Here is a 279,649-nt window from a genome sequence, read left to right as displayed (position 1 = left end):
GGGGTCAATTAGGTGACCAGATCCGGGGTCAATTAGGTGACCAGATCCAGGGTCAATTAGGTGACCAGATCTAGGGTCACTGTGGGCGTCAGCATGGTGACCAGATCCAGGGGTACTGGGAGTCAATTAGGTGACCAGATCCAGGGTCAATGGGGTCAATTAGGTGACCAGATCCAGGGTCAATGGGGTCAATTAGGTGACCAGATCCAGGGTCAATGGGGTCAATTAGGTGACCAGATCCAGGGTCAATTAGGTTCACTGTGGGGTCAGTGTGAGATGACTAGACCCAGGATTTCTGGGGGTCAATTAGATGACCAGACCCTGGATTACGGGGTTCAGTGCGAGGGGAGGTGACTAGGAGTTGATTCCAAGTTGACGTAGTGGGTTGCTGCGTGGATAACCAGGAACAGAGGCTTGTCCAGCTCTGGGAATTGCTGTAGTTATCATCAGAAGTGGGAGGCCATGTGCCTGAGCTTCCATATCATTATAGGCACTGGTTCCAGATTATGTGTACCAAGGTAGAGTGAAAAACTTTGCTTTGCGTGCTTTCCAGGCAAATCATGACATATATGAGTAGAGAAGACTGATAACAGCTGGGAAGATGCTGTTCCTGAATCTAATGGTACGTGCTTTCAAACCTTTGTACCTTCTACTTGATGGGAGATGCGAGAACAGGGAGTGACATGAGTGTGAGTGGTCCTCGATCATGTTGGCTACTTACCCGAGGCAGTTTGGGGTATCCTCTCCCCATTGTTCCGTAAGTTTGAACCCAAGCCCGACCCAAAACGGCATCTGTCGACAATTTCCTTCCACAGATGCTGCCTGTGGGTCCAGCAGTTTGTTTTTTTGGAAGGCGAAGTGTAGATGGAGTCGATTATAGTGGTTGGGCGGCTGGTTTGCCTGATATCTGGGCTGCGTTCACAATTCTCTGTAATTGCCGGCTGTGGTCGTGTGCGGAGCTGTTGCCAAACCAAGCTGTGATGCATCCGTGTACGATACATCTGTAGAAATTGTTAAAAGTCATTGGAGATATGCCAAACTCCCTTAGCCTTCTGAGGAAGTAGAGGCGTTGTTACATTTTCTTGGCAGTAGCGTCACTGTGGTTGGACAAACATAAATTATTGGAGTTGTTTACATTTAAATGAATGAAGGTCAAGTTGGGCCATAGGCCCTGTCTATGTGCTGTGCGACTCTAAGACTCTATCTCATCTTCAGCACAATTGATACAGATGGGAGTCTGTACAACACCTTCCTTCCTGAAATCGATGAGCAACTAAAGTCAGGTTGAGTTCATGTGCACCTCACCCGACGTTATCTACCGCATTTAGTGCTTCCGCTGTGCCTTCCCTTACGTGGGTAAGACCAAGCACAGACCAGGTGACCGCTTCGCTGAACACTTGCGCTCAGTTTAGTTTGGTTTAGTGTAGAGATATAGCGAGGAAACATAGAAACATAGTAACATAGTAAATAGGTGCAGGAGTAGGCCATTCGGCCCTTCGAGCCTGCACCGCCATTCAATATGATCATGGCTGATCATCCAACTCAGTATCCCGTACATGCCTTCTCTCCATACCCCCCGATCCCTTTAGCCACAAGGGCCACATCTAACTCCCTCTTAAATATAGCCAATGAACTGGCCTCAACTACCATCTGTGTACTTTCTGTCCTGGGCCTCCTGCATTGCCACAGTAAGACACAGTAAGACACATACAAACTGGAGGAACAGCACCTCATATTTCACTTGGGTAGCTTACAACCCAATGGTGAGAACATTGAATACTCCAATTTTAAGTTATACTCTCTCCCCACCCCCCACACCAGCCTTCTTTCACTGCCCCCTCACCCCCACCCCTGGTGTGCACTCATCTCTCCCACCTCCCCAGTCACCTAGCTCCTTTTCCCCCCCTACCATATGCTCCTCCCATCCCCTAGTCCCATATTTCCTATTATCCCTTCCTTCTTCCCCCCCACCTCCCCTCCCCTCCTTCCACCAATATCCCTCCCATCGGCTTTACACTTCACACTCCTCATGTTTCCTCCTTTTCACCTCTAGCCTTTGTCGCTAATCCCACTAAACTACCACGCCTCCACCAGCGCCCCACCGCCTGTACCCACCTTTCACTTACCAGGCTTTGTGCTGCCCCCAGCTCTCTATTCTAGCCTTCTACTCGCTAATATAATCAGTCTGAAGAAGGGTCCCGAACCAGAATTGTACCTGTACATTCCCTCCACAGATGCTGCCTGGCCCACTGAGTTCCTCCACCGCTATGTTTTGCTCACAATTCCAACATCTGAGTGGCGCAACGGTAGAGTTGCTGCCTTACAGCGAATGCAGTGCCAGAGGCCGGGGTTCGATCCCGACTACGGGTGCTGTCTGTACGGAGTTTGTATGCTCTTCCCGTGACCCGCGTGGCTTTTTCCGAGATCTTTGGTTTCCTCCCGCACTCCAAAGACGTGCAGGTTTGTAGGTTAATTGGCTTGGTAAATGTAAAAATTGTCCCTAGTGTGTGTAGGATAGTGTTAGTGTGCGGGGATTGCTAGTCAGCACGGACCCGGTGGGCCGAAAGGACCTGTTTCCGCGCTGTATCTTTGAACTAAAAACTAAATTAAATCTGCAGTCTCGAGTTTATCGAGTCAAGTTTATTGTCATGCTCACAAGTACTGTGGGTACAGGAACAATGAAACATCATACTTGCGCAGAGACACGGACAAACACACTAAAACAAATTAATCACAAATAATACATAAATTACACACTCGCTCAGCACAATTCGCTCAGTCTGCCTTAACCAACCTGATCTCCCGGTGGCTCAGCACTTCAACTCCCTCTCCCACTCCCAGCCTGACCTTTCTTTCCTGGGCCTCCTCCATTGTCATAGTGAGGCCTACCGCAAATTGGAGGAACAGCACCTCATATTTCGCTTGGGCAGCTTGCACCCCAGCGGTATGAACATTGACTTCTCCAACTTTAGATAGTTCCTCTGTCCCTCTCTATCCCCTCCCCCTTCCCAGTTCTCCCACTGTCTTCCGGTCTCCAACTACATCATTTCTTTCTCCCGCCCCCTCCCCTGACATGAGTCTGAAGAAGGGTCTGAAGAAAGGCAGCATGCGCTGGTAGTGAGGTTCCGGCGGTGCAGGAAGGATCTGACTGGGAGGGCTCCCCTCACCACCAGCCAAGCCAGGTCTTGGTGCTTGTTGGTGAGTTCTGGCGATGAGGCATTTTGCCAGACAAGCTGGGCAGTCTGCTCTGGGAACCACGCCACAGGATCCATGGAGTCATTCCCCTGCAGTGCCTGCAGGACATTCCGTGCTGACCACTGCCCGATGGACTTGTGGTCAAAGGTGTTGGTCCGGAAGAACCTTTCCATGAGCGACAGATGGTGCGGCAATGTCCAGCTGACTGGCACATTGCGTGGCATCTGCGCCAGGCCCATCCTTCGCAACACCGGGGACAGGTAGAACCTAAGCAGGTAGTGGCACTTGGTGCCCACGTGCCTTGGCTCTACGCTCCGCCTGATGCAGCCACACACGAAGGGGCCATCAGGATGAGGGCGACGTTGGGCACGCTTTGACCCCCGTTGTCTACTGACTTGTGCATTGTGGCCCGTCACACCCGGTCCATCCTCGACCCCCAGATGAAGCGGAAGATCCCCGTGGCGTAGGAGGGAGGGACGGGCCACACTTGCGCCAAGTGCAACAACTCTACCGCTGCGCCACCGTGCCACCTATAACCCATGACCCTGGGTGCGGGTGAACACGATGCTGCTGGGGCAGGTAATATCATTCCACCGACCTTCTGTTCACAACCAGCCTATATAGAATACATTGAACTCATTGGGGAGGGACCCATTCATTGTCGGCTGCAAGTCAAACACAGGGCCTTTTTCACGTGTATTCAAACCATTAGATGGTGCGAGCTGGCGTGAGAGGTTAACGAGAAGAATTGGTTTCAACTTGTTGTCTGAGTGCAGGAAATGTTTGTGACTTTCTCCCTTTCCTTCCTGTGTTTTATATTTGGGATAATAATCTCCTCGATCACCACTTGTTTCCCTTGTGTTTTCAGAGTGAAAAGGCGGGGAGCATCAGAGAAAACAATGATGCAGGAAAGCCCCCCCTGCAAATCTTGAAAGTTAAACCCTTGTAATCCATCTTTGCAACACCTCTGCTTTCCTAGTCATTTTGTCGTGGCTTGAAGCTATTAGCTGACAATACCCTCCTTTCTTGGAACAATCCGGTGGCCTCGGTATCTCCTGGTTTAGGGTTGCTGCACTGTAATGCGCTTATCGAAATGTATAAGATTACTAAGGGGTTGGACACGTTAGAGGCAGGAAACATGTTCCCAATGTTGGGGGAGTCCAGAACAAGGGGCCACAGTTTAAGAAAAAGGGGTAGGCCATTTAGAACTGAGATGAGGAGGGGCTTTTTCAGTCAGAGAGTTGTGAATCTGTGGAATTCTCTGCCTCAGAGGGCAGTGGAGGCCAATTCTCTGAATGCATTCAAGAGAGAGCTAGATAGAGCTCTTAAGGATAGCGGAGTCAGAGGGTATGGGGAGAAGGCAGGAACGGGGTACTGATTGAGAATGATCAGCCATGATGACATTGAATGGCGGTGCGTACAGGCTCGAAGGGCCAAATGGCCTCCTCCTGCACCTATTGTTTATTATCTATTGTAACGCTGGAGGTTGTGCAGACGTTGATAATAGACAGCTCGGGTTGATGTCTCCTCGCAAGTACGAAATGTTACTAGAGGCGTGCGGAGGGGGACTTGAGGGGCTCTAAAGTGGGGGGGGGGACGGGGAAGAGGAAGGAGGAAGGTATTTCAACCTGAACACCAGGTTGAAAGCCACAGGAATGCCTGTTGACTCACTGCCTGAAGAAAAGACAGACAGGACTTGCACAGAAACTCCTGCCTATTGGTGAAACAATTGGCAAGTCGACCCACCTGCAAGCAGCATCCAACCTCTCCTAGTGTCAGAACAGGCAGAGGCATGCCTCAGGCAAACTACATTGGGCCTGCACACGGCTCCAGAACACACTCCTCGAACCAGGTGCCTCGTGGTAAGTACATTTTCTTTCCCCTGAAATTCCAAGTTAAAAAAAAACAAAAGGAAAATACTAATGACAGCTTCCAAAAGTAACATGAGCACAGTGTGGGTGGGATCGGACGGAAGTTCCAAGGCACCTTGTGTTGCAGTTTGCAGGGGTTTTTAAACAAAGATCTGCCTGCACTGTTTGATATGAGAGTGTGGACATAGATTTGGGAGCAGGGCCCTCCCAATGCTGCTGGGTTTGCAGGGTCTGCAGGATCTGTGTTTGGAAAAGGATCATCAGAGAAGTGGGGAGTGGAGGTTTTGCAAGGAGCAGGTTTGGCTAACACTGCATCTCCAGACAGTCAACCGCCAATACATTTTATATCCAGCTGTCAACACAGGGCTTTCTGGGAGAGTCTCGGTGTTTAACAGAGTCCCCTGGGGATGTGTTTGTATTTACAGGGGGTCCTCGGATCAGCCAGTGTTTGCAGCCTGTCCCGGGAGTGCATCCATGTCCACAGGGTGTCTCTGGGAGTGTGTTCGTGTTTCCAGGGTGTTTTGCGGCTGTGTATGTCGGTGTTTAAGGGTCCCAGCGAGGGTGCAGGAAGGAACTGCAGGTGCTGGTTTAAAAACCAAGATAGACACAAAAAGCTGGAGTAACTCGGCGGGTCAGGCAGCATCTCTGGAGAGAAGGAATAAATGGGTGACGTTTCAGAAGGGACTCGACCTGAAACGTCACTTTCTTTTGTCCAGAGATGCTGAGTGTTTGAGTCTATCCCTGGGAGGGTGTCTGCATTGAGAAGGGTCCCCTGGAAGTGTGTCAGTGTTTGCAGGGGATCTATGGGGGATATGTTTGTGTTCACAAGGGGATCTGTTGGCAAAAGGGTCCTTGGGTTAACGTTTTACAGGGGAACCCCAGGAATGTGTCTGTGAATTGAATTGAATTGAATTGAATACATTTTATTCGCCAAGCATGTATACACACAAGGAATTTGCCTTGGCGCTTTGCTCGCAAGTAACAACACGACATACAGTAAACAATTGAGAATAAAACATTATAATTTACACATGTGAAGAATGAAATAAAATACCAGAGTAAAAGGAGGCTACAGGAGGTTGTTGAGTAGAGCTACTGCTCGTGGTTTAAAGCTGTTTTTATGTCTGGCTGTGGCTGCTTTGACAGTCCGGAGTGGCCTTCCAGAGGGAAGTGCTTCCAAGAGTTTGTGGCCAGGGTGAGAGGGGTCAGAGATGATCTTGCCAGCTCACTTCCTGGCCCTTGCAGTGTACAGTTCGTCAATGGGGGGAAGGTTGCAGCCAACAACTTCCTCAGCTGATCGAACGATGCGCTGCAGCCTCTGGATGTCGTGATTGGTGGCTGAGCCAAACCAGACCATGATGGAGAAGGCGAGGACTGGGGTCCCCCAGTGTTTACAGAGGGACCCCAGGAACGGGTCTGTGTTTACAGGGTGTCCATGTTGTAAGGGGTCCCCGGATAGTTTTGGCCTTTGGAGGGGGGTGTCCCTGGGATTGTGTGGGTATTAGACTGGAGCGATATGTTGAAAGACTGGAGCGACTAGGCTTGTATACACTGGAATTTAGGATGAGAGGGGATCTTATCGAAACGTATAAGATTATTAAGGGGTTGGACACGTTAGAGGCAGGAAACATGTTCCCAATGTTGGGGGAGTCCAGAACAAGGGGCCACAGTTTAAGAATAAGGGGTAGGCCATTTAGAACAGAGATGAGGAAAAACCTTTTCAGTCAGAGAGTTGTGAATCTGTGGAATTCTCTGCCTCAGAAGGCAGTGGAGGCCAATTCTCAGGATGCATTCAAGAGAGAGCTAGATGGAGCTCTTAAGGATAGCGGAGTCAGGGGGTATGGGGAGAAGGCAGGAACGGGGTACTGATTGAGAATGATCAGCCATGATCACATTGAATGGCGGTGCTGGCTCGAAGGGCTGAATGGCCTCCTCCTGCACCTATTGTCTATTGTCTATTTACAAGGGGTTGCCAAGAGTGAGGCAGTGCTGACAGGGTGGTGTGTCTGTGTTTGCACTGCGGGAGGCTCTTGTCGACTGTCAGTTTAGTTTAGAGATACAGAGTGGAAACAGGCTCTTTGGCCCACCGAGTCTAGGCCGAACAATGATCACTGACTATCAATGATCAATGACTCTGCATGCTAGGGGCAGCTTTGCAGAGGCCGATTCGCCGGGCAACTCTGCCGCTGTGCCACTGTGCTGGTGTTTACAGAGGGTCCCCAGGACACGATGTTTCCAGAGGTGTGTCTGTGTTTACAGGAGGGGGGGTCCAAAGTGCGCGTCTGTGTTTAGAAGGGGGGGATGTCCTCAGGAGTGTGTCTGTATTTACAGGGGTTGCCTGGGGGAGAGTGTCAGTGCTCACAAAATGGTCACCGAGACTATGTCTGTGTTTGCCTGGGGAGCCCAGGACCTTGTCACATTGTGTCAGCCATGATCACATTGGATGGCGGTGCTGGCTCGAAGGGCCGAATGGCCTCCTCCTGCACCTATTGTCTATTCTCTATTGTGTCTGTGGTAGATAATAGACAATAGACAATAGGTGCAGGAGGAGGCCATTCGGCCCTTCGAGCCAGCACCGCCATTCAATGTGATCATGGCTGATCATTCTCAATCAGTACCCCGTTCCTGCCTTCTCCCCATACCCCCTGACTCCGCTATCCTTAAGAGCTCTATCTAGCTCTCTCTTGAATGCATTCAGAGAATTGGCCTCCACTGCCTTCTGAGGCAGAGAATTCCACAGATTCACAACTCTCTGACTGAAAAAGTTTTTCCTCATCTCAGTTCTAAATGGCCTACCCCTTATTCTTAAACTGTGGCCCCTTGTTCTGGACTCCCCCAACATTGGGAACATGTTTCCAGCCTCTAACATGTCCAACCCGTTAATAATCTTATACGTTTCAATAAGATCCCCTCATCCTTCTAAATTCCAGCGTATACAAGCCTAGTCGCTCCAGTCTTTCAACATATGACAGTCCCGCCATTCCGGGAATTAACCTAGTAAACCTACGCTGCACGCCCTCAATAGCAAGAATATCCTTCCTCAAATTTGGAGACCAAAACTGCACACAGTACTCCAGGTGCGGTCTCACTAGGGCCCTGTACAACTGCAGAAGGGCCTCTTTGCTCCTATACTCAACTCCTCTTGTTATGAAGGCCAACAGGAGGTCCCGAGCTGTATTGTCAGCTTGAACAGGGGGTCGCCAGGTGCTTCTCTATGTTTACAAGGTGTTCCTGGGCAAGTGCCTGTTTATGGGGAGTCCCCAGGATTGTGTTGGTGCACACAGAGGTCCCAATGTGCAGGAAGGAACTGCAGGTGCTGGTTTAAACTGAAGATAGACACGAAGTGCTGGAGTAACTCAGCGGGACGGGCAGCATCTCTGGAGAGAAGGAATGGGTGACGTTTCGGTTCTTGAAGTTAGGGAAGCCAATGTTCGTACCGCTGGGTTGTGAGCTGCCCGAGCCAAAGATGAGGTGCTGTTCCTCCAGTTTGGGCTGGGCCTCAGCCTGACTTTCCCGGCCGCTGTTTGTCGATGCCTCCCCGCACCGGGCTGACTCTCACCTCTCACTGCAGGTCTGCTCACCGAAGCTGTGCTGCTTCAGCTCGAAATGTGGAAGAAGAGGAAAGGCCACCGAGTGGAAATCTCAGCCCCCGCCAACTTCCAGCACACGGTCCACACCTCCTTTGACCCGCAAGGCCAGCGGTTTGTGGGCCTGCCCAAGCAGTGGCAGGGGCTCGTTGCGGACGGCCTGAAGCGCCCAACGCCCCTGGTCGATCGGTCCGCCATCACGCCATTGAAGGTAACCGTGTGGGTAAAGGACAAGGCCGGCCTGGGACGGGGGCTGTGGTCGTCCAGGGTGAAGGGTATTGAAGCCAATGTCCAGAGCTACTGAGAGTGGGTGATGCCCACTCTGAGCGCATTAGAGCATTGAGATTATTTTGTGTGGCATGGAGCAACATTGGGTGCTGATGGCGAGGGCTGGCAAGTACATAACTACAGTTCAAGACAGGCAGCAACTCTGGAGAGAAGGAATGGGTGACGTTTCGGGTCGAGACCCTTCTTCAGTCTGATGAAGGGTCTCGACCTGAAACGTCGCCCATACTGTCCGATAGTATAACGACCTGATACTGTCCCTAATAACATAGAAACATAGAAACATAGGTGCAGGAGGAGGCCTTTTGGCCCTTCGAGCCAGCAACACAATTCAATATGATCATGGCTGATCATCTAAAATCAGTTCCTGCTTTTCCCCCACATCCCTTGATTCCTTTAGCCCTGAGAGCTAAATCTAACTCTCTCTTGAAAACATCCAGTGAATTGGCCTCCAATGCCTTCTGTGGCAGAGAATTCCACAGATTCACAACTCTCCGGGGTGAAGAAGTTTTTCCTCATCTCAGTCCTAACATAGGACTATGCGGGCGTGATAGATTTAGTGTGAATGGATCTTCGATGGTTGGCGTGGACACGGTGGGCTGAACGGCCTGTTTCCATGCTGTATCTTCCAATCAGTCAATAAACAGCAGGGTCGATAGCAGTGGAGCAGTTGGAAGTGTAGCGTAGAGCATTTGCACCCTTGACATTGAGCTGGTGTACCCAGACATGATGGTTGTCTCCAGGACAATCATAGACTTGTCACGTTGTGCTGCAGAGGAAATGAAGACCGCACGCTGCTTGGCAGCTGGATTTGTAACCCCATTGAAGTGGGGTTGCCACTGCAGGGAAGGCCGGGCACCAGTCTCCATCTACAACCCCGCTCGAGCAAGAGTACGGAGGAAACATGTTCCTGTTATGGCGAAGGGCGACGCGAGCAAGTTTAGGGAACTCTGGTTGGTGAAAGATGGTGAGACTCCAGTCAAGTGAAAGGAGGAGGCATACGTCAGATTCAGGTGGCCAGGATCGAGGTCAATACCTCCAAGAGAAGTTCAATCAGGTGGGCAAAATGAGGACATGAAGTGAAGTTTACAGGCAAAGTAAAATAACATCCCCAGAGATTCTACACTTGTGTAAAGAGTAAAATGGTGTTGAGGGGAAAAACATGTCCCCTTAAAGATCAGCACGGCCATCTTTGAGTAAATCCGCGGCACAGTGGTAGATTTGCTGCCTTGCAGCGCCAGAGACCCAGTTTCATAAGGTCATAAGATCATATGTGATAGGAGCAGAATTAGGCCATTCGGCCCATCAAGTCTACTCTGCCGTTCAATCATGGCTGATCTATCTCTCCCTCCTAACCCCATTTTCCTGCCTTCTCCCCATAACCTGTGACACCCATACTAATCAAGAATCTATCTATCTCTACCTTAAATATATCCACTGACTTGGCCTCCACAGCCTTCTGTGGCAAAGAATTCCACAGATTCACCACCCTCTGGCTAAAGAAATTTATCCTCATCGTCTTCCTTATTTATTTGCCAATAGCGAGCACATTTTAGTGCCATGTGGTTGGCCTTTGCAAGATCCTTCACAGTGCGTGTGTCATGCAGCACGTCACAGCCCAGGAGATGTTCCATAGTCTGGAGGCCCCGTCCGCACTTGCAGTCTGCCGCATCTTCAGTGTATCCCCACGTCAGCATGTTGGATTTGCTCCTCCCCACGCCTGTCCGCAGTCTGTTGAGACGGCGCCAGGTTATCCACGGTCGGTCGGAACCTGTTGGGAGTTTCTCAGAGGGGTCGATTGCCATGTGAATGTCTTCCGGAGATTTCTCTAGTCTCTCTTCCCAGAGTTTGAGCCTCCTGGACGATGCACTGCAGGGCAGGGGATGGAGAGAAGAGAGGAAACTTGTGCGCAATTTCAAACGCTGAGGTAGCAAAGGGCGGTCGTGTAGGGGGTGTCTTTCACCCTTTGATTGTCTGACGCGTTCTTTTTGACTGGCTACAGCTCTTCTGATTCCAGGAGGTGCAATGCCAGAGAGTAGGTAGATGTGGTCAGTCTTGGTAGGTTTCATGCATCCACTGATGTAGCGACAGCTAGTGTTTAGCACAGGATCAATCTTCCTTCCTAAAAGACAATCCCTTCATTTCTGAGGCTATGACCTCTAGTTCTAGACCCACCCACTCATGGAAACATCCAGTATTGCCTTTCCGCTGACTGGACAACGCGCAACAAAAGCTTTTCACTGTAGCTCGGTACACGTGACAATAAACTAAACTGAACTCAACAGTTGGGACATACGGTTGGACCCAATGTAGCACTGGGGAACAAAGTGTTTGGGGCTTGGTGTACCAGCCCCCAAATCCCTGAAGGTGGCAGCACAGGTAAATAGGATGGAGAGCAAGAATAGACACAAAATGCTGGAGTAACTCAGCGGGTCAGGCAGCATCTCTGGAGAGAAGGAATGGGTGACGTTTCAGGCCGAGACCCTTCTTCAGACTGATGTCAGGGGAGAGGGAGATACATAGATCAGGAAGTGTAAGGTGTGAAAACAGGACAAAGAGAATGGAGATCAAGGGAAATGTAGAATAGATCATTGTTCGCTGGGCGAAGATAACAATCAAACAGCAAACAGAGATCAAATGTAGTCGGAGTCAGCAAGAATGTCTTGATACAACTTTATAAAACATTGGTTAGGCCACAATTGGAGTATTGTCTGCATTTCCGGTTGCCACACTATAGGAAGGATGTGATTAGATTGCAGAGGGTGGAGAGGAGATTCCCAAGAATGTTGCCTGGGATGGAGCATTTCAGTCACGAGGAGAGACTGAATACGCTGGGTTTGTTTTCACTGGAGCAAAGGAGGATGAGAAGGAACCTGATAGAGGTACACAGACAGAGGTAATACAGATTCCCACAAAGACCTTTCTGTCCTGGGCCTCCTCCACTCTCAGAGTGAGGCCCAGTGCAAATTGGAGGAACAGCACCTCATATTTCGCTTGGGCAGCTTACACCCCAGCGGTATGAATCTTGTATTTATTCACAAAATGCTGGAGTAACTCAGCAGGTCAGGCAGCATCTCGGGAGAGAAGGAATGGGTGACGTTTCGGGTCGAGACCCTTCTTCAGACCCGAAACGTCACCCATTCCTTCTCTCCCAAGATGCTGCCTGACCTGCTGTTACTCCAGCATTTTGTGAATAAATCGATTTGTACCAGCATCTGCAGTTATTTTCTTATACTACGGTATGAATCTTGTGTTCTCTAGCTTCAAGTAACCCTTGCTTTCCCTCTCTCTCCGTCCCTCCCCCATCCTAGTTCTCCGACTAGTTTCACTGTCCTCCTGATTAAACGTTACTGATTGTATGCCTCATTTTCACCTTCCCTCAGTTTACGATGAACCATTCCACACTTTCCTTAATCATCGTTCCCTTTGATCTCTCGTTTTCACACCTTAACCTTCCATATCTCTATGTGTCCCTCTCCCCTGACTTTCAGTCTGAAGAAAGGTCTCGGCCCGAAACGTCATCCATTCCTTCTCTCCAGAGATGCTGCCTGACCCGCTGAGTTACTCCAGCATTTTGTGTCTCTCTTGGAGGCATGCAGAAGTAGAAGAAGCATAGATAGGTTATGTAATGTCCTCTGTAAGACCCTGTTGTGGCTAGCACAATGAATTACCGAGATCTTCGGTTTCCTCCCACACTCCAAAGACGTACAGGTTTGTAGGTTAATTGGCTGGTTAAATGTAAAAATTGTCCCTAGTGGGTGTAGGATAGTGTTAATGTACGGGGATCGCTGGGCGGCACGGACTTGGAGGGCCGAAAAGGCCTGTTTCCGGCTGTATATATATATGATATATATGATACGCCCGACATCTTGTAAGAAGCTTTTATTACTGATACTTCACCAGGAAACTTCTAGAAGGTCACCTGACCTCAGTCCCAAGGCACAAGCCCATTGGCCCTAGAAGGTCATCTGACCTCAGTCACAAGGCATAAGCCCATTGGCCAGCTTCTGCTCTTGGCCTCAAAGGGGCACTGGCATTTACATCACATATACATCACATCTACATCACATCTACATCACATCTCCCCCTTTACTTTAATTACATCACATCTCCCCCTTTACTTTAATTACATCACATCTCCCCCTTTACTTTACTTACATCAATTTAATGTAGATGAAACACCACAAATAACACAATGCTCTTCAAACTACAAAACTATCAACTTTACATAACAAGCTGTGCCGGGGGTTTGGACAATCGCCCACTTCTCGTGCAAGTCGTATTTCCAACCCGTTCTGTGTCGTATTTATGTTGTATGCGTAGTGGGGCAGGCGCAGCGGGGAGCCCTCTCGCAGGTAGGCGCTGGGAGGCTTGAGGAAGAGTAGCGGCTCGCTGCCCGGCACCGGGTTCCCCAGCTCCTGGGCGTGCTCGCCGTAGTTCCTGCCCACGCACACGATCTTTCTCTCCCACTCCCAGAAACGGCTCAGGTTCTTCCTGGAACTCATCCACGCAGTCGCCCTGCCGGCAGGGACCCGACACTTGGACTCTGTTTCTGTCTCTGTCTCTGTCTCTGACTCTGTCTCTGTCTTTGTCTCTGTCTCTGTCTCTGTCTCTGTCTCTGTCTCTGACTCTGACTCTGTCTCTGACTCTGACTCTGACTCTGTCTCTGTTGCCGTCTCGTACAGTTGGAATGCCCTTATCCAGTCCTTATAATTCTTGGCCAAGTGGTCCCGATGGCTTGAGTCCAGACATTCTTCTCCACTTCTGACACCATGTAATGTCCTCTGTAAGACCCTGTTGTGGCTAGCACAATGAATATACGCCCGACATCTTGTAAGAAGATTTTATTACTAATCCTTCACCAGGAAACCTCTAGAAGGTCACCTGACCTCAGTCCCAAGGCACAAGCCCATTGGCCCTAGAAGGTCATCTGACCTCAATCACAAGGCACAAGCCCATTGGCCAGCTTCGGCTCTTGGCCTCAAGGGGGCACTGGCATTTACATCACATATACATCACAGGTTAGATAGTAAAAAGGCTTTCGCCATGACTGACCTGTCTGAGACCAGAGGGCATTTGTTTCAGTTGCGGTAAAGGATTAGTGGGAATTTGGGGAAATATTTTTTCCACCGAGTTCGCAGTTGCAAACTTCTATCCAATTAGTCATTATTACTGGAAGAGATTGTGGTCGCTCAGTGGGTGGGGTAGCAATTTGAATATATAAAGTCTGGTAATCTGGACAAAACCATTATGGAATCCTAAAATAGACACAAAATGCTGGAGTAACTCAGCGGGACAGGCAGCATCTGTGGAGAGAAGGAATGGGTGACGTTCCGGGTCGAGACCTTTCTTCCTAACTGGTTTATCAACAGGTAGACACAAACTGTGTGCAGTTTTGGTCTCCAAATTTGAGGAAGGATATTCTTGCTATTGAGGGCGTGCAGCGTCGGTTTACTAGGTTAATTCCCGGAATGGCGGGACTGTCGTATGTTGAAAGACTGGAGCGACTAGGCTTATATACACTGGAATTTAGAAGGATGAGAGGGGATCTTATCGAAACATATAAGATTATTAAAGGGTTGGACACGTTAGAGGCAGGAAACATGTTTCCAATGTTGGGGGAGTCCAGAACAAGGGGCCACAGTTTAAGAATAAGGGGTAGGCCATTTAGAACGGAGATGAGGAAAAACATTTTCAGTCAGAGTTGTGAATCTGGAATTCTCTGCCTCAGAAGGCAGTGGAGGCCAATTCTCTGAATGCATTCAAGAGAGAGCTAGATAGAGCTCTTAAGGATAGCGGAGTCAGGGGGTATGGGGAGAAGGCAGGAACAGGGTACTGATTGAGAATGATCAGCCATGATCACATTGAATGGCGGTGCTGGCTCAAAGGGCCGAATGGCCTCCTCCTGCACCTATTGTCTATTGTCTATCCAGGCCTTTCACCAGTCGGTAAGGTTCAATGAGGTCCCCATGTAAAGCCAGCCCCATGCAGTGAGGTGGGGAGAACAGGCTACTCAGTTGTAACCAATGCTTGCAGGGAACCTTTTCCAGGTATAGCCAGCTAACGTGGTATATATGTCGCTGCTGGCTGTCTCCCAAGATTATGAATCAGGTTTGCAAATATTCCCAAATTAAGGTGCGGCAAGTTGCAGAACACTGCCAGAGGGGATAGGTTGGTGGGAAAGGCAGGTCGATGAGAGATGAAGTTGAATGCAGAGAAGAATGTTACTCTGGCACAAAATCTATCAACAAGTAAATAATAAAATGGGCAGGATGCCTCCAGGAAACGTTGTGTGGAAAGTATCTACCCCAAGGGGACAATTGATTTAGCCCGGATAAGCTGAAGAGAATGCAAGCAAATGGGACAATACGTGAGGTGGAAGCATTGAAACATGACATGATTGGGGTAATGTCAGGATACAACGCTGGCAGGAGACAGCGTAACATGGCCACAAATGGGAGCCACCTGCATTTCTGTACTGAAGCACATTTCTGTACTGAAGCTACCTGTTCCCCTTGGTCAATTAATCCGCCGTCATGGTCTCAACATCCACTGCTTCGCCGATGATATCCAGCTCCTCATCTCCACCAAGTCAATCTCCACCACCACACACTCTACACTGACAAACTGCATCACTGAAATAAAATCTTGGCTTCAATCAAATTTCCTCAAACTCAACTGCAACAAATCTGAAATCATCATCATTGGTCCAAAAACGCTCACCAAATCCACCCAAAACTTCATCCTCAATATTGATGGTCTCCCAGTATCCACCTCCCCTCGCATCCGGAATCTTGGAATCATCTTTGATCAAACCCTCTCCTTCGACAAACACATCAAACACATCACAAAGACAGCCTTCTTCCACCTCAAAAACATTGCCCGTCTCCGTCCATGCCTCTCCTCCACAGCTGCAGAAACCCTCATCCACGCCTTCATCACCTCCCGTCTGGACTACTGCAACAGCCTCCTCTATGGCGCACCCTCAAAAATCATCAGTAAACTTCAATACATTCAAAACTCCGCTGCCCGTCTACTCACCCACACCCCGACCCGTGACCATATCACCCCCGTCCTTTACAAACTCCACTGGCTCCCCATCCCCCAGAGAATCCAGTACAAAATCCTCCTCATGACCTACAAAGCCCTCCATAACCTGGCCCCATCCTACCTGACCGACCTCCTCCACAGGCACACTCCCACCTGCACCCTCCGCTCTGCTGCTGCCAATCTCCTATCCCCCCACATCCGGACCAAACTCAGATCCTGGGGGGACAGGGCTTTCTCCATCGCTGCTCCCACCCTATGGAACTCACTACCCCAAACCGTCAGAGACTCCTCCACACTCACCACATTCAAAACATCACTGAAGTCTCACCTGTTCAGTACTGCCTTCAACCACTGAAGGTCACCTCACCTTCTGTCTCCTTTCTCTGTTCGTTTACTTATTTATCTATTTATTCACTTCCCTATATTCTCTAAATCCCTGTAAAGCGTCTTTGAGTATATGAAAAGCGCTATATAAATGTAATGCATTATTATTATTATTATTATCTGACACAGAGAAGTGCCGCCCAAGATCTTTCAAACTGATTTCTACTGCCTGAAAAGTTAATGAAGGCAGATAGTCTTACAGCATTTGAGAAGCATCTGAACATCAAGGCATAGAATGTCAAGGCTTAGAATGTCAAGGCCTTGGCTGGGAGTCGCTGGAGTCAAGACCCACCAAAGCCCGCTTATATACAGTCTACAAAGAGACTCACGGCATCATCCCCAGTGACATTTCTCCCTTCATTCAATCCAATACCCAGACGTTTATAACGCAGTCCTCGGGTCACTTCATTTATACTGGAATTAGAGCAAACAAAAATAGCCACTATATCCATCACTATATCAATGGACTATCCCAGAGTGGAACATCCTTCCCGACACCACCGGATGTGCACCAAACTTGTCACTCTTCAGGTCACAGCTCGACAACTTGGACATGGATCATCTCACCAAACTTGCCCACATAAAAATCTAAATAACCCTCTTGCAACTGGTACCCACGCGACTGAAACCTGCACCAGATAGCCCAGCTGTTGGCGGTTGTGCAGTAGAAAAAATAATAAAATGGTAATAATATTAATAATAGAAGGACCAAATGCTGGTAAATAGGTTAGTATAGATCAGCAAGCACATGGTGGGCCGAAGGACCGCTTTTGTGTTGTGTGACCCAGATGGTTTCGCCACTGTAGTTTGGTGTTTGAGTCCACTGCCATGTTCATTTGACTTTTTCGTCGAGACAATGGGAGATCTCCTTCCTTGGAAAGGATTTCTTCCTTATTTGGACGCTGGTCGTGGAGGATCATCCCAGGTGTCTGCAGTGACTCATGGTCTTTTCACCCCCCCCCTGTTTCATGCCTGTGGTGGGACAATTACACAAGGACTGAAGAAAGTGACACACAGGTATGAGCACCTCATTACTCAGTGTGGACTGTGTCATGAGTGTGTCATGAGCTGCGTTATCTAGTCCAGGAAGCAAACCCTGATCAAGGAGCATTGGTGATGTAAATGTCCCATTTTTGTTCTGAACACAGTGCGTGACTGATGTGCGTCTCAGGAGAGAGTGAGTATCAGAACAGTTGGCGTTAAAGTATATGTGTATGTTAAAGTGTGTTGGCTGCCTCGCCAACAGTCCAGTCCGTCTGTCCTTTCCTTCTCTGTTGTTTCTTTAGAATGCGTTAAATGTATGTTTTTAGTGTTCTTTAGCTTGTTTTATGTGGGGGGTGGGGGTCAGCGGAAACTTTTTCTAATCTCTTACCTCGATGAACACGCGATATTTTTCCGTATCGTATCTCCGTCCGCACTGCGGCCTAACATCGAGGAGCTGGCGGCCTCTGCTGGAGACCGGTTTAGGGAGCTCCAACCTGCGGACTTACCATCGTGGAGCTTGCGATCCCTTTGCCAGGGGTCGACCTCCGAGCTCTACCGCGGGTGCCTGCGGACTTAACATCGTGGAGCTCGTGGTCTCTGGTTAGGGACTGACTTCGGGAGCTCCAAGCCGCGGGAACTTCGACCGCCCGGACGCGGGAGCTTCGACCGCCCCGACGGATGGTTCAACTGCCCCAATCGTGGGAAGAAAATGAGGGAAGAAGAATAGACTTTATTGCCTTCCATCACAGTGAGGAACGTGGAATCCGCTGTGGTGGATGTTTATGTTAACCTTTATGTAGTTGTGTGTCTTGTTGCTTTTTTTAGTATGGCCGTATAGCAATATGAATATCACTGTACCTTAATTGGTACACGTGACAATAAAAGACCTTTGTGTAGATTTGAAGAATGTTAGTAGTCAGCATGCTGATCAGGTATTGGGGCATTAAAATAACTGGTGTGTCTCAGTGTGGGGAGTGAGGGTCTAATCCAATTCAGTCAGGTCTGAAGAAGGGTCTTGACCCGGAACGTCACCCATTCCTTCTCTCCAGAGATGCCGCCTGTCCCGCTGAGTTACTCCAGCATTTTGTGTCTGACTTCCTGCGAGGTTCTGTAATAAAACCAGAAAATATTGGAAAAACTAATTTCACTCCTGCCATCGGGAAGAAGAGGTAGGAGCCTGAAAACTAGCGTCCAGTTCAGAAGCAGATTCTTGCCAACAACCATCAGGCTATTAAACACTACAACTGCCAAATAAGCTCTGAAGTACATAGACTTGGGGGGGAATTTTGTCTTTGACTTTGCACTATTATTGTTTGTTTTTTAAATATATGTACTGAACTTTTTTTGCTATTTATGATGGTTTTTACAGAGTGCTATGTTTATATTGTGCTGCTGCAAGTAAGAATTTCAATGTTCTGTTGTGGGACATATCACAATAAAGCACTCTTGCCTTTTGACTGTCGAGGTCAGGTGGCATCTGTGGAAAGAGAAACACTTAATGTTTCAGCATGGAAGACCCTTTGTCGGAACTCTGAAGGAGAGGAACTAGTTTAGGTAGCGGGGAAGGTGGGCTGAGGGCAAGGGGTGAAGCAAGTTGGCACGGTGGCGCAGTGGTAGAGCTGCTGCCTTACAGCGCCAGAGACCCGGGCTCGATCCTGACCACGGGCGCTTGTCTGTACGGAGTTTTGTACGTTCTCCCCATGACCAATGTAGGTTTTCTCTGGGATCTTTGGTTTCCTCCCACACTCCAAAGACGTGCAGGTTTGTAGGTTAATTGGCTTGGTGTAATAGTATAAATGTAGAGCCGTCCCTCGTGTGTGTAGGATGGTGTTAATGTGCGGGGATCGCTGGTCGGTACGGACGCGGTGGGCCGAGGGGGCCTGATTCCGTGCTGTATCTCTAAATTAAAAACTGCACCAAAGGCAATGCGTGACAGAGTAATGTAGTAACTGAATGGACAGTCAGGCAGCTTGGTCTGTGCAATGTGTTGCTGATGTTGTGAAGTCCGTGTGGAGTTTCTCTGGCTTCACAATCTCATCGATGGTGCAGGCAGGTAGTCCTGCAGCATTTCGGAAGCTTCTGGAAGAATATTTGATGGTCAAGGTGTGGAAGGCTATGGACCTCGTGCTGTTACATGGGGCTTGGTGGCGATCAGCAAGTGCATTATGGGTAGAGCCTGTTTCTGCTGCCCAACCCTGTAGCCCAGATGGATTGTGGTAAACAAGGTGAAACACAAGAAATAAGCTATCAAAGCTCACTGAACCTATTCCCCGTCAGGATTACTGCAGGCCATTCATTCTAACTTTCCAATTAGTTGCGATCTGCCACTTGTACAAACTGCTGATTGTGGAATGATCAGCCATGATCACAGTGAATGGCGGTGCTGGCTCGAAAGGGCCGAATGGCCTACTCCTGCACCTATTGTTGAAAGGGGTAAATGCTTTAAATACATAATAGATGCACGAGGGGGTACAGGACTACCTTTTCTAGCTTCGTAATTCTTCTTTAGCAGGCTTTTTCTAGTGGGAAGGTGCTAATTGACTAAAACGTATTGGAACCAGGACTAATGCCTTTCGAAATGTGCCCTTCCTGTTCTTCCCTTGATGTACTATCAACTCATTGCTCTTGATCTACACAGTACTGCTAACTGATAAGAGAGACAATCTCAGAAGATGTTAACGAACTACAGCATTTTGGGACCATGACTAATGCCTTAAGGAATGTGTCCTTTTGATCTTTACAGTATAAAACATCCGGTCCAGACTTTGTTCTGGGGAGTGGTGGCTCAGTTGAGGGGGGGGGGGGTCAAGTGCTTATTGCTTACTTGATTGATGTACATCCCGACACTCCTGCTGGCTGATCAACCAGTAAAGCTTGTGTAAGAAAATAACTGCAGATGCTGGTACAAATCGAAGGTATTTATTCACCAAATGCTGGAGTAACTCAGCAGGTCAGGCAGCATCTCAAGAGAGAAGGAATCGAGACCCTTCTTCAGACTGATGTCAGGGGGGCGGGACAAAGGAAGAATATAGGTGGAGACAGGAAGATAGAGGGAGATCTGGGACGGGGGAGGGGAAGAGAGGGACAGAGAAGCTATCTAAAGTTGGAGAAGTCGATGTTCATACCGCTGGGCTGCAAGCTGCCCAGGCGATATATGAGGTGCTGTTCCTCCAATTTGCGGTGGGCCTCACTACGACACTGGAGGAGGCCCATGACAGAAAGGTCAGACTGGGAGTGGGAGGGGGAGTTAAAGCTTGAGTTGGTTTACTTAACCCATTGTGTGTTGTCTGTTTTAAGAAGAAGCAAACTTTAACATTGTCTATTGTCTATTGAATTCTGGTAATTTATTGAGACCTCTAGGTTGGTTATACTGGATTGATAATTAGGATGGTACTGCACATAGTTCTGCCACCTTGCAGTTCCAATGACCTGGGTTCAGTCCTGTTCTCTGGTTCTGTCTGTGCAGAGTTTATGCACAGCTCCCGGTGACTGCTTGGTGCCCTGATTTCCTCCCATGCTCCAAAGCCAAAGTTATCGGAGAGAACTGCAGGTTTACACCGAAGATGGACGCAAAAAAAAGCTGGAGTAACTCAGCGGGACAGGCAACATCTCTGGAGAGAAGGAATGGGTGATGTTTGGGGTTGAGACTGAAGAAGGGTTCCTTCTCTCCAGAGATGCTGCCTGTCCCGCTGAGTTACTCCAGCATTTTGTGTCTATCTTCGGGTTGGTAAGTAAATTGGCCACTCTAAACTATCCTGTGGGTAGTTAGTTGGAAACCTGGGGGAGATGACAGAAGGGTTAGAGAGAACAGGTTACAGGGGGAATGGACTGGTAAGAAGGCTCTAACCGCAACAGAGATTCAATGGCCTGTGTGGTAAGAACATATTAAAAAGAACTTGAGAAATACAAACCATATCCTGCCCTTTGATAATCATTTTTTTGTTTATATTTTATTTCGAACATGTAAAACAAAAAAAAGATAAAAACAAAACAAAATAACAATAAAATGAAATGAACGATAAACCTATATACAAAATGAATGAATTCTCATAAACAACAAAAATTAAATCTTGCATGTTCAAAAAGTAGGAGGACCTATACACTTATTTATTCCTACCCCTTCTCTGCTACTTCTCAATTAATTCACAAACTTTATCTTATCTACATCTATCTTATTAAAAGTCAGATCTTGTGAATCAATATATATGTATGTATCTGTGATTTTGCTGATTACGGCAAAACGGTCAACCGTAGCGCCACAATTTTTGCACCGCCTAATCACACCGCTGGACGCTTGCCGAAAATGATTTTTTAATTTAATCCGGTCGTTTATGTTTTAAGTTACAGAGGTTTAAAAGTCAAGACTTTTTTTCTCTCAGTTATTTCGGCTGATTTCGGCAAAAACGCTGAACCGTAGTGCCACAACTTTTGCACCGCCTTAATCACCACGCTGAACGCTGCTGGAAAATGATTTTTTTATTTGATTCGGTCGTGTATTTTTTAAGTTACAGAGGTTTTAGTAAAAATTAAAAAAAAACAGCCGCTTTTTCCATGGCCTTCAGCGTGTGACGTCAAAATGCCCGTGTGACAAGAGCTCGTGCAACCCCCCTCCTACTGATTTATTGAAGGGTTTCAGCGTGGGGGCAAGAGAGAGTAGGGGAAAGGGGTGTGCTGGGGAAAGGTGGGGTGGGGGAGAGAGAATGGTGGCGGGGTCTGAGAATGGGGACTGGGGAGGGGGAAAACAGGGGTCGTCCGAAGGGGGCTTGGTGGTGGGGGAAATAGGGGTACTGGGAAAAGGGGAGGTCGTGGGGAAAGGGGGGGTGTGGGGAGAGTAAGATTGGGGTTGGGGGAGGAGAGAATGGGGGGTGGGGGGTATATATTCGCTAGTATATATATATATATATATACATACATACATATATCCATACATATGCTATATACATACATATATACACATACATGCACACACGCAAACATATATATATGCAGTTTATAAACAACTAGACCAAGTGGACCCGTTGGGCCCAAACCTAGCTTGCATTGGTGCACCACCCTGTCCACTCCCCTCTCTCCTCAACCCCCCCCTCCCCTCTCCCTTTTCCCCCACTCCCTCCTTCCCCCCTCCCTCCATCCTCCCCTCCCCCTCCCCCTCCCCCTCCCCACCTTTTAAACTTTAAAATGTGAATAACTTTAAAAATATAACACCGATTTCAATAAAACTACTTGCATTAAAGTGACAACGGTGAGTAAGGTGGGCCTGAAATTGTTGCGCTATCGTGTACCGTTTTGGCTGAAGTTCAGTCACAAACAAGATAACAAACGAGAGTTTTAGTGTATAGATGAATGATATGCAAAAAAAGTAACGATGATAAAGGAAACAGTTCATTGTGGCCTAGGTGAAATTGAGTTACATAGAAACATAGATAGAAACATAGAAAATAGGTGCAGGAGTAGGCCATTCGGCCCTTCGAGCCTGCACCGCCATTCAATATGATCATGGCTGATCATTCAGTTCAGTAACCTGTACCTGCCTTCTCTCCATACCCCCTGATCCCTCTAACTCCCTCTTAAATATAGCCAATGAACTGGCCTCAACTACCTTCTGTGGCAGAGAATTCCACAGACTCACCACTCTGTGTGAAGAAATGTTTTCTCATCTCGGTCCTAAAAGACTTCCCCCTTATCCTTAAGCTGTGACCCCTGGTTCTGGACTCCCCCAACATCGGGAACAATCTTCCCGCATCTAGCCTCTCCAACCCCTTAAGAATTTTATATGTTTCTATAAGATCCCCCCTCAGTCTTCTAAATTCCAGCGAGTACAAGCCCAGTCTATCTAGTCTTTCCTCAGGGATCAATCTGGTGAACCTTCTCTGTACTCCCTCTAAGGCAAGAACGTCTTTCCTCAGGTTAGGAGACCAAAACTGCACACAGTACTCCAGGTGCGGTCTCACCAAGGCCCTGTACAACTGCAGCAGAACCTCCCTGCTCCTAAACTCAAATCCTCTTGCTATGAATGCCAACATACCATTCGCTTTCTTCACTGCCTGCTGCACCTGCATGCTTGCTTTCAATGACTGGTGCACCATGACACCCAAGTCACGTTGCATCTCCCCTTCTCCCAATCGGTCACCATTCAGGTAATACTCTGCTTTCCTGTTCTTGCCGCCAAAGTGGATAACCTCACATTTATCCACATTATATTGCATCTGCCATGCATTTGCCCACTCGCCTAATCTATCCAAGTCACTCTGCAGCCTCCTAGCATCCTCCTCGCAACTAACACTGCCACCCAGCTTCGTGTCATCCGCAAACTTAGAGATGTTGCATTCAATTCCCTCGTCCAAATCATTAATATACACTGTAAATAACTGGGGTCCCAGCACTGAGCCTTGCGGTACCCCACTAGTCACTGCCTGCCATTCCGAAAAGGACCCGTTTATTCCTACTCTTTCCTTCCTGTCCGCCAACCAATTTTCTATCCACCTCAACACTGAACCCTCAATACCGTGTGCTTTAAGTTTGTACACCAATCTCCTATGTGGGACCTTGTCGAAGGCCTTCTGAAAGTCCAGATATAACACATCGACTGGTTCTCCCTTATCCACTCTACTAGTTACATCCTCGAAAAATTCTATAAGATTCGTCAGACATGATTGGCCTTTGGTAAATCCATGCTGACTTTGTCCGATGATTTCACCACTTTCCAAATGTAATGCTATCACATCTTTAATAACTGACTCTAGCATGTTCCCCACTACCGATGTTAGGCTAACTGGTCTATAATTCCCCGTTTTCTCTCTCCCTCCCTTTTTAAAAAGTGGGGTTACATTAGCTACCCTCCAGTCCTCAGGAACTACTCCAGAATCTAAAGAGTTTTGAAAAATTATCACTAATGCATCCACTATTTCTGAGGCTACTTCCTTAAGCACTCTGGGATGCAGCCTGTCTGGTCCTGGGGATTTATCTGCCTTTATTTACCTAACACCACTTCCCGACTAACCTGGATTTCCCTCAGTTCCTCCATCTCTTTAGACCCCCGGGTCCCCCGCTATGTCCGGCAGATGGTTTATGTCTTCCTTAGTGAAGACAGAACCAAAGTATTTGTTCAATTGGTCTGCCATCTCCTTGTTCCCTATGATCAATTCACCTGTTTCCGACTGCAAGGGACCTACATTTGCCTTAACTAATCTTTTTCTCTTGACATATCTATAAAAGCTTTTGCAGTCTGTTTTTATGTTCCTTGCCAGTTTTCCCTCATAATCTATTTTCCCTTTCCTAATTAAGCCCTTTGTCCTCCTCTGCTGGACTCTGAATTTCTCCCAGTCCTCTGGTATGCTACTTTTTCTGGCTAATCTGTATGCTTCATCTTTTGTTTTAATACTATCCTTGATTTCCCTTGTTAGCCACGGATGCACTACCATTCCTGGTTTGTTCTTTTGCCAAACTGGGATGAACACTTGTTGTAGTTCATCCATGCGACCTTTAAATGCCTTCCATTGCATGTCCACCGTCAACCCTTTCAGCACCAATCGCCAGTCTATCTTGGACAATTCACGCCTCATACCCTCAAAGTTACAGACAATGGGGCTCAACAAGACGACTTTGAACCTGGTAGAATGACTTAGGTGGGGGTGAGATGGAGAGAGAGGGGATGGAAGGGTTATTTGAAGTTAGAGAAATCAATATTAATACTGCTGGGTTGTGAATTGCCCGAGAGAAATATGAGGTGCTGTTCCCACAATTTATTTAGCCTCACTCTGACAGTGGAGGAAGCCCAGGACAGAAAGGTTAGGGTGGGAATGGGAGGCGGTTAAAGTGCTTGACAACCGGGAGATAAGGTAGGTCCAGGCGAACTGAGCAAAAGTGTTCAGCAGAACGATCGCCCAGTTTTAGTATATAGATTATCCAAATTCTATGTTCAACGCGAATATCACTCTGTGCCAATAAACTAAAACATAACCGTCATCTCAGGCCTTCCTCATTCTTATGCCTCTGGAAAACAATTTTTTTGTGCATCTTCTTGAGCTGAGTAATGTTATAATTGCCATGTACGCTTCTCTGCTTTCATCATGTCACTTGTCTGTTTTATTGCACAGCCCATTGTCCGTGGAACTGTATCTGGAGTGAATAATAATCTCCCGGGGCTGGTGTCTGATCTGCTGGAACTTTCGGTTGCAAGGTCCAACTCTTTACGGAGAAACACCATCTGCTCGTCTCAGAGGAAAGAGGGGCCTCTGAAGAAAATCGAGGAGGCCACGACCCAGGAAATGTTGTGCCTTAATCCCGGGCGACGTTGGAGCAATAACTTCTTCGGGGACCAGAAAGCAAGGTGCAAAGGGCAGATTGGAAGTTTCACGGCCCGGCTGCATCTTCCGAAGGGCTCACATTTGCAGCAAAACGGCAATGGGATTCACGAGGCCCAGCCGGTCAAGAACCTGACCATCCCCTCACTGGAATACGAGCGACAGAAGGCAAAGCCCACCGATCATTCACTTGAACCGCTGAACTCCACGTCGCCCACAGGCAAAGGAGCACCTGGCTCCCCACAGGGAGTGACCAGGACGAGATCGGGGAGAAGAAACAGCGCGGGCTGGAGACCCATATCCTGTTTCTTCATTCAGTCTACCTCGAAGCAGCAGAGACGTCAGGACTCGGGCTTAGGCAGCCCGCCTCTGCTACCCCACAGTCAAGGGAACCAACACAATGCCACTCTCACAGCAAACACCTCACTCAACACCTCAGGCCCAGTCACGTCAACCAGCCAGGATCAGGTACGTAGCTAGGACTTGATTTGAATCACTGCCCCCATTTACGCAATGGGCCGATACTTATATTAGAAACATAGAAACATAGAAAATAGGTGCAGGAGTAGGCCATTCGGCCCTTCGAGCCTGCACCGCCATTTTCAATATGATCATGGCTGATCATCCAACTCAGTATCCTGTACCTGCCTTCTCTCCATACCCCCTGATCCCTTTAGCCACAAGGGCCACATCTAACTCCCACTTAAATATAGCCAATGAACTGGCCTCAACTACCTTCTGTGGCAGAGAATTCCACAGATTCACCACTCTCTGTGTGAAAAAAAACGTTCTCATCTCGGTCCTAAAAGACTTCCCCCTTATCCTTAAACTGTGACCCCTTGTTCTGAACTTCCCCATCATCGGGAACAATCTTCCTGCATCTAGCCTGCCCAACCCCTTAAGGATTTTGTAAGTTTCTATAAGATCCCCCCTCAATCTTCTAAATTCCAGCGAGTACAAGCCAAGTCTATCCAGTCTTTCTTCATATGAAAGTCCTGCCATCCCAGGAATCAATCTGGTGAACCTTCTCTGTACTCCCTCTATGGCAAGAATAGACAATAGACAATAGACAATAGGTGCAGGAGTAGGCCATTCAGCCCTTCGAGCCAGCACCGCCATTCAATGTCTTTCCTCAGATTAGGAGACCAAAACTGTACGCAATACTCCAGGTGTGGTCTCACCGATGCCCTGTACAACTGCAGTATTGAGACACCAAAGTCCGCAAACCCTCTTAGTTTTAGTTTAGATTAGAGATACAGCACGAAAACAGGCCCTTCAGCCCACCAAGTCCGCGCCGACCGGCGATCCCCGCACATTAACACTATCCTACACACACTAGGGACAATTGACATTTGTACCAAGCCTATTAACCTACAAACCTGTACGTCTTTGGAGTGTGGGAGGAAACAAGAGTTCCCGGAGAAAACACACACATGTCACGGGGAGAACGTACAAATTCCGTAGAGGCAGCGCCCGTAGTCGGGATTGAACCCGTGTCTACGGCGCTGTGAGACAGCAACTCTACCGCTTCTATCCAATTAGTCATTATTACTGGAAGAGATTGTGGTCGCTCAGTGGATGGGTTTTTTGTAGCAATTTGAATATATAAAGTCTGGTAATCCGGACAAAACCATTATGGAATCCTAAAATAGACACGAAATGCTGGAGTAACTCAGGCAGCATCTGTGGAGAGAAGGAATGGGTGATGTTTCGGGTCGAGACCCTTCTTCCTAACTGGTTTATCAACAGGTAGACACAAAATGCTGGAGTAACTCAGCGGGTCAGGCAGCACCACTGGATAGAAGGAATGGGTGACGTTTCGGGTCGAGACCCTTCTTCAGACCCACAGACTTTATCAACAAACTTGATAAAGAACATCATCATAGAGTTGCAAAGGGGAACAACCCCTTCAGCTCAACTTCATGCCCACTCTGACGCCATCCAAGCTAATCCCATTTGCCTGTGTTAGGCCCATTCCCCTCCACCCCTTTCCTATCTGTGATCCAGTCCAAATGTCTTTTAAATGCTCTAATTGCACCCACTTCTGCTACGTCCTTTGGCAACATGCCATGTACCCACCACCAAAATTCTTGCCCCTCCCATCCCTTCAAACTTCTCCCCTCTCATCTTAAACCTTCAAGGGCGGCACGGTGGCAGATCGTTACAGCTACTGCCTTACAGCGCCAAAGACCCGGGTTCGATCCTGACCACGGATGCTTGTCTGTATGGAGTTAATAACGTTCTCCCCATGACCTGCTTGGGTTTTCCCCAAAATCCTCGGTTTCCTCCCACAGTCCAAAGACATACATATTTGTAGGTCAATTGGCTTGGAATAAATGTAAGATATCCCTAGTGTGTGTAGGATAGTGTTAATACGCGGGGATCCCTGGTCGGCGCGGACTCGGTGGGCCGAAGGGCTTGTTTCCAGGCAGTTTCTCTAAACTTAACTAAACGTATGCACTTTTGATTTGGACTTCCAATCCCAAGTAAAAAGATACTAACCATCACCCATATCTACGCCTCTCACAATTTCATAAATCTCTATAAGGTCACTCAACCTCCAATGTTCCAGTGAGAATAAACCCAGCCTATCCAGTCTCTCCGCATAAGTTCATGTTTGTAAGTCTTAGGAGCAGAATTAAGCCATTCGGCCCATCAAGTCATGGCTGATCTATCTCTCCCACTCAACCCCATTCTCCTGCCTTCTCCCGATAACCCCTGACACCTGTACTAATCAAGAATCTATCTATCTCAGCCTTAAAAATATCCACTGACTTGGCCTCCACTGCCTTCTGTGGCAAAGAATTCCACAGATTCACCATCCAACAAAATTTCTCCTCATCTCCTTCCTAAAAGAAGGTCCTTTAATTCTGAGGCTATGACCTCTGGTCTTAGACTCTCCCACTAGTGGAAACATCACATCCACTCCATCCAGGCCTTTCACCAGTCGGTAAGGCCCAATGAGGTCCCCATGTGAGGCCAGCCCCATGCAGTGAGGTGGGGTGAACAGGCTACTCAGTTGTAACCAATTCTTGCAGGGGACCTTTTCTTTCTGGGAGGGGCCAGGTATAGCCAGCTAACGTGGTATATATGTCGCTGCTGGCTGTCTCCCAAGATTATGAATCAGGTTTGCAAATAGTCCCAAATTAATGTGTGGCAAGTTGCAGAGCACTGCCAGAGGGGATAGGTTGGTGGGAAAGGCAGGTCGATGAGAGATGAAGTTGAATGCAGAGAAGAATGTTACTCTGGCACAAAATCCAACAACAAGTAAATAATAAAATGGACAGGATGCCTCCAGGAAAAGTTGAGTGGAAAGTATCTACCCCAAGGGGACAATTGATTTAGCCCGGATAAGCTGAAGAGAATGCAAGCAAATGGGTCAACACGTGAAGAGGAAGCATTGAAACATGACATGATTGGGGTAATGTCAGGATACAACGCTGGCAGGAGACAGCATAACATGGCCACAAATGGGAACAACCTGCATTTCTATACTGAAGCACATCTGACACAGAGAAGTGCTGCCCAAGATCTTTCAAGAGCTGGGCAGCAAACAAAACATAGAAACGTAGAAAATAGGTGCATGAGGAGACCATTCGGCCCCTCGAGCCAGCACCACCATTCGTTGTGATCATGGCTGATCATCCACAATCAGTAACCCGTGCCTGCCTTCTCCCCATATCCCTTGATTCCACCAGCCCCTAGAGCTCTATCTAACTCTCTCTTAAATCCATCCAGTGATTTTGGCCTCCACTGCCCTCTGTGGCAGAGAATTCCACAAATTCACAACTCTCTGGGTGAAAAAGTTCCTTCTCACCTCAGTTTTAAATGGCCTCCCCTTTATTCTAAGACTGTGGCCCCTGGTTCTGGACTCCCCCAACATTGGGAACATTTTTCCTGCATCTAGCTTGTCCAGTCGTTTTAAAATTTTATAAGTTTCTATAAGATCCCCTCTCATCCTTCTAAACTCCAGTGAATACAAGCCTGGTCTTTTCAATCTTTCCTCATAGGACAGTCCTGCCATCCCAGGGATCAAGCTCATGAAGCTACGCCGCACTGCCTCAATTACAAAGGATGTCCTTCCTCAAATTAGGAGATCAAAATTGCACACAATACTCCAGATGTGGTTTTACCAGGGCCCTATACAATTGCAGAAGGTCCTCTTTACTCCTGTACTGAAATCCTCTCTGAAAAGATACTGATAAAGATACTTATACTGAAAAGAAATGTACTTTTGATTGATTGAAAGATATAGCTTGGAAGCAAGCCCTTCAGCCCACTGAGTCCACGTTGACCATTGATTATCCGTTCACAATAGCACTATGTTATCCCACTCCATACACACAAGGGGCAAATCACAGAGGCCAATTAACCTACAGACCCGCACGCCTTTTGAACGTGGGAGGAAACTGATGCATGCAGTCACAGGGAGAACATGCAAACTCCACATAGACATCAAGATTGAACCCGGGTCTCTGGCACTGTGAGGTAACAATTCTACCAGCTGTGTCATTGTGCCATCCAAATTGGGTGGGGAATTAAAATATTAATATAAGGTATCGTGAAATGTGACTATAAAATATTAATATTGCTATTGAGGGCGTGCAGCGTAGGTTTACTAGGTTAATCCCCGGGATGTCGGGACTGTCATATGAGGAAAGATTGGAAAGACTGGGCTTGTATTCACGGGAATGTAGAAGGATGAGAGGGGATCTTATAGAAACGTGTAAAATTATAAAAGGACTGGACAAGTTAGATGCAGGGAACATGTTCCCAATGTTGGGGGAGTCCAGAACAAGGGGCCACAGTTTAAGAATAAGGGGTAGGCCATTTAGAACTGAGATGAGGAAAAACTTTTTCAGTCAGAGAGTTGTGAATCTGTGGAATTCTCTGCCTCAGAAGGCAGTGGAGGCCAATTCTCTGATTGCATTCAAGAGAGAGCTAGATAGAGCTCTTAAGGATAGCGGAGTCAGGGGGTATGGGGAGAAGGCAGGAACGGGGTACTGATTGAGAATGATCAGCCATGATCACATTGAATGGCGGTGCTGGCTCGAAGGGCCGAATGGCCTCCTCCTGCACCTATTGTCTATTGTCTAAAGTGATAGGCTTTAACAAATGAAGTAAAACGTTGTGAGAGGCACAGGTCAAACGTTTGGGGAGGTTATTCCAGTGCTTGATGTTGGGGTGGGGAATGAGGTTGCAGAAGAGAGAAGAATGCAAAGGATGCAAGCCATGCTGGGAGGTTGCAGGACTGGAGGTGGTTGCAGAGCAAGGCTACGGAGCAGAGGGATGTGAATCGTAATGTTAAGGCCTCAGCAGACCAGAAACCATTGGAGGACAACAGGTGACAGAAAATAAGATGGGAGTTAGGCCGGAGATAGAAAGGAGATACGATATGATAGAACTTTATTTATGTGTAGAAAGGAACTGCAGATGCTGGTTTAAGTCGAAGACAGACACAAAATGCTGGAGTAACTCAGCGGGACAGGCAGCATCTCTGGAGAGAAGGGATGGGATTTCCCCCAGGAGTAGGGTTGCCAACTTCCTTACTCTCAAATAAGGGACAAAGGATGACGTCACCGCCCGGCGCCCCACGTGACTTCACCCAGCCTGCGGCCACGTGCTCCTGCTCCACTAATGGCGGCCGCCCGGGACGGGAGGCGGGTTGCTACGCAATCTCCGTTCGGCATCTCCCGGGCCTACACTGTCCGGGCCTACAGTGTCCGGGCCTACAGTGTCCGGGCCTACAGTGTCCGGGCCTACAGTGTCCGGGCTTACAGTGTCCGGGCCTACAGTGTCCGGACTTACAGTGTCCGGGCCTACAGCACAGTCCGGGCCTATTACGGGACAAGGGCGGTCCCATACGGGACAAACCAATTTAGCCCAATATACGGGATGTCCAGGCTAATAGCTACCCAGGAGGGAAATTGGTCTGCCAACAGTCATAAAACTCAACAAGGTACATGAAACATTAAATTAAAGTGATGAGTGGAATAGTGAAAGGCCTGGATAGATTGGATGTGGAGAGGATGTTTCCATTAGTCAAGTCAAGTTTATTTCAAGTGGGAGAGTTAAGGACGAGAGGTCTTAGCCTCAGAATTAAAGTACGTTCCTTTAGGAAGGAGATGAGGAGGTATTTCTTTCGTCAGAGGGTGGTGAATCTGTGGAATTCTTTGCCACAGACGGCTGTGGAGGCCAAGTCAGTGGACATTTTTAAGGCTGAGATAGATAGATTCTTGATTAGTACAGGTGTCAGGGGTTATCGGGAGAAGGCAGGAGAATGGGGTTGAGTGGGAGAGATAGATCAGCCATGACTATCTGTAAGGCAGTAGCTCTACCGCTGCACCACCCTCTGCAGTGGTTCAATTTGAAGGCTGTAATCAGCTTCGGGCAGTGGGAATTCCAATACATCAGCAGATCCAGCAGGTTATTGGACCAATGTCAGCCTTTTCTATCCCAGTCATTCCCCTTTCTCCTCGCCCATGCAGGTGAGAGGATACTGAAGCTTAAATGGGCACACCAAGAACAGCTTTTCCCCCTCTGTTGTCAGGCTTCTGAACAGTCCTTCCAGGGTCTTGACCCGAAGTGTCCCCCATTCCTTCTCTCCCGAGATGCTGCCTGCCCCGCTGAGGCACTCCAGCATTTTGTGTCTACCAACAATCTGATTCATCTCTATTCTATTGGGACATTGGACTTTGTCTGTGAAAATGTGCAGGAAGGAACTGCAGATGCTGGTTTAAACCGAAGATAGACACAAAATGCTGGAGTAACTCAGCGGGACAGTCAGCATCTCTGGAGAGAAGGAATGGGTGACGTTTCGGGTCGGTCTGAAGAAGGGTCTCGACCCAAAATGTTACCCATTCCTTCTCTCCTGAGATGCTGCCTGACCTGCTGAGTTACTCCAGCATTTTGTGAAATAAATACCTTCGATTTGTACCAGCATCTGCAGTTATTTTCTTACAGTACTTACGTAGGGCTTGATTGTACACCGATGAGCCAAAACATTATGACCACTGACAGGTGAAGTGAAAAACATTGATTATCTTGTTACAATGGCACGTGTCAAGGGGTGGGATATATTAGGCAGCAAGTGAACAGTCAGTTCTTGAAGTTGATGTGTTGGATGCAGGAGAAATGGGCAGGTGTAAAGACCTGAGCAACTTTGACAAGGGCCAAATTGTTACGGCCAGACGACTGGGTCAGAGCATCTGTGAAACGGCAAGGCTTGTGGGGTGCTCCCGGTCAGCAGTGGTGAGTACCTACCGACAGTGGTCCGAGGAGCTATAAACCACAAACCGGCAACAGACAGGGTGTTGGATGCCCAAGGCTCATTGATGCGCGAGGGCATTAAGGATGCGCGAGGATTAAATGGAAACATCAGCAAAAGTAACATTAGCAAGAAGAAAGCCAATGGAATGTTGGCCTTCATAACAAGAGGAGTTGAGTATAGGAGCAAAGAGGCCTTCGGAAGTTGTACAGGGCCCAAGTGAGACCGCACCTGGAGTACTGTGTGCAGTATTGTCTCCAAATTTGAGGAAGGATATTCTTGCTATTGAGGGCGTGCAGCGTAGGTTCACTAGGTTAATTCCAGGAATGGCGGGACTGTCGTATTTTGAAAGACTGGGGCGACTAGGCTTGTATACACTGGAATTTAGAAGGATGAGAGGGGATCTTATTGAAACATATAATATTATTAAGGGATTGGACACGTTAGAGGCAGGAAACATGTTCCCAATGTTGGGGGAGTCCAGAACCAGGGGCCACAGTTTAAGAATAAGGGGTAGGCCATTTAGAACGGAGATGAGGAAAAACTTTTTCAGTCAGAGAGTTGTGAATCTGTGGAATTCTCTGCCTCAGAACAAAAATGGAACATTTACCTCACCAATGCTCCTTGATCAGGGTTTGCTTCCAGGACTAGGTAACGCAGCTCATGACACACGCATGACACAGTCCACACTGAGTAATGAGGTGCTCATACCTGTGTGTTACTTTCTTCAGTCCTTGTGTAATTGTCCCACCACAGGCATGAAACGGGGGGGGGGGGGGTGAAAAGACCATGAGTCACTGCAGACACCTGGGATGATCCTCCACAACCAGCGTCCAAATAAGGAAGAAATCCTTTCCAAGGAAGGAGATCTCCCATTGTCTCGACGAAAAAGTCAAATGAACATGGCAGTGGACTCAAACACCAAACTACAGTGGCGAAACCATCTGGGTCACACAACACAAAAGCGGTCCTTCGGCCTACCATGTGCTTGCTGATCTATACTAACCTATTTACCAGCATTTGGTCCAATAATTAATATTATTACCATTTTATTATTTTTTCTACTGCACAACTGCCAACAGCTGGGCTATCTGGTGCAGGAGTAGGCCATTCGGCCCTTCGAGCCAGCACCACCATTCAATCTGATCATGGCTGATCATTCTCAATCAGTACCCCGTTCCTGCCTTCTCCCCATACCCCCTGACTCCGCTATCCTTAAGAGCTCTATCTAGCTCTCTCTTGAATGCATTCAGAGAATTGGCCTCCACTGCCTTCTGAGGCAGAGAATTCCACAGATTCACAACTCTCTGACTGAAAAAGGTTTTTCCTCATCTCCGTTCTAAATGGCCTACCCCTTATTCTTAAACTGTGGCCCCTGGTTCTGGATTACACCGGTTTACACCGGTTTACACCGAAAGCAGACACAAAAAAGACAGAGTAACTCGGGCAGCATCTCTGATGACGGAAAAGGAGTAGGAAACGTCACCTATTCCATTTCTCTGGAGATGATGAGTTACTCCAGCTTTTTGTGTCCATCTGCACTGTTCTATGTTCTGTTCGTGTGCCCCTCAAACAAACGCCCAGGGTTCCAGAGGGTGGCGGGACACCGGTGGGGTTGGCTGTGTTGTTGGGGTCCCTCGGCGGGTGTTGCGGTGTTTTGCGGGGGAGCTGAGCACCTCTGTCTCTTCCGTCCGTCAAGGCAAACTACCAGTGCAGGAGGAATGGAGACATAACGCGGAGCCCGGAAGAACGCAAGAAGAGGGGGAGCAGAAAGAAGAAGCCTGAAGCTGCTCCAGCGAGGGAGAGCTTCAGCCGGGAAGTGCCGGGCCCGAGGGGAGGGGGTCCGCGCACATACAGCTCCCTTCAGCACAGCCCAGCCCCCGCGGAGCAGGGTCAGGCCGGGTCTAGCAGCATGGTCACCCACGGGCAGTTCAGGGCAGCCATGGTAACGGTGGTGGACCAGGCCGATCCCACGGAGCAGCTGGAGTCGTTCTGTAAAATCGGAGAGGGCTCCACGGGCATTGTGTGTGCGGCCACCGAGAGACTCACCGGACAAAGGGTGGCCGTGAAGATGATGGACCTGCGCACGCAACAGAGACGGGAGCTGCTGTTCAATGAGGTGAAGGCGGTGGGGGGGGGGGGAGGGGAGGGGACGGGGGGGTCTTTCTGCCTTGGGCTGGTCTGATGGGCAGATGAGGGGAGGGGCAGAGAGAGGGGTCACTGTGTTGGGGGGTCAATGAGAGGTGAACATGAGTGGGTTCAGGGGTTGCACAAGTGGGTCTGGGGGGAGGGAGCGATGGGAACGTCAGTGGGTTCACGGGTCTGTGGTTTGGGTTCAGGTAAAGGATGGGAGGGTAACTGATGGGGGACAGCGAGGGGCTTAATGGGCTTGTGGTCAGTGTCATTGGGTTCAGGTAAACGATGGGAGGGTCAGTGATGGAGGTCAACAAGAGGGGTCAGTGGGTTCAGAGGTCAGTGAGGGACGATCAACATGTATCAGGGGAACATGTTCCTTGAAGGTCGAGTCGCAGGTAGATATGGATGGCAAAAAGGCTTTTGGCACTTTGGCCTTCATCAGTCAGAGTATTGAGTATAGAAGTTGGGAGGTCATGTTGCAGTTGTATAAGACGTTGGTGAGACCGCATTTAGAATATTGTGTTCAGTTCTGGGCACCGTGTTATGGGAAAGATATTGTCAAGCTTGAAAGGGTTCAGAAAAGATTTACGAGGATGTTGCCAGGACTAGAGGGTGTGAGCTATAGGGAGAGGTTGAGTAGGCCGGGTCTCTATTCCATGGAGCGCAGGAGGATGAGGAGAGATCTTGTAGAGGTGTACAAAATCTTGAGAGGAATAGATCGGGTGGATGCACAGAGTCTTTTACCCAGAGTAGGGGAATCGAGGACATAGGTTCAAGGTGAAGGGGAAAAGATTTAATAGGAATCCGAAGAGTATTTTTTTCACACAGATGGTGGTGGGTGTATGGAACAAGCTGCCATAGGAGGTAGTTGACGCTGGGACTATCCCATCGTATAAGAAACAGGTGGACAGATACATGGATAGGATGGGTTTGGAGGGTTATGGACCAAGTGCAGGCAGGTGGGACTAGTGCAGCTGGGACATTGTTGGCCGGTGTGGGCGAGTTGGGCCGAAGGGCCTGTTTCCGCACGGTATCACTCTATGACTCTGTGACTCTATGTCAGTGGGGGGAGGGTTCTCTGGTTTTGTGGGGGCAGTCATTGAGTAGCTCTGTGTCCTGGTTTATCAGGTGGTGATTATGAGAGATTACCAGCACGAGCATGTGGTGAAGATGTACAGCAGCCACCTGGTGGACGACCAGCTGTGGGTGGTGATGGAGCTACTGCAGGGTGGATCCCTCACCGACATCATCCTACACACCAGGTAACCCTGCCCAGTCCACCTTGCACTACAACTGAATAGAGAACCGTCCTACTGAGCATTTTCATAAGGTCATAAGTGATCGGAGCAGAATTAGGCCATTCGGCCCACTCCGCCATTCAATCATGTATGATCCATCTCTCCCTCTTAACCACATTCTCCTGCCTTCTCCCCATAACCCTTGACACCCATACTGATCAAGAATCTATCTATCTCTGCCTTAAAAATATCCACTGATTTGGCCTTCACAGCCTTCAGTGGCAAAGATTTCTACAGATTCACCACCCACTGACTAAATAAATTCCTCCTCATCTTCTTCCAAAAGGAACGTCCTTTAATTCTGAGGCTATGACCTCTAGTCCTAGACTCTCCCACCAGTGGAAACATCCTCTCCACATCCACTCTATCTGGGCGGCACGGTAGCGCAGCGGTAGAGTTGCTGCTTTACAGCGAATGCAGCGCCGGAGACTCAGGTTCGATCCTGACTACGGGTGCTGCACTGTAAGGAGTTTGTACGTTCTCCCCGTGACCTGCGTGGGTTTTCTCCGAGATCTTCGGTTTCCTCCCACACTCCAAAGACGTACAGGTATGTAGGTTAATTGGCTGGGTAAATGTAAAAATTGTCCCTAGTGGGTGTAGGATAGTGTTAATGTGCGGGGATCGCTGGGCGGCACGGACTTGGAGGGCCGAAAAGGCCTGTTTCCGGCTGTAGATATATGATATGATATGATAAGCCTTTCACTATTCGGTAAGTTTCAATGAGGTCCCCTTTCATCCTTCTAAACTCCAGCGAGTACAGGCCCAGTGCTATCAAACGCTCATAATTTGTTAACCCACTCATTCCTGGGATCATTCTTAGAAACCTCTTCTAGACTCACCAGAGCCAGCACATCCTACCTCAGATTTGGTGTCCATAATTGCTGACGATGCTCCAAATGTGGCCTGACCAGTGCCTTATAGAGCCTCAGCATTACATCCCTCTTTTTGTATTCTAGCCCTCTTGAAATAAATGCCAGCATTGCGTTTGCCTTCCTTGCTGCCATTGTGGGGAGATGAATGTCTCTTGCGGAATTAAGAATCACTGTTTAAAACTAATGGGCTGCCCATTTCATGCACGTTTGAGATGGGGTTTTTTTTTCTCATTGGGGATGGTGAATCCTTAGGACTTTTCTCAGACTTAGAAAATTGTTGAGCAGGAGGGTGAATGGTAACCATTAGCAGTAAGGATGGAGACGTGGAGCTAAGATAGACACAAAAAACTGGAGTAACTCAGCGGGACAGGCAGCATCCCTGGAGAGAAGGAATTGGTGATGTTTCGGGTCGAGGCCCTTCTTTGGGCTGAGAGTCAGGGGAAAGGGAATTGAGAGATATAGACGGTGATATAGAGAGGTTCAGAACAAACTAGACAAAGTGGACCCGTTGGGCCCAAACCTCTCCTGCATTGGTGCAGCACCCCCCCCCCCCTCTCTCCTCAACCCCCCGTCCCCTCTCCCTTCTCTCCCACTCCCCCCCTCCCTCCTCTTCTCTCCCTCCCCTCCTTTTAAACTTTAAAATGTAAATAACTTAAAAAATATAACACCAATTTCATTACTTGCATTATCACTAAAGTGACAATGGTGAGTAAGATGGGCCTAAAATTGTCGCGCTATCGTGTACCGCTTTGGCTGATGTTCAGTCACAAACAAGATAACAAACGAGAGTTTTAGTATACAGATGAATGAAATGCAAAAAAAGTAACGATGATAAAGGAAACAGGCCATTGTTCATTGTGGCCTAGGTGAAATTGAGTTACAGACAATGAGGCTCAACAAGACGACTTTCAACCTGGTAGAATGACTTAGGTGGGGGTGAGATGGACAGAGAGGGGATGGAAGGGTTACTTGAAGTTAGAGAAATCAATATTAATACTGTTGGGTTGTAAGTTGCCCGAGAGAAATATGAGGTGCTGTTCCCACAATTTTTTTAGCCTCACTCTGACAGTGGAGGAAGCCCAGGACAGAAAGGTTAGGGTGGGAATGGGAGGCGGTTAAAGTGTTTGACAACCGGGAGATAAGGTAGGTCCAGGTGAACTGAGCAAAGGTGTTCAGTGGAACGATCGCCCAGGCTACAATTGGTCTCGCCGATGTACAGTATAAGAGTCCACACCTGGAACAACAGAGACAGTAGTTTAGTTTAGGGAGACAGCACGGAAACAGGCCCTTCGGCCCACCGAGTCCGCGCCGACCAGCGATCCCTGCACATTAACACTACCCTACACACACGAGGGACAATCTTTACATTTATACCAAGCCAATTAAACTACAAACCTGTACGTCTTTGGAGTGTGGGAGGAAACTGAAGATCTCGGAGGAAACCCACGCAGGTCACGGGGAGAACGTACAAACTCTGTACAGACAGCACCCGTAGTCGGGATCGAACCCGGGTCTCCGGCGCTGCAAGCGCTGTGAGGCAGCAACTCTACCGCTGTGCCACCGTGACCGTTGGAGAATGGTGCAAGTGAATAAGATGGAGCTAATTGATTTCAGTGAGTTATTGATTCCTAATTGCCATAACTCAGATGGTGCGTATAACAGTGGCCTGCGGGTCTTATGCAAAAGGTTTGCTGGAATTGTGTGAGTACGTGGTGAATTGCCAGGTGTGTGTGTGTGTGTGTGTGTATGTGTGTGTGCGTGTGTGTGTGTGTGTGTGTGTGTCTGTGTGTGTCTGTGTGTGGCTGTATGTCTGTATGTCTGCATGTCTGTATTGTGGACTGTGAGACTGGACAGCTTCAATTCCCATGAAGAAGAAGCCTTGCTCTATCTTGGGGAATCTACCACAGGAAGGTTGTAGACACAAAACCGAGGCAGAATATTTTTAAACATCAGATTGGGAGGTGTTCATGATGAAAGCATGCCGATGTCACTGAGTCAAATAGTCATAGAGACATACAGCAACGAAAGAGGCCCTTCGACCCGACCTGCATGCCAACCAATGTGCCCCATCTAAGTTAGTCGCATGTGCCCGCGTTTGGCCCATATCCCTTTAAACCTTTCTTATCAATGTTCCTGTTCAAGTGTCTTTTCAATGCAATTATCGCACCTGCCTCAACAGCCGTCTCTGGCAACTGCTTCCATACGCCCTGTGCGTGATAAAATTGCCACTCAGGTTCCTGTTAAATCCTGATGCAGAGCACACTGACTCCTAGAATGGTGACAGGACTGTGGAGGCTATTCAGCCCTTCCAGTTCTTGCTGGGTCTCTGAAAGGGGAATGTATTATTTCCATTGGCACTTGTCCCATTCATCTGTAAACTGTGATTGAATCTGCCATCTGCACCAGGCAAGGCCATGCACAGTCCATTCACTGTATAAAACTGGCATGTATCGTGTTGCGTTTTGCAAATCACATTGAATCCAAGCAGCCTATTCCCCTTCCCCTTCTACGTGTAGACACAGTTCCCATCCTGTGGTGCAGGAAGGATGGATGGTAATCGAGTTTCATTGTACCTTAATTGGTACACGTGACAATGAACAGACCTTTCACCTTGGAACTGCAGATGCTGGTTTAAACCGAAGATAGACACAAAATGCTGGAGTAACTGGGCGGGACAGGCAGCATCTCTGGAGAGAAGGGATGGGCCCTTTGATGCTGCTTGGCCCGCTGATTTACTGTGGCAATTTGTGTCCCGCCCTGTTCCCTTTTGAAAGCACAAACACATTTGCATCCACCACATTTTTGGCAATGTGTTGTAGGTCAAACGGTTTAAATTTCACGTTTGTGTGTGCGTGTGCGCACGCGTGTGTGTGCGTGTGCGCGTGCGTGTGTGTGCATGTGCGCGTGTGTGTATGCGTGTGCGCGTGTGTGTGAGCACAGAACAAGGCTGCTTTCCACCCTCTCAGTCTCCACAACTAGCAGGGCTGTGAGGAGCATAAAGATATATGCCTTCCCCCTCCTCTCTAGATTCTTGACTAGTACGGGTGTCAGGGGTTTTGTGGAGGAGGCAGGAGAATGGGGTTGAGGGGGAGAGATAGATCAGCCATGGTTGAATGGCGGAGTAGACTTGATGGACCGAATGGCCTAATTCTGGTCCAATCACTTATGACCTGTAAACATCCCGTCCCTCAGCTTTGTGCTAGTGAAGGCAGGCACCCACTTCTTCCTCACACTATCATTTGTACAGAAGGTACCAAGGCCGATGGTCTTGCTCTGGGCTTGTGGTCAGGTGGCCTTCCTTCCAAGAGCAGGTTTCCCACACGCAGTAGGTTTGACATTACTGTTTGCCATTTACAAGCGTGTTTAGTTTAGATTAGAGATACTGCGCGGGAACAGGCCCTTTGGCCCACTGAGTCTGTGCCGCCCAGCGATCCCCGCACGTTAACACTATCCTACACACACCAGGGACAATTGTTACATTTATACCAAGTCAATTAACCTACAAACCTGCACGTCTTTGGAGTGTGGATCTTGGATCTTGGAGGAAACCCACGCAGGTCACGGGGAGAACGTACAAACTCCGTACAGACAGCACCCGTAGTCAGGATTGAACGCCAGCGCTGTAAGGCAGCAACTCTACCGCTGTGCCACCGTGCCGCCCGTTTGACTCCATGGCCAAATCTGTTTGTTTACATTCACAGTTCTTGACTGCAGATGGATAGATAGCTGTGTAAAACAAACTACTGGACTAACTTGTGTAGGATAAGAACTGCAGATGCTGGTTTAAATCGAAGGTAGGCACAAAATGCTGGAGTAACTCAGCGGGACAGGCAGCATCTCTGGAGAGAAGGAATGGGCGACGTTTCGGGTCAGGCAGCATCTGCAGTGCAGTCTCTTGTGTCTCTGTTGATAGATGTACCAGATTGTTGATTGAGCAGTCACAGTCTGTTTCCCTGTATAATCAGCATTGTGGCATTTACAAGTACAAATGGAATGGGCTGACTCTGCAGAAAAGCAGATGCATTGCTTTGAGAACAGGTCCATCCAAGACCGCAAGAACTCACAGTGAATTGTGGACGCAACCCAGACCATCACACAAATTTCCTCCCTTCCCTGGACTCCCTTTACACCTCACGCTGCCCCAGCAGCACAATCAAGGACGAGTCGCACCCTGGCCACTCCCTCTTCTCCCCTCTCCCATCAGGCAAAAGGCATAGAAGTGTGAAAACACACACCTCCAGATTCAGGGACAGTTTCTTCCCAGCTGTTATCAGGAAACGGAATCATCCTACCACAAACAGAGAGCAGTGCTGAACTACTATCTACCTCATTGGTGACCCTCGGACTATCATTGATCGAATTTTACTGGCTTTACCTTGCTCTAAACGTTATTCCCTTATCATGCATCTGAAACACTGGCTCGATTGTAATCATGCATCAATAGACAATAGACAATAGGTGAAGGAGTAGGGGAAAAGCAAAGAGTGGGGATAAATGGGTCCCTTTCGGAATGGCAGGCAGTGACCAGTGGGGTACCGCAAGGTTCGGTGCTGGGACCCCAGCTATTTACGATATACATTAATGACTTAGACGAAGGGATTAAAAGTACCATTAGCAAATTTGCAGATGATACTAAGTTGGGGGGTAGTGTGAATTGTGAGGAAGATGCAATAAGGCTGCAGGGTGACTTGGACAGGTTGTGTGAGTGGGCGGATACATGGCAGATGCAGTTTAATGTAGATAAGTGTGAGGTTATTCACTTTGGAAGTAAGAATAGAAAGGCAGATTATTATCTGAATGGTGTCAAGTTAGGAGGAGGGGGAGTTCAACGAGATCTGGGTGTCCTAGTGCATCAGTCAATGAAAGGAAGCATGCAGGTACAGCAGGCAGTGAAGAAAGCCAATGGAATGTTGGCCTTCGTAACAAGAGGAGTTGAGTATAGGAGCAAAGAGGTCCTTCTACAGTTGTACCGGGCCCTGATGAGACCGCACCTGGAGTACTGTGTGCAGTTTTGGTCTCCAAATTTGAGGAAGGATATTCTTGCTATGGAGGGCGTGCAGCGTAGGTTCACTAGGTTAATTCCCGGAATGGCGGGGCTGTCGTATGTTGAAAGGCTGGAGCGATTGGGCTTGCATACACTGGAATTTAGAAGGATGAGGGGGGATCTTATTGAAACATATAAGATAATTAGGGGATTGGACACATTAGAGGCAGATAACATGTTCCCAATGTTGGGGGAGTCCAGAACAAGGGGCCACAGTTTAAGAATAAGGGGTAGGCCATTTAGAACGGAGATGAGGAAGAACTTTTTCAGTCAGAGGGTGGTGAAGGTGTGGAATTCTCTGCCTCAGAAGGCAGTGGAGGCCAGTTCGTTGGATGCTTTCAAGAGAGAGCTGGATAGAGCTCTTAAGGATAGCGGAGTGAGGGGGTATGGGGAGAAGGCAGGAACGGGGTACTGATGGAGAGTGATCAGCCATGATCGCATTGAATGGCGGTGCTGGCTCGAAGGGCTGAATGGCCTACTCCTGCACCTATTGTCTATTGTCTATTGTCTATTGTCATTCGGCCCTTTGAGCCAGCACCACCATTCAATGTGATCATGGCTGATCATTCTCAATCAGTACCCCGTTCCTGCCTTCTCCCCATACCCCCTGACTCCGCTATCCTTAAGAGCTCTATCTAGCTCTCTCTTGAATGCATTCAGAGAATTGGCCTCCACTGCCTTCTGAGGCAGAGAATTCCACAGATTCACAACTCTCTGACTGAAAAAGTTTTTCCTCATCTCCGTTCTAAATGGCCTACCCCTTATTCTTAAACTGTGGCCCCTGGTTCTGGACTCCCCCAACATTGGGAACATGTTTCCTGCCTCTAACGTGTCCAACCCCTTAATAATCTTATACGTTTCGATAAGATCCCCTCTCATCCTTCTAAATTCCAGTGTATACAAGCCTAGCCGTCTTTCCGCTGGCTGGCTGGCATGCACCAAAAGCTTTCCACTGTACCTCACTGTACCACACGTGACAACAAAGGGGCTTGTGAGTGCTGGTACAAGATTCCCAAAAAGTTCATTTTTAAGTTGAATAGGTAGGAAGGAAGTCAAATTCAATGCCAGCATTTATATCGAGGTCTGGAATACAAAAACAGAGATGTAATGTTGAGGCTCTGTAAGGCGTTGGTCAGGCCGCATTTGGAGTATTGTGAGCAAATTTGGGCCCCATTAATGAGGAAGGATGTGCTGGCTCTAGAGAGGGTCCAGAGGAGGTTTACAAGAATGATCCCAGGAATGAGTGGGTTAACATACGATGAGCGTTTGACAGCACTGGGCCTCGACTCGCTGGAGTTTAGAAGGTTGAGGGGGGACCTCATTGAAACTTACAGAATAATGAAAGGAGTAGATAGAGTGGATGTGGAAAGGATGTTTCCACTGGTGGGAGAGTCTAGGACCAGAGGTCACAGCCTCAGAATTAAAGGGCGCTCTTTTAGAAAGGAGGTGAGGAGGAACTTCTTTAGTCAGAGGGTAGTTAATCTGTGGAACTCATTGCCACAGAGGGCTGTGGAGGCCAAGTCAGGGGATGTTTTTAAGGCAGAGATAGACAAACTCTTGATTAGAACAGTGTCAAAGTGTCAAGGGTTATGGGGAGAAGGCAGGAGAATGGGATTAGGTGGCAGAGATCAGCCATGATTGAATGGCGGAGTGGACTCGATGGGCTGAATGGCCTAATTCTACTCCTATAACTTGTGTACTTGTGAAACTAAACTGGAACTGAACTGAACTGAGTTTTCAAAGCTTCAGGGTCTTAGATATTGTGACCTCAATGGGCCCAAAATAATTGAGCTCCACTACTTGCTGCCTTGCAGCAAACGTAATTTAATATGTAACTTTGTAATGTTGAACATGAACATGAAAATGACCATCGTGGGAGCACTGTGTGGTTTTGATCATTTCAATATAGAAAAGATGTTGGCGCAGCGGTAGAGCTACAGCCTTGCAGCGCCAGAGACCCCGGTTCGATCCCGACTACGGGCGCTGTCTGCACGGAGTTTGTACGTTCTCCCCGTGACCTGCGTGAATCTTTCTCCGAGATCTTCGGTTTCCTCCCGCACTCCAAAGACGTAGAGGTTTGTAGGTTAATTGGCTTGGTGTAAAAGTAAAATTGTCCCTAGTGTGTGTAGGGTAGTGTTAGTGTGTGGGTATGGCTGGTCGGCACCGACCCGGTGGGCCGAAGGGCCTGTTTCCGCGCTGTATCTCTAAACTAAGCTAAATGTTGATACAGCACAGCTGATAGATTCACAGTCTTTGGAGACGTAGCAAATTCTAGCTGTTGAATTGAGAGTGAGTGAGTTATCTGATGAATAACTTATTTTCAACTGAAAATTAATTGGAAAAATAGCAGGGCACATTGCTTGGTGCTGGGGAACTGAAGCTTCTGACAGGTTGGGTCTTTATTCTTTGGAGCGTAGAAGGTTGAGGGGGGACTTGATAGAGGTTTTTAAAATTTTGAGAGGGACGGACAGAGTTGACGTGGGTAGGCTTTTCCCTTTGAGAGTGGGGAAGATTCCAACAAGGGGACATAGCTTCAGAATTGAGGGACAAAAGTTTAGGGGTAACATGAGGGGTAACTTCTTTACTCAGAGGGTGGTGGCTGTATGGAATGGGCTTCCGGTGGAAGTGGTGGAGGCAGGCTCGATTTTATTATTTAAGAGTAAATTGGATAGGTATATGGATAAGAGGGGATTAGAGGGTTATGGTCTGAGTGCAGGTAGATGAGACTAGGTCAGGGCGAATGGTCGGCGTGGACTGGAAGGGCCGAACGGGCCTGTTTCCGTGCTGTAGTTGTTATATGGTTATATGGTTATATGCCAATAGACAATAGACAATAGGTGCAGGAGGAGGCCATTCGGCCCTTCGAGCCAGCACCGCCATTCAATGTGATCATGGCTGATCATTCTCAATCAGTAACCCGTTCCTGCCTTCTCCCCATACCCCCTAACTCCGCTATCCTTAAGAGCTCTATCTAGCTCTCTCTTGAATGCATTCAGAGAATTGGCCTCCACTGCCTTCTGAGGCAGAGAATTCCACAGATTCACAACTCTCTGACTGAAAAGGTTTTTCCTCATCTCCGTTCTAAATGGCCTACCCCTTATTCTTAAACTGTGGCCCCTTGTTCTGGACTCCCCCGACATTGGGAACATGTTTCCTGCCTCTAACGTGTCCAAACCCCCTTAATAATCTTATACGTTTCGATAAGATTAATAATGGATAATAATCTGCCTTCTGGTTTATTTCCGTTGAGTATGTAAAATGAGTGGAATGACTGCCAGGAATCTCACAGGCAGATTTGCCTGCCGTGGGTTGGGCTGTTTGTGTGGTGTAGACATTGTGCACCCTTCAGCAGCCCGGCAGCACCTTCAGTCAGCGTTTGACCAACGTCACAGACGTTTCTTACATCACCTCCTCGTCCCTGGGCTATCAGCTCCCGGACAGACAGGCTGTCACCCAGTGGCGCCCGCCAGCTCTCTAACAGCCCGGTAGCCGACCCTACCATTACCACGAACGCCATTGTCGATCCCAGAGAGGGCGGTTTGCAACAAGTTCATGCAAATGAAGGCGAGAAAAGAGTTGGACAGGCGGCATCTCTGGAGAGAAGGAATGCCTGACGCTTCGGGCCGAGCCTGATCCCTTCTCCCCACGGATGCTGCCTGTCCCGCTGAGTTACTCCAGCATTTTGTGTGTATCTCCGGTGTAAACCAGCACCTGCAGTTCCTTCAAGTCAAGTCAAGTTTATTTGTCACATACACATACACATAAACATACCCGATGTGCAGTGAAATGAAAGTGGCAATGCCTGCGGATTGTGCACAAAAAAGAATTACAGTTACAGCATATAAATTAAAGTTAATACAGAGAAGACAAAATGTAGTCCCTGGAGTTATAAAAGTTAACAGTCCTGATGGCCTGTGGGAAGAAACTCCGTCTCATCCTCTCTGTTTTCACAGCGTGACAGCGGAGGCGTTTGCCTGACCGTAGCAGCTGGAACAGTCCGTTACTGGGGTGGCAGGGGTCCCTCATGATCTTGCTTGCTCTCGATCTACACCTCCTGATGTATAGGTCCTGCAGGGGGACGAGTGTAGTTCCCATGGTGCGTTCAGCCGAACGCACTACTCTCTGCAGGGCCTTCCTGTCCTGGGCAGTGCTGTTCCCAAACCAGACTGTGATGTTGCCGGACAGGATGCTCTCTACAGCCCCAGAGTAGAAGCAATGAAAGATCCTCAGAGACACTCTGAATTTCCTCAGCTGTCTAAGGTGGTAAAGACACTGCTACACAGAAAAGAATTGTGATGGTTTTGTTGTTTTACTGGGCATTGTGAATATATTCTGCAAGGGAATGTTATTGTGAAGGTTTCTTATTTGAAAGGTACAACATGGAAATAGGTCCATTGACTGATCAAGTCTAAGCCCACCAATGATCATCTGTTTACACTCGTTCTATGTTAGCCCACTTTCACATCCACTGCCTACGCACCAGGGGCAAATTTCACAAGACAATTAACTTACACCCACTGCTGCAGGTGATACACATCTCGTCATTCCCTGTATTAAATCCACACGTCTTTGGGATGTGGGAGGACACTGGAAAACCCGGAGGAAAACCACGCGGTCACAGGGAGAATGTGCAAACTCCAAGCTCAGGGTTGAGGATCGAACCTGCCTCTTGGGCAACTGTGAGGCAGCAGCTCTACCAGCTGCACCACTGTGCTACCCCTCAACATGCTTTCCAGCAATTAAGGACCAAATTAAGGGCGAAGGCCACGCTCAGCGATAGGATCAACAAGCTCATCTGGAGGGCTGTCTCCGTCCTGGGGGGGGGGGAGTTGGATTCATGGGGGGTGGTCTTGGAGGGGAGGATGCTCCTCAAACTGCGGAGCATCCTGGACAACACAGCTCACCCCCTCCATGACACACTGGTCAACCTGAGGAGCCCTTCAGCAACAGACTGGTCCCACCAAGATGCAGCACAGAACGCCACAGGAGATCCTTCTACCCTGTGGCTATCAAACTGTACAAACATAGAAACATAGAAAATAGGTGCAGGAGTAGGCCATTCGGCCCTTCGAGCCTGTACGCACCGCCATTCAATAGGATCATGGCTGAACATCCAGCTCAGTATCCCGTACCTGCCTTCTCTCCATACCCCCTGATCCCTTTAGCCACAAGGGCCACATCTAACTCCCTCTTAAATATAGCCAATGAACTGGCCTCAACTACCTTCTGTGGCAGAGAATTCCACAGATTCACCACTCTCTGTGTGAAAAAAAACGTTCTCATCTCGGTCCTAAAAGACTTCCCCCTTATCCTTAAATTGTGACCCCTTGTTCTGGACTTCCCCAACATCGGGAACAATCTTCCTGCATCTAGCCTGTCCAACCCCTTAAGGATTTTGTAAGTGCTCCTCCCCCTTCTGTCGTGGGGTAGACTGACTCCTGACCCCCCCCCCTCCCCCTCCCCAATCTTGGCACATCCCCAATCCTTTCCACTCATCACTTTAATGTCACTTATCTTGTGCTTTATGACTGTCGGCAGATCAATTTCCCTCCTGGGATAAATAAAGTTCCATCGTATCGTATCGTATGTTTGCTAACGTTAGCATAAATATGTTGAACATCTACATAAGTATTGTATAGGGCCCTGGTGAGACCACATCTGGAGGATTGTGTGCAGTTTTGGTCATCTTAATTTGAGGAAGGACGTCCTTGCTATTGAGGCAGTGCAGCGTAGGTTCACCAGGTTAATCCCCGGGATGGCGGGACTGTCATATGAGGAAAGATTGCAAAGACTGGGCTTGTATTCACTGGAGTTTAGATGGATGAGAGGGGATCTTACAGGGACGTATAAAATTATAAAAGGACTAGACAAGCTAGATGCCAGAAGAATGTTCCCAATGTTGGGGGAGTCCAGAACCAGGGGCCACAGTCTAAGTATAAAGGGGAGGCCATTTAAAACTGAGGTGAGAAAAAACTTTTTCACCCAGAGAGTTGTGAATCTGTGGAATTCTCTGCCACAGAGGGCAGTGGAGGCCAATTCACTGGATGGATTTAAGAGAGAGTTAGATAGAGCTCTAGGAGCTAGTGGAGTCAAGGGATATGGGGAGAAGGCAGGCACGGGTTATTGATTGTGGATGATCAGCCATGATCACAATGAATGGCGGTGCTGGCTCAAAGGGCCGAATGACCTCCTCCTGCACCTATTGTCTATGTTTCTATGTAATGGGCAATGTAAGTGTATGACTGACCCTGTCGTAATCTCCCCTCAACACCGACACGCCCCTGTCTCCCTGCATCCACGTACAGGCGTCACTTTAACCTAATTACCCCATTCAGATTAGGAGGGAGAGATAGATCAGCCATGATTGAATGGCGGAGTAGACTTGATGGGCTGAATGGCCTAATTCTACTCCTATCACTTATGATCATTCATCCATAAGGGATCTCGCAATTCAGTCAACCTGGTTCTGACCAAAGGTCAGCAACCTGAAATAATAACTCCATCTCTCTCCACAGATACCGCCCAGCCTGCTGATTGTTGGCAGCGTTTTCTGTTCTTATTCCAGGCAACACAGCACATCCTGCGGCCTTCTGTCTACGGCTGATAATGCCACAGACCCTCACTGCCCTCTCATTTCTCTGCATTAAATCACTGGTACAGGTTGGATGAGCAGCAGATCGCCACCGTTTGCCTGTCCATATTGAAGGCGTTGGCCTACCTGCATTCCCAGGGTGTGATCCACAGGGACATCAAGAGCAACTCCATTCTGCTGGCACTTGATGGAACGGTAAGGACCAGCACTCTGGGCTGCTGCAGTGGCCAGACACAAAACGCTGGAGTAACTCAGCGGGACAGGCAGCATCTCTGGAGAGAAGGAATCTGTGGAATTCTCTGCCTCAGAAGGCAGTGGAGGCCAATTCTCTGAATAGACAATAGACAATAGACAATAGGTGCAGGAGGAGGCCATTCGGCCCTTCGAGCCAGCACCGCCATTCAATGTGATCGTGGCTGATCATTCTCAATCAGTACCCCGTTCCTGCCTTCTCCCCATACCCCGACTCCGCTATCCTTAAGAGCTCTATCCAGCTCTCTCGAATGCATTCAGAGAATTGGCCTCCACTGCCTTCTGAGGCAGAGAATTCCACAGATTCACAACTCTCTGACTGAAAAGGTTTTTCCTCATCTCAGTTCTAAATGGCCTACCCCTTATTCTTAAACTGTGGCCCCTGGTTCTGGTCTCCCCCAACATTGGGAACATGTTTCCTGCCTCTAACGTGTCCAACCCCCTAATAATCTTATACGTTTCGATAAGATCTCCTCTCATCCTTCTGAATGCATTCAAGAGAGAGCTAGATAGAGCTCTTAAGGATAGCGGAGTCAGAGGGTATGGGGAGAAGGCAGGAACGGGGTACTGATTGAGAATGATCAGCCATGATCACATTGAATGGCGATGCTGGCTCGAAGGGCCGAATGGCCTAATCCTGCACCTATTGTCTATTGTCTATTGAATGGGGGACGTTTCGGGTCTCGACCCTTCTTCAGACCCTGACCCCGGGTCTCGACCCGAAACGTCGCCCATTCCTTCTCTCCAGAGACGCTGCCTGTCCCGCTGAGTTACTCCAGCATTTTGTGTCTATCTTCGGTGTAAACCAGCACCTGCAGTTTCTTCCCGCACAGAACGCAATGGTCACTGTGTTAGTGGCAAGGTGAGGCACAGATCAGCAAGAGCCCACCCTCCAGTCTCCATAGAACATGGACCAGCATAGGAACAGATCCTTCTGCCCACCCTTAACAAGACCCTTAACAGCATTGATGTGCAGAGGGATCTTGGCGTTCAGGTTCATAGCTCGTTGAAGGTGGCAGCACAAGTAGATAGGGTGGTAAAGAAGGTTTAGAGATACAGCGCGGAAACAGGCCCCTTCGGCCCACCGGGTCCGCGCCGACCAGCGATCCCCGCACATTAACACTATCCTACACACACTAGGGACAATTTTTACATTTACCAAGTCAATTTACCTACATACCTGCGCGTCTTTGGAGTGTGGGAAGAAACTGAAGATCTCGGAGGTCACGGGGAGAACGTACAAACTCCGTACAGAGGGCGGAGTTACTCCAGCACTTTGTGTCTATCCTTGTATAAACCCTCACTCTCAACTCCTCAATCTCTCACTCCCATCCCCTCACTCCCATCCCCTCACTCCCATCCCCTCACTCTCTCACTCCCATCCCCTCACTCCCATCCCCTCACTCCCATCCCCTCACTCCCATCCCCTCACTCTCATCCCCTCACTCCCATCCCCTCACTCCCATCCCCTCACTCCCATCCCCTCACTCTCATCCCCTCACTCCCATCCCCTCACTCCCATCCCCTCACTCTCATCCCCTCACTCCCATCCCCTCACTCCCATCCCCTCACTCTCATCCCCTCACTCCCATCCCCTCACTCTCTCACTCTCATCCCCTCACTTCCATCCCCTCACTCCCATCCCCTCACTCTCTCACTCCCATCCCCTCACTCCCATCCCCTCACTCTCTCACTCCCATCCCCTCACTCCCAGCCCCTCACTCCCATCCCCTCACTCCCATCCCCTCACTCTCTCACTCCCATCCCCTCACTCCCATCCCCTCACTTCCATCCCCTCACTCCCATCCCCTCACTCCCATACCTTCACTCTCATCCCCTCACTCCCATCCCCTCACTCCCATCCCCTCACTCCCATCCCCTCACTCTCATCCCCTCACTCCCATCCCCTCACTCCCATCCCCTCACTCCCATCCCCTCACTCTCTCACTCCCATCTCCTCACTCCCATCTCCTCACTCCCATCTCCTCACTCCCATCTCCTCACTCCCATCCCCTCACTCCCATCCCCTCACTCTCTCACTCTCTCACTCCCATCCCCTCACTCCCATCCCCTCACCCTCATCCCCTCACTCCCATCCCCTCACTCCCATCCCCTCACTCCCATCCCCTCACTCCCATCTCCTCACTCCCATCCCCTCACTCCCATCCCCTCACTCCCATCCCCTCACTCCCATCCCCTCACTCCCATCTCCTCACTCCCATCCCCTCACTCCCATCCCCTCACTCCCATCTCCTCACTCCCATCTCCTCACTCCCATCCCCTCACTCCCATCCCCTCACTCCCATCCCCTCACTCCCATCCCCTCACTCTCTCACTCCCATCCCCTCACTCCCATCCCCTCACTCTCTCACTCCCATCCCCTCACTCCCATCCCCTCACTCTCTCACTCCCATCCCCTCACTCCCAGCCCCTCACTCCCATCCCCTCACTCCCATCCCCTCACTCCCATCCCCTCACTCTCTCACTCCCATCCCCTCACTCCCATCCCCTCACTTCCATCCCCTCACTCCCATCCCCTCACTCCCATACCTTCACTCTCATCCCCTCACTCCCATCCCCTCACTCCCATCCCCTCACTCCCATCCCCTCACTCCCATCCCCTCACTCTCTCACTCCCATCCCCTCACTCCCATCCCCTCACTCCCATCCCCTCACTCCCATCCCCTCACTCTCTCACTCTCTCACTCCCATCCCCTCACTCCCATCTCCTCACTCCCATCTCCTCACTCCCATCCCCTCACTCCCATCTCCTCACTCCCATCCCCTCACTCCCATCCCCTCACTCCCATCTCCTCACTCCCATCCCCTCACTCCCATCTCCTCACTCCCATCCCCTCACTCCCATCCCCTCACCCTCACTCCCATCTCCTCACTCCCATCCCCTCACTCCCATCCCCTCACTCCCATCCCCTCACTCCCATCCCCTCACTCCCATCTCCTCACTCCCATCCCCTCACTCCCATCCCCTCACTCCCATCCCCTCACCCTCACTCCCATCCCCTCACTCCCATCCCCTCACCCTCACTCCCATCTCCTCACTCTCATGTCCGCACTCTCTTGCCCTCCCTTGCATGTGCTCTCCTAACTCTTTTATAGAGTCATGGAGTCACAGTGATACAGTGTGGAAACAGGCCCTTCGGCCCAGCTTGCCCATACTGGCCAACGTCCCATCTACCCTAGTCCCACCTGCCTGCATATGGCCCCCTGTCCTATCCCTGTACCATTCCCCTGTCATCTACATCTGCTCTCACATTTCCTTGGGCTGGTTCTCATTCCACCTTTTCTCCCTCAGGTGAAGCTTTCAGATTTTGGATTCTGTGCGCAAGTGAGCGAGGAGATCCCGAGGCGGAGATCCTTGGTTGGAACACCCTACTGGATGGCTCCGGAGGTGATCGCCCGATTGCCCTATGGGCCAGAGGTACCCCTCGCTGTGTGCAGATGGCGATCAGGTGGCTGGTGATGTGCTCCAGGGGCTGGCGATCCTTCGTGGGCAGCGTAACTAGTGAGGGAGCGGGTTTCTCCGCCCACAAGGATGGGTTTCAGGATGGTCCTTCATCACTTCACGGACATCAGACCACCAGCTCTGACGGGATGGTGTGCTCCACATGTAAATGCAGAGAGGAGCCATTATTGGTTCCATAGTTTAGTTTATTGTCACGTGTACCGAGGTACAGCGAAAAGCTTTTGTTTAGATTTTGTTTAGATACAGCGCAGAAACAGGCCCTTCAGCCCACCGGGTCCGCGCCGCCCAGCGATCCCCGCACACTAACACTATCCTACACCCACTAGGGACAATTTTTACATTTGCCCAGCCAATTAACCTACAAACCTGCACGTCTTTGGAGTGTGGGAGGAAACCGAAGATCTCGGAGAAAACCCACGCAGGTCACGGGGAGAACGTACCAACTCCGTACAGACAGCGCCCGTAGTCAGGATCGAACCTAAGTCTCCGGCGCTGCATTCGCTGTAAGGCAGCAACTCTACCGCTGCGCCACCGTGCTATCCAGTCAGCGGAAAGGTGACTTTTGCGGCACGGTGGCGCAGCGGTAGAATTGCTGCCTCACAGCGAATGCAGCGCCGGAGACTCAGGTTCGATCCCGACTACGGGCCCCGTCTGTACGAAGTTTGTACGTTCTCCCCGTGACCTGCGTAGGTTTTCTCTGCGATCCCACACTCCAAAGACGTACAGGTATGTAGGTAAATTGGCTTGGTGTAAGTGTAAAATGTCCCCAGTGTGTGTAGGGTAGTGTTAATGCGAGGGGATCGCTGGTCGGTGCGGACTCGATGGGCCGAGGGGGCTGTTGAGGGCATGCAGCGTAGGTTTACAAGGTTAATTCCAGGAATGGCGGGACTGTCATATGTTGAAAGACTGGAGCGACTAAGCTTGTATACACTGGAATTTAGAAGGATGAGAGGGGATCTTATCGAAACGAATAAGATTATTAAGGGGTTGGACACGTTAGAGGCAGGAAACATGTTCCCAATGTTGGGGGAGTCCAGAACCAGGGGCCACAGTTTAAGAATAAGGGGTAGGCCATTTAGAACTGAGATGAGGAGAAACCTTTTCAGTCAGAGTTGTGAATCTGTGGAATTCTCTGCCCCAGAAGGCAGTGGAGGCCAATTCTCTGAATGCATTCAAGAGAGAGCTAGATAGAGCTCTTAAGGATAGCGGAGTCAGGGGGTATGGGGAGAGGGCAGGAACGGGGTACTGATTGAGAATGATCAGCCATGATCACATTGAATGGCGGTGCTGGCTCGAAGGGCCGAATGGCCTACTCCTGCACCTATTGTCTATTGTCTATTGACCAGTGTGGAGTCAGTCTGAGAGCCCCTTGCAGCAGGGAGACTCGTGGAGGGAGAACGTTTGAAGAAAGCACGGCCCTGTCCAGCGCCAGTCCACCGAGCGCTCAGACTGGGAGTGGGGCCTGAGATTGTCCCTTCACGTTTCAGGTGGATATCTGGTCTCTGGGGATTGTGGTGATGGAGATGGTTGACGGGGAACCGCCCTACTTCAGCGACCATCCTGTGGAAGCCATGAAAATGCTCCGAGACTACCCGCCTCCCAGGCTGAAGCTGGATCACCAGGTCAGTGCTCTCTCTGTCTGGGGTTGGAGCTTTGTCACAGCGGATGGAGCGGTTTCCGAGACTCCAAAGCCTAAAGACCAGGCCCGGGTCTGCTCGAGGGCTCGATCTCTGGCCTGAGATGGACAATCGTCAGGGCAGGCTGGATGTTCTCCGAAACGTTAGCAAGAGGACAACTGCTATCCTCAGGATTAAAGGAGTTTAGAAGGATGAGGGGGGGGGGGGGGGGGGGGGGGACATTGAAACTGACTAAGTAGTGTAAGGCTTGGATGGAGTGGATGTGGAGAGGATGTTTCCACTAGTGGGAGAGTCTAGGACTAGAGGTCCCAGTCTCAGAATTAATGCACGTTCCTTTAGGAAGGAGATGAGGAGGAATATCTTTAGTCAGAGGGTGGTGAATCCGTGGATTTTTTTTGCCACAGAAGGCTGTGGAGGCCAAGTCAATGGATATTTTTTAAGATGGAAATAAATGGGATCTTGATTAGTGCGTGTGTCAGGGGTTATGGGGCGAAGGCAGGAGAATGGGGTTAGGAGGGAGAGATAGATCAGCCATGATTGAATGGCAGAGTAGACGATGGGCGAATGGCCTAATTCTGCTCCTATCACTAATGAATTTATGAACTTACGCCGTTCCAATATACAATAGACAATAGGTGCAGGAGGAGGCCATTCGGCCCTTCGAGCCAGCACCGCCATTCAATGTGATCATGGCTGATCATTCTCAGTCAGTACCCCGTTCCTGCCTTCTCCCCATACCCCCTGACTCCGCTAACCTTAAGAGCTCTATCTAGCTCTCTCTTGAATGCATTCAGAGAATTGGCCTCCACTGCCTTCTGAGGCAGAGAATTCCACAGATTCACAACTCTCTGACTGAAAAAGTCTTTCCTGATCTCCGTTCTAAATGGCCTACCCCTTATTCTTAAACCGTGACCCCTTGTTCTGGACTCCCCCAACATTGGGAACACGTTTCCTGCCTCTAACGTGTCCAACCCCTTAATAATCTTATACGTTTCGATAAGATCCCCTCTCATCCTTCTAAATTCCAGTGTATACAAGCCTAGTCGCTCCAGTCTTTCAACATATGACAGTCCCGCCATTCCTGGAATTAACCTAGTGAACCTACGCTGCACGCCCTCAATAGCAAGAATATCCTTCCTCAAATTTGGAGACCAAAACTGCACACAGTACTCCAGGTGCGGTCTCACTAGGGCCCTGTACAACTGCAGAAGGACCTCTTTGCTCATATACTCAACTCCTCTTGTTATGAAGGCCAACATTCCATTGGCTTTCTTCACTGCCTGCTGTACCTGCATGCTTCCTTTCAGTGACTGATGCACTAGGACACCCAGATCTCGTTGTACGTCCCCTTTTCCAGACTCATGCACAAGCCGTTCCCTCGGCTTGAAGGATTAGACAAAGCTCAGGAAGGTCGTGGGATCATCAGACAGAGGGGAGAAGCAATACCTCGGCCACCTCTACGGAAGGAGCAGGTGGAGAGCACGGTTGGAGAGGTGTTGGGCGGTGCTGTGGGAGAGTGGGGCTGTGGATCAGAAGAGGTCCCAGCTGGTGGCCTGAAGGGTGGCAGAGAGGGAGAGGCTTGTGCACGGGTCTGTGAATGTAATCGATGTTCGAAACAGTTGGCCGAAGCAGTCGGGAATTACTTGATGGGAAAATTGATCGGAGGCTGTCCTGTTGCAGGTATCGCCGATCCTTCGGGATTTCCTGGGCCGGACACTGATCCATGAAGTGGCGCAAAGAGCCACATCAGTGGAGCTCCTGGCCCACCTCTTCCTGCTGCAGGCTGGGGCTTCCGACTGCATGGTGCCTCTGATCCAGCAGTGCAATGAGCGGTGACATGGTGGAGGAGCACAGGGTGGAGCTCCACGCTGCTGCCAACAGCTCGGGGCTTGGCCCTGAGACGGAGGAGCAAGCAGCCGAGCTCCCGGTCTTGGCCCTGAGACGGAGGAGCAAGCAGCCGAGCTCCCGGTCTTGGCCCTGAGACGGAGGAGCAAGCAGCCGAGCTCCCGGGCTTGGCCCTGAGACGGAGGAGCAAGCAGCCGTGAGCGGTGAGCATTCCCAGTTGCTCAGGGATTCCACATCTCGCTTGGGATGAGAGCGGGCAAGAGAAACGTGTCGCACAGGCTGGGAGAGGAAGGGTGAATCTCCTGGACCTTCCTGAGCTTTGCCCGCGTGGGATGCAGTGAAGGACCGTCTCACCCCAGACATGCAGTGCAATGCAAGGCAGCGGAGACCACCAGCTGACGGGACAGTTGCAACCACACCGCCTGACCCTCGCTGGAGGGACTCTCATTGCCAGTATCCGGTTGCAGTGGACAGGGCCGATGCTCTGGAAATGAACGCTCTTTGGGGACTGATGATCTTGGAACTGTCTGTTTGAGGTAGACACCAATACTTGGAGGTGTCGACAGAGACGGTGATTATCACTGGGGCACAGCACCACTGGCACTGGGGCACAGCTCGACTGGCGCTTTCACTGGGGGACTGCACCACTGTCACTGTCACTGGCATCACTGGCACTGACTTCCACTGGGGGACAGCACCACTGGCACTATCACTGGCATTGTCACTGGGATACAGCACCGCTGGCACAGACTGTCACTGGGGGACGGCACCACTGGCACTGTCACCAGCACTGTCACTGGGATACAGCACCACTGGCACTGTCACTGGCATACAGCACCATTGGGACTGTCACTGGCATACAGCACCATTGGGACTGTCACTGGGATATGGTGCCACTGGGGCTGTCAATGGGGATGGTACCACTGGCACTGGGGCATGGCACCACTGGCACTGTCACTGTCACTGGGATACAGCACCACTGGCACTGACTGTCACTGGGGGATGGCACCACTGGCACTGTCACCGGCATTGGGGCATGGCACCACTGGGACTGTCACTGGGATACAGCACCACTGGCACTGGCACTGGCACTGGGACTGTCACTGGGATACAGCACCACTGGCACTGGGACTGTCACTGGCATACAGCACCATTGGGACTGTCACTGGCATACAGCACCATTGGGACTGTCACTGGGATATGGTGCCACTGGGGCTGTCAATGGGGATGGTACCACTGGCACTGGGGCATGGCACCACTGGCACTGTCACTGTCACTGGGATACAGCACCACTGGCACTGACTGTCACTGGGGGATGGCACCACTGGCACTGTCACCGGCATTGGGGCATGGCACCACTGGGACTGTCACTGGGATACAGCACCACTGGCACTGGGACTGTCACTGGGATACAGCACCACTGGCACTGGGACTGTCACGGATACAGCACCACTGGGGCTCAGACCTCTGGACATTGTTAAGAGCTTTGCCGCAAATATCATCTTTCCAATAATAAATTGTGTATTTAATTAAATTGCTGACAAACCCTTGCGGTTTTCCTTTGATGTTGGTCGCATTACTGCCCTCTCATAAAGATGGATGTTGGTTTATCATGAATTTCTTGTTTGTTTGCTGCCTCACTGCTGAAGAAGGGTCTTGACCCGAAACGTCACACGTCCCTTCTCTCCAGAGATGCTGCCTGACCCGCTGGGTATCTCCAGCGTTTTGTGTCCCACCGCTTCAGAATCCTGGGTTGGCCATGGACCTCGGGTGTTGCCTGTGTGAAGTTTGCCATTTTGCCCCGTGACCGCAAGGATTTCCCCCCATGTACTCCTCTTTCCCTTCCACATCTCAAAGCCGTGCGGATTAGTGGGCTAATCAGCCACTGCAAATTCTACCCCCCAGAGTGTGGGTGAGAGGGGTAGAATCAGGGTACAGTTGATAGGAATGTGGGGAGAATAAAATAAAAACTTGGGCAGCTTACACCCCAGCAGGATGAACATTGACTTCTCTAACTTCAAGTAATCCTTGCTTTCCCTCTCTCTCCATCTCTCCCCTTCCCAGTTCTCCGACCAGTCTTACTATCTCCTACTACATTTTATCTCTGTTTGCTTTGTTGTCACCTTCTCCCAGCGAACAATGATCTATTCTACATTTTCCTTGATCTCCATTCTCTTTGCCCTGTTTTCACATCCATCCATCCATCCATCCATCCATCCATCCATCCATCCATCCATCCATCCATCCATCCATCCATCCATCCATCCATCCATCCATGCCATTCGACCCTTCGAGCCAGCACCGCCATTCAATGTGATCATGGCTGATCATTCTCAGTCAGTACCCCGTTCCTGCCTTCTCCCCATACCCCCTGACTCCGCTATCCTTAAGAGCTCTATCTAGCTCTCTCTTGAATGCATTCAGAGAATTGGCCTCCACTGCCTTCTGAGGCAGAGAATTCCACAGATTCACAACTCTCTGACTGAAAAAGTTTTTCCTCATCTCCGTTCTAAACGGCCTACCCCTTATTCTTAAACTGTGGCCCCTGGTTCTGGACTCCCCCAACATTGGGAACATGTTTCCTGCCTCTAACATGTCCAACCCCTTAATAATCTTATATGTTTCAATAAGATCTCCTCTCATCCTTCTAAATTCCAGTGTATACAAGACTATCTATCTATCTATCTATCTATCTATCTATCTATCTATCTATCTATCTATCTATCTATCTATCTATCTATCTATCTATCTATCTATCTATCTATCTATCTATCTATCTATCTATCTATCTATCTATCTATCTATCTATCTATCTATCTGTCCGTCCGTCCGTCCGTCCGTCCGTCCGTCCGTCCGTCCGTCCGTCCGTCCGTCCGTCCGTCCGTCCGTCCGTCCGTCCGTCCGTCCGTCCGTCCGTCCGTCCGTCCGTCCGTCCGTCCTCCCCCTGACGTCAGTCTGAAGAAGGGTCTGAACCCGAAACGTTGCCCATTCCTTCTCTCCAGGGATGCTGCCTGTCCCGCTGAGTTACTCCAGCATTTTGTGTCTGTCTTCAGAATAAAATAAATGTGTGTAAATGGGTGGCTGATGGTTAGTGTGGAATGAGTGATCTTACAGTCTCAATGAATCTGTGAGAAGCAAGGGGGCGGCACGTTGGCGCAGCGGCAGAGAGACCTTGGAGTGCGGGCACATACTTTCATAAAAGTGGTGACCCAGCGGGCAAGGTGCTGCAGAAGACGTTTGGCCCGTTGGCCTTCATTGGTCATAGTTTTGAGTTCAGGAGTGACACGCCATGTTCCATTTCTCCAAGGTGTTGGTAAGACCATATTTGTAGTGTTCTGTACAATTGTGGTTGCCCTGCAGTAGGAAGTATGTCTTTAAACTGGAAAGAGTGCAAATGAGATTTACAAATATGTTGTCGCCATGCCTGAAGGATCTGGGTTGTAAGAAAATGCTGGATAGGTTAGGACTTCTTTTATCTGGAGTTTAGGAGGTTGAGGGGTGATCTTATAGGTGTTTATAAAATGACAAGGGGCTTAGATAAGGTGAATAGTCACAGTCTTTACCTCAGGTTAGAGATGTCTAAAAACTAGAGGGCACAGATTAGCCCCTCTCACATTAAACCTATGCCCTCTAGTATTTGACTAGACCAAGTAGACCCATTGGGCCCAAACCTCTCCTGCATTGGTGCAGCACCCTCTACTCCCACCCCCTTCCCTCCCCCTCCCCGCCCCCCCCTCATCTCCTCCCCCCTGCCCCCTTTCCCATCCCCCTTTCCCTCCCCCTTCCGCTTCCCCTCCCCCTTCCCCTCCCCTTCTCCCCCCCTCATCCCCTCCGCTCCTCCCCTCCTCCCCATCCCTCTCCCTCCCCCCTTCCCCTCCCCCCTCCCCTTCCCCATCCCCATCCCCTCCCTCCCCCACTCCACCCCCCTTATCCCCCTTCCTCCCCCCTCCCTCCCCCTCCCTCAGAGATAGATTTAAACCTTAAAATGTGAATAACTTAAAAAATATAACACCGATTTCAATGAAACTGGTTCCATTAGCACCAAAGGGACGACGGTGAGTAAGGTGGGCCTGAGATTGTCACGCTATCGTGTACCGTTTTGGCTGTAGTTCAGGAACAAACAAACAAACAAACGAGAGTTTTAGTATATGGATGTTTGCAACCGAGGAAAAAGACGCTGACTGTCTAACCTACCTATGCCTCTCATGATTTTATGTGCTTCTAAAAGGGATCTTCCCGCAACCCAGAGAAAAACTCCAGGTCTGTCCAACTTTGCCCTGCAGCTAACACCCTCTAATCCAGGCATCATCCTGGTAAACCTCCTTTTCAAAGCCTCCGCAACCTTCCTATAAGGGGGTGGCCAGAACTGCCCGCAATACTCCAAATGCAGCCGGACCAAAGTTTTATAAAGCTGCATCATGACTTCCTGACTCTTGTACTCAATTCCTCGACCTATGAAAGCAAGCGTACCATATGCCTTCTTTACCACTCTCCCTGCTTGCGTTGCCAGTATCAGGGAGTTATGAACTTGGACCCCAAGATACCTTCTGTACATCAATGTTAAGGTCCATGGAGATCTTATCGAAACGTATAAGATTATTAAGGGGTTGGTCACGTGAGAGGCAGGAAACATGTTCCCAATGTTGGGAAATAAACCGGAAATAAACCTGAAGGCAGATTCTTATCGATTATTAATCTTATCGAAACGTATAAGATTATTAAGGGGTTTGGACACGTTAGAGGCAGGAAACATGTTCCCAATGTTGGGGGAGTCCAGAACAAGGGGCCACAGTTTAAGAATAAGGGGTGGGCCATTTAGAACTGAGATGAGGAAAAACTTTTCCTGTCAGAGAGTTGTGAATCTGTGGAATTCTCTGCCTCAAAAGGCAGTGGAGGCCAATTCTCTGAATGCATTCAAGAGAGAGCTAGATAGAGCTCTTAAGGATAGTGGAGTCAGAGGGTATGGGGAGAAGGCAGGAACGGGGTACTGATTGAGTATGATCAGCCATGATCACATTGAATGGCGGTGCTGGCTCGAAGGGCAGAATGGCCTCCTCCTGCGTCTATTGTCTGTTGTCTATAACTCCACTGGTCACAGACCTCCAGACTGAAGATTGCCCTTTCTCCACAGTCTCCTGTCTTCTGTCAGTAAACCAGTTCCAAATCCATGCGATCAAGTCGCTGTTAAGGCTGTGCATCTTGATCTTCCGGATCAACTTTATCAAATGCCTCATTAAAATCCATGTAGACAACATCTACTGCCCTCCCTTATCCATCACTTTCATCATGCACCTTTCTTATATTGAATCATCTGCCCTCTACTCTCTTATTCCACATGTAGGGTCCCAAACCCCAAACATCATCTGTCGATACCCCTCCACAGCTGCTTCCTGAGCCGCCAACTTCCTCCAGCAACACAGTTTTTTCCTCTGGAATATTGTTACTTTTCCTGCCTCCACCACATCCTCTGGCAGTCCATGGGAGATTCCTCGTCACCCTCTGTGGGATAAAAAAAAATACCCCTCAGATCCCCTTTAAATCTGCTCCCTCTCGCCTTAAACCAACGCCCTCTAGTTTTTGATATTGCTTCCAATGGGAAAAGATTCTGGTGATCCACCCCATCTATACTTCTCATTATTTTATATATGAATATGTACAATGAAACAGTAGTTAGATCAGAAGCCCAAATTCTCTCCGTGGGCAGTCTACTTTAGTTTAGTTTAGAGATGCCGCGTGGAAACAGGCCCTTCGGCCCACTGAGTCCGCACCGACCAGCGATCCCCGCACACTAACACTATCCTACACCCACTAGGGACAATTTCTACATTTATACCCAGCCAATTAGCCTACAAACCTGCACGTCTTTGGAGTGTGGGAGGAAACCGAAGATCTCGGAGAAAACCCAGGCAGGTCACGGGGAGAACGTACAAACTCCGTACAGACAGCGCCCGTAGTCGGGATCGAACGCGGGTCTCTGGCGCTGAATGTGCTGTAAGGCAGCAACTCTGCCGCTGTGCCACCATGACCGCCCCAGTCCTGCAGCATAATGAAGGGGCAAATATCAGGGCTCCAAACCCCTCACGGCACCATGACTGAGCCAGTGACTGGGTCGTCTAGTTAAAGCACACAGTCATAGAGTGATACAGTGTGGAAACAGGCCCTTCGGCCCAACTCGCCCACACCAGCCACGAATCTCCCAGTTACCCCAGTCCCACTTGCCTGCGCTTGGCCCATTTCCCTCCAAACCTGTCCTATCCATGTACCTTTCCAACTGTTTCTTAAATGATGGGATAGTCCCAGCCTCAACTACCTCCTCTGGCAGCTTGTTCCATGCACCCACCACCCTCTGTGTGAAAAAGTTACCCCTCGGATTCCTATTAAATCTTTTCCCCTTCACCTTGAACCTATGTCCTCTGGTCCTCGATTCCCCGACTCTGGGTAAAAGACTCTGCATCTACCCGATCTATTCCTCTCATGATTGTGTACGCCTCTATAAGATCTCCCCTCATCCTCCTGCGCTCCATGGAATAGAGACCCGTCCTACTCAACCTCTCCCTATAGCTCACACCCTCTAGTCCTGGCAACATCCTGGTACTTGAAGAACTTAATGCCCTCTAGTTCCTGATGAACGCCTGTGGGATTTACCGCTGTTGGAAAGACATCACAGCTGCAGTCAGAGCTGACAAAGTGATTTGAGTTGTTCTTTGGAGGCTTATTTACATATTGCAATATGTTTGTTTCTATCAAGATATATACAAAACACAAATTCAAATTAATAGGTCGCCATCTTTGGCCGGTCCCAGCGGCAGTCGTGGGTGCGAGAGGCGAGCAAGAGGCCAGAGGACACCACGTGCTCTGTCTCCAGGGACACCCGGCCTGGGACACATCAGCGGTGGTCGGCTCAGGTGCAATCTCACCAGCTCGCTGTCTGGACCTTGGCCAGGCCCAGGAGCGGTGGCTAAGGGTTCCCCTGGCCCACTTACCACCTCCAAGTGTTCCCTCAGCCTGACAGCGCCAGTTGGACAAAGCACCCCCTGAGACAGGCGCAAAACGCTGGGGTAACTCAGCGGGCCAGGCAGCATCTCTGGAGAGAAGGGATGGGTGAATTCAGAAGGCTCTCGACCCGAAACGTCACCCGTTCCTTCTCTCCGGAGACGCTGCCTGTCCCGCTGAGTTACCCCAGCATTGTTGTGTCTGCCTTCGATGTAAACCAGCATCTGCAGTTCCTTCCTACAAACCTCCCTGATTCGTAGTTGGATCATAAAACGTACTTGGAGGTGTTTGACCTCCAGCGATACTGTTCACGGCAGCACATGCAACAGACACACTAATGCACTGAAGTTCAAAACACTCTCGGGGCGGATCATAAAAATATAGCATTTGCCTCTTGCATTACAGAGTGGCCGGTTACGCCACGTCTAAATCTGTAAATAATCTAAACGTCTAAATCGGTAGTACGGGAAACGGCGGTGACGAGGAACGTAAATCGGTGGTCTGACCATTCGGAGGCCATGCTGCAAGATGCACTGAGCGATGTCGACTGGAACATGTTCCAAGCAAAGTTCCAGAGACAATAGACAATAGGTGCAGGAGGAGGCCATTCGGCCCTTCGAACCAGCACCGCCATTCAATGTGATCATGGCTGATCATTCTCAATCAGTACCCCGTTCCTGCCTTCTCCCCATACTCCCTGACTCCGCTATCCTTAAGAGCTCTATCTAGCTCTCTCTTGAATGTATTCAGAGAATTGGCCTCCACTGCCTTCTGAGGCAGAGAATTCCACAGATTCACAACTCTCTGACTGAAAAAGTTTTTCCTCATCTCCGTTCTAAATGTCCTACCCCTTATTCTTAAACTGTGGCCCCTGGTTCTGGACTCCCCCAACATTGGGAACATGTTTCCTGCCTCTAACGTGTCCAACCCCTTAATAATCTTATACGTTTCGATCAGATCTCCTCTCATCCTTCTAAATTCCAGTGTATACAAGCCCAGTCGCTCCAGTCTTTCAACATATGACAGTCCCGCCATTCCGGGAATTAACCTAGTAAACCTACGCTGCACGCCCTCAATAGCAAGAATATCCTTCCTCAAATTTGGAGACCAAAACTGCACACAGTACTCCAGGTGTGGACGTCAGTGAGAAGTGGTTACGGACTTCATTGCCACAAGAGCCGATAACATCGTCCCCAAGGCAAGGGTCAGTATCTTCCCTAACCAAAACCCCTGGGTGGTCTATTCGCGTTGCCTTGAATGCTCGCACCGCTGCTTACAACTCCGGCCTGGTATCCGGCAACATGGACGACTACAAGGTAGAGTCCTACCAACTGCGAAGGGCAGTGAAGGATGCAAAAAGGAGGTACCGGGACAGGATGGAGACGCAGATGGAGCAGCAGGACACCAGGCACCTTTGGCCGGGGCTACGGACTATAACTAACTACCAGTGCAGCCCCCCCTCAACCGGAAGTGCCGGCTCCTCCTTAGCTGATGACCTGAACTCCTTCCACCGCACGGTTGGAGACGGGCAACATCACCCCTAGCTCGCCGTCTAAAAACAACACCGCCGGGGCGCTGGCTAGTGAGGCTGGAGGGGGATCCACCGCCGGGGATGTGCACACATTCTCGGTGTCCGAGCATGAGGTGAGGTGGGCTCTGACGCGTGTGAACACGAGGAAAGCTGGAGGCCCAGATGGTATATCTGGGCGAGTACTAAAGTCTTGTGCTACTCAGCTTGCTCCAGTGCTCACCACAATATTCAACCTCTCCTTGGCAAAGTCCGTGGTCCCTGCATGCTTCAAAAGATCCATCATCGTACCGGTGCCAAAGAATGCCTCTCCAGCGTGTTTAAATGACTACCGACCGGTGGCCCTCACCTCGGTTGTCATGAAATGCTTCGAGAGGCTAATCAAGAACCACATCTGTGCCCTCCTTCCTCGCAACATGGACCCACTACAGTTCGCATACCGTCCGAACAGGTCCACGGATGATGGGGTCTCCCAGGTTCTACACACCGCTCTCTCTCATCTGGACAGTCAGGGGGGCTATGTGAGGATGCTGTTCATTGACTTTAGTTCAGCATTCAACACAATAGTCCCCAGCAGACTGGCTGAGAAGCTGCTGGAACTGGGGCTTAGCACCCCTCTGTGTGCATGGGTCCTGGACTTTCTCACCGCCAGGCCCCAAGTGGTCAGGATGGGGGAACACACATCTAGCTCCCTCACCCTGAACATAGGATCCCCCCAGGGTTGCGTCCTTAGCCCCCTACTGTACTCCCTGTACACACATGACTGTGGGGCCAGGTTCAGCTCAAACTCCATCATCAAGTTTGCTGATGACACTGTGGTGGTGGGCCGGATCTCCAACAACGATGAGAATGCTTACCGGGAGGAGGTGGCTGATCTGGCACTCTGGTGTCAGGACAATAGCCTCCTCTTGAATGTCACTAAAACAAAGGAGCTGATTGTGGACTTCAGAAGGGTTCAACATCCGAGGACGTACACGCCACTCGAGATAAATGGGTCTATTGTGGATAGGGTGAGCAGTTTCAAATACTTGGGAGTCCGCATCACAGAGGATCTGACGTGGGCAACGCACATTGCCGTACTGGTGGGTAAGGCAAGGCAGTGCCTTTACCACCTCAGACAGCTGAGGAAATTCAGAGTCTCTCTGAGGATCCTTCATTGCTTCTACTCTGGGGCTGTAGAGAGCATCCTGTCCGGCAACATCACAGTCTAGTTTGGGAACAGCTCTGCCCAGGACAGGATGGCCCCGCAGAGAGTAGTGCGTTCGGCAGAACGCACCATGGGAACTACACTCGTCCCCCTGCAGGACCTATACATCAGGAGGTGCAGATCCAGAGCAAGCAAGATCATGAGGGACCCCTACCACCCCAGTAACGGACTGTTCCAGATGCTACGGTCAGGCAAACGCCTCCGCTGTCACGCTGTGAAAACAGAGAGGATGAGACGGAGTTTCTTCCCTCAGGCCATCAGGACTGTTAACTCTCATTTCACCAGGAACTAAATTTAATTTACTGTATTTTTTGTGTTAACATTTTTTCTTTCTATTCTGTTTTGTAGTTTTAGCACAATCCGCAGGCTTTGCCACTTTCATTTCACTGCACATCTTGTATAAGTTTGTGACAAATAGACTTGACTTGACCTTGAAGCAGTGAGAGTGGGTCGACTGGGTTGTGCAGCTGTGAACACACCTTTTCCATTTGCCTATGTGTGTGTTTCAGAGCGCCTTCTGTTTACATTTGCATGTTGCTTTGCATGTTGCTGGCGTTCATTTGACTTGGAGGTGGAGAGCTGGCTATAAATATGATTGTTTTGTTTTTTGCACCCATCCCTGGGATGGTTTGGCTCGAGTCTCTCTCTGCCCTTTCCAACTTGCAGCAAGGAGCCTTAGGCAAGGTCTGCCTGTCGGAGAATGGCTGGAGCGTTACTCCCTGACATCGTGGTGAAACCATTCCTGGTCCACGGAGAGAAGTTCATTAAATGGGATGATGTGAGTAGCTGTGGCTCAGGACCGATGGGATGTGAATTCTCGCTATTGAGGGCGTGCAGCGTAGGTTTACTAGGTTAATTCCCGGAATGGCGGGACTGTCGTATGTTGAAAGACTGGAGCGACTAGGCTTGTATACACTGGAATTTAGAAGGACGAGAGGGGATCTTATCGAAACGTATAAGATTATTAAGGGGTTGGACACGTTAGAGGCAGGAAACATGTTCCCAATGTTGGGGGAATCCAGAACAAGGGGCCACAGTTTAAGAACAAGGGGTAGGCCGTTTGGAATGGAGATGAGGAAAAACATTTTCAGTCAGAGAGTTGTGAATCTGTGGAATTCTCTGCCTCAGAAGGCAGTGGAGGCCAATTCCCTGAATGCATTCAAGAGAGAGCTAGATAGAGCTCTTAAGGATAGCGGAGTCAGGGGGTATGGGGAGAAGGCAGGAACGGGGTACTGATTGAGAATGATCAGCCATGATCACATTGAATGGCGGTGCTGGCTCGAAGGGCCGAATGGCCTACTCCTGCACGTATTGTCTGTTGTCTATTGAATGGGGGACGTTTCGGGTGAAAAGCTTTTGTTGCGTGCTAACCAGTCAGTGGAAAGACAATATACGATTACAATCGAGCCATTCACAGTGCATACATGATAAGGGAATAACGTTTAGTGCAAGGTAAAGCCAGCAAAGTCTGATCAAGGATAGAAAGAGGGTCACCAATTAGATATATAGTAGTTCAGGACTGCTCTCTGGTTGTGGTGGGATGGTTCAGTTACCTGATAACAGCTGGGAAGAAACTGTCCCTGAATCTGGAGGTGTGCGTTTTCACATTTCTATACCTTTTGCCCGATGGGAGAGGGGAGAAGAGAGAGTGGCCAGGGTGCGACACGTCCTTGATTATGCTGCTGGCCTTGCCGAGGCAGCGTGAGGTGTAAATGGAGTCAATGGAAGGGAGTTTGGTTTTGTGTGACGGTCTTAGATCGAGCGAGGAACAGTCAAAATCAGGGATAACGGTTCTTATTGTCTCCCAATGCCTCTCATAATTTTGTACTTAGATGAGGTCTCCCCTCAATCTCCGGCGCTCCAGTGAATACAATCCAAGTTTGTCCGACCTCTCCTTGTAGCTAACGCCCTCTAATCCGCGATAATAAATTATAAGGTCATAATAAGATGTGCTGGTGCATGGTGAGACTGAATTATGGGAAGATGCAGTGAGTTACAATATTATAAGGGAGAATATCATCATTGTTATACAATGTGCCAGTGAGGTACAAGTAACATGGGAGGCAAGTTAAGCTTCAATCAAGTGCCCTGACTCTCAGTCTCTCCAGTTTTCCTCTCCCCTGACGGATTTTGATTTCTCTAACTTCAAGTAACCCTTGCATCCCCTCTCTCTCCATCCCTCTCCCACCCAAGTCGTACCAGCTTCAAAGTCGTCTCGTTGAGTCTCGTTGTCTGTAACTCATTTTCACCTAGCCCACACCTAACAATGGCCTGTTTCCTTTATCATCGTTACTTTATTGCACATCTTTCATCCATTTGTGCTATATCTCTCTACATCACCGTCCATATCTCTTGTTTCCCTTTCCCCTGACTCTCAGTCTAAAGAAGGGTCTCGACCCGAAACGTCACCCATTCCTTTTCTCTAGAGATGCTGCCTGTCCCGCTGAGTTACTCCAGCATGTTCTGTCTCTCTGCAGAAGGTACATCTTTGCTTTGAGGGTCATCTGGTCACGAGGAGAAAAGATGAGGTACGAGGGTAAACTAGCCAATAATATAAAGGAGGATAGCAAAAAAATTTTTAACCACGAGAAGAGGAAAAAAATAGTCAAGGCAAATGTGGGTCCCTTGAAGACAGAAACAGGGGAATTTATTATGGGGAACAAAGAAATGGCAGACGAGTTAAACCGTTACTTTGGATCTGTCTTCACTGAGGAAGATACACACAATCTCCCAAATGTTCCAGGGGCCGGAGAACCTAGGGTGATGGAGGAACTGAAGGAAATCCACATTAGGCAGGAAATGGTTTTGGGTACACTGATGGGACTGAAGGCTGATAAATCCCCAGGGCCTGATGGTCTGCATCCCAGGGTACTTAAGGAGGTGGCTCTAGAAATAGTGGAAGCATTGGAGATCATTTTTCAATGTTCTATAGATTCAGGATCAGTTCCTGTGGATTGGAGGATAGCAAATGTTATCCCACTTTTTAAGAAAGGAGGGAGAGAGAAAACGGGTAATTATAGACCAGTTAGTCTGACATCAGTGGTGGGGAAGATGCTGGAGTCAATTATAAAACACGAAATTGCTGAGCATTTGGATAGCAGTAACAGGATCATTCCGAGTCAGCATGGATTTACGAAGGGGAAATCATGCTTGACAAATCTACTGGAATTTTTTGAGGATGTAACTAGGAAAATTGACAGGGGAGAGTCAGTGGATGTGGTATACCTCGACTTTCAGAAAGCCTTCGACAAGGTCCCACATAGGAGATTAGTGGGCAAAGTTAGGGCACATGGTATTGGGGGTAGGGTACTGACATGGATAGAAAATTGGTTGACAGACAGAAAGCAAAGAGTGGGGATAAATGGGTCCCTTTCGGAATGGCAGGCAGTGACCAGTGGGGTACCGCAAGGTTCGGTGCTGGGACCCCAGCTATTTACGATATACATTAATGACTTAGACGAAGGGATTAAAAGTACCATTAGCAAATTTGCAGATGATACTAAGCTGGGGGGTAGTGTGAATTGTGAGGAAGATGCAATAAGGCTGCAGGGTGACTTGGACAGGTTGTGTGAGTGGGCGGATACATGGCAGATGCAGTTTAATGTAGATAAGTGTGAGGTTATTCACTTTGGAAGTAAGAATAGAAAGGCAGATTATTATCTGAATGGTGTCAAGTTAGGAGGAGGGGGAGTTCAACGAGATCTGGGTGTCCTAGTGCATCAGTCAATGAAAGGAAGCATGCAGGTACAGCAGGCAGTGAAGAAAGCCAATGGAATGTTGGCCTTCATAACAAGAGGAGTTGAGTATAGGAGCAAAGAGGTCCTTCTACAGTTGTACCGGGCCCTGGTGAGACCGCACCTGGAGTACTGTGTGCAGTTTTGGTCTCCAAATTTGAGGAAGGATATTCTTGCTATGGAGGGCGTGCAGCGTAGGTTCACTAGGTTAATTCCCGGAATGGCGGGACTGTCGTATGTTGAAAGGCTGGAGCGATTGGGCTTGTATACACTGGAATTTAGAAGGATGAGGGGGGATCTTATTGAAACATATAAGATAATTAGGGGATTGGACACATTAGAGGCAGGAAACATGTTCCCAATGTTGGGGGAGTCCAGAACAAGGGGCCACAGTTTAAGAATAAGGGGTAGGCCATTTAGAACGGAGATGAGGAAGAACTTTTTCAGTCAGAGTGGTGAAGGTGTGGAATTCTCTGCCTCAGAAGGCAGTGGAGGCCAGTTCGTTGGATGCTTTCAAGAGAGAACTGGATAGAGCTCTTAAGGATAGCGGAATGAGGGGTATGGGGAGAAGGCAGGAACGGGGTACTGATTGAGAATGATCAGCCATGATCGCATTGAATGGCGGTGCTGGCTCGAAGGGCTGAATGGCCTACTCCTGCACCTATTGTCTATTGTCTATTGTCTATTGTCTATTGTCTATTGAGAAAAACCCTTCACCACCAATGATAAAAAAAAATATATATATATATATCAATGTTGTTTTTCCAAGGTATTTATTCACAAAATGCTGGAGTAACTCAGCAGGTCAGGCAGCATCTCGGGAGAGAAGGAATGGGTGACGTTTCGGGTCAAAACCCTTCTTCAGACTGATGTCAGGGGGGCGGGACAAAGGAAGGATATAGGTGGAGACAGGAAGATAGAGGGAGAACTGGGAAGGGGGAGGGGAAGAGAGGGACAGAGGAACTATCTAAAGTTGGAGAAGTCGATGTTCATACCGCTGGGCTGCAAGCTGCCCAGGTGAAATATGAGGTGCTGTTCCTCCAATTTCCGGTGGGCCTCACTATGGCACTGGAGGAGGCCCATGACAGAAAGGTCAGACTGGGAATGGGAGGGGGAGATATGTGTACAGCATATGTACATTCATAGTAATATATGCAGCACATGCCATGTAATCAGCATGTCCTTCCTTAGTCTGAAGAAGGGTCTCGAGCTGAAACGTCACCCATTCCTTCTCTCCAGAGATGCTGCCTGTCCCGCTGAGTTACTCCATCCTTTTGTGTCTATTTTCGGTTTAAACCGGCATCTGCGGTTCCTTCCTCAAGGACAGGCTGTAAAATCGAGGCAGGTCTCGGAGATACCGTGATGGAGTGGGATAGAGAGGGCGAGATCTCATACCAGATATGTGGTCAAATGCAGTGAGATTAGAGTGCTGCTTGATGTGCGGTGAAATGCACGGCTGCATGGCTGGACTGCAGTGCAGTGCAGTGAAACACGGTGATGGCCGTGGGGATGGTGATGTGTGGACCTGGGGAATGGCTGAGGATGAGGCATAACAAGCGGTTGTGAAGTTTGGTCCGTATCCTTCTCCTGGCCAGGCAGCTAAGGGAAGAGTACAGCTCTGATCCTGGCCGCTTTCAAAAGTGGACATTAAAAAAACCCCACAATAAACAGCAATGAATATTCCCAGTCTCGCAGCCTTTTGATCGATGCCACGTAAACCGGATTCCCCACCTTCATCACGTCACACTTTAGTTTAGTTTAGTTTACAGATACAGCACGGAAACAGGCCATTCAGCCCACTGAGTCCGCGCCGACCAGCGATCCCCGCCTACTAGCACTGTCCTACACACACCAGGGATAATTTACAACTATACCAAGCCAGTTAACCTACAAAACCTGTAGATATTTTGGAGTTTGGGACGAAACCGGGGCACCTGGGGAAAACCCACAATGTCAATAGACAAAAGACAATAAACAATAGGTGCAGGAGGAGGCCATTCGGCCCTTCGAGCCAGCACTGCTATTCAATGTGATCATGGCTGATCATTCTCAATCAGTACCCCGTTCCTGCCTTCTCCCCGTACCCCCTGACTCCGCTATCCTTAAGAGCTCTCTCTTGAATGCATTCAGAGAATTGGCCTCCACTGCCTTCTGAGGCAGGGAATTCCACAGATTCACAACTCTCTGACTGAAAAAGTTTTTCCTCATCTCAGTTCTAAATGGCCTACCCCTTATTCTTAAACTGTGGCCCCTTGTTCTGGACTCCCCCAACATTGGGAACATGTTTCCTGCCTCTAACGTGTCCAACCCCTTAATAATCTTATACGTTTCGATAAGATCTCTTCTCATCCTTCTAAATTCCAGTGTATACAAGCCTGGGAGAACGTACAAACAGCGTACAGACAGCACTCATGGCCAGAATGGAAGCCGGGTCTCTTGCGCCGTGAGGCAGCAGCTCTACCCGCTGCGCCACCGTGCCGCACCTGGGAGATGGGATCTTTCTGTGCTCAACTTGTCTTCATGTCTGATAAAAGCAGAAACTGCAGGGTAGCAACAAGAGAGAGAGAGGGAGAGAGAGAGAGATATCACCGTGTTGAAAGACTGGAGCGACTAGGCTTGTATACACTGGAATTTAGAAGGATGAGAGGAGATCTTATCGAAACGTATAAGATTATTAAGGGGTTGGACACGTTAGAGGCAGGAAACATGTTCCCAATGTTGGGGGAGTCCAGAACCAGGGGCCACAGTTTAAGAATAAGGGGTAGGCCATTTAGAACGGAGATGAGGAAAAACTTTTTCAGTCAGAGAGTTGTGAATCTGTGGAATTCTCTGCCTCAGAAGGCAGTGGAGGCCAATTCTCTGAATGCATTCAAGAGAGAGCTAGATAGAGCTCTTAAGGATAGCGGAGTCAGGGGGTATGGGGAGAAGGCAGGAACGGGGTACTGATTGAGAATGATCAGCCATGATCACATTGAATGGCGGTGCTGGATCGAAGGGCCGAATGGCCTCCTCCTGCACCTATTGTCTATTGAACTGGCGTTGGGAGAGGGAGAGAGAGGGAGGTATCACCACGTTGAACTGGCATTGGGAAGTTCTTTGACCTGAATCTTGTTGAGTATTTCCAGACGTTTCTGGTTTTATTTCAGATTTTCAGTATCTGCAGTGTTTTTTTGAGTTTGATTGCATGCTCCCAACATTACAGCACTGACGATGCTTCTAAACAAAAATACTTTGGAGGATGTAAAGTACTTAGTAACATCTTGGGCAGTGGAAGGTGCTTTACCAATGCAACCCTTTCTCCTCTCCCTGTTTTCCTTGGTCGGTTGTGAACGAACATAATTTTTCTCATTGCGTACACGATGTCTAACTTCACCGATCCAAAGCACCAGGCCACAATCTCGCCGATTATCCTTGGACCGTGACCCCCACAGTTGAACACCGGGCCATAATCTCGCGGACGCCAGCTCTCGGACACCTCCACCTACCTATCCCTGGACCTTCATCCCACAGATGAGCACCACACCACACCATCATCTCACGGTCCTCTCACCTGCTCTAACCTCACCCACTCTGAACGTACAGCCCTCCGCTCACTCTGCAGCAACCCCGACATTGTCAGCACTACCCGCTGACTAGGGAGGTGCTGTGGTAGTCTGGCAAGCTGACCTCTACCGCACAGACGCCAGGTGACAACTCTCAGACACCTCCTCCTACTAATCCTTGGACCATGACTCCACAGATTGGCACCAGGCCATAATGCCGCAGATTATCCTTGGACCATGACTCCACAGATTGGCACCAGGCCATAATCTCACAGATTATCCTTGGACCATGACTCCACAGATTGGCACCAGGCCATAATCTCACAGATTATCCTTGGACCATGACTCCACAGATTGGCACCAGGCCATAATCTCACAGATTATCCTTGGAGCATGACTCCACAGATTGGCACCAGGCCATAATCTCACAGATTATCCTTGGACCATGACTCCACAGATTGGCACCAGGCCATAATCTCACAGATCATCCTTGGACCATGACTCCACAGATTGGCACCAGGCCATAATCTCGCAGGGAGATTTAGTTTAAGTTTAGTTTAGAGATACAGCGCGGAAACGGGCCCTTTCGGCCCACCGGGTCCGTGCCCGCGCCGACCAGCGATCCCCGCACGTTAACACTATCCTACACCCACGGGGGACAATTTTTTTACATTTACCAAGCCAATTAACTAACCTACATTCCTTCTCTCCTGAGATGCTGCCTGACCTGCTGAGTTACTCCAGCATTTTGTGAAATGAATACCTTCGATTTGTACCAGCATCTGCAGTTATTTTCTTACAAACCTGCACGACTTTGGAGTGTGGGAGGAAACCGAAGATCCTGGATAAAACCCACGCAGGTCACGGGGAGAACGTAGAAAATGCCCGTAGTCGGGATGGAACCCGGGACTCTGGCGCTGCCTCCGCTGTAAGGCAGCAACTCTACTGCTGCGCCACCGTGCTGCCCTGTCCCACTGAGTTACTCCAGCATTTTGTGTCTCTCTTCACCAAAAGCCAGTGGCTGTCTCCAGCAATAACGTTTCAGGTTGTGGTTGGCAGAGAAGCCAATGTTGTGTGATTTGTGCCCTCAGGACACAGGAGCTGGGTCACCGGTGGTTATGCGCATGGATTCGCATGGACACTTCCTGTACTGGACCTACCAGAACAAGGTAAGGGGCACCATCGCCAGACCATTCGGCCCTTCCCTTCCATGTCCGTCCATTAGAGGAAGCTGTGGGCACCTTCGTCTCCTGTCCTCGCCTCCTTCCTGGTCCTTGCTTCCCACCATTACCCATGAACATCCTTGGTTTTACACCTGAAACCTCCAAATCACCACCAGTCGTGCCAGGGCGAAGAGCTCTACATTTGCCACAGTTGTGCAGCAGTGTTTCGAAACACTGTTCTGCAATGCACGGTGATTTACACATCTTTTAGTTTAGTTTGCTTTAGTTTAGAGATACAGCGCGGAAACAGGCCCTTCGGCCCACCGAGTCCGCGCCGACCAGCGATCCCCGCACACTTAAAACTATCCTACACACGATTGGGACAATTTTACATTTATACATTTACACCAAGCCAATTAACCGACAAACCTGCACGTCTTTGGAGTGTGGGAGGAAACCGAAGATCTCGGAGAAAACCCACGCAGGTCACGGGGAGAACGTACAAACTCCGTACAGACAGCACCTGTGGTCGGGATCGAACCTGGGTCTCCGGTGCTGCAAGTGCTGTAAGGCGGCAACTCTACCGCTGCGCCACCATGCCGCCCTTTGACAGTGTTACCAAACAACAGCCTGTCAATCTCCACCCAAAAAATGCCTCCCCTTCTGTCTGTGCCAGTGAATTCCACAGATCCATCACCCTGTGGCTAAAGAAATTCCTCCTCATCTCCTTTTTAAAGGTACATCCTTTTATTCTGGGGCTGTGCCCTCTGGTCCTAGACTCTGCCACTGGTGGAAACGTCCTCTCCACATCCACTCTATCTGGGCCTTTCACTGTTCGGTACGTTTCAATGAGGTCCCCCTCCTGTCCTTCTAAACTCCAGCCAGTACAGGCCCAGTGCCGTCAAAAGCTCCTTATACATTAACCCCATGCTCCCCAGATCATTCTTGTAAACCTCCTCTGGACCTCCTCTAATGCCGGCACATCATTCCTCAGATATGGGGCCCAAAACAGCTCACAATACTCCAAATGTGGTCTAACCAGCGCCTTATAAATAAAGCCTCAGTGTTGCATGCTTGCCTCTAGAGTCTAGTAATCTTGAAATGAATGCTAACATTACTACCGATTTAATAGACACTAGACAATAGGTGCAGGAGGAGGCCATTCGGCCCTTCGAGCCAGCACCACCATTCAAGATGATCATGGCTGATCATTCTCAATCAGTACCCCGTTCCTGCCTTCTCCCCATACCCCCTGACTCCGCTACCCTTAAGAGCTCTATCTAGCTCTCTCTTGAATGCATTCAGAGAATTGGCCTCCACTGCCTTCTGAGGCAGAGAATTCCACAGATTCACAACTCTCTGACTGAAAAAGTTTTTCCTCATCTCAGTTCTACGTTTCGATAAGATCTCCTCTCATCCTTCTAAATTCCAGTGTATACAAGCCTGGTCGCTCCAGTCTTTCAACATATGACAGTCCCGCCATTCCGGGAATTAACCTAGTAAACCTACGCTGCACTCCCTCAATAGCACGAATATCCTTCCTCAAATTTGGAGACCAAAACTGCACACAGTACTCCAGGTGCGGTCTCACTAGGGCCCTGTACAACTGCAGAAGGACCTCTTTGCTCCTATACTCAACTCCTCTTGTTATGGAGGCCAACATTCCATTGGATTTCTTCACTGCCTGCTATACCTGCATGCTTCCTTTCAGTGACTGATGCACTAGGACACCCAGATCTCGTTGTACATCCCCTTTTCTTCACTTGACACCATTCAGATAATAATCTGCCTTCCTATTCAACCTGCAAATTAAACCTTTGGGCATCCTGCACCAGCACTCCCAAGTCCCTTTGCACGTCCGATTTCCGAATCTTCAAAGTAGCGACTAGAAAATAGTTTGTTCCTTCTGCCAAAGTACATGATGTACACTTTGCTGCACTGTATTCCACCTGCCACCTCTTTGCCCACTCTTATCACCTGTCCAAGGTCCTTCTGCAGAGTCCCTGCTTTCTCTGAACCACCTGCCCCACCTCCTGTCCTCATTATCCGCAAACTTGGCCACAAAGCCTTCAACTGCATCACCCAGATCACGAAGGTAAAATGTCAATGGTAGTGGCCTCAGCACTGACCTCTGCAGCACACTGCTGGTCACTGGCACCCAGCCTGAAAAGGGCCTCTTTATGTCAATCTGCTATCAGTGGCACAGAGGTAGAGTTGCTGCCTTACAGCGAATGCAGCGCCGGAGACCCGGGTTCCATCCCGACTACGGGCGCCGTCTGTACGGAGTTTGTACGTTCTCCCCGTGATCTGCGTGGGTTTTCTCCGAGATCTTCGGTTTCCTCCCACACTCCAAAGACGTGCAGGTTTTGCAGGTTAATTGGCTTGGTAAATGTAAAAATAGTGGGTGTAGGATAGTGTTAATGTGCGGGGATCGCTGGGCGGCGCGGACCCGGTGGGCCGAAGGGCCTGTTTCCGCGCTGTATCTCCAAACTAAAACTAAACTGAACTATCCATGCTAGCACGTTCTCTTTAACACCCTGGGCTCTTGTCTTGTTTAGCAGCCTCACAAGAGGCACCTTATCAAAGGCCTTTACTTTCCTTTTAGACTTTCGAAACACAGTGTGGAAACAGGCCCTCAGCCCAGAGTCCGTGCCGACCAGCAATCACCCTGTACACTAACATTGTCATAACTAGGGGCAATTTACAATTTTACCCCAGGCAATTAACCTACAAATCTGCACGTCTTTGGAGTGCAGGAGGAAACCGGAGCACCCGGAGAAACCTCACGCAGGTCATGGGGAGAACGTGCAAACTCCGTACAGACAGCACCCGCAGTCGGGATCGAACCCGGGTCTCTGGAGCTGTCAGGCAGCAACTCAACCGCTGCGCCACCGTGCCGCCTTCTGAAAATCCAAGTGAACACCGGGATCCACTGACGTCAGACACAAAATGCTGGAGTAACTCAGCGGGACAGGCAGCATCTCTGGAGAGAAGGAATGGGCGACGTTTTGGGTCGAGACCCTTGTCAGCCCTGCTTGTTACTTCCTCAAAGAATTGCAACGGATTTGTCGGGCAAAATCTCCCCCTCAAAACCACGCTGACTCCGACCTATTTTACCCTGTGGTTCCAAGTACCATGAAACCTCATCCTTGACGATGGACTGTAAACGTTCGCAAACCACTAACGTGGGGCTAACTGGCCTATGATTTATTCTGCTTCTCTCCCTTCTTGAACGGTGGAGTTACATTTACTCTTTTCCAGTCCTCTAGAACTATTCCTGGCACTGGCGATTCGTGAAAGATCACGCATTGCCTCCCCAAACTCTATGGCCACCTCGTTCAAAACCCTGGGGTGCAGTCCATCCGGTACTGGTGACTACTCAGGCCCTTCTCCCCAGTAATAGCCACTCCACTAACTCACACCCCCTGACTCTCATGAATTTCTGGCACCTTCCTGGTGTCTTCCACTGTGAAGACTGACGCAAAAATGTATTCAGTTCATTCACCATTACTTTGTTCCCCATTACTACCTCTCCAGTGTCATTTTCCAGCAGTCCAATATTCACTCTTGCCACTCTTACTACTCTATATATTTTTTTAAAAACGTTTGGAAGCCTCTTTTATATTGTTGGCTAGCTTATCTCCACATTTCATCTGTTAGAAACATAGAAGCATAGAAAATAGGTGCAGGAGGAGGCCATTCGGCCCTTTGAGCCAGCACCGCCATTCATTGTGATCATGGCTGATCATCCACAATCAGTAACCCGTGCCTGCCTTCTCCCCATATCCCCTGATTCCATTAGCCCCCAGAGCTCTACCTAACTCTCTCTTAAATTCATCCAGTGATTTGGCCTCCACTGCCCTCTGTGGCAGAGAATTCCACAAATTCACAACTCTCTGGGTAAAAATGTTCCTTCTCACCTCAATTTTAAATGGCCTCCCCTTTATTCTAAGACTGTGGCCCCTGGTTCTGGACTCCCCCAACATTGGGAACATTTTTTCCCGCATCTAGCTTGTCTAGTAGTCCTTTTATAATTTTATGTCTCTACAAGATCCCCTCTCATCCTTCTAAACTCCAGTGAATACAAGCCTAGTCTTTTCAATCTTTCCTCATATGGCAGTCCCGCCATCCCAGGGATCAATCTCGTGAACCTACGCTGCACTGCCTCAATTACAAGGATGTCCTTCCTCAAATTAGGAGACCAAAACTTTTCTCCCCTTATTGGGTTTTTTAGTTGCCTTCTGTTGGTTTTTAAAAGAAGGCGCTCTTTAAGAAAGGAGATGATGAGGAACTTCTTTCGGAAGAGGGTTGTTAATCTCCGTGGCGCGGAAACAGACCCTTCGGCCTACCAACTCCGCACCGGCCAGCGGTGGCCACCGGGCCGCATGACCACAGTTACTCGAACTTTTTGTCTCTGTATGTCAGAGGGACTGTATTGGAGGCACTAGAAACTGCAGATGCAGAGCAAAAGGAGAGCTGAAACAGAACCTCAGTGGGTGAGGCAGCATCTGTAGCGGGAATTGGACAGACGGTTCAGATTAAGACCCTTCACTTGGACTGAAATAGTAGATGGGATGACGTCAGTATGAAGGGGAGGGGAAAGGGCAGGCAAGTGACCCAGGTGAGGAGGGGCTGACTAACAGATGGAGTCGGGTGGGAGAGGGAGGGAGGGATGGATTCAGTGACAGAGGCAGGGAGGTGGCACGGTGGCACAGCGATAGAGTTGCTGCCTTGCAGCGCGGGTTCGATCCTGACTGCGGGTGCTGCCTGTAAGGAGTTTGTACGTTCTCCCCTTGACCCGGGCTTTCTCCGGGTGCTCCGGCTTCCTCCCACACTCCAAGGACGTATAGGTTTGTAGGTTAATTGGCTTTGGTAAAAATTGTAAACTGTCCCCAGTGCGTGCAGGGTGGTGTTAGTGTGCGGGGATCGCTGGGCGGCGCGGACTCGGTGGGCCGACGGGCCTGTCTCCGCGCTGTATCTCTAAACTATACTACACTAAGAGGCTGCCAGTTATGGAATCTGATAGGAAAGCATGGCGGAGAGTGGAACTGAATGAAGGATGGTGGCAAACAAACGGATATACTGTTTGGGGGGTCTGACTGAAACAGTTGGAGAGCAACGGAATAATGAAACCAAAGACAGATACAAAATGCCGGAGTAACTCAGCGGGTCGGGCAGCATCTCTGGAGAAAATGGATAGGTGACATTTCGGGCTGGGACCCTTCTTCAGACTCGTGAATAATGAAACTGTTCAGATCTTATTGTGACCTTATAATTTAATATAACTGGTGACCCTTGGATTTTTCTTGATCGGTCTTTGCTGGCTTTACCTTGCACTAAACGTTATTCCCTTATCGTGTATCTATACACTGTAAAAGGCTCGATTGTAATCAAGTATTGTCTTTCCGCTGACTGGTTAGCACGCTATAAAAGCTTTTCACTGTACACTCGGTAGATGTGACAATAAACTAAACTGAAGGGAAGGCAATGTGTGGGATTGAAGCAATTCCCTGGAATTCTGTCTTCCATCTCTCAACCCTAACACCTAATTTTTAGTTTAGTTTAGTTTAGTTTAGAGATACAGCGCGGAAACAGGCCCTTCGGCCCACCGGGTCCGCGCCGCCCAGCGATCCCCGCACATTAACACTATCCTACACACACTGGGGACGATTTTACACGTACACCAAGCCAATTAACCTACAATCCTGTATGTCTTTGGAGTGTGGGGGGGGGGGGGGGGAACCAGAGATCTCGGAGAAAACCCACGCAGGTCACGGGGAGAACGTGCAAACTCCGTACAGACAGCACCCGTGGTCGGGATCGAACCCGGGTCTCTGGCGCTGCAAGCGCTGTAAGGCAGCAACTCTACCGCTGCGCCACCGTGCCCTGTTACTCATGCACAAGTAAGTCTTCAAATTGATATGAGGTGCCAGGTTTTGCAAGAAACTGATCATCACTCCGGCTTCTCTCCACAGCAAGTGGACCACCTGGCTCTAACGAACATCCGTGACACGAGGGTCGGCAGATACGCCAGAGTCCCCAAGGTGAGGTCAGAGTCCGGGCGTTACAGAGATGGTCACAGGCTTGCCAGAGTGGACAGCCTGCTGGCATCTACACTCAGCGGTCGGTATATATGGAGGAGCACAGGCCGACAGTGGGAACCAGGCCAGAAACTTACGCCACCTGGGTGTGTAGGATGGAACTGCAGATGCTGGTTTACACTGAAGACAGACACAAAATGCCGGAGTAACTCACCGGGACAGGCAGCATCTCTGGAGAGAAGGAATGGGTGGCGTCTTAATAGACAATAGACAATAGGTGCAGGAGGAGGCCATTCGGCCCTTCGAGCCAGCACCGCCAATCAATGTGATCATGACTGATCATTCTCAATCAGTACCCCGTTCCTGCCTTCTCCCCATACCCCCTGACTCCGCTATCCTTAAGAGCTCTATCTAGCTCTCTCTTGAATGCATTCAGAGAACTGGCCTCCACTGCCTTCTGAGGCAGAGAATTCCACAGATTCACAACTCTCTGACTGAAAAAGTTTTTCCTCACCTCCGTTCTAAATGGCCTACCCCTTATTCTTAAACTGTGGCCCCTTGTTCTGGACTCCCCCAACATTGGGAACATGTTTCCTGCCTCTAACGTGTCCAGCCCCTTAATAATCTAATACGTTTCGATAAGATCCCCTCTCATCCTTCTAAATGCCAGTGTATACAAGCCTAGTCGCTCCAGTCTTTCAACATAGGAAGGAAGGAACTGCAGGTGCTGGTTTACACCGAAGATAGTCACAAAATGCCGGAGTAACTCAGCAGGTCAGGCAGCATCTCTGGAGAGAAGGAATGGGTGACGTTTCGGGTCGAGACCCTTCTTCAGACTGAGAGTTGGGGCAGACAGAGAGACTCGAGATTTGTGGAAGGGTAAGGTGTGAAAACAACAGATCAAAGGAGATGCTCAAGGAAAAGTGTGGAGTGGATCATGGTTGGCCGAGGGGAAGGTGTCAAGGAGGCAGACAATCAGTAAGATTAATCAGGAGGACAGTGAAACTAGTCGGAGAACTAGGGTGGGGGAGGGTCGGAGAGAGAGGGAAGTTACCTGAACTTAGAGAAGTCTCACTTCAAAGGGGGGGGGCTTGGGAGATGTGTGTGGGGGAGGGGAAAACTGATGGGGGCGGTGGGAGAAAAGTGTGTGTGTCCCGGGGTGGGGGAGAGGTGAAGGGATGGTGTGGGGTATTCCTGACGTTGGTGAACGTAATGCTCACACTGAGGGTGATGAGGGGTCTCAGCATGAACTGTGGCTGGGATGTCTCCCCGTTGACTTTATTCACTGTTCCTGCCCCCCTCCCCGCAGAATCCTAAAATCCGGGAGATTTTCGACGTGGCCAACCCTGACTCGAACTTCTACTCCAAGTGCCTGACTGTGGTGTCCGGCCCTGACTTCCCCAACCTGACCTTTGACAACTTTGTGGCTTTCAAGACCAACGTGGTGAAGGTAAGGGCCGGGGAATTCGTCGCCACAGAAGGCCGTGGAGGCCAATTCAAGGCAGAGATCGATAGATTCTTGATTAGTCCGGGTGACAGGGGTTATGGGGAGAAGGCAGGAGAATGGGGTTAGGAGGGAGAGATAGATCAGCCATGATTGAATGGTGGCGGAGCAGACTTGATGGGCCGAATGGCCTAATTCTGCTCCTATCATTTACGAGAAGCGGATGGGGCTATGATAAAGGGAGTGGGGCTGATGGAGGGGGTGGGGTGGGGATGGGCTGTGATAAAGGGGGGGGGGTTAATGGAGGGAGTTGGGGGTTATTTGAAGGAGCATGATTGGGTTGCCAACTGTCCCGTATTTGCCGGGGCATCTCGTATATTGGGCCAAATTGGTTTGTCCTGTACGGGACCGCCCTTGTCCCGTATTAGGCCCGGGGGCCGCTGTATGCCCGGGGGCCGCTGTACGCCCGGGGGCCGCTGTACGCCCGGACAGTGTAGGCCGGGACACTGTAGGCCCGGAGGCCGCTGTAGGCCCGGACTGTAGGACTGGGGGCCGCTGTAGGCCCGGACAGTGTAGGCCCGGACAGTGTAGGCCTGGAGAGTGGAGGCCCGGGCGCCGCCTAACGGAGGTTGCGTAGTAACCCGGCTTCCAGCCCGGGCGGCCGCCATTGGTGGAGCGGGAGCACGTGGCTGCTGGCTGGGGGAGGTCACGTGGGGCGCGGGGCGGTGACGTCACCGTTTGTCCCTTATTTGGGAGTGAGAAAGTTGGCAACCCTGGATGTGACGGGGGTTGGAGGGGGGAGAGCTGTGATAAAGGGGATGAGCCTGAGCTGCCGTTTAGATCCCATCCCTGAAGAGGGAGTATTCAGGAGCCTGCGATGTTGGAAAGTGGATACAAAGGCCCCTTCACTCCTCACCTGTGGGTATCCGACTGTGACGGTCTGCCTCAGAGAAAGGGAGAAGTTGGGAGGTCACGTTGCAGTTGTATAAGACATTGGTGAGGCCACATTTAGAGTATTGTGTTCAGTTCTGGGCACTGTGTTATAGGAAAGATGTTGTTAATCTGGAAAGGGTACAGAGAAGATTTACGAGGATGTTGCCAGGACTAGACAGTCTGAGCTATAAGGAAAGGTTGATTAGGCTGGGACTCTATTCCTTGGAGTGCAGGAGGATGAGGGGTGATCTTAAAGAGGTGTATAAAATCATGAGAGGAATAGATCAGGTAGAGTCTCTTGCCCAGAGTAGTTGAATCGAGGACCAGAGGACACAGGTTTAAGGTGAAGAGGAAAAGATTCAATAGGAATCTGAGGGGTAACTTTTTCACACAAAGGGTGGTGGGTGTATGGAACATGCTGCCAGAGGAGGTAGTTGAGGCTGGGACTATCTCAATGTTTAAGAAACAGTTGGACAGGCACACGGATGGGACAGGTTTGGAGGGGTATGGACCAAGCGCAGGCAGGTGGGACTAGTGTAGCTGGGACATGGTGGGCGAGTTGAGCCGAAGGGCCTGTTTCCGCGCTGTATCGCTCTATGACTAAGGCTCTACGGCACCTGCAATGGCTGTTCCAGATCCCAACCTGATCCTTCTCGCCCCATCTAGGACTGGGCAGCGGAGGTCCTGAAAATCGCCGTGCACCCTCTGACCCACAATGGTTCAAGGTTATTCACGATCAACAAAATGTGAGTCTGCCTCGGTAGCCGGTGCAAAGAATGGGTCTTTATTCTCTGGCAGAACATGGAGGGTTTCTCCATCTCGGGCTGGTGTGGAAGGGAACCCGCACGCAGTGGTGTTTATCCGCTTGCAGAGGTGAAAAAAGATGCTGCTCAGCTTCGTATTAAATCTTTCCTCCCCCCTCCCCATCTTAAACCTATGTCCTCTGGTTACTGTGGGTAAAATACTGTGTGCATCTGCCCGATCTATTCCTCTCAGATGTTATACACCTCTATAAGATCACCCCTCATCCTCCTGCGCTCCAAGAAATAAAGTCCCGGCCTGCTCAACCTCTCCCTATGGCTCGAAGAACATCATCGTAAATCTTCTCTGCACCCCCTTCCAGCTTAACATCGTTCCTGTAACAAGATGACCAAAACTGAACACAACACTCTAAATGTGGCCTCGCCAATATCTGGTACAACGATAACATGACCTCCCAACTTCTGTATTGTAAGGAGTTTGTACGTTCTCCCCGTGACCTGCGTGGGTTTTCTCCGAGATCTTCGGTTTCCTCCCACACTCCAAAGACGTACAGGTATGTAGGTTAATTGGCTGGGTAAATGTAAAAATTGTCCCTAGTGGGTGTAGGATAGTGTTAGTGTACGGGGATCGCTGGGCGGCACGGACTTGGTGGGCCGAAAAGGCCTGTTTCCGGCTGTATATATATGATATGATATGATATCAAGGTGTAGGAATTGGTGTACAGTGTTTAGTTTAGTTTAGAGATACAGTGCAGAAACAGCCCCATCGGGTAATGCAGGGACTGCTCCCAAACTCTCCTGCCCGCGTGCGGCAGATGGAATCACAGAGGCGGTTCCTCATTGAATACACTTCGCCAAGTCTAGTGTGCGGTCACTGTGGGGAAAGTGTGCAGTCACACCGTATACGCAGCACAATGATGTTATATTCCCACGGTGGCGCAGCGGTAGAGTTGCTGCTTTACAGCGAACGCCGCGCCGGAGACCCGGGTTCCATCCTGACTACGGGCGCTGTCTGTACGGAGTTTGTACGTTCTCCCCGTGACCTGCGTGAGTTTTCTCCGAGATCTTCGGTTTCCTCCCACACTCCAAAGACGCACAGGTTTGTAGGTTAATTGGCTTGGTAAATGTAAAAATTGTCCCTAGTGGATGTAGGATAGTGTTAATGTGCGGGGATCGCTGGGCGGCGCGGACCCGGTGGGCCGACGGGGCTGTTTCTACGCTGTATCTCTAAACTAAACTAAACTAAACACTGGACTCCAATTCCTACACCTTGATAGGTGGGTCCCAGGTAGATGGGGTGGTCAAGAGGGCTTTCATTAGCCTTCATTAGTCAGAGCATTGAATACAGAAGTTGGGAGGTCATGTTATCGTTGTACCAGATATTGGTGAGGCTGCATTTAGAGTGTTGTGTTCAGTTTTGGTCATCTTGTTACAGGAACGATGTTAAACTGGAAGGGGTGCGGAGAATATTTACGATGATGTTCTTCGAGCCATAGGGAGAGGTTGAGCAGACCAGGAATTTATTTCTTGGAGCGCAGGAGGACAAGGGGTGATCTTATAGAGGTGTAGGAGGGTTGGAGAGGCTAGATGCGGGAAGATTGTTCCCGATGTTGGGGAAGTCTAGAACCAGGGGTCACAGCTTAAGGATAAGGGGGAAGTCTTTTAGGACCGAGATGAGAAAACATTTCTTCACACAGAGAGTGGTGAGTCTGTGGAATTCTCTGCCACAGAAGGTAGTTGAGGCCAGTTCATTGGCTATATTTAAGAGGGAGTTAGATGTGGCCCTTGTGGCTAAAGGGATCAGGGGGTATGGAGAGAAGGCAGGTACAGGTTACTGAGCTGGATGATCAGCCATGATCATATTGAATGGCGGTGCAGGCTCGAAGGGCCGAATGGCCTACTCCTGCACCTATTTTCTATGCTTCTATGTTTCTATAACATCTGAGAGGAATAGATTGGGTAGATGCACTCAGTATTTTACCCACAGCAGGGAAATAGAGAACCGGAGGTCATAGGTTTAAGATTGGGAGGGGGGAGGAAAGATTTATTATGAACCCGAGCAGCATCTTTTTTGACACAAAGGGTGGTGGGTGCATGGAACAAACTGCCGGAGGAGGTAGTTGATGGAGGTATCATCACAACGTTTAAGAAACATTTAGACAGGTACATGGATAGGATAGGTTTAGAGGGATATGGGACAAATGCAGGCAGGTGTAGATGGGGCGCGTTGGTCGGCGTAGGGAAGTTAGGCCGAAGGGCCTGTTTCCGCCCTCTATGACTCTATGACCTTTCAAAACAATTTGAATGTGGACTGCAATTCTCTACGTATTTTGAGGTGCAAGTGAAATTTGTTTTGTGATGTATAAAACCCCTGTCCCACTTAGGCGATATTTTAGGCGACTACAGGCCCTTCGGCCCATCGAGTCCACACCGGCCAGCCACCGACACCGACACCGACTGTCGCGTGTACGGCCGTGAGTCGTTTCCAAAGAGTCGTAGCGTTTCTCTGGTCGCCGCTGGATTTTGAAATGTTTAAAAATTTTTGGCGACTGTTGGTTTGACGCCAATGAGCGTAGCTTGACGTCTCCTGACGGGGGCGCTGTCGTAGGTTGTCGCCAGGTGACGTAGGTTGTCGCCGGTGCTGTCTTCGGTCAATTCCATTGGCGACCGCCTACGTCAACCAGCGACAGGTACCGGCGTCAAAACCGGAGGCCAAAATGACGTGAATTGTCTTCAGTTGTCGCCGACAGGGTCGTAGCTTGTCGTGGGTGGATGTAGGTTGACTTCAGTTGTCGTAGGTTGCCGCCTGTGTGATCCTAGGTTGACGTAGGTCGTAGGTAGACGTCCTAAGTCGCGACGATTGGGTCGCCGGTTGTCGGTGGCTTGCCGTAGCTTGACGTCGACTGGGTGGCAGGTTGTTGTAGCTTGTCGTGGACATTGTCGTAGGGAGGGATCCAGTCTCCGTTTTCTCGGGGCGGTCGCCCAAGTGGGACAGGGCCTTAAGCAATCCAGTTCACTGCTGAATTGGTGATTTGATTCTTTCATTTTACTCTGCAGGTACACAAAGATAAAATTATTTGTGAATGAAGAGAGAAAAATTCCAGTGAAAAAGTACGGTGACAATCAAAATATATCTGCAAATGTATGAAATAGTACAATATCTACCGAATAAGTGAATATTGCCGTGTACAAGATATCTGAATTAGCAAACTATTTTGTGAATATTTAACAATATTTGATGCAACTAATTTAGTGGCTTCTTGTAATTGAATAAAACAGGGGTGGATCGTTGGCGCAGCGGTAGAGTTGCTGCCTTACAGCGATAGAAACCCGGGTTTGGTCCTGGCTACTGGTGGTTGTCTGCACGTTCTCCCCGTGACCTGCGTGGGCTTTCTCCGAGATCTTCGCTTTCAAGATTCAAGATTCAAGATTCAAGATAGCTTTATTTGTCATCCAAAAAAACGATTTTTTTGGACGAAATTTAGTCACCCACAGTCCAACAATAAAAGCATTAAATTAGGCAGATTACACAATAAAGCATTAAAATAGGCAAATTACACAACCCCAAAAACACACAAAAAAAGAAACATCCATCACTGTGAGTCTCCTCCAGTCCTCTCCTCACTGTGATGGAAGGCCACAATGTCTTCTTCCCTTCCCCTGCCGTCTTCTCCCGTGGTCAGGTTGTTGTGGTTGCAGGCCCACACTGCAAAGATGTACAGATTTGTAGGTTAATTGGCTTGGTAAATTGTGTGTAGAATAGTGTTAGTGTGCGGGGATGGTTGGCCGGTGCGGACTCGATGGGCCGAAGGGCCTGTTTCCGCGCTGTATCTCTAAACTAAACCGAACTAAGCAGACCAATGAATAATTCAATTTAACATCGACGCTCCAATAATTCAACTCAAACACAAATACTCTGATAATGCTTCTTAATACTAGTACACCAAAAATTCAGCTCCAAAAACTGATGCTCTAATAATTTAACTCAACGCTGTCACCCGTAAGTTAAATACGGGGTTGTTGCATTTTTAACCAAGTCCCGATATGAGCAACTAATCAATGGTAAATTTCCAACGTGGTATCTAAAATGCTGGAGTCAGCATGTTCCTTAAAAGCAGGAAATGCTGGCAGCCCTCAGTAAGTCAGGCCATATCCTTATGAAGGGAAACATGGTCAATGTTTCAGGTTGGAGACTCATCGTCAGGATCTCCCTTCTTCTACTGTTCTTTGAAGATAGACACAAAATGCTGAAGAAGGGTCTCGACCCGGAACGTCACCCATCCCTTCCCTCCGGAGATGCTGCCTGTCCCGCTGAGTTACTCCAGCATGTCGTGTAAATGTTCGATGCAAACCAGCATCTGCAGTTCCTTACCACACATTTCATCTGCTCCATTGCGAAATCTCCTCAAGTCGTGGCTACTTTGAAGACGTGTAGAGGTTAATTTAGAGATAAAGCGCGGAAACAGGCCCTCCGACCCACTGAGTCCGTGTCGACCAGCGATCCCCGCACACTAACACTATCCTCCACACACTGGGGACAAATTTATATTGACACAAAGCCAGTTAACCTACAAACCTGTGCGTCTTTGGAGTGTGGGAAGAAACCAAAGATAGACAATAGGTGCAGGAGTAGGCCATTCGGCCCTTCGAGCCAGCACCGCCATTCAATGTGATCATGGCTGATCATTCTCAATCAGTACCCCGTTCCTGCCTTCTCCCCATACCCCCTGACTCCGCTATCCTTAAGAGCTCTATCTCGCTCTCTCTTGAATGCATTCAGAGAATTGGCCTCCACTGCCTTCTGAGGCAGAGAATTCCACAGATTCACAACTCTCTGACTGAAAAAGTTTTTCCTCATCTCCGTTCTAAATGGCCTACCCCTTATTCTTAAACTGTGGCCCCTTGTTCTGGACTCCCCCAACATTGGGAACATGTTTCCTGCCTCTAACGTGTCCAACCCCTTAATAATCTTATACGTTTCGATAAGATCCCCTCTCATCCTTCTAAATTCCAGTGTATACAAGCCTAGTCGCTCCAGTCTTTCAACATATGACAGTCCCGCCATTCCGGGAATCAACCTAGTAAACCTACGCTGCACGCCCTCAATAGCAAGAATATCCTTCTCTCGTAGTTTCCGGAGGAAAGATCTCGGAGGAAACCCACGCAGGTCACGGGGAGAACGTACAAACTCCGTACAGACGGCGCCCGTAGTCGGGATCGAACCCGGGTCCTTGGCGCTGTAAGGCAGCAACTCTACCGCTGCGCCACCGTGCGGCCCTGGCACCTCCTCCTCCATCTGACCAGAGTTCTGCCATGTCTCCCTCTCCCTGGAGTCTGAAGAAGGGTCTCGACCCGAAAGGTCGCCCATTCCTTCGCTCCAGAGATGCTGCCTGACCCGCTGGGTTGCTTCACCTGTTATTTTTGTGTCCGCAGTATTTACCAGATGTTTGCGGCAGACAGGAAGCGGGTGGAGGCAGCACTTACCGCCTGCAATCTCCCGAGTCAGAAGGTGAGAGACCTTCCCACTGATGGGGGTCTGCTTGTTTGGTTCAATTTAGTTTAGTTTGGAGACGCAGCGCAGAAACAGGCCCTTCGGCCCACCGAGACCGCACCGACCAGCGATCCCCGCACATTAACACTATCCTGCACACACTAGGGGCAATGTTACATTTACACCAAGCCAATTAACCTGCAAACCTGCACGTCTTTGGAGTGTGGGAGGAAACCGAAGATCTCGGAGAAAACTCACGCAGGTCACGGGGAGAACGTACAAACTCCGTATAGACAGCCCCCGTAGTCGGGATCGAACCTGAGTCTTAAGCGCTGGAAGGCAGCAACTCTACCACTGCGCCCATTGTTTAATTGAGTTCCAGTACTCGGGAGAACAGCGGTGAAGCTTTCCCAGAGAGCAAGGGCTCGGGGAAGGTGGACATTCAATCCTGAGTGAAAGGACTGCTACTGAAAGAAGATGATCACCAATACACACAGGGTCTCTTGTGTACTCCCAGAGCGAGGGAATTCTAGAGCCAGGGGACATAGGTTTGAGGTGAAGGGGGAACGATTTATCAGGAATCTGAGGGGTGACTTTTTCCACGCAAAGGGTGGTGGGTGTACGGAACCAGCTGGGAACCCATCAGTCTGCCACATCAGGATCTTCTGGAGATCTTGGGCTGTAGTGTTGAAGGTGAAGCCACTCTTTGTGGATTGTGCTCATTTCTGGTCACCCTGCTGTGGGGAAAGATGCCACGAAGCTGGAAAGAGTACAGAGGGGATTAATGAGGATGTTGCCAGGACTCGAGGGCCTGAGCTGCAGGGGAGTTTGGGGTTGGCTATAGGTCTTCTTTCCTCGGAGCGCAGGAGGATGAGGATTGATCTGATGGTGTATAAAGTCACGAGGGGAGTAGATCGTGTGAATGCACGCCGTATCTTCCCCTGTTGTTGGGGAGACAAGAACCAGAGGACATGAGTTTAAGGTGGGAAGGGAAAGGCTCATTAGGAACTTGAGGTGTAACTTTTTCACACAGTGAGCGTGTGCATATGGAATGAGCTGTCACAGGATATATCATATCATATCATATATAGACAGCCGGAAACAGGCCTTTTCGGCCCACCAAGTCCGTGCCGCCCAGCGATCCCCGTACATTAACACTATCCTACACCCACTAGGGACAATATTTACATTTACCCAGCCAATTAACCTACATACCTGTCCGTCTTTGGAGTGTGGGAGGAAACCGAAGATCTCGGAGAAAACCCACGCAGGTCACGAGGAGAACGTACAAACTCCTTACAGTGCAGCACCCGTAGTCAGGATCAAACCTGGGTCTCCGGCGCTGCATTCGTTGTAAAGCAGCAACTCTACCGCTGCGCTACCGCTCAACGATATAGTTGAGGCGGGTTCTATAACAGCATTTAAAAGGACATTTGGACAGATACATCCACAGGAGAGGTTTCAGGGTCAAATGCAGGTAAAGAGGACGAGGTTGGATGGGGCATTTTGTTTGGCATGGTTGAGATGGGCCTGTTTCTGTGACTCTTTGACTCCCTGACTCTTGGCTGGTGAGAAGGGGTGGGCTAGGATGGTGTAGGTGGGTCCAAAGCCACTGACTGGAACCGTGTTGATGTGTACCATGGCCAACCCAGTTCCCAAAGTGTGGAAGCAAGCCCTTCGGCCCAACTTGCCCACGCCGACCAACATGTCCCATCAGACCACAACCGAATGCAACACTCCAACATCTTATACAACTGTCACTTAACATCCCAACTTCTACACTCAGTATTCTGTCTGATGAAGGCCAATGTAGCAAAAGCCTTCTTGACCACCCCATCTACTTGAGACACCACTTTCAAGGAGCTATGTACTTCTCCAACTTTAGATAGTTCCTCTGTCCCTCTCTTCCCCTCCTCCTTCCCAGATCTCCCTCTATCTTCCTGTCTCCACCTTTATCCTTCCTTTGTCCCGCCCCCCTGACATCAGTCTGAAGAAGGGTCTCGACCTGAAACGTCACCCATTCCTTCTCTCCTGAGATGCTGCCTGACCTGCTGAGTTACTCCAGCATTTTATGAATAAATGCACTCCTAGATCCCTCTGCTCCCCCAACCCCTGCCATCCACTGTGAAGTCCTGCCATGGCTTGACTTCCCAAAATGTAACACTTCACACTTATCTCCATTAAACTCCATTAACCATTCCTCGGGCAACTTGCCCAACTGACCATTGAGTCATAGAGTTATAGAACCTTACAGCATGGAAACAGGACCTTCGGCCCAACTTGCCCACACCAGCCAACATGTCCCATCGACACTAGTCCCACCTGCCCGCATTTGGCCCATATCCCTCCAAACCTGTCCTATCCATGTACCTGTCTAACTGTTTCTTAAACGTTGGGATAGTCCCAGCCTCAACTACCTCCTCTGGCAGCTTGTTCCATACCCCTACCACCCTTTCCGTGAAAAAGTTACCCCTCGGATTCCTATGAATTTTTTTCCCCTTCACCTTGGTCCTCGATTCCACCACTCTGGGCAAGAGACTCTGTGCATCTACACGATCTATTCCTCTCATGATTTTATACACCTCTGTAAGATCTCCCCTCATCCTCCTGCCTCACTGAGACCCTTGCACTTTTTTTAATGTGCACTTTCTCTGCAGCTGTAACATTATATTCTGCACTCGTTGTCTTTTCTCTTTTATACTTCCTCATGCCTCCTGATAGTATGGTATGGTACCTTTGTGCTCACGCACGCCATGATTTGCCTGAACATCACCCGAAACAAGGTTTTTCGCTGTATCTCGTTACATGTCTGATCTGTTAGGATAACATGCAAAACAGTTTTTCACTGTACCTTGGTACATGTGACAATAATAAATCTAAGCCTAAACATGAGAATAATAAACCACATTCAAAGTGTTTTAACATTATCTGCGGCCAAGAGAGCAGGCAATGTGACCTAGAATGAGGGGCGGGTGATAAAAGATTAAATCACTTAGAAATAATTTATCATAAAACCCATGTGGCCTAACTTCGCTCTCAGGGTGAAAGAAAAAAGTCCTTCAGGCGAATTCTGTTCCCCAAATTTAATTAGAAACATAGAAAATAGGTGCAGGAGTAGGCCATTTGGCCCTTCGAGCCACCTCATGGATGATCATCCAGAATCAGTACCCCGTTCCTGCTTTCTCCCCATATCCCTTGATTCCGTTAGCCCTAAGAGCTAAATCCAACTCTCTCTTGAAAACATCCAGTGAATTGGCCTCCGCTGCCTTTTGTGGCAGAGAATTCCACAGATTCACAACTCTCTGGGTGAAAAAGTTTTTCCTCATCTCAGTCCTAAATGGCCGACCCCTTATTCTTAAACTTCGACCCCTGGTTCTGAGGTAAACACAAGATGCTGGAGTAACTCAGCGCGTCAGGCAGCATTTTGGGAGAAAAGGAATGGGTGACGTTTCGGGACGAGACCCTTCTTCAGACTGATGTCAGGGGAGGGGGTGGGACAAAGATAGAAAGTAGTCGGAGACAGGAAGACTAGTGGGAGAACTGGGAAGGGGAGGGGAAAGAGAGGGAATGCAGGGACTATCTGAAGTTAGAGAAGTCAATGTTCATACCGCTGGGGTGTAAACTAACCAAGCGAAATATGAGGGCAGGAACATCATATTTCGCCTGGGCAGCTTGCAGCCCAGTGGTATGAACATCAACTTCTCCAACTTTAGATAGTTCCTCGTCCCTCTCTTCCCCTCCCCCTTCCCAGATCTCCCTCTATCTTCCTGTCTCCACCTACATCCTTCCTTTGTCCCGCCCCCCTGACATCAGTCTGAAGAAGGGTCTCGACCCGAAACATCGCCCATTCCTTCTCTCCCGAGATGCTGCCTGACCTGCTGAGTTACTCCAGCATCTTGTGAAATAAATACAAGCGAAATATGAGGTGCTGTTCCTCCAATTTGCGCTAATTTAATGTTATCCTCCAACATTTCCGCCACCTCCAACGGGACCCCACCACTGGCCACATCTTCCCATCCCCTTCCCTTTCTGCTTTCTGCAGAGACCGTTCCCTCCGTAACTCCCTGGTCCACTCATCCCTTCCCACCCAAACCACCCCCTCCCCAGGCATTTTCCCCTGCAACCGCAGGTGATGCAACACCTGTCCCTTTACCTCCCCCATCAATTCCATCCAAGGACCCAAACAGTCTTTCCAGGTGAGACAGAAGTTCACCTGCACCTGCAACCTCACCTATTGTATCCGCTGTTCCAGGAGTCAACTTCTTTACATCGGCGAGACCAAGCGCAGGCTCGGCAATCGTTTCGCTGAACACCTCCGCTCAGTCCGTCTTAACCAACCTGATCTCCCGGTGGCTCAGCACTTCAACTCCCCCTCCCATTCCCAATCTGACTTTTCTGTGCTGGGCCTCCTCCATTGTCAGAGTGAGGCCCGGTACAAATAGGAGGAACAGCACCTCATATTTTGCTTGGGCAGCTCACACCCCAGCGGTATGGACATTGACTTCTCTAACTTCAGATCGTCCCTGCTCTCCCTCTCTATCCCCTCCCCCTTCCCAGTTCTCCCACCAGTCTTCCTGTCTCCGACTACTTTCTATCTTTGTCCCGCCCCCTCCCGTGACATCAGTCTGAAGAAGGGTCTCGACCCGAAACGTCACCCGTTCCTTCTCTCCAGAGATGCTGCCTGACCCGCTGAGTTACTCCAGCATTTTGTGAATAAATACCTTCGATTTTAACTGGCATCTGCAGTATTTTTCCTACCCCTGGTTCTGGACTCCCCACTCCCCCTCCCCCCATCGTTGGGAACATTTTAATTGCACTGCGTGGAGTCACATGGTGGTTTGTAAGCTCGACTAGATGTCAAAGCGGAAAGTATCTCAAACATTCAGAATTAAGCTTGAAATTGGAAACATGGACACTGGAGGAAAAGGTACGTAAACCTGGAACCAGTGCAGTTAAGATTCATTGCCCTAGATCAAATTCAGATATTTATGGCTACAACACTAAACATACAACCAATAAAATTTCTTTATATGCGGATGATGTATTAATATATATTACAAAGCCAGAAATTAGCATTCCGAATTTATTAAATCTCATAACTCAATTTGGTTCATTTTCAGGTTATAGAATTAACTGGTACAAAAGTGAAAGTATGCCAATAATGGAGCATAATCCGGCCATACTTCAACAATTTCCTTTCAAAATTGCCTATGAAAAGTTTAAATATCTTGGAATTTACGTGACTAGGAAATATACTTCTTTATTTAAATCAAATTTTCCTCCTTTACTTGCAAAATTACACAGAAATATCCAATTTTGGAAAACACTTCCTATATCATTAGTTGGTCGTAGTAATGCTATAAAGATGATCTTTCTTCCACAGCTACTATACTTATTTCAAGCAATTCCGATCTACCTTCCAAAAAAGTTTTTTAAAAAAATGGATTCAATTGTTACTAATTTTATTTGGGACTACAAGACTCATAGAATAAATAAAAGACACTTATGTAAGTCTAAAATTAATGGAGGAATTGCTTTACCTAACTTTTTATTTTATTATTGGGCGGTTAATATTAAAAATATAACCTGCTGGTTGGATGATTCTGATCAACAACCGGATTGGTTAAAGATGGAGAAAGAGGATTGTTTACCATTCGATATTGGTGCGATCCTCTTAGCTCCAATAAATTTAAATAAAAAAACATATGGAGGTAATCCCATTATACATAGTGTTATCCGTACCTGGAAACAATTAAAGCTTACGTTAAAATTGAGTAAATTATCTGTTTTCCTTCCTTTTGCGAATAATCCTTCTTTTAAACCGTCTGTCTTAGATAGAGGCTTTGCTCAATGGAAAAGTTATGGAATCAAAAGGGTGGGAGATCTTTATCATAAGGGAACTTTTCTTTCGTTTCAGGAGTTACAGCAGAAGTACGGATTACATGTTAATAATTATTTTAGATATTTACAACTTAGAGATTATGTAAAATCACACATGCAAGAATATAAGTTTAGAGGTCCAGAAACACTTGATGTATGCCTGAATCGACATTATAACTCAAATAAATTAATATCTTTTATTTACAATATTCTCCTTGACATTGACATTCCGTCATCAGAATCTTATAGACGAGCATGGGAGGACGAATTGAATCAATTTATAATGCAAGATATATGGGATGAAAGTTTACAACATATACATCAATGTTCATTGAATACTAGACATTCCTTAATACAATTTAAAATAATACATAGATTACATTATTCGAAGACGAAATTAAATAGGATTTTTCCTAGTATCTCTCCTATGTGTGATAAATGTCAATTTCAAGAAGCTAATTTAACTCATATTTTCGTAACTTGTATAAAAATGCAAAACTTCTGGTTGGAGATTTTTAAAATAGTTTCTAAAGTTATTAATAAAAAATTAGATATGGACCCAAAATTAATTATATTAGGATTATCAGAACATACTACAAATTTTACAGTAAGTCAGGTACATTTTCTTGATTAGTCTAATAACTGCGAAAAAACTAATACTTAAATTTTGGAAAAAACCAATAACCCCCACAATTAAAATGTGGACTATGGAAATGACAGAGACCCTGCATTTGGAAAAAATAAGGTTTGCCTTAATCGACAAACCTGAGTTATTTTTAAAAATATGGTCTCCATTTATTGAATTTTTAGAAAAGTAAATGGGTTTGGCACAGGACTAAAATAAAAAAATAAATAAAAATTAAATAAAAAGTTGAAACTTGAGTTGGGGGTTGGATGTACAGCTGTGGTTTTTGTCTCCCGGATCTACTCCCGTTAATTTTTATTGTTAGATCCTTTTTTAAAAATTTTTTTTTAACCCTCTTACTCTCTCTTCCCAAGTTTATAGTTTTATATTTTTATTTTTACTTTCTCTCTTCAAAAATTTAAAAATTGAAGCTATGTAAGAACTTTGTAACAAATGTGTTTTTTTAAAATTTCGATTTGTACATATGCTTTTTAAAAAATAAAAAAGAAATAAATAAAAAAGATTCATTGCCCTGACACGGCAGCCTACCATGTACAACCTTGCCAAGCGTTTTGTTGCCTTACAACGCCAGAGACCCGGGTTCGAGCCTGACCCCGGGCGTTGTCTGTGTGGAGCTTGCACCTTCTCTCTGTGACCTCGTGGGTTTCCACCGGGTGCTCCGGTTTCCACCCACAGCCCAAGGACGTGTGGGTTTGTCGGTTAATTGGCCCCTCTGTAAATTGCCCCCAGTGTGCAGGGAGTGGGTGAGAAAGTGGGACAACATAGACAATAGGTGCAGGAGGAGGCCATTCGTCCCTTCGAGCCAGCACCACCATTCAATGTGATCACGGCTGATCATTCTCAATCAGTACCCCGTTCCTGCCTTCTCCCTGTACCCCCTGACTCCGCTATCCTTAAGAGCTCTATCTAGCTCTCTCTTGAATGCATTCAGAGAATTGGCCTCCACTGCCTTCTGAGGCAGAGAATTCCACAGATTCACAACTCTCTGACTGAAAAAGTTTTCCCTCATCTCCGTTCTAAATGGCCTACCCCTTATTCTTAAACTGTGCCCCTGGTTCTGGACTCCCCCAACATTGGGAACATGTTTCCTGCCTCTAATGTGTCCAACCCTTTAATAATCTTATACGTTTCGATAATATTTAATAATCTTATACGTTTCGATATAGAACCAGTGTGGACAGGTGATCGATGGTGGGCGCGGACTCGGTGGGCCGATGGGCCTGCTTCCATTCGGTATTTCAAAACCAAATTAAATGACACTCTTGACCGATGAGGTTGCAGACAATTTCCTGTCTCCTCTGCTGAGGGCCAAGCATAAGAACAAGAAAGGGACACAAAATGCTGGAGTAACTCAGTGGGACAGGCAGCATCTCTGGAGAGAAGGGATGGGAGACGTTCCGGGTCGAGACCCTTCTTCAGACTGACGAAGGGCCGTGGTCAGAAACGTCACCCATCCCTTCTCTCCAGAGATGCTGCCTGACCCGCCGAGTTACTCCAGCACTTTGCGTCTATCCTCGGTGTGAATCAGCACCTGCAGTTCCTTCCTGCACACGAGAACAAGGAAGTTGTGCGCAGCTGTGACATGGAAGCTTGTTAAACGATGTGCCTCTTTCTTCCTGTCCCTGTACAGACGGACTTGATCAACCCTGATGAGTTTACAGAACTGGTCTTCATGCAGTTTATTGCACAGTTGTGCCCGCGGCCTGAGATTGACCAGATCTTCGAATTAATGTGAGACGCTTTATAAACTGTGAAATCTCCCCCTTCCCATTCTTGAACAGAACGTGTTCTGATATTATCTAAGCTGGGAGGGTGCAAAGGAGATTCACCAGGATGTTACTTGGGCTTACAGGTTTAAGTTTAGGGTTTTTTTGTATACGGCGCGGAAACAGGCCCTTCGGCCCACCGAGTCTGCACTGACCAGCGATCCCCACACATAACACTGCCCTACACACACTAGAGACAATTTACGTTTATGCCAAGCCGATTAACCTACATACTGTACGTCTTTGTAGTGTGGGAGGAAACCGGAGATCTTGGAGAAATCCCACGCAGTTCACGGGGAGAACGAACAAACTCCGTACAGACAGCGCCCGTAGTCAAGATCGAACCCGGGTCTCTGGCGCTGCGAGGCAGCAACTCTGCCGCTGCGCCACCGTGCCGCCCAAAGTCTTTGCGACTGTAATGATGGCAATCTTGCTGATACGTACAATATCTCAAAGCAAGTGGGAGGGTCTTGAGTGAGTGCTGGCTCCAAGATGAGGGGGTGCTCGTTTAGAACTGAGGTGCATAGGAATTTCCTGCAGAGTAGGGTGGAGGAGGTGGGGCCGGCACTGGTATTTTGTCAGCGCCCTTTACGTGCCCACTATTTGCATACTGTAAGAGGGAATGCAAGCTAAGAATTTCACATGTGGCAATAAAGTATTAATTCATTCATAAAGTAGTGGTGGAGATGTTTTTGAAAAGTGGCCTGGAGGTTTATTCCTACTTGTGTGTGTGTGTCTTTCTGTCCAGTGTGTTACATGGACTGTGGGGAGGGGTACAGGCCAGCCCACATTAGTTAAAGATAGACACAAAAAGCTGGAGTAACTCAGCGGGTCAGCCAGCATCTCTGGAGAGAAGGAATAGGTGACGTTTCGGGTCGAGACCCTTCTTCAGACCACATTAGTTAACATTTTCCTTCCCTAAACTCAGGTTGGGAGTGTGTGTGGACTGTGTGTGGACTTATAGAGGTGTACAAAATCATGAGAGGATTTGAGTTTAGGAGTAAAGACGTCCTTCTGCAGTTGTATAGTGAGACCGCACCTGGAGTACTGTTTGCAGTTTAGGTCTTATAATTTGGTAATGAACATCCTTGCTATTAAGGCAGTGCAGTGTAGGTTCACAAGGTTAATCCCCGGGATGGCGGGACTGTCTTATGAGGAGACATTCCTCATGTCTCCTCGGAGAAAGACTGGGCTTGTATTCACTGGAGTTTAGAAGGATGAGAGGGGATCTTATCGAAACATATAAGATTATTAAGGGGTTGGACACGTTAGAGGCAGGAAACATGTTCTCAATGTTGGGGGAGTCCAGAACCAGGGGCCACAGTTTAAGAATAAAGGGGAGGCCATTTAAAACTGAGATGAGAGATATCTTTTTCACCCAGAGAGTTGCGAATTTGTGGAATTCTCTGTCACAGAAGGCAGTGGAGGCCAATTCACTGGATGAATTTAAAAGAGAGTTAGATAGAGCTCTGGGGGCTAACGAAATCAAGGGATATGGGGAGAAGGCAGGCACGGGTTACTGATTGTGGGTGATCAGCCATGATCACAATGAATGGCGGTGCTGGCTCGAAGGGCCAAATGGCCTCCTCCTGCACCTATTTTCTATGTTTCTATGTGTCTATGTAAGAAATCCAGTGGGTCATTGGTAGATAGACTCAGAAAGCTGGAGTAACTCAGTGGGGCAGGCAGCATCTCTGGAGGGAAGGAATGGTCGAGACCCTTCTTCGGGCCTGGTAGTGCACTTGGGCTGTGTGGACGATTAGATTCCATGAGTGGATGGAGAGCACCTCCCTGGATAATACATAAACGTGATGTAAGAGAAATGCATGTACCTGTGAATAATCGAGCCTGCAGAACCGATGATGAAAGGAAAGATGTTGTCAAGCTTGAAATGGTTCAGAGAAGATTTACGAGGATGTTGCCAGGACTAGAGGGTCTGAGCCATAGGGAGAGGTTGGGTCTCTACTCCTTGGAGTGCAGGAGGATGAGGGGTGATCTCATAGAGGTGCATAAAATCATGAGAGGAATAGATCGGGTAGATGTACAGAGTCTTTTACCCAGAGTAGGGGAATCGAGGACATAGGATGTAGGTTCAAGGCGAAGGGGAAAAGATTTAATAGGAATCTGAGGGGTAACTTTTTCACACAGAAGGTGGTGGGTGTATGGAACAAGCTGCCGGAGGAGGTAGTTGAGGCTGGGACTATCCCAATGTTTAAGAAACAGTTAGACAAGGTACACAGGCAGGACAGGTTTGGAGGGATATGGACCAAACGCAGGCAGGTGGGACTAGTGTAGCTGGGGCATGTTGGCCGGTGTGGGCGGGTTGGGCCGAAGGGCTTATTTCCACGCTGTATCACCCTATGACTGAATTCACCATTCCTTCTTTTCAGGGATGTGATGGTGAAGCCATACTTGACTCAGCAAAAGATGTCCACGTTTATAAATGAGACGCAGAGAGATGCTCGGCTGAATAATTTCCTTTTTCCATTAGTTCAGCCCGAACAAACGCAGAAGCTGATAGAGAAGTATGAGCCGAGCAGAGTGAACGCAAATAAGGGTCAGTGTTCTTGTACGACCTTTGCCGGATAGTAAACCACTCATTTACATAACTTCCAAGGTGGAACAGGGCAGATCTGTCCATGTGAACTCAACACATTGTTGAGTCGGCACGGTGGCACAGCGGTAGATTTGCTGCCTCACAGCGCCGGAAACCCGGGTTCGATCCTGACTACTGGTTCTGTCTGTACGGAGTTTGTACGTTCTCCCCGTGACCTGCGTGGGTTTTCGCCGAGATCTTCAGTTTCCTCCCACACTCCAAAAGACGTACAGGTTTGTAGGTGAATTGGCTTGGTATAAATGTAAAATTGTCCCTGGTGTGTGTAGGTTAGTGTTCGGGGATCGCTGGGCGGCACGGACTCAGTGGGCCTGTTTCTGCACTGTATCTCTAAACTAAACTAAATTAAACCAATACTTCTGAATCAGGGAGATAATAAATGCTAAAGTTATGAAAGGACTGGACAAGCTAGATGCAGGAAAAATGTTCCCAATGCTGGGGGAAGTCCAGAACCAGGGGCCACACAGTCTAAGAATAAAGGGGAGGCCATTTAAAACTGAGGTGAGAAGAAACTTTTTCGCCCAGAGAGTTGTGAATTTGTGGAATTCTCTGCCACAGAGGGCAGTGGAGGCCAATTCACTGGATGAATTTAAAAGAGAGTTACATAGAGCTCTAGGGGCTAGCGGAATCAAGGGATATGGGGGGAAGGCAGGCACGGGTTACTGATTGTGGATGATCAGCCATGATCACAATGAATGGCGGTGCTGGCTTGCAGGGGCATACGAGGGGCAATTTACAGTGGCGAATTAACCTACACGTCTTTGGGATGTGGTGGGGGGGGGGGGGGGAAAGGAGCACCCGGAGAAAACCCTTGATCACAGGGAGAACGTACAAACTCTGCACAGATTGCACCCGATGTCAGGATTGAACCTGGGTCTCTGGTGCTGAGGCAGTGGCTCGACCAACTGCACCATTGTGCCTCCCAGGTTCCAGTGTTAAATGTGTTGATGTGGGTATTGGATTATTATTATCACTGTAAAAACAAGATGGCGGATCATAGTATACTTGAGTACCATCAAACCATGCACGTCCAACAGGTAGTGCTATGGAGAAAGGAAACTGAGTGCAGAATATAATGTTGCAGCTGCAGAGAGTTCAATGGAGTTTATTGTCACGTGCGCCGAGGTACAGTGAAAAGCTTTTGTTGCGTGCGACCCACTCAGCGGAAAGTCAACGCATGCTTACAATCGAGCCGTTCACAGTGTAAGTGTGGCTGTGGAACGGCCGTGCGCTGTTCTGAGCTGATTCCACTTGACCAGTTCAGATTCTGACCTTCCTTGTCCTTGTTCGCTTCCCGCACAGGCCGCATGTCGCTGGAGGGGCTTTGCTGGTACCTGTCGGGCCCGGAAAACAGCCTGATCTTCCCGGAGAGGCTGACCGTGTACCAGGACATGTCGCAGCCCCTGCCGCACTACTTCGTCAACTCCTCCCACAACACCTACCTCACCGGTAAACAAACGATGACAGAATGGAGCGTCTGGCCCGATACTCACTGGGGTTCAGAAGGATGGGAGGGGACCTTATAGAAACATACACAATTCTTAATTGATTGGACAGGCTAGGTGCAGGGAAAACGTTCCCGATGTTTGGGGGGGAGTCCAGAACCAGGGGCCACAGTTTAAGAATAAGGGGTAGTCCATTTAGGACTGAGATGAGGAAACACCCAGAGAGTTGTGAATCTGTGGAGGTGCAGGTGAACCTCTGCCTCACCTGGAAAGACTGTTTGGGTCCTTGGATGGAGTTGAGGGGGGAGGTAGAGGGACAGGTGTCCCAGACTCACCATCTCTATCTCTCTTGTGCTCACTTCCCAAGCACAATTCCCCACTTGTCTGCAGCTCAGTCTCTCTGAGTTCCGTCAGGAATCTATGGAAGCCTCCACCTCCCTCTCCTGGGTTAGCTGAGCCAACACTGCTCAGTCCGAAGAAGAGGTCTCGACCCGAAACGTCACCCATTCCTCCCTCTCTCCAGGGATGCTGCCTGTCCTGCTGGGTTACTCCAGCATTTTGCACCTATCTTCGGTGTAAACCAGCATCTGCAGTTCGCACGGTGGGCGGGTAGTGCCCAGGGTTTACAGGCCAGAGACAACACTTCCCACAGTTGGGTTTCACAGCCAGCCTCGCACCTATGATACTCAAGGCACCCACTAGCAGCAGCAGATGTTTGAATCTGGAGCAAAAACCTCAAAGTGACAGAAAGGAATTAGTAGGAGATTCCTGCGAGATTGTACTCGAATGGCAGGCAGTGACTAGTGGGGTACCGCAAGGCTCGGTGCTGGGACCGCAGCTATTTACAAAATACATTAATGACTTGGATGAAGGGATTAAAAGTACCATTAGCAAATTTGCAGATGATACAAAGCTGGGTGGTAGTGTGAACTGTGAGGAAGATACTATGAGGTTGCAGGGTGACTTGGACAGGTTGTGTGAGTGGGCGGATGCATGGCAGATGCAGTTTAATGTGGATAAGTGTGAGGTTATCCACTTTTGTGGTAAGAATAGGAAGGCAGAGTATTATCTGAATGGTGTCAAGTTAGGAAAAGGGGACGTACAACGAGATCTGGGTGTCCTAGTGCATCAGTCACTGAAAGGAAGCATGCAGGTACAGCAGGCAGTGAAGAAAGCCAATGGAATGTTGGCCTTCATAACATGAGGAGTTGAGTATAGGAGCAAAGAGGTCCTTCTGCAGTTGTACAGGGCCCTAGTGAGACCGCACCTGGAGTACTGTGTGCAGTTTTGGTCTCCAAATTTGAGGAAGGATATTCTTGCTATTGAGGGCGTGCAGCGTAGGTTTACTAGGTTAATTCCCGGAATGGCGGGACTGTCGTATGTTGAAAGACTGGAGCGACTAGGCTTGTATACCCTGGAATTTAGAAGGATGAGAGAAGATCTTATCGAAACGTATAAGATTATTACGGGGTTGGACACGTTAGAGGCAGGAAACATGTTCCCAATGTTGGGGGAGTCCAGAACCAGGGGCCACAGTTTAAGAATAAGAATCATTTAGAACGAAGATGAGGAAAAACATTTTCAGTCAGAGAGTTGTGAATCTGTGGAATTCTCTGCCTCAGAAGGCAGTGGAGGCCAATTCTCTGAATGCATTCAAGGGAGAGCTAGATAGAGCTCTTAAGGATAGCGGAGTCAGGGGGTATGGGGAGAAGGCAGGAACGGGGTACTGATTAAGAATGATCAGCCATGATCACATTGAATGGCGGTGCTGGCTCGAAGGGCCGAATGGCCTCCTCCTGCACCTATTGTCTATTGTCTATAAACCAGCACCTGCAGTTCCTTCCTACACACACTGCTGAGAGGTGATGCTTGTGTGCTGGGAGTGTCCCAGTGGTTGACTCCTAAGTTTGCGGGTACAAGTGGAGTTTTCTTAATGAAGATCGCTTTGGAGGATGTCGACCACGTTCCAAGCACCTCCAAATAAGCTGCGATCCACATAGACGGTGGCGCAGCGGTAGAGTTGCTGCCTTACAGCGAATGCTGCGCCGGAGACTCAGGTTCGATCCTGACTACGGGCGCTGTCTGTACGGAGTTTGTACGTTCTCCCCGTGACCTGTGTGGGTTTTCTCCGAGATCTTCGCTTTCCTCCCACACTCCAAAGACGTACAGGTTTGTAGGTTAATTGACTGGGTAAATGTAAAAATTGTCCCTAGTGTGTGTAGGATAGTGTTAGTGTGCGGGGATCGCTGGGCGGCACGGACCCGGTGGGCCGAAGGGCCTGTTTCCGCGCTGTATCTCTAAATCAAAAAAATCTAAGACTTCGGGGCGTTGATTTTTCTTTGCGCTATTATTGTTTGCCTGCATTTTATGCAGATTGAAGTTTTTGTTGTTGTTCATTATGGTGTTTCCAGAGTACCTTGTTTACATGTCTGTGTGCTGCTGCAAGTAAGGTTTCCATTGTTACGTTTCGGTACATATCGGAAGATTTCCAATATTACCCCGCTGTACAAGAAGGGAGCAAAGCAGAATGGTGGGAACTCTCGGCCCGGTTAGTCTGAGGTCAATGAGATTTTAGAGTCCACTATAAAGGATGAGGTGACGGAGTACTTAGAAGTCCACGATAAAATAGGCCAAAGTCAGCATGGCTTTGTGAAGGGGAGGTCTTGCCTGACAAATCTGCTGGAATTCTTTGAGGAAGTAACTGCAGCACAGGCAAAGGAGAGTCGGCGGATGCTGTTTACTTAGATTTTCAGAAGGCCTTTGATAAAGTGCCACACGTGAGGCTGCTGAGGAAGATATCACAGGGCAGATCCTAGCGTGGATGGCAGGTTGGCAGAAGGCAAAGAGTGGCAATAAAGGGGGCTTTTTCTGGTTGTCTTCCAGTGACTAGCGGAGTTCCGCAGGGGTCTGGTGCTGGGGCCACTATTGTATATGAATGATTTGGACGAGGGGTTTGAAGGCTTTGTGGCCAAGTTTGCGGATGATCCGAAAATAGGTGGAGGGGCAGGTAGTGCAGAGAAAGCAGGGACTCTGCAGAAGGACTTGGACAGGTTGGGAGAGCGGGCAGAGAAGTGGCAGATGGAATATAGTGCAACAAAGTGTGGAGTCATGCAATTTGGTAGTGGGAACAAAGGCGTAGATTATTTTCTAGAGCGCCTAATTCTGCTCCTGTTACTTCTAACCTTATGACCTAACATGACAATAACCTCTTGATTAGCCCTTTAGGAAAAGCATTTGCATGCTGCAGGGCTCAGTTGTGGTCTCCCAATGCAAAGCAGGAGGTTTAACTGTGCACGCTGGTGAATGCGCACACCGTGGACGTGTGGGTACACTGTGTACAGCACTGCGGTGTGTGTATTTGTTGATGAGTTATCGAGTCTTAAAGAGTCATACACAGCATGGAAGTAGACTCTTTAGCCCAACTCATCCACACCGACCAAGGTGCCCTGTCTAAGCTGGTCCCACTTGCCCGCCTTTGGCCCATAATCCTCTCGGCCTTTCCGACCCATATGTTCTCGCTGGGTATGTTTCGGTGTTCCAGAATCCGCGTCCTCCCGAGGACGCACACGCCACTGGAGATAAATGGGTCTACTGTGGATAGGGTGAGCAGCTTTAAATACCTGGGAGTCCACATCACAGAGGATCTGACATGGACAACACACATTGCCGCACTGGTGAGTAAGGCAAGGCAGCGCCTTTACCACCTCAGACAGCTGAGGAAATTCAGAGTGTCTCTGAGGATCCTTCAGTGCTTCTACTCTGGGGCTGTAGAGAGCATCCTGTCCGGCAACATCACAGTCTGGTTTGGGAACAGCTCTGCCCAGGACAGGAAGGCTCTGCGGAGAGTAGTGCGTTCGGCTGAACGCATCATGGGAACTACACTCGTCCCCCTGCAGGACCTATACATCAGGAGGTGTAGATCGAGAGCAAGCAAGATCATGAGGGACCCCTGCCACCCCAGTAACGGACTGTTCCAGCTGCTACGGTCAGGCAAACGCCTCCGCTGTCACGCTGTGAAAACGGAGAGGATGAGACGGAGTTTCTTCCCACAGGCCATCAGGACTGTCAACTCTCATATCTCCAGGGACTGATTTAATTTACTGTATTAATTTATTTTTTGTGTTAAATGTATTTCTATTCTATTTTGCAGTTTAGCACAATCCGCAGGCATTGCCACTTTCATTTCACTGCACATCTTGTATATGTATGTGACAAATAGACTTGACTTGGCTTGACTTGGCTTGACTTGGCTTGACTTGGCTTGGCTTGGCTTGACTTGACTTGACTTGGCTTGGCTTGGCTTGACTTGGCTTGGCTTGGCTTGACTTGACTTGACTTGACTTGGCTTGGCTTGGCTTGACTTGGCTTGACTTGGCTTGGCTTGGCTTGGCTTGGCTTGGCTTGGCTTGGCTTGACTTGGCTTGGCTTGGCTTGGCTTGACTTGGCTTGACTTGACTTGGCTTGACTTGGCTTGGCTTGACTTGGCTTGGCTTGACTTGACTTGACCGCTGTCCCCTCTTCCTCCTGACAGCTGGACAGTTCTCCGGAATCTCCTCCCCGGAGATGTATCGGCTGGTCCTCCTGGCCGGGTGTCGCTGTTTGGAGCTCGACTGTTGGAAAGGGCGGCCGCCAGACGAGGAGCCGATCATCACGCACGGGTACACCATGACAACGGAGATCCTCTTCAAGGTAGTCTTACTTTCTGCTGCTCGGTGAGAATTAAATAAAATCTAAGAGACTGCTTTACCCACGTGATGGTTTTTCCACAAGTCTTTGTGTGTAAGCATGCGCGTGTATACCTGTATGTGCATATTTGGATCAGTTTATTGTCACGTGTACCGAGGTACAGCGAAAACCTTTTTGTTACATGTCAACCAGTCAGCGGAAAGACAATACGTGATTACAAAAGAATAAGGGGTAGGCCATTTAGAACTGAGATGAGGAAAAACTTTTTCAGTCAGAGAGTTGTGAATCTGTGGAATTCTCTGCCTCAGAAGGCAGTGGAGGCCAATTCTCTGAATGCATTCAAGAGAGAGCCAGATAGAGCTCTTAAGGATAGTGGAGTCAGGGGGTATGGGGAGAAGGCAGGAACGGGGTACTGATTGAGAATGATCAGCCATGATCACATTGAATGGCGGTGCTGGCTCGAAGGGCCGAATGGCCTCCTCCTGCACCTATTGTCTATTGTCTATTGTCTATATGCCTCGTCCACAGCCTCCTCCCAGGGCACCGTCAGTTCAATGATGAAAACATGCCCACAGGAGTTGGACCAGAGGATGAGGCCTGGTCGCAGGTTGGCAGCTGCGATTTCAACTGGGAAGGAAAGCCTCTGGCCTAGGTCAACCCGCATTTCCCAGTCTCTGGCTGCGCTCAGTGGGCATGAGTTGAGAGGCGAGGTGGTAGTCTTCCGTTTCTCTCAACTCAATGTAATAAATGCGGAGACACCATTTACACTGTGGCGAGGGATGTCCAGAACAGGGAACTAGAATTAGGTCAATTGTGAGTGATACCGCACAAAGGATAGCGACCTGCAAAGCTCAATATTTCCGACATGGACAACTGCAAGCTGAGGAGCAAGGAGAGATATCAAGCAGAGACAGGTGAATGGAAGTGAACAGAACAGCCTTGAGTAGCGTAAGTGGCAGTGTAGGCTCGGGGGATTCGTGTCCTGTTGCTCATGGTCAGGATGTAAGCAGCAAAGCCGATATTTACCTGCAATGAAAACGCTTCCAATGTTTCCTGCAACAGGATGTCATCGCGGCGATCGCAGAGAGTGCTTTCAAAACGTCCCTGTACCCAGTCATCCTGTCCTTTGAAAACCATGTGGACTCGTAAGTAAAAATCGACTCTTTGATCCCAGTTTTGGATGGGAAGGTAAGTGGATCAGAAAGCAAACAAGATGTGGGGTGCAAGAAGTGAGCAGTGGGGGTTAAAGTTGGGTGTTGAAACCCACAATCAAGATCCTACACACACATTTTCCATCAATCAATAGACAATAGGTGCAGGAGGAGACCATTCGGCCCTTCGAGCCAGCACCGCCATTCACTGTGATCATGGCTGATCATTCTCAATCAGTACCCCCCCCCTCCCCTGACATCAATCTGAAGAAGGGTCTCGACCCGAAATGTCACTCATTGCTTCTCTCCTGAGATGCTGCCTGTCCCGCTGAGTTACTCCAGCATCCTACTAAATCCTATCTTTGTCTCCCCCCCTCCCCCTCCCCCCCTCCTCCTCCCCCTCCCCCTCCCCCCCTCCCCCCCTCCCCTTCCTCTTCCACCACCCCCTTTTTCCTCCTGTAATTTTTCTCCTTTAAATTCAAACAGCCCAAAGCAGCAAGCAAAGATGGCCGACTACTGCAGGACAATATTTGGTGACATGCTGCTGACAGAGCCCATGGAGAAATACCCAGTGAGTACGATATTGCAGCCACAGACGGAGCAGGGGATTGAATTGAATTGAATACTTGATAGTCTTGTGTGACAAGCCACAGTGAAATTGTTTGCTGGCATACCCGAGGCATGCAAACAGTCACCCATGAAGGGTCCTTGCAAAGATACCAAGTCCCCGTGAGCCGGGTCATCCTTTGTTCCTTCCCCCGGCCGCGGCGTCCTCACTTCCACGTGTCCGTCCTCGTCAGTTGGTCGGCGCCATCTTCAACTGCCGCCCCCATGATCACACATTTGTTTTCCACACTGCTGCATAGCCTCCATGATCTGGTTACACATTATACACGAAGCACTGACACACCTGAACTGTCCTTGGCATCGCACCAAACACAAGCTCCGATTCATGGCCTGTCAGCTAAAAATGACTCAATACAGATGCTCATTGATCAATATTAAAATTCACCCAACAGCCAAAGGCAATGAATATTATTGCAATGTAAACATTAGCCCTGTCCAGTGGAAGCAGGGAACTGCAGAGGCTGAGGTGTTGAGTTACTCCAGCACTTTGTATCCTTGTTTGTGTACTAACCCGGCCTAAATAGATGGGGCGGCACGGTGGCGCAGCGGTAGAGTTGCTGCCTTACAGCGAATGCAGCGCCGGAGACTCAGGTTCGATCCTGACTACGGGCGCCGTCTGTACGGAGTTTGTACGTTCTCCCCGTGACCTGCGTGGGTTTTCTCCGAGATCTTCGGTTTCCTCCCACACTCCAAAGACGTACGTACAGGTCTGGGTTAATTGACTGGGTAATATATAAAAATTGTCCCTGGTGTGTGTAGGATAGTGTTAATGTGCAGGGATCGCTGGGCGGCGCGGACTCGGTGGGCCGAAGGGCCTGTTTCCGCACTGTATCTCTACAAAAAAAAATTTTTTAAATTTCACGTCCAACCATTAACCCTGTTTTGCTTTACAGTCCCAAAACTCTTCATAGTTGAGATGCGTTTTGGTAGCTGGCAATCTCTATCTCCCTGCATCTGTAGATGGGCACACAAAGCTGGAGTAACTCAGCGGGTCAGACAGCATCTCTGGAGAAAAGGAATAGGTGACGTTTCGGGTCGAAATGGGATGCAGAAGGCACATTCCCTGTACATGCAAACACTAGGCCAATAAACTTATTCACTTCACAAGGGGACTTGGGAGTGCTGGTGCGGGATTCCTTCTCTCTAGAAATGCTGCCCGACCCGCCGAGCTACTCCAGCTCTTTGTGTCTATCTTCGGTTTAAAGCAACATCCGCAATCTCCCTGCACCTCTACCACATCTGAGACCCGCAGGGCAGTGGAGCTAAACTGGTGGCTGGGGGTGAGTAGGCAGGGGAAGTGGTACAACGTAGCAAAGTGTGGACTTGTGTATTTTTGGTTGTGGGAATAGACAATAGACAATAGACAATAGGTGCAGGAGTAGGCCATTCAGCCCTTCGAGCCAGCACCGCCATTCAATGCGATCATGGCTGATCACTCTCAATCAGTACCCCGTTCCTGCCTTCTCCCCATACCCCCTCACTCTGCTATCCTTAAGAGCTCTATCCAGCTCTCTCTTGAAAGCATCCAACGAACTGGCCTCCACTGCCTTCTGAGGCAGAGAATTCCACACCTTCACCACTCTCTGACTGAAAAAGTTCATCCTCATCTCCGTTCTAAATGGCCTACCCCTTATTCTTAAACTGTGGCCCCTTGTTCTGGACTCCCCCAACATTGGGAACATGTTTCCTGCCTCTAATGTGTCCAATCCCCTAATTATCTTATACGTTTCAATAAGATCCCCCCTCATCCTTTTAAATTCCAGTGTATACAAGCCTAATTGCTCCAGCCTTTCAACATACGACAGTCCTGCCATTCCGGGAATCAACCTAGCGAACCTACGCTGTACGCCCTCAATAGCAAGAATATCCTTCCTCAAATTTGGAGACCAAAACTGCACACAGTACTCCAGGTGCGGTCTCACCAGGGCCCGGTACAACTGTAGAAGGACCTCTTTGCTCCTATACTCAACTCCTCTTGTTATGAGCGCCAACATTCCATTGGCTTTCTTCACTGCCTGCTGTACCTGCATGCTTCCTTTCAGTGACTGATGCACTAGGACACCCAGATCTCGTTGAACATCCCCTCTTCCTAACTTGACACCATTCAGATAATAATCTGCCTTTCTATTCTTACTTCCAAAGTGAATAACCTCACACTTATCTACATTAAACTGCATCTGCCATGTATCCGCCCACTCACACAACCTGTCCAAGTCACCCTGCAGCCTTATTGCATCTTCCTCACAATTCACACTACCCCCCAGCTTAGTATCATCTGCAAATTTGCTAATGGTACTTTTAATCCCTTCATCTAAGTCATTAATGTATATCGTAAATAGCTGGGGTCCCAGCACCGAACCTTGCGGTACCCCACTGCCATTCCGAAAGGGACCCATTTATCCCCACTCTTTGCTTTCTGTCTGTCAACCAATTTTCTATCCATGTCAGTACCCTATCCTGGTGCAGGATTCCCAAAAGGTTAATTTTCAAGTTGAATCGGGAGGAAGGAAAGGCAAACTCAATGCTGGCATTTATATCACGAGGTAGCAGGGTCTTGATCAATTGGGCATGTGGGCTGAGGAATGCTTGATGGAATTTAAAACTGAGAAACGTGAGGTGTGGCATTTTGAGAAGTCAAACTAGGGCAGACCCCCACACAGTTCGTGGCAGGACTCTGGGGAGTGTTGTTGAGCAGAGGGATCTAGGAGTGCAGGTGCATAGTTCTCTGAAAGTGGCATCCCATGCAGATAAGGTGGTCAAGAAGGCTTTCGGCATTATTGGCCTTCATCAGTCAGAGCGCCGCGTATAGAAGTTGGTCGGTCATGTTGCGGTCGTACAAGACATTGGTGAGGCCACGTTTGGAGTATCGCGTTCAGTTTTGGTCACCATGTTTTGGGAAAGATGTTTGTTAAGCTGGGAAAGGGGGCAGAGAAGATTGATGAGGATGTTGCCAGGACTCGAGGGGCTGAGCTGTTGGGAGAGGTTGAGCAACGCTGGGACTTTATTGCTTGGAGCGCAGGAGAATGAGGGGTGATCCTATGGGACGTGCACAAGATCATGTGACAATAGACAATAGACAATAGGTGCAGGAGGAGGCCATTCGGCCCTTCGAGCCAGACTGCCATTCAATGTGATCACGGCTGATTCACAATCAGTACCCCGTTCCTGCCTTCTCCCCATACCCCCTGACTCCGCTATCCTTAAGAGCTCTATCTAGCTCTCTCTTGAGTGCATTCAGAGAATTGGCCTCCACTGCCTTCTGAGGCAGAGAATTCCACAGATTCACAACTCTCTGACTGAAAACATTTTTCCTCATCTCCGTTCTAAATGGCCTACCCCTTATTCTTAAACTGTGGCCCCTGGTTCTGGACTCCCCCAACATTGGGAACATGTTTCCTGCCTCTAACGTGTCCAACCCCTTAATAATCTTATACGTTTCGATAAGATCCCCTCTCATCCTTCTAAATTCCAGTGTATGTGAGGAGAAGATAGGGCACATTCACTTTACCCAGAGTAGGGGAATCGAGGACACAGGCCCACAGAGGACACAGAGGACATGAGTCCAGAGACCACAGCCCTCATCAGAGTACTTGTCACCTCTTCACAAAGCTACGCTGACTAACCCTAATCAGTTCTTGCCTTTGCAAATGCATGGTAAATTCCCCATGGTAAACGTCTGTCGTTCCCAGGTTTATACTTCCAGCCTTTCTTAAATAAATACACAGCATTAGCCCCAGCCCAGCCTTCCACAATCTTAAATAGGCACAAGATGCTGGAGTAACTCAGCGGGCCAGGCAGCGTCTCTGGAGAGAAGGAATGGGTGAGGTTTCTGGGTCGAGACCCTTCTTCAGACTGAGAGGCACGGGGAGAGGGAGATTAGAGATATGGAAAGGGAAGGTGTGAAAACGACAGATCAAAGGGGAGGCTGCTCATGGAAAATGACGAATGGTTCATCGATGGCTGAGAGGAAAGTGACAACAAGGCAGACAATCAGTAACATTATTCCGGAGGACAGTGAAACTAGTCGGAGAACTAGGGTGGAGGAGGGACGGAGAGAGAGAGAGGGAAAGCAAGGGTTACTTGAAGTTAGAGAAAATCATACCGCTGGGGTGTAAGCTGCCCAGGCGAAATATGAGGTGCTGTTCCTCCAATTTGCGCTGGGCCTCACTCTGACAGTGGAGGAGGTCCAGGACAGAAAGGTCAGTGTGGGAACGGGAGGGGGAACTGAAGTGTTTGGCAACCGGGAGATCAGGTAGGCCAGGGCGGACTGAGCGAAGGTGTTAATATCAATCGTCCGTCATGGGCAGAGATCTCTCAGCCATCAAACGCATCTACACGAGGCGCTATCCCCAGAAGGCGACGTCTATCATCAAGTATGCCCACTCTCTGGGCCATGCCCTCCTCTTGATGCTTCCATCCGACAGGAGGCCCAGAAGCCTGGAGTCCCACAGCGCCAGGGGTAGTTACTTTTCCACAGTCATTAGATCCTTGAACCAATCTGCCTCAACAATGGAACACTGTGAGCCACCACTACCAGGGACTTTTTAATTCTAATTGTGTCTTGTTCCAATTCTTGTTTTACACACAGTCTTTCTTTTCACTGTCTGGTGTGATTTACATTTAATTTATAGTGGGAGAGTCTAGGACTGGAGGCCACAGCCTCAGAATTAAAACAAGTTATTTTAGGAAGGAGATGAGGAGGAATTTATTCGGTCAGAGGGTGGTGAATCTGTGGAATTCTTTGCCACAGATGGCTGTGGAGGCCAAGTCTGTGGATGTACGTAAGGCGGAGATAGATAGATTCCTGATTAGTACGGGTGTCAGGGGTTGTGGGGAGAAGGCAGGAGAATGGGGTTAGGAAGGAGACACAAAATGCTGGAGTAACTCAGCGGGACAGGCAGCATCTGCGGAGAGAAGGGTTGGGTGACGTTTTGGGTTGAGACCCTTCTTCAGGGGTCAGGGGGAGAGATAGATCAGCCATGATTGAATGGCGGAGTAGACCCGATGGGCCGAATGGCCTAATTCTACTCCTAGCACATATGATCTTATGATTTTCTATGTGTTGTCTGAGTGTTTGTCTGTGATGCTGCTACTAAGATTCTCACCACACGTTTGCATCAGGAGTCAAGAGTCAATATGTTTTATTGTCGTGTGTCCCAGATAGAACAATGAAATTCTTACTTACAGCAGCACAGCAGGATATGTAAGCATAGTACACTGTAAACTGAGAGCTGGATAGAGCTCTTGAGGATAGCGGAGTCAGGGGGTATGGGGAGAAGGCAGGAACGGGGTACTGATTGAGAATGATCAGCCATGATCACATTGAATGGTGGTGCTGGCTCGAAGGGCCGAATGGCCTCCTCCTGCACCTATTGTCTACTGTCTAAACAATATTACAAATGAGAAAAAAAAGTTCATTGTTTGCGTGTATATATATATAAACACACACACACACACGCACACGCATACACACACAAACACACATATATATATATATATAAAACAAACAAATAATAGTGCAAAATGCCCAATGCCCCCAAGTTCATAAGTCCTTAAGTGATAGGAGCTCCAATTAGGCCATTCGGCCCATCGTCCACTCCGCCATTCAATCATGGCCGATCCATCTCTCCCTCCTAACCCCATTCTCCTGCCTTCCCCCCATAACCGCTGACACCCGTAACTAATCATGAATCTATCTATCTCTGTCTTAAAATGATTCACTGACTTGGCCTCCACAGCCTTCTGTGGCGATGAGTTCCACAGATTCACCACCCTCTGACTGAAGGAATCCCTCGCTGTAGTTCAGTGCTTATTTTGGAGGTTGCAGTGTTTAATAACCCGATGGTCGTGGGGAAGAAGCTGCCCCTGAACCTGGATGTGACAGTTTCCAGGCTCCTGTACCTTCCCCATGCCAGTGGTGGCAATAGGACAACTGGAGTGGTGACATGTGACAATAAACCAGAATCGACTACAAATTCTTAGCTTCCCCGAATGCCCTAGATTAGAATTGCTTGGATCCTGGGAATTTATCTACCTTTTGTGTGATTTGAGTGTAGGAGTAAAGAGGTTCTTCTGCAGTTGTGCAGGGCCCTGGTGAGACTACACCTGGAGTATTGTGTGCAGTTTTGGCCTCCTAATTTGAGGAAGGACATCCTTGCTATCGAGGCAATGTTGGGGGGAGTCCAGAACCAGGGGCCACAGTCTAAGAATAAAGGGGAAACCATTTAAAATTGAGGTGAGAAATAACTTTTTCACGCAGAGTTGTGAAGTTGTGGAATTCTCTGCCACAGAGGCCACAGAAGGCCAATTCACTGGATGAATTTAAAAGAGAGTTAGATAGAGCTCTAGGGGCTAGCAGAATCAAGGGATAGCAGGTTTGTAGGTTAATTGGCTTGGTAAATGTAAAAATTGTCCCTAGTGGGTGTAGGATAGTGTTAGTGTGCGGGGATCGCTGGTCGGTGCGGACCGGGTGGGCCGAAAGGGCCTGTTTCCGCAATGTATCTCTGAACTCTGAACTCTGAACTCATATGAAGAGAAGGCAGGCACGGGTTACTGATTGTGGATGATTAGCCATGATCACAATGAATGGTGGTGCTGGCTCGAAGGGCCAAATGGCCTCCTCCTGCACCTATTTTCTACGTGTCTATGTTTCTATGTTAATACTTCCTCTCTTCTGTAGTGTGGTTGGGTACCAAGACATTAATGAACGAATAAGTTTATTGGCCAAGTATGCATAAACAAGGAATGTGCTTTGGTGCTCCGCTCACAAATGACAACATGAACATACAGTTAACAATCATCTTGGTTTGTGTAATGTGTAATGTAGGTTTACTAGGTTAATTCCCGGAATGGCGGGACTGTCGTATGTTGAAAGACTGGAGCGACTAGGCTTGTATACACTGGAATTTAGAAGGATGAGAGGGGATCTTATCGAAACATATAAGATTATTAAGGGGTTGGACACGTTAGAGGCAGGAAACATGTTCCCAATGTTGGGGGAGTCCAGAACCAGGGGCCACAGTTTAAGAATAAGGGGTAGGCCATTTAGAACGGAGATGAGGAAAAACCTTTTCAGTCAGAGAGTTGTGAATCTGTGGAATTCTCTGCCTCAGAAGGCAGTGGAGGCCAATTCTCTGAATGCATTCAAGAGAGAGCTAGATAGAGCTCTTAAGGATAGCGGAGTCAGGGGGTACGGGGAGAAGGCAGGAACGGGGTACTGATTGAGAATGATCAGCCATGATCAAATTGAATGGTGGTGCTGGCTCGAAGGCCCGAATAGCCTACTCCTACACCTATTGTCTATAAGCAGTTTAGACACAAAATGCTGGAGTAACTCAGCAGGTCGGGCAGCATCTCTGGGGAGAAGGATTGGGTGACGTTTCGGGTCGAGACCCTTCTTCACACCCGGCCCGAATATGACCAGCGTGCCAGGCTTGGACGAGTGGGGTAAGTGAGATGGAACACAATGTGATGTTAGATGTGCTTCTCAATGTGTTTTGCCCCTTCACCTGGCAGCTGAAAGCTGGATCGCCCGTCCCAAGCCCCCAGGAACTGCTGGGCAAAATCCTCATCAAGAACAAGAAGAACCAGGTTGCTGACAACAGAAGGCAGGAGATGAAGAGGAGGAGGAGCATGTCCGAGGAGGCAGCATCTGTGGAAACAACGCAGCCAGGTACAGCCTTCTCTCTTCCCACTGGCTGCACTGGTGCAAGTTACATGGGCTGGTACTCTGGAGTACCACATTCACGTGTTGTAGGAGTAGAATCATGTTGCAGTCGGATAAGACGTTGGTGAGGCCGCATTTAGAATATTGTGATCAGTTCTGGGCACCGTGTTATAGGAAAGATATTGTCAAACTTGAAAGTTTTTTTTTTTTTAGATTTAGAGATAGAGCGCGGAAACAGGCCCTTCGGCCCACCGGGTCCGCGCAGCCCAGCGATCCCCGCACATTAACACTATCCTACACCCACTAGGGACAATTTTTACATTTACCCAGCCAATTAACCTACATACCTGTATGTCTTTGGAGTGTGGGAGGAAACCGAAGATCTCAGAGAAAACCCACGCAGGTCACGGGGAGAACGTACAAACTCCGTACAGTACAGCACCCGTAGTCAGGATCGAACCTGAGTCTCCGGCGCTGCATTCGCTGTAAGGCGGCAACTCTACCGCTGCGCCACCGTGCCGCAGTTCAGGGAAGTTTTACGAGGATGTTGCCAGGACTGGAGAGTGTGAGCTATATAGGGAGAGGTTGAGTAGGCTGGGACTCTATTCCTTGGAGCGCAGGAGGATGAGGGGTGATCTTATAGAGAGGTGTATAAAATCATGAGAGTAATAGATCGGGTAGACGCACAGAGTCTCTTGCCCAGAGTAGGGGAATCGAGGACCAGGGGACATAGGTTCAAGGTGAAGGGGGAAAGATTGAATAGGAATCTGAGGGGTAACCTTTTCACACAGAGGGTGGTGGGTGTAGGGAACAGATGAGGAGGAGGAGAGGAGGCAGAATCTGGGGAAACAGAGGAGGTAGTTGAGGCAGGGACTATCCCAACATTGAAGAAGCAGACAGGTACATGGATAGGATAGGGGGGAGGATATGGACCAAGCGCAGACAGGTGGGACTAGTGTATCTGGGACATGTTGACTGGTGTGGGCAAGTTGGGTGGAAGGGCCTGTTTCCACGCTGTGTCACTCTGACTCTATGACTAATAAAACCAGGCCATTCGGCCCATCACATCTACTCCGCCATTCAATCATGGCCGATCTCTGCCTGATCCCATTTTCCAGCCTTCTCCCCATAACCCCTGACACCTGTTCTAATGGAGAATTTGTCTATCTCTGCCTTAAAAACATCCACAGAATTACCCAGCACAGCCCTCTGTGGCAATGAGTTCCACAGATTCACCATCCTCTGACTAAAGATGTTCCTCCTCACCTCCTTTACAGAAGTGCGCCCTTTAATTCTGGGGTTCTGACCTCTGGTCCCAGGCTGCCCCACCAGTATCGGAGGCTAAGGGTACAAGATGGTGGGGGGAAGGAATGAGGTGAACGCTCTCAGTCTTTCCACACAGTGAAAGCTGTGAGGCATATCAGCGTTACAGAGAATCTAACGTGTCCACTCACGGGTGTATCAGTGCTTCAGTGGGTCACCGTGAGGGGTGGAGACTGCAGCACATTGTCACAGTGAGAGGGACTTGGGGCGTACCAGTGTTACAGTGAAGGGAGCAGGGCATAGCAGTGTTTCAATGAGCGATGTGGGGAGAATCACTGTGTCACTGCAAGATGTGTGTGATCAGTGCGTATCAGTGCGTCACAGAACCATGCTGGCGGAGGGACTGATCAGTGTTATCAGTGTGTCAGTGTGGAGTATCACTGTGGGGAGTGTCACTGTGTCACGGTGTCACTGTAACAGTGTATCACAGAAAGTGGTGTCACAGTGAAGGATGTGGGGTGTATCAGTGTTACAGTGTGGGGTGTATCAGTGTTACAGTGTGGGGTGTGTCAGTGTTACAGTGTGGGGTGTATCAGTGTCACAGTGTGGGGTGTATCAGTGTTACAGTGTGGGGTGTATCAGTGTCACAGTGTGGGGTGTATCAGTGTGGGGTGTGTCAGTGTTACAGTGTGGGGTGTATCAGTGTGGGGTGTATCAGTGTTACAGTGTGGGGTGTCAGTGTTACAGTGTGGGGTGTATCAGTGTCACAGTGTGGGGTGTATCAGTGTGGGGTGTGTCAGTGTTACAGTGTGGGGTGTGTCAGTGTTACAGTGTGGGGTGTATCAGTGTTACAGTGTGGGGTGTATCAGTGTGGGGGTGTGTCAGTGTTACAGTGTGGGGTGTATCAGTGTTACAGTGTGGGGTGTATCAGTGTGGGGTGTGTCAGTGTTACAGTGTGGGGTGTATCAGTGTTACAGTGTGGGGTGTATCAGTGTGGGGTGTGTCAGTGTTACAGTGTGGGGTGTATCAGTGTTACAGTGTGGGGTGTATCAGTGTTACAGTGTGGGGTGTATCAGTGTTCCAGTGTGGGTGTATCAGTGTTACAGTGTGGGGTGTATCAGTGTTACAGTGTGGGGTGTATCAGTGTTACAGTGTGGGGTGTGTCAGTGTTACAGTGTGGGGTGTGTCAGTGTTACAGTGTGGGGTGTATCAGTGTTACAGTGTGGGGTGTATCAGTGTTACAGTGTGGGGTGTATCAGTGTGGGGTGTGTCAGTGTTACAGTGTGGGGTGTATCAGTGTTACAGTGTGGGGTGTATCAGTGTTACAGTGTGGGGTGTATCAGTGTTACAGTGTGGGGTGTGTCAGTGTTACAGTGTGGGGTGTGTCAGTGTTACAGTGTGGGGTGTATCAGTGTTACAGTGTGGGGTGTATCAGTGTGGGGTGTATCAGTGTGGGGTGTATCAGTGTTACAGTGTGGGGTGTATCAGTGTTACAGTGTGGGGTGTATCAGTGTTACAGTGTGGGGTGTATCAGTGTGGGGTGTATCAGTGTTACAGTGTGGGGTGTATCAGTGTGGGGTGTATCAGTGTTACAGTGTGGGGTGTATCAGTGTTACAGTGTGGGGTGTATCAGTGTGAGGTGTATCAGTGTTACAGTGTGGGGTGTATCAGTGTTCCAGTGTGGGGTGTATCAGTGTTACAGTGTGGGGTGTGGGGTGTTACAGTGTGGGGTGTATCAGTGTTACAGTGTGGGGTGTATCAGTGTTACAGTGTGGGGTGTATCAGTGTGGGGTGTATCAGTGTTACAGTGTGGGGTGTATCAGTGTTACAGTGTGGGGTGTATCAGTGTTACAGTGTGGGGTGTATCAGTGTTACAGTGTGGGGTGTATCAGTGTGGGGTGTATCAGTGTTACAGTGTGGGGTGTATCAGTGTGGGGTGTATCAGTGTTACAGTGTGGGGTGTATCAGTGTGGGGTGTATCAGTGTTACAGTGTGGGGTGTATCAGTGTTACAGTGTGGGGTGTATCAGTGTGAGGTGTATCAGTGTTACAGTGTGGGGTGTATCAGTGTTCCAGTGTGGGGTGTATCAGTGTTACAGTGTGGGGTGTGGGGTGTTACAGTGTGGGGTGTATCAGTGTTACAGTGTGAGGTGTATCAGTGTTACAGTGTGGGGTGTATCAGTGTTACAGTGTGGGTGTATCAGTGTCACAGTGTCGGGTGTATCAGTGTCACAGTGTGGGGTGTATCAGTGTGGGGTGTATCAGTGTTACAGTGTGGGGTGTATCAGTGTGTTACAGTGTGGGGTGTATCAGTGTCACAGTGAAGGGTGTGGTGTGTTACAGTGTGGGGTGTGTCAGTGTTACAGTGTGGGGTGTATCAGTGTTACAATGTGGGGTGTATCAGTGTTACAGTGTGGGGTGTATCAGTGTCACAGTGAAGGGTGTGGTGTGTTACAGTGTGGGGTGTATCAGTGTCACAGTGAAGGGTGTGGTGTGTTACAGTGTGGGGTGTATCAGTGTGGGGTGTGTCAGTGTTACAGTGTGGGGTGTATCAGTGTTACAGTGTGGGGTGTATCAGTGTCACAGTGAAGGGTGTGGTGTGTTACAGTGTGGGGTGTATCAGTGTGGGGTGTGTCAGTGTTACAGTGTGGGGTGTATCAGTGTTACAGTGTGGGGTGTGTCAGTGTTACAGTGTGGGGTGTATCAGTGTTACAGTGTGGGGTGTGTCAGTGTTACAGTGTGGGGTGTATCAGTGTTACAGTGTGGGGTGTATCAGTGTTACAGTGTGGGGTGTATCAGTGTGGGGTGTGTCAGTGTTACAGTGTGGGGTGTATCAGTGTTACAGTGTGGGGTGTATCAGTGTGGGGTGTGTCAGTGTTACAGTGTGGGGTGTATCAGTGTTACAGTGTGGGGTGTATCAGTGTTACAGTGTGGGGTGTGTCAGTGTTACAGTGTGGGGTGTATCAGTGTTACAGTGTGGGGTGTATCAGTGTTACAGTGTGTGGTGTTACAGTGTGGGGTGTGTCAGTGTTACAGTGTCGGGTGTATCAGTGTTACAGTGTGGGGTGTGTCAGTGTTACAGTGTGGGGTGTGTCAGTGTTACAGTGTGGGGTGTGTCAGTGTTACAGTGTGGGGTGTATCAGTGTTACAGTGTGGGGTGTATCAGTGTTACAGTGTGTGGTGTTACAGTGTGGGGTGTGTCAGTGTTACAGTGTGGGGTGTATCAGTGTTACAGTGTGGGGTGTATCAGTGTTACAGTGTGTGGTGTTACAGTGTGGGGTGTGTCAGTGTTACGGTGTGGGGTGTATCAGTGTTACAGTGTGGGGTGTGTCAGTGTTACAGTGTGGGGTGTATCAGTGTTACAGTGTGGGGTGTATCAGTGTTACAGTGTGGGGTGTATCAGTGTGGGGTGTGTCAGTGTTACAGTGTGGGGTGTATCAGTGTTACAGTGTGGGGTGTATCAGTGTGGGGTGTGTCAGTGTTACGGTGTGGGGTGTATCAGTGTTACAGTGTGGGGTGTATCAGTGTTACAGTGTGGGGTGTGTCAGTGTTACAGTGTGGGGTGTATCAGTGTTACAGTGTGGGGTGTATCAGTGTTACAGTGTGTGGTGTTACAGTGTGGGGTGTGTCAGTGTTACAGTGTCGGGTGTATCAGTGTTACAGTGTGGGGTGTGTCAGTGTTACAGTGTGGGGTGTATCAGTGTTACAGTGTGGGGTGTATCAGTGTTACAGTGTGGGGTGTATCAGTGTTACAGTGTGTGGTGTTACAGTGTGGGGTGTATCAGTGTTACAGTCTGTGGTGTTACAGTGTGGGGTGTGTCAGTGTTACGGTGTGGGGTGTGTCAGTGTTACGGTGTGGGGTGTGTCAGTGTTACGGTGTGGGGTGTATCAGTGTTACAGTGTGGGGTGTATCAGTGTCACAGTGTGGGGTGTATCAGTGTGGGGTGTATCAGTGTGTTACAGTGTGGGGTGTATCAGTGTCACAGTGAAGGGTGTGGTGTGTTACAGTGTGGGGTGTGTCAGTGTTACAGTGTGGGGTGTATCAGTGTTACAATGTGGGGTGTATCAGTGTTACAGTGTGGGGTGTATCAGTGTCACAGTGAAGGGTGTGGTGTGTTACAGTGTGGGGTGTATCAGTGTGGGGTGTGTCAGTGTTACAGTGTGGGGTGTATCAGTGTTACAGTGTGGGGTGTATCAGTGTCACAGTGAAGGGTGTGGTGTGTTACAGTGTGGGGTGTATCAGTGTGGGGTGTATCAGTGTTACAGTGTGGGGTGTATCAGTGTTACAGTGTGGGGTGTATCAGTGTCACAGTGAAGGGTGTGGTGTGTTACAGTGTGGGGTGTATCAGTGTGGGTGTGTCAGTGTTACAGTGTGGGGTGTGTCAGTGTTACAGTGTCGGGTGTATCAGTGTTACAGTGTGGGGTGTGTCAGTGTTACAGTGTGGGGTGTGTCAGTGTTACAGTGTGGGGTGTGTCAGTGTTACAGTGTGGGGTGTGTCAGTGTTACAGTGTGGGGTGTGTCAGTGTTACAGTGTGGGGTGTGTCAGTGTTACAGTGTGGGGTGTGTCAGTGTTACAGTGTGGGGTGTGTCAGTGTTACAGTGTGGGGTGTGTCAGTGTTACAGTGTGGGGTGTGTCAGTGTTACAGTGTGGGGTGTATCAGTGTTACAGTGTGGGGTGTATCAGTGTCACAGTGAAGGGTGTGGTGTGTTACAGTGTGGGGTGTATCAGTGTGGGGTGTGTCAGTGTTACAGTGTGGGGTGTATCAGTGTTACAGTGTGGGGTGTGTCAGTGTTACAGTGTGGGGTGTATCAGTGTTACAGTGTGGGGTGTGTCAGTGTTACAGTGTGGGGTGTATCAGTGTTACAGTGTGGGGTGTATCAGTGTTACAGTGTGGGGTGTATCAGTGTGGGGTGTGTCAGTGTTACAGTGTGGGGTGTATCAGTGTTACAGTGTGGGGTGTATCAGTGTGGGGTGTGTCAGTGTTACAGTGTGGGGTGTATCAGTGTTACAGTGTGGGGTGTATCAGTGTTACAGTGTGGGGTGTGTCAGTGTTACAGTGTGGGGTGTATCAGTGTTACAGTGTGGGGTGTATCAGTGTTACAGTGTGTGGTGTTACAGTGTGGGGTGTGTCAGTGTTACAGTGTCGGGTGTATCAGTGTTACAGTGTGGGGTGTGTCAGTGTTACAGTGTGGGGTGTGTCAGTGTTACAGTGTGGGGTGTGTCAGTGTTACAGTGTGGGGTGTATCAGTGTTACAGTGTGGGGTGTATCAGTGTTACAGTGTGTGGTGTTACAGTGTGGGGTGTGTCAGTGTTACAGTGTGGGGTGTATCAGTGTTACAGTGTGGGGTGTATCAGTGTTACAGTGTGTGGTGTTACAGTGTGGGGTGTGTCAGTGTTACGGTGTGGGGTGTATCAGTGTTACAGTGTGGGGTGTGTCAGTGTTACAGTGTGGGGTGTATCAGTGTTACAGTGTGGGGTGTATCAGTGTTACAGTGTGGGGTGTATCAGTGTGGGGTGTGTCAGTGTTACAGTGTGGGGTGTATCAGTGTTACAGTGTGGGGTGTATCAGTGTGGGGTGTGTCAGTGTTACAGTGTGGGGTGTATCAGTGTTACAGTGTGGGGTGTATCAGTGTTACAGTGTGGGGTGTGTCAGTGTTACAGTGTGGGGTGTATCAGTGTTACAGTGTGGGGTGTATCAGTGTTACAGTGTGTGGTGTTACAGTGTGGGGTGTGTCAGTGTTACAGTGTCGGGTGTATCAGTGTTACAGTGTGGGGTGTGTCAGTGTTACAGTGTGGGGTGTATCAGTGTTACAGTGTGGGGTGTATCAGTGTTACAGTGTGGGGTGTATCAGTGTTACAGTGTGTGGTGTTACAGTGTGGGGTGTATCAGTGTTACAGTCTGTGGTGTTACAGTGTGGGGTGTGTCAGTGTTACGGTGTGGGGTGTGTCAGTGTTACAGTGTGGGGTGTATCAGTGTTACAGTGTGGGGTGTATCAGTGTGGGGTGTGTCAGTGTTACAGTGTGGGGTGTATCAGTGTTACAGTGTGGGGTGTATCAGTGTTACAGTGTGGGGTGTGTCAGTGTTACAGTGTGGGGTGTATCAGTGTTACAGTGTGGGGTGTATCAGTGTTACAGTGTGTGGTGTTACAGTGTGGGGTGTGTCAGTGTTACAGTGTCGGGTGTATCAGTGTTACAGTGTGGGGTGTGTCAGTGTTACAGTGTGGGGTGTATCAGTGTTACAGTGTGGGGTGTATCAGTGTTACAGTGTGGGGTGTATCAGTGTTACAGTGTGTGGTGTTACAGTGTGGGGTGTATCAGTGTTACAGTCTGTGGTGTTACAGTGTGGGGTGTGTCAGTGTTACGGTGTGGGGTGTGTCAGTGTTACGGTGTGGGGTGTGTCAGTGTTACGGTGTGGGGTGTATCAGTGTTACAGTTTGGGGTGTATCAGTGTCACAGTGTGGGGTGTATCAGTGTGGGGTGTATCAGTGTGTTACAGTGTGGGGTGTATCAGTGTCACAGTGAAGGGTGTGGTGTGTTACAGTGTGGGGTGTGTCAGTGTTACAGTGTGGGGTGTATCAGTGTTACAATGTGGGGTGTATCAGTGTTACAGTGTGGGGTGTATCAGTGTCACAGTGAAGGGTGTGGTGTGTTACAGTGTGGGGTGTATCAGTGTGGGGTGTGTCAGTGTTACAGTGTGGGGTGTATCAGTGTTACAGTGTGGGGTGTATCAGTGTCACAGTGAAGGGTGTGGTGTGTTACAGTGTGGGGTGTATCAGTGTGGGGTGTATCAGTGTGGGGTGTATCAGTGTTACAGTGTGGGGTGTATCAGTGTTACAGTGTGGGGTGTATCAGTGTCACAGTGTGGGGTGTATCAGTGTGGGGTGTATCAGTGTCACAGTGTGGGGTGTATCAGTGTGGGGTGTATCAGTGTTACAGTGTGGGGTGTATCAGTGTGTTACAGTGTGTTACAGTGTGGGGTGTATCAGTGTCACAGTGAAGGGTGTGGTGTGTTACAGTGTGGGGTGTGTCAGTGTTACAGTGTGGGGTGTATCAGTGTTACAATGTGGGGTGTATCAGTGTTACAGTGTGGGGTGTATCAGTGTCACAGTGAAGGGTGTGGTGTGTTACAGTGTGGGGTGTATCAGTGTGGGGTGTGTCAGTGTTACAGTGTGGGGTGTATCAGTGTTACAGTGTGGGGTGTATCAGTGTCACAGTGAAGGGTGTGGTGTGTTACAGTGTGGGGTGTATCAGTGTGGGTGTGTCAGTGTTACAGTGTGGGGTGTATCAGTGTTACAGTGTGGGGTGTATCAGTGTTACAGTGTGGGGTGTGTCAGTGTTTCAGTGTGGGGTGTATCAGTGTTACAGTGTGGGGTGTGTCAGTGTTACAGTGTGGGGTGTATCAGTGTTACAGTGTGGGGTGTATCAGTGTTACAGTGTGGGGTGTATCAGTGTGGGGTGTGTCAGTGTTACAGTGTGGGGTGTATCAGTGTTACAGTGTGGGGTGTATCAGTGTGGGGTGTGTCAGTGTTACAGTGTGGGGTGTATCAGTGTTACAGTGTGGGGTGTATCAGTGTGGGGTGTGTCAGTGTTACAGTGTGGGGTGTATCAGTGTTACAGTGTGGGGTGTATCAGTGTTACAGTGTGTGGTGTTACAGTGTGGGGTGTGTCAGTGTTACAGTGTCGGGTGTATCAGTGTTACAGTGTGGGGTGTGTCAGTGTTACAGTGTGGGGTGTGTCAGTGTTACAGTGTGGGGTGTGTCAGTGTTACAGTGTGGGGTGTGTCAGTGTTACAGTGTGGGGTGTGTCCGTGTTACAGTGTGGGGTGTGTCAGTGTTACAGTGTGGGGTGTGTCAGTGTTACAGTGTGGGGTGTGTCAGTGTTACAGTGTGGGGTGTGTCAGTGTTACAGTGTGGGGTGTATCAGTGTTACAGTGTGGGGTGTGTCAGTGTTACAGTCAGTGATATTGGGAGATCGGTCCCTCTGCCACCAGTGTTCTCCCACTAGTTTCACTGTCCTCCTGATTAAATTTAACTGATTGTGAGCCTCGTTGCCAGCTTCCCCTCGTCTGACAACAAACTATTCTTCATGTCCCTTGATCACCGTCTCCTTGGCGTGCAGTATACATCGCTGTGTCACTCTGAGGTGTGCATGATATATCAGTGTGTGTGGTAGTGGCACGTGTGGACTGTGTGAGGGTTTTAAGCTGCAGCCCTGGTACCTGGCAAGCCATGCACTCTCGATGACTCACACTGGCTGCAGAAGAGAACAATATCCAGCAGACCGCCTGTGATCCGTTTGAGGAAGGACGTCCTTACAATCGAGGCAGTGCAGCATAGGTTCACCAGCTTAATCCCCGGGATGGCGGGACTGTCATATGAGGAAACATTGGAAGGACTGGGCTTGTATTCACTGGAATTTAGAAGGTCGAGGGGGGATCTTATAGAAACATATATACAATTATAAAAGGACTGGACAAGCTAGATGCAGGAAAAATGTTCCCAATGTTGGGCGAGTCCAGAACCAGGGGCCACACAGTCTTAGAATAAAGGGGAGGCCATTTAAAACTGAGGTGAGAAAAAACGTTTTCATCCGCTGGGCCTGTCGCTGGTCAGTGGGGACTCGGTGGGCCGAAGGGCCTGTTTCCGTTCTGTATCTCTAAACTACTCCCAGTGTGGTTTCTCCAATGACTTGTACAGGGCAATATGATGTATAATCTTTGTGCTCGGTACCCTTACCAGTGAAGGCAGGTGTGCCAAACGCTTTCTTCAGCAAACTGTCCGCCTGACTCACCAACTTTAGGGAACTCCAGGGCTCTAGTTTAGTTTAGTTTAGTTTAGAAATACAGCGCAGAAACAGGCCCTTCGGCCCACTGAGTCCGCACTGACCAGCGATCCCCACACATTAACACTACCCTGCACACACTAGGGACAATTTTACATTTATACCAAGCCAATTAACCTACATACCTACACATCTTTGGAGTGTGGCAGGAAACCTGAAGATCTCGGAGAAAACCCACGCAGGTCACGGGTAGAATGTGCAAACTCTGTACAGACGGCGCCCGTAGTCGGGATGGAACCCGGGTCTCCTGCGCTGTAAGGCAGCAACTCTACCGCTGCACCACCCAACTGCCCTGCTCTACCATTTACTGTCTCAGTCCTGCCCTGGTTTGACATGGCAGAGTTACATTCCATTTAACATTCCTTGGTCCACCTTCCCAAATGTTCTAAATTCTGTTGTAAACTTGAATATCCTTCCTCACAGTTCACTGTTCAAATTTATGATCAATGTCAACCACATTGCCAGGCAAGTTGTTAATTTATTCACAAAATGCTGGAGTAACTCAGCAGGTCAGGCAGCATCTCGGGAGAGAAGGAATGGGCGACGTTTCGGGTCGAGACGTTCTCTCCTGAGATGCTGCCTGACCTGCTGAGTTACTCCAGCATTTTGTGAATAAATCGATTTGTACCAGCATCTGCAGCTATTTTCTTATAATGCAAGTCGTTAATGTACATCACAAACAGCACCGACCATTGCAGCAATCCACTGGTCTCAGTCCTCTAAGCCGAAGACAACCTTCCACAACTACATTTTGATACCTTCCTCCAAGCCAATTCTGAATCCATTTGTCTAGCACCCCTTGGATTTCATGCAATGTAACTTTCCAGATCTGCTCACCTTGTCAAAAGCCTTGTTAATGCTCATCAAGACAATGTCTACTCACTCCCCTGTCCTTTGGATCAGTCTTCTTGATCACCTCCTTCAAAAGCTCTCACATTTCTCACTGTGAACGCTAATACACCAACACCCCACACTGTAACACACAGATATACCTCACGCCCCACACTGTAACACACAGATATACCTCACGCTCCACACTGTAACACACAGATACATCCCTCACTGTAACACTGACACCCCACACTGTAACACTGATACACCCCACACTGTAACACTGATACACCCCACACTGTAACACTGATACACCCCTCACTGTAACACTGATACACCCCACACTGTAACACTGATACACCCCACACTGTAACACTGATACACCCCTCACTGTAACACTGATACACCCCACACTGTAACACTGATACACCCCTCACTGTAACACTGATACACCCCACACTGATACACCCCACACTGTAACACACTGATACACCCCACACTGATACACCCCACACTGTAACACCCCACACTGATACACCCCACACTGATACACCCCACACTGATACACCCCACACTGATACACCCCACACTGATACACCCCACACTGATACACCCCACACTGATACACCCCACACTGATACACCCCACACTGATACACCCCACACTGATACACCCCACACTGATACACTGACACACCCCACACTGTAACACTGATACACCCCACACTGTAACACTGATACACCCCACACTGTAACTCTGACACACCCCACACTGTAACACTGATACACCCACACTGTAACACTGATACACCCCACACTGTAACACTGATACACCCCACACTGTAACACTGATACACCCCACACTGATACACCCCACACTGATACACCCCACACTGTAACACTGATACACCCCACACTGTAACACACTGATACACCCCACACTGATACACCCCACACTGATACACCCCACACTGATACACCCCACACTGATACACCCCACACTGTAATACACTGATACACCCCACACTGATACACCCCACACTGTAATACACTGATACACCCCACACTGAAACAGCCCACACTGTAACACTGATACACCCCACACTTCTCTCACTGTAACTGTATATTATGTAGCTGGTGATAGTTTTGTCCTTGGACGATTCCAGGTGAAACTGAGGAAGAGCAGTGTGACAATGAGGAGGAGCAGGAGGCCATTGATCAGGAAGATGAGGAAGAACATAAGAAGAATGCATCTGATGAGGTACGAGAGCTGAACCCTCACAGTGTGGGCCAAGCCGTGCCATTCTCTCGAAGCTGCTGGTGAACCTTGGCCTGGTAACATTCTCAGTACCGTGAGATCAGCCCGTCTCTGGGGCCAACTCGGCTGTAACTCTGAAGGCCATCGGGCTCTTGCAAATCACAAATGTTTCAGCGTGTGTTTCTTTGGGAGCAGGTAGTTGCCGTATCCTGGATAGGACATGCCCCTGATCACCACTATTCCATTGCAACTCCCTCCCTCCGTCTGCAGCAGCCTGTGTGGCCTCCTCACTCACGGGCCACTGTAACCGTGCAGGCAATCCCGCTATAATGCCACTCCTGCTTTCCGAAGAATATAGGAGCAAAGAGGTCCTTCTGCAGTTGTACAGGGCCCTATTGAGACCGCACCTGGAGTACTGTGTGCGGTTCTGGTCTCCAAATTTGAGGAAGGCTATTCTTGCTATTGAGGGCGTGCAGCGTAGGTTTACTAGGTTAATTCCCGGAATGGCGGGACTGTTGTACGTTGAAAGACTGGAAGGACTAGGCTTGTATACACTGGAATTTAGAAGGATGAGAAGGGATCTTATCTAAAAATATGTAAGATTATTAAGGGGTTGGACACGTTAGAGGCAGGAAACATGTTCCCAATGTTGGGGGAGTCCAGAACCAGGGGCCACAGTTTAAGAATAAGGGGTAGGCCATTTGGAACGGAGATGAGGAAAAACCTTTTTAGTCAGAGTTGTAAATCTGTGGAATTCTCTGCCTCAGAGGGCAGTGGAGGCCAATTCTCTGAATGCATTCAAGATAGAGCTAGATAGAGCTCTTAAGGACAGAGGAGTCAGGGGGTATGAGGAGAAGGCAGGAATGGGGTACTGATTATAGACAATAGACAATAGGAGCAGGAGGAGGCCATTCGGCCCTTCGAGCCAGCACCACCATTCAATGTGATCATGGCTGATCATTCTCAATCATTGAGAATGATCAGCCATGATCACATTGAATGGCGGTGCTGGCTCGAAGGGCCGAATGGCCTACTCCTGCACCTATTGTTTATTGAAACCTCGCATTATAGAAAGCCGCATTTTAGCACTGGTGTCGATGGGGGAAATAGCGGGTTCTGGGTCAAGAGAGCGTCAGACTTGCCGTGACAGTTTGTTTCCAGCAGGATCTTCAAAAATAAATTTCTTTTTAATGGCTACAAGTTTATTTTTGTCACTGGAAGCTAAAAGACTCAAGGGACTGTAGGCTGCATTGTGTAAGAGAGTTTCGGTGCACAACTCTCAATAGAAGTGATTGCTTATCAATTTCGACGGCCTCCCTTGTGAAGTGACAATGGCAGCTTATTGTCACATGTACCAAACTATGGAGACATTCCTTTCTTGCATTCACTTCAGTGGAAGTCTCACTGTACATGGGCACAATCGTACTTAGCATAGATCACAGAACAGTACAGCACAAGAACATGTGGCCCTATGGCCCACAATTTCCATTCCCTGCACATCCACCACCAAGGGTGGCGCAGCGGTAGAGTTGCTGCCTTACAGCGCCGGAGACCCGGGTTCGATCCCGACTACGGGTGCTGTCTGTACAGAGTTTGCACGTTCTCCCCGTGACCTGCGTGCGTTTTCTCCGAGATCTTCTGTTTCCTCCCACACTCCAAAGACGCGGAGGTTTTTAGGTTAATTGGCTTGGTATAAATGTAAATTGTCGCTAATGTGTGTAGGATAGCGCTAATGTGCGGGGATCGCTGGTCGGTGCGGACTCGGTGGGCCGAAGGGCCTGTTTTCGTGCTGAATCTCTAAACTAAACTACACACCACCTCCAGAAGTGCGTTCCTGGCACTCACCACCCTCTGTGTAAAAAAATATCCCCCGCACGTCTCCTTTAAACTTTGCCCCTCTCACCTTCAAGCTGTGCCCTCTAGCATTTGATTTTTGTGCAGTTTGGGAAAATGATTCTGAATGTCCACCATCTCTATTCCTCTCATAATTTAACGGACATCTATCAGATCTCCTTGCAAATGTTGGCGTTCCGGAGAAAATTTTAGATTTAGAGATACAGCGCAGAAACAGGCCCTTCGGCCCACCGGGTCCGCGCCGCCCAGCGATCCCCGCACACTAACACTATCCTACACCCACTAGGGACCATTTTTACATTTGCCCAGCCAATTAACCTACATACCTGCACATCTTTGGAGTGTGGGAGGAAACCGAAGATCTCGGAGAAAACCCACGCAGGTCACGGGGAGAACGTACAAACTCCGTACAGACGGCGCCCGTAGTCAGGATCGAACCTGAGTCTCCGGCGCTGCATTCGCTGTAAGGCAGCAACTCTACCGCTGCGCCACCGTGCCGCAAAATAATCCAAGTCGGTCCAACCTCTTCCTGTAGCTCGTACCCGAAGGGTCTCGACCCGAAACGTCACCCATTGCTTCTCTCCTGAGATGCTGCCTGACCTGCTGAGTTACTCCAGCATTTTGTGAAATAAATACCCCCCAATCCAGGCATCATTCTGGTAGACCTGCTCTGCACTCTTTCCAAAGTCTCCACATCCTCCCTGTAATGGGGTGACCACAACTGCACACAACACTCCAAACATTGGCCGACACAAGGTGCTATAAAGCTGAATCATCACTTCCTGCTTCTGATACTCAATGCCCTGACCCATGAAAGCAAGCATAGCCATCGTTGGCCGAAAGGCCTAGTCCTGTGCTGCACTGTTCTAGGTAATGAATGAATGAATGAATTAATTAATAAGTTTATTGGCCAGTTGTGTAGGAAAATAACTACAGATGCTGGGTACAAATCAAAGGTATCACAAAATGCTGGTGTAGCTCAGCGGGACAGGCAGCATCTCTGGAGAGAGGGAATGGGTGACATTTCGGGTCGAGACCCTTCTTCAGAACCTTCCAGTCTTTCTTTGTCCCGCCCCCTTGACATCAGTCTGAAGAAGGGTCTCGACCCGAAACGTCACCCATTCCTTCTCTCCAGAGATGCTGCCTGACCTGCTGAGTTACTCCAGCATTTTGTGTGATATCTTCAAGTTTATTGGCCAAGTATGTGCACGTACAAGGAATGTGCCTTGGTGCTCCCGCTCACAAATGACAACACAAACATACAGTTAACAATTAGGAATAAAGCATAAGCACGTCAAAACAATAAGGATACAACATTACGGTCTAAACAATGTGGGTGAAAATAAACCAGAACAAAAAATCTTTGCCTTTATTGTAAAAAGGGGAATGGAATTGATCAATGATCAATGGTACTGATCATTGAAGACTGATCATCAGTCTGAAGAAGGGTCTCGACCCGAAACGTCACCCATTCCTTCTCTCCTGAGATACTGCCTGACCCGCTGAGTTACTCCAGCATTTTGTGAATAAATCGCACTTTATTGTCATGTGTACCTATGCATGGTGACATTTTTTTTTGGATACAGTTCAATGATAATCTTACCAATACATTGGACACAATCATACTACGCTGGAATTTAGAAGATTGAGGGGGGTTCTTATAGAAACTTACAAAATTCTTAAGGGATTGGACAGGCTAGATGCAGGAAGATTGTTCCCGATGTTGGGGAAGTCCAGAACAAGGGGTCACAGTTTAAGGATAAGGGGGAAGTCTTTTAGGACCGAGATGAGAAAGTTTTTTTTCACACAGAGAGTGATGAATCTGTGGAATTCTCTGCCACAGAAGGTAGTTGAGGCCAGTTCATTGGCTATATTTAAGAGGGAGTTAGATGTGGCCCTTGTGGCTAAAGGGATCAGGGGGTATGGAGAGAAGGCAGGTACAGGATACTGAGCTGGATGATCAGCCATGATCACATTGAATGGCGGTGCAGGCTCAAAGGGCCGAATGGCCTACTCCTGCACCTATTTTATATGTTTCTATGTTTCTAAGTGTAAGACTGCAGACCACACTGAGTTAGTACACAAGAGTCACAACATTTTTTTTTTTTTTTTTTTACAACATTTTAAGCACCATCTTGTATCCTACAAGTCCAGATTTTAAAAAAATGTTAAGATTCTTAACTTGGCCATTAAGGCCCATTGTCCTGGTTTAGTTTAGTTAAGTTTCAGAGAAACAGCGCGGAAACAGGCCCTTCGGCCCACCGAGTCCGCACCGACCAGCGATCCCTGCACATTTACACTATCCTACGCACACCAGGGACAATTTACATTCATACCAAGCGAATTAACCTACAAACCTGTACGTCTTTGGAGTGTGGGAGGAAACCGAAGATCTCGGAGAAAACCCGCGCAGGTCACGGGCAGAACGTACAAACTCCGTACAGACGGCGCCCGTAGTCGGGATGGAACCCGGGTCTCTGGCGCTGTGAGGCAGCAACTCCTGCACATTCCAGCCTTCATTACCGTTCCTCGGGCCGCGGGTAGAACTGGCGTGGGCCGACGTTCGGGGTGATCAGCCTGTATCTCAGCAGGTCCCTCTTTAGTTACCGTTGTTTGTAACTGAGGTGAGCCTTGTATTTACTGCTTTATTCTCTCCTGACAGGGGACTGCTGGTCAGGAAGTGAGAGCTTATGAGGAGATGTCCAGTCTGGTGAACTACATTCAGCCCGTGAAGTTTGTCTCTTTTGAGCTCTCCAAGGGTAAGATATCCAATATTCCTGGCAACATGTTTCATTTAGACACGGATGGAGCTGCAGATTGTAAATAGTGAAGGGCCTGGATAGAGAGGATGTTTCCACCAGTGGGAGAGTTTAGGGCCAGAGGGCGTAGCCTCAGAATTAAAGGACCTTCCTTTAGGAAGGAGATGAGGCGGGATTTCTTTCATCAGAGTGTGGTGAATCTGTGGAATTCTTTGCCACAGAGGGCTGTGGAGGCCAAGTCAGTGGATATTTTTAAGGCAGAGATAGATACATTCTTGATCAGTGCGGGTGTCAGGGGTTATGGGGAGAAGGCAGGAGAATGGGGTTAGGAGGGAGAGATAGATCTACCATGATTAAATGGCAGAGTAGACTCAATGGGCCGAATGGCCTAATTCTGCTCCTATCACTAACGAACATGAATTTATGCAATGCTGGTTTACCAAAAAAGACACAAAGTGCCAAAATCGCAGCTGAGCGGGGAGGACTCTATATTTCTCCCATTGGCTTCACATATACGCCTCATCTATTCTCATGTGTCGGAAAGAACTGCAGATGCTGGCTTGCACTGAAGATAGACCCAAAATGTCACCCGTTCCTTCTCTCCGGAGATGCTGCCTGCCCCGCTGAGTTACTCCAGCACGTTGTGTCTGCCGGAGATGTTGGATGGAGTTGAGGAGTTGAGTGAAGAAGCACGGGTGGATGCAAAAATCTTCCAGCTTCACTGAAAGGATAAGCAAACCGTCATCATCTCCCAGGTCAGCAACAACACCAAATAACCGTTTGCATCCCCCCATCTCTCTCTCCATCCCTCCCCCACCCAAGTCACACCAGCTTCAAAGTTGTCTTGTTGAGTCTCATTGTAACTCATTCACACACAGCTAACAATGGCCTGTTTCCTTCATGAGCGTCACTTTTTTGCACTGAAGAAGGGTCTCGACCCGAAACGTCACCCATTCCTTCTCTCCTGAGATGCTGCCTGACCTGCTGAGTTACTCCAGCATTTTGTGAAATAAATACCCTCGATTTGTACCAGCATCTGCAGTTTTTTTCTTACGCTACCTGTTACGTTTTTGCATATCTTTCATTCATTTGTTCTATATCTATCTACATCACCGTCTATACCTCTCGTTTCCCTTTCCCGTGACTCTCAGTCTGAAGAAGGGTCTCGACCCGAAACGTCACCTGTTCCTTCTCTGCAGAGATGCTGCCTGTCCCGTTGAGTTACTCCAGCACTTTTGTGCCTTTCTTCAGCACTGAGGCTCTCGTTACACACAGTTGGTATTGGACAGGCCATGTCATTTGCAAGCCCGACGTCAAACTCCTGAAGCAGACACTTGATTCTATCTTTACCACTGGTGGGTGTATGGAACAAGCTGCCAGAGGAGGTCGTTGAGGCAGGGACTATCCCTACATTTAAGAAACGGTTAGGCAGATGCATGGATAGGACAGGTTTGGAGGGATGTGGACCAAATGCGGGCAGGTGGGACTAGTGCAGCTGGGACATGCTGGGCGGTGTGGGCGAGTTGGGCCGAAGGGCCAGTTTCCACACTGTATCACTCTATGACTCTATGACTCTGTGACTCTATGATAAAAGTTACTTACTTAATCTGACTTCTTCATTTGCAGAAATAAATCAATCCTACATCATCTCATCCTTCCCAGAGACCAAAGCGCTGGACATGCTCATCAAATTTTGCCTCGATTTTGTTGAGTATCTTTTCAAAAGCTCTGCGCTAAACAGTACTTGACGCGTGCTTGATACCACCGGTTAATGCAGACGTTTATGAGACAGAAATAGCTTGGACTTTAGCTTCAATCCAACGCACCAGTCCAGTTCAGTTGAGTTTATTGTCACGTGTACCGAGGTACAGTGAAAAGCTTTTGTTGCGTGCGATCCAGTCAGCGGAATGACAATACATGATTACAGTCGAGCCATTTACAGTGTACAGATACACGAGAAGGGAATATCATACATAGTTAAAGTAGGAAGTGTTGCTGTTGGAATAGAGATTTTCAGGGGGGTTGAGAGAAATGAGAGGAGAAGGGGTGTCGGGGATTATGGGGAGAAGGCAGGAGAACGGGGTTGAGGGGGAGAGATAGATCAGCCATGATTGAATGGCGGAGTAGACTCGATAGGCCGAATGGCCTAATTCTGCTCATATTATTTATGACCTTATGGGATTTAAGAGTGTGGGGCGATTGTCAAGTCAAGTCAAGTCAATTTATTTGTATAGCACATTTAAAAACAACCCACGTTGACCAAAGTGCTGCACATCTGACTAGGAAAAAAAGAAACATACAGTGGCAGGCAGCCAAAACACAACGGCGCGGCCATCTTGAACAAAATGTTAATTCAATCACCCACAGTCCAACAATAAAAGCACTAAACAGGCACCCAAATTACCCAACCCCAAAAACCCCCCAAAACACAGTCCAACAATAGAAGCATTAAATAGGCATTCAAATCACACACCCCAAAACCCCCAAAAACAGTCCAACAATAAAAGCATCAAACAGGCACTCAAACCACCCAACCCCAAAAACACACAAAAAAGAAACATCCATCAAAGAAACATCCATCACAGTGAGTCTCCTCCTCCAGTCCTCTCTCTCCTCACTGTGATGGAAGGCCACAATGTCTTTCCCTTCTCCCGCTGTCCTCGCCCGCAGTCAGGTTGTTGTGGTTGCAGGCCGCACCGGACGGTCCACAGCGGGCCAAGCCCAAGGCGCGTCGCGTCGCAGCCGCTCCCGCAGCCTCCGAAGACGGCCGGCTCCGCCGATGATAAGTCCGATCCGGGGCGGGCGAACACGCTGTCGCTGCCGCTGTTGCTGCACGTCGGGGCGGTCGTGGCTCCCGACATTGAAACCCCCGCCCAGCAGAGAAATATCCCGCGGCCATCTTAGGCCGCGCCGGACGGTGAAATGTCCGCGCCCCAAGCCCCGCGATCCGGGGCGGGCGAACATGCTGCCGCTGCCGGAGCTCCCGATGTCGGAATCCACGCGGCCCGAACCTAAGGCAAGTCGCAGCCGCTCCCGCAGCCTCCGAAGACGGCCGGCTCCGGTGATGGTAAGTCCGATCCACGGACTTGGATGGTAAGTCCGATGGAGGCTGACAGCTCCAGGAGTTGGGCCGATGGTAGGCCGCAGCAGGAACGGAGACACGGCCCAGAAAACAAAGGTCGGGTCTCCGTTCGGAAGGGACACATATTTACAGTGTTAGTTTCCCCCTCCCCCCCACATACACACATAGTACACAAACACAAAACACCACATCACAACTACAACTAAGACAAAAAAAACAACAAAAACACAAAGACAAATGGACCGCAGGTGAGCGGCAGCTGCTAGGGCAGTGCCGCCATTTTGTGATGTGTGATTGTAGACCTGCTTCCGTGGCCAGCACGCAAATAGCCGCCTGGGCTGGGCGGCAAGGCAGAGGATGCTGGACTCTTGATTAAATACAGAGTGGAATCTAATTGAGTAATCTGGGTGCTCAGGAGAGTCACCCATCCAATCATCAACATTGGGAGGTTTGGATGGTTTGTGTATCGGCTACCTGGGAGGGAGGCCGCAATCTAACCAAGGGCCTCGGCTATGAGGAGAGACTGAGCAGACTGGGGTTGTTTTCCCTGGAGCAGAGAAGGCTGAGAGGGGACATGATCGAGGTGTACAAGATCATGAGGGGCATAGATAAGGTAGATGGCGGGGAACTTCTTCCACTGGTGGAAGGTTCAACAACGAGGGGACATAGATACAGGGTAAGGGGAGGGAGGTTTCGGGGGGATGTGAGAAAGAACTTTTTCACCCAGAGGGTGGTTGGAGTCTGGAACTCACTGCCTGGGGTGGTGGTGGAGACGGGAACACTCACAACGTTTAAGAGGCATTTGGATGGGCACTTCAAATGCTACAACATTCAGGGCTACGGTCCAAATGCGGGAAAATGGGATTAAAATTAGACTGTGTTTGGTGACGGGCGGCGCAGACACGATGGGCCGAAGGGCCTCTTTCTGTGCTGTAGGACTCTATGACTCTAACTCGTGGTGTTTGTAAGTGGAAACATGTATATACCTGGGATGGATTTGGGATTGGAATTTAGTCATCGAATTTGACGGGCTTTTCTGCAGAGCAACTGTTGCAAAGGAGTGGATTATAGGCTGCAGTCTAATCAAGGCCTTTGTCTGGTTTAAAACAGAATTGCAAATGTTCATAGATTTGCATTGTCACAGAGTCATATAACGTGGAAACAGGCCCTTTGGCCCAACTTGCCCACACCGGCCAACATGTCCCAGCTACACTAGTCCCACCTGCCCGCGTTTGGCCCATATCCCTCCAAACCTGTCCTAGCCATGTACCTGTCTAACTCTTTCTTAAACGTTGCAATAGTCCCAGCCTCAACTACCTCCTCTGGCAGCTTGTTCCACACACCCACCGCCCTTTGTGTGAAAATGTTACCCCTTCAGATTCCTATTAAACCTTTTCCCCTTCACCTTCTTAAACCTTTGTCCTCTGGTCCTCGATTCCCCTACACTGGGCAAGAGACTCTGTGCATCCACCCGGTCTATTCCTCTCATGATTTTATACCTCTCTATAAGATCACCCCTCATCCTCCTGCCCTCGAAAGAATAGAGTTCCAGCCTATTCAACCTCTCTCTCCCTGTAGCTCAGACCCTCGAGTCTTTGCAACATCCTCGTAAATCTTCTCTGTACCCTTTCCAGCTTGACAACATTTTACCTATAACATGGTGATCGGAACTGAACACAATACTCTCAACACGGCCTCACCAATGTCATATAACTGCAACTTGACCTCCCAACTTCGATACTCAATACTCTGACTGATGAAGGCCAATGCGCCAAAAGCCTTTTTGACCACCCTACCTACCTACGACTCCACCTTCAAGGAACTATACACGTGCACTCCTAGATCCTTCTGCTCTACAACACTCCCCACAGCCCTACCACTCACTGTGTTAATAGAATTGCACAGGATAGAATATGCAAAAGCCATTCAACATAATGACAATGCCTACTTTTGAGATTCAGTTGAGCCACCTCCTGTCTTATCTATCTTTGTCCCGTCCCCTCCCCTGACATCAGTCTGAAGAAGGGTCTCGACCCGGAACGTCACCCATTCCTTTTCTCCTAAGATGCTGCCTGACCCGCTGAGTTACTCCAACATTTTGTGATATCCTGTCTTATCTAGGCATGTGCAGGAAAGAACTGCAGATGCTAGCTTAAATCAAAGACAGGCACCAAATGTTGAAGTAACTCAGTGGGACAGGCAGCATCTCTGGAGAGAAGAAATGGGTGACGTTTCGGGTCGAGTCTGAAGAAGGGTTTCAACCCGAAACATCACCCATTCCTTCTCACCAGAGATGCTGCCTGCCCCGCTGAGTTACTCCAGCATATTGTGTCTATCCTGCCTTATACACCGATAAGCCAAAACATTATGACCACTGACAGGTGAAGTGATTAATTTATTCACAAAATGCTGGAGTAACTCAGCAGGTCAGGCAGCATCTCAGGAGAGAAGGAATGGGTGACGTTTCGGGTCGAGACCCTTCTTCAGACTGATGTCGGGGCGGGACAAAGGAAGGATATAGGTGGAGACAGGAAGATAGAGGGAAAAATGAATAACATTGATTATCTTGTTACAATGGCACCTGTCAAGGGGTGGGATATATTAGGCAGCAAGTGAACAGTCAGTTCTTGAAGTTGATGTGTTGGATGCAGGAGAAATGGGCAGGGGTAAAGACCTGAGCGACTTTGACAAGGGCCAAATTGTTATGGCCAGACGACTGGGTCAGAGCATCTCTGAAACGGCAAGGCTTGTGGGGCGCTGCTAAAGGATCTGCTGCTAATGTTTTGGTGCCAGATTCCACAGGACACCTTCAGGGGTCTTGAAGAGTCCATGCCTCGGCGGATCGGCGCTGTTTTGGCGGCACACGGAGGACCAACAGCGCGTTAGACCAGGTGGTCATAATGTTTTGGCTCAAAAAATTTTAACATTAGAAATTGTGTTTTTGATTCCATGATTTAAATCACTAATGAAATGTGCACCAAGGCTGATGTCAAGCTTACCATTGGTGCGGACTCACTTTGCTCGAACTCTTTGCTGACTGCCTTAAACCTAATCTAATCTATCTATTCTGTGAGCTATCCCCGAGTCTGTGTGTGGCCTGACATTTGTTGATTTTTGTGTGGCCCTTACAGAGGATTTGTTAGGAATCGATAAACATCACACCTGCTGCATTATCCTGACTATCCAGTTGTTACCTCAACTAATCCAGTGAGCTTTATTCAAGCAAGATTTATTTTTGTAATAGGTGCTGCCTTACTCATTATATTTTTCCCCTCTAGATTTTGTTTCTATTTTCCTTTTTAAGTGGTGATTATTATTTCTCCCGCCCCCAAGATTAAAGCATATGGTTTATAAAGTTCCCTGTACGTATTTTACTCACTTAGATATGTTTACACCTGCTGGATTCTGGCATTGCTTATTTTTTTCTAACAAATCATTAAATCTACAGAATAGTAGTCTTGTTATTTCCCTTCTGGATTCTGGTAAAATACAAAGGTGCAATTTGTAAGTTTGGAGGGATATGGGCCTAACGCAGGCAGGTGCGACTAGTGTAGATGGGACATGTTGGCCGGTGTGGGCAAGTTGGGCCTGTTGGGGCCTGTTTCCACACTGTATCACTCTCTATAACTCTATTGTCTGCATGAGTTAATTTGCCAATTATCCTAGTCGTTTTATTTTACGTGGAACCATGTTGTTTCAAAAACCCCTCCTCTTTTAGACAATAGACAATAGGTGCAGGAGTAGACCATTCGGCCCTTCGAGCCAGCACCACCATTCAATGTGACCATTCTCAATCAGTACCCCGCTCCTGCCTTCTCCCCATACCCCCTGACTCCACTATCCTTAAGAGCTCTATCTAGCTCTCTCTTGAATGCATTCAGAGAACTGGCCTCCACTGCCTTCTGAGGCAGAGAATTCCACAGATTTACCCCTTATTCTCCTTGCTGCTTGTTCTCTGTTGCCCCACCCCCTTCACTGTTGCCAGGTTTACTCTCTGCTTCACTCCTGTTACTGCGCCAGTCGTGTCCCCCTCCCTCCCCCCCCCACCCACCTTTGCCTGCCCCCTCACCCTCATCCCACTTCAGCTCCTTTTGAAGATGGCCTCTCCAATTTGGAATGCTGGGAAGCCGGCCCATCATCCTCTCCTTCTCACTGCATTCTCTTCTTCTCACACGGCAGTCTGCTCCCGTGAAGGAGTCTCTCTGTTGCCATTATTGAACGAGATTGGGACCCGATCTCCAAGAGCGTGTAAGGTTCACTGCATCTCGTTCATCCCAGCTTTAGTGAGGCTGGCTCATATCTCAAAGGCCTCTCAGTTCCTATACACCCGCACAGATACAACACGAGGCAAATGAGTCGCATTTACCCGAAGGGGAAGAGATTGGATTCCTCAAACTACATGCCTCATGTCTTCTGGAATACTGGCTGTCAGATGGTGGCTCTGAACTTCCAGACAGCAGGTGAGTCTCAAAGCGGAGATTGGATTCGGGCCCTTGGTTCCTAGTCATTAAAAGCTGGATCGCAGAATGAAGGGAAAGATTCGTATGGCATGGTTTATAGTGTAAAACTTAGTCAGAGGTGCGACTGAGGTTTAGGGTGAAGAGGAAAAGATCTAATTGGAATCTGAGGGGTAACTTTTTCACACAAAGGATGGTGGGTGTATGGAACAAGCTGCCAGAGGAGGTGGTTGAGGCTGGGACTATCACAACATTTAAGCAACAGTTAGACAGGTACATGGATAGGACAGGTTTGGAGGGATATGGACCAAGCGCAGGCAGGTGGGACCAATGTCGCTGGGACATGTTGGCCGGTGCGGGCAAGTTGGGCCGAAGGGCCTGTTTCCACACTGTATCACTCGATGACTCTATGACTCTATGTGCAGCATAGGAACAGCCCTTCAGCCCACAGAACGCCAAGACCAACTCTTATTTTCCTACACATGATCCACATCCCTCCATTCCTTGCATATCTATATGCCTTCTTCACCAACCTCTCTAGTTGGACTACATCCTGTTGCATATGTAGTCTTCTCCACAGGCTCAATATTTTTGACAATCATATGTATATCTCTGTTTAGGAAAAAAACTGCAGATCCTGGTCCAAATCGAAGGTAGACACAAAATGCTGGAGTAACTCAGCGGGTCAGGCAGCATCTCTGGAGAGAAGGAATGGGTGACGTTTTGGGTCGGGACACTTCTTCAGACTGATGTCAATAGACAATAGACAATAGGTGCAGGAGTAGGCCATTCGGCCCTTCGAGCCAGCACCGCCATTCAATGTGATCAAGGCTGATCATTCTCAATACCCCGTTCCTGCCTTCTCACCATACCCCCTGACTCCGCTATCCTTAAGAGCTCTATCTAGCTCTCTCTTGAATGCATTCAGAGAATTGGCCTCCACTGCCTTCTGAGGCAGAGAATTCCAGTGATGTCAGGGGAGGGGGCGGGACAAAGATAGAATGTAGTCGGAGACAGGAAGACTAGTGGGAGAACTGGGAAGGGGAGGGGATAGAGAGGGAAAGCAGGGACCATCTGAAGTTAAGGTCAATGTTTATACCGCTGGGGTGTAAACTACCCAAGCGAAATATGAGCGAAATTGAAATCCTCCAATTTGTGCTGGGCCTCGCTCTGACAATGGAGGAGGCCCAGGACAGAAAGGTTAGGCTGGGAGTGGGAGGGGCAGTTGAAGTGCTGAGCCACCGGGAGATCAGGTCGGTTAAGATGGACTGAGCGGAGGTGTTCAGCGAAACGATTGCCGAGCCTGCACTTGGTCTCGCCGATGGTATTTCTGACAGTCTTCTTCAATTTGGCAGACCTCCTGATTGAGATTCGATGATTTTCTCTGCTTCGTTCCTTTAGATATCCCCATGCAGCTGAACAATGCGTGCTTCGAGTTCAATGGTCGGTGTGGCTACATTCTGAAGCATGAACTGCTGCGATGCCTGGACAAGAAGTTTGACCCTTTCACTGCTGATCAGATAGATGTGATCGCACCAAACACGCTGTCCATTTTGGTAACATTTGCATTTTATTCCACTTCAAGAGTTGTTACTTTCACCTATGTTCCACGAGTGAGTTACAGAACATTAAAGGGATTCCCTATTCAAACACCAGCTCTTTTTGCTACTGTATTTTCCTTGCACGCTCCAGGATAAGGCTTAAGGCATTTAGAACTGAGAAGACAATAGACAATAGACAATAGGTGTAGGAGTAGGCCATTCGGCCCTTCGAGCCAGCACCACCATTCAATGTGATCATGGCTGATCACCCACAATCAGTACCCCGTTCCTGCCTTCTCCCCATACCCCCTGACTCCGCTATACCCCCTGACTCTATCTCCCCATACCCCCTGACTCTATCTAGCTCTCTCTTGAATGCATTCAGAGAATTGGCCTCCACTGCCTTCTGAGGCAGAGATTTCCACAGATTCACAACTCTCTGACTGAAAACGTTTTTCCTCATCTCTGTTCTAAATGGCCTACCCCTTATTCTTAAACTGTGGCCCCTTGTTCTGGACTCCCCCAACTTTGGGAACATGTTTCCTGCCTCTAACATGCCCAACCCCTTAATAATCTTATACGTTTCGATAAGATCCCCTCTCATCCTTCTAAATTCCAGTGTATACAAGCCTAGTCGCTCCAGTCTTTCAACATAAGCGGAAACATGCGCAGGAAGGAACTGCAGATGCTGGTCTACACTGAAGGCAGGCACAAAATGCTGGAGTAACTCGGCGGGACAGGCAGCATCACTGGAGAGAAGGGATGTAGAAACAAGGAGCTGCAGATGCTGTTTACAAAACAGATTCTTGATGAGCATGCATGTCAGGGGTTATGGGGAGAAGGCAGGAAAATGGGGTTAAGAGGGAAAGATAGATCAGCCATGATTGAATGGTGGAGTAGACTTGATGGGCTGAATGGCCTAAATCTGCTCCTATCACTTATGAACGTGAATTTAACCCTTGCTGCTTTCTGTTACAGGTTAAATCAGGGCAATTTCTGTCGGATCGGAACTGTAAGTTCTATGTTGAAGTGGAGTTGTTTGGGCTCCCAAATGACCCCCGGCAGAAATTCAGGACAAAGTTGACCTGTGAGCAAAACTCCATCAACCCTCAGTGGAGGGATGACGAACCATTTGTCTTTGAAAAGGTACAGTGCTCAAGAGCATACCGTTGCAACACGTGCATTGTTTTCTTCCACAGCTTCACGCATTGGTGAGACCACACCTGGAGTATTGCGTACAGTTTTGGTCTCCTAATCTGAGGAAAGACATTCTTGCCATAGAGGGAGTACAGAGAAGGTTCACCAGATTGATTCCTGGGATGGCAGGACTTTCATATGAAGAAAGACTAGATAGACTCGGCTTGTACTCGCTGGAATTTAGAAGACCGAGGGGGGATCTTATAGAAACTTACAAAATTCTTAAGGGGTTGGACAGGCTAGATGCAGGAAGATTGTTCCCGATGTTGGGGAAGTCCAGAACAAGGGGTCACAGTTTAAGGATAAGGGGGAAGTCTTTTAGGACCGAGATGAGAAAGTTTTTTTTCACACAGTGTGGTGAATCTGTGGAATTCTCTGCCACAGAAGGTAGTTGAGGCCAGTTCATTGGCTATATTTAAGAGGGAGTTAGATGTGGCCCTTGTGGCTAAAGGGATCAGGGGGTATGGAGAGAAGGCAGGTACAGGATACTGAGTTGGATGATCAGCCATGATCATATTGAATGGCGGTGCAGGCGCGAAGGGCCGAATGGCCTACTCCTGCACCTATTTTCTATGTTTCTATGTTTCTAACCCAGTTGAGTGGGGATGGCTCAAACTCAGCCCACTTGCCCATGGGCCAAGACCCCAGGTCCTGAACACGACAAGCTCATGACACCCCAACCCCATCCCCACCCCAGCCGGGCTCATTGGGGCCCAACTGATTCCTGCGGGTGTCAGGGGTTACGGGGAGAAGGCAGGAGAATGGGGTCAGGAGGGAGAGACGGATCAGCCATGGTTGAATGGCGGAGTAGACTTGATGGGCTGAATGGCCTAATTCTGCTCCAATCACTAATGGCCTTGTGACCAGCTCTCCCAGTGAAACTGCAAGAGCTCCCAGCTCCAATGTCTTAGTAAGCCAGTCTCACTGGAGCCCAGACCCCAATGCTCCTATTGGGCATCCTGAAGGAACCCTTGCGTTCCCTCCCTCTCCAACCCCTCCCCCTTCCCAGTTCTCCAACCAGTCTCACTGTCTCTGACCACATTTGATCTCTGTTTGCATCCCTGATGACCTTATGTAAGTGGGCGGTTAATGGTTGAAGTCGACTCAGTAGGCTGCAGGTCTCTTCTCCGTGCTATATGACTTTCTGAGATCACACATGATCAGGATTTAGCCTTGGACTTCATGTGAGGTGGCTCATTTGATTCTAGCCCCTCCTCCCATTCACCCTCCCCCCTCCCCCACCCTCCCCCACCTCCCCCCATCCCAATGGTGGCTGGGCCGGCTGGACCTCAACCTCATTTGTACCGAAGGAAGCTGGCCACTCAGGACGTGCTCTACCCAGGGATGTCCCGGCTGTAGGTGGAGGGTCAGCTTACTCAGTTCACCCTTTCAGGTAAAACCCTCAGGCTGGGCAGCCAGTGAACGTGGCTGTGGGCCGCAGGGTGCAGGACAATCCAGTCCACACCATTACTGGTACCATCAGACCTCTCACCCATGGCCTCCTTGCCTGGGTTCAGGCCAAAGATACTAGAGGAACAAGATGGACCACTCCGTTGAAATCGCCTATGCTGAAGTGCAGGAGCCATTTTAGTAAGCAAAACCCGCTGTTCGCCATGCCTCTCGCAGTGTAATCAGTGTGGTGGGGGAACAGTATGTGTGATGCAGAATATATCTCATCTATCAGATATATTAGATATCTGATAGATGAGAATCTATCTCATCTATGCAGAATATGCAGAATATATCTCATTCTGCAGAATATGCAGAATATATCTGCATATATATATATATTGCAGAATATGCAACAATGCATATTATTATGCATAATAATGCAGAATATTAAATGCAGAATATGCAGAATATTGCATATATATTCTGCATATATATGCAGAATATATCTCATCTATCAATTCACAGATTTTTGTTATTTTTCTTTTTAAATGTCTCTGCAAGTTTCTGCCTACTAAAATGGCGCCGTGACGGACTAGGGTTTTTAGGGTCGAGTGGTCTATCTTGCTCCTCTAGTATCTCTGGTTCAGGCTGTTCACCGCCCCCTGCCACATGGTTGGCTTCTGTTGCTGATGTCTGGGTGGATCTCGCTGTCTGTTTGGGAATGACACCTCAGCTGCTGTCTGATCGGAACCCTTGCCTTGCAGATCCTCGTGCCGGATATGACCTTTGTACGAATTGCCACTTTTGAAGAAAGTGGAAAATTCGTTGGGCACAGGATTCTTCCAGTTACGGCTGTCCAAACAGGTATGCCTGGTCTAGCTGCTTCCCATCATTTGCACCGATTTATCATTCACTCCCACATTATAGTTCACGCGATCTGGGTGTCCTAGTGCACTAGTCACTGAAAGGAAGCATGCAGGTACAGCAGGCAGTGAAGAAAGCCAATGGAATGTTGGTCTTCATAACAAGAGGAGTTGAGTATAGGAGCAAAGAGGTCCTTCTGCAGTTGTACAGGGCCCTAGTGAGACCGCACCTGGAGTACTGTGTGCAGTTTTGGTCTCCAAATTTGAGGAAGGATATTCTTGCTATTGAGGGCGTGCAGTGTAGGTTTACTAGGTTAATTCCCGGAATGGCAGGACTGTCATATGTTGAAAGACTGGAGCGACTAGGCTTGTATACACTGGAATTTAGAAGGATGAGAGGAGATCTTATCGATACGTATAAGATTATTAAGGGGTTGGACACGTTAGAGACAGGAAACATGTTCCCAATGTTGGGGGAGTCCAGAACAAGGGGCCACAGTTTAAGAATAAGGGGTAGGCCATTTAGAACTGAGATGAGGAAAAACCTTTTGAGTCAGAGAGTTGTGAATCTGTGGAATTCTCTGCCTCAGAAGGCAGTGGAGGCCAATTCTCTGAATGCATTCAAGAGAGAGCTAGATAGAGCTCTTAAGGATAGCGGAGTCAGGGGGTATGGGGAGAAGGCAGGAACGGGGTACTGATTGAGAATGATCAGCCATGATCACATTGAATGGCGGTGCTGGCTCGAAGGGCCGAATGGCCTCCTCCTGCACCTATTGTCTATTGTCTATTGTCTATGCCCATTCACCATAAACCCAGACATCAGAATCCTTGATCACATGCACGTGTACATTCCCTATATTAATAGTATTATAGTCATAGAGTGATACAGCGTGGAAACAGGCCCTTCGGCCCAACTTGCCCACACTGGCCAACATGTCCCAGCTACGCTAGTCCCACCTGCCTGCATTTGGCCCATATCCCTCCAAACCTGTCCTATCCATGTACCTGTCTAACTGTTTCTTAAAAGTTGGGATAGTTTCTGCCTCAAATACCTCCTCTTGCAGTTTGTCCCATATACCGACCGCCTTTTGTGTGTAAAATTATGTTCACATTCACCTTACAAATACAGACCGTATTTACATGACTTTTTTTCCTGTAATTCCATGAGCATTCTGAAACTCAAGGTCACAGTGCAAGGATGTTCCCTACAATCACAGACCGCACGCATAATAGTCCTGGATCCCCATGTTATATGGTTATTCACAAAGTCCTCAACATATAATTGGGCGGCACGGTGGCTTAGCGGTAGAGCTACTGCCTTACAGCGCCAGAGGCCCGGGTTCGATCCCGACTACGGGTGCTTATCTGTACGGAGTTTGTACGTTCTCCCCGTGACCTACGTGGGTTTTCTCTGAGATCTTCGGTTTCGTCCCACACTCCAAAGACGTGCAGGTTTGTAGGTTAATTGGCTTGGTGTAAATGTAAAACTGTCCCGAGCGTGTGTAGGGTAGTGTTCGTGCGCGGGGAACGCTGGTCGGTGCGGACTCAGTGGGCCGAAGGGCCTTTTTCCGGGTCCGTATCTCGAAACTAAACTAAATAGACAGGTAGTCTCCAGACTTTATACAGCCAAATGCCATTTTACACCAAGGTCATGTTATGCTGAATGTTTAGACCACATTACAGGCACATACCCAAAGCTCCATTTTATCATTCCATGGATAATTCATAAGTGCCAGATCATATTTTTACAGGATTTACGGGACATTCCTGCATTCCAGAATCCAATTTCAAGTGTACATGTGATTCCATAGATATTTACATGTAGATAACCCATATTATAATTTACAGAAAATACTGGAAATACTCAACAGATCAGACCGCATCTGTGCAGCTTGAACCTGTTAATGTTTAAGATCAATCTTGAAAATTCATTGACCTGAAACTTTCACTCTGTTTCTTTGTTAACGGGTGCATTTTCAGCTTTCATTTTGAATTGCCGGCATCGGTAATTGTTTACTTCCCCGTACAAAAGGGCGGGTCACGGTGGCGCAGCGGTCGAGTTGCCGCCTTCCAGCAAATGCAGCGCCGGAGACCCGGGTTCCATCCCGACTACGGGTGCTGTCTGTACGGAGTTTGTACGTTCTCCCAGTGACCTGCCTGGGTTTTCTCCGAGATCTTCGGTTTCCTCCCACACTCCAAAGACGTACAGGTTTGTAGGTTAATTGGCTTGGTGTGTGTGTAAATTGTCCCTAGTGTGTATAGGATAGTGTTAATGTGCGGTGATTGCTGGTCGGCGCGGACTCGGTGGGCCGAAGGGCTTGTTTCCGCGCAGTATGCTCTCAGGGCTAACGGAATCAAAGGATATGGGGAGAAAGCAGGAATGGGGCACTGACTTTGAATGATCAGCCTTGATCGTATTGAATGGCGGTGCAGGTTCGAACGGCCGAATGGCCTACTCCGGCACCTATTTTCAATGTTTCTACGTTTCTATGTATCTCTGAACTAAATTAAATTAAATTAAATTTCAACTAAACTAAACTAAGCTAAACGTTATTTACCATTCACTGTCCTTCACCTGCCCTGTTCTTCTCAACCTATCCCTGCTGCACAGCTATCTGGATACAAGCCCACTGACTCGCACAGCTATCTGGACTACACTTCTTCCCACCCGGTCCCCTGCAAAAAGTCTATCCCCTACTCCCAATTCCTCCGTCTACGCCGCATCTGCGCCCGGGATGAGGTGTTTCAGACTAGGGCTTCCGAGATGTCCTCGTTTTTCAGAAAACGGGGCTTCCCCTCCTCCATTATAGATGAGGCTCTCACTAGGGTCTCTTCTACATCCCGCAGCTCAGCTCTTGCTCCCCCTCCCCCCACTCGCAACAAGGACAGGATCCCCCTCGTTCTCACCTTCCACCCCACCAGCCAGCGGATCCAACATATCATCCACCAACATTTCCGTCACCTACAACAGGACCCCACCACTGGCCATATCTTCCCAACCCCTCCCCTCTCTGCATTCCGCAGAGACCGTTCCCTCCGCAACTCCCTGGTCCACTCGTCCCTTCCTACCCAAACCACCCTAACCCCGGGCACTTTCCCTTGCAACCGCACGAGATGCAACACCTGTCCCTTTACCTCCCCCCTCAACTCCATCAAAGGACCCAAACAGTCTTTCCAGGTGAGACAGAGGTTCACCTGCACCTCCTCCAACCTCATCTATTGCATCCGCTGCTCTAGATGTCAACTTATTTATATCGGCGAAACCAAGAGCAGGCTCGGCGATCGCTTCGCTGAACACCTGCGCTCGGTCCGCATTAACGCAACTGATCTCCCGTTGGCCCAGCACTTTAACTCCCCCTCCCATTCCCAGTCTGACCTCTCTGTCATGGGCCTCCTCCAGTGCCATAGTGGGGCCCGCCGGAAATTGGAGGAGCAGCACCTCATATTTCGCCTGGGCAGTTTGCAGCCCAGTGGTATGAACATCGACTTCTCCAACTTCAGATAGTTCCTCTGTCCCTCCCTTCCCCTCCTCCTTCCCAGATCTCCCTCTATCTTCCTGTCTCCACCTATATCCTTCCTTTGTCCCACCCCCGACATCAGTCTGAAGAAGGGTCTCGACCCGAAACGTCACCCATTCCTTCTCTCCCGAGATGCTGCCTGACCTGCTGAGTTACTCCAGCATTTTGTGAATAAATCAATTTGTACCAGCATCTGCAGTTATTTTCTTATATCCTGCTGTACAATGTTCCTGAGTGTGATGTTGATTGCCTCCACAGGCTATCACCACGTAGGTCTGCGCAATGACACCAACCACCTGCTCACCATGCCGACGCTGTTCGTCTATATTGAAGTGGGGGACTACATACCTCACACCTGGGCAGGTGAGATGGATCACTACACTGGCCGCTCACATTTACTGCACCTCCCACACGCGTTTGATGTTACCACCACCGATGATAGGAGCAGGGAGCTCCTTCTGCAGTTGTACAGTTATACATTAATGACTTGGATGAAGGGATTTAAAATAACATTAGCAAATTTGCAGATGACACAAAGCTGGGTGGTAGTGTGAACTGTGAGGAAGATGCTATGAGGTTGCAGGGTGACTTGGACAGGTTGTGTGAGTGGGCGGATGCATGGCAGATGCAGTTTAATGTGGATAAGTGTGAGGTTATCCACTTTGGTGGTAAGAATAGGAAGGCAGATTATTATCTGAATGGTGTCAAGTTAGGAACAGGGGACGTACAACGAGATCTGGGTGTCCTAGTGCATCAGTCACTGAAAGGAAGCATGCAGGTACAGCAGGCAGTGAAGAAAGCCAATGGAATGTTGGCCTTCATAACAAGAGGAGTTGAGTATAGGAGCAAAGAGGTCCTTCTGCAGTTGTACAGGGCCCTATTGAGACTTGGAGTACTGTGTGCAGTTTTGGTCTCCAAATTTGAGGAAGGATATTCTTGCTATTGAGGGAGTGCAGCGTAGGTTTACTAGGTTAATTCCCAGAATGGCGGGACAGTCGTATGTTGAAAGACTGGAGCGACTAGGCTTGTATACACTGGAATTTTGAAGGATGAGAGGAGATCTTATTGAAACTTATAAGATTATTAAGGGGTTGGACACGTTAGAGGCAGGAAACATGTTCCCAATGTTGGGGGAGTCCAGAACCAGGGGCCACAGTTTAAGAATAAGGGGTAGGCCGTTTAGAACGGAGATGAGGAAAAACTTTTTCAGTCAGAGAGTTGTGAATCTGTGGAATTCTCTGCCTCAGAAGGCAGTGGAGGCCAATTCTCTGAATGCATTCAAGAGAGAGCTAGATAGAGCTCTTAAGGATAGCGGAGTCAGGGGGTGTGGGGAGAAGGCAGGAACGGGGTACTGATTGAGAATGATCAGCCATGATCACATTGAATGGTGGTGCTGGCTCAAAGGGCCGAATGGCCTACTCCTGCACCTGTTGTCTATTGTCTATTGTCTATTGTCTATTGTCTATTGTCTCTCCACATTCAACCCACACCTGCCCTTAGAGATCCACTCACGTAATTAAATTGTAATTTGTCGGGAGCACGGTGGCACAGCGGTAGAGTTGCTGCCTTACAGCGCTTGCAGCGCAAGGGACCCGGGTTCGATCCCGACTACGGGTGCCGTCTGTACGGAGTTTGTACGTTCTCCCCGTGACCTGCATGGGTTTTCTCTGAGATCTTTGGTTTCCTCCCACACTCCAAAGACGTACAGGTATGTAGGTTAATTGGCTTGGCACAAGTGTAAATTGTCCCTAGGGTGTGTAGGATAGTGTTAGTGTGTGGGGATCGCTGGTCGGCATGGACCCGGTGGGCTGAAGGGCCTGTTTCCGCGCTGTATCTCTAAACTAAACTAAACACTGGTATTTCCTTACCTGGACTGGAGGCACCCAGGCATTGACATGGGGTCAGATTTGGAATTCACACCTGATACAGGTAGCTCCAGGCCAGGCCAGTCCCTCATCCACCGCCCATGGTTTGAAGTCCTCGCTGCGTGAGGCACTGAGGCAAACATGAAGCTGACTCCCAGCATATCCCGGGGGCTATGTCCGTGTCCGCTTCCTTACCGGCCCCCAGAAATTGGCCTTCCATCCAGCACAAGCATTTTGCTCTGCTCTCTGACCATGTGTTGATGACGCAGTTGGCAGCCAAATAATCTGCGCAGCACAACATGCTGAGGCAGCGTTGGTGGAGCCTTTCCAGAGGTGCTCCCTGTGCCGCTGAGTTACTCCACCTTTTTGTGTCTGTCGTTGGTGGAACATACTCCCTCAGAACCAGGGGCCACAGTTTAAGAATAAGGGGTGGGCCATTTAGAACGGAGATGAGGAAAAACTTTTTCAGTCAGAGTGTTGTGAATCTGTGGAATTCTCTGTCTCAGAAGGCAGTGGAGGCCAAGTCTCTAAATGCATTCAAGAGAGAGCTAGATAGAGCTCTTAAGGATAGCGGAGTCAGGGGGTATGGGGAGAAGGCAGGAATGGGGTACTGATTGAGAATGATCAGCCATGATCACATTGAATGGCGGTGCTGGCTCGAAGGGCCGAATAGCCTCCTCCTGCACATATTGTCTCTTGTCTATTGTCAGGAAGGTAGAAAGTCTGTAGAAGGGTCTCGGCCCGAAACGTCACCCATTCCTTCTCTCCAGAGATGCTGCCAGTGCCGCTGAGTTACTCCAGCATTTTGTGTCTACCTTCGATTTAAAACCAGCATCTGCAGTTTTTTTCCCCTATACTCCCTCAGGACATGTGTGGCCCAGGTCCTGCCAGGGTCTGTTCGGGTAGCTGACACGGGAGTAATTTGTAAGTGTGTGGGAAGGAACTGCCGATGCTGGTTTAAACTGTAAGTGCTGCCGGGAGTCGGCCTCGTCTTCACCTTTGCCTTGGTTCTACGGCCACTACAGCCCAATTTAAAATGGACAATGGACTTCAGATTGAGCTAACAAAATGTGGAGGAAGGAACTGCAGATGCTGGTTTAAACTGGAGATAGACATGAAAAGCTGGAGTAACTCAGCGGGTCAGTCAGCATCTCTGGAGAAAAGGAATAGGAGATGCTTCGGAGGAGTATCTGAAGAAGGGTCTCGACCCAAAACGTCACCTATTCTTTTTCCCCCAGAGATGCTGCCTGACCCGCAGAGTTACTCCAGCTTTTGTGTCTGTCCTCAGATGGAGCTTGGCAGAAAAACCTTTCTCAAAATGGATGTCAAACCGAATCTGTATTAACCTTACCGTGCATGTCAACTTTGGTGTACCTGACCTAGGGGTGTGATACTCCATCTCAAATGGGTGTGATCTGTCCAAGGGAGTGTTTAAGAAGATATCAGGGACCTTTATCAGGGATCCTCAGACTGTGGAGCATCCTGGACAATACATGCTCACCCCCCCCATGACAGCTCACCCCCTCCATACAGCTCACCCCCTCCAAACAGCTCACCCCCTCCATGACAGCTCACCCCCTCCATGACAGCTCACCCCCTCCATACAGCTCACCCCCTCCATGACAGCTCACCCCCTCCATGACAGCTCACCCCCTCCATACAGCTCACCCCCTCCATACAGCTCACCCCCTCCAAACAGCTCACCCCCTCCATACAGCTCACCCCCTCCAAACAGCTCACCCCCTCCATACAGCTCACCCCCTCCATACAGCTCACCCCCTCCATGACAGCTCACCCCCTCCATGACAGCTCACCCCCTCCATGACAGCTCACCCCCTCCATACAGCTCACCCCCTCCATACAGCTCACCCCCTCCATGGTCAACCTACCTTCAGCGACGGACTGGTCCCACCAAGATGCAGCACGGAAAGCAACAGGAGATCCTTCTTCCCTGTGGCTATCAAACTGTACAACTCCTCCCCCTTTCTGTCGTGGGGTAGACTGACCCCCCCCCCCCCCCTCCCCCCAATCTTGGCACATCCCCAATCTTGGCACATCCCCAATCCTTTCCACTCGTCACTTTAATTTCAATAGACAATAGACAATAGGTGCAGGAGTAGGCCATTCGGCCCTTCGAGCCAGCGCCGCCATTCAATGTGATCATGACATCAGTCTGAAGAAGGGTCTCGACCCGAAACGTCGCCCATTCCTTCTCTCCCGAGATGCTGCCTGACCCGCTGATTTACTCCAGCATTTTGTGAATAAATACCTTCGATATGTACCAGCATCTGCAGTTATTTTCTTATACAATGTGATCATGGCTGATCATTCTCAATCAGTACCCCGTTCCTGCCTTCTCCCCCATACCCCCTGACTCCGCTATCCTTAAGAGCTCTATCTAGCTCTCTCTTGAATGCATTCAGAGAATTGGCCTCCACTGCCTTCTGAGGCAGAGAATTCCACAGATTTACAACTCTCTGACTGAAAAAGGTTTTTCCTCATCTCAGTTCTAAATGGCCTACCCCTTATTCGTAAACGGTGGCCCCTTGTTCTGGACTCCCCCAACATTGGGAACATGTTTCCTGCCTCTAACGTGTCCAACCCCTTAATAATCTTATACGTTTCGATAAGATCCCCTCTCATCCTTCTAAATTCCAGTGTATACAAGCCTAGTCGCTCCAGTCTTTCATGTTTCATGTGTCTTGTGCTATATGACTGTTGGCAGACCAATTTCCCTCCTGGGATAAATAAAGTTCCATCGTACTGTATCGTTCACTCCATATCTAATGTGATTGTCATGTTCGACAAGTGCTTGACAGATATTCCAAAGGACATTTAACTCTGTTTCTAATGTGATATTTTCTCCAAGGAAGAACGTAAAGTGCCAGTCCAGAGGGAAGTTGACACAGTGTTCTATTTCTGCTTTTGGACTATTAAACGGGAGAACATAGAGGGAGGTTTAATCCATATCCCTAATGCATTCCAGCAGCTCGGGGTTTCTGATGGAGCCTTGTGGAGGAAGCTTTACTTTCATTCAAAGTTATAGGTGTGTTTGAGAATGCCGCAAGAAGGGTGGATATAGGAACCAAAGATGGAGATTCGGCAAATAGATTTCCTGTACTCGCTGGAGTTTAGAAGAATGAGGGGGGGGGGGACCTTATTGAAACGTACCGAATAGTGAAAGGCCTGGATAGAGTGGAAGTGGAGAGGATGTTTCCACTAGTGGGAGAGTCTAGGACCAGCCTCAGAATTAAAGGGCATTCCTTTACCACAAAATGCTGGAGTAACTCAGCGGGTCAGGCAGCATCTCTGGAGAGAAGGAATGGGTGACGTTTCGGGGTCGAGACCCTTCTTCAGATTCCTCTAGGAAGGAGATGAGGAGGAATTTCTTTGGACGGAGGGTGGTAATTCTTTGCCACAGAAGGCTGTGGAGGCCAAGTCAGTGGATATTTTTAAGGCAGAGAGAGAGATAGATTCTTGATCAGTACGGGTGTCAGGGGTTATGGGGAGAAGGCAGGAGAATGGGGTTAGGAGGGAAAGATAGATTGGATGGCAGAGTAGTCTTGATGGGCCGAATGGATTAATTCTGCTCCTATCTCTTATGACCTTATTTCCAAAGGCTTTTGATAAGGTGCCACATGAGGGCCACTGCAAAATTTGCTGCTGGGAGTAATATATTTGTATTAATAATGGATTGTATCTCTCAGCAGAAGACAGAATCAGCATTAGATGCGTAATTTCCAACTGTAACTAGTGAGGTTACTCGGGAATTAATGTGGGATGTTTCAATGGGTAATAATCCGAGAGTGTGGTCCACAAGGGGTTGCAGCTGAATGCAGGTAGTGTAAGAAAATAACTGCAGATGCTGGTACAAATCGAAGGTATTTATTTCACAAAATGCTGGAGTAACTCAGCAGGTCAGGCAGCATCTCAGGAAAGAAGGAATGGGTGACGTTTCGGGTCGAGCCTCTTCTTCAGACTGATGTCAGGGGGGCGGGACAAAGGAAGGATATAGGTGGAGACAGGAAGACAGTGGGAGATCTGGGAAGGGGGAGGGGAAGGGAGGGACAGAGGAACTATCTAAAGTTGGAGAAGTCGACGTTCATACCGTTGGGCTGCAAGCTGCCCAGGCGAAATATGAGGTGCTGTTCCTCCAATTTCCGGTGGGCCTCACTATGGCACTGGAGGAGGCCCATGACAAAAAGATCAGACTGGGAGTGGGAGGGGGAGTTGAAGTGCTCAGCCACCGGGAGATCAGGTTGGTTGAGGCGGACTGAGCGAAGGGGTTGAGCGAAGGGATCGCCGAGCCTGCGTTTGGTTTCGCCGATGTAAATAAGTTGACATCTAGAGCAACGGATACAGTAGATGAGGTTGGAGGAGGTACTTTCTGCAGGTGCCATCTTCAGGGTCACCCCCCCCCCCTGATGTCCACCTTCCTCCAGGAGGAGCAATCCATGATCCCGCCTGCGGTCTACCACACCAAGACCTTGGAAGAATTACGCACAGAAAACAGACTGTATCTTAACCTGCTCTCGCCCTTTGCTCAACCCTCCCGATGAAGACTCTATGATCCAAAACCTCAGCACTGCATTCACCTACAAACACCACTTAAACATGGGCAATAGGTGCAGGAGGAGGCCATTTGGCCCTTCGAGGCAGCACCGCCATTCATTGTGACCATGACCGCAATCAGCAACCCGTGCCTGCCTTCTCCCCATATCCCATGATTCCACTAGCCCCTGGAGCTCTATCTAACTCTCTTTTAAATTCATCCAGTGAATTGGCCTCCGCTGCCCTCTGTGGCAGAGAATTCCACAAATTCCACAAATTGAAAAAAGGGATGACGTGTTTTGGCAGAGGCCGCGCGATCGTGCTTTTTTTACGCTTTTGTCCCTTTCTGCGCCATTATGAGTTTGAGCACTCAACACTGTGTTTGTCCTTGCAGATTTAACAAAGGCTTTGACGGACCCAATAAACTTTGTTCGCTCGTTGAGCGCCCAACTGGAGCAGTGTCCGTATGGCAACGAGGTAACGAGCAGCAGGGCAGGGAGATGTAAGGGGTTGAGTGTGTTGGCTGTGTGTGTCTTTGGGCTGACATGAGATTGTGAGCACTCACTCTGCACATGTACAGCAGTGTGTAATGGCAGTTTCTATACCTTCTCACAGTCCAACTTCGATAGCCATTACTGCTCGGGGATGTGGTGGTGATATAGCCTGCGCACACACAGCACTCTGAGATAGCAAAAATGAATCTTCCAAACGCTGTTTCTTGATTAATTGGTCTTTACTAAGTAGCACAAATCAAAAGAATAATTCATAGTTTATCGTTCTTATCAACTGTTTCCCCTACAAGCAACTCAGTCGTTACCGTGTGGTCGTTACGTGTGGTCGTGACCGTGTGGTAAAAAACTGTTTTCTCTCCATCCTCCGAGACTAAACTGACCCCCAATCTCTGTGGCTACACTAGCCTCCTCAGATGTAGACTCTCTACATATCAAATCCCACCTTCCAAAGTACAGACAAATAGAAACTAGAAATATTAAACATGGCCATAATATAATAACAGTCACTAATTTAAGTGTAAATGGCTCCTACACACCGGCCCCCTACAGAATGAGTGGGATTGAGTGTGGATGGGTATCTGAGGGGGTGAGAAAATTGCTTGTGATTTATTATTTCATACATTATTGTGATGAGAATGTGGGAGAGGTGACAAAACAAGTCACAATATCTACTTCATTTTCTGAAGTGCAAGACTCCTTCATGCCACCAGGTAAGTAATTGCGAGGCCATTTAATTGCTTGGCTTTGGTATTGGCTTATTATTGTCATGTGTTCCCAGATACAGTGAACAGCTGTGTTTGCATGCCATCTGGTCAAATCATACTATACATGGGTACAATCAGGCCATACATGTACAACAGATAGCTCAATGGGAAAAATTCCAGAGTGCTGAATATAGTTTAGTTTAGAAACACAGCATAGAAACAGGCCCTTTGGCCCACCGACCGCAGGCCGACCTGCTCGACCATAGTTCTATGTTATCCCACCTTCTCATCCACTCCTTACACACTCGGGGCAATATACAGAGGCAAATTAACCAACAAACCCACACAATAGTGAACAGTGAAAGGCCTGGATAGAGTGGATGTGGAGAGGATGTTTCCACTAGTGGGAGAGTCCAGGACCAGAAGTCTTAGCCTCAGAATTAAAGGACGTTCCTTTAGCAAGGAGATGAGGAGGGTGATTCTCGAGTCAGAGGGTGGTGATTCTTTGCCACAGAAGGCTGTGGAGGCCATGTCAATGGATATTTTTAAGGCAGAGAGATGGATTCGTGATTAGGTGTCAGGGGTTATGGGGACAAGACTGGAGAATGGGGTCAGGAGGGAGAGATAGATCAGCCATGATCGTCCTAATTCTGCTCCTATCACTTATGACCTTACGACGTTATGACACCTTTGAGATGTGGGAGGAGACTGGAACACCCAAAGGAAATGCATGCGGTCGCAGGGAGAACGTGCAAAGTCCATCCAGACAGTATTCAACCTGAGTCAACCTAGACAGTATTCAACCTGATGTCAGGATTCAACCTGAGTCTCCGGCGCTGTGAGGCAGCAGCATCACCAGTGGCGACACTGTGTGGCCTTTCAGCTTTTTAAAATTTTTATAATCCTATTTTTATTTTGATTTTCTAGTTCCATACATTCCGCAATGATACACATTCTCATTCACCTTAAACCCTCCGTAGTTAACAAATACTGCATATCCCAAAATAAAGCATACCACAGGCATTGGAAGCACTACAAGGATGGGTAATGACTTACTGGACATTTGATCAAGGGGGACATTTGATCAAGCCTTTCAGCTTTATAATGTTAGTCACAGAGAGAGTCCAGATAAAAATGAGTGCAAGATCTGCAATGAGGTAGGTTGGGAGATCGAGACTCCTCCACAGCTCTGAGACTGTGGAACAGCATCCCTCTCCCCATCAGAACTGCCCCCTCCATCGACTCCTTTAAGTCCAGGCTCAAAACCTATTTCTACTCCCTAGCGTTTGAGGCTCATTGAGGAGGCGCTGTGAACTGTTTGCGTGCTACTGTATGTTTCTTTTTTTTCCCCTTAGTACCTAATCAGATGTACAGCACTTTGGTCAACGTGGGTTGTTTTTAAATATGCTATACAAATAAAATTGACTTGACTTGACTTGACAGCTCATGGATAGACTGTTCAGTGGTCTGATAACGCTGTACACGAAGCTGTTCCTGAATTTGGTGATACGTGCTTTCAGGATTTTGTATCTTCTTCCGGATGGGAGAGGGGAGAAGAGGGAATGACTGGGGTGTAAACGTTCCTTGAGTATGTTGGCTGCTATCCCAAGGCAGTGTGGGGATAGAGTCAGTGGCGGGGGAGTCAGGTCTGGGATACATCCAAACCACTGCAATATCTTTTTTTAGTTTAGTTTGGTTTAGTTTAGAGATACGGCGCGGAAACAGGCCCTTTCGGCCCACCGGGTCCGCGCCGACCAGCGATCCCCGCACATTAACGGGGATCCTACACACACTAGGGACAATTTGTACATTTACCAAACCAATGAACCTACATACCTGTACGTCTTTGGAGCGTGGGAGGAAACCGAAGATCTCGGAGAAAACCCACGCAGGTCACGGGGAGAACGTACAAACTCCGTACAGGCGGCGCCCGTAGTCAGGATGGAACCTGGCGCCGCATTCGTTTTAAGGCAGCAACTCTACGATCTTGCGGTCTTGACAGAGGCTACTACCAAACCAGGCCGCGATGCACCCCAATGCAATGCTGTCCAATAGAATACTATCTAATTGAAATGCAAAATGTTTTTTTTTAATATTTTATTTTTATTTTTATTAGCAAGGAAAAAAGAGAATTACAAATATAAAGGTTATGGGGATAGATCCGGGAGATGATGAGTATAGTTGTACATCCAACCCTAAACTCAAGTTTTAACTTTAGTTTTAAAGTTTAGTTTTGTGTCAAACCCATTTACTTTTTTAAAAATTCAATAAATGGAGGCCAAATTAAAAAAAAAATAGATCTGGTTTGTCAATTAAGACAAACCTTATTTTTTCCAAATGCAAGGTAATTTTCCGTAATCCACTTTTTTAAGAGTGTGATTATAACACTTTCCTTGTGTTTCCTGGAAGTTGAGACTGATGTTCGCTCATGGATATGCTGCAATGGGACTGATGGGTCTCTCTTTGTACATTGTTTGCAGGTTGCCTCTAAGGACAAAGTACAAATACAACAGTGCGCCAATGAGGCAACGGACTCCAATGAACCATGCAGTAAGTCATTGCGATCGCTTCGCTCAACACCTGCGCTCAGTCCGCGTTGGCCAAACTGATCTCCCGGTGGCCGAGCACTTCAACTCCCCCTCCCACTCCCAGTCTGACCTTTCTGTCATGGGCCTCCTCCAGTGCCATAATGAGGCCCACCGGAAATTGGGGGAACAGCACCTCATATTTCGCCTGGGCAGCTTGCAGCCCAGTGGTATGAACATCGACTTCTCCAACTTTAGATAGTTCCTCTGTCCCTCCCTTCCCCTCCTCCTTCCCAGATCTCCCACTGTCTTCCTGTCTCCACCTATATCCTTCCTTTGTCCCGCCCCCCTGACATCAGTCTGAAGAAGGGTCTCGACCCGAAACGTCACCCATTCCTTCTCTCCCGAGATGCTGCCTGACCTGCTGAGTTACTCCAGCATTTTGTGAATAAATACCTTGGATTTGTACCAGCATCTGCAGTTATTTTCCTGTACTATATAATTTATATTGCTTTTAAATATATTATTACAGCCTGACGTAACTCAGAGTAAGACACAAAATGGTGGAGTAACTCAGCGGGTCAGGCAGCATCTCTGGAGAGAAGGAGTAGGCGACGTTTCAGGTCGAGACCCGAAAGGATCGAGACCCTTCTTCAGAGTCCTTCAGACTCGACCCGAAACGTCACCCATTCCTTTCGTCCAGAGACGCTGCCTGTCCCGCTGAGTTACTCCAGCTTTTCGTGTCTAAACCAGCACCTACAGTTCCTTCCTACACGTAGCTCAGAGTCATTCAGCTCACAAGGTTGTGCGATAACTTCTTCCCCCGAGCCATCAGACTCTTGAATTCGCAATAATCCGCCGCCATTATTTTATGTGCGAGTTACTTATTTATTTTTTTAATCAATTTTTATTATTTGGTGTTACATTGCGAGCCAGATGCAATGGAATTTCTTTCAAATATGCTCTTGTCTGGTGTATAGTTTTGAATGACAATAAAGTTATATTCATTCATTCATTCATTCATTCATTCATTCATTCATTCATTCAGGGGATGGAAGTATTATAACGGTCCTTTGCAACTTCTCACAAAAGAGCTAATTGCTTATCTGAATGGTGTCAAGTTAGGAAAAGGGGACATTCAACGAGATCTGTGTGTCCTAGTGCATCAGTCACTGAAAGGAAGCATGCAGGTACAGCAGGCAGTGAAGAAAGCCAATGGAATGTTGGCCTTCATAACAAGAGGAGTTGAGTATAGGAGCAAAGAGGTCCTTCTGCAGTTGTACAGGGCCCTGGTGAGACCGCACCTGGAGTACTGTGTGCAGTTTTGGTCTCCAAATTTGAGGAAGGATATTCTTGCTATTGAGGGCGTGCAGCGTAGGTTTACTAGGTTAATTCCCGGAATGGCGGGACTGTCATATGTTGAAAGACTGGAGCGGCTAGTCCGGTATACACTGGAATTTAGAAGGATGAGAGGAAATCGTATTGAAACATATAAGATTATTAAGGGGTTGGACACGTTAGAGGCAGGAAACATGTTCCCAATGTTGGGGGAGTCCAGAACAAGGGGCCACAGTTTACGAATAAGGGGTAGGCCATTTAGAACTGAGATGAGGAAAAACATTTTCAGTCAGAGAGTTGTGAATCTGTGGAATTCTCTGCCTCAGAAGGCAGTGGAGGCCAATTCTCTGAATGCATTCAAGAGAGAGCTAGATAGAGCTCTTAAGGATAGCGGAGTCAGGGGGTATGGGGAGAAGGCAGGAACGGGGTACTGATTGAGAATGATCAGCCATGATCACATTGAATGGTGGTGCTGGCTCGAAGGGCCGAATGGCCTCCTCCTGCTCCTATTGTCCATTGTCTATTATTGATTGATGGAACGGTACAGCGTGGAAACAGGCCCTTCGGCCACCAAGTCCACACTGGTTCCGTGCTATCCCACTTTCCCGTCCACTCCGGACACACTCGGGGCAATTTACACAGAGGCCAATTAACCTACAAACCCACACGTCTTTGTGATGTGGGAGGAAGCCCACACCATCACAGAGGGAACGTGCGATCTCCACACAGAGAGCACTCTCCGTTAGGATCAAAGCCAGGTCTCTGGCGCTGTGAGGCGGCGAGTCTACCAGCTGTGCCACTGTGCTGGTGATCACTTCTGGAATGAGCACCGCTGAGTTCAGCATTCGTTAAGAACTGTATAAGTACGTCAGTGCCATGATTTCTATGTGGAACCCACAACGTGTAAGTCTTATGTCAGTAGTGCTACCCGATGAGCCTCTGTTGCAGGGGATGGAGGGGTATCGATCATGGGCAGACCGATGAGATTAATTTATCTGGGGCTGTGTTTGGCACAGGCATTGTGGGCCAAAGGGCTTGGTCAGTGCTGCACCATGTTCTTTGCAACTTGCATTTCCTGGGGAGTTCTCTGACAGAGGAAGGTGAGAACAGCAACCAGGTGATACACTGGAGACAAAGAATTGAGGAAGCGAACAAGGAGAGGCGTTGGTGTAGGAAGAAACTGCTGATGCTGGTTTACACCGAAGATAGACACAAAAATGCTGGAGTAACACAGCGGGACAGGCAGCATCTCTGGAGGAGAAGGAATGGGTGACATTTCGGGTCGAGTCTGAAGAAGGGTCTCGACCCAAAACTTCACCCATTCCTTCTATGGAGAGGTGGTTGATGTGTGGGTGTTGACATGGACCCTGCCAGTCGCACTCAGACGGAACAGATCTTCCTGTTGCCGGTGGATGGAGGGATGTTGAATTCTCTGTGCAGACGGGGAGTGAGAAACGCATTTGATGCTGGATCTGAGACCAAAATAACCGGATGGTATTTCTTCCAGGTCCCAACAATCCTACCAGCCCTGACCTTGAGGAATCTTCCAAGGATACCATCGGTGAGTTCATTGCCATGACTCTTGTGCGTTTGGCACGGTATGAAGGGTGTGTTCACAAGAAATGTTGAAGTGCGGGATTCCTGAAAGTCTAACGATTCAGATTCAGATGAGTTTGCAGGACATTCCTCGTTGATATGAAGCACACAGTGTAAGCAATGTACATATGGCAATGATAAGTACAACAACACAATGATGAATGCAAGGCAGCAGAGTGGTGCAAAATTAACACAATCCAAGAGGAGTTTCATATAAAACTAGACCAAGCAGACCCGTTGGGCGTAAACCTCTTCTGCATTGGTGCATATAACACCGATTTCAATGAAACTTGTTCCACTGGTGGCACGGTGGCGCAGCGGTAGAGTTGCTGCCTTACAGCGAATGAAGCGCCTGAGACTCAGGTTCGATCCTGACTACGGGCGCCGTCTGTACGGAGTTTGTATGTCCTCCCCGTGACCTGCGTGGGTTTTCTCCGAGATCTTCGGTTTCCTCCCACACTCCAAAGACGTACAGGTATGTAGGTTAATAGACTGGGTAAAATGTAAAAATTGTCTCTCGTGGGTGTAGGATGGTGTTAATGTGCGGGGATCGCTGGGCGGCGCAGACTCGGTGGGCCGAAGGGCCTGTTTCCGCGCTGTATCTCTAAATCTCAAATCTAAAATTAGCACCAAAGGGACGACGGTGAGTAAGGTGGGCCTAAACATTGTCGCACTATCGTGCACTGTTTTGGCTGTAGTTCAGGAACAAACAAACAAACAAACGAGAGTTTTAGTATATAGATGTCACCACTCTCCAGCGGTGGTGGCGGGTGTATGGAACAAGCTGCTGGAGGAGGTAGTTGTGGCAGAGACTATCCCAACGTTTAAGAAACAGTTAGACAGGTACATGGATAGGACAGGTTTGGAGGGATATGGACCAAAAACACAGGCAGATGGGACTAGTGTAGCTGGGACATGTTGGCCAGCGTGGGCAAGTTTGGGACATGTGCTGCAGAATGGCGGCACGGTGGCGCAGCGGTAGAGTTGCTGCCTTGCAGTGCAGGAGACTGGGGTTCGATCCCGACTACGGGTGCCGTCTGTACGGAGTTTGTACGTTCTCCCCGTGACCTGCGTGGGTTTTCTCCGAGATCTTCGGTTTCCTCCCGCACTCCAAAGACGTGCAGGTTTGTAGGTTAATTGGCTTGGCGTGAATGTAAAATTGTCCCCAGTGTGTGTAGGATAGTGTTAGTGTGCGGGGATCGCTGGTTGGCGCGGACTCGGTGGGCCGAAGGGCCTGTTTCCTCACTAAGCTAAACTAAGCTGAACCAAAATGCCTGGAAGGAGTAGGTAATTTGTGCGACTGGTTTTATTCATTTGATCAGTTGCTGTCGAGCGCCCTGACTGCCCTCATTGGCCACAAGAGGCAGGGTGGAGCAGCAGGCAGAATGGGAGCAGATCTATGAGTCAGGACCAGCTTACATCCCCACTCACCAACCGTGTGAATGGATCAAAAATTAATCCATAAATAAATAACAGCCGGCCTTCTGAGGCCAGAGCAACTTTGACCCAGAAAATTATGTCTGTGTCTGAAAGAAGGTGAAGCAGCTTTTAAATATGCGATGTTAACTCGTCACCTCGAAGTAGGGCCTTTCTGGTTTCAACAGATTTCCAGGCTGAAATCTAACGAGCCTCTGTGCCTTCAATTTGGCAGCATCATTTGTGAAACCGTGTTGGTATTTTTCTGGGAATCCCGTTGAGTTAAATAAGGCAAGAGGTGAGGTACAGAGCCGAAAGTACATCTTGTGCAGCAGGTAGACCAGATGTTGCACACCTAACCAAGGTCAGCCTGCCAACAAATTAGAAGCCATCAACATTTAGAGTGATGCAGTGTGGAAACAGGCCCTTCGGCCCAACTTGCCCACTTGGTGACTGTTCCTTTTGGAAGCTGATGTGCAACGGTACGGCACGGTGGCGCAGCGGTAGAGTTGCTGCCTTACAGCGAATGCAGCGCCAGAGACTCAGGTTCGATCCTGACTACGGGCGCCGTCTGTACGGAGTTTGTACGTTCTCCCCGTGACCTGCGTGGGTTTTCTCCGAGATCTTCGGTTTCCTCCCACACTCCAAAGACGTACAGGTTTATAGGTTAATTGACTGGGTAAATGTAAAAATTGTCCCTAGTGTGTGTAGGATAGTGTTAATGTGCGGGGATCGCTGGGCGGCGCGGACTCGGTGGGCCGAAGGGCCTGTTTCCGCGCTGTATCTCTAAATCTAAAGCTAAACATATTGAAATGACCTTTCTCCCTCCAATGATAGAGGCATTGACCACTTCTGAGGTGAAGACACAGAAAGCGTTTATCAAAATGCAGAGGAAGCACGAGAAAGAGCTGAAGGAACTGGAGAAGAAGTTTCAGAAGAAGACAAATGAAGTGATGCAGAAATATTCTGGCATTTTCGCAGAGCAATGCAAGGGAAAACAAACGTTTAACAAATCATGCAAGAAAAAACGGTAAACATGCCATCTGAACTCCCGCTTGATGATGGAGAATGCAGAGTACACTAGAACTCAACAGGAGCTAATGAGAACATGAGAAGAAACAGCACTAAGTCCACAAACAACAAGACTCCACGAAAGTTACAAAATGCTAGGGTTCTCAGCGGGACAGGCAGCATCTCTGGAGAGAAGGAATGGGTGACATTTTGGGAAAGTTTGAGTCTGAAGAAGAGTCTTGACCTGAAACATCACCCATTCTTCCTCTTCAGAGATGCTGCCTGTCCCGCTGAGTTACTCCAGCAATTTAGAAACATAGAAAATAGGTGCAGGAGGAGGCCATTTGGCCCTTCGAGCCAGCACCGCCATTCATTGTGATCATGGCTGAACATCCACAATCAGTAACCCGTGCCTGCCTTCTCCCCATATTTCTTGACTCCGCTAGCCCCTAGAGCTCTATCCAACTCTCTTTTAAATTCATCCAGTGAATTGGCCTCCACTGCCTTCTGTGGCAGAGAATTCCACAAATTCACAACTCTCTGGGTGAAAAAGTTTTAATCTCACCTCAGTTTTAAATGGCCTCCCCTTTATTGTAAGACTGTGTGGCCCCTGGTTCTGGACTCCCCCAACATTGGGAACATTTTTCCTGCATCCAGCTTGTCTAGTCCTTTTATAATTTTACACGTTTGTGTCTAATTTGTCTCTGTCTTCGGAGTGTAATCAGCATCTACAGTCCCTTCCTCCACATTAAGACTCCAAGATTTGGCCTGGACCCGTGCTGTTTGTTAAATGTGGCGAAGCTTCTCCCATTTTTAGCATGGACATCTGGCTGCTGCATGGATGGGCCAAGTATGCATTGTGTCCTCATAGAATGCTGTTCCTGGGCCTCCATGTGCTAAACCTCCTTTACTGAGAACACCACATCACTGTCCACCTTCCTATCAATCACTTCCCCTTTGCTCCTTTCCCTTTCATCATCACCTTCTCTGACATTAATGTTAGTTTTAGTTAAATCCACTGGAGGCCAATTCTCTGAATGCATTCAAGAGAGAGCTAGACAGAGCTCTTAAGGATAGCGGAGTCAGGGGGTATGGGGAGAAGGCAGGAACGCGGTACTGATTGAGAATGATCAGCCATGATCACATTGAATGGCGGTGCTGGCTTGAAGGGCCGAATGGCCTACTCCTGCACCTATTGTCCATTGTCTATTGTCCTCCTCACCCCGACGTGTGTCCCCTGACCATTGCAATGCACTGCAGTGCTCGGACACGATTCCCGCCATGCTCTTGGCACCTGATGAAATGACGGTGAGGACTGGGGTGTGTTTCCAACCTGATGTTGACGTATCATTGGGCCCTTCAACTGGAGTGGGTACATTGGGTGGTTCTTTGTTGGCGACCTATCCCCTGCTGGGATGTGAGGCTTCACCACTTTTTAACGTGCAGCCCGGTGGCGCAGCGGTAGAGTTGCTGCCTTACAGCGCCAGAGACCCGGGTTCCATCCCGACTACGGGCTCGGCCTGTACAGAGTTCGTACGTTCTCCCCGTGACCTGCGTGGAGTTTTCTCTGAGATCTTCGGTTTCCTCCCACACTCCAAATATGTACAGGGTTGTAGGTTAATTGGCTTGGTGTAAATGTAAATCGTCCCTGGTGTGTGTGTGGGATAATGTTCGTGTGTGGGGCCGCTGGTCGGTGCGAACTCGGTGTGCCGAAGGGCCTTTACCTGCGCTGCATCTCTTTAAAAAAAAAATTCCATGGGGATTTTGTTTAACATATTTTGTGCTCGGAGGAAGGGATTAGCTATAATCTGGTCTTCTAGTTCATGGGGATTTTATTTGGTGAAGAGAAGAGGTTTAAATGAATATAGTTGCAAAACCATATTAGGCTGACGTATCGTGTCGGGGCCATTGATAGTCACTGTGATCCTCCTCCCGACTGCAGGAATGTCAGTAATGCTCCCGACTGTGCGCTCAGCAACTCTTCAGTGACCGGCGGGCCAGAGGCCGAGAAATGGGGTGAGCTCAGGGACAATATGGAATCAGATTTAATGCAAGTGCATGGTGACCAGTACGAACACACGAGGAACAAGAAGGAGCAGCACATCGCTGAGGTAATGGACCAAGCTGGCAGTGCCCAATGTGGGGGATGTGTTGGCGTTCTACATGTTTCCTGAGTCGTGGGTTTTCCAGTCACCCATTCTACCTACAAGCTCTGGCGCAGCGGTAGAGTTGCTGCCTTGCAGCGCTTGCAGCACCAGAGACCCGGGTTCCATCCCGACTAGGGGCGCTGACTGTACGGAGTTTGTACGTTCTCCCCGTGGACTGCGTGGGTTTTCTCCGGGATCTCCGGTTTCCTCCCACACTCCAAAGACGTACAAGTTTGTAGGTTCATTGGCCTGGTATAAGTATAAAAATTGTCCCTAATTGTGTTTAGGATGTCGTTAATGTGCAGGGATTGCCGGCCGAAGGGCCTGTTTCCACGCTGTATCTCTAAACTAAACTAAACTAAACTCTGGGATTTTCTCTAACCTATTCTAGTGATCCATTTAGGTCTGGGGATTGATTACACCCAGTGTTATATCATCTCCTCCTTCAATGTGCTTGCAGCTGGGGCTTGCATCTTTTGATCACTTTCTGATAGTGTCATAGAATGGTACAGTGCGGAAACAGGCCCTTCGGCCCAACCCGCCCACACCGGCCAACAATGTCCCAGCTACACTAGTCCCACCTGCCTGCGCTTGGTCCATATCCCTCCAAACCTGTCCTATCCATGTACCTGTCTATCTGTTTCTTAAACGATGGGATTGTCCCAGCCTCAACTACCTCCTCTGGCAGCTTGTTCCATGCACCCACCACCCTCTGTGTGAAAAAGTTACCCCTCGGATTCCTATTAAATCTTTTCCCCTTCACCTTTAACCTATGTCCTCTGGTCCTCGATTCCCCTACTCTGGGCAAAAGACTCTGTGCATCTACCCGATCTATTCCTCTCATGATTTTGTACACCTCCCTAAGATCTCCCCTCATCCTCCAGCGCTCCATGGAATAGAGACCCAGCCTACTCAACCTCTCCCTGTAGCTCACACCCTCTAGTCCTGGCAACATCCTCGTAAATCTTTTCCGAACCCTTTCAAGCTTGGCAATACAATCATCCTTCAGTCGCGCTGCCCTTGGTCTTTGTAAGGAGTTTGACAGAGTGCATTGCATGTCTGATTTTGTCAACACAAATGCCCGGAGGAATCACACTCCCTGGATGCGATGTGCAACGAACGCGGAAAGATTCCTCCATTGCCTTCCAAAGGGTTGAAAGTTCTTTGGTATTTCCCATTTTTCAACTTGGCCATCTCCCTTCTATTCAGCATATTAATATGAAAACATATTAACTTGGCAGGGAAATGTGTGACCCAATCTTTATCCATAAATTTTGAGCGATCCTTAGGAAGAATGCCCAAAGAAAACCTTAAAATTAAGACTAAATTTAGGAATTTTCTTAAGGTTTTATTAATAAAACTTCAAACAGTCATATGACGAGGAGAAAGCAATAAGTTGGCTCCAACATTTTGATCACTTTAAAGTCTTCATCCATTCTCCTGCCTTGCTGAAGAGAGTTTGGATTAAATATAAAATAGAGGTCCAAACTCTTACATTTAATCCAACCTATGGTTGCCCCTTGAGGGAATGAGATTGAATAGTTATTTTGCATCAGTTCATAAATTCTGGATAAGGTAAATTCTAAAGGGTGGTGGGTAAATGGAACGAGCTCCCACAGGAGATGGTTGAGTCAGATACTATAACAATCTGAAGAAGGGTCTCGACCCGAAACGTCACCCATTCCTTCTCTCCTGAGATGCTGCCTGACCTGCTGAGTTACTCCAGCATTTTGTGAATAAATACCTTTGATTTGTACCAGCATCTGCAGTTATTTTCTTACTACAACATCGAAAAGACATTTGGACAGGTACATGGATAGGAAGGGTTTAGAGGAATATGGGCCAAATATGGGCAGGTGGGACAAGTGTAGATGGGGTTTTCTGGTTGGCATGCGCAAGTTGGGCCGAAGGGCCTGTTTTACCGCTGTATGACTCGGTGCCAGAGAAGCAGAAAATTGCTAATGTAACATCCCTATTCAAAAAGGAAAGACCGAAAGCATGTAACTATAGGCCAATTATCTATCAACTATAAGGAGCAGCAGTAGAGTTGCTGCCTTACAGCACCAGGGACTCGGGTTCAATACTGACTACGGGTGCTGAATGTACAGAGTTTGTACGTTCTCCCCGTGACCTGCGTGGGTTTGTTCCGGGATCTCCGGTTTCCTCCCACACTTCAAAGAGGTACAGGTTTATAGTTTAATAGACAATAGCAATAGACAATAGGTGCAGGAGTAGGCCATTCAGGCCTTCGAGCCAGCACCGCTATTCAATGTGATCATGGCTGATCATTCTCAATCAGTACCCCGTTCCTGCCTTCTCCCCATACCCCCTGACTCCGCGATCCTTAAGAGCTCTATCTAGCTCTCTCTTGAATGCATTCAGAGAATTGGCCTCCACTGCCTTCTGAGGCAGAGAATTCCACAGATTTACAACTCTCTGACTGAAAAAGTTTTTCCTCATCTCTGTTCTAAATGGCCTACCCTTTATTCTTAAACTGTGGCCCCTGGTTCTGGACTCCCCCAACATTGGGAACATGTTTCCTGCCTCTAACGTGTCCAACCCCTTAATAATCTTATACGTTTCGAAAAGATCCCCTCTCATCCTTCTAAATTCCAGTGTATACAAGCCTAGTCGCTCCAGTCTTTCAACAATATCTCCCCATTGTCATTAACTCTCCTCACCCCGGCATTGCAATGATGACAGACTGCTCCAGGCAAAAAGACTAAACGACACCATCCAAATAATGATTTTGCCTCTGTACCAACAGCAAATGATCAAACTGGTGGAGTTGGCAAAGGAAAAGCAAGCAGTTGAACAGAAAAATTTGAAGGATTCAGCTGAAAGGTGAGGAATCATCAAGCAAACGTATGACTGGTTCTGGCGGATGGGGAATCTTTATCTCTGGTCCAGTGGGGTGGTGATGAAACTTCCAGTAGTAAATTGACTCAACGCCATGAGAAATCCAAAAGCCATGGAGTCCACACATCATGGAAGCAGGCCCTTCGGCCCAACTTACCCATGCCCCATCTACGCTAGTCCTATCCGCCCGCGTTTGGCCCGTATCCCTCTAAACTTTTCCTATCCATGTTCTTGTCAGACAACAGACAATAGGTGCAGGAGTAGGCCATTCGGCCCTTCGAGCCAGTACCAACATTCACCGTGATCATGCACTATCAGTACCCCGTTCCTACCCTCTCCCCACACCCCCTGACTCCGCTATCATTAAGAGCTCTATCTAACTCTCTCTTGAAGGCATTCAGAGACTTGGCCTCCACTGCCGCCTGAGGCAGAGATTTTTTTTGTTGTTGTCCAAATGCCTTTTAAATGTTGTTATATTTTCTGTATACCTCCCACCCTCTGTGTGAAGAGGTTGCCCCTCGGGTTCCTTTCAAATCTTTCCCCCCCTCACCTTAAACCTACGTCTTCTGGTTCTTGATTCCCCTACTCTGTGTAAAAGACGGTGCCTCACTATATTATACACCCCCTCTAATATCACCTCTCATCCTCCTGCTCTCCAAGGAATAAAGTCCTATCTTGTCCAACTACTCCCAATAGCTCAGGCCTTCCAGACCTGGCAACATCCTCGTAAATATTCTCAACTCTTTCCAGCTTAACATCTTTCCTTGAGCACGATGACCAAAACTGAACACAGTACCCCAAATGTGTTCCCTCTCCATGGGAATTAGTAGGAGATTCCTCCGAGATTGTACTCGAATGGCAGGCAGTGACTAGTGGGGTACCGCAAGGCTCGGTGCTGGGACCGCAGCTATTTACAATAGACATCAATGACTTGGATGAAGGGATTAGAAGTACCATTAGCAAATTTGCAGATGATACAAAGCTGGGTGGTAGTGTGAACTGTGAGGAAAATGCTATGAGGTTGCAGGGTGACTTGGACAGGTTGTGTGAGTGGGTGGATGCATGGCAGATGCAGTTTAATGTGGATAAGTGTGAGGTTATCCACTTTGGTGGTAAGAATAGGAAGGCAGATTATTATCTGAATGGTGTCAAGTTAGGAAAAGGGGACATACAATGAGATCTGGGTGTCCTAGTGCATCAGTCACCTAAAGGAAGCATGCAGGTACAGCAGGCAGTGAAGAAAGCCAATGGAATGTTGGCCTTCATAACAAGAGGAGTTGAGTATAGGAGCAAAGTGGTCCTTCTGCAGTTGTACAGGGCCCTAGTGAGACCGCACCTGGAGTACTGTGTGCAGTTTTGGTCTCTAAATTTGAGGAAGGATATTCTTGCTATTGAGGGCGTGCAGCGTAGGTTTACTAGGTTAATTCCCGGAATGGCGGGACTGTCATATGTTGAAAGACTGGAGCGACTAGGCTTGTATACACTGGAATTTAGAAGTATAAGAAAATAACTGCAGATGCTGGTACAATATAGAAGGTTGATAGGGGATCTTATCGAAACATATAAGATTATTAAGGGGTTGGACACGTTAGAGGCAGGAAACATGTTCCCAATGTTGGGGAAGTCCAGAACAAGGGGCCACAGTTTAAGAATAAGGGGTAGGCCATTTAGAACGGAGATGAGGAAAAACCTTTTCAGTCAGAGAGTTGTGAATCTGTGGAATTCTCTGCCTCAGTAGGCAGTGGAGGCCAATTCTCTGAATGCATTCAAGAGAGAGCTAGATAGAGCTCTTAAGGATAGCGGAGTCAGGGGGTATGGGGAGAAGGCAGGAACGGGGTACTGATTGAGAATGATCAGCCATGATCACATTGAATGGCGGTGCTGGCTCGAAGGGCCGAATGGCCTACTCCTGCACCTATTGTCTATTGTCTATTGAGATCCAGCTCTGCTAAGTCTCCACAGAGTGACTGTAGCCCAGTCCCACCACACTATAGCACAGTGTTCAGTGGTGGGTGTGGCACTTGAGACAAGCCTTGAGGAGCTCCTAGATGTTGCTCCTCTTAGACCCAACTTGTATGTTAAACACAGTGGCGCAGTGGTAGAGTTGCTGCCTTGCCGTGCTGGAGACCCGGGTTCGATCCCGACTACGGGCGCTCTCTGCACGGAGTTTGCACGTTCTCCCCGTGACCGCGTGGGTTTTCTCCGAGATCTTTGGTTCCCTCCCACACTCCAAAGATGTACAAATGTAGGTTAATTGGCTTGGTGTATGTGTAAAATTGTCTCTAGTGTGTGTAGGATAGAGGATCGCTGGTCGGTGCAGACTCGGTGGGCCGAAGGGCCTGTTTCCGCGCTGTATCTCTAAACTAAACTAAACTAAACTAAAATGACTCCGTATTCTGAACCTTCCTAAACAGAGGAATTTTCATGGTATCTATTTTATCAAATATTTTAAACACTCTTGTCAGATCACGGAAGTTTTTTTAATTCTCAGGACATCAAGCCTAGCCTTTGAAACCTGTCATTATTACTCAATGTTTTAAGCCCAGCATCGTTTTTCAGCAAATGCTTGCATCCTTTGTTAAACCAATTGTTCTTTCTCGGCTGTGATGCCCAAAGCTGTGAGATGTATTTAAGAATAAATTGGAGATGAAGTTGAAGGGAGGGAGAGTAGTGGGGAGGTTACTGAAACCTCCAGAAGTAAGAGAAGCACCATCTGCGGAGCTGGCTGCCTTCGGAGGCTGTGATGGCGCTGTGGGAGCGGCTGCGACTCGTCTCCGGAGGCTTCGGCCGCGGGCCGCGTGGATATCGGAAGCCCGCAGGCCCTGCCCTGTGTGGGGGCCGACATCGGGAGCTCCGGCAGCGGCAGCGTCTTCGCCCGCCCCAGATCGCTGGGCTTGGGTCGGCCCGCCGCGGACTTTTCACCGTCCGGCGCGGCCTGAAATAGGCCGCTGGATTTTTCTCTGCCCGGCGGGGGCTCCAATGTCGGGAACCACGACCGCCCCGACGTGCAGCGGCAGTGTCTTCGCCCGCCCCAGATTGCGGTTCTAGGGTCGGCCCGCTGCAGACCTTCCACCGTCCGGCATGGCCTGGAACGTGGCAACTTCAACAGCCTGACCACGGGAGAAGACGGCAGGGGAAGTGAAAAGACATTCTGGCCTTCCTTCACAGTGAGGAGGGGACTGGAGGAGACTCACTGTGACGGATGTTTATTTTTTTTGTTTTGTGTTGGTTTGTGATTGTGTGTGTAATTGTTTATTTTTATTGCTCTGTTGCTGGACTGTGGGTGGCCTTTCATTTCACTGCACATCTTGTATGTGTATGTGACAAATAAACTTGACTTGACTTGAGGACAGAAAGTTTAAGAAGGGTTAAGGGTCGAAGGTCAGGCAAAATCAGGACCAACAGAGTGGTGGTGAAAACTGAACTAACGGTGTTATATTTGAATGCGTGCAACGTGAATGAACAACGTGGATGAGCTTATAGCACAGCTAAAAAGTGGTAGACGTGGCTGAAAGAGAGCCACAGCTGGGAGCTGAATCTCCACGTTTACACATCCTTTTGAAAGGGCAGGCAGGTGGGCAGAGGGGGTGGTGTAGCAATGCTGGTAAGGAATGAAATTCCATCCTTAGCAGGGGATGACATGGGATCAGAAGATGTAGAATCCTTGTGGGTGGAGGGACAAAACTGTAAAAAGACTGGAGATTGGTGTACAAACTTAAAGCACACGGTATTGGGGGTTCAGTGTTGAGGTGGATAGAGAATTGGTTGGCGGACAGGAAACAAAGAGTAGGAATAAACGGGTCCTTTTCGGAATGGCAGGCAGTGACTAGTGGGGTACCGCAAGGCTCAGTGCTGAGACCCCAGTTATTTACAATATATATTAATGATTTGGATGAGGGAATTGAATGCAACATCTCTAAGTTTGCGGATGACACGAAGCTGGATGGCAGTGTTAGCTGCGAGGAGGATGCTAGGAGGCTGCAGAGTGACTTGGATAGATTAGGCGAGTGGGCAAATGCATGGCAGATGCAATATAATGTGGATAAATGTGAGGTTATCCACTTTGGCGGCAAGAACAGGAAAGCAGAGTATTACCTGAATGGTGACCGATTAGGAAAAGGGGAATGCAACGTGACCTGGGTGTCATGGTGCACCAGTCATTGAAAACAAGCGTGCAGGTGCAGCAGGCAGTGAAGAAGGCAAATGGTATGTTGGCATTCATAGCAAGAGGATTTGAGTTTAGGAGCAGGGAGGTTCTACTGCAGTTGTACAGGGCCTTGGTGAGACCGCACCTGGAGTATTGTGTACAGTTTTGGTCTCCTAATCTGAGGAAGGATATTCTAGCCTTGGAGGGAGTACAGAGAAGGTTCACCAGATTGATCCCTGGGATGGCAGGACTTTCATATGAAGAAAGACTGGATAGATTAGGCTTGTACTCGCTGGAATTTAGAAGACTGAGGGGGGATCTTATAGAAACATATAAAATTCTTAAGGGGTTAGAGAGGCTAGATACGGGAAGATTGTTCCCGATGTTGGGGAAGTCCAGAACCAGGGGTCACAGCTTAAGGATAAGGGGGAAGTCTTTTAGGACCGGGATGAGAAAACATTTCTTCACACAGAGAGTGGTGAGTCTGTGGAATTCTCTGCCACAGAAGGTAGTTTAGGCCAGTTCATTGGCTATATTTAAGAGGGATTTAGATGTGGCCCTTGTGGCTAAAGGGATCAGGGGGTATGGAGAGAAGGCAGGTACAGGTTACTGAGCTGGATGATCAGCCATGATCATATTGAATGGCGGTGCAGGCTCGAAGGGCCGAATGGCCTACACCTGCACCTATTTTCTATGTTTCTATGTTTCTAAGACCCTGATGGGTGTTATATACAGGCCTCCAAACAGCAGCCAGGATTTCGGGTACAAATTACATGAGCAGTTACAATCGGCCTGTAAGAAAGATAGTCGCCGTGTCATGGGGGATTTCAATATGTAGGTAGACTGGGAAAATCAAGTTGGTACTGGATCCCAATAGAGGGAATTTGTAGAGTGCCTCCGAGATGGTTTCTTAGAGCAGCTTGTAGTCAAGCCTGCCAGGGAAAAGGCAATTCTGGATTTGGTGTTGTGTAACGAACCGGATTCGTTCAGGGAGCTTAAGGTAAAGGAACCCTTAGGAGATAGTGCACATAATATGATCCAATTCAACGTGCAGTTTGAGAGGGAGAAGATGAAGTCAGATGTGTCAGTATTACTGTTGTGTAAAGGTGACCACGGAGGCATAAGGGGGGAGCTGGCTAATGTTGACTGGAAAGGGACCCCAGCAGGAATGACGGTGGAACAGCAATGGCAGGAATCTCTAGGAATAATTCGGAAGATGCAGGATCTTTTCGTCTTGAAGGGGAGAATGAGGCAACGGTGGCTGACGAAGGAAGTCAAAGACAGCATAAAACTAAAAGGAAAGGCATATAATATTGCAAAGATTTCATGGGAAGCTGGAGGATTGGGAAGCTTTTGAAAACCAACAGAAGGTAACTAAAAAGGTAATACAGGGAGAAAAGATGAAAAGTCAACCCAATGATATAAAAGAGGATTGCAAATATTTCTTCACATATATACCAGTAAGAGAGATTTTTAGATTTAGATTTTTTAGAGATACAGCACGGAAACAGGCCCTTCGGCCCACCGAGTCCGCGCCGCCCAGCGATCCCTGCACATTAACACTATCCTACACACACCAGGGACAATTTTTACATATTACCCAGTCAATTAACCTACATACCTGCACGTCTTTGGAGTGTGGGAGGAAACCGAAGATCTCGGAGAAAACCCACGCAGGTCACGGGGAGAACGTACAAACTCCGTACAGACGGCGCCCGTAGTCAGGATCGAACCTGAGTCTCCGGCGCTGCATTCGCTGTAAGGCAGCAACTCTACCGCTGCGCCACCGTGCCGCCAGAGAGGCAAAAGAGTGGACGTTGGACCGCTGGAGAATGATGCTCAAGAAATGATAATGGGGAATAAAGAAATGGCCGGTGAATTTGCGTCAGTCTTCACAGAGGCAGAAACCAGCAACGTGCCTGAAATTCAAGAGAATGGGGGGGTGGAAGGTAGTGGAGAGGCTATTACTAGGGAGAAGGTGCTTGGGAAGCTGAAAGGGCTGAAGGTGGATAAGTCACCCGGACTGGATGGACTGCACCCTAGGGTTCTGAACAAAGATGGCTTTAGAGATTGTGGAGGCAATACGTGATCTTTCACGAATCACCAGCGCCAGGAGTGGTTCCAGGGGACTGGAAAATACCAAATGTTACTCCGCTGTTCAAAAAGGGAGCGAAGAAAAGAGAGGGGAAACTATAGGCCGGTTAGCCTGACTTCAGTGGTCGGTAAGATTTCAGAGTCCAGTATAAAGGAGGACGTTGATAAATACTTTGACGCACATGATAAGATAGACCAAAGTCAGCATGTGTAGAAAGGAACTGCAGATGGCGGTTTCAACCCAAGATAGATACAAAAAGCTGGAGTAACTCAGCGGGTGAGGCAGCATCTCTGGAGAGGTCTGGGTGATGTTTCGGGTCTAGACCCTGCTTCAGACTAGCTAAGGAATAAGGGAATGAGAGATATAGACAATGATGCAGAGAGATAAAGAACAATGAATGAGAGATATGCCATGGTTTTGTGAATAGATAATAGACAATAGGTGCAGGAGGAGGCCATTCCAGTGAAGGGGTGATCTTGCCTGACAAATCAGTTGGAATTCTTTGAGGAGGTTAATAGTATGATATACCTGGATTTTCCAATCCAATCCACTGACACGACAGAGCTGCCTGTAATCAAGGATTAATTTTGCATTTCAATTTGTCACGTTTTATTCAGTGAAATGAAGGAAGTGAAGAGAAAGTTGGAGCTGAAGCGGCAGGAGAAGATTGAGACGTTGATTAAAACTACAGCAGACAAGATTGTCCGGGATAGGTGAGTGATCAACGCATCATAAGGTCGTAAGAGAGAGTGGGACCTCTCAGGAATCTAGCCGGTCACCTCTGTGTGGAGCCACAGGAGACGGACAAGGTCCTCAATGAGTATTTCTCCTCTGTATTTACCGAGGAGAAAGACAGTAGGACGGAGGCACTTGGGGCAGTCACTGGGAGTGGCTTCAGACGGTGTGTGGTTAATAGTCACAGAGTCGTGCAGTGTGTAAACAGGCCTTTAGGCCCAGCCTGCAGCCGCTCGTGGGCTGATCCACAAAAACTGTCAATAAACTTCCTCTTCAATTTTTACCATCTGTTAAGTGAGCCGCACTCGGGTGGCTAACCCCTGCATCATACCGTTGGTGTCCGGGACCACTGAAGGGCCATTGATCGCCAAACTTGGGAGCTGCTGTTGGAGCTGGAGGGTGTTGAAACGCTGAGAGTTTGAGGGGAAAGTCTGAGCAGTTTACCAGTCCTGTGGGCATGTGGCTACATGTGCTGGGGGGGGGGGGGGGGGGGGCAATGCATCATCAGCACCAGGAGAGATTGAAGCCTACTGATGAATGCTCCAAAAAGCCCAAACTTGTCCAGCCTCTCCAGATTGTTAATCTGTATACTACTAAAACTCTCGTTCGTTTGTTTGTTTGTTTGTTCCTGAACTACAGCCAAAACGGTACACGATAGCGCGACAATTTTAGGCCCACCTTACTCACCGTCGTCCCTTTGGTGCTAATGGAAGATGTTTCCATTGAAATCGGCGTTATATTTTTAAAATTATTCACATTTTAAAGTTTAAATCTTTCTCCGAGGGAGGGAGGAAGGGGGGGGGGGAGGAGGGACGATAAGGGGGGTTGAGGGGGATGGAGTGGAGGGAGGGGAAGGGGGGTTGAGGGGGATGGAGTGGAGGAGGGGGATGGAGTGGAGGGAGGGGAAGGGGGGTTGAGGGGGATGGAGTGGGGGAGGGGGATGGAGTGGAGGGAGGGGAAGGGGGGTTGAGGGGGATGGAGTGGGGGAGGGGAAGGGGGGTTGAGGGGGATGGAGTGGGGGAGGGGAAGGGGGGTTGAGGGGGATGGAGTGGGGGAGGGGAAGGGGGGTTGAGGGGGATGGAGTGGGGGAGGGGAAGGGGGGTTGAGGGGGATGGAGTGGGGGAGGGGAAGGGGGGTTGAGGGGGATGGAGTGGAGGGAGGGGAAGGGGGGTTGAGGGGGATGGAGTTGGGAGGAGGGGGGAGAGGGGAGAGGGGAGGAGAGGGTGCTGCACCAATGCAGGAGAGGTTTGGGCCTAACGAGTCCTTTAATCCAGGCAGCATTCTGGTAAACCTTCACCCTCTACACAGCTCGACGTTATGGAAGTATGTGCACACATTTACCTCATAACAATAAGAAAGGATGTATATCATATACTTCGAACAAAAAAGTAAATTCCACTTTCTATCCGGGTGTGTGGGACATGGGACTGAGTGGAGCTCGGAAGAGCTGTTACCTTTGGAGTTCAATGTGCAAGAAGGAACTGCAGATGCTGGTCTCGACCCGAAACGTCACCCATTCCTTCTCTCCAGAAATGCTGCCTGTCCCGCTGAGCGACTCCAGCTTTTTGTTTCGACCTTTGGGTTTCAGATCTACGGGACTCTTGGTGGGGGGGGGGGGGGGGGGGGTTGGGAAAGCAGTCCAAACATAGATTAACTTATCCCGTCGCCGTGTTTCTTGTTTTCACAGGCGCAAGAAAGAAATCATTGAGCACCACATTCAAGTGTCGGTGAAGGAATTCAAGCTGGTAGGTGGCCACGCTGGGAGAAAATGTGCAGATGCTGGAAATCTGAAACAAAACACAAAAGTTCTGCAAAACACTCAGGGCAGGGAGCATTTGTGGAATGAGAAACAGAGTTTTAATGTCTCCAGGCAAAGGCCTTTCGTCAGCGCTGAGAGAGGAAATAAAGGTGGTTTTGAAACGCAGGGATGGACAGGAATAAGGCACCGTCAAACGGGGTCATGATGCAATTACCCAGTGATTTTTCTTGTCCGTGTTATTTGTTGCCAAGAACAGGGGGTTGTGGGTTGGGCTATACTAATCTGCCACACCATTCAAAATTGATGGCGGCACGGTGGCGTGGTGGTAGAGCCACTGCCTTACAGCGCCAGAGATCCGGGTTTGATCCCGACTACGGGTGCTGTCTGTGCGGAGTTTGTACGTTCTCCCCGTGACCTGCGCGGGTTTTCTCCGAGATCTTCGGTTTCCTCCCACACTTCAAAGACGTACAGGTTTGTAGATTAATTGGCTTGGTGTCATTGTAAAATTGTCCCTAGTGGGTGTAGGGTAGTGTTAGTGCGCGGGGATCGCTGGGCGGCGCGGACTCGGTGGGGCCTGTTTCTGCACTGTATCTCTAAACTAATCTAATCTAATGGAGAGAGAAAATCCGAGTCAAAATCATGGATGAATGATCATTCCACCATTGGGACTCATTATAACAGTGCAGGAGGCCACAAACTGACATGTTAGAGTGGAGGTGGGATGGAGAATTAAAGTCGGAAGCTCACCATCATTCTTCGCCTAACTTACCTCTTTTTCTCGATGAATGGATTCAGGCTTGACTCTGCCTTTGTTAACTCTGCCTCTTTCTACAGGTGCTATCTGAACTACCGATTCCAGCATTTCCTGTTTATAATTTATATGTGAAACTGTATCAAGATGTGAGAGCCAATAATAAAAATTCATTAGGATGTTTAGCGCACAGTGGAATCAAACTCCCCATACGGCAATAGATGCCTGAACACCTCACTCAATATCACCACTCCCTAACTAATATATCCATTCCACAATCAACAGTAACCCTCTCGTATTAGTGTTGTTTCCAGCCACACCCAACTGATTCATGCCCACCCCCCCCCCCCCCCCTCAACTATTAATGGTTCCAGGGTGGCACGGTGGCGTGGTGGTAGAGCTACTGCCTTACAGCGCCAGAGACCAAGGTTCGATCCTGACTACGAGGGTCTCGACCCGAAACGTCACCCATTCCTTCTCTCCCGAGATGCTGCCTGACCTGCTGAGTTACTCCAGCATTTTGTGAATAAATCGATTTGTACCAGCATCTGCAGTTATTTTCTTATACTACGAGTGCTTGTCTGTCTGGAATTTCTCCCCGTCACCTGCATGCGTTTTCTCCGAGATCTTCGGTTTCCTCCCACACTCCAAAGACGCACAGGTTTGTAGGTTAATTGGCTTGGTGTCATTGTAAAATGGCCCCTCGTGTGCGTAGGGTAGTGTTAGTGTGTGGGGATCACTGGTCGGTGCGGACTCGGTGGGGTGGGCTGAAAGGCACAGTATCTCTAAACTAAACTGAACTCTCCATCCCTTCACCAACTGGCGCACACTCAGAGGTAACTCTTCCTAATAACTGCCGACACTGCCTCACTCTCCATTCTGCACCCAGCTAGTCATCCCTCTTCATTGAACTATCCCACACACTAACACTAGTGATTCGTTTTTCTGGATAATTGGGCCTGTTTCTGGGAAGGTGGGAACGGTATAGGCCGGACGGTCTCCACCTTAACCAGAGGGGGACCAATATCCTGGCGGGGAGGTTTGCTAGCACTGTTGGGGAGGGTTTAAACTAATTTGGTAGGGGGTTGGGATACAGCATGGAGCTGGTATAGGGGGTGAGGAGAAGGTAAATATAGAGGGAAAAACTGGTCAGATTGGGAGGCAGAACAAGAATGCCCCAGCACAATGGGGTAGGTCAAGTCTGAACGGTATTTATTTTAATGCAAGGAGTATTGGAAGCAAGGGGGATGAATTGAAGGTGTTACTGAACACATGGGAGTACGACATAGTTGCCATTACGGAAACATGGTTGAAGGAAGGGCAGGACTGGCAGCTCAATATTCCAGGATATAGAATCTTCAGGAGAGACAGAGAGCAGGGAAAAAGGGGAGGGGGTGTTGCAGTATTAATCAAAGAATCTATTTCTGCTGTAAGAAGGGATGACATATTAGCGGGTTCTTCAAATGAGGCTATTTGGGTGGAATTGAGAAATAGAAAAGGGGCATGCACCTTACTGGGTGTATACTACAGACCCCCAAACAGTCAGAGGGAAATAGAAGAACATATTTGTAGGCAAATCTCGGGGGCGTGTGAAAACAACAGGGTAGTAATAGTAGGGGATTTCAACTTCCCGAATATTGATTGGGATAGCCAAAGTGTCAAGGGCCCAGAGGGTGCAGAGTTCCTAAGGGTCATCCAGGAGAGCTTTTTGAGCCAATATGTTGAAAGTCCAACAAGGGAGGGGGCGGTATTGGACTTAATCTTGGGAAATGAGGCCGGACAAGTGGCTGAAGTGTCAGTAGCAGAGCACTTTGGTGACAGTGATCACAATTCAGTGATATTTAAGGTGGTAATAGAAAAGGATAAAGAGGGACCAGAGGGAAAATTTCTAAATTGGGGCAAGGCCGATTTTAATCTGATAAGGCAGAAGTTGGCCCTGGTGGACTGGGAACAGCTTCTCGTGGGGAGGACCGCATCAGAACAGTGGGAGTTATTCAAAGGAATAATTGAAAAAGTACAGAGGAAGCATGTTCCCCTAAAGTTTAAGGGTGGGACAAACAAGTCCGAAGAACCTTGGATGTCGAACGATATAGTAGGATTGATTCGAAAAAAAAGGGGGGCTTTTGGAAGGCATAAAGAACTTAAGGCACAGGCATCATTAGAGGAATACAGAAGGTGTAGGGGGGTTCTTAAAAAAGAAATGAGGAGAGCAAAAAGGGGCCATGAGATAGCACTAGCGGGCAAAATAAAAGAAAATCCCAAAGTGTTCTATAAGTATATCAAGGGTAAGAGGATAACGAGGGAAAGAGTGGGGCCCATCAGGGACCATAGTGGAAAGCTGTGTGTGGAGCCAGAGGATGTAGGAGATGTTTTAAATGATTTTTTTGCATCTGTTTTTACGAGGGAGGATGGCGATGCGGACTTAGAAATGGAGCAGGAGGGTTGTGATGTCCTTGAGCATATTGCTATTGACAGGGAGGCGGTGCTGGAGGCTCCGGCAGGCTTAAAAGTGGATAAGTCTCCGGGCCCTGACGAGATGTATCCCAGGATGCTGAGAGAGGCAAGGGAGGAGATTGCGGGGGCTCTGGCACAAATTTTCAGAGCCTCTCTTGCAACAGGGGATGTACCGGAGGACTGGAGGATAGTTAATGTGGTGCCATTATTTAAAAAGGGCAGTAGGGATAAACCTGGGAACTACAGGCCGGTGAGTCTGACATCGGTGGTGGGGAGGCTGCTAGAAAAGATTCTGAGGGACAGAATCAGTCTTCACTTGGAGGATCGAGGGTTAATTAAGGATAGTCAACATGGCTTTGTTAATGGAAGGTCGTGTCTGACTAACTTGATTGAATTTTTTGAAGGGGTGACCAAGGAGGTAGATGGGGGTAGTGCAGTGGATGTGGTATACATGGATTTCAGTAAGGCTTTTGACAAGGTCCCACACAGGAGACTAGTCAAGAAGGTAAGAGCCCATGGGATCCAGGGCACCTTGGCAAAATGGATAAAAAACTGGCTTAGTGACAGAAGGCAGAGGGTGATGGTAGAAGGTTGCTTCTGTGACTGGAGGCCGGTGTCCAGTGGGGTGCCGCAGGGATCGGTGTTGGGTTCCTTACTGTTTGTAATCTACATTAATGATCTGGATGTCAACGTACAGGGCATGATCAGCAAGTTTGCAAAGTTAGGGGGGGTGGTGAATAGCGAGGAAGGGATCTGCAAGCTGCAGGAAGATATAGATGAGATGGTCAGATGGGCGGAGCAGTGGCAGATGGAATTTAATCCTGAAAAGTGCGAGGTGATGCACTTTGGCAGAAATAACTTGGAGAGGGAGTACACCATGAATGGAAGGACCCTAGGGAAGACAGGGGTACAGAGGGACCTTGGAGTACAGGTACACAAGTCCTTGAAGGCAGCAGGACAGGTGGACAGGGTGGTCAAAAAGGCATATGGGTTACTGGCCTTCATTAGCCGGGGCATCGAATATAAAAGTAGGGGGGTAATGATGGAATTATACAGAACACTGGTGAGGCCGCAGCTGGAGTATTGTGTACAGTTCTGGTCACCACATTATAGAAAGGATGTGATAGCTTTGGAGAGGGTGCAGAGGAGATTCACCAGGATGCTGCCAGGGATGAAGGGCCTCGGCTATGAGGAGAGACTGAGCAGACTGGGGTTGTTTTCCCTGGAGCAGAAAAGGCTGAGAGGGGACATGATCGAGGCGTACAAGATCATGAGGGGCATGGATAAGGTAGATGGCGGGGAACTTCTTCCACTGGTGGAAGGTTCAACAACGAGGGGACATAGATACAGGGTAAGGGGAGGGAGGTTTCGGGGGGATGTGAGAAAGAACTTTTTCACCCAGAGGGTGGTTGGAGTCTGGAACTCACTGCCTGGGGTGGTGGTGGAGGCGGGAACACTCACAACGTTTAAGGGGCATTTGGATGGACACTTGAAATGCTACAACATTCAGGGCTACGGTCCAAATGCGGGAAAATGGGATTAAAATTAAACTGTGTTTTGGTAACGGGCGGCGCGGACACGATGGGCCGAAGGGCCTCTTTCTGTGCTGTAGGACTCTATGACTCTATGACTGCGTGACCCATTTCCTCTTCCACTAATTACGTCAGTGTTTTATTGCAGACTTTAATGAACCAGTCGAAGAATGAAAACAAACTCCAGGAAAAGCATGCAGCTGATTTTGAAGAAATTAAGGAAAAGGAAAGACAGGTAACAGAATGGAATGAGTCTGATTCATTTATGGGAACGTTTGGAGAGTTGGATGGTGTTTCCGATCTTTGAATGGAATTACGTGGAATCTGATGGGATTTAATTGAAAGAAGGAAATCTGGGTCGGGTAGTTATGGATGTGAAAGGCTGTAAGTTCATTTGTAAGGACTTTGTCTTATTTCTGAAGCTGCTTCCAGTTTTTCAGAAACCGTTTGATCAGAATTTGCTCCTCTGTGTGCTTGGAATAGTCACTTTCTGAATAGATAATAGACAATAAACAATAGGTGCAGGAGGAGGCCATTCGGCCCTTCGAGCCAGCACCGTCATTCAATGTGATCATGGCTAATCATTCTCAATCAGTACCCCGTTCCTGCCTTCTCCTCATACCCCCCGACTCCGCTATCCTAAAGAGCTCTATCTAGCTCTCTCTTGAATGTATTCAGAGAATTGGCCTCCACTGCCTTCTGAGGCAGAGAATTCCACAGATTTACAACTCTCTGACTGAAAAAGTTTTTCCTCATCTCAGTTCTAAATGGCCTACCCCTTATTCTTAAACTGTGGCCGAATGTCAGAAAACTTTAGACCATTGATTAATTAACAGCACTGGCGAATTTCTAAGAGGAGACGCATTATCTCAAACTATATTTCAGAGTACATCAAACTTAAGAGGAAAAGCTTATCGTTTAACAGGGTGGCAAGTGAGAAAACTGGTGAGAGCAATAAAAAAAGACAAAGAATGACCAAATGAGTTCCACAAGGATTGGTGCTGGGTCTGCTGATGTGAGTAATATATATAAATGACTTAGACATAAATGTATAGGAAAATAACTGCAGATGTTGGCTCAGCACTTCAACTCCCCCTCCCACTCCCAGTCTGACCTTTCTGTCCTGGGCCTCTTCCATTGTCAGAGTGAGGCCCAGCGCAAATTGGAGGAACAGCACCTCATATTTCGCTTGGGCAGCTTACACCCCAGTGGAATAAACATTGACTTCTCTAACTTCAGATAGCTCCTCTGTCCCTCTCTTTCCCCTCCTCCTTCCCAGTTCTCCCACTGTCTTCCAGTCTCCAACTACATCCTACCTTTGTCCCGCCCCCTCCCCTGACATCAGTCTGAAGAAGGGTCTCGACCCGAAATGTCACCCATTCCTTCTCTCCTGAGATGCTGCCTGACCCGCTGAGTTACTCCAAGACACTCTTGTGTCTACCTTACACGTAAATGTAGATGGGTTGGTTAGTAAGTTTGCAGATGGCATGAAGATTGCTGGGGTCGTGGACTATGAGGAAGGCTGTCAAAGTATGCAACAGGATAGAATTAAACTACAGAAAGGAATGGAGAAATGGCAGATGGAATTTAATCTGCGGAAGTGTGAGGTGGTGCTCTTTGGGAGGTCAAATGTAAAGGGAAAGTATACAATGAATGGCATGACCCTTAACAGCATTGATGTGCAAAGGGATCTTGGGCCTAAGTGCATTTCTCCCTGAAAGAGGCAACACAAACAGATAGAGTGGTAAAGAAGGCATATGGTATGCTTGCTTCAGTATGTCGGGGCATTGAGTATAAGAGTCAGGAAGTCTTGATGCAGCTTTGATAAGACTTTGGTTAGGCCACATTTGGACTATGGCATGCTGTTCTGGTCACCTCGTCACTGGAAGGATATGGAGGCTTTGGAAAATGTGCAGAGGAGGTTGACCAGAATTATGTCTAGATTAGGGTGTATTAGCTACTGGGAAAGTTTGGACAGACCTGGATTGTTTTCTCCGGAACGTCGGAGGTTGCAGGGAGACCCGATAGCAGTTTCTAAAATTCTGAGGGGCAATAAAAGGTCATTATAGTCAGATCACTTCCTCAGGATGGAATAAATCAAATACTGGAGGGCATGGCTTTAAGGTGAGAGGGGCAAAATGTAAAAGAACGGCACGGTGGCGCAGCGGTAGAGTTGCTGCCTTACAGAGCTTGCAGAGCCAGAGACCCGGGCTTGATCCCGACTACGGGTGCTGTCTGCACAGAGTTTGTACGTTCTCCCCGTGACCTACGTGGGTTTTCTCCGAGATCTTCGGTTTCCTCCCACATTCCAAAGACGTACAGGTTTGTATGTTGATTGGCACGGTATAAGTGTACATTATCCCCAGTGTGTGTAGGATAGTTTAAATGTGCGGGGATCGCTGGTCGGTGTGGACTCGGTGGGCCGAAGGGCCTGTTTCCGCGCTGTATCTCTAAACTGAACTAAAGATGTGCGGGACGTTTTTTTTTTACATCGGAGGTGAGTCACTGCAGCCTGGGTCACTGCAGCCGGCTGTGTTGGTCGAGGCAGATATGTTAGTGGCATTTAAGACTTTTGGATAGGCAATTTGGTGTGCAGGAAATGGAGGGATAAGGGTTATGTGCAGGTAGCTAAGTGACGGTCTTGGTATCATGTTTGGCACAGAGATTGTGAGCTGAAGGGCCTGTTCTTGTGGTGTTATTTCCCATGTTCTGATCAGGATATAAGGACTCTACAACTGGGTCTGGGCAAGTTGAGTGGTGGGCGAATAGTCATCAAATGAAATTTAACATGGCAAAGTAGGAAGTTATGTACATTGGGGAGAGGAATGTAATTGCAGATTATTATCTAAATGGAGAAAGATCGCAAATGAGCAAAATATAGTGTTCTTTGCCTCGAATTGGGAAAAGGTTAGCATGCAGCTGAAGCAAACAGGTAGGGAGGGAAGTGGCTTGTTGTCCTTTATTAAAAGACTAGATCAAGCGGACCCGTTGGGCCCAAGCCTCTCCTGCATTGGTGCAGCACCCTCTCCTCTCCCCACCCCCGTCCCCCCTTATGCCCACCTTCCCTCACCCCCTCCCCTCCTCCCCTCCCTCTCTCCCTGCCCTCCCTCCCCCTCCATCCCCCCTCCATCCCCACTCCCTCCCTCTCCCCTCCCCCTCTCTCCCTCTCCCCTCCCCCTTCCTCTTCCCCCCCTTCCTCTTCCCCCCCTTCCTCTTCCCCCCCTTCCTCTTCCCCCCTTCCTCTTCCCCCCTTCCTCTTCCCCTCTTCCTCTTCCCCTCCCTCTTCCCCTCCCTCTCTCCCCAGCTCCCCCCTCCCTTTCCCCTTCCTCCCCCCTCCTCCCTCCTCCCGACCCCCTCCCATCACCCTCCTCCCTCCCTCCCTCCCTCGGAGAAAGATTTAATCTTTAAAATGAGAATAACTTAAAAAATATAACACTGATTTCAATGAAACTTCTTCCATTAGCACCAAAGGGACGACGGTGAGTAAGGTGGGCCTAAAATTGTCGCGCTATCGTGTACCGTTTTGGCTGTAGTTCAGGAACAAACAAACAAACAAACAAACAAGAGTTTTAGTATATAGATAGTTGGATTTTAGAACGAGGGAACTAAAATATGGGGTCCTGGTGAGGTCGCACCCAGAGTACTTCAGGTGAGTTTGAAGAACGGTTGCGACCCAAAGCGTTGCGGAACATTGTGCTCCCGAGCCGAGCCGAGCATTGATGCTGCCTGACCTGCTGAGTTACTCCAGCACTTTGTATTCCTCGTAATATTCCAGCATTTGCTGTTCCTTGAGTCTTCTAGAGTACAATTCTGCTCTCCTATTTTGAGAAAGAGGGGTGGACTGTGTGGGCCAAAGTGCCAGTTTCTGCGATGTATCTCTAAAGTAAACTAAACTAAAAAGATGTACCAGCACAGGAGACAGTCAATAGACAATAGACAAGAGGTGCAGGAGTAGGCCATTCGGCCCTTCGAGCCAGCAGCGCCATTCAATGTGATCATGGCTGATCATTCTCAATCAGTACCCCGTTCCTGCCTTCTCCCCATACCCCCTGACTCCGCTATCCTTAAGAGTCCAAACAGATTCACTCGGCTAATTCTGGGGATGAGAGGGTTGTCCAAATGAAACTCGATCTATATTCTTTGGAGATTAGGGAAAAGAGTATTTATTTTTCATTTAGAGATACAGCGCGGAAACCGGCCCTTTGGCCCACCGAGTCCGCGCCGCCCAGCGATCCCCGCACACTAACACTATCCTACACACACTAGGGACAATTTTTACATTTTTACCCAGTCAATTAACCTACATACCTGTACGTCTTTGGAGTGTGGGAGGAAACCGAAGATCTCGGAGAAAACCCATGCAGGTCAAGGGGAGAACGTACAAACTCCGTACAGACGGCGCCCGTAGTCAGGATCGAACCTGAGTCTCCGGCGCTGCATTCGCTGTGAGGCAGCAACTCTACCGCTGCGCCACCGTGCCGCCCCACGGGGTAGTTTTCCTATTGAAATAAATAAGCGGTCGCAGAGTGGTGCAACGGTGGATCCTGACTTGGGTTTGATCCTGACCTCGGGTGCTGTTCTCCCTAAGACCACATGGGCTTTCTCCTCATGCTCCGGTTTCATCCCCCATCCCAAAGATGTACAGGTTCATAGATTACGGAGGAAGGAACTGCAGATGCTGATTTAAACCGAAGATAGACCCAAAAAGCTGGTGTAACTCAGCGGGACAGGCAGCATCTCTGGAGAAAAGGAATAGGTGACGTTTCGGGTCAAGACCCTTCTTCAGACCACATTTCAGGTCGAGAGCCCATTCTTTTTCTCCGGAGATGCTGTCTGACCCGCTGAGTTACTCAGCCTTTTGTGACTATTTTCCAGTTTGTAGATTAATTGGCATCTGTAAATTGCCCCTCGTGTGCAGGATATGAATGTGGGATAACATAGAACTAGTATAGGGATTTAGTTTCATTTATTTACAAGGATGTTGCCAGGATTTATAATAACAGTATAACAGAGCTTTACTGTACTGAAACTGCGCTCCTCAAAATCACAACTCTCCTCCTCCTCCGACGCTGGCAACCTCAACATCCTCATCCTACTTGACCTCAGCGCCGTCTTTGACACCATAAATCACTCCATTCTCCTCACCCGACTTGAAACCTCCCTTAACATCACCGGCACAGCCCTATCCTGGTTCAAATCTTACCTCTCTGACAGACACCAGTTCATCTCCATTAACAACTGTAAATCCCCCACCGCTCCCCTCCCCCAAGGTGTCCCCCAAGGCTCAGTCCTTGGCCCCCTCCTCTTCATCCTCTACCTGTTCCCCCTTGGTCAATTAATCCGCCGTCATGGTCTCAACTTCCACTGCTTCGCCGATGATATCCAGCTCCTCATCTCCACCAAGTCAATCTCCACCACCACACACTCTACACTGACAAACTGCATCACTGAAATAAAATCTTGGCTTCAATCAAACTTCCTCAAACTCAATTGCAACAAATCTGAAATCATCATCATTGGTCCAAAAACGCTCGCCAAATCCACCCAAAACTTCATCCTCAACATTGATGGTCTCCCAGTATCCACCTCACCTCACATCCGGAATCTTGGAATCATCCTTGATCAAACCCTCTCCTTCGACAAACACATCAAACACATCACAAAGACAGCCATCTTCCACCTCAAAAACATTGCCCGTCTCCGTCCATCCCTCTCCTCCACAGCTGCAGAAACCCTCATCCACGCCTTCATCACCTCCCGTCTGGACTACTGCAACAGCCTCCTCTATGGCGCACCCTCAAAAATCATCAATAAACTTCAATACATTCAAAACTCCGCTGCCCGTCTACTCACACACACCTCGATCCGTGACCATATCACCCCCGTCCTTTATAAACTTCACTGGCTCCCCATCCCCCAGAGAATCCAGTACAAAATCCTCCTCATAACCTACAAAGCCCTCCATAACCTGGCCCCATCCTACCTGACCGACCTCCTCCACAGGCACACTCCCACCTGCACCCTCCGCTCTGCCGCTGCCAATCTCCTATCCCCCCACATCCGGACTAAACTCAGATCCTGGGGGGACAGGGCTTTCTCCATCGCTGCTCCCACCCTATGGAACTCACTACCCCAAACCGTTAGAGACTCCTCCACACTCACCACATTCAAAACATCGCTGAAGTCTCACCTGTTCAGTACTGCCTTCAACCACTGAAGGTCATCTCACCTTCTGTCTCCTTTCTCTGTTCATTTATTTATTTACTTATTTATCTATTTATTCATTTCCCTATGTTCTCAAAATCTCTGTAAAGCGTCTTTGAGTATATGAAAAGCGCTATATAAATAAAATGCATTATTATTATTATTATTATTATTATTTGTCATTCGGTACCGAAGTACCGAACGAAACTACATAGCAGCCATAGAAAAAAAGAACACAAGACACATAGCCCCAACACAAACGTCCATCACAGTGACTCCAAACACCCCCTCACTGTGATGGAGGCAAGAAAACTTCCACTCTCTTCCCCCCGCCCACGGACAGACAGCTCGTCCCCGACCGACCCGCACAGTCCCCGCAAGGGGATGGAAGTCCCCCCGGCCGAATCGCACCGGGCGCTGAAACGTCTCGCGGCCGAGCCGGGCGATGAAAGGCCCCGCGACCAAGCCTTGCGCAGCTAAGTCCCGTGGTCGAGCCGCACCAGCGATGTAAAGTCCCGCAGCCGAGCCGCACCGGGCGATGTTAAGTCCCGCAGCCGAGCCGCACCAGCGATGAAAAGTCCCGTGGTCGAGCCGCACCGGCGATGTAAAGTCCCGCAGCCGAGCCGCACCGGGCGATGTTAAGTCCCGCGGCCGAGCTGCACCGGGCACTGTTAAGTCCAGCGGCCGAGCCGCACCGGGCACTGTTAAGTCCAGCGGCCAAGCCGCACCGGGCGATGTAAAGTCCAGCGGCCGAGCCGCACCGGGCGATGTTAGGCCCCGCAGCCGAGCCGCACCCCGCACCCCGCGCCGTGAGGAAGAGAAAAGTTTCCCCCACCCCCCCCCGCCACCCCCCACCCACACCACCACCCCCTCCCACACATACACAACCAAAAAAATATATAAAAACCATCCCAACACCGACACACAACAAAAAAAAAGGAAAAAAGACGAACAGACTGCTAGCGAGCCGCAGCCGTTAGGCGCCGCCACTTCCGCATATACCTTGTGAGGATATTTGTCAGGACTGCAAGGCCTGAGATATTGGGAGAGGTTGAGCAGGCTAGGACCTTATACCTTGGAGCGCAGGAGTATGAGGGTGAACAGTAGGGGAATCAAAAACTAGAGGACACAGGTTTAAGGTGAGGGGAGAAAGATTTAATGGGAACCGGAGGGGCAACGTTTTTACGCTTTCGTAGGTATATGGAACGAGCTGCTGGAGGAGGAAGTTGAGGCAGGTACTATCACAACGTTTAAAAAACATTTGGACACGTACACGGATAGGATAGGTTTAGAGGGATATGAGTCAAATGCAGGCAAATGGGAATAGTGTTAGAAACATAGATAAACATAGAAAAATAGGTGCAGGAGTAGGCCACTCGCCCCTTCAAGCCAGCACCGCCATTCAATGTGATCATGGCTGATCATCTAAAATCAGTACCTCGTTCCTACTTTTTCCCCCATATCCCTTGATTCCGTTAGCCCTGTTGTTGGGGCCTGTTGGTCTGCGTAGACAAGATGGGTCAAAGGGCCTGTTTCGATGCAGTCTCCCTCTATGACTGTAAGTAAGACCCTTATCGAGCGTTACGGAGTAAATGTCGAGATGCTTCCCCAGTGGAAGAATCACGACTGGAGGGACACGGCTGTACTGTACATTTGGGGGCGGTCATTTAATACCGAGGTGCTTGGAAACCTTCTCACAAGGGTGGTGATTCTCTGAAATGATATGCCCTGGAATGTTGTTCGATCATTCGGGATACTTAAAGAGGAAGTAGATATATTTTTGAAGGATCAGGGAATTGAGAGCTATGGGGAATCAACAAAGTAGAGCAATGAGGCCTGGCAAGATGAACCGTGATCGGATCACACGATGGGGCAGGCTCGAGAGATGAGTGGCTTACTCTTGCTCCTATCTTCTAATGTACCAGATTAATTGTCATAGGAACATAAATCATACAGCACATATACAGGTGCTGAAGCCCAACTTGCCCATGCTGACCAAACTAAGTTCATAGGTGATAGGAGCAGAATTAGGCCATTTGGCCCATCAAGTCTACGCCATTCAATCATGGCTGATCCTCCAACTCAACCCCTATTCTCCATGAGTATCCCTCCATCTTAACCACTAGATAATAGACAATAGACAATAGGTGCAGGAGTAGGCTATTCGGCCCTTCGAGCCAGCACCGCCATTCAATGTGATCATGGCTGATCATTCTCAATCAGTACCCCGTTCCTGCCTCCTCCCCATACCCCCTGACTCCGCTATCCTTAAGAGCTCTATCTAGCTCTCTCTTGAATGCATTCAGAGAATTGGCCTCCACTGCCTTCTGAGGCAGAGAATTCCACAGATTCACAACTCTCTGACTGAAAACGTTTTTCCTCATCTCCGTTCTAAATGGCCTACCCCTTATTCTTAAACTGTGGCCCCTTGTTCTGGACTCCCCAAAAATTGTGAACATGTTTCCTGCCTCTAACGTGTCCAACTCCTTAATAATCTTATACGTTTCGATACGATCCCCTCTCATCCTTCTAAATTCCAGTGTATACAAGCCTAGTCGCTCCAGCCCTATTCTCCTGCTTTCTCCCCATAACTCCTGACACCCATTAAAATCAGGAATCTATCGATCTCTGCCTTAAAAATCTCCATTGACGTCTTCCATAGCCTTCCGTGGCAATGAATTCCACAGATTCGCCACCCTCTGACTACAGAAATTCCTCCTCATCTCCTTCCTAAAGTAACATCCTTTAATTCTGAGGCTGTGACCTCTGGTCCGAGACTATCTCACTAGTGGAAACGTCCTCTCCACATCCACTCTATCCAATGCCCCATTTACGCTAGTCCCACCGGTCTGCGCATGGCCCATACCCCTCTAAATCTTTCCAGCCCATGCACCTGTCCAAATGTCTTTGAGATATTGTTGTAGTGCCTGCCCCTGCTACCTCCTCTGGCAGCTCACTCCATATACCCACCACCCTTTGCGTGAAAACGTTGCCCCCTTGGGGTCCCATTAAATCTTCACCTTTTCACCTTAAATGTACAGATGCTCCTCGACTTTCGATGATCCTCGACTTAAGATATTTCGACTTTACGATGGTGCAAAAACGATACACACTCAGTAGAAACCGTACTTGGAATTTTGCTCTTTTCCCAGGCTTTTCCCGGGCTCGTAGACCTATCCGCTGCTCAGACTGGCGGTGTCTTGTGCGGTACGATACTCTCTCATGATGCCGGGCATCGGCAGCGAGCCACAGCTCCTAGTCAGCCACGATTGGGAGCTGCCACGGTTACGATGTTGGGTAGGTTAGGTGGCTATGATGTTGGGTAGGTTAGGTGGATGATGTTGGGTAGGTTAGGTGGCTATGATGTTGGGTGGATTAGGTGGCTATGATGTTGGGTAGGTTAGGTGGCTATGATGTTGGGTGGGTTAGGTGGCTATGATGTTGGGTAGGTTAGGTGGCTATGACGTTTGGTAGGTTAGGTGTATTAAATGCATTTTCGACTTACAATATTTTTGATTTACGATGGGTTTATCAGAACGTAACCCCATCGTAAGTGGAGGAGCATCTGTATATCCTCTGGTTCTTGATTCCCCCTCCTCTGGGTGCAAGACTCTGTGTTTTCACCCGATCTATTCCCATCATAATTTTAGGCACCTCTGTGAAATCATCCCTCGGTCTCCTGCGCTCCAAGGAGTGGAATCCTAGACTGCTCAACCTCTCCCAATCCCTCAGCCCAAGTCCTGATAACATCCTCGTAAATAAGGAAGGAAATGTTGGGAGTGCAGGATAAAGCAAACAAGGAAGCAGATATCGTTCTAAGTATCGTTAATAGTTTTTAAAGGAAGAAGATAATTGATAAATTGAGCATTGGGTTGACAGTAAATGAGTAATTAATCAGGGAAAAACCAGGATATAACTGATGAATTATCAATTTGTTTTGCATCAGTCTTCACTATCGAGAATTCAATAACTTTCCAGAAGTAGGTGTGAACTGAGTGATTGGAAGTGATGGGGGAACCTGTGGATAAATATGATCACCAGGACGGTGGTGCTGAGCAGATTGTTGGGAGTAACAGGCTGATTAATCTCTCGGTCCTGGACCATCCCGGAGAGTTTAAAAACATGACAAGTGAGAGGGATGAGTCTTCTTCTTGCGTATGGCGTGCACAGCCTAAAGTTGTAGGCCAAGGGTAGACATCCAGGCCAGGGCAGCATCAGTTGCTGGGTGGATGGCCTTGATGCCACCAGGGAAAAGACTCAGTGAGCAGTCATTCACGATGTGTGGGATGATGCTTTGGTTTTACTTTTGTGAATTTCCACGGGTTTAAGGAAAGCTCTTTTAGGTTGGAAAATAATGAATGTAACCCCTTTATTCAAAAGGGCAGTTAGCTTCATGCCGACAGAGAAATCTGTGGAATTCTCTATCTCAGAAGGCAGTGGAGGCCAATTCTGAATGCATTCAAGAGAGAGCTAGATACTCTTAAGGATAGCGGAGTCAGGGGCTATGGGGAGAAGGCAGGAACGGGGTACTGATTGAGAATGATCAGCCATGATCACATTGAATGGCGGTGCTGGCTCGAAGGGCCGAATGGCCTCCTCCTGCACCTATTGTCTATTGTCTATTGTCTATTGAAAATGTTAGCAGCTATTATGAGCAGATCACTTTGAAAAACTCATGGTAATCAAATGAGGTCGACATGGTTTTGTGAAAGAGGCAGTTCTTTGAATAAGTAAGAATGAACTGGAAAGTGCACTAAATTGATTTGTGGGATGCCTTTGATTATTGCAGAAAATAGAAACTCATGGTGGAGGAAGCGATTTGCGTGAGTAGAAGGATAATGCATTATGGGAAACAGAAAGCAGGCTTAAATACTGATTGGCAAAATGTTTAGAAGAATGTGGGATCATCTTGTTAAAATATATAAGATCCTAAGTAGGTCCTGAGTGGATAGATGTGAAGATGTTTTCACTAGTGAGACAATCAAGTAAGAATTTCATTGTACTAATCATAATCATAATCATACTTTATTAGCCAAGTATGTTTTGCAGCATACGAGGAATTAGTTTTGCCATACAGTCATACCAATTAAAAGTAAAAGAACACACAAAATACATTTTAACATAAACATCCACCACAGTGACTCCTCCACATTCCTCACTGTGATGGAAGGCGAAAAAAAGTTCAATATTCTTCCCTTCTTTGTTCTCCCGCGGTCGGGGGCCTTGAGCCTTCCGTTGACGGGACAATCTTGACTCCCGTAGCCTTTGGGCCCTCTGGGGCGATCAAGCTCCTGTATTGGGGGAGGAAATCTCAACTCCCTGATGCTGGGTGATCTACCCCGGGTCGGGGCTGGTCGAAACCTTCTGTGACTGGAGCTTCCCGACATCGGTCTCTACCCGAGACTGCGAGCTCCTCGATGTTGAAGTCCGTAGGCACTCAGACCGTTGGAGCATCAATCCCAGGCAAGGGATCGCAGGCTCCGATGGTAAGTCCACGGCCCCGGGGTGGGGCTCAAAGTTAGTCCCGAGCAAGGCCGCCAGCTCCATGATGTTAGGCCGCAGAGCGAACGGAGATACGATCCGGAAAACAATCGCATCTCCGGCAAGGTAAGAGGTTGTTCTATCCAGGACATATGACAATAAAACACCCTTGACTCTTGTAACAAGTGGTGTGCCACAGGGATGTGTGCAGGTCTCATCATTTGTGTATGTGATTTAGGTGAAGACGTTGTTGCTAAAATTTCTGATTACACAAACATAGATAGGAAACTAAATTGTGAAGAAGACATAAAGAGATCACAAAGGGATAAAGACAGGTTAAATGAGGAGGCAAAGATCTGGCTGAAGGAAGAAATTTAAAAAAAATACTATCGTAAGGGTCAGATTAGAGCTCAGAGATATAAAGGGGTCTGAGGGTCTTAGAGTGCAGGAAGGAACTACAGATGCTGGTTTAAACCGAAGATAGACACAAAAAGCTGGAGTAGCTCAGCGGGACAGGCAGCATCCCCGGAGAGAAGGAATGGGTGACGTTTCGGGTCAAGACCCTTCTTCGGACTGAAGAAGGACCTTGACCCGAAACGTCAACCGTTCCTTCTCTCCAGAGATGCTGCCTGTCCCTCTGAGGGTCTTATATCATATCATCATATCATATATATACAGCAAATATATCAAATATATACATATATTTATAGAGCCTGATTTTCAGAAGGCTTGTATGCAAGGACAGCAAGTAATTAGGAAAGCTAACGACATGTTATTTTGGAGTTTGGGGAATTAAATATAAAATTAGGAAGGTTACACTTCAGTTCATTAGGGTATTGGTGAGACCACATCTGTATATTGCGTACAGAATTTGTCTTTACTTAAGGAAAGATGTTAATATGTTGGAAGCAGTTTAAAGAACGTCGACTTATGCTGGAATGAATGGGTTGTCTCGTGAGGAAAGGTTGGACAAGCTAGGCTTGTGTCAGCTGATTTGGAAGAGTAGTATGCTGGGATTACCCTATCCAGCGAGGCTAAACAGGTGTAGGAAGGAACTGCAGACGTTGGTTTACACTGAAGATGGACACAAAATGCTGGAGTAACTCAGCATGCTGCCTGAACCGCAGCATTTTGTGCTTTTCTTCGAGGCTAAACAGGTTCTTTATTCAGTCTGAAGAAGGGTCTCGACCCGAAACGTCACCCATTCCTTCTCTCCCGAGATGCTGCCTGACCTGCTGAATTACTCCAGCATTTTGTGAATAAATCGATTTGTACCAGCATCAGTTATTTTCTTATACTCTTTATTCAGAAGAATGTGAGCTAATCTTGTTAAAATATATAAGATCCTAAGGAGTCTTGAGCAGATAATAATAATAATAATAATAATAATAATAATAATAAACATTTATTTTATATAGCGCTTTTCAAAATACTCAAAGACGCTTTACAAACGGTCAAGACATAAAAACAAACAAACGAACAAAAGATTTGTCCTGACGGAGAAGCGGCGAACAAACAGCGCCAGCGTCCTCTCACGTCAGGGTCCGGCAGTAGACAATAAAGAACACAAGACACACAAACAGCCATCACAGTGATTGCTCCAGGCACACCCTCACTGTGATGGAAGGCAAAGAAAAGTCTTATCGGATAGATGTGAGGATGTATTCACTAGTGAGAGGATCTAGGTAAATCAATTCAAAATCAACGATCATTTAAAATCGCGGAACGTAGAAATTCCGTCTTGTAGAGGATATTGAGTCTCTGGAATTCTCTATCACAGAGTGTTATGGAGTCCATCTCATTAGAGGTATTTGGACGGGAGAAGATAAATATTTGAAAGATTGGGGGATTGAAGACAATGGATCTGGCACAGTGGAGTTGACCCCTCGGATAGATCATCCATGATCACACTGAAGGCCAGACAGACTTCAGGATCAAACTGGCCTTCTGCTCCTCTTTTTTCTCGTGTTTTTCTTGTTCTTGTTCTTGTTTTCTTGAGTGAAGGGGGGGGGGGGGGGGGGGATCATGTAAAATGCTGAAGGGTCTTGATACGGTGAATGTGGAGATGATGTTTGGTCTAACTTTAAGACAGAAATTAGGTGAATTTTTCTTTCTCCCAGAAATATTCTTCCTTAAAGCAGTGTTTTTGAATATTATTAAGGCATAGACGGATTAATCCTTAGTAAGTATGGTGACGCAGCGGTAGAGTTGCTGCCTTACAGCGAATGCAGCGCCGAAGACCCGGGTTCAATCCCGACTATGGGCGCCGTCTGTACGGAGTTTGTACGTTCTCCCCGTGACCTGCGTGGGTTTTCTCCAAGATCTTCGGTTTCCTCCCACACTCCAAAGACGTGCAGGTTTGTAGGTTAATTGGCTTGGTAAATGTAAAAATTGTCCCTAGTGGGTGTGGGATAGTGTTAGTGTGCGGGGATCACGTGTTGGCGTGGACCCGGTGGGCCGAAAGGGCCTGTTTCTGCGCTGTATCTCTAAAACTAAAAACTAAAGTAAAGATGTGAATTGTTACCATTGGATAGGTAAGAATGTGGTGTTAAGTTTACGGTCAGATAAGATACGGTCTCACTGAAACCTGGAGCAAGCTGAACAGGCCAAGGTGCCTGAACCTGATCTGAATTCATCTGTTTGAATACTCCATAGTGCCACATCTGTGTCTACATCATAATCCTGTGGTTGATTTAGCAGAGTATATCATGCACAACATGTCTACATTTAAATGACAGTACTCCTCATTCTGAGTGAGAAAGTTGAGGGTATAGGCAAAGACACTGACATACACTGAGTAGTGTAAGAAAATAACTGCAGATGCTGGTACAAATCGAAGGTATTTATTTCACAAAATGCTGGAGTAACTCAGCAGGTCAGGCAGCATCTCAGGAGAGAAGGAATGGGCGACGTTTCGGGTCGAGACCCTTCTTCAGTCTGAAGAAGGGTCTCGACCCGAAACGTCACCCATTCCTTCTCTCCTGAGATGCTGCCTGACCTGCTGAGTTACGCCAGCATTTTGTGAATAAATACCTCTGACATACACTGATATCAGTGTTGGACTGAAGCTTGTATTATTGTGATCTGGTTTACCGCAGATAACTGGTAATTTATTGTATGTTTATGTGTGCTGTGTTTAGTGTGCCTTTAAAGTTGCAGCAAGTACATACAACATGAATAACCAAGGGTCCACTTTTGAAGCAAAACACTGCAACCTCTTTTCTGTGTAGACTTTGATCTCAGAATACTCCCTAGCCAATTAAGTAGGCTGGATAGGCTGCATCTTTTTCCCATGAAGCCCAGGAGGCTAAGGGCTGATCTTAAAATCACTTGACCAAGTGGACCCGTTGGGCCCAAGCCTATCCTGCATTGGTGCAGCACCCTCTCCTCCCCCACTCCCCCCTCCCTCCCCCTCCCTCCCCTCCCCTCCCCACTTCCCCTTCCCCCTCTCCATCCCCCTCAGCACCCCTTATCCACCTTCCTCCCCCCTCCCTCCCTAGGAGATAGATTTAAACTTTAAAATGTGAATAACTTAAAAAATATAACACCGATTTCAATAAAACTACTTGCTTTACCATTAAAGCGATGACGGTGAGTAAGGTGGGCCTAAAATTGTCGCGCTATCGTGTACCGTTTTGGCTGTAGTTCGATCACAAATAAACAAACAAACGAGTTTTAGTATATAGATGAGGATCATGGATAAGGCGGATAACCACAATCTTTTCCCTCAGGTGGGGATGGGGGGATGGGTGGGTGAAGTCTAAAACTAGAAGGAATTATTTCAGGTAAAGAGATGAAAGATTTAAAAGGCGCCTGAGGGGTACTTTTTCACACACAGTTGCGTGTATATGGAACAAGTTGCCAGAGGAAGTGGGAGAGGCAGGTATAAATTATGACTTTTAAAAGACTCTTGATCAGGTACATGAATAGGAAAGATTTGGCGGGATTTAGGCCAAGCACTGGCAAGTGAGACTAACAGTTAGGCAACTTGGTTGGGATAAACTGTTACCATGCTCTCCTACTCAATACTTTTGTATCCACTGCTATAATGCAGGAGATATGGTCAATTGTTCACTGCAAGGTTCCACACAGACCCAGTGGGATAATAATAATAATAATAATAATAATAATACATTTTATTTATATAGCGCTTTTCATATACTCAAAGACGCTTTACAGAGATTTTGAGAACATAGGGAAATTAATAAATAGATAAATAAGTAAATAAATAAATGAACAGAGAAAGGAGACAGTAGGTGAGGTGACCTTCAGTGGTTGAAGGCAGTACTGAACAGGTGAGACCAGACAATCTGTTTAAGGAAGTAAAAATGAAAAAATCTGACAGAAACCGAGTTAGTGCTTAAGAAAGGTGACTTTTCAAGTTTCTGGAATCCATTTTGGTTGAAGGATAATGTGGACCATGCTGGCAATGAAATGTCTTCTGTTCCATGGAATAGGTCACTGGGATGAACTGGGTGCAACGATAGAGCTACTGCCTTACAGCACCAGAGATCCGGGTTCGATGCTGACTGCGGGTGCTTACCTGTACGGAGCTTGCACGTTCTCCCCGTGACCTGCGTGGGTTTTCTCCGAGATCTTCGGATTGGTTTGGTATAAATATAAAATTGTCCCAAGTGTGTGTAGGGAAGTGTTAATATGCGGGGATTGCTGGTCGGCGTGGACTCGGCCGGCCGATGGGCCAGTTTCCGCGCTGTATCTCAACTGCATCCATGAGGGGGCAGGCAAGGACTTACTTTACTGAGATTCATCTGAAAGATAGTATCTCTAACTAGCGGGCATTCCCCTTGCAAGGGGACAGGGCCTGTTGTCCAGGGCAACATTGCTCAATGTGAGACAAGATGCCCGCCCTCAGCAAGCATAATCAAGAACCGGTCTCACCATGGTCACTCCCTCTTGCGGTTGCAGCTCCTAGACTGTGGAACAGCATCCCTCTCTCCATCAGAACTGCCCCCTCCATCGACTCCTTTAAGTCCAGGCTCAAAACCTATTTCTACTCCCTAGCGTTTGAGGCCCTCTGAGGGGGCGCTGAGGGGGGGTGTTTATGTATGTGCTGTTATGTTTGTGTGTCATTGTATGTTCATTTCTTAGTACCTGAACTGATGTACAGCACTTTGGTCAACATGGGTTGTTTTTAAATGTGCTATACAAATAAAATTGACTTGACTTGACTTGACTTCTCCCCTCTCCCATGGGACAATAGGCACAGAAGTTTGAAAATGCATACCTCAGTTCTGGGACAGTTTCTTCCTAGCGGTTTTCAGGCAAATGAACGATCCTCTTATCAGAACGAGTGCGGTTCTGGTCTCCCATTTACCTCATTCAAGACCTTTGAACTATATTTAATCGGACTATATCAGACTTCAATGCTATATCTTGCGATAAATGTACCCTTTAACTGTGGACTGCGGACGGCTTGATTGTATTCATGTATAGTCTTTTCTTTGACTCGATAGAACACAAACATTGACTTTGCCAGCACTTGAGGGCCTCAGCTATAGGGAGAGATTGGGCAGGCTAGGACTGTATTCCTTGGAGCACAGGAGGGTGAGAGGTGATCTGATATGATCACGAGGGGAATAGATAGGGTAGGTGCGCAGTCTTTTACCCAGAGTAGGGGAATCAAGAACCAGAGAATATATGTTTAAGGTGAGAGGGGAAACATTTAATAAGAATCTGAGGGACAACGTTTCACACAGAGGGTGGTGGGTATACGGAATGAGCTGCTAGAGGCGGTAGTTTGGGCAGAAACTATAATCTATACACTAAAACTCTCGTTTGTTATCTTGTTTGTGACTGAACTTCAGCCAAAACGGTACACGATAGCGCGACAATTTTAGGCCCACCTTGCTCACCATTGTCACTTTAGTGATAATGCAAGTAGTTTTATTGAAATCGGTGTTATATTTTTAAAGTTATTCACATTTTAAAGTTTAAAAGGAGGGGAGGGGAGGAGGGAATGAGGGGGGAGTGGGGGGGAGGGGGGAGAGGGGAGGTTGAGGAGAGAGGGGAGGGGGGAGGACAGGGTGCTGCAGCAATGCAGGAGAGGTTTGGGCCCAACGGGTCCACTTGGTCTAGTAACCTTAAACATTTGGACAAGTAGGATAGGAAAGGTTTAGTGGGATATGGGCCAAACGCGGGGAGGTGAGATTTGTGTAGATGGGGGCACCTTGGTCGGCTTGGGCAAGCTGGGCCAAAGGGCCTGTTTCCATGCTGTTTGGCTCTTCGACTCTATAAACAAAAACCTTTCACTGCACCTCGGTACACGTGACATGAATAAGCTAAACTAAACTATTGTTGGAATCTTGTGCAAAACACAAAGTGCCGGAGGGACTCGGTGGGCCAGACAGCATCTGTTGAGGGAATGGACAATGCAACATTTTGGGTCGAGGCTCCTCTTCAGACTGAAGAATGGTTCTGACCTGAAACGTTGCCTGTCCGTTTCCTCCACAGACGTTCCCTGCCTGCTGAGTTCCTCCAGCACTGCGTTTGGTTGCTCAAGTTATTAATGTCAGGTCGAACTGAATTGTCAACCAAGCTTAATGGATGGATTATCCTGTTTTCTATGTTGCTTTGATCATTCATTTAACCACTATGACTGAACTGTGTAGTTTATTTTAAAGTCACAGAATGTGGAACATTTTGAGTCACTGTGTAAACTGGTGTTGTGCAATCACATTTGTCATGCAAGAGGAGCTGACGCATTATTAATGATTCACTCTGTTTAATCAACATGAGCCAATATACGGAATGTCCTTTCCAGTTTCTAATTACCTGTTTCTCTCGTTGTTCTCCATGACACTTAGTACCAGCTAGAGGCCCAGAATGAGTACGAGGCAAAAATGAAGGCCTTGCCTCACGAGACATTGGAGTTGATCAAGTCGATCTTAAACACTAAGTTCATCCATGAACCGGAGAGGTTGGTGTATGAAGGGAAAGATCTGGCAGAAACAAAGCCATGTGAATCATCACCAACATTGACTGATATGACGACAGAGGACACAGTTTCTGAGGTGACTCAACAGCCCAAGAATGACCGGAAAGATAATACCACGTTGTAAAAATGTAATATTGAACTACCAGTGATATATGGTCATATATGGTCCTCGTGTGAAGTGGTAGCACTTGATTGACTAGCTGAGAGACCAGCTGACCAGCTGTGTTTAGTGTGTTTTGCTAGAGTAAAGTGTTAATTTATCTTGTATGGTAGTTTACAGGAGGTGATATACTCACACTTTTTTTTAAGATACATATATTCAGGTAGAGATTGGTACAGCTCAGACTGGCTTTGGAAAAATGCAACCTTGTTCTGTCAATTTCTTAACGTTCCTTTTTCCATATATTTCGTATGATCTTGTCCATTTAGTCAATAACCTCATTCAGTGCAGAAACAGGCCCTTCGGCCCATTGTTCATACACTGGGCTGCAAGCTGCCCAGGCGAAATATGAGGTGCTGTTCCTCCAATTTCCGGTGGGCCTCACTATGGCACTGGAGGAGGCCCATGACAGAAAGGTCAGACTGGGAATGGGAGGGGGAGTTGAAGTGCTCAGCCACTGGGAGATCAGATTGGTTAACGCGGACCGAGCGCAGGTGTTGAGCCGAGCCTGCGTTTGGTTTCGCCGATGTAAATAAGTTGACATCTGGAGCAGCGGATGCAATAGATGAGGTTGGAGGAGGTGCAGGTGAAGCTCTCTCACCTGGAAAGACTGTTTGGGTCCTTGGATGGAGTTGAGGGGGGAGGTAGAGGGACAGGTGTTGCATCTCGTGCGGTTGCAGGGGAAAGTGCCCGGGGATGGGGTGGTTTGGGTAGGAAGGGACAAGTGGACCAGGGAGTTACGGAAGGAACGGTCTCTGCGGAACGCAGAAAGGGGAGGTGGATGGGAAGATGTGGCTAGTGGTGGGGTCCCGTTGTTATTTTATTACACCCTTTGAGGTTCATTATCAGTTAATTTCCTTTGTATCTTATAACATGAAACCATTTCTTATTTACTGAATGAGTTTTAAGCTTTGATTTCTAGGTCACATTAGACATTATAGGTAAAATGTTGTTGACTAGTCATCACAGAGCCATCAGTGTCTGAGGATATTTAGCCAGAGGGCTATGATGTTCTCTTCTGCAGGGAGATAACTAGATGGAACAGCATGTTGCACGAGGGAGGCTGAACATAGATGCTCGTTTGCAGAAATCATGGCACGACTGACTATAAACATAGAATAGGCACATACTTCCAACTTAGTTTGCTGAGGCTCCGTAAAAACACCTGGTTGTGAAATATTTGGATGATTTTCTTAATATTAGAGTTTGAATCATTCTTTCAAATGCTTTTTGGCAATAAAATCTGATTCTGATATGTGTGTTAAATTTTTGAATTTTTTTTAAACATCGTGACCTTAAGTGGGCCTATCGATGCGAGCTCATATCAGTGAATTTGAGTGCAGGATAATTGTTCGACGTACCCTGCAAAGAGGCAGGCATAGCTGGGGCCCATGCGAGTGCCCATAGCTACGCCTCGGGTTTGGAGGAAGTGGGAGGAATCCAAGGAGAAGTTGTTGACGGTAAGGACCAGCTCCGCTAGGCGGAGGAGAATATTGGTAGACGGAAATTGGCTGGTTCTGCGGTCGAGGAAGAAACAGAGGGCTTTAAGACCTTCCTTGTGGGGGATGGGGTGTAGAGTGACTGGACATCCATGGTAAAGATGAGGGAGTGGGAGCCTGGAAAACGCATGTCATCGAGGAGCCGAAGAGTGTGTGAGGTGTCTTGGACATAGGTGGAGAGGGGTTGGACCAGGGGGGGGATAGGTCGAGGTAGGTGGAAATTAATTTGGTGGGACATGAACAAGCAGAAACAATGGGTCTGCCAGGACAGTTCTGTTTGTAGATTTTGGGAAGATAAAATCGGGCTTTGCGGGGCTGGGGAAGGATAAGGTTGGAGGCTTTAGAGAGCAGAGAGCCGGAAGTAATAAAATCAGAAATGGTGTGTGATATTAATGTCTGGTGCAGGGGTCATGATCCAAAAATAAGTAGGAGGAGGTATCTGAGAGTGGTCGCCTGGTCTACAGTTCCCTCCTACACTCACTGTGTGAAGTAGCTGCACCCATAGATACATAGAAAATAGGTGCAGGAATAGGCCATTCGGCCCTTCGAGCCAGCACCGCAATTCAATGTGATCATGGCTGATCATCCATAATCAGTACCCCGTTCCTGCCTTCTTCCCATATCTCTTGATTCCGCTAGCCCTAAGAGCTCCATCTAACTCTCTTTTGAATGCATCCAGTGAGTCGGCCTCCATTGCCTTCTGAGGCAGAGAATTCCACAAATTCACAACTCTCTGGGTGAAAACATTTTTCCTCATCTCAGTTCTAAATGGCCCACCCCTTATTCGTAAACTGTGGCCCCTGGTTCTGGACTCCTCCAACATTGGGAACATGTTCCTGCATCAAGTGTGTCCAATCCCTTAATAATTTTATAAGTTTCTATAAGATCCCCCCTCATCCTTCTAAATTCCAGTGCATACAAGCCCAGTCGTTCCATTCTTTCATCATATGACATTCCAACCATCCCGGAATTAACCTCGTGAACCTACGCTGCACTCCCTCAATAGCAAGAATGTCCTTCCTCAAATAGGGAGACCAAAACTGCAGACAATTCTCCAGGTGTGGACTCACCAGGACCCTGTACAACTGCAGAAGGACCAACATGCCATTAGCTTTCTTCACTGCCTGCTGTGACTGATGTACAAGAACACCCAGGTCTCGTTGCACTTCCCCTTTTCCTAATCTGACAGTTACCCAGGAGTACTACAACTCCCAGTCTGAAGAAGGGTCTCGACCCGAAACGTCACCCATTCCTTCTCTCCCGAGATGCTGCCTGACCTGCTGAGTTACTCCAGCATTTTGTGAATAAATACCTTCGTACTACAACTCCCAGCAGGCCTTTCGTTGCGGGTACCTCATTGAACTACAAATCCCAGCGCGTCATCCGGGGCATGCGCCAAATTGAACTACAACTCCCAGCAGGCCATTCGGTACACGTACACTTATGAACTACAACTCCCAGCAGGCCATTCGGTACACGTACACTTATGAACTACAACTCCCAGCAGGCCATTCGGTGCCTTCCGGTGCGCGGGAAGGCGGCGGCTGTGCTTTCGTCTCAGATCGCGAGCATCCAGACCGGGACCCAGAGTTAGAGAGAGAGAGAAAGAGAAAGAGAAAGAAAGAGAAATAGAAATAGAGATAGAGAAATAGAGATAGAAAGACCCGGAGTTAGAGAGACAGAGACAGACACAGAAGATACGGAGTCAGAGAGGAACAGACCGGGACAAGCAGTCATTGATTCGCAGTCACAGAGGGAGAGGGAGAGGGAGAGGCCGGGACACGGAGTTAGTGAGGAGGGAGAGGCCGGGACCCGGAGTTAGTGAGGAGGGAGAGGCCGGGACCCGGAGTTAGTGAGGAGGGAGAGGCCGGGACCCGGAGTTAGTGAGGAGGGAGAGGCCGGGACCCGGAGTTAGTGAGGAGGGAGAGGCCGGGACCCGGAGTTAGTGAGGAGGGAGAGGCCGGGACCCGGAGTTAGTGAGGAGGGAGAGGCCGGGACCCGGAGTTAGTGAGGAGGGAGAGGCCGGGACCCGGAGTTAGTGAGGAGGGAGAGGCCGGGACAAGCAGCCATTGGTCTGGAGTCACAAAGGGAGAAAGTGGACCCGGAGTTAGTGAGGGAGACCGGGACCCGGAGTTGGTCAGGGAGGGGGAGACCGGCACAAGCAGCCATTGACCCGGAGTGACGGAGTCAGAGAGTGAGAGACCGGGACCCGGAGTGCCAGAGTAGAGGCGCTGCTGTGATTTAAGCCGGGGGTCGGGTGGGGTGGGGTGGGACAGACACCACCATGTTCAGCTGGCTGTCCGGGCCCGAGGCCTCTCACAAGGACTCGATGGTGTTTGACACGGTGGCGGACGGGCTGCGCTCCCTGTACCTCAAGCGGCTGCAGCCCCTGGAGGATTACTACCTCTTCCATCACTTCCACTCGCCCGCTCTGGAGCAGGCTGACTTCGAGAACAAACCCATGGTGCTGCTCATTGGGCAGTACTCGACTGGCAAGACCACCTTCATCAGGTAATCACCAGAGTCTCAGGCCGGTCACTATCTCGGCCCCAGGTACTTGGGAACCAGCAAAGCAATTGGAAATGTTGGGTGTACCCTGTTCCTCATTGGGAGGGATGTTTTCTTTGCATAAACAGTGTAGTCTGGTAATGCTTAAAAAAACAATGACACTACTGGGGTTTTAGCTTTAATCCAATAACGATCCTCATAGCGGTACAGTATTTGCCCCGTGGTCAGCAAATACTCCACTAAAGGCTCTGGATTATTGTTAAACATCCAACTGTGACATTCCCCATCAGGAAAGAGCCATGTCACACCGTCAGCGTTTGTGCCTTCAGTGTTGATGTACTGGCAATCTAAAGCAGTCATTTTTGTTGCAAACTCTGTTCTGGGAAGAAATTTTGCAAGTGGGTGCAGGATAAGTATCAAGAATTTGTATATGCCTTATTTGCAGAAATGCAATATCCCTATTAACTCCTGCGGATCTCGAAGTGGAGAAGAAGCATTTGGAATAGCACTGAAAATCTCAATGCCACTCATCAGGAGCAGTAAGTGTTCCTGAGTGAGTTATGGAAGCAGCAGACCACATCACAAACTACCCCACCAGGCATCATCTGAGTCTCTTTCACGAGTGTGTGTGGCTGCCACATTATTGTCATCAGCTACCTCATAACTAAAAAACTAACTCCCCCAACATCGGGAACATTTTTCCTGCATCTAGCCTGTCCAATCCCTTAAGAATTGTATATGTTTCTATAAGATCCCCTCTCATCCTTCTAAATGCTAGTGAATATAATATTACATTAGTCATAAAGGCTCCGAGAATTGGAATTTTGAGATGTGTTCAAAATAACTTTTGACACAATATGTAGGCAGAGCAATGAAGGAGAGAGCATGTCCTTAACCTGGAGAATGAAGCTGGTTCAAGTAGTCTGCAATGTTGACCTTCATTAGTCAGTCATTGAATACAAAAACAATATAAAGCTTCAATTTTATAAGATTTTAGTTAGGTCTCAAGTGAAAATTTGCATACAGTTCTGGACACCAATCTATAGGAAGGGTGTGATACCACTAGAGAAGGTGCAGAGGAGATTCACCAAAATAATGTCTGGGATGGAGAGTTTTAGTTATGGGAAGAGACCGGAGACGATAGATCTGTTCTCCCTGGGATGGAGGGGGGATATGATTTGAGGTATATAAAATCATGATAGATAGGTAGTAGATAGGTTAGACTGCAGGAAATGTTCCCCCACATCAGAGGTAGACAAATATGGACATTGATTTAGGATAAGGGGGAAGAGATTCAGAGGGAATATAAAGCGGTCCTTCTTCACCCAGAGGAGAACATGTACCTAGAATGAACTCTTCAATAAAGTGGTTGAAGTGGGGTCGCTGTCCGAATTTAATGTCTCTAGATGAGCATTTGAATTGCTTAGGCATAGAAGAGTATGGCCAAGTGCTGGGAGGCAGGATTAGTGTGGTCTCCATTAATCACTGGAAGCAGTGGGCCGAATGGGTTGCTTCCATACTGTATGTATCTGTATGACTACAACGTCATGCAACTCGCACTGAGCCCCATTCTCCATTTACCCTTGTTGATCTGCATCAGCTTTCTCTGTGGCTCAAAATGGCAAAGGAACATTTGGGATGCTACTGAAAAATGAGCATCTATCTGTGGGAGAAAGTGAGTGCATATTGTTAATGGGCGGAAGGAGTGCAATTCCTTCTAAACTCCTGCTTGTTCTGGCATGTAGTTCCTGACCTACAGGCTGCAGAATTTGAGGATCGTACATTGGCTTTTTCAGTTGCCTTTGAACCCACATAACTGGAGTAGAAACATCCATCCTTGATCCCATGGAGCAGTCAAAGTAAAAGAAGAGATGAAGAAAAATGGCACTTGGTATACATTTGATTTGTGGGATGGAAGGAGAAGTATCAAATTATCTTGCCATATTTTGGAGAACACTGCAACGAATTGTACGAATCCTCGAATCCTCCGTATTTGGTTTGGCATCATTGTATATCTTTAACTGGAGAATATTAGGATACTGCTAGTGAACAATAGGAGCATTTAGCAAGAAACTGAATACAATTTTGATTTGTTTCATTTGCAGAAAATGATATTGCTTTGTAATTTAAAGTTATAGCTAGTGAGCTTCAGGTTAAGTTTCAGAATTTATTTGCATGAACAGCCTTTAAAGGTTTATGAAGGGTGTTTATTTGACTTGAAACATCAATTGGCTCTTTTCACTCCTGCTGCTAGAGCTGCTGCTTGTTACCAACGTTTTCTATTTTTATATATGCTTGTTAGCATCTGCAGTTATTTAAACATTTTCAGTTTCTTGGCCAGTGATAATTTCAACATTTTATTGAATCTTAGAGCCATCAACGTTTTGGGTTGGATTCCATTTTCAGACTATTATCTCACCATTATAGTTAGAACATTTTGGATCGACGACTTCCTTCAATAACTTGGGAAAATTAAGAAATCAAACATGCTTTAATTGCAGAGAAGGTGGAGATGTGCGGAAAACAAATGAATTAATACGAAGGGGTGGATGCAAGAGAGACAGAATGACAAAGGTGATTCTGTTGGCTGAGAGAACAGAATAAAAGAAAATTGTAGCATTACTCAGCAGGTCAGGCAGCAGCTGAGAAGTAAATGTAGTTTACATTACAGGGTAATGGCCTTTCTTCAGAATTAACCAGCTCAGGTGCAATGGAGAACCTGATAATCAGAAATTGCTGAATTAAATTTTGATTCCTGAAAGTTATAATGTTTCTTGGTGTAAAATGCGATGCCATCCTTCAAGTTAGGTTAGACGATATTGGAACAGCATAATATGTGAAAAACAGACAGAATAAATTCAAGTGATAGGCAACTGGAAGCCCTTAAATTGAACAATGATGTTCTGCAAAACAATCATAAGCATGGAAGGTGATTTCATCAGAACCTTAGAAACTGTTTAGTTTAGTTTATTGTCACGTGTAAAGCTTTTGACTGTCAGAGGAAAGACAAACAGAGAATGAAATAGAGTCCATTTCAATTTCCCAGGGAACAGAATGGGAAAGAGATGTTGTAGTTTAACTTTTTTAGGGCTGCATAGAGGATTAATGTAGGTTTTGCAGAAAAGACTGTCTATAATTTGGATCCAGGATGCAATCCAATTCGGAGTGTCAGCAGTTAAGAAAGCTGGTATTTTAAACTCCAATTCATAATTATTATCAGCTTATTTTGCAAAGAGTGAAATGTCGTTGGTACAGAAAACTGACACGGAAAATGTTGTAAAGATCTTAGTTAGCAGAGTGTGTATAAGGGGAGAATTCAGCTTGTTGATAATCTTTCATTGGAAAACATTCAATTTTCATTGAAAATCCAAAACATTGCATTAACCAGGTTAACCAGGAAACAAGATTGCTTGTGTGAAGTACAAAGCTACTTGAAGGAAAAATTCCTTAAAGAAAAGTAAACTAAATGTTAACACAAAGGTAAAATACTAGAAATCTGACATTAAAATGAAAAATAGCAGCTCAGTTTCCTGGGATATTTGTAAAAAAAAATTTAAAAAATCAAATAAAAAAAAGCCTGAGTAAATGAGACACCTTAATAAATATATTCCTTTAAGATAAACTTAAAAATTAAATTTTAAATAAATAAATATGAACTTTTATCTATTTACTGAAGAGCCAAGGAAAGGGCTCTTTTGGCTATATTGCAACAAATGTCTTTTGCTGTTCCAATTTAGCTTTGAATCCTTTTTAAATGATCTGTCAGTTCAATCTGGGAAAATATTCCTACTTTTTTCTTGTCATTGAGGTGTGTATGCACGTACAATTTAGTATGATTTTTTAAAGTTGTACAAAATAACATCTGTTTCAGCATTAAAATATTACACCTTGAGTTGTCAGGAAAATAATAGACATATCAGAAAAGCAAAATACTGCAGGCTTGATAGTACATATCTTGTAGGAAACAAGTGTAAGTACAGTAAACCCTTATTATAAGGAGCATGGGGAGGGGGTGGATGATGGTGTTCATTATTGCCGATTATTCGCTACAACCAAGTGAGGTATTATCATTGTATGTAATGGAAACAAAGAACTGCAGATAATGGGTAATACAGAAAAGGGTACAAGGTGCTGGAGTAACTCAGCAGGTCAGGCAGCATCTCTGGAGAACATGGATGATTATGCTGGTGGTCGTGCCGAGGCAGCATGAAATGTAGATGGAGTCAATGGAAAGGAGTAGGAAGGAACTGCAGATGCTGGTTTAAACCGAAGATAGACACAAAATGCTCGAGTAACTCAGCGGGACAGGCAGCATCTCTCGAGAGAGAGGGAATGGGTAATGTTTCGGGTCGAGACCCTTCCTAAAGTTAGCATGCAGGTACAGCAGGAAGTGAAGAAAGCTAATGGCATGTTGGCCTTTATGACAAGAGGAGTTGAGTATAGGAGCAAAGAGGTCCTTTTGCAGTTGTACAGGGCCCTAGTGAGACCGCACCTAGAGTACTGCGTGCAGTTTTGGTCTCCAAATTTGAGGAAGGACATTCTTGCTATTGAGGGAGTACAGCGTAGGTTCACTAGGTTCATTCCAGGAATGGCGAGAATGTCGTATGTTGAAAGACTGGAGCGACTAGGCTTGTATACATTGGAATTTAGAAGGATGAGAGGGGATCTTATTGAAACATATAAGATTATTAAGGGATTGGACACGTTAGAGGCAGGAAACATGTTCCCAATGTTGGGGGAGTCCAGAACCAGGGGCCACAGTTTAAGAATAAGGGGTGGTCCATTTAGAACGGAGATGAGGAAAAACTTTTTCAGTCAGAGAGTTGTAAATCTGTGGAATTCTCTGCCTCAGAAGGCAGTGGAGGGCAATTCTCTGGATGCTTTCAAGAGAGAGCTAGATAGAGCTCTTAATGATAGCGGAGCAACAATGATAGCGGAGTTAGGGAGTATGGGGAGAAGGCAGGAATGGGGTACGGATTGTGAATGATCAGCCATGATCACATTGAATGGCGTTGCTGGCTCAAATGGCCGAATGGCCTACTTCTGCACCTATTGTCTATTTTCAGTTCAGTTTAGTTTATTATCACGTGTACTGAGATACAGTGAAAAGCTTTTTGTTGCGTGCCAGCCAGTCAGCAGAAAGACAATACATGATTACAATCAACCCATTACAGTATATAGATACACGATAAGGGAATTGTGTCTTATCAATGGAAAGGAGGTTGTTTTGCGTGATGGTCTGGGCTACGTCCACAACTCTGCATTTTCTTGCAGTCTTGGGTGGAGCTTGTGCATGATTAGCAAAATAGAATGCAATGATAACAAATAATTATTTCATTGTGTCGGAATTGAATGCAGAATTTGGGGGGGTGGGGTTATGCCTCATTTATAAAGGGCTTTGATGAGACTACATCAGGTGTCCAGTGTACAATATTGAATTCTCTATTTAAAGAAGAATATTAATGTTAGAAACAAAAGATTTGATAGACTAATATCTGGAATACGTGGGTTACCTAGGGAAGGTTGGATAGGCCTGTATCTGCTGGAGTTTAGGTAAGATTTGATTGAAAATATATAAAATGCTGAGGGGTCATTATAGGAGATAAATGGAGAGGGTGTTTCATCTTGTGGGAGAATCTAGAACTAATGGCCAAATAAACAGTTCCCTATTTGAAGAATAGGTCTGAAGAAGGGTCTTGACCTGAAACGTCACCCATTCCTTCTCTCCAGAGATGCTGCCTGTCCCGCTGAATTATTCCAGCATTTTGTGTCTGCCTCCAGTTCCCTATTTGAAACAGACGAAGCAAAATATTTTCTCTCAGAAAGCCACAAGACTATAAGATTATCTACCACAAAACATGATTCAAAAAGAATATTTTTGAAGCATGGTAGATAAGCAAGGAGTAAATGGTTATTGTTGGTAGATGGGAATATGAGACAAATTAAATAAGTCATGATCCAATTAAGGGACAGCAGGTTTGAAGGACTCTTGTTCTCAATTCTGTAATATCCCTAGGGATAATGTCCCTAATTCTTTGCAGTTAATTTTATCTCTAAAATATTTATTCATACCTCATGCATTAATATAATCTGAAGTGTCAACTGACTGATCTGTATCTACACCAGAATGACAGTTTTGATTGAATTTTACAGCATGGGATAAAGCTGACCATCGATCACCCATTCACAGTAGTATTATGTTATACACTTGCATCCACCCCCTACACATTAGAAACATAGAAAATAGGTGCAGGAGGAGGCCATTTGGCCCTTCGAGCCAGCACCGCCATTCATTGTGATCATGGCTGATCATCTACAATCAGTAACCTGTGCCTGCCTTCACCCCATAATCCCTTGATTCCACATTAGGGGTAATTAACCTACAAACCCACACCTTTTGGATGTGAGAGGAAACCAGAGCACCTGGATGAAACCCAAGCAGTCAGAGGGAGAATGTGCAAACTCCATACAGATAGCACCTGTGTTCAGGATCGAACCCGGGTCTCTGGTGCTGTGAGACTGCAACTCTGCCAGCTATGCCTCTGTTTTCAATAAAGAATTGTGCTGGATAATTGAGGTTAAAGAATAGCTTTCGGTTTCTATTCTAAAGTTACAGCAGATGGGGCAATTCTTGTTATGTGCTATAGAATGTAGCAACTCCCAATAACATGTTGTTACTCCACAGATACCTCCTGGAGCAGGATTTTCCAGGGATGAGAATTGGACCTGAACCAACAACAGATTCCTTCATTGCTGTGATGCACGGGAAAGAAGAAGGCATCATTCCTGGCAATGCACTTGTTGTAGATCCCCAAAAACCCTTCCGAAAACTGAATTCTTTTGGAAATGCTTTCCTAAACAGGTATATAATAATACCCATAAACGTGTAATCCTGTTCAATTGATAAGATATCAGAAAAATGGCTATAAATTGCTCCGCAGGCATCTGTGCTAGGACCTTTGTTTTTCGTTATATATGTAAAATGACTTGGCCAGAGATCACAACACAATCTACTGAGACCACACCTCCCATTCACACTAGTTCTACGTCTTCCCATTTTCTCATCCACTCCCTACACACTAGGGGCATTTTGTTTTTACAGAAGCCAATTAACCTACAAACCGTACGCCTTTGGAATGTGAGAGGAAATCGGAGCACAGGGAGGAAACCCACGCGGTCTCAGGGAAAATGTGCAAACTCCACATAGACAGCACCTGAGGTCGGGATCAAACCTGGGTCGCTGGAATTCTGAGACAGCACCTTTAAGAGCTGCACCACTGTGTCGCCCTTAAAATAACACCATTTCACCATTACCCACCATCTTCTATGGGTAAACTAGTTCTGAATCCAAACTATCATCATTGCAATCTTTTGGATCAGCATATCATGAGGAACTTTATCAAATGCCTGCCTAAAATCCATGTGAACAATATTCACTATCCTACCCATATCAATCACCTTTGTCATGTCCTCAGAAAATTAATTTAAGGTACAAAAACATGTACTGCAGCAGATGAAGCCATGCTGACTGTCTCTAATTATCCTATTCTCCAAATGCGAGTTAATTCCATTCTGAAGAAGTCTCTCAAATAGCTTCCTTACCATTGATGTGAGGCTCACCAGCCTATATTTTCCCGGATTATCACTCCTTCCTCAGGAAACAACATTGGCTATCCTCGTCCTCTGGGATATCGTCTGCGGCTGGATAGGTGACAGAGATCTTTGTCGAGGCCTCCGCAATCTCCTTTCTTGCCTCTTCCATTAATCTGGGATTGATGCTGTCAAGCCCTGGGGATTTATTCACCTTAATCCTTTTCAAGAGACCCAGCATTATCTCCTTCTTGATCTCAAACTGTTCTGGTATATTATTATAACACACCCTTCTCACTATCTTCCATTTCCATCTCCTTGATGATTTCAGATGCTTCAGACTTCCTATATCCTCATGACAACCATAAATTTCCGTCTTATAGTTGTATTGTTCAACCCTCTCCTTAGTTACCCTCTTGTTTTTAATGTATCTATAAAACGCATTGGAGACAAAAAGAGATTGCATTAATTTAATTGACTTAAAGCTAGGATATGGAATTTAACTACAGATTGGAATTAATGGAGCAGGCAACAAAACAACCACGTAAAATCATTGTAAGAAGCAGCCTTTGTAATTAACTTGTTTTGACCAGGTTTTCCAAAGCAGCAACTACTTTTTTTTCTCCTTTGTAATAGATGCAAAATGCTTCAGGGAAAGTTGTATTTTTGTACAATATGACCTAAACTAAAGCAAGTTTCCACTTATCTTTTCCTTGCAATTTCCCTTCCACTATTTCTTCTATCTGAGGTGCTGGAAGACTGGATGGTAACTAATGTTGTGCCTCTATTTGAGAAGCCAGGGAACTATAGACCAGTGACCCTAACATCTGTGGTATGCAAGTTACTGAAGAGGATTCTGAGGGATAAGATATATTTGCATCAGACAGAAGCTGATTAGGGATTGTCAGCATAGTTATGTACGTGGGTGATTGTGTCTCACAAATTTGATTGAGTTGTTTGAAGAAGTAACCAAGAAGGTGAACAAGGGCAGGGCCATAGACATTGTCCATATGGACTTCAGTAAGGAGTGTTGTCATCGTCATACAGCATCTAAACAGGCCCTTGGGCCCAACTTGCCCATGCCAACCAGGATGCCCCATCCACACTGGTACCACCTGCCCATGTTTAGCCCATATCCCTCTAACTACACCGATCAGCCAAAACATTATGACCTGATGACCCAAAACATTATGACCACCTGCCTAATATGCTGTTGGTCCTCCGTGTGCAGCCCCGGACGCAGCAGGGTGCGATGCACTGTGTATTGTAACACATTCCTCCTGTGACCATCATTAAGATTTTCTGTGACTTGTGCCACAGTAGACCTTCTGTCGGTTCGGACCAGACAGGATAGCCTTCGTTGTCCTCGCGCATCGATGAGCCTTGAGCTCCCAACACCCTGTCGCCAGTTTGTGGTTTGTCCCTCCTCGGACCACTGTCGGTAGGTACTTGCCATTTCAGAGATGCTCTGACCCAGTCGTCTGGCCGTAACAATTTGGTCCTTGTCAAAGTCGCTCAGGTCTTTTACCCCAGCCCATTTCTCCTGCATCCAACACATCAACTTCAAGAACTGACTGTTCACTTGCTGCCTAATATATCCCACCCCATGACAGGTGCCATTGTAACAAGATAATCAATGTTATTCACTTTACCTGTCAGTGGTCATAATGTTTTGGCTGATCATGGTATTTCCTATCCATGTAATCGTCCATGAGGTTGGTAAAGTACATATGGTAGGCTGTTCTGGAAGATTAGACCGCTTGGCATCCAGGGAGAGTTAGCTGCCTGGATACAAAATTGGCTTCATGGAAAGAAGGTGGTTGTAGTGGAAGTTTGTTTTCTTGACTGGAGGCCTGTGACTAGAGGTGTGCCTTGGGGATCGGTGCTGTGCCTATTAGTATTTGTAGTTTATATTAGCAAGTTAGATAAGAGTGTGTAACTCATGATTAGTAAGTTTGCAGATGATAAAGTATGTGGTATCATAGACAGTGAAAAGGATTGTCAGAAATGACAGCAGGATCTTGATCAGCTAGGCAAGTGGTTGCGGAATGGGTAATGGAGTACCGTGCAGATGTGTGAGGTGTTTTGGGAAAGCAAACCAGGGTCAAACCTTCACATGAATGGCAGGGCCCTGGGGAGTGTTGTAGAGCAGATGGATATTGGAGTATGGTTGCACAGTTTTCTGAAAGTGGTGTCGTATAGTAAAGAAGATTTTTGGTACATTGGCCTTCATCGGTCAGGGTATTGAGTATAGAAGCAGGCTCAATCTGTTACAGTTGTACACGACTTTGGTGATGTTTGAAGTATTGTGTGCAGAGAAGATTTACGAGGATGTTGCCAGTACTCAAGGACCTGAGCTATAGGTAGAGGTTGGGCAGGTTAAGACTTTATTCCTTGGAGCACAGGAGGCTAAAGGGTGATCATATAGAGGTGTTCAAAATCATGAGGGGAATTGATATGGTGAATGCAGTCTTTTACCTGGGGTTAGAGAATCAAGAACCAGACGGCATAAATTTTAGAGTGAGAGGGGAAAGATTTAATAGGAACCAGAGGGGCAACTTTTCATTCAAAGGGTGGTGGGTATATGGAATGAGCTGCCAGAGGAGGTAGTTGAGGCAGGTACAATAACAACATTTAAAAGGTGCTCAGTCAGGTTCTTGGATAGGAAAGTTTAAGAGGGATATGAACCAAATGTGAGCAAATAGGATGGGGCACCTTGGTTGGCATGGACGAGTTGGGCTGTTTCTGTGCAGTATGGCTCTATGCAGACGCTGGATAGGGTTTTACATTGAACATTTGCAGGGATGAGTCTGAGCAGCAATTTGTGATTGGAACTAATATTTTAAATGCATTCATGTTTCTGTTTGATGTTGTGGAAAAAAGAAATATGCCAGCATTTGGTCACATCTAATGGTGATGTGACGAGTTTTGGTTCTCCCTTAGTGATTGACTATTGGCTGTTGTCTGAACCTAGGACAAACCAGTTTGTATGGTTTAATACAAGCATTCATTGAATTGTTCAAAAGCCTTGAATTGTTTACAATGTAGGTTATCTATAAGATAACATGGTTAACATAATAGTATCTCTGCTTTGGATATTTTTATGAAACAAACAAGTTATGTGCACTTGTAATGCCAGTCCTTTCCCTTCTTGTTTTGTAAGCATATACCATTAGTAAAGTTAAATAGTAAGGTGGACAGAATTCTCTTCACACATAGTTATGAGGGCTCAGAACATTTTGAGGTTAGCATCTTATTGTGTATTGGTATGTGCTCTGACAGTTGGATCTTCATAATCAAATTTCTAATTATGTTTATGTAAAGTATTAAGAAGCCAACCTTCTGGTGGATAGTGGGACCTGTTCAATATTCTTATGGGTTCATGCAGGGGATCTGTCTGATGTAATGTTCTTTACCATTTGCAGATTCATGTGTGCCCAGATGCCAAATCAAGTGCTGCAGAGCATTACTATCATTGACACGCCAGGTATCCTCTCTGGGGAGAAGCAACGCATGAGCAGAGGTAAGAATAGTTTAAGCAGACGTGTGGCTATCCCCCTCCTGAATTACGAATGAGAAAAGCCAATGTTTTGTTTTCTGTTTCCTCCTTGGCAACTAAGTTTTATCGACAGCTACATCGACAGTCATTTAGCTTTCAATGTTTCCCAAGCAGGATGATTTTTTTTTTTGGTTTACATTTAATTTCTTCCTTCCTTTTCCTTTGCCTCCCTTATTTTAAAAATAGCATTTCCTCTGTCACCATTCCTGTGAACTCGGACTGGGCTGAAATTTGCTCATTGAACTTCTGAAGTGAATGAAGAATGAAATGTGACAAAATGTAAAAAGAATGAAACAAGCATGGCAAATGCTTAATTCAAGCACTGGTTTAAAAGTCTGATCATGGGCTGCAGTGCTATTTTGAAATCACTGCATAATATTTAAAGGGTGTTGTGTAGTACACTGTTGATTTAGCTGGAGGTGCCATTGGCAGAATGTGCCAATGAACTACTGTAGAGTTCAGAGAGACCAGTTGTGATTGATTGGATAGGAAGCTGTCAATATGCAGTAATGCTGACTGGTTTGACAGGATGTGGGAACAGGCATGACAGTATAAACTGGGTGTTGATGTTATAAAGGGGAGAGTTAAAGGCAGTAAAAAGTACAATAAAAACTGAATTGGTGCTTGTTGTTTCATATCGTTGGGTCAGCTAAAAGGAAGATGAGAACATTTGCATAAGTTTAGAAGGGACATAACGGTTAATAAAATGGGTGTTATGAGTCAACACAATTAGGGGTTGAAACTTCCTGTTGTTGATTTAAGGGTTCAGTTCAGCTATCATCATTGCTTGTCAAGATGTGGTATTAAATATTTTCAGAAAACTTAAATGCATCAATTTTTGGCTTCTGCAATAAATTACAAGGACATTGGTAATGGCAAAGATGAATGAGCACATATTGTATATTGGGACATTTGTATAAATCTGGGTTTTTTCACTTCCAAGTCACCTTTTGGCATTGTTGAATCATCTGTTCTATTGTATCCACAACCTAATGTGATTGGTCAGGAGTAAGTGCACAATATTTGTATTTAAAAATATATAATTCGCAAATTTCATAGCATGGCTGATAAAACACTGTGTTAACATTATAGAAAGATGAAGAAAAGGCTGAATTTTATAAATGGAAAAAGCACAATGGTGTAGCTAGTCGACTCACTGTCTCGTGGCTTGGTTTCAACCCTGAACTCCAGTGCTTTATGTGTAAAATTTGCACATTCTTCTTTAGATCTTGTGGGTTTCCGCATGCTCTGGTTTTGTTTCTCATTCCAAAGATGTGAGGATTTGTAGGTCAATTGGCCATGATAAATTGCCTGTGGTGTATGGTTGAGTGATAAAGCTTTGTGGTGGGGCGTTGACGGGGAATCTGGGGAGAAAACATTGGGACTAGTGGATGATACAGTGTAAACGGGTGCTTGATGGTCAATGTGAACTTGGTAGGCCTAAGGGCCTGTTTTTGTGCTGGTTGACTGAAGTCTAGGTCCTTTGTTGTTTTATTATTCAGTTATTTTCATCAATTCTGAAAAATTCAAGCGAAATTCATAATGATAGAAGCAGTTGACTTGTTCCCCTATTGGACTACATGTTGTGGATGCCACTGGAATTATTTTGCTTCTGCACTCTGCTCCAGCAACTGTCAAGGTGCCATTGATCATTCAGTAATGATGGTTTTTCTTAATGGCTGCTCAATCTCCTACCTTTTTTGCTTCCTTCAGAGATATTGTCGTTTCAAATCTCCTTTTCCTCTGTTCCATCACTTTATCCCAAGCAGCACACCCATCCATCCCGTGCAGTAAGAATGTTTTACTAAAGAAAGGAAGAATGCAGTATATTTGCAAAGCCGCCTTCACAACCCCACGGTATCTTAGTTGAATAAAAAGAGTTGTATATTCCTTTTGCGACCATTACAATGTTAAAATTTGCAATTAAATAAAAATCATAACATAACTAGGTTATGTTCCTGGAATGGCGGGACTATCATATGTTGAAAGACTGGAGCGACTAGGCTTGTATGCACTGGAATTTAGAAGGATGAGAGGAGATCTTATCGAAACGTATAAGATTATTAAGGGGTTGGACACATTAGAGGCAGGAAACATGTTCCCAATGTTGGGGGAGTCCAAAACAAGGGGCCACAGTTTAAGAATAAGGGGTAGGCCATTTAGAACGGAGATGAGGAAAAACATTTTCAGTCAGAGTTGTGAATCTGTGGAATTCTCTGCCTCAGAAGGCAGTGGAGGCCAATTCTCTGAATGCATTGAAGAGAGAGCTAGATAGAGCTCTTAAGGATAGTGGAGTCAGGGGGTATGGGGAGAAGGCAGGAATGGGGTACTGATTGAGAATGATCTGCCATGATCACATTGAATGGCGGTGCTGGCTCGAAGGGCCGAATAGCCTCCTTCTGCACCTATTGTCTATTGTCTATAACAACACATGGGTTAATAACAAAATAGACCTTTTAAAATGTATCAAATAGAAAATCACAGTAAAGTAGTAAGTGCGCCTTGATTATACACATTTACATTAAGAATTCTAGAGTGATTTTTGCTGAATAATACGTTTTAGTTTTTTACAATAAGGATTGCAAGTTTATCTAATAATATGTTTAGAATCTTTGAACAGCAGCTAATGTAAGAAGGGAGAAATAAAGAACTGCAAGTGCTGGTGAATACACAAAAGGACATAAAGTGCTGGACTAACTCAGCAGGTCAGGCAGCATCCGTGGAGAACATACATGGTTTTAGGTCGTGACCCTTCTTCAGACTGATTGTGCACCACGATTGTGAAAAGCTTTATTTGCATGCTATGCAGCCAAATCAAATTCATATGAGCACAATTAGAGTAAATCATATACAAGTCAAACAGATATTGCAAGCAGAGAAAACCAGAGTGAATAATGTAGTGTTGCAGCATCATAACGCAACAGTCGCAAAGAAAAACATTCGAAGGACCACAATGAGGTAGGTTGGAAGATCAGGACTACACCCCATCTTAAGAGAGGACAATCCAGTAGTCTGATAATGGCAGGGAAGAAGCTATACCAGAAATTGTTGGTACTTTCTTACTTTCTTTCAAATGTTTGTATCTTCTGCCCGATGGGAGAGGAGATGAGGGAATGAAAAAGACTGACATGAAAAAGATCCTTGACTATGTTGGCTGCTTTCCAAGGCAGCATGGTGTGTGGATGGAGAGGCTGGTTTGTGTGAAGGATTGGGTTACATCCATAACTTTGCATTTCTTCGTGTTGGGCAGAGCCATTGTCAAATCTCCCCAATAGAATGTTTTTTACGGTCCATCTGTATAAGTCAATAAAAAGCCATTGGAGACGTGCGTAACTTTCTTAATCTGCTGAGGCAAAAAAGGCGTTAGTTGCTTTCTTGGCCAACACGTCATTCACTAAAATGCTCTCTTCTTACTGCGCTTATCTATGTGGGCCTATTGCATCAATCTTATTATTTAAATTCCAGCATCATGTTACCTTAATTGTAACAGTAACTTAAATTCCAAAAAAACTTCAACAAAAGAGTTTGAATTGTGTTATACAAATCTGATCTCTTTCTCAATACAGAGAATATGAGTTTTGGGTTTCTTAAGCAAATTCTGGACGATAGAAAAGCCAGCTAAAATATAAATGAATGGGGGGGGGGAATCATTTAAAAACTAAAAAAAGAAAGCTTTTTCTGAAAGGAAGTAAATGTTGTGTGTTTATTGGATTGGTCCAAAGTTATTGCTGCAGATACTGCAGCACACAGTCTGAAATTTTGTAATATCAGAGGAATGTTTAATAAATTGAATAACATACGGTAAATTAGAAATGTTCACACTTTCTTTTGGAACAACAAGGGGAAACTTATGGAAAGATAAAACCAGTCCAATAGATGAGGCAATGCCAATAATTGATCAATTACCCAAATATTTCAGATTGAAAATTATAGAAATTGAAACTAGATTTGGGTCCATTCGAGTGAATGTGCCAAATGAGGAAGCAGACATGTAATCTAAAATTATCTTGCTGATCTGGTGTGGAAAATTAGTATATATACACCAGATGAGACTATCTGCAATCTGGAAGTATCTATCGTGAATTTATTAATTCAGCAGTTCATCATATTTCTTGCTCAATATCACACTGACCACATTTTAGGAGCGACCATAATATTGCTTGCTCAGTATCACACTGACCACATTTTGGGAACTACCAAATAGTCCCAGTTTCTGATCACTTTTTCAACATTTGAGCTTCTGGTGCCTGATGTATATGGATGGAATGAATATTCTAAAGTTATGCATTTTTTAATTCCTATCTATGCTCAGCAGAAAAAATACTATTAGATGCATTAAGTAAACCTTTATATATATTTTTGTTGGGGGTGTGGAGGGAATATTTAGGAATCTAGCAATAACAACCAAGAAAATGATGATATCTGAGGAGGTTCAAACTGGAGAGGCCTGTAGGTGGGAACTAGAGTCGTATGTCAGAAATTGAAAGGAGTGGAATTCTCTGCCTCAGAAGGCAGTGGAGGCCAATTCTCTGAATGCATTCAAGAGAGAGCTAGATAGAGCTTTTAAGGATAGTGGAGTCAGGGGGTACGGGGAGAAGGCAGGAACGGGGTACTGATTGAGAATGATCAGCCATGATCACATTGAATGGCGGTGCTGGCTCGAGGGGCCGAATGGCCTACTCCTGCACCTATTGTCTATTAAGTGATGAATGTAGAGGTTAGGATCAGTAAGTCTCAAAGGAAAGACGGGCAAGGAAAAGTGATGGGAATATGGAGTAACCACAAAATGGTGACATTGATGGGCTGAAGTGTACTTGCTTCACTACAAGGGGTATTTTGGCGAAACCAGATGAAATTGGAGCCTGGGATTGAGGTTGTGGTCATTGCAGAAACGACGTTGCTAGAGGGACATGACGGGCAGCTCAATGTTCTGAAGTTTCTATGTTTCAGACGTCATCGAAAGGGGGGGGGGAAGAGGTGGAGGTGGAGGAGTTGTGCTACTAATCAAGGAGCCTCTCATGGCGGCGCTCAGAGGACATACTGGAGGATTTGTCGTCTACATAGAGCTTGGAAATAAGAATGGTGCAAACATTCTAATGGGGTGTACTTTAGGGCCCCAATGACAAGCGGGAGATAGAGGAACAGATTACTGAAAGATGCCAAGGAACAGGATTGTTGTAGTGGGTGACTTCAACTTTCCCAGTATTGACGAGGACTTGCTCAGAACAGAATCAAGAGGGTTTCTTGAAAAAGTATGTGGATAAGCCAACCCAAGAAGGCTACATTCTGGACCTTGTGTTAGAAAATGAGTCTGGTTAAGTGACTGGTGTTCAGTAGAAGAGAATTTTGGAATGGTGATCACATTCCCATCAGTACTAAGATTGTTTTCGATAAGGAGAAGGGAAGGTGCTAAATTGGAGTGTTGTAAACTGCAACATTATTAGGAGGTGCTCGAGAGGATATACTGGGAACATTCGTTATTGGGTAAGTCTACACCTGACATGTAGAAGACGTTTAAAGACCAGTTGATCGAAGTTGAGAATCAGCATGTTCCCGTGAGGACGAGGGCTAAGAATGGCAAAGAAAGGGAACCTTGGATGACCAAAGAGATTGGAAATATGGTCAAAAAGAAGATGGAATCAGACAAGGCCTTTGAGGAAAAAAGGAAAGGAGGAAAGGACTCAAGCAGGTGATTAGAAGGACCTGAAGGAGCCACAAAATGACTTTTGAAGTCAGATTAAAGAAAGTTCCAAATCTTTTTATGCATTTGTTAGAAATTAGGGATAACCAGGGAGAAGGTAGGACAGGTAGACAAAAAATGCTGGAGTAACTCAGCGGGACAGGCAGCATCTCTGGAGAGAAGGAATGGGTGACATTTAGGGTCGAGACTCTTCAGTCTGAAGAAGGGTCTCAACCCGAAACGTCACCCATTCCTCAGTCTGAAGAAGGGTATCGACCCGAAATGTCACCCATTCCTTCTCTCCAGAGATGCTGCCTGTCCAGCCTTTTGTGTCTACCTTCGATTTAAACCAGCATCAGCAGTTCTTTCCTACACAGGGTAGGACAGCTCAAGGATGAAGGAGGGAATTTGTGCTTGGAATCTGGGGATGTAGGTGAGGTACTAAATAAGAACATTAGTGATCTCTGTTTTGAAGTGAGCCGAGTTCTGGGAGTTATGCATTGGGCTATCACTTGAGCTACATGGTTTAACTTTATTGAATAAAGCCTCTTACAGCTAGCAAATGTCCATCTGATCCTCCAGTTTAGACCAAAAGTGTCTCTTCACTTTCTCAATGGCCTTCTCGAGATTGTACGTGAACTTATATGATCCTGTATCGCCAGACTTAAGTGCCCAAGATCTGAACATCTGAGATTGCGGACCTCCTGGTTCATCCCAGGCTTCTGCTTAGGGAACACTTGGATGGGAACACACTCCTCCAATTTCCTTATGAAGTCCAGGTCTGTTGCTGTGTCCTTGAACATCCCCTGGACTACTGAAGCCAACTCACTTCTCTGCTTCCCCTGACCGGCGTTGTACAATCCTCGTTGCTGGAGCTGCGCCCTTTAATTGCTGCCTGTATGCAGGAAGAAGGAGCATAGCTAGGTGGTCTGTTTTTTTCAGTGTCGGCAAGGGCAATAGGCATCTTTTATAATGAGGTAGGATTTGTCATGTGTTTTTGATCCTCATGCTGCAGGAGACGTGTTGATAGCTTGGAAGTAGTTTCTTCCAACTCGCCCTGCTGAAGTCTGGATATCCTGGAGAAGGCTTTGGGGTATGCCAAATGGTTATTTGTTGACCATGGAGTTCAGCTCCCGAATGTATGTCTGGGGTGGGATGTACACTGCAGTCATGATGAAGGAGGTATATTCCCATGGGAGGTGGAAGAGACTGTACTTCTCTGCTAAATGCACATGGTGGGACTACATGGAACTTTGTTACTCTATTTCAAATTTTATAACATTTTAATTCAAAACTTTTACCTTGATGTTATTTTGGTAAAATTGATAAATTCTGAACGATTTTTCAGTGTATCAAATTGAAACAGCAGCATATTTTCCTTTGTGCATTGAGATAGAGTATTTTACGTTCTTTCTTGGTCCTTATTTGTCTTGTGGTCCATTGTTTACTACTTAAGGTTGTTGAAATGTCGGGTGTGGTTCCATTAAATCAAATATTTCATTGTGGAATTGAATAAATCTTGGCTTTTGTTTCATAGTTCTGGTTAGAGTTCATGTCCTGTTAACTGAAGAAAAACATCCAGTAGTTAGGATTTTCATATTGTATTATTAAGCTCAGTCACTGATTGATTACAGTTTAATAAATATATTTTTGTTTGACTGATGGAAATTTATTGCAGGACACTGGCAAAGGAACAGTTATTAGTTTTCCTTCCGTTGCTACATTTGACAGGATGATTTTGATCAGGAATTTAAATATTTCACGAGACTTTGTCATCTTGCCAGTTTTCCAGATGGAATTATAGATGTGTATATTTTCATTTGGCCAGTGGATTTACTTAAGTATGCAATGTTTTAATTCAGTAGGGCATTTGAGGGATTTCATTTATTTTTCATGTTCAGATTCATAGTGTCTCAACCCAAATTATCATCTGTCTATTTTCCTCCACAGAAGTTGTCTGGTCTGTTGAGTCTTTTAGATTTTTGTTTTTTGCTCTGGATTTTTGGTTAGTATGTCTGTTATGAAAATACGTAGCAAGAGGAGTTGAGTATAGGAGCAAAGAGGTCCTTCTACAGTTGTACCGGGCCCTGGTGAGACCGCACCTGGAGTACTGTGTGCAGTTTTGGTCTCCAAATTTGAGGAAGGATATTCTTGCTATGGAGGGCGTGCAGCGTAGGTTCACTAGATTAATTCCCGGAATGGCGGGACTGTCGTATGTTGAAAGGCTGGAGCGATTGGGCTTGTATACACTGGAATTTAGAAGGATGAGGGGGGATCTTATTGAAACATATAAGATAATTAGGGGATTGGACACATTAGAGGCAGATAACATGTTCCCAATGTTGGGGGAGTCCAGAACAAGGGGCCACAGTTTGAGAATAAGGGGTAGGCCATTTAGAACGGAGATGAGGAAGAACTTTTTCAGTCAGAGGGTGGTGAAGGTGTGGAATTCTCTGCCTCAGAAGGCAGTGGAGGCCAGTTCGTTGGATGCTTTCAAGAGAGAGCTGGATAGAGCTCTTAAGGATAGCGGAGTGAGGGGGTATGGGGAGAAGGCAGGAACGGGGTACTGATTGATAGTGATCAGCCATGATCGCATTGAATGGCGGTGCTGGCTCGAAGGGCTGAATGGCCTACTCCTGCACCTATTGTCTATAGAAGGGCAGCAAATGGTCTTCAGGTCCTAACCTGATCCTGTTCAGATATGTCACTTTAGGATCCTGTACAGGCAAAGAATATTGCTCAAAGGAATGGTGCATCACTTTATTAAAAAAGTTATTTCTATCGTGTTATTTCCCTTTGTCTTTCTTTTCTTTCTTTTGTATGTCAACTACGACAATCAAAAGTGGCAGTTGGTGCTTCAGAGTACCGTAGTTGACGCTTTGCTGCAAATTTTGCCAGTACCGTAGAACGACCCAGGGTGGACGACGAGGACATAAAGCAGCTCCCACCCCTTTCCCTTTGTGTTTCTCTCTTATTCATCAGAGCTGAACTTTCTTTAGATTTAGGTTCAGGTTTGTTATTGCCACATGTACCAAGGTAGAGTGAAAAGCTTTGTTTTGCATGCTACCCAATCAAATCAGATAATACAAAAAATAAATACATAATCAAGCCAAATTCAAGTACAATAGTTAGAGTAAAAGGAAAGAATACACTTCTCTGCACTGTAGTGTGCCAATTCCAAAGAGACAGTTCAATGTCCACAATGGGGTAAGAAGTGAATCGGACAATATCTTAGCTTGTGGAAGAACCCTGAACCCTGATGACAGAGGGGAAGAAACTGTTCCTGAGTTTGGTTGTGCATGCTTTCAGGCTTCTGCATCTTCTGCATGACTGGATTGGGGAGAAGAAGGAATGACGAGGGTAGGACAAGTCTTTGATCAGAAAGACACAAAGTGCTGGAGTAACTCGGCGGGTCTGCAGCATATTTGGATAAAATGGATAGGTGACGTTCGGGTCAATAGAAGAGTCCTGACCCAAAATGTCACCTAGCCTTGTTGTCTAGAGATGCTGCCTGACCCCCTGACTTGGTGTAAGAAAATAACTGCAGATGCTGGTACAAATCGAAGGTATTTATTCACCACATGCTGGAGTAACTTAGCAGGTCAGGCAGCATCTCAGGAGAGAAGGAATGGGCGACGTTTCGGGCCGAGACCCTTCTTCACCAGCATTTGGTGCCTTTCTTTGTAAATCAGCATCTGCAGTTCCTCATTTCTATTAATAGCCTGAGGGGCTTTGACCACCGGATGGCTCCTATTGTGGGATTTCCTTGTATCGTCTTTGATTATGTTGTATGTTTTTCTCAGGCAGGATGAAGTGTGAATAGAGTCAATGGTGGGTGGGTGGGGGGGAGGGGGAAACTATTCGTCCAAACTCAGTCCAACCTGAGCTAATTGAGTCCATTCTCAGCTATTCTTTGCGATTTCTTGCTGTTTTACACAGCGTTATTCCCAAACAAGCTGTGAGGCAACCCGACAGTATGTTTTCTATGGTGCATCAGTAGAACTTTGTAAGAGTTATTGGAGATATGCTGAATTTCCTCAATCTTCTCGGGAAATAGAGATGTTGGTGTGCCTTCTTGCTGCGACTTCAATATGGTTGGTCTGTGACAGATCATTGGTAATATTTATGCCAGAGAACTTGAAGATTGCAACCATTTCCATTTTAGCACCATTGATGCTGATTGGGCATATACTCCACCACGCTTCCTGAAGTCGACACCTAGCTCCATCGTCTTGCTGGCATTGAGGGAGAGGTTGTTGGCTTGACATCATGTTACTAAGTCCTCTATCTCCTCCGAGTACTCCATCGTGTCATTGTTCAAGGTCTAGACCACCACAGTGGTGCCATCTGCAAACTTGTAAAAAGAGAAGTTAAAACAGTTGCAATTTGGAGTAGTTAGTTTTGTATATGTAACTGATACTTCTGTATTTTGAGTTAAAACTAACATAGGCTGCTGAAAATCTAAAATTTAAATAGAAAGTACTGGAAACCCTAAATCAGTCATCGACAAACCGATTACCTTTAATCATCTGGCATTATTCTCCTTGTATTCTGGTGATCTTTTGTGCTAAAATGCTCTAACAATCTTTTTGTTTTAACCAATTGTTGTGTAATTGAGCATAATTTGGCCTATGGAGCTTCAGGGACACACCCTAGTTTTCTGTTCTCCTTTGGCATAATTAAATTTGTGCAAAAGCTGTAAATTGGAAATTATTTGCACAAATTAGGCTAACATATTTTATCGTTATTCACCTTTTGAAACTCCAAATTTGCTATTTTTGTCAGGAATTGCTTAGTACAAAGTTTTTTTTGCATTGCTTCTCCCAAAAATAAGTCCAGAATTCAGCCTTTTTGTGTTGCACTATATTGGGGGTTTTATTTATGGAACATTTTTGTTTATTATATTATCTATGGATAACTGTGTTGATAAACCTGATGCCCAGCTGCAAATAACAATGTAATTGTTCTGTTCATTCACGCAGGCCATTCAAAAACTCTTGACTTTTGATTCCATGTTGCAGCAAACTTCATTTTAAGAAAGCTTGGGAGCATTTCCTCTACAGTCACCTCTATTATACTCTAAAAGATGCATATTTTCTTTATTTTCCTTTTTTTTGTTATCTTTTTCATTATTCATGCTTTGAGCATTTCCAGCAAAGCTGCTATTTAATGCTCAAACCTAACCATGCTTGAGAAAGTACGAGTGAACTGCCTTTAAACCTGCAAATGTTATTGAACTCTCGGATTGGAGAGGATCCACAGGATGTTTTTAAATGTTGGGATTCTTCTTGTATATGTATATGCGTATGTGTACATATAGTGCTTATTTTGTTGAAAACAGATGTCTAATTGCAATGTCTTTGCTATTTTAGGATATGACTTTTCTGAAGTCTTGCGATGGTTTGCTGAAAGAGTTGATCGCATAATCCTGCTATTTGATGCCCACAAATTGGATATATCTGATGAGTTTTCAGAGGCTATCAAGGCACTAAGAGGCCAAGATGACAAGATCAGAGTTGTTCTGAACAAGGCAGACCAAGTGGATACACAGCAACTGATGAGGGTGTATGGTGCATTGATGTGGTCCCTTGGCAAAGTGATTGACACTCCTGAGGTGGTCCGTGTCTACATAGGATCTTTTTGGTCAAAACCCCTCCAGATTACCGAAAATCGAAAACTCTTTGAAATGGAAACAGAGGACCTCTTCAAGGATATTAAGAGTTTACCTCGAAATGCTGCACTGCGCAAACTTAATGACCTCATCAAAAGAGCCAGGCTTGCTAAGGTATGAGTGTAAAAATAGAATGTGGAATCTGATTCATTACAGGGTGTGAATTGATAATGATGTCCAACAAAAGCAAAATACTCTCGCACTAGCAAACACTCGACGTGCCAGATGTGAGTGAACATTTCCACGGATTAGTCAAGCGGTATAATTACGCAATTGAGATATCTTTCAGCCCTGGCACAGCTGGTAGAACTGCTGCAGCACAGTGCCAGAGTATCGAGTTCAATCCTGACCTCTTGTAGTGTCTGTGGAGTTTGCACATTTTCCATGTGAACACATGCGTTTCCTCCCAGTGCTTGGTTTCTTCCCACGCCCCAACGTCGTGTGGGTTTGTAGATGAATTGGCCTCTATAAATTGTCAGTAGTGTATAGGGGGTGGATGCGAAATGGGATAGCATAGAACTAGTATGAATGTGTGATGAATGGCTTGGCCTTGGTGGGCCGAAGGGCTTGTTTCCAACGGTATCTCTAAACTGAATATTTCAAACTCCCTCGTTTCTATTTGTGGATATATCCTATCTCATCAATAATGGTGATCTACTGGACTAGGTATTCTTCAGGAGGCAAAGCCAAAGACAAACACAAAGAATTTGCAGCCATAATTTAGTCAGAAGTGTCAGGTGGATGATCTAGCTTTGGCTTTTCCAGTGGTCCTTATAATTACCTCCAACAATTTGATTAATTGTACATGATGCAAAAAAAAATTGAACACTAGATTTAATAAAAGGTCATGAACATCACAACCCCCACATCTCCATGTGTCAAAAGCCAAATTGTTCAAAGCATTTTCTACATTGGAAAATTATATGCTTTGGCCCATAGATGACCACTGAATTGAAGTCATTGTGGAATGCGTGGAAACCTTGTGGGAGTCATGCCAAGTTCAAAGGAAAAGGTCAATCGTCACAGACAGCTCATTGGCACTGGATCTTTACAAAATAATTAAGTTTAGAGATATAGCATGGAATCAGACTATTCGGCCTACCAAATCCCGCCAGCCAGTGATCACCCGTACACACTAGTTCCATTCTGCACACTAGGAACAGTCTTTGAAATGTGGGAGGAAACCAGGACACCCGGAGGACAACTATGTAGTAACGAGGAGAACGAGTAGTAACTCCATTCAGACTGCACCTGTAGTCGGGATCGAACCCAGGCCTCTGGTACTGTAAGGCAGCAACTCTACCATTGCGCCTCTGTGCATCCCTATGTGGGAATGTGGGAAAATGTTAAGTTATCACTTTGGTACAGGTAAACAAATGCAGGGTATTTTCAAATGGTTAGAGAGTGGGTAACATTGATGTTGAAAAACAAATATTGACCTTTATTACAGGAGGATTTGAATTCACCAGTGATGATGTGCTATTATGTAGAGCTTTTGTGGCAACACATCTAAAGTTCTGTGTTCACTTTTGGTCTCATTAAAAAATATAAAAGGAGCATAGCAAAAATTCATAGACTAGTTTCTAGGAATTCATTGACTAGTTTGCCGTACGAAGGAAGATTGAATAGATGAGGCCTTTATTCCCGAGAGTTTAGCACAAGAAGAAACTTTATTCAAACTTACAAACCTCTTTCAGGGTTTAACACGCTGCATACAAGGAGGTCACTTGCCCTGGCTGAAGAGTGTAGAACCAAGGGTTACAGACTCAGAATTAGACGAAGACCGATGTGAGAAAAAGTTTCTTCATGCAGAGAGAATGGTGAATCCTTGGAATTCTGTATCCGTGTGAAGGCCCAGTGATTGAATTTATTCAAAACTGAAGTTGATAGATTGACACGAAGTGTTCGAGTAATGTTTCGGGTCGGACCCTTCTTCACATTTTTGGTTATTAAAAGAATTGAGGGATGTGGGGATGATGCAGGAAAATAGCTATCGGTTTGAAGATCATGGCAAGATATTAATAAATACAATCTTAGAAAGAGAATTACGAGTTTAGTTTTCAGTAGGAGAGAAGGTAGAAGAAGGATGTGTGGATCTGTCGGTGATTAGATGGGTTAAAATGTCTCAATGGCATCAGTTACCATTACTTTAAGCTTTTTGATTGTGTCATGAATTGTTATTGAAGTGGGGGGTTGTCTCTCCTAATTCTCAGGAAAGGTCACACAGATGCTGCCTGACCTGCTCAGTGCTTCCAACATTTTCTGTTTTTCTTTCAGATTTCCAGCGCCTACATTTTTGTTTTGATTTGGATTGGATGGAATGTTAGGGCTTTACTCCAAGGGAAGAGTATAAAATTGTGGAAGATTTGTTGTGACTTTTACAGGGTATTGTGTGTAGTGTTTAATCTCTATAGTCAAGCATTCTGACTTGGTTTGGAGGAGGTGCAGAAGTGGTTCACCATGTTGATTGCTGGAATAAAGCTGGTGAGGTACAAAAAAAGGTTGAGCAGGTTGTATCCAAGTCCATTGGAGTATAGATGAATAAGAAGATTCTGAGGGCAATTGACCATGTGGATGCTGCGATGATGTTATCTTTCATTTGGGTATCCAGAACAGGGACACATGTACCGTCAGATTCGTTTTGTTTGTGCATAGATTTAGAATAAGAGCAATTTCTTCTCTGGGGGTCTTTGCTGCTTTGGAGTTCTCTATACCAGAGTTCTCTATACCAGAGAACTACTCCCTTAGTAATTCTCAATGGTAGAAATTAGCTGACATGAGTTTGGCTGGTTTATTATCTTTGTCACAAGTGAAAAACTTTGTTTACATGCTATCCAGTCAATCATGCTATACACGACTATAATCAAGCCATACAGTAGTACAATAGACTGCCAAAATATCGAATATGAAGTATTACAGCATTACAGTTACAGACAAAGTGCAGACTAAAAAAAGTGCATGGTTCACAATGAGGAAGTTTGGAAGATCATGTCTATGCCCTATATAGGAGGACCATTCAGTAGTCTGATGCTGTTCCTGAATCTGGTGGCATGTGGTTTCAAACTTTTGATTGTGTGCCAGACAGGAGAGGAAAGAAGAGGAAATAACCATGATGAAAATGGTCCATGATTATGCTGGCTGCTTTCCCAAGGCAGTGTGAAGTGCAGATGGAGACTTGGAGACACAAGGAACTGCAGATGCTGGAATTTTGAGCAAAGCAAAGTGCCAGGCAGCATCTGTGGAGGGAATAGTTAGGTCGGAACACTTCTTCAGACTCGGGTAGCAGAGTTCTAGACATAGACTGCAGATTTGTTCTACTTTCAAGACGCCCAAGGCTACATTCCTACATCACAAATATTATATCAAGGATAAAATAGGAATATTGACATTTAGTTATTTAGTAATTTAGTCCTTCCTGTAGATTTAGAGGATTTTATGGGGGCAAAATAGGTCATGTGTACACAAAGAATTCCATGAAACAAAATTTAAAAATCTCAAATAAAGGAGCTTATTTCGTGCAATGCTGTGCAATTTTAATTTCAGAGCTTCACAGCAGATTGATCTCGACCGGAAACGTTATCTATCCATATTCTCCCGAGATGCTGCCTAACTTGCTGAGTTACTCCAGCACTTTATGTCCTTTTGTGCATTAACCAGCATCCGCAGTTCTTTGTTTCTAGACTTTATCGTGAATTACGTTTAGCGATGCTTGTGCGATATGGGCCATTAAAATTTCATCAGGCAGGGTGGAATGATCTAAATGATTAATCCGGGTATTCTAATTCGTTCCGGTTTATTATTGTCACATGTACGGAGATGCAGTGAAAAGCTTTGAGTTGCTCACTGTCCACCCATACATCAGTCCAACAGGTAGTGGAAAAAGATAAATGAAACAGAATGCAAAACATATTTTAAGTTTAGCGTTTCAGCATGGAGTGTATGAGACGCACATTCAAGAGCCCGCTCGGACGTCCGTTCACTGATAACAATGCTTTTAAGCTTTTGTATTTTCTGCCCAATGGGATTATGTGGGTACATAGATGGAGTGGTTGGGGGTGGGGTTAGAGTCTGATGTACATGAGGGACTGGGCTGTGTCCACAACTCTGCAATTTGATTTAATTCTTTTTGATTTAGAGATACAGCGCGGAAAGAGGCCCTTCGGCCCACGGAGTCCGCGCCGCCCAGCGATCCCCGCACATTAACACTATCCTACACACACTAGGGACAATTTTTTTTTTCATTTACCCAGTCAATTAACCTACATATCTGTACGTCTTTGGAGTCTGGAAGATAAGTTTTGATGTATCCCTAAATGAGACTTTCTATGGTGCTTCTATAAATATCTAAGTGTCATTGGAGATATGCTGGTTTTCCTTATGAGAAAGTGGAACCAATCATGGGTGTCAATGTGGTTAGATCAGGACAAGTTAGTGGTGATATTTATGCCTGGGAACTTGAAGGTCCCGAGCATCTCCACTTCAGCGCCATTGATGCAGACTGGGGCATGTACTCCACCCCACTCCCTGAAGTCGATGACTCGCTCTTTCGTTATGCTGACGCTGAGGGGAAGGTTGTTGTCTTGATACCATGTTACGAAGCTCTCTCTTTCCTTCCTGTATTCCTTGTCAACGATGGAAATCTGGCTCACTACAGTAGTGTCATCTGCAAACGTGTAAATGGAGTAAAAACAGCATTTAGCTGTGCAGTCGCGAATGTATGGGGAGTATAATGAGGGTTTAAGAGCGCATCCTTGCAGGACACTGGTGCTGTGAAAGATCGTGGCGGATGTCTTGTCACCTATTCTTGCTGATTGTGGTCCATAGGTCAAGAAGTCTGGAATCCTGTTGTAGAAGTGGGTGAGTCATAAGTTCAGGAGTTTGGGCATGGTTGGTTGGATTTAAGATGCTGTGTTTACATTTATTATTGTCACGTGCCCTGAGGTACAGTGAAAACCTTTGTTATTAGAGAATTTAGAGATATAGCATGGTACCAGGCTCTTTGGCCCACCGAGTCCATGCCAACCATTGATCACCAATGCACACTAGTTATCCCACTACACACAAGGGGCAATTTACAGAGGGATTTACATTTGGGATGTGGGAGGAAACCACAGCACCCAGAGGAAACTCACGCGGTCATAGGGAGAACATGCAAACTCCACACAAACTGCACCCCGAGGTCAGGATCGAACCTGGCTGGGTCACTGCGCCGCCCAGATGCATGTTATCCAATCAGATGATATGATGTGTAAATACAATCAAGTCAAACTCAAGTACAATAGTAGAGCAAAGGGGAAGATCCAGTGCAGAATATAATTCTTAGCATTGTAGCACACACGATCCACAGACATGTCTGTAATGGAATAGAGATGAATCGGATAGCACTAGCATATTGTAGGACTGCTCAGCTCAGAAGCCTGATAGCAGAATGGAGAAGCTGTTCCTGAGTCTGGTGAAGCAGGGCGAAGAAAGAACAACCGGGATGGGACATGTCTTTGATTGTGTTGGCTTTTCTGAGGCAGCGTGAAGTGTAGATGGAGTCAATGGTGGGGAGTATGATCTGTGTGATGGACTGGACTACATCCACAACTTTGTGCAATTTCTTGTGGTTTTGGGCAGAGTTATTTCCAAACCAGGCTGTATGCTTTCTATGGTGTATCGGTAAAGGTTTATATAGATATATATAGATACATAGACAATAGGTGCAGGAATAGGCCATTCGGCCCTTCGAGCCATTCAATGTGATCATGGCAGTAGGGTCATTGGAGACATGTCAAATTTCCCCAATCTCTGAAGGAAGTATAGGCATTGGTGTGCCTTCATGGCTGGCGCTTCATTGTTGATCCACAACAGATCGTTAATGTGAAGAAGCTCTCATCCATTTCCACCACGGCATTTCCACTGATGCATGTACGCCACCACGTGTCCTGAAGTTGATAACTAGCTCCTTTGTCTTGCTAACATTGAGGGAAAGTGAAGGCAGAGCTGTGGTCAATAAATAGTAGTCTGACTTGGGTGCCTTTTATCCAGGGATGATTGTAGGGCCAGGGAGATAGTGTGTGCCGTGGACCTGTTGCAGAGGTAGGTGACGCAGTAGTTCAAGGCTGTCTGGGAAGTTGGAGTTGATGTGCACCATGACCAGTCTCTGAAACCATTTCATTTTTATCGTTGCTGTCGCTTGATCTAACAACCAGAGCTCCAAAGTACACATGTATATTTTATTTTCTGTGTCGAGAGAGTAGGATAAATATCTGGAAGGGACAAATTTGCAAGACTCTGGGAAGAGGACAGTAGAGTAGGAATACCCTGGATTGCTCTTTGATTTTAGATTTAGAAATACAGCGCAGAAACAGGCCCTTCGGCCCACCGAGTCTGCGCTGCCCAGCGATCCCCGCACATTAACACTATCCTACACACACTAGGGACAATTTTTACATTTACCCAGTCAATTAACCTACAAACCTGTACGTCTTTGGAGTGTGGGAGGAAACCAAAGATCTCGGAGAAAACCCACGCAGGTCACGGGGGGAATGTACAAACTCCGTACAGACGGCGCCTGTAGTCAGGATCGAACCCGAGTCTCCGGCGCTGCATTCGCTGTAAGGCAGCAACTCTACCGCTGCGCCACCGTGCCGCCGTTAGTTTGTTAGTTTAGTTTAGAGATATAGCATGGAAACAGCCCCTTCGGCCCACCAAGTCCACACAATTTTTACTAAAGCCAATTACCCAACAAACCTGTACGTCTTGGTGTGTAGGAGGAAACTGGAGCACCCGGGGAAAATCCACGTGGTCACGGGAGAACATATAAACTCCGTACAGACAGCACACGTAGTCGGGATCGAACCTGCGTATCTGGCGCTGTCTGGCAGCAACTCTACTGTTGCGCCACCGTGCCGCCCCCATACTCTTGGTATAGACGTGATAAGCTGAATGACCTCCTCCCATTGGTGGCAGAAAAATTATTTCTTGGTTGTGCAATAGTTTGAAGTAGTATACATTTTTATTTCAGCAGTCCCACGGAAGCTCTACAGACGTAATGGTGGCCTTGTTATAAACCGAGTTGAAGGGTGTGTTATATTTATGTCACTTGTATCCTGAGGATGTGTTTTGTGGTCATGCTGGAGACTTTGGAAAGTCTTAACTGCAAGGTCATGCACAGCATTATAATTTAAGATTATATTTCTAGAATACTGATGCACTGTTTTTGAGTTTTCTGCATGATACCTTATTCATGTCTGACATTTTATTTCAAGAAACACCCAAGCACAACTCACTACAAATCTATTATTTGGAATTTGGTTTTGAAATTATAGCAATTAACTCAAATTATTTGAACATGTATTTAAAAACGTCGCCCATTACTTCTCTCCAGAGATGCTGCCTGTCCCACTCCAGCATTTTGTGTCTATCTTCACATTAAGACATTTCTTTCATTTTAAAAATTGTTGGAAACTGCCTGATGTAAATTGCTTTAGGGTTCCCATGAGTATTTCAGTAAGTTTGCACTGTAGATTTTGTGTTGTTTTTAGATTAAAATGAGTATTTCTCGGTTTTCCAAAATCCATACTTGCCCGCAGGCTGCAACTACTTCTCTGTTCTTGAGCTGAACCTGGTGTCATTGTCACTGAACGGACACATGGCCACTAACACTATCACTGTACCCAAACATCTACAAATGGACATTTGTGATTACTGTTCAAAGGTTCAAAGCACAGTTTATTGTCACATGTACCAATTAAGGGACAGTGAGGAAACCTAGAACGGAGATGAGGAAAAACTTTTTTAGTTAGAGTTGTGAATCTGTGGAATTCTCTGCCTCAGAAGGCAGTGGAGGCCAAGTCTCTGAGTGCATTCAAGAGAGAGCTAGATAGAGCTCTTAAGGATAGCGGAGTCAGGGGGTATGGGGAGAAGGCAGGAACGGGGTACTGATTGAGAATGATCAGCCATGATCACATTGAATGTTGAATGGCGGTGCTGGCTCGAAGGGCCGAATGGCCTACTCCTGCACCTATTGTCTATTGAAACTCAAACATGAAGTATAACTTTGCTATTAGAACACTTTAGTTCAGGCATAGTTAACTACTTTCAGGATGTTCAGTTCAGTTTGATTTATTGTCACATCTACCAAGGTACAGTGAAAAGCTTTTGTTGCCCTTGTTATATTGCAAGTCTTTTATGACAGTCATATATTGTGATCTTTTGATCAATTTCTGATGCTAAGTAATTATATATATATATATATATATATATATATATATACACATAATAATGTAATAGGAATATTACAGGCAAATAAAATTGGCCTTGGAGTGAACCACAACAGGATCTGCTCAGCCCAATTTCTGGATAGACAGGACTTAGATAAGAAATATATGCAAACATTTCAAAATAAGTGCCAAATGATTTTCATGTACCTTACAGATGCAAATGGGTCTAATTTCTACATATTAGTGTCATCTAAATTTGTAAGTGATAGAAAACTCATTCCGAAGGAAAGCAATGGGGACAAAATTGGGAAGTGTAATGAAACCTTGTTAAGGAATGGCCCAGAGCGCCAATCTGAATTGTTTTCAAGGACCATGTATGCAAACATGGAATTCATAAACTTCATGAGAAGTCTTTGCCATTGTCATTCACACCTGGTTGCTGGAGTCCAGTGGAGATACAAGGAACTGCAGTTGCTGGAATCTTGAGCTTAACATTGTGTGCTGGAGCAGGCCAGGCACTCTGGAGGGGAATGGACAAGCGACATTTCTTCTGACTGATCCCGACCCGAAATGTTGCCTGTCTATTCCCTGCATAGATGCTGAATTCCTGCTAAATTCCTCAAGCAATTTGTAGTTTGCTCAAGATGCTTGCATCTACAGTTCCTTGTGTCTTCATGGCTTAGACCTAGTGCAGGTTCTGTTCTCCATTCATTCCAGCTGGATCTTCCAGGCTTATCTTCATTTTGCAACTCCAACATTCTTTAGTCTATATTCTCACACTTGTTCCATTCACTCGTTGAGCAGATAACTTTGTATGCTTCCCCGTTGGTGACACTGGTTTTCTGACATTAGAAATTACACCCTTCCCCCCCCCCCACCCTTTCTGCAGGTAAAAAAAACAGATTTTGTCCCCTTCCCAGTTTTGACAAAGTGTCTTCAACCTGAAACATTAACAGATGCAGCCTGATCTACTGAGTATTTCCAGCATTTTCTGTTTTTATTTTAACTTGTAAGGAGGTTGGAGTACAAAGCTAAGGAAGTTTTACTGCAATAGCTCTGAGGAAACTGTACCAACATGGTTATAATTGCCATATCTGAGGACATAATGCAGTACGGGTGCACCAGATTGATTCCTATGCTTACATCATTTTCCTAACAGGAAAGATTGTTAGTTAGATTTGTGTTCAATAGAATTTTGAACAATGAAAGGTGATCTCATTGAAACTCGTAAGATCCTGAAGGGGTTTGACAGGATGGTATCGTGGGTAGACACAAAATGCTGGAATAACTCAGCGGGTCAAGCAGCATTTTTGGACAAAATGGATAGGTGATGTTTCGGGCTGGGACCCTTCTTCAGACTGATTGTAGGCAGGGGGGCAATGGAAGTGGGGGAAAAACCAGGACAAATTGGGGCCGGCAACAAATGACCTCGGGCAAGGAGGTTCCCTGACAGGCCGATTGTTGGCTAGTGACAATTATCCATTATGTGGCTCCACCCTTCCTTGGTCATCTGCTGCCGAACCTGTTTTGCTCTGGCCTGATCTCTAGTTCCCACCCCTCTACTTTCAGTCTGAACATAGGTCCGGACCTGAAATGTCATCCATCCTTTTTCTCCAGCGATGCTGCCTGACCCGCTGAGTTACTCCAGCACTTTGTGTCTATCTTTTGTATGACCCAGCATCTGCAGTTCCTTTCTATACGATACAATATGATACAACTTTATTTATCCCAGAGGGAAATTGGTATGCCATTAATCAAAATATACAGTTGCAAGGCATTGAAAGTGTCATGTGCATTATAATAATAATGAAATTTGAGTGACTAGCACATATAGAATATTGCACAAACATGAAATTAAATTATTGAGTGGAAAAGTCCAGGATGAGAGATGTGTGCAAAGATGGGGGGGGGGGGGGGGGGGGGTCAGTCTACCCCATGACAGAAATGGGAGGAGTTGTACACATGAAATTTTGGATTGTGACTACCCAAATCTATATTTGCTACTTCTAAAAACCTTGTAAACTGCAGTTAATGAGCTTAAATATGAAATAATAGAGAAACAATGTGGGACTTGTGGCTCTCTGTAGTTGTACAAGAGACGGAAGACTTGGCAAAGGGTCTTCAGGGCTTTAGTGGCAGAGAATTCTGCAAGCTTCAAAAGAGCGCTGCATGTGTTCAAAGAAAGCATTTTGTCAGCTGTTATCTTCAATCTACTAATAGCTGCCTCTTCTGCAAAACACTCCACTGTAAAAAGGCCTGCCAAGCAGCAGTTAAATAGCTTGACTCCTATATGTAAATGATACTGAACCAGTTGTGCGAACAGGTTGGGATGGAAACCATGCTAATTGTTAGGCGATCAGAATGGAGGATGAAATGCATGGCAACTGCAGTATTTGTGGCTGCACGTTGCCATTACAAAGGCAATTAGTGAGTTGGATGATCTGCCCATTGCCTGGAAGTGATGATCACCAGTACATCATCCCCACACAAACACTCCAGTCTGAAAGCCAGTTCCCTTTCCACTCTGCCATTGTGCTTACCATAAAATGTGGCATGTGAGAACACCCTCCCTACTCTAACGCAGCTGCATGTGATCCTGACAGGATCGGTCTTCTACCTAGCAGGTAGTGAGAATAGTTTTCTTGACTAATTGAATGTGCCTACATTTCACTGTAAATATTAGCAAAAAACACTATTCCATTAATTGTAGCGCATACTTCAGAATAAGTTCCATTGTTGAAGAACTGCTTTTTACACATTAGTTTTATCCATATCACTTGATATGAATAAGCTATATTGTTTCCAGTGATCGGCTCAGACCTGATTATGGAGATGTGAATGCAAGGAATTTTCTTAGCCTCCAGCTGTTTGATCACAGTGGCATGACTTAATTGAGCATGAAAGGAGATGGAAGTGAATTAATGCTCATAGTGATGAAGAGTCCTGACCTAAAACATCACCCATTCATGTTCTCCAGTGATGCTGCTGACCTGCTGAGTTACTTCAGCACTTTGCATCTTTTTTTGCACATCAGCATCTGCGATTCCTTGTTTTCACGTGCTGCATGTTACAATTCACCTATTTATCATATCTTGTATCTAAATGTTGCCTCTTTAACCAAATTTAAAATGTTCTGTTCAAATCAAGAGATAGTGTGAGACTTGCTTCATAGTTTGTGACAGGATAAAAGTATCATATGTGACTTGCATGGAGAAATATTATGCTTTGCACAAAGTTAATATCCCCCTGTAGAATACAGTGAGGTAGATGTACCAGCACGTTGTTTGCTGGCTATTTGCCAAATACTTGTGGTGGCAATGTTTTTCTGTCCTTGCTGAATTCCCTGAAGTTTGATAGTGTATCTTCAAATCTTGCAACTGGTCTTCACAAACGGATGACCTTGATTTCTTCACTTTAGCTAGGAATGCTAGCGTGAATGAGATCAGGTTATTTGGAAACGACAGTGGAAAAACTCGGAGCCTTTGTGTCTCTGGGAGCTGCCTAAGGAAACAAGCCACTCTAGAGATTGAGACCAAGCGCCATTTGCAGCTTTATTGCTTAGGCACTGCCTGAATTTTTCATTAAGTTGCTTCACACACATACAATACGATACGATAAAACTTTATTCATCCCCGGAGGGAAATTGGTCTGCTGGCAGTCACAACACACAAGGTACACAAAAACTTGAAATTAAAAGAGAAAACAAAAAGAAAAAGACAAGCGACTGTTGGTTGGCTGCCGTGTGCACAGCGCCTTCACCGGAACAAATGAACAAACACAGACTTACCCCTGGGTAGAGGATTTATTCTCCCACCGTCTCTCACGGCGGTCCCCCCACTACGGGTCCCCATTGTCTTCCCCTCCCCCTCACGCTCATGGACCACGAGGCCCCAGTGCTGCCAAGACTCCCGTTCCCGACGAAGCCCCGCTACCACCGAGGCTCCCGCTGCTGCCGAGGCCCCCACTGCCGCCTCCATGGCTCCCATCGCTGCCACCGCTGAGGCTCCTTCGGCCCAGACAGGCCTCGCTGCCCGGCTTCACCGAAGTCCCCTGGGAAGCCTGTGGGGCGAGTCGGGCCTACTGGGGCGTGTTCCGGCCTTCAGTCGTCGTTCTAGTCGTCGGCCGCACGGTTGCTCAACGGGTGGATCGGGCCCGCGCAGCGCCCCGGGATGGTCCCGCCCCGTTGCGTGAGAGCAGTTCCCCTGGACATCATGTCTAATATCTTGTGAAAGGTTGACCCTTCAATTCCTATTAAATCTTTCCCCTCTTTCCCTAACCCTTTTCCCCCCATGTTATTGATTCCCCTACCCCTTGGACTGTCGACAAAACATTTCCATTAATTTTCCCAAGTTTCCCAGTCTTCATATCTTTCTCCATGGTAAAAACAGAGGAGTTCTCATTTTGGACCTTACCCATCTCCTGCAACACCACACAGGTGGCTGCTTTGTGTCTCAGAAGCCCTATTCGCTCTCTCGAGTGACCCTCTTTCTCAATGTACACAGAACCTCGATTTTTCTTAATATTATCTGCCAGCGCTATCTCCTGCCCCTTTTTGCCCTCCTGATTTCCTCCTTAAGTACGCTCCTCAGTTCCCGAAACTCCTCCAGGGATCCACTTGATCCCAGACCCCTGTACCTGTCCCATGCCTCCTTCGTTTTCCTGACCAGCACCTCAATTTCATCATCTAGGCTTCCTTACTCCCACCTGTCTTGCCCTTCACTCTAACCAGAACATGCATGCCCTGATGCCTTGTCATCACACTAGTAAAAGCATTCCACTTTCCAAATGTTCCCTTGCCCACAAATATCTTACTCCAATCAACTTGAGTGAGTTCCTGTCTAAAACCTTAAGTTTGTCTTGTACTAATTCAGAATTTTATTCTGTCTTTATCCAGAACTATTTTAAAAGTTAATAGAAGAGTGGAACCCTGGTCCCAAAAGGCTTGCCCACGGACACTTCATTTACTTGCCCTTGTTCTCCATTTCCAAAGAGTAGATCAAGCTTTGACCTCTCCCATGTAAGGCCCTGTACGTAAAACGTTCCCAAAAGATCTGTCAAATTGCACTGCACCCTGGAGCATCAAACTCCTGCACCCTGGAACATTAAACTGCAAGTCTTGGTCCCTCTCTCAGCCAGGTTTTCGTAATGGCTGAAACGACCGAGTCGCACGTATCTATCCATTCCCTGTTTATCAGCCTCTCCCATCAGGCCTCTCGTATTAAAATAAATGCAATACAATCCAACAGTTTGTCCTCGCACCCTGCCATGCTCTTGCTCATTCTGACCACTGAACCTTGACCATTGATGGAAATCAATTTTGACCATTGAGATCAAAAATAGCTTCCACCACCACCACTTTCCAGGTACCCACCATCCTCTCTGTTAAAGCAAACTTGCCCTTTTCATCTTTAAACTTTGCACCTCTCAACTTAAAGAGGTTGAGGCCAGTTCATTGGCTATATTTAAGAGGGAGTTAGATGTGGCCCTTGTGGCTAAAGGGATCAGGGGGTATGGAGAGAAGGCAGGTACAGGATACTGAGTTGGATGATCAGCCATGATCATATTGAATGGCGGTGCTGGCTCGAAGGGTTGAATGGCCTACTCCTGCACCTATTTTCTATGTTTCTATGTAAAGCATTTATTCAAAAGAAAGTTAGATAGAGCTCTTAGGCCTAATGAAATCAAGGGATATGGGGAGAAAGCAAGAGCGCATGATCAGCCATGATCATATTGAATAACGGTGCTGGCTTGAGGGGCCAAATGGCCTCCTCCTGCACCTATTTTCTATGTTAAGTGATGCCCTCTAGTCCCTGACATTCCCAACCTGGGAAAATGTTTTTGACTGTTTTCCCTTTCTATGCCTTTCATAATTTTATATTATTCAGGTTGTCTCCCAATCCCTGACTTTCCAGAGAAGTACATGCAGGTTTGCCCAAACTTCGTCATAGCTAATACCCTCTAATCCAGGCAGCATTATGGTAAACCTCTTCTGCACTCTCTGCAAGGCTTCCACATCCTTCCTGGAATGGGGTGACCAGAACTGCACGTGATTCCAAAAGTGGCCTAACCAAAGTCCTATAACATTGCGCCATTACTTCCTGAATCTTATACGTAATGCCCTGACCAATTAAGGCATGCACAGCATAATCCTTCTCTACCTTTCTATCTACTTGTGTTGCCACTTTCAGGGAGCTATGGACTTGGACCCCAACATCCCTAAATTCAAATAAAGCATTTGAACTCAGAGTAGAACATTAAATGGAACAATTGACACAAAATGAGAGGCAGAGACATTTGAACTTTTGCAAAATCTTGCACATATTGTACGCACAGATTCAGCAGATAGAAAAAGGAATATGAGCTGTTAGATTGCCATCTAGTGGCAACTACACTGCGGACTGTGATCTTGAAGAAAATCTGAGGGCAATTCAATCCAGACTACGGGGGCTTGTCTGTACGGTCTCCCTGTGACCTGCGTGGGTTATCTCCGGGACCTCTGGTTTCCTCCCACACTCCCAAGACATAGAAGTTTGTAGGCTAATTGGCTTGGTATAATTGCAAACTGTCCCTCGTGTGTAGGATAGTGTTCGCGTGCGGGGATCGCTGGTCGGCGCCCACTCGGTGGGACGAAGGACTTGTTTCTGCACTATATCTCTGAAGTAAACTAAACTAAAATATCAAAATCTGATACGGAGAGAACTGATGATACTTTGTTGACTGATTAATCCTTTGCAAATCTGCTTATGAAGAATGAAAGCAAGTGTACTGCAGGGAGAGTTGTTTTTAGCAAGTCATGGAAATATAATTCGGGCAGAATTTGAAACTCTCAGGTGTGGCATGATATAGCGTTTGATCACGTAAAACTTTTTGTTATTAATTCATGGGATGTGGACATTGCTGGCAATGTTGGCATTGGTTGTCCACCCATCAACTGAAGAGGAAGGTAAGAGTCAACAGCTTTTTTGTTACTGGAGTTATATATAGGCTCGTCTGACAGCAGTGTCCTTCCTGAAGTATATTAATAGACCATGTAAGTTTTTAAGACAATTGAGTATTTTCACGCTTACTGTACAGTTTTTTTTTTTAATTCCAAATTTATTTAACATATTAAATTTCCCATTTACTGGAGTTGGATTGAAACTTGTATTTCTGGATCAGTGAGCTTTCGCTGTCGGTTCAGTAACTTAATCATTGCACTATGATGCAGTACAGAAAATCAGTAATTTACAAAACAGCAAAAGAAACTAGGTCACAAGGGAGGTAGGAGTTTCTATGAAGAAACGGTTGTACAGCTGGGAAGAAGCAGAACTAGTATCATGCCATCATTGGTGGAAGGTATGGTATATTTACATTGCAAATAGGACAATTTAGAATGCAAACTTTGACTCAAAATATGAAATTAGATCTTAGGATGGAAGTTTATATGGACTTTTTTACTGGTAAGATTATGTATTGAACACACTGGTGTGTGTTTGTGTGCAGCACAAGTGAAATTAATAGTTGGGAAAAGGAAAAGGAAAAATTCTGATCAAATCTAGATTTAGGCAAAGGTACTCTGGCCCCTGTTTGTGTGTTGTGGAGATATTTTTGCTAAGTTCAGCAGCAAGGATGCAGATAAATTAGGAATGATAGATTTGGAACAAAGTCTCCCTGTACTGCATGGCAAAGGGAACTAGGAGTACAGGTACATCTATCTATATATATATATATATATATATATATATATATATGACTAAAACTCTCATCTTGTTTGTTTGTCGCTTTGTTAGTTTGTACGTACCCAAAATACAGCCAAAACGTTACACGATAGCATGATAATTTTAGGCCCACCTTACTCACCATTGTCCTGAGGTTCAAATGGTTGTTATATTTTTTAAATGTTTCACTTTTTAAACTTTAATAAATCCCAGACCCCTGTACCTGTCCCATGCCTCCTTCGTGAATGGAGTGGCAGCCAATGAGGGGGGGGGGGGGGGAGGTTGTGTGAGGAGAGCGAAAGAGGTGGGACCTGCTTGCTGCTCAGCTACTAAAGAACCTTTGCAGGAGAGGCTTCGATGGCCGGCCGGGGCCGGTGTGAGTGGTTCCCTCAGGAGAGCTTTGGGCCCAACCGGTCCACCCTGTTCTAGTAACTTCCTAAAAGTGGCATCACAGGTAGATAGGGTGGCAAAGAAGATTTTTGGTATTCTGGCCTTTATAAGTCAGGGTATTGCGTATAGAAGATGTGACGATATGTTGCAGTTGTACAAGATGGTGGTGAAGCCTCATTTGGAGTCCTGTGTTCCGTTTTGGTCACCCTTCAAATAACCAAACTGAAATAGAAAGTGGAATTGTGAGAGTGGTTGTCCCTCATGATTACTGGAGCGAATCTGATCATTAGGGGCACGATGTACTCAGAGTGGCCTCATACTCTGCCCCTGAGTTGAAGCAGTTACTTCAGCCTTTTACTTAAAAAATGGTTGCGTCTGAAGAGATAAGATATGCAAAGATTGAGTATACTGTCAAAATCATGACAGCATCCTTCATTAACAGAGCAGTCAATGAAGCATTAGTATCTTGTTTGATAGGTGATGATATAAGCTCTCCTTATCAGATTCTTCATGCACAGCTGGAGTCTTAGTGGCTCTGCATTCTGAAGATAGCTGTGTTAGAGTTGTATCCATCTTCTGAAATGCCTGTTTGCCAAGAAGGTCTGTAAAAAGATGGTAGTCTTTTTCAACAGCTGAGTAGCTCTGAACTGTGTTCTATGGATTTGGTATTAGGGACTCACACTTAGATGATATGAACAATGAGGGACCCAGCTTGGGGGGGGCACTGAGAACAAAAGGGACCAGGTGTGTGGGGGGGGGGGCGCCGAGAACAAATACCGACCCAGGGTGGGGCGAGAACAAAGAGGATCTGGGGAGGGGAAGGGGGGGGGGGGTGGGGGAGGGCAGGTAGGTGGGGGAGAAGGAAGAGGGACTATATTGAATACCTTTGTAATTTTGTTGGCACCCTTTTACATGGTGACTCTTGCATACTTGTATTGTATGCCAACAAAGAATCTCACTGTACCAAGTGTACGTGACAATAAAGTATCAATCAACTATTGCTGAAAGATTGTCTTCTGCACATCTGACAGTGTTTTGAGCTGTCCTAAGCGTTGTTCTTCCAGTGCAAGAAGCTGCCCTCAATTGAATGCTACATTCCAAGGCACTGGTCTACATATGGATGAATGCATGAAAGCCTTGTGCAGCTACAGCATTGGCTGCACTGAGAAAAATTCCCATTTAATGCCCTCCTGCTAGTTCACACTGAGCGGCTGGAATCCCTGTGTAAGCCCCTTGGACTGCTTTTGTCATAGAATCTGCACAAAAAGAAAGATGTCATGGTGATATAATGTTAGTTGCGACATCTAGAATTGTGATATTAGCAAATGTTTTAAAAGTATAATTTGGAGGAAAAATTATCTTGAACATAATTTTTAATTATAGACTGCAATTAAATTACTGTCGTCTAATGACTAGGCATATAATATATTGTCTAATTGGTATCTCTGTTTCTAGGTTCATGCCTACATCATCAGTTACTTAAAGAAGGAGATGCCGGCTATGTTTGGAAAAGATGCAAAGAAAAAAGAAATGATAAGTAGACTTCCAGAGATATATGTGAGCATCCAGCAGGAACATAATATCTCTGCCGGTGATTTTCCCAATGTACACAAAATGCAGGTATAGTAACGTAGATAAGTATACCAATCAATTTTACTTTGACAATGGGTGGGTAGAGTAATTTCTTTCAGAAAACATTTGGATGAGTAATAGAAGAAATTGGTAAGTTCCAGAATTAAATTGAAGCTGTACTTTCAACCAATCCTCTGAATGATAAGGGAACAAATATATCAGCTGCTCCTGTTTGTAATTGGAGATTCATTATGTCGGTAAGTGCCATTCTTCATTTTTTTTCAATGCCGTGTAAAGTCATAAATGATAGCAGCAGAATTAGGCCATTCGGCCCATCAAGCCCACTCCGCCATTCAATCGTGGCTGATCTATCTCTCCCTCTTAACCCCCTTCTCCTGCCTTCTCCCCATAACCCCTTTTGCCCATACTAATCAAGAATCTATTTATCTCTGCCTTAAATATATCATATCATATATATACAGCCGGAAACAGGCCTTTTCGGCCCTCCAAATCCGTGCCGCCCAGTGATTCCCGTACATTAACACTATCCTACACCCACTAGGGACAATTTTTTTACATTTACCCAGCCAATTAACCTACATACCTGTACGTCTTTGGCTCGCATTGACTCGGCCTCCATTGCCTACATTGGCAAAGAATTCCACAGATACACCACCTCTGACTAAAGAAATTCCTCCTCATCTTCCTAAAGGAACGCCCTTTAATTCTAATGCTGTGACCACTAGTGTAGGAGCTGGCTAAACACGTTAGAGGCAGGGAACATGTTCCCAATGTTGGGGGAGTCCAGAACCAGGGGCCACAGTTTAAGAATAAGGGGTAGGCCATTTAGAACAGAGATTAGGAAAAGCTTTTTCAGTCAGAGAGTTGTAAATCTGTGGAATTCTCTGCCTCAGAAGGCAGTGGAGGCCAGTTCTCTGAATGCTTTCAAGAGAGAGCTAGATAGAGCTCTTAAGGATAGTGGAGTCAGGGGAGAAGGCAGGAATGGGGTACTGATTGAGAATGATCAGCCAGGATCACATTGAATGGTGGTGCTGGCTCGAAGGGCCGAATGGCCTACTCCTGCACCTATTGTCTATTGTCAATCAGTTGAAGCCGCGTAAAATTGTCCACCTCATGTTCCTGGTGCATGCCTGTGCGTGACGTCCTGTAACATAGGGAGACTGTCTATGGACAGCCACCGCACATTGCTTGACGGAGACAGAACTGGGTCCAACGGCATGGACTTGACAACAGTTGGAAGTCTTGCCCTGCTGTAGCCGCCTTCTGCCCTCTCAGCTGTTGTGATGCTCCCCCTGCTGGTCAGTCCCCGTCCACCACCTGTCTCACCGTTGACTTGTTATTCTTGGTTCATGCTTTGTCACAAATGTTGCCTTGACCTGCCCATCGTGGGTCATCCTGCCCAGGAGCATAGCTCTAGAAGGGTTGAGCTCTTAGGCACATACATGGATAGGACAGGTTTGGAGGGAGATGGACCAAGCGTAGGCAGGTGGGACTAGTGTAGCTGGGACATGTTGGCCGGTGTGGGCGAGTTGGGCCGAAGGGCCTGTTTCCACACTGTATCACTCTATGACTATGACAAGCTTCTCCACTGTGATAATGTGGCAAACTACAGAGAAGACCATTGTAATAGCAGAGGGTAAGACAGGTTATGGTCAAAATGTGGTATACCAGTACTGTACTGATTAAATAATCAGGTGTGCGGTTTTATTACTGGACTGCTTTGCAAGAACTCTTAAAATTTCTCATGGATTTTGGCAGTGCAAATTATCAGATCTAATTTCAAAAATGCCAATTCAAGAATGATGTGAAATTGAAGTTAAGGATCTTTAGGAGTTGGTTATTACTTTAATTCTGGAAGGTGCCTAGTGTGTGTGGAGTTACGATTTCGGGCATTAGAAACTAACAAAGGAAGTCCTTTTCCTGCCATTTCAATTGAACCATTTTCTAAATGTTGCAGTCTTAGGTTTCAGCAATTATTAAATGGGCTGGTTGCACAGAAATTTGTATAATTAAAGCAAGGAAGCAGTTGCTAAACCCTTTAACTTCCATTTCCAATCTGACCTTTCTGCCCGAGGCCTCCTCCATTGTCAGAGTGAGGCCAGGCGCAATTTGGAGGAACAGGGCCTCATATATTGCTTGGGCAGCTTAAAACCCAGTTAGATTTCTCTAACTTCAAGTAACCCTGGCATCCCCTCTCAGTCCCTCCCTCACTAGTAGCTGTACTAGTTTAACAGTTATCCTGGTGAGTTTCATTGTCTGGCAACTCGTTAACACCTTGCCCACAGCCAACAATGGATCATTTCCTTGATCATCGTTACTTTTTTACATATCTTTCATTTATTTGTTCTATGTAGCTCTCTATATCACTGTCTATATATCGCATTTCCCTTTCCCATAACTCTCAGTCTGAAGAAGGGTCTCGATTCGAAACTTCACCTATTCCTTTTCTCCAGAGATGATGCCTGACCCACTGAGTTACTCCAGCTTTTTGCGTCTATCTGTGGTTTAAACCAGCTTTTGCAGTTCCTTCCTGCACATAATGTGCCCAGTCAGCCTGGGTGTGGGATTATTTTTTATCACTTTTCTGTCGCAGTTTTGTGGATTGACAATTAAATTTACATTAGTCTGCATTGAATATAGCAAGGAGAAGTCATGATTAAATAATCAGGTGTGCGTTTTTATCAGCTGTCAAATAATAATCAGCTGTGTTAATTGGTATGTAGGTTAATTGGCTGGGTAAATGTAAAAATTGTCCCTAGTGGGTGTAGGATAGTGTTAACGTGCAGGGATCGCTGGGCGGCACGGACTTGGAGGGCCGAAAAGGCCTGTTTCCGGCTGTATATATATGATATTTATCTAGTAAATCTTCATGCCACACCACACGTAAGATTCTGGAGAAACTACTGTTATCAGAAGCCAAAAATTATAATATTCATATTTACTGTCAAATGTGTTGATAACAAGTGAAACTTTTCAAAATGTGGAAATGTCACTGAACCTTGGTAACATAACCAGTGGAAGCAGAAGCTATATTCACCCAGTAATCTCTATATTTAACAAAACTTCAATTGAAAACTATGTGCCAAGACCTACGTTTTAAACCATTTAGTTTAGTTTAAAGATACAGCACAGAAACAGGCCCTTCGGCCCACCGAGTCTGCACCGACCAGTAATCCCTGTATATGAACACAATCCTGCCACACTAGGGATAATTTACATTTTATACCAAGCCAATTAACCTACAAACCTGTACATCTTTGGAGTGTGGGAGGAGACCGGACATCTCGGGTAAAACCCACACAGGTCACAGGGAGAACGTACAAACTTTGTACAGACAGCACCCGTAGTCGGGATCAAACCCAGGTCTCTGGCGCTGAAAGGACTGTAAGGCAGCAACTCTGCTGCTGTGCCACTGTGCCACCACATGCCAGAAATAAATTATATTTCTCTTTTGAAATGATGGTTATCTGCTATTGACAATGTTGACACCACAAACACATATCTTCCTTTGTGCTGATGTTATCCAGTAACGATCACAATTTCACAGACTGAATGTTTTAAAACTCCTGATTTTATTTGGGGTCCTTGACATTAGATTGAGAGTGAATTGAAAAGTCCGAATTAAAAAAAACTAAGACCATGGTGTTGTTATGTCAAAATGCATTTCATTCCTACTTGCACAGGAATGACGGTTTCCAAAACCAGAACAAAATCTTTTTGCTGTAGTGCCAAAATTTAGTTCACACTCACGTGTTGGAATGAAATTAGGAGAACAAAGAAGCAGTAACGTGTTGTTTGGAATTTACAGTCTGTGCTCTGCAGTGTAATTGTTTGGAAATAATTCGTGCTGCAGTCTCTAGTGTAAACACATTGTAACAAGGAACGGAATACAATGGCAGTGTTTTGTCAGTGATTTAAAGGTCAAACAATGACGCATTTTCTGGGTTGTTTAAATTCCTTTGCACATCCTCTTCTTTCTGGGATTGAATGCAGAGATGATTAGTGAGTATTTCATGGTAAAAGCAGTCAATGCATTTCATTAAGTTCAGTTAAGCTACAGACTTTCTGATTTGTGTTGGAAGGAATGGCAGATGCTAGTTTACAACGATGATAAACACAAAATGCTAGAGTAACTCAGCGGGCAGGATAGGCAGCACCTCTGGAGGGAAGGAATGGTGATATTTTGGGTCGAGACCCTTCTTCAGACCCCACTTTCTGATTTGTTCAATTTAGTTTAGAGATAGAGCGTGGAAACGGGCCCATCGGCCCACTCCGCTGATCACCTGTACACAGTCGGGACAATTTACAGAAGCCAATTAAACTACAAACCTGCATGTCTTTGGAATGTGGGAGGAAACCAGAGCACTCGGAGAAAACCCGCAAGGTCACGGGGAGAAAGTACAAACTCCATACAGACAACAGGCGGCACGGTAGCGCAGCGGTAGAGTTGCTGCTTTACAGCGAATGCAGCGCCGGAGACTCAGGTTCGATCCTGACTACGGGTGCTGCACTGTAAGGAGTTTGTACGTTCTCCCCGTGACCTGCGTGGGTTTTCTCCGAGATCTTCGGTTTCCTCCCACACTCCAAAGACGTACAGGTATGTAGGTTAATTGGCTGGGTAAATGTAAAAATTGTCCCTAGTGGGTGTAGGATAGTGTTAATGTACGGGGATCGCTGGGCGGCACGGACTTGGAGGGCCGAAAAGGCCTGTTTCCGGCTGTATATATATGATATATATGATGATGATATAACACCCGTGGTCAGGATCAAACCCAGGTGTCTGGCACTATAAAGCAGCAACTCTACCACTGCGCCATTGTGGGTAGATTTGGATGGACATTAACAAAGATATTAAGTATATGTCAGAAGCTTGATGACAAATCTCGATCTTTAATCCCCTTTCATTGCAAAAATAAGCAACTTCAATGATATGGAAAATTGAATGCCTGAGAAACAGCTGTTATCCCATTCACATTTTTCTCACATTGTTCACCTCTCCACTGTTGTGACTGTACCTTTGTTTCCAAATCCAAATCCAAAATCCAAAATAGCTTTATTTGTCATTCGTTCCGAACGAGATTACTTAGCCAGCAGTACAAAAAACACAAGTCACAACCCCAACACAAACATCCATCACAGTGACTCCAAACACCCCCTCACTGTGATGGAGGCCAAAAACTTCCCCTATGCCCCTCCCACGTACAGACAACTTGACCCCTACCGAGGCGAACCGACCCGCACAGCCCCCGCAAGGAGATGGAAAGTCCACGCGGCCGAGCCGCACCGGGCGATGGAAAGTCCCGCGGCCGCGCCGCGCTGGAAAGTCCCGTGGCCGCGCCTCACCGGGCGATGGAAGGCCCCGCGGCCGCACCGGGCGCTGTTCAGTACCATGGCCGCGCCGCACCAGGCGATGGAAGGCCCCGCGGCCGAGCCGCACCGGGCACTGTTCAGTCCCATGGCCGCGCCGCACCGGGCACTGTTCAGTCCCATGGCCGAGCCGCACCGGGCACTGTTCAGTCCCATGGCCGAGCCGCACCGGGCACTGTTCAGTCCCGTGGCCGAGCCGCACCGGGCGATGGAAGGCCCCGCGGCCAAGCCTCGCCCCGAGGAAGAGACCTAAAAAAAGAAAGATTCTCCCCCCCCCCACACATACACAACCAATAACAAAACACCCCAACACCAACACACAAACAAAAAAAGGACAAACAGACTGCCAGCGAGCCGCAGCCGTTAGGCGCCACCACACGTGACCAGCCAACTTTTTTCTCTCTCTTCTTCTGCCTCAAGCTGCTAGTTTTTTTTAGTAATTGTTGCTTTGACAAATATGGTTGCATTCTGTCACAGACATTCCCTTTTACCCTCCACCCTTTACCCCCTCTTCAACTTAACGCATCTGTTTTCTCACTCAGTTCTGTTGAGGGTCCTTGACCTGAAACTTCAACTGTCCTTCTTTCCCCTCTGCTGCTTGACCTGTTGAGGGCTTCCGGCACTTGGTTGCTTCAAAGAGCAAGTTAGCTGCACTAACACCATTAGAACAGACACAAAAAGCTGGAGTAACTCAGCAGGTCAGGCAGCATCTGTGAAGAAAAGGAATAGGTGGCGTTGAGACCTTTCTTCAGACTCTCAGACTAAAGAAAGATCTCGACCCGAAATGTCACCTATTCCTTTTCTCCAGAGATGCTGTCTGACCCACTGAGTTACTCCAGCTTTTTGTGTCTAACGTCAGTTTAAGCCAGCATCTGCTGTTCCTTCGTACACACCAGTTAGCACAGACCTGCTTCAGCAAGGTTTTCATAAGAATGCAAAACGTTATTCCGTAGAAGATGTCAATAACTTATACGTTGGCATAAAGTTCTGCCTTGTACTGCTTGTTTTAATCAGAAAATTGAAATGCTGGCTTTCAGATCAGATGAGATTTTCGTGCTACTTAACCTTTTTTTTTGGTTTGGCAGGATATGCTGCAATCATATGACTTCAGCAAATTTCACAGTCTAAGACCCAAGCTGTTGGAGGCGGTGGATGAAATGTTGGCCAACCACATTGCCCAGTTGATGAACTTGATACGGCATGAGGAAGCAAGCAAGCCCGCACAGGCGGTGACGGGTGGTGCATTTGATGGCAACGTGAACGGGCCCTTCAATGAAGGATACGGTGAAGGAGCTGAAGCGGGAATAGATGAGAGTGAGTGGATTGTGACACGGGAGAAGTCAAAATATGATGAAATTTTCTACATGCTCTCACCAATTAATGGCAAAATTAATGGGAACAATGCAAAGAAGGAAATGCTTAAGTCTAAGTTGCCAAACATAGTCTTGGGGAAGATCTGGAAACTGGCTGACAATGACCACGATGGAATGTTGGATGATGAGGAATTTGCTCTAGCCTGTCATCTGATAAGCATAAAACTTCAAGGCTATAACCTGCCTGGTGAATTACCAGACCACCTCGTACCTCCATCCCAAAGAAAGAATTGAGTTTATTTTGCAATTTAGGTTAGAGACCAATTGGTGAAGGGATGGGAGAAACAGCAGATAAATCAGGGGAAAGGCCTGCAGGTTCTGCTTCAAAAAAGTCTTTTTACTCAATGTTAAGCTAAACTGGACATTTAAGCATCTTTGTTCAAGCAAATGCTAATGTATTTCAACAGAGCTGTGAAACCTGATGGTGCACACTGTAGCTTCTAAATCATACAGTGTGCCCAGAGTGCAATGTCAGCACTTGGTGCAGCCTATGTTAAATTGATTGAAAGCTTCCCTATAATTTTATTTCTGATATCTCTTCACTGGTTTCAGCCATGAAAAGACATTTCTATTCTTTGAGTGGTGTAAATCTTTTTCTACTTGTTGCCTCTACTTATCTGGGTTGCTGGGAAAACTGAACAAGTTTGATCTGGGTTGGTACAACCAACCAAGAAGCTTTATGTTCATGAATGAGCTGCGAATGTGCATTAGCCCATTGGGTCACTGTTTGCCACAGGCTTCATCTTTTGCATAGAATTTCATGACTACATTTTTGGCGACTGTGTACGGTAAAGCATCTTGCTTAAAGAAACTTCTTTGCATCATAAGATGGAAACTCGAGACAGTTCTTCAGGTCGAACTGTTTGGATTTGACTTTTGTATTGATCGGTTAATTCATTCTGCAAGTGTTGTCAAGTTGCACCAGTGCAATCCATAGCGTTCATTCATTGACTACATTTACAAAACCATTTTAAAACTTCCTGCAGAAAAGATTGTGTTGAGCTAAATTTTGAAATTGTGTTCTGCCTTCAAATATTTTATTAATTCTAACAAAGGCAAAAACTATGAAATAAATAATTTAATGCGCTGTTCTTGGGACATTGGCATTACCAAGCGCCAGCAGTTGCAAGGAGACACGGGTCAAATCCCAGGATTTGAACCGTGGAGAATGAAATATTTGAATTCTATTGAATTACTTGAAACAATATACAGCGACACCTGATCTTAAGGGGCCATGCACATAGATGTGAAAGAGTAATATATATCATGCCTATTGCCTGATGTTTTGAAACACCAAGTAATGCTACCAGAGGAATGATATATGCTGATAAATGTATATTTTAATCACACATTTGCTTTCCAGCAAAATAATCTGATCTTCACAATCGCTTGTGAATCGTTAAAATTTGGAATAACTGTCCTGAAAAATCCATATTGAACATGATCTTTATTGGCTTTGTTCAGTGCTGGTGGGTAAGGAAGATGTTTGGGAAATGGCAAGTTTTTATGAAACTACATTGCCATTTTGAAACCGACCAAAATCAATGTATCATCTGGGTGTGATGAAAAATCAACTTGAAATGTTATCATGTTTGACATATTTTTGTAAAATTGTCAGAATAATTGCCAAATGTATACAGAATGTATACATATTTGTGCTACTAATATTTTTCCATGACTACATTATTCTGTTGCACAATGTACGTAATCAGTAAACTGCAAATACCTTCCTAATCTTCTGTAATTTCTTAACAGGCTGAAGTGCTGAAAATCGTAATTTCAGAGCTGATGAGATCATTTTGGTTAAAATGCTGTTGCAAACGGCTTCACATCCAGAATTTGTAGGAAGTGTTCCATTTTTAAACTCAGCGGCTTCTGTACAGCACAGGGACAAACCTGCTTTAGGTCAGTTTTTTCAATGCGGATGACGAGACTGCAGTTTTTCACAGAATCTTTGTTGCCGTTTATGGAGTATAGATGACTTAAGTATATTTATATTTTCTTAGACCTATTAAAGTTTTAGGACAGCATGTAGAATACTGACTGGCAAATGTGCTGGCACTACCTCTAAACTTTCAGTAAGATTTTATACGATGTTGAATGGAACGTTTGGGAGGGATTGATGCATCTTTTTATTTAACTAAAGATGCTAATGGTAGTAGCTGGGAGAAACCAGCTGATTACAGCAGTAGAAAGTGGGGTTGAGCTATTGTGTATGGCCTCTCACGGCCAATGAAGAGCAAATCATCAATGTTCCCACTAATATATCTGGCTTCCAAACTTAATTCGTGGATCTGAAGCTTTATTTCCAGGCAGTTTTAGCACTTTGGTGTAAAGATGGAGCCAGCCCTTTTCCTGAACTGGTAATTCCTAAGTTATAAGTGGGATACATTATATGTTATTCATGACACTGTTCTGCCTATATATTGTGATAGCTGTCTTTTTGTTTCAGATTTTTGACCAGAATTTCACTTTATGTTGTAATTGTTTCAAATAGCATCACTCTCCACAAAATAAGTTTGTGAGTAGTATCCTAGCCATTCAGTTAGTAACACTAGTTATAACTTGTGTGCATTCCTACTGTATTCTGACCAATTATTTTAAACATCTGTTCCAAACAACATGCTGTAATAGCCTGGAACTGAATTGCTACCCCCTTTCTAAACTGCAAACATGAAATTATCTTTAAACAAAGAGCAAACTGAGCCAAATGGTGACTGCCACCTATGGGCTCTTTAATGAAACGTTGCCTTCATTGCAGGGATCTGCTCAGTGCAGTAACTGTGTTTTATCTGCTTGTACTGTGGCTGTATATTAGTGAAGATAATTGCCAGTGAGGGTGCTCGGCTAATGCATGTCTACTTCGAAGAATAGCAGCCATGAATCCAAAGAGTTAACTATGCATTTAAAAACAAATTCTGGGAAATAACAAGAGATTGCATTAAATTTGCAATACAGGTTCTTCTATATCTCAAGACTATTGAAATGACATCCAGTCAAATGCTGGCTGAGAGTCCAGTGTTCTTGGTCATGATTATTCCTGATGTTTAACAGTCTTGATGCTGACATTGTTCAAATTGTTGTTTGCTCCATTGTCCATCTTGCAGATTTTTTTTTTTTTTAAACAGTTTTAACTGGAAAATATTCTTTATTAATGGAATGTATTCATGAGCCAGCATCTTAGTAGTATGATAGATTTCCTTCCAATTATGCAAGATGTTTCATTGTTTGTTCCAATGCAATACTGTGAACTAGTGCCCACTGCTGTCTGGGTGTTGGTGGTGTGAGGAATGTTGGCTGAATTGAAGAATGAGTCTGGAGTGGGCGGTTCATTGAATTTCCATGTCCCTCTGTCCTTGCTGTCCATTGAAAGTTGCTGCTACAAAATCTCACCTGTCAGGCTAGCCTCGTAACTTAAAGAGTACATCAATAGGTATTTTGGTCTTTACAAAATATGTGAAATTATATGGGGAGGGCTGTAGCAGAGCAAAAAAAATGAACAGTATACAAGCATCAAAGATGTCTGGATATCTGGCTTTTAAGCACGTTTTAAAATTGCTGATTAAAATGTAAACTTTGTTTCTCTTATATTTCTGTTGCCTTGCATATCCCTTAAAGTTATATTAATTAATGTGCCATCTAACCTGTGGACATCACTAATATTGTCTGCAAACTCAAAAACTGGAATCGTACAGCATGGAAACAGGCCCTTCGGCCCAACTTGCCCATGCCGACCAAGATGCTCCATCTATACTTGATCCACCTGCCTGCATTACTAAATTTTTATATTTGGGACTGATCTGCAGATCTGAGTGTACTCTTCAACTAAACTTTCTCTTTACTGAATTAGTGACCTACTTTTTAGATAACTTCATACTTCAATAGAAGGCAAATTATTAATTTATCATTAATACAGTGCCTTGAGTAGTGTAAACATTTGCCCATTTCCCTCGAAATCTTTCCTGTCGATGTACCTGTCCATATGTCTTTTAAATGTTGTTATAGCACCTGCCTTAACTACTTCCCCTGGCAGCTTCCTATTAAATCTTTCCCATCTCAACTTAAACCTATGTCCTGTGGTTCTTGATTCCCCTACTTCAGGTTAAAAAACTGCATCTATCCTAGCTATTCCCCACATGATCTTATACACCTCTACAAAATCATCCCTCGACCACCTGCACTTCAAGGAATAAAGTTCTAGCCTGCTCATCCTGGTCCTAAAGCTCGGGCCCTCAAGTCCTCGCATCATCCTCGTAAAACTACTTACTTGAAGATTTCTTACTCAAATTTCATTGTACCTTAATTGGTACATGTGACAATAAATTGAATCTTGAATCTTGATTTGCAATCTTGGGAATTTCACTTGACACCCGAGAACATCTCTTCTCTGTTTAGAATGCCGATGCATTTATTTAGATTTTAACTGCTTTAGTTTTTAATACTTTATCTAAACCTTAATACTAATAATACTAATCCTCCTTGTCTCATCAGTTGCCTGCGTTTGTTTTTTCTTAGAAAATGATCTAATTCATGCCACTGAATGTTGTTTAGTTAGAATGAGAACTTGGCCTTACGGCCAAGGTTGTTCACCACTCATTATAATAGATGCTGTCAGTTTGAATATGTTTTCAGGGAGCATTACTGTGATGAAGTTCAACTATATTTTTATATTTGAGACAGATCTGCAGATCTGCGTGTACCCTTCAACTTTATAGAAGCCTTCTCTTTATAGAATTAGTGACCTATTCTTTAGATAACTTCGTACTTCAATAAAAGGCAAATGATTAGTTTATCATTAATACAGTGCCTGTGTAGTTTAAACATTTGCCCACAAATCTCATTTTAGTTTTACAAATGCTAAAAATATATTGTACCAATCTGTTTTATTTTTAATAACTTAAAAGAAAGTATATTTTTGCTTCCCCTGTTTTGATATTTTATGATCTATTCAAAAATACAAATCCAGAAATTAAATACTCTGCCATGCTGCCAAATCTCCCACAGCAAACCTTTACTGCCTGGGCTGAAACACTCCTACACTTGCATACTTTAGTTTGATTTAGTTTGGAGATACTGCATGGAAATGGACCCTTCAGCCCAATGAGTTTCACACCTAATGCACTAGCCGCAATTTACAGAAGCCAATTAACCGACAAACCCGCACGTGAAACCAGAGCACCTGGAGAAAACCCACGTGATCACAAGGAAAATGTACAAACTCCATACAGATAGCACCTGGGTGACTGGTGCTGTAAGGCAACAACTCTACTGCTGGCCACTGTGGAATCTTCAACAAAACCTCAAAACCTGACTGCTGCAATAACCACTGGAATGTTCCTATTCCTAATAGGCATTCTTTATCTTAGAGTTGCCACCGTGCCCAAATTCATTATACAGGTTAAACGCTGCAAGTTAATATGTATGCTTCTCAGGCATTATGGTTGCTGAGGTTTTGAAATAAAATGCTGCTGTTCCTGACATAGAAGATGGCCTAATAGGCCGATCAGAGAGAGAAAATTTAAAGAGGTGGGTTTTGTAACACAGAAAGTGATGGGTGCTGGAACATGCTGCATGGGTTGGTGATGGAAGCAGATATGATAGTGGTGATTAAGAAGCTTTTTAACAAGCATAGAAACATAGAAAATAGGTGCAGGAGTAGGCCATTCGGCCCTTCGAGCCTGCACCGCCATTCAATATGATCATGGCTGATCATCCAACTCAGTATCCCGTACCTGCCTTCTCTCCATACCCCCTGATCCCTTTAGCCACAAGGGCCACATCTAACTCCCTCTTAAATATAGCCAATGAACTGGCCTCAGCTACCTTCTGTGGCAGAGAATTCCACAGATTCACCACTCTCTGTGTGAAAAAAAACGTTCTCATCTCGGTCCTAAAAGACTTCCCCCTTATCCTTAAACTGTGACCCCTTGTTCTGGACTTCCCCAACATCGGGAACAATCTTCCTGCATCTAGCCTGTCCAACCCCTTAAGAATTTTGTAAGTTTCTATAAGATCCCCCCTCAATCTTCTAAATTCCAGCGAGTACAAGCCGAGTCTATCCAGTCTTTGTTCATATGAAAGTCCTGCCATCCCAGGAATCAATCTGGTGAACCTTCTCTGTACTCCCTCTATGGCAAGAATGTCTTTCCTCAGATTAGGAGACCAAAACTGTACGCAATACTCCAGGTGTGGTCTCACCAATGCCCTGTACAACCTGTTCCTGTTCTGTACTGTTCTGTTTTCTGTGTTTATATCCAATACACTCCATGTTCCACTCTGTTTATGGAGCAAGCTCTAATTTGGGTATTAAGGTGAAAATGCACTTTTTAAGTATTCTTCAAGATGGTGGAATTTTGTAAGCATTGCACTTGTCATCCTTAACGTAATGAAGAAGTGGACTGGAAAAAAGCCAAGTATCTCCAAGATATTTAAAAATCTATTTTTGCTTCAGATATTATAATCTGTAAATGCTAATCCTGAGTTTGGTACATTTGTTTTGCTCAATCATTTCTAATGAAGAAGATGAAATGTTTCAATTTTATATGTTGCATTTATAGCTTCAATGTAAAATTGTATTAAAAGATTCTCTATAAATAAAAATTTAAGTGCTAATAATGTTGGGTTTTGTCTTTATTATGCTCCCATGTTTGCTCCCTACATTCATCTACAAGAAATAGAGTGTAAATATCAGGCAATTACTACTGAGCAACAAAGGTATTTGGCCTGCTGCATATAGGTTTACATTTTAGTAGTGCGTTATAGCTTGCTCATTCTTTTATGCCACATTCATCAATGTTTCTATTGAGAAATGTGAAAGGATTTTACATCCTATGTGTTAATATTGGAATCTACGTATTGCCACAATGGTGTGAGGCTTTATTCAAAGTCAGTTGTCATAGGTCTCGGGTGATAACAAACTTGCTCTTGGTCATTGTAATCTTCTGGAAGTAGTTTATACAAGCTAGCATCACCTGGGACTAGTGCATGCTGAGAGCCAAGTAGCACTTGCACCACAAATAATGACAAAGTATTTGTCTCTATCATGCTCCCTACAATCATCGTCATGAACAGGAGAAATACACCACAAGAAATGCTCGGCAATGACTCATCTCCAACAAAGGCGAGTCTAGCCATTCAATGGCATTACTCTTAGAGTCACGTAGCACAGAACCAGGCTCTTCAGCCCAATTCGTTCATGCTGATCAAGATGCCCCATCTAAGCTAGTCCCATTTGCCTGCATTTGTCCATATCTCTCAAAACCTTTCCTATCCATATACCTGTCCAAGTGTCTTTTAAATGTTGTTATTGTACGTGCCCCAGATACCTCCTCTGACAGTTCATTCCAATTAAATCTGAGACCTACTATCAAAACCCTGGAGTTGTTAATGATCAGAAACCTAACTGGACCAGCCACATACATAGGAGCAGATAATAACTGTACTAACATCTGAGATTAACTTTCCCTTTGCATCCGATCTCCCACAGTGCAACAGCTCATACTTGTGAGCTTTAAACTCTATCTGCCATTTCTCCACCCATTTCTGTAGCTGATCGATATACAGCCGTTTCCTTTGACACCACCAGTTTTTGTGTCATCTGCTAACTTATACACCAACCCATTTATATTTCCATCCGAAGAAGGGCCTCGACCCGAAATGTCACCCATTCCTTCTCTCCAGAGATGCTGAGTCACTGAGTTATTCCAGCTTTTTGTGTATTTTATATTTACGTCCAAATCATTTATGTGTGTCACAAACAACAGAGGTCCTAGCACAGATCCCTGCAGAACTCCACAGGCATCCAGCCAGAATAACAACTTCCCATCTCAACCCTCTGTCTTCAAAGACTAAGCCAGTTCCGAATCCAAACAATCACTTCACCGTGGCTCCCATGAATCGTTATCTTTTGAATCAGTCGACCATGAACACTTTATCAAATGCCTTACTAAAATGTATGCGAACTACATTCACCGTCATCGATCGCTTTCCTCACCTCCGCAAAACAAACCCCAATCAATTTCAGAAGACGTGACCTGCCACAGACAAACCTATGTTGACTGCCCCTAATTAATCCGTTCACTTCTAAATGGGAGTGAATCCTATCCCAAAGAACCCTGCCAATGATATGAGGGTCACCGGTCTATATTGTCCAGAATTATCTCTACTTTCCTTCTTAAACAAAGAAGAACATTGGCTACCCTCCAGTCCTCTGGAATCACACCCATGGCTAGAGAAGGTACATAGATCTTCATCAAGGCACCTGCATTCGCCTCTCTTGTCTCTTCCAAAATGCTTTCAATATCTACAAGATATGAAAGTCAGAAGTATGATAGAATATTTTCCAGTCCTTTACCCACAGTAGGGGAATCAAGAACCAGAGGTCATAGGTTTAAGGTGAGAGGGGAAAGATGTAATTTGAACCTCAGGGGCGATGTTTTTTATACAAGCTGTCAGAGGTGGTTGTTGAGGCAGGCACTATAACAACATTTAAAAGACAACTGGACAGGTATATTATGGAAGAGGTTAGGTTTAGAGGGATTTGGGCCAAACGCGGGTAGGTGGGTCTAGTGTAGATAGGGCATCTCGGTCGGCATGGGCAAGTTGAGCTGTGTGGTGGAATCGTGCTATTCTATGACCGACGGATAGATCAAAGATTCACAGGCCTGCCATATCTAGCCATGAATAGTTGCAGATAATTAAACAGTTAATGGGCATGTGTGTCAAAGAGCATCTCAGGAATGGGGACCACAGCATATGCCCAAGGCAAGGGTTGAAGAATCTTCAACTGTGGATGGTCCATTCTCCACCAGGAGTCCATTATGGTCTCCAGGTGACAGTCACCAACTTTGGGACCTTCATTTTTGTTCCCACATTTTCTCTCTCTGAAATCAATTATTTTAGAAGACGGGTCGTCTGAAGAAGGGTCTCGACCCGAAACGTCACCCATTCCTTCTCTCCCGAGATGCTGCCTGACCTGCTGAGTTACTCCAGCATTTTGTGAATAAATCGATTTGTACCAGCATCTGCAGTTATTTTCTTATATTATATATCAATTATTTTAATGTTTTGGTTGCCCGTTCAAACCAATCATATCTTTCAACATTCAACAACATAGATAAATATCAGTTCCTTTCTTACTCCATCTCATAGACATGATTGAAGTTTGTAAATTATTTTAAATTGTGGAAACACTTAATGTGTTTTGTTCCTTTTTGTGGAGTTATACTCAATATTCTACCCGTTCAGGGTCTTTCCAGTTCCTAACCTCTGAAATCCATCTTTATCACCTCTATTTCCGGAATCTTCTAAAGCTAAACTAGAGTAGAAATATCATGTATACATTTATATCCCTCCGCAGGTAGCTTTGACAAGTTCCGGAATGGCAGGATAAGCTGGAAGGTTAGATTGCAAGGAATCCAAGGTGAGTTTGTCAACTGGATAAAAAATTGGCTTGAAGGAAGGAGGTAAAGGGTAGCTGTGGAGGATTGTTTTTCTGATTGGGGGCCTGTGACCAGTGGACTGCTGCAGGGTTTAGTACTGGGTCCACCGCTGTTTGTGGATGATAATGTTTGATAACGTTATCAGTAAATTGGAAGATTACACCAAAGTTGGTGGTATTGTGGACAGTGAGGAAGGATTGTGGACAGTGAGGAAGGATATCTAAATTTACAACAGGATCTGTAAACAAGATTGGTTGCTAAACACTTTAATTCTCCTCCCCATTCCCACACTGACCTTTCTGTCCTAAGTCTCCTCCATTGTCAGAGTGAGGCTAAACGCAAATTGGAGAAACAGCATCTCATATATCGCTTCGGCAGCTTACATCCCAGTGGTATGAATATTGATTTCTCTAAATTCAGGTAGCCCTGGTATTCCTTTCTCTCCATCCCTCCCCCACCCAAGTCGCACTAGCTTCTCATTTTAATAATAAATTTATTGTCATATGTAGGTTGGCACAGGATCAACGGTACAATGAAATGTATTTGACAAGACAACGGGTCACCTCAGCAGTAATATTCCAAGGATAAATAAGATTTTTTTTTAAATGACATTAGTAAGGTAAAAAGACAATATTAAAAATAGGTTAAAAGACAATATTAAAAATAATCAACATATATGATTTGAAATGTGTATGAGTTCAGAAGCCTGATGGTAGAAACTGTTCTTAAGTCTGGTGGTAAACGCAGCCATACCCCTGTGTCGTCTGCCTGACGGTAACAAGGAGAACAGCCTGCGTGCTGGGTGGCTGTGGTCCTTGATGATGCTGCGTGCCTTCCGCAGGCACCGCCGGTAGAAAATGTCCTGAATGGTCGGGAGACAGTTACCAGCAGGGCCGTCTTAACGCATGGGCCTGATGGGCACTTGCCCGGGGCCCCACGAGCATAGGGGCCCCATGCTGATCTGTGTATGTTAAGTGACTTGCAATAAATAAATACTACTTTAAAAATGTAGGTTCAATAAGTGCTTTTTTCGCAACATTTTCCATCCCTAAGTGCTTCTCACGGTGATCTGTAAGTGCTCTTCGCAACAATGTAGCACCCTAAGTCCATCGCTAAGTGCTTTTTGGTAAGTGCTTTTCGCCGGCACGACAGGGGGGGGGGGCTGGTAGGGAAAGGGGGGTGGGGAGAGTAACGATGGGGGCGACGGGGAGGGTGGGAGGAGGAGAGAGTGGGGGTGGGAGGAGGCAGAGTGGGACTGGGGAGGGGCCCCAGTACACTGCTTTGCCCGGGGCCCATAATGCTGTAAAGACGGCCCTGGTTGCCAGTGATGTGCTGTGCCATCTTCACCACTCTCTGTAGTGATTTGTGGCTGTGGGCAGAACAGTTCCCGTACCAGACTGTAATGCAGCCCGTCAGCAGGCTCTCAATGGTGCATCTGTAGAAGTTTGTGAGGATGCTGGTGTTCATGCCAAACTTCCTCAGTCTTCTCAGGAAAAAGAGCCGCTGGTGGGCCTTCTTTGTTATTGTGTCCGTGTGCAGTGTCCAGGAAAGGTCCTCAGTGATGTGCACACCGAGGAACTTAAAGCTGCTGACCCTTTCAATCTCAGCATCTGTTTTCTTTATCATCATTACTTTTTTTGCATATCTTTCATTCATTGTCCTTTATCTCTTGACATCATCGTCCATATCTCTCGTTTTCCTTATCCCTAACCAGTCTGAAGAAGGGTCTCGATCCGAAACATGACCCGTTCCTTCTCTCCAGAGATGCTGCCTGTCCCGCTGAGTTATTCCAGCTTTTTGTGTCTATCTTAGGATTTAAAACAGTTGGGAAGGTGGGCCAAAAAAGAGCAAATGGAATTTTAACTCTTGACAAGTGTGAGGTGTGTTTTGATATATCACACCAAGCCAGGTCTTGCACAGTAAATGGCAGAACCTTGGAGCGTATTGGAGAACGGAGAGATCTGGGATTACAGATACAACGTGAAGACAATTGGAATGTTTGCTTTCATTGGGAAAGGCATTGACTTGAAAAGTTGGGATATCATCATGCAGCTGTGCAAATCGTTAGTGAGAAGCACTTAGAAAACTGTATGCAATTCTGGTGGCACAGCTATAGGAAGGACTAGACCAAGTGGGCCTGTTGGCCCAAACCTCTCCTGCATTGGTGCAGCACCCTCTCCTCCACGCCCCCCCCCCCCCCCTTTTCCCCCTCCCCTCCGCTTCCTTGCCCCACTTCCCCTCCCATCCCCCCTTCCCCTCCCCCCCCCACCATCCCCCTCAAACCCCCCTTATCCCCCCTCTCTCCACCCCCCTCCCTCTCTCCACCCCCTCCCTCTCCCAACCCCCCTCCCTCTCTCCCCCTTCCTCCCTAGGAGATAGATTTAAACTTTAAAACGTGAATAACTAAAAATATAACACCGATTTCAATGAAACTTCTTCCATTAGCACCAAAGGGACGACGGTGAGTAAGGTGGGCCTAAAATTGTCGCGCTGTCGTGTACCGTTTTGGCTGTAGTCCAGGAACAAACAAACAAACGAGAGTTTTAGTATATTGATGTCATTAAGTTGGAAAAATCGCAGAAGAGAATCACCAGCATGATACCTGGGCTTGTGTGCTTGAGTTATAGGGAGAGGTTGGGTATGCTGTAACTAAGAGGAAAGACCTTATTGAGGTGTATAAGATCAAGAGGGGGATTGATAAAGTGAATGCCCACAGCATTTTTCCCAGAGCAGTGGACTCAAAAACTAGAGAGCAGAGGTTTAAGTTGAGAGGGGAGTCATTCAAGAGAGACCTGGGCAATCTTTTCATTCAGAGGACAGTCCATATCTGGAATGAATTGCGAGAGGAAATAATAGAAATGGATACAATAACCACTTTTAAAAGATATTGGGACAGAGGAAGGGTTTAAAGGGCTATGGCCAAATGCAAGCAAATAGGATTAGCCTGGTATGCCACCTTGGTCGATACAGACATGGTGGGTCGAAGGCTCTGTGGCTGTATAGCTCACTATGTCACTATGACACTGTATCAAAGTTATGTAACTATTATTATGTCTGACTCATTAAATATAAAGATACGACAACAAACCCCATAGAAATAAGATCATAAAAAGTTAAGACCCAAGCCTGAAGAGCTGATGGATGGCTGGAGTCATAGATTTATAGAGCCATGGTCTTTTATAGCATGGAAAATGCCCATAGACCCACACATCCATACTGACCAAGATGCTGCATCCACGCTAGTCCCATTTGCCAGTGCCTGGACCATCTATATACTAAAACTCTCGTTTATTATCTTGTTTATGACTGAACTTCAGCCAAAACGGTACAAGATAGTGTGATAATTTTAGGCTCACCTTACTCACCATTGTCACTTTAGTGATAATGCAAGTAGTTTTATTGAAATCGGTGTTATATTTTTAAAGTTATTCACATTTTTAAGTTTAAAAGGAGGGGAGGGGGAGGAAGGGGGGAGTGGGGGAGAGGGGAGGGGGGGTTGAGGAGAGAGGGGAGGGGGGGAGGACAGGGTGCTGCACCAATGCAGGAGAGGCTTGGGCCCAACGGGTCCACTTGGTCTAGTATCCCTCTAAATCTTTCCTATCCATGCTCCTGTCCAAGTGTCTTTTAAATATTGTTAATGTACCTGCATCTACCAGTTTCTCTCGCAGCTCGTTCCATATATGTACCACCCTCTTGTTGAAAAGGTTGCGCCTCAGGTTCCTATTTCCTTCTCACCTTAAACCTATGCCCACTAGTTCTAATGAATCCCCCACTGACCCCCTGCCCTGGAACACCAACCCTGTGCAGCCCTGTGCATTCAGCCTATCTGTTCCCATCAGGCAGACTCAAGTCTAACTACTTAGTTGGAATCTTGACCAAAACAAAATGTTGGAGTCTGAAGATGACTCCCGACCTGAAACGTCACCCATCCACCTCGCATCACCTATGTTCTCCAGGGATGCCACCTGATCTGCTGAGTTACTCCAGCATTTTGTGTCAGCATCTGCAGATCCTTGTTTCTACAAAGTGCTGGAGGAACTCAATGGATTAGGCAGTATTTGTGGAAGGATTGGACAGATACTTTGCATTGGAACCCTTCTTTGGACTGATGCCCTCATGATTTTATACATCTCCATAAAATCAACGCTCAGCCTGCTGCAGTCCAAGGAATAAAGTCCTCGCCTGCCCAAACTCTCCCTATAGCCCATGCCTTCAATTCCTGGCAACATCCTTGTAAATTTTCTTTGCATTCTTTCCAGCTTAATGGCATCTCTCCTACAACAAACAGGGTGACCAAAAGTGAACACAATACTAAGTGCACACACATTTTCCTAATCAGATGTGCAGCACTTTGGTCAACGTGGGTTGTTTTTAAATGTGCTATACAAATAAAATTGACTTGACTTGACATTTATAAACAATTGCGGAGTCATTTGTAAACAAGAGTTGTTTACTCTACAGGAGAGTAATATCAACTGACTAATCTCAACTAGGAGCAAGGAGGTCCTACTGCAGTTGTACAGGCCCCTGGTGAGACTGCACCTGGAGTATTGTGTGCAGTTTTGGTCTCCTAATTTGAGGAAAGACATTCTTGCTATTGAGGAAATGCGGCGTAGGTTCACCAGGTTAATTCCTGGGATGATAGGACTGACATATGATGAAGGAATGGATCGACTGGGTTTGTATTCACTGGAATTTAGAAGGATGTGAGGGGATCTTATACTAGAAACATATAAAATTCTTAAGGGATTGGACAGGCTAGATGCAGGAAAAATGTTCCCAATGTTGGGGGATTCCAGAACCAGGGGTCACAGTTTAAGAATAAGGGGATTGGCCATTTAAGACTGAGATGAAGAAAAACGTTTTCAACCAGAGTTGTGAATCTGTGGAATTCTCTGGCCAATTCACTGGATGTTTTCAAGAGAGAGTTAAATTTAGCTCTTAGGGCTAACAGAATCAAGGGATATGGGGAGAAAGCAGGAACGGGGTAGTGATTTTGGATGATCAGCCATGATCATTTTGAATGGCGGTGCTGGTTCGAATGGCTGAATGGCCTACTCCTGCACATATTTTCTATGTTTCTATGAATGATGTCGACATTTCTGGGTCGGTGTCTGGAGTGGGCTGCTCAAGGCCCAGCATTAGCCGGCGGATCGATTGGATCAGGTGTTACTAGAGAGGTCAGGTGAGCACATAGATCAGACACGGCTTACAGTTAGGGGCGCCAACTTTCTAACTCCCAAATACGGGACAAGGTGAGGTCACGGCCGCGCCCCACATGACCTCACCCAGCCAGTGGCCACGTGCTCCCATTCCACCAATGACGGCGCCCCGAGCCGTGAGGCGGGTTGCTATGCAACCTCCATTAGGCGAACACACTGGGCCCCGTTCCCCGAACACACTCTGTTGGCCTACACTGTCCAGGCCTACACTCCGGCCCTACTGTGGATCCCGGGCATATAGAGTCCGGGCCCACAGTGTCCTCCGGGCCTACAGCGCCCCCCGGGCCTAATAGCTGGACAAGGGCGGTCCCGTACGGGACAAATAAATTTAGCCCAAAATACGGGATGTCCCGGCTAATACGGGATAGTTGGCAACCCTACTTGCAGTAGCATGGACTGGTGGAACAGTGTTGGAGGACACCAACAGCATCGACTGGTCAGGCCAATCCCTACAACACCGAGCTAGTGCCGCTAACAGGACAACTCAACACTACATTGTTAAGAACTTTGAAACTTGAATGAAAACAAGATGATGCCAGAAACGTGGCAACTCTTGTGTACTGCCATCGTGTAGTCTCTATTCTTACATTCCCCTACTTCAGTATGATTCTGCTTATGTATAGTAACATTTTGTGTATTAAAAAAAAGCACTTCACTGTACCCAGGACATATAAAAATAAAGTATCATTGAATCATCTATCTATATACTATCCCCCGCCATAACCCACCTCAACCCCCCCTTATCCTCCCCTCACCCACTCCATCCCTCTCAGCCCCCTTATCCCACCCTCCATTCACCCAATTCACCCCCCTGAGCCCCCTTTAAAACTCCCCAAAACAAGGGATATGGGGAGAAGATGGGCACAGGTTACTGATTGTGGATGATCAGCCATGATCACAATAAATGGCGGTGCTGGCTCGAAGTGCCGAATGGCCTCCTCCTGCACCTATTTTCTATGTTTGTATGTTTTCCAAAACAGCCAACACAATGGTCAGATAGCTCCCTATTATTCCTCATAATCTGCTGATTTCTTTCAAACATGTGCAAGAGAGTAAATTACATTTTTTTGCATTTCATTAAGGATGATATTAGACAGGAATTTGAAAAAGTCGATTGGAGTAGGTTGTTTGCAGGCAGAAGGTGGGATGCTTTTAAGAGTGTAATGGTGAGAGTTCAAAGCACACAGAGTTCAAGCAAGGCAGATGGGAGTAAGAGAGCCTGGGGATGAGATAATTTAAAGACGAAGGGTCTCGACCCGAAACGTCACCCATCCCTTCTCTCCAGAGATGTTGCCTGTCCCGCTGAGTTACTCCAGCGTTTTGTGTCTATCTTCAGAGAAATTAAAGTGGCGGTCAGGAAAAAGGAGGCACAGGTCAGCCCTAGACAATGGGTTTTTCCCATGTTTGATCTGTTGAAGCCTAATGGGTCTGGTGTCAAAGTTGAAGACCCCTGGGTCTACTCCCCCCACCCCCTCCATCTGCATTCCACTATGCTGCCAAATATGGTAAAAGTGATCAGAGCTGATGACAAGAATCAGAGATTATGATGGAGGAATCTGGGTGTTGGCTATATGGTAAAGTCCAATGAAGATAACTTGGCAGACTGCTGCTTTATTACCCTGGGGCCAGTTCTTCCAATCTACAAATGTTTGTGAGGAGGCCATTGCCAAACGAGTGGACTGGGAGAGTGTTTGTTGTCTGCAGCACCCAAATTGATGCAGTGATACTTTCTCCCTTGCAAAATATGCTTAATAGTTGCACATATATAATATAGCCGATTCATCGTTTATAATTCACAATATACACCAGATCATTGCCTTTAATTTCAAGATTCATATTGCATTAGTCACAGAGGTGTAGAGCATGGAAACAGACTTTTGTACCACTGTACGTGTCAAAAATCAACTAGGCATTGGCAGGGATCTTCCATGATTCACATTCTCCTCATCTCTCCATAGATTCCACCACTCATCGACACTCCATGGGTCATTTATAGTGGCCCATTAATCTGCATGTCTTTGGGATGTGGGAGGAGACCTACATGGAGTCATCGAGTCATACAGTGTGGAAACATGCCCTTCTGTCCAACTAGCCCACATCAACCCTGCCTCAGCTATCTCTTCTGGCAGCTCCTATATACCCACCACCCTTTGTGTGAAAAAATTACCCTTCGGATTCCAATTAAACCTTTCCCCCTTCACCTATGAAGGGGGAAACCTATGTCCTCTGGTTCTCGATTTTCCTACTCTGGGAAAGAGACTTTTCTATACTCCCAACTTCTATACTCAATACTCTGACTGATGAAGGGCAATGTGCCTAAAGTTTAGTTTATTGTCACGTGTACCGAGGTACAGTGAAAAGCTTTTGTTGCATGCTAACCAGTCAGTGGTAAGACAATACATGACGATACAAAAACCTTTTTGACCACCTTATCTACCTGTGACGCCACCTTAAAGGAACGATGTACGTGCTTTCCCAGATCGCTCTGCTCTGCAACACCCCCCCCAGAACCCTACCATTTACTGTGTAGGTGCTGCCCATGTTAGACTTTACTCAGAACACTTCACATTTATCTGTATTAAATTCCATCAACCATTCCTCGGCCAACTGATCAAGATCCTGCTGCAATTTTTGACATCCATCTTTACCATATATATATATATATATATATATATAACTTTTGTATCATCTGTAAACTTGCTAACCTTGCCATGTACGTTTTAGATTTAGAGATACAGCGCGGAAACAGGCCACCGGGTCCGCGCCGCCCAGCGATCCCCGCACATTAACACTATCCTACACACACTAGGGACAATTTTTTTTTTTATTAAAAAAAAAAAAAGTTTAGCATTTACCCAGTCAATTACCCAGTACAATACCTGTACGTCTTTGGAGTGTGGGAGGAAACCGAAGATCTCGAAAAAAAAACTCACGGGGAGAACGTACAAATTCCGTACAGACGGCGCCCGTAGTCAGGATGGAACCTGAGTCTCCGGCGCTGCATTCGCTGTAAGGCAGCAACTCTACCTCTAAATCATTGATATAGATGAAAAACAGTAATGGGGCCCAGAACCAAACCCTGAGGCACACCAATAGTCCAAGAAGCAACCTTCCACCATTACTCTCTGCTTCTTTCCATGAAACCAATTTTCTATCCATGTTCCATGGAGAATGAGTAAACTCCAGGATTGGACTGGGGTCCTTGAAGCTGTGAACAGCGGCCCTATGCATTACACCACTTTATCGCCTGGATTTCCATCTGTTCTAAATTTCAAATTTTCCTTGACTAAACAAGCGGCTCGGCCGCGGGACTTTTCATCGCCTGGCACGGCTCGGCCACGGGATCTTCCATCTCCTTGCGGGGGCTGCGCAAGTCGGGAGCCTCGGTCGCCTCGGTCGCCTCGGCAGAAGTTGAACTATCTGTCTGTGGGAGAAGCATGGGGGAGGAGAGAAGAATTTTTTTTTGCCTTCCATCACAGTGAAGGGGTGTCTGGAGGAGTCACTGTGATGGATGTTTGTGTTAAAATTGTGTGTCTTGTGTCTTTTACTCTGTATTGTTGTGGCTGCGTGGCAAATGATTTTCGTTCAATTCACTTTCAGATTCAGATTCAGAAATTGAGAGTACTTTTCATAGATTCCAGCCCTTGGTGTGCAGTAGCTGGAGGACTTTAACCAGTGGCATTTCTCCTTTGAATCTCTGTGGCAGACAGTTTCAAGGTTGAGTATGTGGTCATGAATCTTGGATTGCATTTGCCTGCAACATTCTCTTTTGTACAGGAGGACCAGTAAGGTTCAGGCAGATAGAGACGTTTCTTTCAGCAAGCTGATAATCTCCTGCAACAGTTGATGTCACCAATGATTTCACCACTTTCCAAATGGTTCATCGGACTGATTTCTTGGATGGTAAGACTAACGCATGAAGGGGCATTGGGTCGATTGGGCTAATGTTCACTAGAGATTAAAAGAATGAAAGGGGATCTCATAAAAATCTAGATAGAACCAGACAGATTAGATGTAGGAAGAGTGTTTATTTCACAAAATGCTGGAGTAACTCAGCAGGTCAGGCAGCATCTAGGTCCCTTGCAATCAGATACAGGTGAATTGATCATGGGGAACAAGGACATGGCAGACCAATTGAATAACTACTTTGGTTCTGTCTTCACTAAGGAAGACATAAATAATCTGCCGGAAATAGCAGGGGACCGGGTGTCAAATGAGATGGAGGAACTGAGTGAAATCCAGGTTAGTCGGGAAGTGGTGTTAGGTAAATTGAATGGATTAAAGGCCGATAAATCCCCAGGGCAAAATAGGCTGCATCCCAGAGTGCTTAAGGAGGTAGCCCCAGAAATAGTGGATGCATTAATGATAATTTTTCAAAACTTTAGATTCTGGAGTATTTCCTGAGGATTGGAGGGTAGCTAATGTAACCCCACTTTTCAAAAAGGGAGGGAGAGAGAAAACGGGGAATTACAGACCAGTTAGTCTAACATTGGTAGTGGGGAAAATGCTAGAGTCAGTTATTAAAGATGGGATAGCAGCACATTTGGAAAGTGGTGAAATCATTGGACAAAGTCAGCATGGATTTATGAAAGGTAAATCATGTCTGACGAATCTTATAGAATTTTTCGAGGATGTAACTAGTAGAGTGGATAAGGGAGAACCAGTGGATGTTTCGGGTCGAGACCTTCAGACTGAAGAAGGGTCTCGACCCGAAACGTCACCCATTCCTTCTCTCCTGAGATGCTGCCTGACCTGCTGAGTTACTCCAGCATTTTGTGAAATAAATACCTTCGATCTGTACCAGCATCTGCAGTTATTTTCTTACATTCGATGTAGGAAGAGTGTTGTCGGTGAACGAGGGTCACAGCTTAAGCTAGGGTCACAGCTTAAAGAAACAGAATAAATTAGGACTAAAATAAAGAGAAATGTCTTCATTCACCGGGTGGTGAACCTGTGGAATTCTCTGCACAGGAGATTGAGCCTTTTCATTAAATATATTTAACAGGTATGGTTCTCAAGGGCTAGAGAGATCAGGAGATAAGGATAGAAAGCAGGATCGGAGCACAGAATTGGATAATCATATCAGACTTGAAAGGCCTACTATTCCTATTTCCTATGTTTCTATGCTTGTTCCTAGAGCTGATTGTTATGCAGCTGTTCAGGACAAACCTTGATGAAAATCACTGCATCTCTTTCCAGACCTTGGAGAAGGAAGATGGATGATGGTGTCATCCCTGGTAACAGTTTGATAGAACTTGCTGTTGGCCTACTAAGAGGCCTGTCCCACTTAGGCGATTTTTTAGGCGACTGCTGGCAACTGTCATAGTCGTAGCAGGTGGCCGTAAAACCTACGACAAGCTACAACAACGTACCACCTAGTCGACTTCAAGCTACTGACAACCCAACCGTTGCGAGTAGGACGTCCACCTACGACCGTACCTACGACAACCTACCATCACACAGGCAACAACGTACGACAACCGAAGTCAACCTACGTCCACGCGCGACACGCTACGACAAGCTATGAGCCTGTCAGCGACAACTGAAGACAATTCACGTCATTTTGGCCTCTGGTTTTGTCGCCAGTTGACGTAGGCGGTCGCCAATGGAATTGACCGAAGTCAGCACCGGCGACGACCTACGTCACCTGGCGACAACCTATGACAGCGCCCCCGTCAGGAGACGTCAAGCTATGCTCATTGGCGTCAAACACACTGTCGCCAAAAAAATTTCAACATTCTGGAAATCCAGCGGCGACCAGAAAGACTCTGCGACTCTTTGGAGACGACTCACGACACCCCGGCAACCGTGTGGCGACAGCCTAGTCACCTGCAGTCGCCTAAAAAATCGCCTAAGTGGGACAGGGGTTTAAGAGGCCAGAGGTCAACCATCTATCAATCCAGCGGGGCAAATACCGCAGATTTCCTTGGTCCAATCTCCTAAATGAGGAAAAACTTTTTCAGTCAGAGAGTTGTGAATCTGTGGAATTCTCTGCCTCAGAAGGCAGTGGAGGCCAATTCTCTGAATGCATTCAAGAGAGAGCTAGATAGAGCTCTTAAAGATAGCGGAGTCAGGGGGTATGGGGAGAAGGCAGGAACGGGGTACTGATTGAGAATGATCAGCCATGATCACATTGAATGGCGGTGCTGGCTCGAAGGGCCGAATGGCCTACTCCTGCACCTATTGTCTATTGTCTAAATGACATTTAATTTAAGGGTAGCGGAGTCAGGGGGTATGGGGAGAAGGCAGGAACGGGGTACTGATTGAGAATGATCAGCCATGATCACATTGAATGGCGGTGCTGGCTCGAAGGACCGAATGGCCTCCTCCTGCACCTATTGTCTATTGTTAATGGCGCTTGACGCGGCACTTTCACTTTCCTCCCTTTAGCTGAGTTAATCTTTAGGGCTAATTCAGATCTTTAACCATGCTGTTGGTTAGGTGACTGGCTGGCTGACAAGGAGGAAGACCATAAACGCCTTTCAGTTATTATCAAAGGTCACGGGGAGAATTAAATAGCCAGGAATAGATTTTACAAGACCCTAGTCATTGTTGGTGAAGTGGCCTGGAGTACAGATTGCTCATTAACATTGTGAGACTGGGTGCAGTAGATCAATATCATAAGAAGCATACTGGATAACTGGGAGGCAAGTCGTTTATATTTCTGAGAGTTCTTTTGTGTTTTCTTCTATGTTTTGTAACTGTTTGTATTTTGCTCGGATTTTAAGTACCTAGCTCGTACATAGAAATTAATTCATAAAAGTCCATTGTTCATCTGCTTGCCATGAATTTGCTGCTGAGAAAATAATACAATTCTGGGAAGCTTCAATGTTTGACTTCAGGAAGGATTCACGTCTGAAAATCTTGCTGAATTTCGAGGGACTTTCTGCTGAAGATGTAATTGTAGGTGTCCCTGTCTCTCCATGTGCTGCCTCATGGCTAAAATGATAGTACTTTTGTCTGTTCCAGAAGTAAAAATTCATTCTGGATACCTGGAATTATCAATCTATTGCTTCTTTGGTGGAGGTGCCGACCTTTGAATGGAGGCGACATTTTGCTCTGTCAATTCTGTAACAGTAGAGTTTAGATTTTTAGATTTAGATTTAGAGATACAGCGCAGAAACAGGCCCTTCGGCCCACCGAGTCCGCGCCGCCCAGCGATCCCCGCACACTAACACTATCCCACACCCACTAGGGACAATTTTTACATTTACCCAGCCAATTAACCTACATACCTGTACGTCTTTGGAGTGTGGGAGGAAACCGAAGATCACGGAGAAAACCCACGCAGGTCACGGGGAGAACGTACAAACTCCGTACAGACTGCGCCCGTAGTCAGGATCGAACCCGAGTCTCCGGCGCTGCACTCACTGTAAGGCAGCAACTCTACCGCTGCGCCACTGTGCCGCCCGAGTTGCTGCCTTACAGCGAATGCAGTGCCAGAGACCCGGGTTCGATCCTGACTACGGGTGCTGTCTTTACGGAGTTTGTACGTTCTCCCCGTGACCTGCATGGGTTTTCTCCGAGATCTTCAGTTTCCTCCCACACACTCCAAAGAATTACAGGTATGTAGGTTAATTGGCTTGGTAAATGAAAAGATTGTCCCTAGTGGGTGTAGGATAGTGTTAATATGCGGGGATCGCTGGTCGGCGCGGACCCGATGGGCCGAAAGGGCCTGTTTCCGCGCTGTATCTCTAAACTAAACTAAATTAAATTAGCAAATAATCATTTGGCACGAAGGAAGATTTGCATAGACCTTATGAAAAAAAGCTGGACAGGCTGAAGGCTTTTCTTTAAAATGTTTTCATGCATGGAAATGCCAGAATCTATTGCCCATTACCAATTGCCTCTCAGCTGAGCAACAATTAAGAGTCAACATCATTGGTGGGTGCAAAGTCGCAATTAGGACAGATTAGATAGAATTGTCAGATTTTGTTCCCTGATGGAGATTTCTAATGGCCACCTGGTAATTTAATCAATTTGCTTTCTGTTTTGTTTTCAAATGTAAAACAGAGTGTTTCACTGTACCTAAGTATACGTGACAATGAAGCATGCCTGAAGAAGGGTCTTGACCCGAAATGTCACCCATTCCTTCTCTCCTGAGATGCTGCCTGACCTGCTGAGTTACTCCAGCATTTTGTGTCTACCTTCAATTTGAACCAGCATCTGCAGTTATTTTCCTACACTTCCTAACAATCACTGAATCATTGGTGTATTTCTCAGCCCTGAGTCTCAAAGCATGTTGCAGCCCATTAACCACTTTTGAAGTGTGGTCATAGAACATAAAACAGTACGGCACAAGAACAGGCCCTTCGGCCCACAATGTCTGTACTGAACATGGTGCCAAAACCAACTCTTATCTGCTATCATCCATGTCCCTCCATTCCATGCACATCCACATGCCTATCCAAAAATCCCTTAATTGCCACGATCATATCTACTGTGCATTCCAGCCACTCACCAAGCTTTGTGTAAAATAGTTGCCCCACAAACTCCTTTAAATTTGCCCCTCTCAACGTAAAGTTGTGCCGTCTAGTAATTGATTTTTCCATCCTGGAAAAAAAGATTCTCACTATCTACCTTCCCGACGCCTCCCAAAATTTAAAAGGAAAAACTTTTTCAGTCAGAGAGTTGTAAATCTGTGAAATCTCTGCCTCAGAAGGCAGTGGAGGCCAATTCTCTGAATGCATTCAAGAGAGAGCTAGATCGAGCTCTTAAGGATAGCGGAATCAGGGGGTATGGGGAGAAGGCAGGAACGGGGTACTGATTGAGAATGATCAGCCATGATCACATTGAATGGCGGTGCTGGCTCGAAGGGCCGAATGGCCTCCTCCTGCACCTATTGTCTATTTCTATCAGGGCTCCCCCACAACCTCTGGCATCCAAGAGAAAACAATCCACGTTTATCCAACCTCTCCCTGTAGCTAATACTCCCTAATGCATGTTACATTCTGGTACCCACTGTTGTAATGTAGGGAAATTGCTCGGTAATTTGGCCACAGCATGCTTTCACAGCGTGACCATGACCATCTAACTTGTTGTGGTCTCGTTGGTTGATTAGCCAAGCCACCAAGATGAACTAACTGCCTCTTGTTCGAAGTAATGCGTAACTCCCATGTATTATTACACTACCCTGATGGAGTATAATACAATGTAGCACTACCTTAGTGCTCCACATTGTACTAGGGACAGACACAAAATGCTGGAGTAACTCAGCGAGACAGGCAGCATCTCTGGAGAGAAGGAATAGGTAACGTTTCGGGTCAAGACTCTTCTTCAGACCGTTCAGGTTTCGACCCGAAATGTTATCCATTTCTTCTATTCAGAGAGGTTGCCTGTCCTGCTGAGTTACTCCAGCATTATGTGTCTATCTTAGGTGTAAGCCAGCATCTGCAGTTCCTCCCTAGCGCGTCAGTCAAGATTTGTGAGCTGAAGTCTTTGGAATGAGACTTGAACTCAACCTTTAGATTCAGTCATGTGTGCAACCCAGCATTTCTTAGCTGACACCTAGTTCGAAGTAGAGCAGGACATTTGGACAATATTTATCCAAACACCAAAGATCATAAAAAAAATAATTCTATTCTGTTTTGTAGTTTTAGCACAATCTGCAGGCATTGCCACTTTCATTTCACTGCACATCTTGTATGTATGTGACAAATAAAGTAGACTTGACTTGACTTGACTTGAACATCAGGGTCAAGAAAGTTGTCAAATTGCAGTGTAAGTGATGTTTTTAAGGATCGTGCAGTCTTGAAGGTTAATAAGGCTACGTACTACTTGTTAATTCTTGTAACTTTGGAGCAAGGCGGACTACAATGTCATTCAGCAGGAATTTGGGACAGTAAGTTGGGGGAAGTTGTTACTGAGCAAGTCCACATCTGACATGTGGGAGTCGTTTGAAGGCCAGCTGATCAAACTTCAGGGCCAGCATATTCCAGGAAAGAGGAAGGATAAGGATGGCAAGGTAAAAGAACCTTGGATGACCGAAGAGGTTGTAAATTTGGTCAAAAGGAAAAATGAAGAAAAGTCAGACGGGGCTTTGAGGAATGTAAAACAAATAGGAAAGAGCTCAAACAGATGATTAGATGTACCACAGGGGCCATAGAATGTCTTTGTCGAGTCAGATTGAAGCAACATCTAATGGCTTTTTATATGTTCATTAAAAATAAGAGGATAACCAGAGAGAAGGTATGACCACTCAAGGATAAAGGAGAAAATATGTGTTTGGAGTTGGAGGATATAGTCAAGTACTTTGCACTTGTATTCATAAAGGAGAAGGACATGGGGGGCAGTGAGATAAGTATGGAGAATACTAATAATCAAAGGCAGTTTGAGATCCGGGAGGAGGTGGCCTGGTGTTGATAAATCCCGAGGGCCTGATGGAATCTATTCCAGATTATTAAAAGAGGAAAGAGAAGAGATTGCATCAGCCTTGACTAAGATCTTTAGCAACATCGCAAACCACGGGCGAGACCCCAGACAGTTGGAGAGTAGCCAATGTTGTTCCTTTCTTTAAGAAGGATGTAGAGCTAATCCAGGGGATTATAGGATGGTGAGCCTCACAACACTGGTAGGGAAGCTTTTTAAGAGGATTCTTCAGGATAAGATTCAATCCCATTTGGAACAGAATGGGCTAATTAGGTATAGCCAGCATGGCTTTTTATGTGGCACGTCATGTCTTACTAACTTGATCAAGTGTTTTGAGGAGGTGACGAAGGCGACCAATGAGGTCATGGCAATGTGGTCATGAATCTTGGATTTTAGGTAAGGCATTTGATAAGGTCCCCCATGGTAACCTGTTCTAGAAGATTAAGATGAAGGGGATTCATAATGACAACATTATAAGGCCATACCAGACTGGAGAGAAGACTCAACACCTTCCACCTTAGAAGCATCCGCCGTATCCTGGGTATATCCTGGCAAGACAGAGTGTCCAACGCCGAGATTCTGTCTCGCGCTGGCCTTCCGAGTATGTACACTCTACTCAGGCAGCGCAGGCTGCAGTGGACATGGCCGTATTCCAAAAGACATCCTCTATGGAGATGCTGACATCTGGGAGGAGAACCATCGGCTGCCCCCAGCCAGCTACGTTACAAGGATGTCCGCAAGAGAGATTTGAAGGCGCTCGACATCGATGTGGAGTCCTGGGAGAGCCTTGCAGCTGACCGCACGAGGTGGAGAGGTACCCTGAACCAACATCTCAAAACGGGGGAAGAGAAACTGACGAACGCAGCGGCAGAAAAGCGGGCAGGCAGAAAGGAGCGCAGCAACTTCAACAGACCAGAGACCACACACAAATGTGACCTTTGTGACAGGGACTGTCACTCCCGCATTGGTCTCTTCAGCCACAAGCGACGCTGCTCTGGCCGAGGTGTGGAGCAAGCAGCCAACTAGGATGCATCACCCATGGTCAGCCATGACCGAGGGGGTCGAAGAAGAAGAAAGGCCATAAGTGATAGGAGCAGAATTAGGCCATTCAGCCCATCAAGTCTACTCCGCCATTCAATAATGGCTGATCTATCTCTCCCTCCCAACCCCATTCTCCTGCCTTCTCCCCATAACCTTGGTCATATGGATTTAGAACTGGTTTACTGATAGAAGATAGGGTTGTGGTGGAAGGCTATTACTCAGGTTGGAGGTCTGTGAGCACTGGAATTCACCACCATCCACCTTCCAGGGACTTAAAACACCCTTCCAGGTCAGGTAAAGATTCACATGTACATCCATCAATCTAGCACTCTCCTCCGCCTAGCAGAGCTAGTCCTCACTCTCAACAACTTCTCTTTCAGTTGCTTCCTACACACATCAACTTCACCAAAGATAAGCACAAAATGCTGGAGTAACTCAGCGGGACAGACAGCATCTCGAGAGAAGGAATGGGTGTCATTTTGGGTCGAGACCCTTCTTCAGAGTGAAGTCATGGGGGAGGGCGATACAAAGATAAGGAAGTGTGAAGGTGTGAAAACAGGGCAAAGGGAATGGAGATCAAGGAAAATGTAGAATAGATCATTGTTAGCTGGGCGAAGGTAACAACAAAGCAAACAGAGATAAAATGTCGTCAAAGAACTGGGACGGGGCAACGATGGAGATAGAGGGAAAGCAAGGGTTACAAAGTTAGAGAAGTCATTGTTCATATTGCTGGGGTTTAAGCTGCCCATGCAAAATATCAGGTGCTGTTCCTCCAATTTGCGCTGGGCCTCACTCTGACAGTGGAGGAGGCCCAGGACAGAAAGGTCAGTGTGGGAGTGGGAGAGACTTCACCAATCTCAGTTGAGAATGGCGCTAGTTAAATGCACTTTTGTTCTTCACATATATTGGCACTGGTGCAATTTGAAAATTGCATTATTGCATGTGCATGCACGCAGTTACAAACCTTAAAGCAATCAAAGGTGAAAATGTCCACTGTTGTATACAGATACAGATTTTATTCTTTATTCTTTAATTAACAATTTGAAGAAAAATAATCAGAAAAATATATTTTAAAACTGGCACAACTGAGTGATTAGATTTAGTGCTCGAATACTGTTTTTTTTTTTCTGTGTTTTTGAACGGCAAAGACTCTGTCAAAAAAAACCTAAGAGGCACACCCTTTTATAAGCTACAATAAAATAGAACTTTAGACTGTTTTCAGATCATGTTATCTACAAGGTAGCAGGGCACAGTCTGACCAATTTGAAGATGTGTTCATTCACTAGTTTAGAGTGAGATTTCTCCCAGCATCTGCAGTTATTTTCTTACAGGTTTGTAGGTTAATTGGCTTCTGTAACTTGGCCCTAGTGTGTAGGATAGAACTAGT

At 47.0% G+C, this 279,649-nt stretch overlaps 3 protein-coding genes across 3 annotated transcripts; all 3 read left to right on the top strand.

The window, feature by feature from the left end:
• Positions 1-8,672: 8,672 nt before the first annotated feature.
• LOC144597719 (serine/threonine-protein kinase PAK 4-like) lies at positions 8,673-56,077 on the top strand. The gene is made up of 9 exons (XM_078407250.1): positions 8,673-8,928; positions 9,714-9,829; positions 25,453-26,127; positions 34,626-35,045; positions 36,191-36,324; positions 48,937-49,063; positions 52,434-52,559; positions 54,092-54,226; positions 55,922-56,077. The coding sequence occupies exons 1-9, from the start codon at positions 8,673-8,675 to the stop codon at positions 56,075-56,077; spliced, it is 2,145 nt and encodes a 714-aa protein (XP_078263376.1).
• Positions 56,078-66,514: 10,437 nt separating this feature from the next.
• On the top strand, positions 66,515-201,021 carry LOC144597568 (1-phosphatidylinositol 4,5-bisphosphate phosphodiesterase beta-2-like). Its single transcript, XM_078407054.1, has 32 exons — positions 66,515-66,592; positions 74,182-74,259; positions 80,229-80,297; positions 81,604-81,744; positions 83,338-83,417; positions 86,490-86,543; positions 88,866-88,941; positions 97,080-97,180; positions 99,606-99,772; positions 101,132-101,278; positions 105,806-105,963; positions 107,023-107,105; positions 107,598-107,682; positions 115,254-115,410; positions 127,506-127,600; positions 132,114-132,210; positions 133,837-133,921; positions 139,628-139,752; positions 141,151-141,305; positions 142,269-142,436; positions 144,644-144,743; positions 148,519-148,623; positions 155,071-155,153; positions 158,373-158,442; positions 161,263-161,316; positions 163,605-163,797; positions 165,721-165,889; positions 168,693-168,769; positions 175,644-175,739; positions 177,449-177,506; positions 182,406-182,492; positions 200,767-201,021. Exons 1-32 carry the CDS (start codon positions 66,515-66,517, stop codon positions 201,019-201,021), a joined length of 3,546 nt encoding a protein of 1,181 aa, XP_078263180.1.
• A 3,071-nt stretch (positions 201,022-204,092) lies between these two features.
• Positions 204,093-258,794, top strand: LOC144597158 (EH domain-containing protein 4-like). Its single transcript, XM_078406115.1, has 6 exons — positions 204,093-205,067; positions 211,750-211,926; positions 216,080-216,177; positions 227,266-227,678; positions 245,314-245,478; positions 251,904-258,794. The coding sequence occupies exons 1-6, from the start codon at positions 204,841-204,843 to the stop codon at positions 252,423-252,425; spliced, it is 1,602 nt and encodes a 533-aa protein (XP_078262241.1). The 5' UTR covers positions 204,093-204,840; the 3' UTR covers positions 252,426-258,794.
• The last annotated feature ends 20,855 nt before the right edge of the window (positions 258,795-279,649 follow it).

The sequence above is a fragment of the Rhinoraja longicauda genome, chromosome 10 (assembly GCF_053455715.1).
Source record: "Rhinoraja longicauda isolate Sanriku21f chromosome 10, sRhiLon1.1, whole genome shotgun sequence".
Lineage (NCBI taxonomy): Eukaryota > Metazoa > Chordata > Chondrichthyes > Rajiformes > Arhynchobatidae > Rhinoraja > Rhinoraja longicauda.
This window is presented reverse-complemented; position numbering and strand designations above follow the sequence as displayed.

Coding starts and splice junctions, on each gene's coding strand:
- LOC144597719 (XM_078407250.1), top strand. CDS start 8,673: ATGTGGAAGAAGAGGAAAGGCCACCGAGTGGAAATCTCAGCCCCCGCC. Junction 8,929..9,713: donor GTGGTCGTCCAGGGTGAAGG/GTATTGAAGCCA, acceptor GTTGTGCTGCAG/AGGAAATGAAGACCGCACGC. Junction 36,325..48,936: donor GACATCATCCTACACACCAG/GTAACCCTGCCC, acceptor TCACTGGTACAG/GTTGGATGAGCAGCAGATCG.
- LOC144597158 (XM_078406115.1), top strand. CDS start 204,841: ATGTTCAGCTGGCTGTCCGGGCCCGAGGCCTCTCACAAGGACTCGATG. Junction 216,178..227,265: donor GAAGCAACGCATGAGCAGAG/GTAAGAATAGTT, acceptor TTGCTATTTTAG/GATATGACTTTTCTGAAGTC. Junction 227,679..245,313: donor AAAGAGCCAGGCTTGCTAAG/GTATGAGTGTAA, acceptor CTCTGTTTCTAG/GTTCATGCCTACATCATCAG.
- LOC144597568 (XM_078407054.1), top strand. CDS start 66,515: ATGGCTGGAGCGTTACTCCCTGACATCGTGGTGAAACCATTCCTGGTC. Junction 86,544..88,865: donor AGAAAAATTCCAGTGAAAAA/GTACGGTGACAA, acceptor TTGTGTCCGCAG/TATTTACCAGATGTTTGCGG. Junction 105,964..107,022: donor CAACGGAGATCCTCTTCAAG/GTAGTCTTACTT, acceptor TTCCTGCAACAG/GATGTCATCGCGGCGATCGC.